The sequence below is a fragment of the Diospyros lotus genome, chromosome 5 (assembly GCF_014633365.1).
Source record: "Diospyros lotus cultivar Yz01 chromosome 5, ASM1463336v1, whole genome shotgun sequence".
Lineage (NCBI taxonomy): Eukaryota > Viridiplantae > Streptophyta > Magnoliopsida > Ericales > Ebenaceae > Diospyros > Diospyros lotus.
The window spans coordinates 10,651,950-10,940,307 of record NC_068342.1 but is presented as its reverse complement, the minus strand read 5'-3'; the positions used below and the strand labels follow the sequence as shown (position 1 = coordinate 10,940,307).

The 288,358-nt window shown below is 36.2% G+C and overlaps 16 protein-coding genes, 2 long non-coding RNA genes and 1 pseudogene across 23 annotated transcripts in view; 10 read left to right on the top strand and 9 right to left on the bottom strand.

Moving 5' to 3' along the window:
* LOC127801711 (tubulin-folding cofactor A) overlaps nt 1-54,540 on the bottom strand; it is a 108,975-nt gene extending 54,435 nt beyond the window's left edge. Inside the window, exon 1 of one of the 2 annotated variants that reach the window (XM_052337068.1) lies at nt 54,535-54,540. The gene's annotated coding sequence lies outside the window, so the exon portion shown is untranslated. Of the gene's footprint in view, nt 1-7,719; nt 7,726-54,534 lie in introns of those variants that run through there. The other variant, XM_052337069.1, reaches the window with a different exon arrangement.
* Nucleotides 54,541-69,364: 14,824 nt separating this feature from the next.
* LOC127802095 (ankyrin repeat-containing protein NPR4-like) lies at nt 69,365-76,462 on the bottom strand. Its single transcript, XM_052337785.1, has 4 exons — nt 76,046-76,462; nt 70,714-70,761; nt 70,520-70,609; nt 69,365-70,122 (listed from the first exon to the last, which is right to left on the bottom strand). The coding sequence occupies exons 1-4, from the start codon at nt 76,460-76,462 to the stop codon at nt 69,397-69,399; spliced, it is 1,281 nt and encodes a 426-aa protein (XP_052193745.1). The 3' UTR covers nt 69,365-69,396.
* Nucleotides 76,463-78,474: 2,012 nt separating this feature from the next.
* On the bottom strand, nt 78,475-88,110 carry LOC127802878 (ankyrin repeat-containing protein BDA1-like). The gene is made up of 3 exons (XM_052338954.1): nt 87,601-88,110; nt 80,472-81,346; nt 78,475-80,331 (listed from the first exon to the last, which is right to left on the bottom strand). Exons 2-3 carry the CDS (start codon nt 81,060-81,062, stop codon nt 79,585-79,587), a joined length of 1,338 nt encoding a protein of 445 aa, XP_052194914.1. The 5' UTR covers nt 81,063-81,346; nt 87,601-88,110; the 3' UTR covers nt 78,475-79,584.
* A 423-nt stretch (nt 88,111-88,533) lies between these two features.
* LOC127801001 (ankyrin repeat-containing protein BDA1-like) lies at nt 88,534-92,150 on the top strand. The gene is made up of 2 exons (XM_052335740.1): nt 88,534-89,262; nt 90,682-92,150. Exons 1-2 carry the CDS (start codon nt 88,678-88,680, stop codon nt 91,426-91,428), a joined length of 1,332 nt encoding a protein of 443 aa, XP_052191700.1. The 5' UTR covers nt 88,534-88,677; the 3' UTR covers nt 91,429-92,150.
* Nucleotides 92,151-92,380: 230 nt separating this feature from the next.
* Nucleotides 92,381-94,341, top strand: LOC127801003 (uncharacterized). Its single transcript, XR_008022921.1, has 3 exons — nt 92,381-92,606; nt 93,601-93,758; nt 93,834-94,341. It is a non-coding gene; the product is annotated as an uncharacterized LOC127801003 (long non-coding RNA).
* A 25,097-nt stretch (nt 94,342-119,438) lies between these two features.
* LOC127802593 (rac-like GTP-binding protein 5) lies at nt 119,439-124,509 on the bottom strand. Its single transcript, XM_052338488.1, has 7 exons — nt 124,162-124,509; nt 123,878-123,965; nt 121,837-121,946; nt 121,625-121,688; nt 121,206-121,270; nt 120,813-120,878; nt 119,439-120,124 (listed from the first exon to the last, which is right to left on the bottom strand). Exons 1-7 carry the CDS (start codon nt 124,267-124,269, stop codon nt 120,026-120,028), a joined length of 600 nt encoding a protein of 199 aa, XP_052194448.1. The 5' UTR covers nt 124,270-124,509; the 3' UTR covers nt 119,439-120,025.
* Nucleotides 124,510-125,064: 555 nt separating this feature from the next.
* Nucleotides 125,065-131,653, top strand: LOC127802592 (cytochrome c oxidase-assembly factor COX23, mitochondrial). Of its 2 annotated transcripts, none has more exons than XM_052338485.1 (3): nt 125,065-125,283; nt 128,162-128,238; nt 130,017-131,653. In XM_052338485.1, the coding sequence occupies exons 1-3, from the start codon at nt 125,181-125,183 to the stop codon at nt 130,125-130,127; spliced, it is 291 nt and encodes a 96-aa protein (XP_052194445.1). In that variant the 5' UTR covers nt 125,065-125,180; the 3' UTR covers nt 130,128-131,653. The 2 variants fall into 2 exon arrangements, with proteins under 2 accessions (XP_052194445.1, XP_052194446.1); XM_052338486.1 differs by lacking the exon at nt 130,017-131,653 and adding an exon at nt 129,285-129,519 and having other exon boundaries at nt 125,097-125,283.
* A 1,719-nt stretch (nt 131,654-133,372) lies between these two features.
* LOC127802591 (uncharacterized) lies at nt 133,373-136,393 on the top strand. The gene is made up of 2 exons (XM_052338484.1): nt 133,373-133,444; nt 135,669-136,393. Exon 2 carries the CDS (start codon nt 135,773-135,775, stop codon nt 136,280-136,282), a length of 510 nt encoding a protein of 169 aa, XP_052194444.1. The 5' UTR covers nt 133,373-133,444; nt 135,669-135,772; the 3' UTR covers nt 136,283-136,393.
* LOC127802094 (uncharacterized) lies at nt 136,377-137,960 on the top strand. Its single transcript, XM_052337784.1, has 7 exons — nt 136,377-136,445; nt 136,534-136,674; nt 136,747-137,034; nt 137,102-137,176; nt 137,249-137,500; nt 137,561-137,814; nt 137,891-137,960. Exons 1-7 carry the CDS (start codon nt 136,377-136,379, stop codon nt 137,958-137,960), a joined length of 1,149 nt encoding a protein of 382 aa, XP_052193744.1.
* A 6-nt stretch (nt 137,961-137,966) lies between these two features.
* On the top strand, nt 137,967-139,070 carry LOC127802758 (uncharacterized). The gene is made up of 3 exons (XR_008023340.1): nt 137,967-138,289; nt 138,365-138,633; nt 138,716-139,070. It is a non-coding gene; the product is annotated as an uncharacterized LOC127802758 (long non-coding RNA).
* A 7,314-nt stretch (nt 139,071-146,384) lies between these two features.
* Nucleotides 146,385-169,590, top strand: LOC127802427 (putative casein kinase II subunit beta-4). The gene is made up of 5 exons (XM_052338228.1): nt 146,385-146,937; nt 150,172-150,390; nt 156,655-156,764; nt 156,848-157,013; nt 169,187-169,590. The coding sequence occupies exons 1-5, from the start codon at nt 146,679-146,681 to the stop codon at nt 169,315-169,317; spliced, it is 885 nt and encodes a 294-aa protein (XP_052194188.1). The 5' UTR covers nt 146,385-146,678; the 3' UTR covers nt 169,318-169,590.
* Nucleotides 169,591-174,571: 4,981 nt separating this feature from the next.
* On the top strand, nt 174,572-183,176 carry LOC127802425 (uncharacterized). Its single transcript, XM_052338225.1, has 3 exons — nt 174,572-175,816; nt 179,986-180,247; nt 182,459-183,176. Exons 1-3 carry the CDS (start codon nt 174,759-174,761, stop codon nt 182,618-182,620), a joined length of 1,482 nt encoding a protein of 493 aa, XP_052194185.1. The 5' UTR covers nt 174,572-174,758; the 3' UTR covers nt 182,621-183,176.
* LOC127802428 (uncharacterized) lies at nt 175,823-179,968 on the top strand. The gene is made up of 2 exons (XM_052338229.1): nt 175,823-178,411; nt 179,464-179,968. Exons 1-2 carry the CDS (start codon nt 177,581-177,583, stop codon nt 179,488-179,490), a joined length of 858 nt encoding a protein of 285 aa, XP_052194189.1. The 5' UTR covers nt 175,823-177,580; the 3' UTR covers nt 179,491-179,968.
* A 1,222-nt stretch (nt 183,177-184,398) lies between the features above and the next one.
* On the top strand, nt 184,399-195,644 carry LOC127802426 (metacaspase-1). The gene is made up of 5 exons (XM_052338227.1): nt 184,399-184,866; nt 192,696-193,026; nt 193,951-194,071; nt 194,179-194,391; nt 195,282-195,644. The coding sequence occupies exons 1-5, from the start codon at nt 184,500-184,502 to the stop codon at nt 195,339-195,341; spliced, it is 1,092 nt and encodes a 363-aa protein (XP_052194187.1). The 5' UTR covers nt 184,399-184,499; the 3' UTR covers nt 195,342-195,644.
* On the bottom strand, nt 188,870-190,196 carry LOC127801433 (uncharacterized; annotated as a pseudogene).
* Nucleotides 195,645-196,314: 670 nt separating the features above from the next.
* Nucleotides 196,315-208,133, bottom strand: LOC127802423 (eukaryotic translation initiation factor 4G-like). 2 transcript variants are annotated; one of them, XM_052338220.1, is made up of 10 exons: nt 207,858-208,133; nt 207,547-207,760; nt 207,272-207,396; nt 206,935-207,084; nt 206,657-206,724; nt 206,436-206,492; nt 204,599-205,990; nt 201,468-204,511; nt 196,978-197,172; nt 196,315-196,880 (listed from the first exon to the last, which is right to left on the bottom strand). In XM_052338220.1, the coding sequence occupies exons 2-10, from the start codon at nt 207,714-207,716 to the stop codon at nt 196,550-196,552; spliced, it is 5,532 nt and encodes a 1,843-aa protein (XP_052194180.1). In that variant the 5' UTR covers nt 207,717-207,760; nt 207,858-208,133; the 3' UTR covers nt 196,315-196,549. The 2 variants fall into 2 exon arrangements, with proteins under 2 accessions (XP_052194180.1, XP_052194181.1); XM_052338221.1 differs by having other exon boundaries at nt 206,935-207,078.
* A 9,490-nt stretch (nt 208,134-217,623) lies between these two features.
* Nucleotides 217,624-221,110, bottom strand: LOC127802093 (SNF2 domain-containing protein CLASSY 3-like). The gene is made up of 3 exons (XM_052337783.1): nt 220,454-221,110; nt 219,760-219,909; nt 217,624-219,590 (listed from the first exon to the last, which is right to left on the bottom strand). The coding sequence occupies exons 1-3, from the start codon at nt 221,108-221,110 to the stop codon at nt 217,680-217,682; spliced, it is 2,718 nt and encodes a 905-aa protein (XP_052193743.1). The 3' UTR covers nt 217,624-217,679.
* Nucleotides 221,111-249,217: 28,107 nt separating this feature from the next.
* Nucleotides 249,218-273,684, bottom strand: LOC127802424 (eukaryotic translation initiation factor 4G-like). 3 transcript variants are annotated; one of them, XM_052338222.1, is made up of 6 exons: nt 273,517-273,684; nt 273,175-273,388; nt 272,906-273,036; nt 253,129-253,185; nt 250,150-252,722; nt 249,218-249,580 (listed from the first exon to the last, which is right to left on the bottom strand). In XM_052338222.1, exons 3-5 carry the CDS (start codon nt 272,933-272,935, stop codon nt 250,191-250,193), a joined length of 2,619 nt encoding a protein of 872 aa, XP_052194182.1. In that variant the 5' UTR covers nt 272,936-273,036; nt 273,175-273,388; nt 273,517-273,684; the 3' UTR covers nt 249,218-249,580; nt 250,150-250,190. The 3 variants fall into 3 exon arrangements, with proteins under 3 accessions (XP_052194182.1, XP_052194183.1, XP_052194184.1); XM_052338223.1 differs by having other exon boundaries at nt 249,218-249,574; XM_052338224.1 differs by lacking the exon at nt 253,129-253,185.
* A 4,990-nt stretch (nt 273,685-278,674) lies between these two features.
* LOC127802092 (SNF2 domain-containing protein CLASSY 3-like) lies at nt 278,675-287,164 on the bottom strand. Its single transcript, XM_052337782.1, has 5 exons — nt 287,029-287,164; nt 282,706-282,807; nt 281,577-282,523; nt 280,798-281,032; nt 278,675-280,624 (listed from the first exon to the last, which is right to left on the bottom strand). Exons 1-5 carry the CDS (start codon nt 287,162-287,164, stop codon nt 278,805-278,807), a joined length of 3,240 nt encoding a protein of 1,079 aa, XP_052193742.1. The 3' UTR covers nt 278,675-278,804.
* Nucleotides 287,165-288,358: the final 1,194 nt, after the last annotated feature.

Here is a 288,358-nt window from a genome sequence, read left to right as displayed (position 1 = left end):
AATTGTTGTTCCCTAATCTCCAAATAGGGTTTGAATCTGATATCAACTACATCAGAGTCACTTAAGTCTTCCATTAAACTTAAGCTCTGATACCAACTGTAACGCCCTGCTTTCTCGGGCGCGTTATAACTTGGGACAATAAATTTTTTCTTTCAAACTTAATGCTAAACCACATCATTCCTCAAATTCGTCCCAGAATTCTCATTCATTTTTCTTGAAAGAGAATCATTATACACATCAAATGCTGAAACAAGGATCGAACCTGATACCTTAACATTAATCGAAATTTAGTTCATACATCATCGTACCTTAACATAACTTAATACAAAGCATAAGTTCTCAACATTAACCCTAAATAGGATTATACATCATCATTCCTTAAAACGTTCAGATTCCAAAGTAGCAGAACTTAAATACATAGGTTACATAACATACACTTCATTCATCATGCACCTTGCTTAGTACCTTTTCATGCCTCATTCATCCTCATATCTGCTACAATCTCCATCTGGAACGTTTGAATATTCCAGGGGCAAATCCCAAGTTAGATGATGAATCATCTAAATAAGGGTACATAAAATATATTTTATACATGAATGCAATGTCTTACTCATCGTAAGGGTCAACTGCACCCTTCATGCTACTCACCATTTTTGCGGCCACCTCTTTCGAAGTCAGGGTGTATAAGGGCACCCTTGGTAAAGCACCAGTGCCAGTTCATACTCCTTACGATCACAATGTGCGTCATCAATGATACAACGTGTACATATGCATTTCATAGTATGTCATGTATGCAGTCTACGTGATGGATACATATCAGAGCATGTCAATATGATGAAAGCATCCCCGAGGATCAGGGTTTGAAACATAAATCACCTATAAACCAAGAATTATTTATAAAGCTAAATCCAGTTGGGAAATACCACTTACCTTCTCAAGGTTATTAGGCAAGCTAGATATTTGTGCATCGCTTCGATTTGCGTGCTAACCACAACATTCGCACGAGTCACTTCAACTTTAGCCTCAAAATATCCTAATCACCATATTTATTTAAATAAGTATTAAAACCTATTTTTCCATAATTTCTTACATTTTCTTTATTTTTCTCTCTATTTCTTCATATTTTTCCTCAATAAATCCAAAATAAATATTTCTAAAATATTTTCTCAAATATTTCACTACGACAATTCATAAAATAATATTCCTGAATTTCTGAAATTTCTAAGAAATTTTACTCACCTTAACTTAGCATCTCCGGCTTCCTACTATGCGTGTCATATCATTAAAACGCGTGCTCGAACCGTTTTCTGGCCCAAAATTTTTGAAATATTAATAAATATCCAAATCCTATTTTTTGAGATTTTTCTAACATTTTTCTCTATTTTTTTCTATTTCTTTTTCTTTTCTTTTCTTTTCTTTTTTTCCTTTTTCCTATTCATCTTCTTCTCCATGCTTCTTCTTCCTCATCTGTTGTTCGCACCAACACCCGCTTGCAACTCCCGCAGCCACTCTGCTTGCCGGCCATTCTGCTGGGTGCAGCCATCGCTGCGCACGTAGCAGCTCGGCTGGTGCTTGCTTGTGCCTCCAGCTGCATCCGGTTGCCAATGCCGTCGCTTCAGCTCGTTGCAACCTCGCCTCCGTGTTGCTTGACTGCACTCCCACCCTGCAATTAAAACACAAAACAAAACACAATAAAAATTTTATATTTTTTTCTTTATTTAGGTGAGAGGTTTATACTTGTCAGTGTACGAGTGCAGTTGTAGTCCAAATTTAAATTTATATTTTCTGAATGAGTTCAGGTCGTCCACTGAGAGATTTATTTATGGCAAAATAAAAAGAATGTCACACACAAGCACACACGCATTTGGACAAATTGGCAATAAGGTTTTTTATGGTTTTTTAAACAACAGATACTAGGAAATAAATTAAAGCAGTAATTGAAATAAATACTTAAAGTGAGACTATAAAATTGGATAGTACTTGAGTTAAGACAATTTCAGTGCCAACCCGTTGATTCCCAAATTTTAACATATAAGGTTAGTAACATTAATTTAATTTCATATATGAGGGTTTGTTATTAAATGCAATTAGAGATTATGATAGTTCTAGTTTAAGCAATCCCCATACATGATATGTGAGATTCTAATTTAAACAACTACCATAAATCAAATTACAATTAATATACAAGACAACTAAATTAATCATCCGGGTTTGGGTATGATAGCGTTTCCAGTTCTAGTAACTCTCATGCGTGACATGAAAGCTCTAAGTTAGGCTTACGCTCCAATCCAAACCTAGTGATTTCTCAATAATTAAGATACACTCATACTGAAATTTAAATTAATGTTACTCATTTAAAGCGCAGCTTTCTTTGGGAATCATTAGCGTTGGACATTGTCCTTGCCTTAACCCAAGATTAGATTTAGTTACTCATTTCCATTTAAAAGTTAATTGACATGAATTTAAACGACGTAATTTAAATAACAGAATTTAAATGACAAGAATTAAAATAGCAGAAACTAACCGGCCATTTAGGCGGTGGATAATTAAATGACAAGAATTAAAATTGCAGAAATTTAAAGGCATAAATTAACCGGCCATTTAGGCGGTGAATAATAAAGTAATAATAAATGACATAAGAATTTAAAAGAAGAAAGGAAGAAAGTAAGATCACAAGAGAGAATACTAAAGAAAATGGGAAAGAACAAGAACAATTCTCAAAGAGAGAATTATAAGGAAACAACCAAACTTTGATTCAAGAATAATAATCACACTTACAAATGCAATCAAGTGAGCTATTTATAGGCCACAAGATGCAATACAAACCACACAATTTCAATTATTCAATTAGACATAATTATATCTAATGGGCACTCACACACTTAAAGTTAAATGGATTTTAGCTATAATACACACCTAATATTAAATGGATTTTAGCTAAAATACATACATAATAAAGCACTCATAAAGTTAAATGGATTTTAGCTATAATATCCACCTAATAGTTAAATAGATTTTAGCTAAAAAACACACCTAATAAAGCTCTCACATAAAAAATAAAAATAGATTTCTATAAATTGGTTTTTTAATCTTCATTAGAATTAAAAATAATCCTTGGGCCTTCTCCAAATAATATCTTCCATGGGTTGCTCAAATTGGGCCTTAATTCTTCATGGGCTTGAATTCTTCATGGGTTTGAATTCTTCATGGACTTTAATTTTTCATGAGCTTGATTTTTTCATAGGTTTGATTTCTTCATGGATTTGAATTCTTCATGGACTTTAAGTCTTCATGGGTTTGAATTCTTCATGCCTAAAAAAAAATAATTTAATGTTATTAATAAATTATATATTATATATATGTATTACACATGGCACATATATATATTAGATTATATTATATATATATTACATGCATGCATATAATGATGTATATGTATTATATATAATTTTATATATTATTATTAGTATTATTAAATTTTATTTTAAAATTTCATTTCATTCATTTTTCAATTTAAACTTGCATATAACCATAAAATATATATTAATATCTAATTTAAACGATTTTTAAGATCAAAAGAAGGGTATAATTATAACAAAATTTTTACAAAATTAACCACTAATCATTGCTCCACCATCGCGTTGCCCCTGCTTTGCTACCCAGTCGCTTGGACGCTTGCGGCTATGGCTGCCGTCGTTCCTTCCATATTCACTTCTTCTTACCTCCCAATCCCTCAATCTCTCCCTTTTATTTATAGGCAATGCATTGCCTACTTGGCCATCCCCTATTACGCCTAAGCCATCTCCTTATGCATCCACTTGGAAGATTTGCAGAGGCATGACCATGAAGATTTTGCAGAGGGATGGCCTCCACGCACGCGTACATATCACATTAATGCCCAATTTCCTAAAATCCTGTTGCCTTACCTTCTTGCGTGAAAATTATTCAATTGCTAGCCATGATATGGCCATACATACGCCTACATTTATATATATATACTATATATCACATTAATATATATAAAAAATTACACAATTAAATTCTAATTTTCTCATAATATCACTTGGGCACTTCCCCAATAGCAATCATGCCCTCAAACACTGAATTAGATTGCATTCTGATACTGAAAATCCAAAATTAATAATCCAAACCTTAGTTGAAAACGACGATTTTGCCCTAGTGTCTTCACCGGGCCATTGTTTCATCTTGAAACCACTAAAGGGTTGCTCATTACGCAAAATTGGAGCCCCCCTAGGGTTCCGTTGATTTTTCGGGAGTCCCCTTGGACGATTCGATTTTCCAGCCTAAATGGTAGCTGTAGTTTAGCTATACCGAAAATTGTTCCTCATTCGATTTCTTTCGATACCATAAATCTTATCTCGGAATGCTCATCGAGACCATGTCATTTTCCTTAGATAATTTCACCCCGAGGCATTCCCTGCAGCCGATTCGGTATTTATAACCGCTATTAAACCAATTTCTCAGTATTCTAAATTTATCGAAATTACGTGGCAGCCTCATACAACCATGGGGTATTACAATGGAAGAGAATTTGAAAATGAATCTTTCAAACTTTATTGTGAAGAAAATGGTATAGATCATTGCTGCACTTGTGCTAGGACTACTTATGCAACACCCCACTTTTCTCTTACCGGGCATGTCACCATGCTGGAGTCCGTAATTTATTTTTTTCTTTCTTTCTCGATACATAACTTAAACCTTAAGTGCCGAGTTCCAAACAAAACCCCTCAACAAATCATTAAAAATGCAGAAACGATAATCGAAACCTGATATGGTATATAATCAATTCACTTTATTTATAACATAAGAATCCATACCATGTTTAACATCATATCCTCAATATTGAAATACATAAATACATAGAGATTTCATAATATTCAAACAAGGCTAATCATCAATAAAGTATCAGCTAATACATATCCGAATCAGCTCGCTGAATCCATCGGCCACGCCATCTCATGCCGTCATATCTCAACCTGCTCCTTACCTGAGCTGCAAGTCTAAATTGGAACGTGAAATGTTCCAGGGGCATAACCCATTAGAAGATGAAACTTCTAATGAGGGTCCAAAACATATATATGAATGCATGATGCGATAACATCAATAACATTTTCCCTTAATGTAACTTCCCAGGCCCACTAGCTCAGCACGGAATCCTAGGCAAATCTCGAACTTCTATAGGATAAGCCTAACGTTATTCCATCATTTCCCTAGGGGAATTACAGCTACACTCTAGGGCGACATCCCATTCCCATGCACAACATCAATATGACAATAATATCACGTCATGCAATTATCACGACTTTCCATGCAATATAAAAAAATAAATATTGCATTCATAACAACATGCATATATGACAAACATATCATGAACATGAGTTCTTGGGAGAAAACCAATCACAAAACCATAGTTAGGATAGGAAAACTCACCTGTAGAGATAAACTCGAATTCCTTGAAAAGCATGCATTGCCTCGATATGCGTGCCACACCTCGATTTTTGTGCCAACTCTCAAAAGTTGCACCAATCTCCATTCATCGAGCACAACAACCATAAAATCATCTTAAATCGCTAAATATCTCCATAATCCAATTTATTTCATTTTTCCTTCTAAAAATCTCAATAAATACCATCGAGACTATTTTCTCAAATCTAATTCCACAACAATTAATAATAGACTATGAGCTTCAAGGGAAAAATACTGAACTTACTCGAATGTTGCGTTTTTATGCAAATTGAGGCTCTTTGATGTTAAAATCGAGACATTAGGAAGTTCAAATCCAAATATTTTTGCACAGACCTCTAGATCTTGATTTTATAGGAAGTTAGAAAATTTTTTCATAATTTTTGGAGCTGGGATGAGCCCTCACGCGCCCCTAGAATTTGGCTCACGCGCGCCCACTCACGGGCCCAGTTGGCGCGTGCACTGCACGCGTCGGTCGTCTTCTTTGACGAGATTCCGACCAGTTCTGGTTTTTTGGCCATATCTCATTCGTCTGAGCTCCGATTGACCCCCCGTTTGAACCTATGGCTTCGTTTTTTCGCCCTCTACAAGATAATACCATAAAATCTCTCAAACTGAGCCATTTTCAGACTGCTCAGGCTTAGTTCTGACAAAGCTCGTTTTTCCGACGAGGCTCCATATCTTCTTCATCTCTCAATGAAAATTGCTCAAATTTCACAGGAATGATACTCTAGACATGGGGAACAAAAGCCCCTTATCCGTTGCTCTCAATTTTTTCCTAAACTCTCGGATCTGAGAGTTTAATTTTTCCTTTCATTCGGCCAATTCAAAAACCTCTATTTATAGGCAACCCTGAGCCTCTAAATGCCCATGGTTGGTCGATCCAACCTTCATGAGGGTTCTACCTTGTAACGCCCTACTTTCCCGGGCTCGTTATAAATTGGGACAATTCTAGGACAATAAATTTTTTCTTTTCAAACTTAATTCTAAACCACATCATTCCTCGAATCCGTCCCAGAATTTTCACACATTAATCTTGAAAGAGAATGACTATACACATCAAATGCGGAAGCAAAGATCAAAACCTGATATCTTAATATTAATCATAAATTCTTACATCTTCATTAACCACAAGGATATACATCAACATTCCTCAAAACATTCAGAACTCAAAGTAGCAGAACTTAAATACATGGGCTATATAACATACATTTCACTCTTCATACCTCATTTATCCTTGTATCTACTACAATCTCCACCTGGAATGTTTGAATATTCCAGGGACAAAGCCCAAGTTAGATGATGAATCATCTAAGTAAGGGTACATAATGTTATGTCATGTGTGTATGCAATGTCTTTCATCGTAGGTGTCAACTGCACCCCTCATGCTACCTACCATTTTTGCGGCCACCTCTTTCGAGGCCGAGGTGTATGGGTGCACCCTTGGTAAAGCAGCGATGCCAGTTCGTACTCCTTACGGCCACAAATGCGCGTGATCGATGATATCAATGTGTATTTATGCATTTCATAGTCATGTATGCAGTCTACGTGATGGATACATATCAGGGCATGTCAATATGATGAAAACATTTTCGAGAAACATAAATCACTTACAACAAAACATTTTTCATGAACTAACTTAAATTGGGAAGTACCACTTACCTTCTCAAGCTTATTGGGCTACCTTGATATTCGTGCCTTGCCTCGTGCATCGCCTCGATTTGTGTGCCAACCTCAAAATTGGACAAGTCACTTTAACTTAAACCTCAAAGCATCCTAATCACCCTAATTATTTAAATAAGTATTAAAACCTATTTTTCCATAATTTTTGGCATTTTCTTTAATTTTCTTTCTATTTCTTCCTAATTTTCCTCAATAAATCCAAACTAAATATTTCTAAAATATTTTCTCGAATATTTCACTACGAAAATTCATAAAATAATATTCTTGAATTTCTGAAATTTTCTAGAGAATTTTACTCACCTTAACTCAGCATCTCTGATTTTCTTGATATGCGTGCCCTATCCTTGAAACGCGTGCCTAGGCCATTTTTCTCGCCAAAATCTCCAAAGTATTACCGAAATATAATTTCCTTTTTTTTGGGATTTTCTAGGATTTTTTCCATCATTTTCCTATTTTCTTTTTCTTTCTTTTCTTTCTCTTCTTTTTCTTTTATTTCTTCTCTTCTTCTCCACCATCTTCTTCCTCCTCCCACCCCTGCTATGCGCCTGCAACTTCTTCTTTTCTTCTTCCTTCTTTTCTTTCTTTCTTCTTCTTCTTCTCTTTTTCTTCTTCCTTCTCTTCTTCTTCTTCTTCTTCTTCCCTTCTTCTTCTCCTTCCTGTGCGCGGCTGCTGCCATGGGTGCATGGCCAGCTTTGCCGCCCTTCCTTCCTGCGCCCGCCGACCACCTTGATCGCCGTCACCGGCCTCCCCGGCCACTGCCGCGCTGCTGCTGGCAGCCACACGTGGCTGCGATCGCTTCCTTCGTCCACTTCTCGAGCTTCTATCGAGCATGAGTGTCGCCGCTGCACCTTGTTGGAAGCTCCCCCGCGTTGCCGACGCATCGCCCAACCGTTGGAGCTCGCGGTCGTGCTGCTATGGCTGCCACCAATTGGCTTCTTTCTCTCGCGCAACTCTCTCTCTCTCTATGCTATCGGCCACAACTCCTTGCTACAAATGGCCGATTGCTTCCTCTCTATTTATAGGCACTCGGCTGCTTCTCACCTCACTGCCCATAACATCTAACGGCCATTCCTCTTAGCGTGAAGATTACGCAATTTACAGAGCATGGCCAGAGAGTTCACAGGGCATGGCCACACTTGCGTATACATATATATATATATAGTACCACATCTAATTAATGAGAGATAAATCAATCTCTCAATTCTCCCTACCCCATATCTTCTTACAGATTTTCTTTCAAATCTTGTAGCCCACAATTGATTCATTGCTTCCAATTGCACAAATTTACACTTACTGCTTCACGTGCATATATATATACATATATATATATATCATATATTATACTATAATAATAAAGAAATAACACATTTAAATCTCAAATTTCACCCCTATTTTACCTATGTAATTTCCTAATTACAACTATACCCTTAAACCTCAAATTAATTTGCGTTACAATACTGAAAATTCACAATTAATAATCTTAAAGTTACTCGATAATAACGATTTCTCCCCAGTGTCTTCATCGGACTGTCGTTTAATCTCGAAACCACTGAAGGGTTGCTCATTACGCAAAACCGGAGCCCCTCTAAGGTTCCGTTGATTTTTTGGGAGTCTCCTACGACAATTCGGTTTTACAGCCTAAATGGCAGTTGTATCTTAGCTGTACCGAAAACTATTCCCAATCTGATTTCTTTTGATACCATAAATCCTATCTCGGAACGCTCATCGAAACTATATTATTTTCTTTAACAATTTCACTCCGAGGCATTCCCTACAGTTGATTCCGGTACTTATAACTGCTATTAAACTAATTTTTCGGTGTTCTAAACTCATTAAAATTACGCGGCAATCTTATCTAAACATGGGGTATTACATACCTGCCCCAGATTAGTCCAAAAACGCTACCAAAGATGGATTCAACACATCGAAATTCTGGCCACGAAACGGCCGAAAATCATGTAGAATTGGTCGTCATCTTGGCCAATGTCGGCATAAGCTTGACCCAAGAGCATCCTAGGCTACTTTCCTCGACTCTTTCGCCACCGAATTTGGTGATGGGAGGTGGTGGAGGAAGCTTGGTCGTCCATGGCAGAATTTGCTATTTGTGTAATTTTGTAAAATTGCACTTTGACCCTAACTTCTTCCCATTTTGAACTTTTGGTCCTTTCCTTGAAGCCCTTGAGCTTCCCAATACTACCATTGCGACCTATAGGTTCTATAATTTTCATTGCATCCCCGAAGATTCCCAAAAAATGTCATTTCGACCTCCCTTCTGTAAAATTAAAAAATTACACTTAGACTCGGATATTTGTTTTGGCCTTAAACCTCTTCGTTTTTTCCTGAAACCACTGAAGGGTTGTTCCTTATGAAAAAATGAAACCCTCTCAAGCTTCCGTTGACTTCCCAAAAGTCGTCTATCATAATTTGATATTGCAGCCTAATTGGCAGCTGCATTTTAGCTGTACCGAAAATCATTCTCAATCTCATTTCTTTCGATGCCATAAATTATGTCTTGAAATACTCATCACGGCCATATCATTTTCCTTTGGCATCTCGGCTCCAGGGCACTCCTTGCAATCGATTCGATTATTCATACGGTAATAAATTACCCTTATACCCTCAATTTATTCTTAAATTTCATTTTTGCTCCAAGATAATTTACCCTTGAGTCATTTTAGAATTTCTCGGGTATTACAGCTTAACAAAATGGAGTAGTGGAAAGAAATAATAGATCTCTTCAAAAAATGACAAGAATAATGCTTTGTAATAAAAATCTACCTAAATACTTTTGGACAAAGGTCGTAAACACTGCATGTCATGTTTTAAATAGAGTCTCAATAAGGATAATTTTGAAGAAAACCCCTTATGAGTTGTATAAAGGAAGAAAACCAAATATTAGTCACTTTCATGTCTTTGGTAGTTCTTGTTATTTGTAGGTAAATTTGATGCCAAACGTGACGAGGGTATATTCCTAAGATATTCATCCCAAAGCAAATGCTATAGGGTATTCAACAAAAGAACTCTAGTAGTAAAAGAAACAATACAAATAATAGTTGATGACATAAATGTTGAAATTCCAAAACCTAGAGAAGATTATGAAAATGAAGCAATCCAAAATCTTGACAAACTTTCATTAGATCAAAATGAATCAAATACTCTAGATAATGATCCTTTTGAAGGAGAACATGAGCATCAAGTGAAAGAACCAACATTTCCAAGAGAAAGAAAATATGTAAAAGAAAATGAGATAATAGAAAATCTAACAAAAGGAATTAGAACTAGATTATTTATTAGGAATGAATGTCAATATGCAGCCTTCCTGTCCCAAATTGAACCTAAAAATATCACAGAAGCTTTAGTTGATGAAAATTGGATCATTTCCATGCAAGAAGAACTGAATCAATTTGAAAGAAATGGAGTGTGGCAATTGGTTCCAAGACCTAATAAGACTATCTAACTATAGGAACTAAATGGGTGTTTAGAAATAAGATTGATGAAAATGGTATTGTTATAAGAAATAAGGCTAGGTTAGTGGCTCAAGGATATAGTCAAGAGGAGGGTATTGACTATGATGAAACGTATGCCCCCGTTGTTAGATTAAAAGCCATAAGGATGTTATTAGCATTTGCATGCTTTAAAAATTTTAAGTTATATCAAATGGATGTTAAAAGTGCATTCTTAAATGGATACATCAATGAAGAAGTGTATGTAGAACAACCTCCCAGTTTTGAAAATCCCAAAATTGAAGACCATGTGTTCAAACTTTCCAAAGCCTTATATGGTCTAAAACAAGTCCCTAGGGCATGGTATCAAAGGCTTAGCAAATTTTTTCTAAAAAAAAGGTTTCAAAAGAGTACAAATAGATACAACCTTATTTATCAAGAATCATGGCAAGGATATCTTATTAGTTCAAATATATTTAGATGATATCATATTTGGATTTACAAACAAATCCCTATGTGATCAATTTGCAAATCTAATGAAAGGAAAATTTGAAATGAGCATGATGAAAGAATTAAAATATTTCTTAGGATTGCAAATTAGACAAGAAGATGAGGGTATCTATATTTTTCAACAAAAATACATAAAAGATCTTCTTAAGAAGTTTAATGCCCAATATTGCAAACCTATATCTACACCTATGAGTGGCTCATTAAGCCTAGACAAGGATGAGTTAGGTAAGACTGTAGATAACAAGCTTTATAGAAGTATGATTGGATCATTTTGCTCTATTTAACTGCTAGTAGGCCTGATATTATGTTTAGCGTTTGCTTGTGCGATAGGTTCAAATCTAATCCCAAAGAATCTCATCTCAAAGCTATGAAAAGAATCTTGAGATATCTAAAACTAAAAGGATCTTTAAACTTAGAACTCTTTTATCCTAAATCAAATAGTTTTGATCTCATAACTTATACCGATACCAATTATGATGGCTGTAAAATAGATAGGAAAATTACTAGTGGCTCATGTTAATTTCTAGGACATTGCTTAGTATCTTGGTTAAGTAGAAAGCAAAATATTGTTGCACTATCATCTATTGAAGTTGAATATATGTTGCAGCTGGTAGTTGTTGTGGTCAAATCTTATGGATGAAATATTAAATTGAGGACTATGGTATAAACTTAAAAAATATCCCAATAAAATGTGACAATACAAGTGCTATAGCTCTAACAAAAAATCTTGTATTTTATACAAGAACAAAGTACATCAAAGTTAAGCATCACTTTATTAGAGATTATGTTCAAAAGAGGGATATTCAACTAGAGTTTGTTGATACAAATTATCAAGTCGCCGATATATTTACAAAACCTTTGGACAAAGCAAAATTTGAATTCTTTAGAAGTGAACTGGGAATGATGATTCCTTGATTTGTCTGTGATATGTATGCATGTTTATGTGAAGGTAAATCTGCTGTGAAAATGTTTATGGAAAATTTCTTCAAAGCCCAACAAGCACTTGTCGACAGGTTATATTTAAACTATCAACAGAATTGTGCAAAGATAATTTAAACTATCGACCAATTCCTAGTGAAATGTCAACCATTTAGGGTTAAATTAAATGAGTGATTTTTAGGCAAACTGTCAATTAGTTTCTCTCATACTGTCAATCGTTTTTGCCATAATTGAAGAAATGTCAATCGTTTTAATGACATGTCAACCGATTTTTTTCAGTTTTTAAATAGAATAGGTGACCATCGGACTTCTCATGCACCCTAGTTTTAGTCTCTCTCGCTCGTGCTTTCTCTCACGTCTCTCTCTATCTTTCTCCTTTAGCTCGCAATCTCTATAAAACCCTAGTTTTTCTTCATCAAATCGTTTTCGCCCATTGGACAAATGGTTCGCACCAAGAATCCAGAGAAGGGAAAAGATAAGGGTAAGGGCAAGGATCACGACAATGCAAGCCGACAGTCTTGTACACATTCTCAACCTTGTCTCTTTGATGGAAATGACAATTTGAAAGGTATTCTCTAAGTTTTGATTTAAGAGAAGTATTACATGGTCGATGTACATTGATGAAAATTTCTTTGAGTCCATCAAGTTTCCATATATAGACCCGTTTAAGGATTTTAATTGGTGGAATTTCTTAAAGATTCATAGAACCATTCTTGAGGATGTGGTTCAAGCATTTTATTCTAATGCTAGTAACTTGTTTAATGGACGGAGGTCCCAAAAGAGATTTCTGAAAAATATTGGATTGGAATATTTTCAAATTTCCACAAATGTAATACACAACGAATTTGGAATTCCTAAGGATGGACAAGATTATGTTTCGTGGTCCCAAAATTATGTTAATGTGAGTCATCTTGTGTTTGAAGATGAGTCTATTAGAACCCAAGTGACTGACACCACTAGATTGAGCTAAACAATAAATTGTTACATCTCATTTGTTATCAAATGTTGATTCCCCGAAATGGAAAGTCACTAGGATAGACTTATTGTAACACCCTACTTTCTTGGGCGTGTTATAAACTGGGACAATTTTTGGATAATAAATTTTTTCTTTCAAACTTAAAGCTAAATCTATCATTCCTCATATCTATCCTAAAATTTTCATACATTTTCTCGAAAGATAATCATTATACATATCAAATGCGGAAGCAATGATCAAACCTAATATCTTAACATTAATCGAAATTCGATTCTTACATCATCATTCCTCAACATAACTTAATATATAACATAAGTTCTCAACTAACATTAACCCTAAATAGGGTTATACATCATCATTCTTTCAAAATGTCCAAAATTCAAAATAACAGAATTTAAATACATGGTCTACATTACATATATTTCATTCATCATGTACTTTACTAAGTGCCATTTCATGCCTCATTCATCCTCGTTTCTACTATAATCTCCATCTGGAACGTTTGAATATTCCAGGGGCAAAGCCCAAGTTAGATGATGAATCATCTAAATAAGGGAACAATAAATATATTTTGTGCATAAATCCAATAAGCAAAATGTCATTTCCATATTATTTTGGTTTGAGTCGATCGCACCCAACTGTTGCTCCCCATTTTTATAGCCTCCTTACGAGACCTAAGTGTATGAGTGCACCCTTGGTAGAGTAGCGGTGTTAGTCCATAATCTTAAACTCTTATGGGATGCATGATCAATAATATCATTATGAATATATGCACATTTCATCATGAATATATGCATATTTTATCATAGCATGTGAATGCAAACTACATGACATATTCACATCAAGACATGACAACATGATTAAACCATTTACATAAAATCGAGTTTTGAGTCGAATCACTTACCTTCTCAAGCTTATTGAGCTACCTCGATATTCGTGCCTTGCCTCGAAATTCGTGCATCGTCTCGATTTGCATGCCAACCTCAAAATTCGCACAAGTCACTTCAACTTTAAGCCTCAAAGCATCATAATCACTATATTTGATTAAATAAGTATTAAAACCTATTTTTTCATAATTTCTTGCATTTTCTTTATTTTCCTCTCTATTTCTTCCTATTTTTCCTCAATAAATCTAAAATAAATATTTCTCAAATATTTTCTCAAATATTTCACTATTAAAATTCATAAAATAATATTTCTAAATTTTTAAAAATTTTTAAGGAATTTTACTTACCTTAACTTATCCTTTCAGGCTTCCTTGGTATCATATCCTTGAAACGTGTGCCCAAATAATTTACTTGACTTGGCATGCTCCTCTAGCCCCAAATAAATTTCTAGAATTTCCCGAGATTTTTTCAGGAATTTTCCTCATTTTTTCCTATTTTTCTTCTATTTTCTTTCCCTTTTCTCATTTTCTTTTCTTTCTTTTTTCTTTTCTTTTTTTCTTCTTCTCCTTCATTTTTCTTCTTCCTTCCTTCTTCTCTGCTCGTACGCACTGCCACCACCATACACAACCGCTACCTGACATCGTCGTCTACCGCCGACCATCTCCCGCGCCTCCGCGCCACCACCGGTAGTTGCTATGATCACTGCTTAGCACACGGCCTCAGCACCGCCGCCTCTGCTCACCGATCGCAGTTGCTGTGAGCTGGCTGCTTGCGGCCATGGCCGCCGCTACTGTTGCGCTCCAATCTAGCCACCTCCGGCCACCACTTGCTTGTCGAGACCACCGTCTTGGGCCGTTGTTTTCTTCTTCGACCAAACTTGCTTCCATTTCCGATCGGCCAAGCTCCTTGCTTTTTGCTCTCCTTCTCTTTTCTCTTTCTATTTATAGGCCAAGTTCTGATTCTCCTCATTGCCTTGCCATCCCTCTTTGCACGAAAATTTCTCCAAATCTTACAAGGCATGGCTGAAGCTGTAGACCATGGGCGACCATTACTCACACACGCACATGCAAACACAACCTATGTGTGTATATATATATATAGATAGATATATTTACACATTTAAACTAAACGAAATTACACATAAATTTCAATTTCCTTCTTAATTTCACTTGAGCAATTTCTTTATTGCAACTATGACCTTAAACCTCAAATCAATTTGCATTACAATACTGAAAACACAAAATTAATAACTTCAGAGTTACTCGATAATGACGATTTTTCCCCAGTGTCCTCACCGGGCTATTATTTTATCTCAAAACCACTGAAGGGTTGCTCATTACGAAAAATCGGAGCCCCCTCAGGCTTCCGTTGACTTTCCAGAAGTCCCCTATGACAATTTGATTTTGCAACCTAAATAGCAGCTGTATTTTAGCTGTACCAAAACCGACTCAATTACAATTTCTTTTATTTCCATAAATCTTATCTCGAAACGCTCATCGAGAGCATATTATTTTCCTTAGACAATTTCACTCTGAGGCACTTCTTGCAATCGATTCGGTACTTATAACTACTTTCAAGCCAATTTTTTGATATTCTAAACTTGCCTAAATTACGTGACAACCTTATGAAAATATGGGTTCTTACACTTATGGATGATGCAATGCATTATCGAAAAGAAAAGACCTAATTTATGCCTGCACATGATTAATCACATGATTGAATTGTGTAATGGAAAGAATCAGTCCCTTCCTTATGGCATGGCATTAAGCGAATTGTTAGTTCATAAGATTGTAAGTCTGAGAAACGCAAGAAAGGTTTACCTTAATTCGGCTTAGCACTTAAATGTTGTAACTGCCATCAGAATAGGTTTTGTTAGTCAAAAGGATGGGATATGGGTTAGAAGAGCTAAAATCAAGAAAATAAAGACTGTTGATCTGCAACCATCTCAGTCCGAGCCCTCTTTTGATTTTGAAGCCTCGGTTTATGGGCTTGTTGATCTTAAGTCTGAGTTTTCTAGCTTCCGTGACGAAGTTCAAGAGGATTTTTGTGAGCTGCATCGCTGCCAAGATGAGGTCCTAGACGTGGTTCTCACTCGTCTATCCTGTATTTTGTTTGCTGTTCCTCCATCTACTTCAGTCCCTCCATCTGTTTCATCTCCTCCACCTACTGAATTTTAGCTATTTCTTTGTATCACACATTAGAAGTTGTATTTCTTTTGCACTTTTCCTTATGAAAGTTTAACTCCATGTTTTACTTGCTTATTTGACTTAAATTGCCAGTGGTTTTGATGATATCCTGAATGTGAATCAATCTTTCATGTATGTGCTCTCTCACCTTCTTATGTAAGTGTTAATCCATCTTTCAACTCTCTTTAAGGGGGAGTTTTTTTTATCAATAACAAAAAAGGGGACAACTAATAGTTTGAAATTGAGTTCGAAAAATGTTTTCACAAAATATTTTTGTCATCATAAAAAAGGAGGAGATTAATGTTTAAATATTCTAAGTGATTTTGATGATGAAAAATATTAAATTCCTAAGTATAAGTTAATATGATCAGATGAACATTTTACTTTAGCTAGAATTTTTTTTATTCAAATTTCAATGTTTGATCAATTTCAATATTAACTTGCCTATGTATAACTCAAAACAGTTTAAACCTTAGTCACGATGGAAGTATGATAGTTTAATGGGTCTTCAAGAGTTTTTGTTGTTTAGCCGTTGAAATGAACTAAAGTTTGTTTGTTTGTTTTTTTAAAAAAAAGAAGGCATATGTCGATGGTTCCCTTTGATCTGTCGACCGTTTCTCCAAAAATGGTTCTAGCAATCCACAATTGGCTATTTGACTGTTGATCGACATAATGCATGGCTATAGAATTCTTTCAAGAATTATTCTTCATCTGTCGACCGATAGTCCCAAGGCTCTCGATCGATAGAATGTGTATCTCTTGATCTTTTATTATGTGCATCTCATCTGTTGATCGATTATGTTTTTTTGTCAATCGACAATATCTATGCGTTATCATTTGTCGACAGATTTTCTTAATCTGTCGATCATTTTTTGAATTTATTCTTTGAACTGTCGACCGATGATTTGTCGACCGTTTTGATCGTAGGAAATCCAAACGGCTAATTCTAAAGTGCATTAAATGAGCACCCAATAACCCCAATGGTCAGATTTTTGGATGCTAGCACCCACACCTATAAATGCTCATCCAGAAGACCATTTACAGCTCTTAGATGATTCAACTACCAAGCTAGCAAGTGTCCAAGAGAATTTATTGAGCTTGCATTCTTTTCTCTCATTAATTTATTGTAAAGGCTTGTAATAATATATTTATTGTTTAATTTATTTCAAGCCTTCTCTTTTATTGAGAGAACTTGTAACTAAAGGGATAAACCCTTAGAAATTCTCATCTTGTTTTAGTTGTATTTGCCGAGCATCGTTGCTAGAGGACCTACACTTAAGTAGGAGGTTTGTATTTTTCCTAACATTTTGCTAGAGGACCTATCTTGGAGATAAGAGATTAAAGGTTAATAGATTATTTTCAAAATTCTTAGTGAGGAGTTAAGGTAGTGGATTAGATTTGGGATAAGGCAAACCATTATAAATCACCGTGTTTGCTCTTGTTTGCATTTTTCTTTAGATTCATTGTTTGCTTTTTTGGTAAATTATTCATTTTTACCTTAAATCATATTCGAAAAATAAAAATATTGTTTTCATTGAAATAATTTTTTAACACCCACACCCCCCAGGGGCGGATCTAGGAATTTAGGTTGGAGGGGCTGGAATTTAAAAAGTTAATGTAATAAAATTTTTATGTAACCAAAAACTCAGTACAATAAATTTTCATTAAATTTGTGCTCAACGAGATTTTGAAACAAACAAATTACCTACAACAGAGTCTACATCTATTATGGTCGATTCAAAAAAAAATATGGGCGAAAAATAGAAAAACTGTAATACCCCATGTTTAGATAAGGCTGTCACGTATTAATAAGTTTGGAATATCGAAAAATTGGTTACAAGTACCGGATCGACTGCAGGGCATGTCTCGGAGTGAAATTATCTAAGGAAAATCATATGATCTCGACGAGCATATCAAGATAGGATTTATGGTATCGAAAGAAATTAGATTGGGAATAGTTTTCAGTACAGCTAAAATACAACTGCCATTTAGGCTGAAAAACCGAATCGTTGTAGGAGACTCCCAAAAAATCAACGGAACCCTAGGGAGGCTTCGGTTTTACGTAATAAGCAACCTTTTAGTGGTTTCGGGATCAAACGACAGCTCGGTAAGGATATTGGGGTGAAATCATTTTTTTAACTAAGATTCGAGTTATTAATTTTGGATTTTCAGTATCTGAATGCAATGTAATTCAGTATTTAAGAATGTAATTGCAATTAGGCAATTGTCCTAATAAATTTAGAATGAAATAGTGTAACACCCCAAATTTCTTGAGCGTGTTATAACTTAGGATTTCAGGAATATAAAAATTTTTCATATCACAATAGCTGTTATACATCACACAATATCCCAAAAATCCAAATTTACACCTTTTCAGTTTAACAAACCCAATAATCGAATAGCTAAGACAGACGTTAAAATCTCAAATGTGGAAGCTAGATCGAACCTAATATGGTTCACAACCATAATACTTTATTTATCATAAAATTGTTCAAGACGTCTATAAAATATATTACATGGACATCATCAAGTGATAACCGAACATCTTAAACATACCCAAAATTACATAGGTTTGCACATAAACATCGATATGCTAAACATGCTGCAGGCAGTAAAGTAAGCTTATCCTTCAGCTACCTCCTTTCCCTTAGAGCTGCTCGTCAAACCTGGAACGTTTGAATATTCCAGGGACATAGTCCAATTAGAAGATGAATCTTCTAGTGAGAAACTCCAAAAACAACAGTTTATATCGATGCATGATCAGGTATAAAATGTATGAAAAGACAACGAGAACTACTCCGAAGTGCCTCGTGAACACGTTAGCCTCCTCCAACAAGAGCTTTCTCAATGGCGCACGCATAGCGCCTCTCGGGAGGTCCCTAACCATGTCACTTCGGCCCGACCTCATAGCACTCATGCAAGCACCACATTCGTTGTCCCTTAGGCTCACGGTCTTCCCCACGAAAGCTTTCTCGATGGCGCACGCATAGCGCCTCTCGGGGGATATCCGACTTTTTCCCTTGGCCAACAACAAATAGGTACAACAGTATGGCCACACGAATTTTATAAATGCAACAGTTAAAAAAAAGCCAACAGCATATATTTTTCAGAAAAGTACAGTTCATATATGCAACATGATTTCACGTAAGAGAATAACAAGCGTTTATGTGTAAGAACTTCACGAAACACGTCTCATGCAATAGAAGTCTCTCATAAGAGAATAAAAAATAGGATTTGGAGTATAGAAGTCTCATCTTGTTGGTTTATCTCTTAAACGGTATGGTTTCACTGCAAACGGCCTAGGTTTCTGCATAAAACATGCATTTCAGTAAACCTAACCTTAAATATTTTTACATAGGGTTGAAGGATATTAAATTAGAGGCATGACTGGAAAATTTCATGGAAAAGGACACCTCACGCGCTCTCACGCGCCCCAAGAAGGATGGCCACGCGCCCTCACGCGCAGCTATTATCCGGCGCGTGTAATTCACGCGCTGCCCAACAGTTTCGGACAGCAACGCCTCGGTTTGGTATTTCGGCCATATCTCCCTCGTTTTAACTCCGATTCGACCCCCGTTTGAACCTACACGACCCTCTCTTCCCCCTCTACAGGATTATCAAAAAAAATGGACTTACCTTACTTTTTTGCTGACTGATTTTGGCGAATTCCGACGAAAACCTACAACTCCGACGAGGCTCGTTCTCCGCCGCTTCTTCACTGCTTTCTTCCCGCCTTCTTGCCGAACCTCCTTCTCTCTCTCTAGAGAAAGCTCCTCCTCTTAGAGTGCTTCACTCCTCAAATTTGTTTGGAATGGTTTGAGAGCAACTCAAGGTGCCTATTTATAGAATCCTTCAACCAATGGTGTTATGCCACTTATCACAATCTTAGCCATGAACTCCAAAGACTCAAAGCCATAATTGAGTGGCTTTTGGAATCCAAAACTAGAACTAATCCAACTTTTGAAATCCAAGGTAAAACCCCAAACTTCTTTCAAATAACACTTTGGCCCATATTTCAAGTTTTCAACTTTAACATTTTACCACCTAAGCTCATAATTTCATCATTCTTTTATTTGGATAATTTCTCTAATTAGAATTATACCCTCAAACATCAAATTTATGGAGATACTTAAAAATCCCAAAATTAATAACTCAAAATTACTCAATATATACAATTTTTTTGGAAGCCCCTTACCATCATTCGGTCTTTTTAGGCTACAACTTAGCTTAACCGAAAACCATTTCTGATTTGATTTCTTTCAGCGTCATAAATCTCACCTCGAGACGCTCATCAAAAATATACCTTTAACCTTAGGTATCTAAGCCCTAGGGTACTCCCTACGACTGATTCAGTCACTCATTGCCAATTTAAACATATTTTCGGTATTTTAAACTCACTTAAAATACGTGGCATCTTCACAAAAATATGGGGTATTATAATAATATTGCGAGAATTTCAATTTTTTGAAAGTCCTCCCATAGTACTCTCTATATCCCTAAGACTATATCCCATTCTCAATCTTTCTTTCACTCTCACCTATCTCACTCCCACTATTCCCGCTCATTTTCACTCTTTCTTTCTCTCTCCCTCCCACACTTTCTCTCTCAAACCCATCACTGCTGTGACCGTTTGCCATCGCCGTCGTAAGCACCATCCATCATCGCCCCCCCACCACTACGAGCATCACACCGTCTTGCCCCCCCACCATTGGGAGCACCTACTCATAGTCTCTTCCTCCGCCGCTGCCACCGGCATCTCCACTCATGAGCCTGCTCTCTGTCACTCTCTCTCTCACCTACTCGGATTGGACCGGCCGATGTCTCCTCCTCCCTTTATTGCCACCGTCATCTCTTCCCCATTCGCTACCGTCGGCATCTCCTACACCCGCCTCACTCTCTTTCTCACCTACTCGGACCGACCCCCTTTACTGTTGCTGACATCTCCTCCTCCCCTTGCTACCATCGTTGTCTCCTCCCCCACCGTTGTTGCTGGCGTCTCTTCCCTCCTTTGTTGTTGACGTCTCATATTGGAAGGATTTTTTTGTTTTTTGTTTGCTTAGTGTGATTTTTAATTTTAATTATTGCTTTTGTTTTTTTAAATTAAAAATATAAGCAACAAGAACACACACACACATACATATATATATATGTAATGTTAATAATGAGATTATATTTATGGAGATAATAAGATAGTTTTGAATTATATATAAAAATTATATTTTTATGATATTTAAATTTAAATAATTTGAATTTAAATAAAAGACAATTTAAAAAAATAATTTTATTAACAAAGTATTTTGGAGAGTTTTTTAAATAAATTATTAATTTATTTGAGAATTATTTTCAATGATATGACACGATTAACACACTAAAGTTGGAAATTGAAAGTTAAATAATAAAACCATAATATCATATTATTTAGCTTTTGAATGTGTGTATAAAATGTTGAACAACTGCTACTTTATTGGAATTACTTCATGTGAGTTAGCACATTTTTTTTCTCCACATGTGGCTTGCTATATGTTGCTGCTCTTTTTTGGTTTCAAATAGTACTTCTCACAGTTCAAGTAATATAAATAGATAAAAAAAAATAATAACATAAAAATATATTTTATCCTAAAGTAAAAGACTGTTAAAAGAACACTATGAATTTCACTAAAAAAATTCTCTCCAAGACAAGAGAAAAGCCAAATATGTCTATGTGAGTTGCATCAAATCAATTTACTTTTTCCAGTCCATTATTCTCTACTTGTTTAGAATAACAAGTTTAAATAATTTATAATTCTAATTATATTTTTCTCTTTATTATTCATACAAAATATAAAATTTTATGTATAAATAATTATGTATATTTTTATGTTGATATTTATTTATATTGCTTGAATTGAAAGGTAAAAAATTATCTGTAAAATTGTATAAAATCTTAATATTAGATTTTACAAAATAAAAAATCATATGTAAAGTTAAACAAAATCTTAGGTTGCTATTTCAGATTTATAAAAGTAATATAAATAGATAAGAAAATAAATAATATGCAAGTAATATATAATATTGTAAGACCCCGTTTTGGCATAAGGTTGTCACGTCATTTAAGTGAGGTTTAAATACTGAAAATGGGCTTGATGGTGGAAATAAGTTGCCAAATCAATCGAAGAGAGTACCCTGATGCTTAGATATCAAAGGAAAATAATATAGTATTAATGAGAAAGTCAAGAAGTGATTTTTAGCATCGAAAAAAATTGGATCGGGAACAATTTTCGATACAGCTAAAATGCAGTTGTAGTTTAGGCTGAAATACCGAATAATCGCAAGGGGTTTCCGGGAAGTCAACGAAATCCCGAGGAGGGTCATATTTAGTGTATAGAACAACCCTTTAGTGGTTTTTGAAAGAAACAAAAGGATTAAAGGCCAAAACGAAAATTCGGGTCAAAGTGTAATTTCTTAAAATTTGCCGAATTTGCCAGAGGGAGGTCGAAAGGATGATTTTTTGGAATCTTCAAAAGAGAAAGTGAGGGTTTTGGAACATAAGGGTTCTAATGGAAATGAAAGGAAGTTCAGGGGCTTAAGAAAAAAGGCCAAAATGTAATAAGTCAAAAGTGGAGGGGCGAAAGCATAATTTCACAAAAGAAGGAGCTTCCATGGTCGACCATTGGGATCTCGAGAGCTCAGGTCGGGGAAGCTCAAGGACCAAGTCTTAGTCAGCGACGAGCACAAGGATGGCCGGATTTCAAGGTTTTTGGCCGCAAAGGGGTCGGCCATGCCGAACCTGCAACTCAGGTTTTCGAGGGCTTTGTCGACACGTTTGGGTCATTCGAGAGCAGGGGGAGACATTTGAGGCATCGGGCAAGGCACCCATGGCCATTTGGAGGTCCGATTGTGGTTATAAATAGCCAAACTTCGCGAGAGGGTTTGACGAAGGGTTTCAAAATTTTGGAGCTTGAAATTAGGATGCTAGAGAACGAATTGTAGGCTAAAAGCATAGGGCTTTTGAAGCCCATAACCTGAGGAAGCAAACTGGAAATTTTGGTGCATCTTTGTGTGCATTTGGTGGTGTTTTGAGGTGTCACCGGAAAATAAAGGCTGGTGGCGGGCCGAGACTTCAAGCTCTCGGTTAAGGCACCTCCGGTGCTCTTTTCAGGCCATTCAAGATGCCATTGGGATCGACTGGGAGAAGGCTATCAAGTGGTGTAGTCGAAGGAGGATTCCGGTGTCGGCCGGCAACCAGCTCGCCGGAGAAGACGAAGCGCGTGCGTCACACTTGCTAGCTTCAAGCGTAGGCACATGGCCGTACTTTGGGTGGCACGTGAGGGCGCGTCCGGTTGAGGAAAATTCTATAAAAATTTCTAAATTCCTAGAATTTTGAGATCTTGAAGAATGTGCAAAAAGTTTTGAAGTTGGGCTTTTGGGTGTCTCGATTTTAGCATCAAAGAGTATCATTTTGCGTGAAAACGTAGCATTCGGGTAAGTCCAGTAGCTTGTGCTTTGAGGCTTGAGGTGAAGTATCTTGTGCGAAATTTGATGTTAGCACACTAATCGAGGCAGTGCGCACTTTTCAAAAAAATTTGAGTTGCGTCTAAAGGTGAGAGTTCTCGACCGAAAACTTGATTTCATGTGAGTAGTTCAAACTGAAAACTGTTTTGTTGCATGTGTAAATGTCTACTTAAAACTTGATTTGATTACAAGCAAAGATGTTTTGATGCATGTGAACGTTTTTAATCTGTGATGGATGTTTTCATGAGGGAGGTTTGTCCCTAAATGTTTTAAGCATATGTATTGGATTTTGTACGAAAAGTTATGTTCATGAAATAATGTTTAAACGATGCATGGTTGATGATGTTGGCATTGGCATGTTGTGTGATGTTCATGTGGGATGTGTGTTGTCAACTTGTGTGAGGTACTTGAGTGATAGCACTAGGGAAGCGTGCCAAAGGAAAAAAGCCACTAGGACGGGGCTGAGACGGGCTTCACCTTATGGGACCAAGTGGCAGGGCTGCGAGTGGACACCACCCCGGACTGGCTCAAAGTGGCAGGGCTGTGAGTGGACACCACCCCAGGACCATTGAGCGGTAGTATTGTTCCCAAGATGGACGTGGATTCCCAGGGATAATGTTGATCATCTTGTGGCCAGGGTTGTGTCGAGATCCGAAATGCTTTTGGGTGTGAGCGTAATGCCTAACATGATATGGGGGTAATACTCAGGTTCATGCGTGAGGTTGTCCCCCTTAAGCAGGGTCGTGATTGTGGCATTGGCATATGTGTTGAAATCCAGGTGCTTTTGAGTAGGAATGTAATCTTTGACGTAATTGTGGTGAGCTAGGTTCTTGCGTTAATGTGGACCCTCCTGTGACGGGAGTGGTAACGATTGTTCCCGAGATGTCGGAGAAATGCGTTGATGTTGCCCCTTTTAAGTCGGATTGTGTTATGTTAATGCATCGATGTGGATGTATTGCCTTTAGAGAGATTGCATTTTCCCCGGTTAGGGTTAAATGCTATGTGGGATTCTCTTGGGCTGAGGTATGTTGAGATGAGTTTATGTTGAATGATTCTTAAAGGATATGTTGATGTTTTTTATGTTTGCATATATTCATAAAAATGTTTTTGAACTCTCACCTAGATGATTCAGCATCTAATTTGGACTATGTCCCTAGAATATTCAAACGTTCCAAGTAAAAGCAATGACGCTAAAGGAAAATGAGTTATCGAGATATAACCATTGATTTCATTGGTAATCGTTAGCATATATTTTGTTATGCTCGAGGTATTAGTAGTTGTTATTGAGAAATGAGACTTGATGTATTTTTCTTTGAAGATGTTATGTCAAACGATGGTTCGAATTATATGGTATGAATAAAGTGAATTCGGTTATGTATTTTCGAGGTTTCGATTATGCTTCTGCTGATATGATGATGTTATTATTCTTAGCTTATTCTTAAGTTAATGTGCTGAGTAAATGGCTCGGGATTATCGGGATTTTGATCATGATAAGTATATGTTGAGTAAAAAAATGTATGCCCGAAATTCTGAGAGAATAATGCTCCTTTCGGGAAAGCGGGGCGTTACAAATATCATATAAACAGAGACCCAGAAAGAGAGAGAGAAGTTGAAATGGCGGACGTCGACGGAGGAGGCTGCGTCGGTGGCAACAATGGTGAGAAACAAGAAGATGGGGGAAGGAGAAAGAGAAAGAGGGAGAGAAGGAGATGGAGTGACCCTGACACTACAAGAATTTCAAGATTTAGTGACAGAATATTTCCTCGCTAAATCCAAAAATCCGTCGCTAAATAAATTTAGCGACGGAAAATGTCCGTCGCTAAACTCTTCGAAAGTATTTTTGCGACGGATCCGTCGCCAAATTGGCGACGCTAAGTGTATTTTTCAAAAAAAAATTGCGACGAAAATTTCGTCACAATTTAAAAAAAAAAAATCAAAAAATAAGAATTTTTACTAGCGACGGAATATTCCGTTGCTATATTTTAATATTTTAAATTTTAAAAAATATTGCAACGGAATTTCCGTCGCTATTATTTTAAAATTTTTTTATTAGATTAATTTTAGCGACGGAAGTTTCCGTCTCTACTAGTTTTAAAATTTTTTATTAAATTAATTATAGCGACGGAATTTTCCGTCGCTATTAGTTTTCGAATTTTTTATTAAATTAATTTTAGCGACGAAATTTTTCGTCGCTATTAGTTTAGAATTTTTTTTAAATTAATTATAAGGACCAAAAATTCCGTCGCTGAATTAAATTAAAAAAATTTTAAAAAATTAAATTTATTTATTGCGATGGAATTATTCCGTCGCATTTCATTAAATTTTTTTTAAAATTTTAGCGACGAAATTTTTTCTGTAGCTAAAATTAATATATTTTTTAATTTATTATTTAATTTGTAAATTTATTTATAATTAATTATTAAACAAATTATATAAAAATTCTAAAATTTATATTTATAATATATCTAAAATTAATATATTTAGTAATTTAATTTTAATTTATTATTTAATTTTTAAATTTATTTATGATTAATTATTAAACAAATTATATAAAAATTCTCAAATTTATATTTATAATATAGAAATTAACATTCAAACAAGATACTAATAATTGTCTGTTACATATTAATCGTTACATAAAAATAATTGCAAAAACTAATAATCTAAATCATCACCAGCATTAGGTTAGTCAGGTTGAGGAGTCGATTGTGGCTGAGAAGAAGAAGAAGAAGGAACCATGCCGCGAGTAGATGTAGTAAGTTGTTCAATCAAAAATCGCATCTCAGACATCTGTCGTCGAACGTCGTTCAGCTCATGAGCCTGTGAATTTATCTACTCTGTCTGTGAATTTATCTGCTCTACCTGTGAATTTAATTTCTCTGTCATTTCTTCTATAATCGGGTTTCCATTAAGACCAGATGAGACAAAAGATGAGCTGCCAAAAAAATTCCGTAGAAACATAACCATCCTTCTTACGCCTGATATACATCCACTGACGTTCTGATCTCATTTTTTTTCTGTGGTAATTAAATAACAAAAATTACTAAATTATAATTACAATATTTTTTTATTTGAGTTGTTTTAATATTATTCCACTGAACCACTCTTTATAACTCCTTAAAATTTGAAGGTTAGAACATATCCCATCCGAAAATGAATCGTGATATGACCACTAGTGGACGCATTTATTCACGATATGAAATTTCAGCATAGTTCTCCAGATGCACGATAAAGATTATGTGTTGATTCATACAAGTTAAATTCAATTTGAATCAATTGCATGAATCAAAATATATTCCTATATGCAACCGGAAAACAACATGAAATGCTACTGAATTTTCGTACCATGCATGAGTAAATTAATGCGTATTTGCTGGGCACACAACACGACACCAAATTTCCAGAATGTCCAACTGGACAATTCAGTGATCTCCTCGCTCCATCGAGGAAGTCACCGAATGGGAATCTAAGGTTAAGTTCCAACAAATTTAATTAAATAGCTAAAAAATATTTAATTAATTATATTTTTTATTTAATATAATTTTTGGAGAAAATTCGACAAAATATCTCCTATAAATAGACTACACCCTATAAGATACACATAATCAAATGTACATAATGAATAATCAAATACACAATTAGATACACACAAACACATAATCAAATACACTAAACTAACATACATACCTGTATACATAAACTAAACTAAACTAAATTAACACTAAATTAATTTACACTAAACTAAATTAACACACATATCTGTATATATAATCAAATAACACACATAATCAAATATAGATTAACACACACGCGCGTGTATATCTATATAATACACTAAATTAATAATTTTAAAATATCAAATGTACACAAAATATAAAACATTATAAAAAATACACAAAATAATAGGATACACATAATCAAATGTACATAATGAATAATCAAATACACAATTAGATACACACATAAACATAATCAAATACACTAAATTAACACACATATCTGTATACATAAATTAAACTAAATTAAATTAACACTAAATTAATTTACACTAAACTAAACTAAATTAAATTAACACTAAATGAATTTACACTAAACTAAATTAACACACATATCTGTATACATAATCAAATATACATTAACACACGCGCGCGTGTATATCTATATCATACACTAAATTAATAATTTTAAAATATCAAATGTACACAAAACATAAAACACTATAAAAAATACACAAAATAATAGGATACACATAATCAAATGTACATAATGAATAATCAAATACACAATTAGATACACACATAAACATAATCAAATACACTAAATTAACACACATATCTGTATATATAAACTAAACTAAATTAAATTAACACTAAATGAATTTACACTAAACTAAATTAACACACATATCTGTATACATAATCAAATAACACACATAATCAAATATACATTAACACACACGTACGCGTATATCTATATCATACACTAAATTAATAATTTTAAAATATCAAATGTACACAAAACATAAAACACTATAAAAAATACACAAAATAATAGGATACACATAATCAAATGTACATAATGAATAATCAAATACACAATTAGATACACACATAAACATAATCAAATGCACTAAATTAACACACATATCTGTATACATAAACTAAACTAAATTAAATTAACACTAAATTAAATTAACACCAAATACAGAAATGAAGCAAATACACGTGTAAATCTATATATATATATATCTAGAGAGAGAGAGAGAGATGACCTTCTGGAAGTGGGCGGCGGTGGCGTGGCGGGGGCGATGGCGGTGCGCAGCAGGGGCGGCGGCGGTGCGGGGATGCGGCGGGCGATGCAGAAGTGGCAATGATGGCGTGGGTGGGTTACATAGCGGCAAGAGAGGAAGAGAGACAGAGAAAAAGGGTGTAATATCCCGAAATTTGAAAATAAATAATAATTATTCAACCAGTGTTTGAGGACATTATGGAATATTTGAGGAATTAAGAAAAAATAATAATTTATGTTGTTTGAGGAAATAGGAAAGTAAAAGTAATTAATTAAATTATTTGAAAGTGGTTAATCATTATTATTTATTGTATTTGTGGGTTTAAAGGAAATATTAATTTATTTGGGTATTTGGAGATTTAAGAAAAATGTTTATTTATGTCATTTTGAGAAAATAATTATTTAATTGGAAGTATTTATGAAAATGGAAAAATAAATTAAATTAGTGGAATTTCTAAAAATTATAGAGTGTCAGTGAAATAAGAGGAAAAATTGGATGTGGGTGTAATTGTGAGTTTCTGAAAGTTTTGGGGTGTCTTTGTAATTTCTGAAAAATGGGATTCGAGAATGGTTTAAAATTAATGGGAGGCGCATTATGTAACGAGAGAGCAGCCAGCTCAGCTGGCACGGGCGCGAAGGATGAGGCGGGAGGTCGCGGGTTCGAGCAGGGGGAAAGGCATGTGCATTGGAGGATTTTGGCTGATTTTTCAGCCAAAACCTTGCATAAAACGGCGTCGTTTTGGGCAAGGCGGTGGCAACCATGCGCGGCTGCTTGCGCGCCATGTGGCACACGCTGGGCCCTCCGCTGAGCTTCATTTTTAAGGCCAATTTCGACCATGGAAGAAATGAAATAGAGAAGAAACAGCATGCAAATGGAGGAAATGTTTGGGGAAAATTCAAGATTTAATATGGTTTAATTGAGATTTAATTATCCAGGTACGTAGAGAATTATGTATTAAACATTCTATACGATTGAAATTTCATTTTGGGTCCAATTTTATTAATTTTGGGAGTGTATATTAATTTACATCGTGCGTTAATTTGGTGGTGTTCAAGCGTGGAAACGCTGTAAATAGTTAAATTCAAGCAAGCTCTCCTCTACCCTTGCAATCTCTTTCCATTTTGTGAATTTTACACCTTCCCTTAATTCGTTTCGGTGTCGCATATTAATTATATAAATTGAGGATGTTATTAGCGTGATTTAATTTAAATTAAATATGAGACTCGTTGGGGTTTTATTTGTAGTACGCCTACGTGAGATTTTAGACGGTTAAATTATTTATATTACACGGTTAGATTTAATTAATGTGAGCCATTGTTTTATTAATCGCTATTAAACGTTTTACTTCGCAGCGGAAGTGCAAGAAAGGTAGGAAACGGCCATGTAAAGGCAAACTCCTCACCCTATCCTCATGTTCTTTAATTCTCGTGAGAGACTCCATGGTTTCTCGTATTTTATCCCTTCCCTTACTCTAATTCAGCGCCTAACATTATTTATTGAGTAATTATTCAATTGTTTTAATTTAAATTAAATCCGAGACTTCTAGAGTTTTATTTATTGTGTGCCTACGGAGGTTTGTACCACCCCCATTCCTTTTGGAATAATGCTGAACCCAGCTTGGGGACTAGGTTCCTAGATGTGTGGGTTTATTTACGATTTTCTCGAGTTTGTTTATGGTTCGGTTAGAGCTATCGAGTAGTGGGCCAGGGGTTGGCTGTTTGGTGACGTTGGGGTAGACTATTGTACGGCCTTGAAGTGGACCGTCGGGTGGACACTCCTAGTCACTGGCCGTTGACCGATGCTGGGCACTGCTGACTAGCTCTGCCAGTATGTGATTTACTGCACGATTAGATTTATTATATTACTGTTCATGATTTGATATGCACATGGGTACAGGTTGCATGTTGGGATATTCATTTATTGAGTATGCTTGGACACGGACATTCTAGCTTGGTTAGGTTGCATCCAGCACGGGCATATGCATCTCGTGTGGTTTACTATGTGGGCGGAGCATGGCCTGATGCCTAGATGTATGGGCGCCAGTGTATCACGTTGATGCTTACTACGCCATTGCATTTTTATGTGCATTACATGATTACTAGTAATTATTAGTTCTCGGACGGGAGGACCGTTCAGAGGAAGCTTATGGCTCGGGTGTCGGGAGTACCGACATGGATACACAGGTGACGGGAGCACCGAACCGGGACAATGCGCGCAGGTTTGTTGGAGATACATGTTGCCTTTCAGGGCAGCGGCATGTTGGTATGGGACTTGGATGCCGTGTGTCTTGTGTGGGCCCCAAGGATCGGTGTGTGCTTTTATTAAGCTATATTATTGTGTTGTGGCATCTCATGGCTTGTGTGTACTTGGGGGTTGGTGTTCTGGGGGAAGTTTACTGGTTTTGTGCAGCCTTCAGCTTTTCTTTCCTTATACTTGCTGAGTCTCTCGACTCACTTTATTTTTCCATCATTCCAGGTAGTGGCAGCGTGAGTCAAGGGCAAGGGAGTCGGCTTCTAGCCGCAGAGTCGGTATGGTGTACAGACAGTCCCGTTAGTCCTTGTCAACTCTAATGTCTAAGTAGGATTTACTCTATTATTTTGTATTGTGTCGGGTTTTTCCTCGAGTCTCGTGTATGTCGACACAGGAGTCTGTATTCTTTTATTTATCATGTGACCGCTATGTTAGCGGGGTACCTGTAGTGCATGCATGTGTTTAGCTTCACTTCCGTTGTTCTTATTTTTGTGTATGCATGCTAGAGTGGTTCTTGTCTGTATGTTCCATTCTTTCTCCTTCCGTAAGTGCTCCCATTCGGGTAGTCTGGGTGGTTGGGGATATTAGGGCGGGGGTGCTTATAAGGGGGCGGGCGAGGGGCGGCGACGATGGGGTGGGTGGGTTTGCCACAGGTGAGAGAGAGGGAGAGAGAGAGGTAGTATGGGTGAAGGGTAGCGACGATGGGATGGGTAGGTCGACCGCTGGTGAGACAGAGAAAGAGAGAGGGAGAGAGAGATGCAGTGTGGGCGACGATGGTGGGTCGGCCGCGGGTGAGAGAGAGGGGGAGCGAGAGGCAGTGTGGGAAAAAGGGAAAGAGGGGGAGATAATGAGCGTGGGCAAGGGCGAGTGCGAGAGATGAGAGCGAGATGTGAGAGGTGAGAGCGAGGGCAAGTGCGAGAGATCGAACGAGAGAGAGGGAGAAAGGGTACGCAAAGAAGGCGATGTAGAGAAGGAAGAAGAAGGAAAGAAGGAGAGAGGGGGGCGGGGCAGGGTTTTACGAGGGAAGGGAAAGAGGGGAGAGGGAAAAATGGAGGGTTTACGGGGGGAGTGAAAATAAATTTTATTTATTAATAATTTATATATAAATTTATGTAATATTAAAATTATTAAAATAATAATTATTATTATTTAATTAATAAATTTTATATTAATGTAAAATTATAATAATGAATAAAATTATTAAAATTATGATAATTATTAAATAATTTTATTAATAATTTATTATAATTATTTAAAATATCATAATAAAATAATTTAAATCATTGCATTTTAAATTAATATTAATTTAAAAAATACTTATATTATAAATCTAATAATTATAATAAATTAATTTGATATGTTATAAATACTATTTTAATAAAAAATTTATAAAAGATAAAAAAAAATTCAAAAATATTGTAACAATATTCTTAATATATTTTGAATGTTGAGTAGTCTTTAATCAAAAATCAATAAATTGAATTGAGAAATTAAACTAAATTGATTTGACCGATTAAATCCAATAAACTAAATTAACTAACAATAGAAAAAACTAAATATAGACTACATAAACTAAACAGATTCAATAAACCGAACAAACACATAAAAAGATTAATTAAAATTGAATTAACCGATAAACCAAATAAGGTAAAAAATCGAACAAGCTGAAAAATTGTGTGATAGGCCAAAAACGACGTCATTTTATTACCATAAAAACATCATTGTCTTAAAATCCAATCGATTCAATTATTTTTAACTAAAAAATATAATCGAAAACAAAAAACTATTTTTTTTTAAAAACATTAATTGAATAGAAGCAAAATTAAAAAAAAATGATAATTTTTATTGACTTGATTCAATTAATTCGATTATACTGAATTTTAATTAATTTGATTCAATAAAGTAGTAAAAACCAAAAAAAAAAATAGAAATTAAAAAATAATACATTTTAAAAACTAATGATATATTGTCATACAAACAAAGAGGTTATATCGAATTTTAATTAATTTGATTCAATAAAGTAGTAAACAACAAAAATAAAATAAAAAATTTAAAAAATCATAAATATTTAAAACTAACGATATACTGTTATACAAACAAAGAGGTCAAACGATGATCAACAAAACAACGAAAATATAATATTTAATAATATGAGATAATTTGTTGCGACACCAACTAATAGTGCGAGGAAAAAGATAATGGTGATGACAACAAGTGATTGATAGTTGGTTGTTGACAAATAATAATTAGTGGTTAACAAATACTGCCAAATAAGAGAGAGAGGTATGGTTTAGAATTTTTAAATTTATACAAAAATATATTTATTTTTTTCTTGTTCAATATTAATGTTTTATACATAACACTTAAACTTCAAAAATAAAAATTAACCCCCTATAGTTTTTTTATAGTATAACTATTAAGGTAGAAAACCATTATTCAATATCTTAATCCGAAAACTATTTCGGATTTATCTTCATACTCACTTATCCTGCTCATTTTAACAAGCGCTACATAAATATATTAAATAAATATTTTATTTTTTTATTATTTATTGTGAATGACTTAATTATACATTTAATTGTTTCATTTTTATATAATTCTTCTAATTATAGAGAATAAGACATTGATAATATAGCTCATAAACTCTTTCTATATAATGTAATCCCTTGATATTGTTTTATTTTTATTTTTATGCACATGAAATATATTAATTAATGTATTTAGAATTTAGTAATATTATGATTTTTAATTAAATATATTTATCTAAATTTATAATTTTTTTTAATTAAATATATTTTTGTGATTGCATATAGGGTCGACCGAGGAGGCGGTGATCCTAGAAGAGTTCGAAGTTCGGGCTAGTGTTCTCGCCCGTGATAGAGAGAAGGTTTCGAGCCAGGTAAGAGACGACCCCAATGGTGGCGGCCATGCAAATGTTTGGTAACATGGTTAAATATATGTTGTGTGCAGTTGTGTGTTGTGCATGTTCTATAGGTAGTCTAGTGGAGTCCTATGGCCATGGAAGAGACTAGATGCACGCTAGGGGTAATTTGGGAGGTCATTGTCTCGAATAGATGGGTTCGGAGGGTAATGATGCCTCGCCATTCACGCATACTTACTTGTCATTGCATCTCATATATTATCTTGTTTACATTCATTTGCACTCTTACTAAGTCATTGTGACTCATGAGATTTTACCTCGTGTTGTAGATGTTGCGAGTTCAGATGCAAGCAGGGATTATATCAGGAGGTTGAAGTAGTGACTAGCATTGTTGCCGTATTGTAAATTGTATTATCTCCTGTATGTATTCATGTGGTGGTATGTATATATATATATATATCCTTGTGGATGAATGTGTATGTTATTGGGTACTGGATGGTATCTAGTTTGTTGTAATCGGTATAATGTAATATACGATTGTGTAGACTTCTGGTTGATAGTGGCTTGTTTGGTGGAGCCAAATTTTAGGATTAGGTAAGGATCAAAAAGATACTTCCCATAAATCCCCAGTACTAAGTAAATATTTAATGTGCTAGTTTTTGTGCCTGGGTCATCTTTGGGTTGTTGTAAGGTGAGCTGAAGAAAGGTGAAGCTCACTCAGGTTTTTGGTCCCGCCCGCTGTGCTTTTTTTTTTTGTTTTGGGACCCACTTCTCGAGTGAAGCAAAGGGAAGGACGAAGCCTAGTCCTCACCTAGGATGTTTCTCGATGAAACATAGTCCATCTTTTCATTAGTTTGGTGGTGTGTGAGTAATTCAGTCGATTATTCATTGGTAACGCCCGTAGGTGGGAACGGGCCGTTACACTAAGGTTTGCAACAATGGTAGCACAAGGAATGTGAATGTGAGGGAATTAAAAGGAAACAAATATAATTTATGAAGAAGAAGCTGAACATGAGGATAAGAGAAAGGATGATAGTGATAGAAATGAGGAGGATGGGGATTATATTAGTCAAAAATCGATTTTGAAAGATAGTGATTATGACATAAAAGATGGGGATGATGATCTCTTTGATGTGTATATGGATACATGAATAGAGAGATGTTTTGAGGAGAGAACAGAGAGTGTAGGTTATTGTTGATAAAGGTATTAAAAATGTTAAGTGTGATTCCAATGACTCTAATTTGGCCTTTTTTGATGAATTGTATAGTATGACTAAGAGTTATAGTAAGGGTGAGAAAGTGATGAAGCCTATGGTTAGATACCTTAAATTTGTTGCTTCAAGGGATATGACAAATCCTACATTGAAGGTTAGGATGAAATAGTAAACAACAAAAAAAGATGCAAGGTATTGTGTAGCAAGGGCTGTGGGTGGTATATTTGATGTGATGAAATAGTAAGAGACCCTTATACATTTCAGATCAAATCAAGTCAATTTGAGCACAGTTACACAAAAGAGCATAATATTAGGCAAGTTACATCTAAGTGGTTGGTTGAGACATATCTAGAGATGTTTAGAACTGATCTTGGCTGGAACTTAAATGGGTTCATAAAATGTGTAGCAAACTAGCGCAACATTGAAGTAACCATAACTAAGGCATGGAGAGCAAGGAAAATAGCTACCAAATTGAAAAATAGGGATGAAAATGAGCAGTTTGCAAATCTGCAAATAAGAGACTTTGAGAACCAATCTTGATAGTATTGTTGTGTTTTTGGTAGATGAAAATGATGAAGAGATTTTTGTTGGAGTGTACATATGTCTTGGGCCTTTGAATAATGCATTTAAACCTGGATGTAGAAGACCCATCAGGGTAGATGGATCATGGATGTTTTCTCAAAGGCATGTATGGGGGTCAGTTACTAACAGTTGTTGGCATTGATGATAATAATTGCATATTCCCACTAGCTTTGGCAACTGTTGCTCCTTCTTCAACCATTCAGCTTACAAGATGTAAGAGGCTGAAAATTCAATTGTTATGAGAGGGTTAATCAACTCTATGGAAGGAAAAATTGGCAAGACATACTTGTTCTACAATACTACCCATGAAATATGGACATGCAGCAGTCTAAGAGATGTTTTTCGATCTCCAATATTCTACCCAATGCTTTGAAATTCGTTCTGATCTTTAGTAACACTCAATAAGGAACCCTTGATGTTTTTGTCACATCAATAGTGTGGAAGATGAAGAATAACAAAGAAAAATGATAGAAAACATATAGATGAGGAAACGAAGGAAATAAAAAAGAAATCATTAAGAAAAAGGCTTGAATCCCAATCTAAATCTTAGGGGTAGCTCAAGGCCGAGCTAGCTAGTTCCATTTTCAACTTGAAAGATGACAAACACATTTATGTTTGAATTAGGGATGGCAATATGAAGGGTAGATAATTTCTTTGGTTATTCTTATACTAAGATATTTTGTTTAACCTACATCCCCATACCCATAGGATAATAGGTATCCAATAGGTACTCGTAATTTGGTATATTTTATTCTAATAGATTTATAATCATAATTTAAATAACTTTACAATAATTTAATAACAAAAGAATTTGACATAATACAAACAAAAAGCTAAAAAACAATAACCATAATTTTTTAGATTGTTCCAATTCATTAAATAATAAAAAATATCACTTTAGTTTGTCAGTGGCTGTAATACCCGAAAACTTTGGGTAATTTAGAAATGAGTATTTTATTAGAAAAATGAGATTTGAGGAAAATAGGTATTAGAATAGTCCAAGAAATTGACCGAATCGACTGCAGGAAGTATCTTGGAGCCAAGATGTCTAAAGAAAATGATATAATAGTGTCGAGTATTTCAAGAAATTATTTATGGCATCGAAAGAAAATGGATAAGAAATAGTTTTCGGTACAGTTAAAAAAACAGTTACGGGATAGACTGTTGATGTGGAAATTTATTCACACATTTATTGGTCATAATTGACTAGTGTAAGAAGTATTTTATATGTGTTTTATTTATAATTATCTAGTATTTTGAGTTTCTTTTATATATATTTAATTTTTAGTATTTTTTGTTATTTTACATGAATGTTATTGTGTTTGGGTTGAAAAAAAAAATAAAAAATAAAAAAAGATATTATAAAGTTAATACTATAAATTAATATTACAATATAAATAAAAAATAAATATTATATTATCTATTATATTATTTATATATAATATAATATATATTATATTATATACATATGTGTATGTGTGTGAAGTGTCGTGCGTGAGTCTGTGGTGTGTGCATATAATAATTTATTAATAGAATCATGTTAGATATACAACCATTTTGTACATATTAGGCTACATAAGGGACTATTATGACCAAAATACCTTGCGCCTCACATGCGTCTCATGAGAGATTTTTTTGTCATTGATACACCTTTATGTAGCCCAAGGTGTACACAAAAGTGTACCAATAACATTTTTCTTATTAATATAATAAATAGAGTCCATGCCCTACACACATATATATAATAATAACATAAGGATGGATTTGGCAGAACTTGGGAGCGGCAGCCATTAAAGGAGACTTGAAGATAGAAGCTTGAAGTGGCAGATTGGAGAATTAAGGAGGCAGTGGAGACGCACGGAAGCGACGCACAGAAGAAGAAGAAATTGGACGGCTGCGGAAGCAAAGCAGTAACACGCGCACGCAATGGCTCCTCTGAAGCAGCAAGCGAACGCGTAAGGGAGAAGATGGAGCAGATTCGTCTAATCCAGATCTGAACAGATCTGGATAAAGGAATTTCTTCTGTCTTATTAATTAATTCTCTTATGCATCTATTGTTACTTTGGATTTTAATTAATTCTGCCATGAACTAATCTGTTGAACTAGGGCCATGTATTGGCCGAAACTATGATTATGCATTGTTTATAATTTTATGTGATTGAATAAATTGGGTTATGTTGAGTTGTGTGGTATTGAATTTAATGCTTGTAAATAATTGGCCACTATTTACATGATTTGATGCCTAATCTTGAGACCGAAAAGAAATAGTTTGGGGATTGCATCGTAAGTAACATACACCATAAAGTAAAATCGACTAGAAATAGAACTCGATTTTTTTGTGCGGCTTTTAGTGATATGATAGGAATTTAAAAAATTGTAATGCGTTTTCATTTAGTTAAAATTTCATAGAAATATAGGAAGTTGTTAAATGAGAATAGACTCGTTATAACCTAAAAATAGGGTAACGAATGCATTAGGAGATTTCGCCGTCACATACTCAATTTACCAATTCATTCACATAAAAATATATGCTTTGCATTACATAGTTAGGTTCATACATGTGCCTTAGTTATTAAAATCCACTTATTTCTTTGATTCAAGTTGCCTTCTAAATTAATTTTATTTTATTAATCTAATTAATTAATTAATTAATTTTCTTGTTCTTTATTAAATCTAAAATTTTTATTGTCTAATTAATAAAGAAAGTTTGTAAATTTGGTATTTGAATTCTTTCCTTGTGGGAACGATATTCTTACTTACTATTATATTACTTGTTCGAGTTGTACACTTGCGGTATATTTTAGGGTGATCAGCTGTAAAATCGAATTATTGTAGGGGGTTTCCAGAAAGACAACGGAATCCCAAGGGTGTTTATATTTGGTATGTAGAGCAACCCTTCAGTAGTTTTTGGAATAAACAAATGAGTTTGGGGCTAAAACAAAAATTCGAGCCAAAGTGCAGTTTACCGAATTCACCAGAGGGAAGTCGAGATGGCGAGTTTTTGGAATCTTCCGAGAAGGAATGAAAGTTTTTAGGACTTGAGGGATGTATTGGAAATTATGGAAAGTTCAAGGGGTTTGTGAAAATAGACCAAGGCATAAGAGACAAAATTAGATGGGGTGAAAGTGTAATATTTCAAAGTTGGAGAAGGGAGCAAGCTTCCATGGCCGAATAGCCTCATCCAACCGCCGACCAGCGCTTACCAAAAATAAGGATTAGTGCCAAATGGGTCGGGGATGCATCAGGGTCGGGTCTAGGCTGACAATGGGGCTTGGGTTAGCCGGATTTGGAAGCTTTTCAACCAAGTTCTTGGTCGATTTTGAAAGCAACAAAAGTGATGATTACGATCGGTATTTGAAGAAATTAGGTCTATCCAGGGGTGGTAGAAGCCTTAGAGGTGTCACTTGAGCAAGCCATGAGCGTTTGGAAGCTCGGGAAGGCCTATAAATAATAGTGGCCGAATGCATTAGAAAAATTAAGATGTTAGATCCGTGAGTTTGTGAATAAATTGGGAGAATCGAATAAGGGGCTTTTGTTTCCCATGTCTTAAGCTTCATTTCTATTCAATTTGAGCTATTTTTGTTGAGAGATGAGAGAGATTCGAAGCCTCATCGAAAAAATAAGCTTCTTCGGAAAACGAGCTTGAGCAGTCTGAAATGGATCGGTTTGAGGGATTTTATGGTATTATCTTGTAGAAGGCGAAAAGAGGAATCCATAGGTTCAAACGAGGGGTCAATCAGAGGTCGAATGAAGGAGATATGACCATTAAACCAGAGACATCGCGAGCTGGTCGGAAACTAGAGGAAAAAGACGACCGACGCGTGTGGGACACGCGCCAGTTGGGCCACGCGACTGGAGGTGCATGATCCAACTTCAAGGGGAGCGTGAGGGCGCGTCCAAGCTCCAAAAATTGTGAAAAAAATTGCTAAATTCCTCTAAAATTGAGATCTAGGTCATGTGAAAAAAGATTTGGATTTGGAATTCCTGGTGTCTCGATTTTAGCATCAAAGAGCCTCGTTTTGCATGAAAACGCAACATCCGTGTAAGTCTAGTATTTTTCTCTTGATGTTCATAGGTTATTATGATTTGTTGTGAAGAAAGATTGGAGAAAATAGCTTTGGAGAGATTTATTTGAATTTTTAGAGACAAAAATGGGAGAAAAATGAAGAAAATAGAGAAATTATGAGAAAAATAGGTTTTTGATGATTATATGTTGATTAGGGTGCCTAGGGGATTAAAGTGATGTGATTTGTGCAAATTTTGAGTTTGGCACGAAAATTGACGTTGGGCACGCAAACCGAGGCAATACGCATTTTTCAAGGTATCCTGAATTTTTTCAAAGGTGAGAATTCCTACCCCAAAAATTGTTTATTGTGTGAATTCCTACCTACATAAAATTGGTTTTGTGAGAGTTCTAACTCCAAAACTTGTTTATTCAAAGTGGTTCTTCTCTTATAAACTTGATTTGATCAATGCAAATGTTTTGCTACATGTGAATGGTTTTAACCTGTGATGGTTGTTTCATTCGGGTATGTCCCGACATGTTTTATGCATGTGCATTGAATTTTGTGATAAATTGTGTACACGAAATGTTATTTCGTATGATGCATTGAGTTATGTTTTGTGGCATTGGCGTTATTTTATGGGATGTCAACCTGAGATATTATCCCAATAGTGTAGCTGTGAGTCCCCAAGTGTGTTTGTCAAACAGGGGTATCTTGAGCTGTGTGCTGGGATGATCGCCTCAGTTTTTATGCCGGGCTTAGTGGCGAGGAAAGTTGCACTAGGGTGACGGGTTGTACATATGGGATGAGATGTCAACTTATGATGTGGCACTTGAAGTGATATCACTAGGGAAGCGTGCCAAAGGCAAATACCCAATTTGTAGACCTGGGCTGAGAGTGGACACCACTCTTGTGAATCGACAAATGACGGGGCTTAGAGTGGACACCAACCTGGACCGGCAAGTGGCGGGGCTACGAGTAGGTAGGACCCTATGAGACCTTTGCGTGCTAGTATTATTTTCGATGTGGACATGGATTCCTAGGATGGTGTTGATCATCATTTGGCTATGATTTGTGTTGACGTGTGCTCCGTAAGCTTCTGAGTGGGGACGTAATGATGATGGGGTGATTCCCAAGGTTCATGCATTGACGTTGCTCCTCCTTAAGCTAGGACTGTGTTGTGCCAATGTGTCGATGTTGTTTTGTTGCCTTTAGAGAGATTGCATTTTCCCTGGTTAAAGTTAAGTGCTGTGTGGGATTCTCTTGGGCCGGGTTTTGTCGTGATTTTCTATTGTTTCATGTTTTGCATACATTCATGAAAATGTTTTTGAATTCTCACGTAGATGATTCAACATCTAATTGTTGGACTTTTGTCCTTAGAATATTCAACGTTCCAGATGAAGACAGTAGTGCAAAAGGGAAGGGAATTAGCGAGGATTGACGACAACTTGTAGGTGGATCGTAGCATGTATTTTGGATTATATGCTTTCCATTTTGATGATGTCATGTTAGACGATGATACAGTTTTGGATATTATATATGAGATGATTTCAGATTATGTATCACATCAGGTTTCGATCTAGCTTCCGTATTTGTTCTGTGTAAAGATATTACCTGTCTTAGTTTGATGTTTTTAAGTTTGATGTGCTGAGAAGGTAATCGGGATTGTCGGGGAAGTTATGTATTTGAGTGTTGTGTAGTGGAAGTGCATGTCTAGGAAAATTCTAGCTAAGAAAAGACTTTGTATTTAATTGTGTCCCATTGTAACCCACCTCTCTTTCCTAGGAACTTACCTAGTATACTATTCATGTACAGACGCTTATATTATATATTTATGGAAAAAGATATATCCCTGAAATCCATGATGGTGTTTTCCGCATTTATAATGCCCATCGATTGAAGCGAGGTGTTACAGTGGCAAGGTAAGAGATAAAAAGAAACTATAACTATATTATGTTTTAATTTGTGAGAATATGTTAGACTTAGATTTTTTTTTTTTTTTTTTGAATCTATCACTTATAATATATAATATATGGATTATGCTACACGAATTAATGGCTAGACAAATGGGTGGACAACTCTAAATTATCGCGATATCTTGAAGCCAAATTATCGCGATAATTTGAAAGGAAAATAATTTGAATCCCCGCCCACTTATTCCCCCCTCTCCTTTTCTCTCTCTTCGAATGACCTAGTTTGTTCCTCTCACTCTCTCCACCGAAAATCTCTTTTTGTATCTCCATCGCTTGAAAACCTCTGGCGTGACGTTGCGGTACTGCCCCTGTCGGTCCTCACCAGCAAGATGGTCCCATTCACCCGCCCCAAAATTTGGAGAAGTCGAAGGTTTGGAAGCGATTTCGACTTCTAAGATCTTTTGTGTTCAAACACTTCCTGGTAAATTTTCCAAGAAAATTTTAAGTCCAGAGGAGAAAAAGCAAGGGATGAGGAAGATTTACTCGAGATTAACTTGAAAAATGTTGTTCCTAGAGTCGTACAACCTCAAAATTCGATCGAGGAACCTAGTTTCGCAATACCGAATTTAGAATCGATGTTAGAACATAAGCCGAAGTTGTTTGCAGACAGATCTAATCTTGCTTGTTCTAAGTATCTCTATCTCGAAAAATTTATTAGATTACTATATATTTTTTTTATCTCTAGTCGGAGATATTTTAAGGAAGTTTTGAATTGATAATGTCCGATTCTGGAAGCGAGTTTTTAGAACGATTAACAACATACAAAAATGCCACGAATTGAATATTTCAATGGATGCCATGAATTGAATATTTCAATGGGTTTATTTGGGTTGTTCTTGTGTTGCTGCTGTTATTGATGATGATGTATGGTTCCTTTTAATCTTTGTTTTTTTGTTTTTGTTTTTAATGAGGAATTTATTATATAATTTGTATATAAAATCTCTATGAAAGTTAAAAATACTAAGTTTTATCAAGATATATTCATACTAAGTTGTATATAAAATCGCTGCAACGGCAACGAATGGAAGGAAACAATGAATAGGGATAGGAGAGGAGAAGTTGTGGGTGAGAGAGAAAAGGAGATGAAGACGAAGGTGGTGACTAGAATCGTGGAGCCGAACGGTGATGGAGGCTGCAACAACGATAAGAACCATTGATGGCGGAGGCTTCAACGGTGGCAAATGTGATGGAGGCAGCGGCGAATACGACTACGTCGAAGGTGAATGGTGACGATAAGAAGCATAACAGATGAGAGAGATGGGGGAAGGAAAAATAGAGAGAGAGAGAGAGAGAGAGAGAGAGAAGAAGAAGAAGAAGAAACTAGGCAGCCAAAGATGGATGACAGAACATGGTGGGGGAGAGAAAGAGAGAGAGATAGAGAAAAAGTAGTTGAGGAAGAAGAACTTGGGTATTCAATTTGAGCTGAAAAGTTAAGGGTATTTTTGTAATTTAAATTGAGGATACATCTGTAATTTAGTTGCAGTTGTCCACCCATTTGTCTAGCCGTTAGTTCATGTAGCATAATCCATAATATATATGTATAAAAAACACTATAATAGTGGATGCATTATTAGAACACAATTGCTATTTGTTTGTTCACGTACAGGTTGACTCATAGGTTAAATTGCGATAATTTGATAATGAAAATATCGCGATATTTTTATTGTCAAATTATTATGTGAAGGAGACGCATGTAGCTTTTTGTCAGAAAATTGGATCACTTTTGTGTACTCTATGTGTCTCTCCTTCTCACGCCCTGCACTCTCTCTCTCTTTCTCACTCGCCCGCAAGAACCCACCTTCTAGAGGATCAAACGCCCTCACTTCCTTCATTTCCCACTACGTAGGTGATTGGACGGTGTACATCAATGTACGCATCTCTCTCTCTCTCTCAAGAACCCACAATCCTAGAAATTGGAACCCTCACTAGTTTCATCTCCCACTACCACCAACGACGATTTGACATTTTTGGGCTGCAGATTGGACGCACTTAGAGACTAGTATAGCTCCAGCATGCGTCCTCAACTCCTCCGGCATGGATCTTCTCCTGCCATCGTCTGTCCTCACTAGTAGCGGCATTGGTCCTATGGTGTCCCCTCCAGTAGTAGTGTCTCTTTCTCTCTTCTAAAACTTCCCATTATTGCTGGCGACGATCCCCTGATTTTTGCAGCTTATTTGATTTTTTTCCTGTCTTGAATTTGTTTCACCTCTTTGCTTGATATGTATTTCATTACTATTAATTATTTCTTATTGTAATCACGTTTGGTGGATGGCTAGTATTTGGGTGGAAGATCTAGATCTCAAAAAAGATGGAAGAAATCTTGTGTCATCGGTGACAATGTTGGAGCTAGGTAAGCTTGCTTTCTTTATTTCCTTTATTTTCAGATGTTGCCTACTTTACCTTAAATAATTTGGAGATATTAAGAACAAATTTGCTACTTGTTAAGCATTTGACAAAGTAAGAATACTATTGTTAATATATTCTTCTATATAAGCACCCCTGATTTCATTAAGCAAGTGTTCATTCACTATAAAAAATCAACGTTTTAGCGACGAAAAATTCTGTTGCTAAAAACTTTAGCAACGGATTTAGTGACGGGCACCTTTCCGTCGCTAAAAAGGGCGTCTCTGAAATTTAGCGATGAAATCAGCGACAAGGGTTGTACCCGTCGCTAATCAACGACGGAATTAGCGATAGGGTTGACCCAATCGCTAAATTTTAATTTTTTTATTTAATTTTTTTTACTTTTTAGCGACGGAGATAACCCCGTCGCTAAATTAAAATTTTGTATTTAATTTTTTTTTATTTTTTAGAGATGGGGTTAACCCTGTCGCTAAATTTGAATTTTTTTTATTTTTTTTAATTTTTTAGTGACGGGGTCGACCTCGTCGCTAAATTTTAATTAATTAATTTTTTTATTTTTTATTTTATAACGACCGGACAATCCCATCGTTAAATTCAACCCCAAAATTCAAAATTCAACGCGCGTCAGGCCCCAACCACCCCTCATGTGCGCCACGTGGCCGCTCCTCTACTCGCCAAGTGGCAGCGTTGGGATAATACTTCAAACAATTATCTAATGCTCTCAACAACATTCGAATCCCCAACCTCTTATGACCAAGTTTCGCGCGCGAGCTAGTCGATCTAATAGCCTTCTTGCTTATTGATGTGTATAAAATATATTTATACTATATATTCTCTTTCAAATATTTCAGAATTATATTTAATTTTTAGCGACGGGTTGACCCGTACCTAAATATTAATTAATTAATTTATTTATTTATATTTTAGCAACAAAAAATACCCCGTTGCTAAATTTAAATTTTTTATTTTATTATTTTTTTAATTTTTAGCCACAGGAGCGACTTGTCCCTAAATTTAAATTTTTTTATTTTTTAATTTTTAGCGACGGGAGTGATTCCGTCACTAAAAAACAAAAAAAATTAAATAAAAAAAGTTAAATTTAGCGACGAGTTACTCCCGTCGCTAAAAACCCGTCGCTAAAAATTAAAAAAAATAAATAAAAAATATTAAATTTAGCGACGGGTCACTCCTGTCGCTAAAAATTAAAAAAAAAATTAAAATTTAGCTACGGTCACTCCTGTCGCTAAAAATATAAAAAAATAAAATAAAAAATTTAAATTTTGCTTCAAGTGATTCCCGTTGCTAAAAATTTAAAAAAATAATAATAAAATAAAAAATTTAAATTTAGTGACGGGTATTTTTTGTCGCTAAAAATTAAGAAAATAAAATAAAAAATTTAAATTTAGCAAATTAAAAAAATAAATAAATAAATAAATAAATTAAATTTAGCGACAGGATATTTCCATTCCTAAAAATTAAAAAAATGTTAAATTAAAAAAATTTAATTTAACAACGGGCTCATCCCCGTAGCTAAAAATAAAAAAAATTTAAATTTAGCGACGGGGTCAACCCTGTAGCTAAAAATTAAAAAAAATTTAAATAGAAAATTTAAATTTAGCGACGAGGTCAACCTGTCGCTAAAAAATAAAAAAAAATTAAATAAAAAATTCAAATCCGCTAAAAAATTAAAAAAAAAATTAGATTTAGCGACGGGTCAGCCCCGTCGCTAAAAAATAAAACAAATTAAAATTTAGCGACAGGGTTAACCCAGTCGTTGAAAAATAAAAAATAAATAAAAAGGTTAAATTTTAGCGACAGGTTTACTCCGTCGCTAAAAAATAATAAAAATTAAATAAAAAAAATTAAAATTTAGTGACCGGTCATCCCCGTTGCGAAAAAAATAAAAAAAATTAAATAAAAAATTTATAATTTAGCGACGAGGTCAACCCGTCGCTAAAAAATAAAAAAAATAAAGAAAAAAATTAAAATTTAGTGACGGGGTTACTCCCGTCGCTAAAAAATAAAACAAATTTAAATAAAAAAATTAAAATCTAGCGACAAGATTTTCGTCTCAAATTCCGTCACTAAATTTAGTGATGGGTATTCCGTCGCTATATTAAAAAAATATTAAAAAAATTAGCGACGAAAATTCTATCGCTATTCGTCACTAATTAGCGACGGAATAATTCCATCTCTAAATTTCGTCGCTAAATACGATTTTTCTTGGAGTGATTATTCAGTAATGAAATCAAACATTTTCTACATATCAGTGTGGTTATATGTGCCCAAAGTGAACATTTTGCAACATTTGTTTCCTTCAATTTTGCTATTGAATTAGGCATATTAAATTCTTAAGTTGAAATTTTATTGGTTGATAAATTTGTTTCTTAGGTCAATTTTCGTATTCTGACGAAGAAAATGTAGTAGTTTTCGACGATGAGATTGAAGTAGGGGCAGGCGATGAATGCACATCAGAGGGTAGTAAGATCGTGCCTACGGTTGGGAAGAAGTTTAGGAACCATAGCGAGATTTTTGAATTTTATAAAATGTATGCTTAAAGTGTAGGTTTCCCTATCAGAAGAAGAAGTTCAAGAAATGGTGATAATGGGTTGTTGAAATATGTGACATTTGCTTGTAGTCAAGAAGGCTAGAGAATTTGTGCTACAAGCAGTTCTTTGAAGCCTCAAGCAACTATTCAAACAGGGTGTTTAGCTAAGCTGACAGCTACAACCAATGTGATAGGAACATGGAATGTTACCAAAATCATTCTGGAGCATAATCATAAAACAAGTCCTTCAAAATCCAAGTTGTATCGATGTAATCGACACTTGAGTGAATAGGTGAAACGAAAGCTTGAAGTAAATGACATAGCTAGTATTTCAATGCACAAAAGTTACAACTCAATTATCGTTGAAGTGGGTGAATATGAGAATCTATCATTTGTCGAAAAGGACTGTAGAAATTACATTAATAAAGTTAGGCAATTAAGACTTAGGAAGGGAGATGCAGTTGCAATACAAGCCTACTTTTCAAAAATATAAGCACAATGTCTTGATTTTTTTTTAGTGTGGATTTGGACAATGAGTGTCAACTGAAAAATGTATTCTAGGCCAATAATAGATGTAGACAAGCATACAACGAATTTGGTGATGTTGTCACATTCGATACCACGTACTTGACTAATAAATATGACATGCCATTTGCCCTTTTTGTGAATGTGAATCATCATGGACAATCGACTTTGCTTGGATGTGATTTAGTATCCAGTGAGGATACCGAGACTTTCGTTTGGCTGTCACGCCCATTGGTATAATAACTGATCGGGATAGAGTTATGCAAAATTCCATTCAAATTGTTTTTCTAAACAGGAGGCCTAGATGGTGTTTGTGGCACATACTGAAAAAGTTGCTTGAAAATTTTGAGGGCCACGCTCATAAGGGTTCAATACTCTCGATTGTGCATGAAGTGGTCTACGAATTGTAAAGTCCCAAAGAATTCAAACGGTGTGGGGATGTTAACCACATAGCAGAATGAGAGTATGAATGCATTTTCCAATGGATATGTCAACTCAAAAACCTTGTTGAAGTTATTTGTTAAACAGTATAACCAGGCTTTGAGGTGTAAAGTTGAAAAGGAGTTCTAGGCAGATTTTAAGTCATATTCACATATGGTACCATGCACAACTATGTATTGTATGGAGAAACAGTTACAAGTGGTTTAAAGAATCTCAAAATTCAAATAATTTCAAGAAGAGCTTACTGGAAAAGTGAATTACGATATTATATCTATTGAGATTGGCTATTATGGAACTAGGTACGAAGTCCAAGAAGATATCATATTCAACAAAACTACTAAGAAAAAGAGATTTATGGTTATGTTTGAGGGAGAGAAGTGTCACATTGTTTGCAGCTGTCACTTATTTGAGTTTTAAGGGATACTTTGTAGACATGCTCTTTTAGTATTGATCTGAAATGATGTGAAATTGATTCCCAATAATTATATCTTGAGGAGATGGAGGAAAGATGTGCGTAGAGCATACAAGGGTGAAGATCAATTACAATGGTTGGCTTAGGACTCCTGAGCATGTAAGATACGATCAATTGCAAAGTTTATCTGCTAAGGTGGCAAATTTAGTAATAGATGATGAAGAATCACTACAAGAAAAGTGACTTTTAGTGGCAGTCAGAAGATATTCATCACAAATAAAACTATTAGTGGCGGCTAACGCCGTTTGTCACTGGAAAGACATCTTTAGTGGCGGCTGAAAAAATTTGCCACTAAAAGCCTTTTATTTGTGACGACCACAATTTGTGGGCACTAAAAGATGGTTATTTGTGACGGCCATGACTGGCCACCACTAAAGGTGGATTATTTGTGACATCAAGACATGACGGCCACTAAAAGCTTGAGATGTTAGCCCTCCAACTTATTTGTGGTGGCTGACATTGGCCATAAAACACAATCATTTGTGATGGCCAAAAGTGGCGGCCACTAAAGGTAAATTATTTGTAACAACCAGCCATAGCGGCTAGTAATAAAACCTTGAGATGTTGTTTGTAATTAGAACATGATTATTTGTGATGACCAATAGTGGTCGCCACTAAAGGTGATCCACACAAGCATTATTTATGATCGTCGGTATCGACGACCACTAAAAGTATTGAGAGTTGGGCTTATTTGTGAGGGCCAGCATGGACGACCACTAAAAGATAATAACTATTTATGACAGTCATAAGTGGTGACCACTAAAGGTAAATTATTTGTGACAACCAGCCATAGCAGCCACTAATAAAACCTTGAGATGTTGTTCGTAATTAGAACATGATTATTTGTGACGGCCAATAGTGGGCGCCATTAAAGGTGATCCACACAAGCATTATTTATGACAATTGGTTGTGGTGGCCACTAAAAGTATTGAGACTTGGGCTTATTTGTGAGGGCTCGGCTGGATGGCCACTAAAAAATAACTATTTATGACAGGCAAAAGTGGCGGTCACTAAAGGTAAATTATTTATGACAATCAGCCATGGCGGCCACTAATAAAATCTTGAGATGTGTGATTAGAACATGATTATTTGTGATGGCTATCAGTGGCCGCCACTAAAGGTGCTCCACACAAGCATTATTTATGACGGTTGGTTGTGGCGGCCACTAAAAGTGGGTGGGGTTTTATGCTTATTTGTGAGGGCCAGCAAGGGTGGCTACTAAAAGATAACTATTTGTGATGAGCACAAGTGATTGCCGCTAAAGGTAATCAACCATGGCGACCACTAAAAGTTTCTATCTAAATTGGAATTTATACTTATTTGTGGCATAAAATGTGACATAAAATATAAAATATACAATTAATAATTAATAAAAATTATTTTCATTCTTAATAACATTTTTCTTCCAATATACTTTTATAATTAATAATATACTTATTCTTAAAAAATATACTTCTATATTCTTAAAATATAAATATAATTAATAATTAAAACCAGTTTTTATTTCAATATTATATTTTTTACTATTATAAAATTTACAAAAAAAGAAAAATATATTTTATTTATTTTTCTTTTCCTGCAAAATATAAACAAAAGTTATTTTTTTCTTTTTCAAAAATATTCTTAAAAACTTATATTTTTACTATTAATTATATTTTTCTTTTCCTTTCATCTCCTTCCCTCATCTCTCTCCCACCTCTTTTTCATTTCCCTCCATCTCCCTCCTTCCTTCATATCTCCTACCCCATTTCCTCCTCGACCACTTGACTGTCACAGCCCTCTTCTTCTACGCCTTCGTTTTCTTCTCCTTCTCTGTCTTCGGGTTTAGCTCTGTTGCAGCCTCAACGCTATCGCTGTTGCCACCACAACACTGTCGCTGCTACTGTTGCTACTGCCTCCACTGCCTTAACACCGTCGCATCTCCATCTCTATCGCGGCCTCTAGCTCCAGCAAGTATCTCTCTGATTTTGTTGCAGTAGACACGCCTGTTGGATTAATCTAACCCTAAATCCCTTTCACTGTCCAATCAATCATCACTTGTCTCTCTTTTGGCCTCTCATTTTCCATTCGTTCACATTCTAATTCATATTTCTTGTGACTTACAATAATACCTGCATATTTCTTGTGACTTATATTCTAATTTATATTTCGTTCACATTCTAATTCTGATTTTATGCTCCTAATGTCTATCCATTAAAAAAGAGATTACCACATATGCAAGTAGACTTGAGACTAATTAATTTTTATAATTTAGTTCGGGTTTGATGTTAAATAAATATTGGTTCGAGTCTAGTTAGCATCGAATTAGAAGAGCTAAACAAAATTGATGAGTAAATGCCCTAACCATAAACCTCTTCCACTTGATAATTACCACATTATCACACTTCTCTATTGATTGCACAGAAACAATGTATTTGTAATAGTTACCTCCCCATTCGTATTGTTAGACTTAGAATTAATTAGAATAACTTATTTCAAAAATAAAATTAATAAAAATAAATAAATTAGAAGAGGTTGAAGTATATTGAAGCAGCCAAACACGCTTAGAATTGCTATAAATAGACCAAGAAGAATTAATCAAGGTGTGTTTTGAATCAGACTCTCCCTATCCTGCCTCATTTTTACTTTACATGTCTCCAATAGTGGAATGTTTGATCCCCATATTATTAGGACAATACTGACTGGATTATAAATTTTATCCAAAGATTAATTGGTGACAATTAATGCCGCTTATAATTTGACTTCATAGAGAAATAATGTGTAGGGTTCAATTTGTTAGAAATTCTTGGAGACACGGGGAAAAGAGATAGACTCTGCTTTTTTATTCTAATTTTATAGTTGGGAAAAGAGATAGAATTAAAGGATACATTCATGACACGAAGAGGGGGGGAAAATATAAGAGAAGTTTGTAAAGAACCCTATAAAAATTATTTTCATGCTTGATCTACTCCTTTTTTTTTTTTAGTTTCAATAAAATATATGTTATGATGTATTAAAATATTTATTAAATCATTATCATGAGTTCAAATAAGATTGGCTAAGTGTTCACGTTGTACCATATAGAAGTTGTACATAAGATTTATATTAAGTTTCTCCATTTGAACTAGCATTATCCATTGTCAAAGTAAAAACTCTATCGAGTTTCCATCCCATCAGACATCTCTCAATTGCCATAGCAATGGCATCACTCTTATGACTACATATTGGACAAAATTTTATGATTTTTTTCTTTAACGTCCAAGTATTGTCAATATACTATGCCGTCAGGCACATATAATTCATCATTTGAATGGAGGTCCACATGTTAGTGGTTAAGCAAACTCTTTGACAAGAATTTTTTAACTCATTCCATCATGTTCAACCTCTCTTCGTTGAATAACTCAAAACAATCATGAGCCATAGTCCAATGTGAAGGAAACCGAAATTTTGGACAAATAACATTCATGAAGTGTCAAAACCCCTAACGCTCAACAAACTTGAAAGACAACTCATCTACTATCAGCATACGACCTAAAGCCTTTCTTGCGAGCACTTGATCAAATTTCCAATTTACCACTGCACCAATACTGTCACCACCATCTCTCTCAGCCCCCGTTGTAGATGATTGCAAATGTAATTCCATTTAACGAGATTCTATAGCATGAGGGTGTTTCTTACAAGTTCCCATATGATTCCTTAAAGCTGTTGTCCCATTTTTTTGGGGATCACAGTTGAACTCTCTAGAACAATAGTTGCATTTTCCTTTAATCTAACCCTCATCATTTACAAATTTGGTAAAGTGATCTCATACATCTAACCTAGATCTTATTGCTTTTCTCTTAGAATTTACTAGTGATGTTGCACATCTATCATCTTGAGGTTGGCTTGATGATACTATTGGTGTAGGCCTTGAACGATCATCATCATTCATAGGGATGTTTGTGGTGGGACCGGTGTCTTCTTCTCTAGCCATCTAAATTTAATACAATTGTAAGTAATTAATTTGTATTTAAAGAGTGATGACACATAGTTAGAAAGGGCATCTAAGTCGTCATTAAACCTAACAAATTCGTTTTAAATCCAAATCTAATTTAAACACATCCAAACAATAAACACAACACAATCATAAATAAAACATATATGATAATCTAAGTAAGATCTTAAGAATTAAGTAACATTCTCTTTCAGCCTTTAATTTCATTTTAAAAAACTACAGTTTGCCAATCAAACTTGTAGAAAATCATATCATATAGGATTCCTATATGATTTTATTTACTTACATTGCAAGATGAGGATGTTGACGCCATTTTGAATGAAGTCATAGTGTCATGTTACATTACAATCAATAATATTAGAAAAACAAACCGTAGCGTCATAGTCACAACCGAAGAACAATGCTTAAAAGTAGCAATACTCAGTCGTGTTTTCCCTTTTTTGGGTTTTTCTGTTCTGATTGCAAAAAATAGAAGAAAACAAATAGGTACGTTACATGGAATGTATCTATAGGTTAAACAAACAACAAATCACAAAATAAAACCAAATCTGAAATGATGAAATCAAAACATAAAACACAAAAGAGAAACAACGAATTCACAAAGCCAAGTCAAAGCATCAAAAGAGTAAACAAACTGCAAGGGAAACCAACCAGATTGGACATTACAATCAAAACCACAAGATAATTAAGTTGCCGAAATCGTATTACCTTTTCTAATCGATGATGGTGATACCCGCAAGATTGTTCACTCCTAAGTTGCCGAAAGCCCGAAACCAACTAGATTGTTGACGCCTTGAGTCCTTGACAGTGAGGAGGTGAGGACTGAGGAGGGTGAAATTGGCTTAGGGTTTGCTGTTGTGTTCGACAGAGGGCTGGGTGTTTGGTGGGGAAAATTGAAGAAGCCGACAGTGGAGGGCTTAAAGCCTTGAAGGTGTTTGGGTCTGACAACGATTGTGAGCTGAGGGTTAGTCGCCAATGACCTAAGGCTAGGGTTGATGCTTCGACGACGAGTGAGGGGGGGCTGGTAGTGTAATACCCAAGAACTTTGGGTTATTATTTTAAAGGAAAAATAAAAATTCGGGGAAAAATGGTATCTGAAAAGCTTAAAAAAATTATCGAATCAACCGAAGGAAGGACCCTAAAGCTTAAATGTCTAAGGAAATAGGAACGCCTCTAACAAGCATATTGAGGCATGATTTTTAGGACTGAAAGAAATGGAATCAAGAACCATTTTTGGAACAGCTAAGAATCGAGCTAAAAAATTGAATTCTCGTAGGAGACTCCCGAAAAGATGACGGAAGCCTCGGGAAGCTTCGGTTTATCGATTAGAACAACCCTTCAAAAGTTTCAGGAAGAAACGAATAGATTTAGGGTCAAAACGAAGAAGCGGGCCTAAGTGTACTTTTCCAAAGTTGCCCGAGGGGTCAAAATGTCATTTTTTCCAAAAGTTTTAAAATGGAAATTGAAAGATTTGAACTTGAGGGTCTCAATAGCAATTAAGGAAAGTCCAAGGGTTGTGAGAAAAATGGGCAAATTGAGAAAACCAAAACAGTTTGGGCCAAAGCGCAAAACAATGAAAATCTTAGCTATGGAATCCGACCAAGCCATGAGGGGCTGTCGAAAGCTTCTAGGGTTGTAACGCCCCGCTTTCCTGAGCGCGTTTTATAACTTGGGACAATTCTGGGACAATAAATTTTTTTTCTTTCAAACACTAAGGCTAAACCACATCATTCATCGAATCCGTCCTGGAATTCCCAACTATTAATCTCGAAAGATAATCATTATACATATCAAAAGCGGAAGCAAAGATCGAAACCTGATATCTTAACATTAATTATAAATAAATTCTTACATCTTCAACATTCCTCAAAACGTTCAAAATCTAAAGTAGCAGAACTTAAATTCAGGGGCTACGTTACATATATTTCATTTCTCATGCACTCTGCTAAGTGCCATTTCATGCCTCATTTATCCTCGTATCTACTACAATCTCCACCTGAAACGTTTGAATATTCCAGGGGCAAAGCCCAAGTTAAATGATGAATCATCTAAGTAAGGGTATAGAAAACATATTTCATGCATGAATGCAATGTCTTTCATCGTAGGTGTCAACTGCACCCCTCATGTTACCTACCATTTTTGCGGCCCCCTTTTTCGAAGCCGAGGTATATGGGTGCACCCTTGGTAAAGCAGCGGTGCCAGTTCGTACTCCCTACGGCCTCAAATGCGAGTGATCAATGATATCAACGTGTATTTATGCATTTCATAGTCATATCATGTATGCAGTCTACGTGATGAATTCATATCAGGGTATGTCAATATGATAAAAACATTTTCGAGGAACATATACCACTTACAAACCAAATATTTTTCATAAAACTAACTTTAATTGGGGAGTATCACTTACCTTCTCAAGCTTATCGAGCTACCTCGATATTCGTGTCTTGCCTCGTGCATTGCCTCAATTTGTGTGCCAACCTCAAAATAAACACAACCCACTTCAATAATTTCTGGTATTTTCTATAATTTTCTCTCTATTTCTTCCTATTTTTTCTCAATAAATCCATAATAAATATTTCTAAAATATTTTCTCAAATATTCTTCTATAAAAATTCATAAAATAATATTCTTGAATTTTTGGAATTTTCTAGAGAATTTTACTTACCTTGACTTAGCCTTTTCGGCTTCCTCGGTATGTGTGCCATATTCTCGAAATGCGTGTCCGAACTATTTTCTCACCCAAAATCTCTGAAATATTAATAAATATCCAAATCCTATTTTTCAGGATTTTCCTAGGATTTTTTTCTAATTTTTTCCTATTTTTCTTCTTTTTCTTCCTTTTCTTTTTTTTTTCTTTTTTTTCTTTTCCCTCTACTTCATCTTCTTCCTCCCGCCTCCCCTGTTACCTGTGCCTGCAACTTCTTCTTTTCTTCTTCCTTCTTTTCTTTCTTTCTTCTTCTTCTTCTTCTTCTTCTTCATTTTTTTTCTTCCCTTTTTTTCTTTTCCTTCCTGCGCGCGGCTGCTGCCATGGCCGCACGCCCAGCAGCCGCTTCACCTGCCTCCGTCGCCGCCAGCCTCCATTGTTGCCTCCTCCAGCCTCCGTCGCCACCAGCCGCCATTGCGGCCTCCTCCAGCCTCATCGGTCGCTGCCCACACCTCATAGGACTCGCTGCCGCTTACCCGCGCCTCCGTTGGCGGCCTGCGCGTAGCCACCCAGCTACAACAGCCGCGGCTCCATGGCCAAGCTTTCTGGAAGCTTGGACTTGCGGCTATGGCAGCCGCTTGATGCTCTCCGACCAGCCATCGCGATCCCAGCTCTTTCGTGATCTCGATCTCTCTCAAGCTCAGCCTCTGTTTCACGATCTCTTGGGTAGCTTGCGACCATGGCTGAATTCGGCCTTTTCTCCTTCACTCTTCACTCTCCACTCTCTCATGCTACTCTTTGTTGCTTGCTTTGCTCAAACCTCTCAAACTCTTATCTATTTATAGCCAACGCCAACCTCTGCCCATTTCTCTTAGCATGCAAATCTAACCAAATATTGCAGAGACATGGCCCATTACAAGGCGTGGCTGATTGTGTGCAATGGTTTCCAAAATTTGCAGAGGCGGCCATTGCGTGTAAATCCTTCACACATTTGCAGGAAATGGCATGAAGTATGGAGATGGCTGGCTGCCATCACTCACGTGCACACACAACACGTCTGCATACATATATATATAGTTATATATTGTACTATATAAATTAAAAAATTATATATTTAAATCTCATTTTTAATCCTAAATTTATTAGAATAATTCTCTAATTGTAATAATATCCACAAACACTGAATTAATTGGCACTACGATACCGAAAATACAAAATTAATAACTTTAAAGTCACTCGATTTGGACGATTTCGCCCCAGTGTCCTTTCTAGGCAATTGTTTCATCTTGAAATTACTAAAGGGTTGCTCATTAAGCAAAACTGGAGCCCCCTAGGGTTCCGTTGATTTTTCGAGAGTCCCCTACGATAATTCGGTTTTACAGCCTAATTAGCAGCTGTATTTTAGCTGTACCGAAAATTGTTCCCAGTTCGATTTCTTTCGATACCATAAATCCTATCTCGAAACGTTTGTCGAGACCATATAATTTTCTTTAGACAATTTCACTCCGAGGCATTCCCTGCAGTCGATTCGGTACTTATAACTGCTATCAAGTAAATTTTTTCGATATTCTAAACTCATCGAAATTATGTGGCATCCTCATACGAAAATGGGGTATTACAAGGGTTGCATGGGCAATGGTCAGGGAGGGCTAAGGAGTGATGATGAGCCGACAATGGCCATTGGAGTGGTCGAATTTTCGAAAAAATCGGCCATGAAAACTGGCGAAAAAGTCGAGCCCTGCAACTAGCTTTTACAGTCGATTATTGATGCCTTTAGGTCAATCTAGGGGCGGTGAAGACGCTTAAGGAAATGGGCAAGGCGGCCAAGGCCATTTGGAGCTTCAACATCGCCTATAAATAGAGCTCATTGATGGCCGAAAATTTCAAAAATGGGAGGGTTAAATCGAAGGTGTTTTTGAACGAATTAGCCGACCAAAATAAGGGGCTTTTGTTGCCCATAAGGTAAGGATTATTTCTGTGCATTTTGAAGCATTTTGGTTGAGAAATGAAGGGGTTTCGAAGCTCGCCGGAGATGGGTGGCGGACCGCCTAGCCAAGAGTTTGGCCGGCCCGTTAAGGGCCTTGCAATGGTTCTTTCGGGTTGAAACCTATGCCATTAGGATCGATTTAGCATAGGCTTCATCGTGGTGTAAAAGTCCAGATTTTTCAACAAGCCATCGTTGGAGAAGATGACCGGTGCGTGGACTCCGCACGCTAGTCTCACATATTTTGCAACATTTTTTTGCGGCGATTTTTTTAAAATTTTGCAGCGGTTTCTAAAAAATCGTCGATAATTTTAAAAAATAATTAAATAATTAAAAAATTAAAATCAATTTCGTGGAAATTTTTGAGAAATCGTCACTAAATTCAAAAAATTAAATAATTCAAAATTAAAATAATATTTCAGGCGGTTTTCAACAACCATCACAAAATTCATTAACAAATAAATTTAGTGGTAGTTTTTCGAAAATTGCCGCCAAATTCAAAAAAAAATTAAATAATTTAAAATTAAAATTAAAATAATATTTCAGGCGGTTTTCAACAACCATCACAAAATTCATTAACAAATGAATTTAGTGGCGGTTTTTCGAAAACTGTCGCCAAATTCAAAAAAAAATTAAATAATTCAAAATTAAAATTAAATCAACATTTGCTACGGTTTATAAAACCGCCGCAAAATTTATTAAAAAACTAAATTTAGCGGCGATTTCTCAAAAAACTGTCGCTAAATTCAAAAAATTAAATAGTTCAAAATTAAAATTAAATTAACATTTCTGACAATTTTTATAAACCACCACAAAATTCATTAAAAAAATTAAATAATTGAAAATTAAAATTAAATTAACATTTGCGACCGTTTCTATAAACCGTCGCAAAATTCTTTAAAAAAATTAAATTTTACTTAAGAAAATAATTAAAAAATAAATTAATAAAAGCAAATATAAAATCTTAAAAATAAATTTAAAATTGAATCTAAATTAATAGCAAAATTCATTAAAATTTTATTTTAAAAAAATAAAAATAAATTTAACAAAATTTTAATATAAATTTTTTAATAATTTTTAAAAAATATATAAAATATTCTTTTTATTTTTAATCAATTAATTTATTTAATTTATCTCAATTAATTTATTTTTAATTTATTCCATTATTCTTTTAAAAACTAATCAATTAATAAATATTTTCAATATATATTAAAAAATATAAAATATAAAATATAATTTTGAAAATTAGTTGTTAGATTAGTATATATAAAAAATATATATATGTGCATATATGTCGAGAGGGCTTCGCAGATCAGGCCGCTTGCGCGTGCGCGTACTTGAGATATCTTGGGTTCAAAACTTGGGGAGGAGAAGGTACTAGGATTTAATTTCCAGCATCGCCACGTGGTGCGCGCACACGTGGGCTAGGCCAGGGTAGCCTGGCGGGGGCGGGGCTAGCAATTAAAAAATTAAATTTTTAATTTTTGTAACGGTTTTAAAACCGCCGCTAAAATTAAAAATTTAATTTTTTTTAAATTTTTTTGGCGACGGTTTCAAAACCGCCGCTAAATATTATAAAGACCGCCAGTAAATCTTTTATTTTGCGGTGATTTTTTAAACCGTTGCAAAAAAATATAATTAGCGGCGGTTATTCCAGTGGTTGCTGAAAACCACCGCTAAACACTCCGCGACGGCTGACTTAGCGGCGGTTAAAAACCACCGCTAAATGCAAAAAAAAATCGCCGCTAAATCACGTTTGTTTTGTAGTGGCGCCAACGCGTGCGGGCTCGGAATTTTCTGAATTTTTTTTAATATTCTTGAAAAATTATTTTAGAATTTTCTATGTAAAAATATTTTGAAAAACTGTGATGTAGGTCTTTATTTTGGTTTATTAGAGAGAAATAATTGAAGAAAATTAGGGAAAAGGCAAGAAAATTAAAGAAAAATAGGTTTTATTGATTATTTAAACAAATATCTTGCCTATGGTGCTTTTGGACTTTAGGTGAAACATTTGGTGCGAGTTTCAAAGTTGGCACGTAAATCTAGGCAATTTGCACACTTTTCAAGGTATCCCAATTTTCATGTAAGGCGAGTGGTTTTGTTCCTATAACCCATATTCAATATGATTACCTTTCTACGCATGATATTTACATATGTTATGATCATCTTCGTCATATTTGTTCATATTCTAATTGCATGGAAAGTTGTGATACTCGTATGACACGATATTATTGTCATATTGAAACTCATGCATGGGTTTGGGATGTCGCCCTAAGAGTGTAGCCGTAATTCCCCAAGAGCAATTGAAGGAACAACGTTAGGGTTATTCTACAGAGGTTCAGGATTTTGCCTAGGGTTCCGTGCTGGGCTGGTAGGTTAGGGAATTTACACTAAGGGTATCTGTTTATAAATGTCCATGTATCATTTATTCATTTATGCTTATCTAACCCTCACTTAGAAAATTTCATTTTCTAATATTGGACTATGTCCCTGGAATATTCTACATTCCAAGCGAGGCAAGCAATCGAAAGGGCAATGAGGTAATCGAGGTTTGATCGCGACAGAAACTTTGTGGGTCCCATGTAGGGCTAGGATTGTATATTTCATTCAACTGTATTATTTATATTTTAAATAAATGTGTTGGGTAAATGATGTTATGAACCCATGTTATGTTTTTGAGGTTTCATGCAGGTTCTGATCTTGCTTCTACTTATGTTTAAAGTGTATCGTTCATTTACTACGTTTGAGAGTTTTATTAAATAAATGTTATGTTGAGGATTTATTGCCGATTTATGTTTGATGTATAAAAAAAAAGAAAAAAAAATCTTAACATATATTAATGTCTTGGATGGCGGGGTGTTGGGTGGGGGAGAAACTGACAACGACGAAGGCGTTTGGCGGCACTGACCGCATGGGCGAGGTGAAGGTTGATGACAGGTGAGGCGGTCTCTCTCGGCTCGAGCGGGCTATTGGTATCGAGTGTGAGTGTGAGTGATGCGCAAAAAGGAAATTGAAAGGAATGGACAGAATGGGATGGGGTAGCAGCACGCACGGGTCGATTTTCTTGAAGCCTATTGGGTAGCTCGGGTCGGTTTAATTTTTTGGGTATTTTTGCCTAAATAACCGAACCGAATTGATTATCCAAAAAAGGGGATTGAAGAAGAAAAAAAAAAGGGTCCTCTTACATCTACACTCAATCTCTTTGCACTCAGCTAAAAAAGGTAAATTTGACCCACCCTGAAGTGGGACGGATTCTATAACATTATCAGGAGGTGTTTAAGGAACCTTGTGGGTTGCCTCTCCCTAGAACCCATGACCATTGAATCCCATTGAAACCAGGGAGTGAACATGTTTGTGTGAGACCTTACATATATCCCCACTACCAAAAATGTGTAATTGAAAAGTTAGTAGCTGAAATGCTAGATTCAGGGTCATCCTGTTGAGTAGTGCTCGAAAATTGTATACGTCATTCCATTTTTTAGGATTTAATTATTGATTTTCTGTTAAGATTCATTGAGTTAGTGGCCCATTATCTTTAGTTATTTGCTTTAAAAATAGGACTGTTTGTTACTTTGTAAGCCTATTTAATAGGCTGTTGTTTTTGCGTTCAATCAATAGAGATTGAAACTAGGCCTACCTGCAGTGACCCACTTCCCTTATTTTTTAATTTCCAACAAAATCTTGGTATTAGAGCTAGGTTGTATAGCTTATGCGTTGGATACTTCTCCATCACGTCATAAACTTGATAAAAAAAATCAAAAAAATGTGTTTTTGTTAACTACAACCCTCAATCCAAAGCATTTAGGTTGTATAAACCCATAAGTGGCAAGGTGATTATTAGCAGGGATGTGAAGTTTAATGAGGAAGAAAAGTAGACATGTAGCTGTAGTAACGCAACATCAGCAGCTTTAATTCCTGAAGATCCTGAAATTCCTGTAACAGAACCTCTTGATGTATAGGGTGACAACAGCTCAACATCTAGCCACTCTACTCCGTCTAGTAGCCCATCCACTCCAGCAAGTCCTCACTCACCCTCAAGCTCTTTTTCAGAAACTCCTCCAAAGAAAACCCGCTCCTTGAGGGAGGTATATGTTTCTTGTAATTTTGCTTTATATATTTCTGACTCCACTTGTTATGATGAAGCAGCAGAAAGTCAATTGTGGAAGATGCAATGCATGAGGAAATTTAGCCATACAAAAAAATGAGACTTGGGAGTTGGTTGATCTACCTGAAGGCAAGAATGTTATTGGGCTCAAGTGGGTATATAGAACAAAGTATCATGCTGATGATACCATACAGAAACACAAAACTTGATTGGTGACAATAGGGTACTCGCAGCAGCAAGGCATCGATTTCGAACAAACTTTTTTCTTCGGTGGTATGCTTTGAAACAGTAAGGACCTTTTTTTAGTGACGGGATCACACCCGTCACTAAAAAATAAAAAATAAAAAAATAAAAATCCAAAATTTAGTGACGAGGCAACCATCGTCGCTAAAAATAAAAAAATAAAAATTCAAACTTTAGCGACGGGGCATCACCTGTCGCTAAAAAGTAAAAATAAAATAAATAAAAAATACAATATTTAGCGACGGGGTCACACTCGTCGCTAAAAAATAAAAAATATTAAATAAAAATTTAAAATTTAGCGACGGGACAACCCCATCGCTAAAAAATAAATAAATAATATAAAATTTAGGAACGGTAAAAAATATAAAATATAAAAATTCAAAATTTAGCGATGGGGCAACTCCCGTCACTAAAAAATAAATTAAATAAAAATGAAAAATTTAGCGACATGTCACCTCGTCGCTAAAAAATAAAAAATAAATTAAATTTTTTTAGTTATTTAGTGATAAAATATTCCGTCGCTAATTCCGTCACTAAATTTAAAAAAAATAAAAAATTTGGCCACGAAATATTCCGTCGCAAATCCGAATTTCCATCTCTAATTAGTGACTAACACCAGCACAACAAGTTAGTTGCCACGAAAAAATTCCGTCACTAAATTCGTCACTAAATTACGGATTTTTTTGTAGTGTTTTAAAAATTTTTTGGTGATCTCACAAACTTGCGTCAAATCAGTACAGTGAGAATTTTACACACAGTTTGAAAAATTATTAGTTCGAACTGAGCAATTAACACCAGCACAACAAGTTAGTTGCTTTGTCAGCGACTTAAATGAGAGTATTAAGATGGACGACCAAGCCTGTAGACGTACTAATTATATTCTTGCATCTGCTATTGGGTTAGCAAGATTGTATGAAGAATGGAATCGCTCTTCTCAACGTGCTATCTCTATTGAACAAGTAAAGTCTACTACTAATCAGACTCTGATGCACCATCTGAATCCTATGTCAATCAAGAAATTAAGTCCAACGAAGCTCAAAGAGAGAAGAGAAAAAGGGTTATGCTTCAATAATCACTTGGTAATTATTGAAGTTGGAAAGGATGCCCATCATCCTCAGTGAGATGAGTTATCACAACACGTGATAGCATTTCCAATGAATGCGCCAATTGCAGTGTAAATTGTAATTTTACGCAGAAATGTCTCCAACGAACACACCAAAATGGTGTTAGCATAATTTTCAATCACCAAAATTGGTATTGAGTGAATAATATAACACTAAATTTGGTGTTATATTATTCATCAACATCATTTTTTTTTCTAATTTCCAATTTTACCCCTCTTTATATAACTTCAAAACAACTTATTCCTTTTATATCCTTTCTCACTTTTATTATATTTATATATTTTGATTAATAATTAAAAATATAAATTAAATTATTATAAAAAACATATATCGATGGAAATATTTTATTAAGATCTATAAAATGAGTATAATATTGAATATATTTTAAAATATTTAATATATTTTATAAATACCATGTTAATATAAAATGAAATATTTTTGTTTATGTATATGAATTTTTTTATTTTAATAATTACTTAATAGAAAGAAAATATTCTTAATGCAAAAATTTAATAATATAATAAAATATTAGTTTGATAAAAGAAAATAGTTTCTACGATTTAAAATATTAGTTAAAAAATGAGATGGATAAATAATTAGTTTGATAAAAGTTAGGCGAAAATAATTAATTAAAAATTTAGTAAAAAAATTAATTAGAATAACATATTTTAAAAAAATTAAAAAAATTATGACTGTAATTTTTATTTTCTTTATAAAATATGACTAATTATTTTTAATTATATTATAATATTAATTATTAAATATTTATTTATAGAATATTTTTTAAAAATTATTTTTTACGTCAATTTGGTGTTACACATTGGAGACCACCAAAATGATATTAAAATTTTTGATGTAAACCACTCTTGAATATCAAATTAGCGCTCAATTTAATATCCAACTCCAACATTGGAGTTGTCGAGGGTAGAACCCCCATAGTGTTGGCAAACAAACAACAAATAAAGACGGCCTAGGATCAGAGATTCATGTCCCAAAAGTTCTGATGAGACCACTTGTTAGCAGCGTGCATGTTTACTGTTCAGTGTTTGAACAGTAAACATGCAAATTGTACCATTTTCCAGAGATTCATGTTTACTGTTCAGCGTGCATGTTTACTGTTCAGGATCAGAGATTCATCTCTCTCTTGACTTCTGATGAGTTTGAAGTGTTTGAAAAGCTTTGGAATAAAAGGAATCTAGGGAGGGTAAACAAATTAAGATGAATCTCCATCCCAAAGTTGAAAAGGAAAGACAGCGTACTAGTAAGAATATTAAGTGAAAAAATTGGTACTTTTTTCATGAAAATTGTACCATTTTCCAGAGAAATTTTTTAAAAAATACACAAATTAATAATCAAATACCTAAAATAATAAAATACAGACATATTCACAAAATAATAAATAAAAAAATTACAAAATAATCAAAAAACAATAAATCAGATACGTATACATAAAATAATCAAATACAAAAAATAATAAATAAAATTTTTTAAAAAATAATCAAATATACAAAATAATTATACATATATTAATAAATTATACATAATTATTTTATTATTACATCTTCATATATTATACACAATTATTTTAATTTTTTATCAAAAGTCTTTTTTTAATATTTTTATATTTTTTTGGATACCCCACCACCAACCCCCCCTCCTGCGGTGCAACACCAAAACCCAAGAAACCCTTTAATGACTTACCCTTGCGGCCCTGCCCCCCTTTCCCCACGATCTGTTGCCTGTTCATTTTCTTTTCTTTCTCTCTCTCACCCTCTTCTCCAAGCAGCAGCCATCACCATCTTTATCTCTTACCCTCTCTCACACTCTCTCTCTCTCCCTCTTGTCATTGCTGTTGACCCCTACTGCCAATGCTACTACATCGCCGCTCCAGCCTTCCCTTCCTTCCTCCGTCGTCGATCTTGCCACTGTCGGTCGATCCATCGTTACCACTGCTGCTCGATCCGCCAAACTTCAGTGAGTCATCTCTCTCTTTCTCCCCATGCCATTAAACCGGTCTAGAACTCGAAATCGATGCTTGTCTTCGGCAAAGATGGCGACGAACAAGGGGGAGGCACGGCGTCGAATGGGAGATAAGAAACCTAGGATGGAAGACGTCGAGTAGGTGCGGGCTTCCAATTGTTGAGAAAATTTGATCTACACCCCCCGCTAAAATTCATTTTCCTTCAAAAGCTAGAAAAGATGGTCACGTGATCGAAAGTTAGAACTTTAATTACCTGGAAAATATGTGCAATCAAACATGTTAAAAGTTGGAATTTAGATGGAAATTAAGGGCAATCAAACAGGCCCTTAGAGTGTATTTAATTGCACATATTTATCATAAAAAATGTGTAATTATTACACATATTTTGTATAGAAGCAATCAAATGCTCTTAACTTTTCTATGAAAAATATATATGTGGTACAAACATTTAAAATTTATTTCTATAGAATTCATGTTTCAAGAGGTGGGATAGTTTTTATTTTCTAGGCAATCATTACCTATAATTTAATTCTAGATAATGCAATGCGTGTTTGATAGCATTTAGTTGGGAAAAAAATATTTTTCAACTTGCATGGAAAACAAAACCATCTCCTCCTAGATGGAATTTTTCATAAAAAAGAGACAAAAACATACTTTAATAATTGAATCATAGAATTTAATTTCATAAAAAATATAATATTGATGAAGGTTCCTGTGTAATACAAAGCTATGCGCCAATCATGTTGCCTCTTTGAATCTTTTGTAATGTAATTAATGAATGTACTTGAAGTTTGAATGATTGTGGTAGAGCTTAATTTCAGCTTTAGACAAGGTACCAACTCTCCTTAAATTATGGAGATTTGGTATTGACCCATACTTTTGTATCAAATATATAAGTTTTTGAAGTAATGGAATTTTTGCATCCTTCTCTTTATCTCTCTGTCGCCTTCTCCTTCAATAAAAAATAGCACAAAACTTCCAACATCTGGTATTAGAGCTTATCTTGATCTTAGTGGGACTGTGTGTGAGAGAAAACAAGTAAGAAAACCTCACTTAAAAGCCTAAACACTTGAAAGATTTGAGTTTTTTTCTTTTGTGATGGCTACAAGCAGCAATATCTCTGCTCCTTCTCCTCCAATCTTCACTGGAGAAAATTACCATGTTTGGTCTGTGAAAATGGAGGAATATCTCAGGGGTCTACTACTGTGGGAAGCTGTTGAATCAGACTTTGAAACTGTAGAGCCACATAATCCAACTCTGAATCAGCTCAAAGTATGTGAAGAAAAGGTCTCTAGAAAATATAGAGCCTTGAGTTCTCTTCATTCAGCAGTAAATGAGACTGTTTTTATTAGGATCATGGCATGCAAAACAGCGAAAGAAGTCTGGGATCAACTAAAGTAAGAGTTTCAAGGAAATGAAAAAACTAAACAGATGCAGATCTTCAACTTAAGGAAGGAGTTTGAACTTCTCAGGATGAAAGAAACTGAGAATGTGAAAAAGTATATTGATAGAGTTATTAAAGTTGTTAATCAAGTAAGGCTGTTGGGTGAGGATTTACCAGAAAAAAGAGTTATGGAGAAGGTAACGGTAACTCTTCCCGAAAGATTTGAGGCAAAAATTTCTTCACTTGAAGATGCCTGGGATTTATCTAAACTTTCTCTCACGGAGCTTGTAAATGCTCTACAAGCTGTTGAACAAAGAAAGGCATTTAGAGAAGAAGAAGGCTCAATTGAAAGTGCACTTGTTGCATCTCAAAAGGCAAAAGTGCAAACAGATGATGCAAAGAAAGGCTATCATAAGAGAGGTAAAGATAAAAAGTTTAATCAAAACTACAAAGGAAGAAATAGAAAAGGCAAGTATCCACCTTGTCCTCACTGTAAGAAGACAAATCATACTGAAAATTATTGCTGATACAGATCGAGGGTTCAATGCAAATCCTGCAAGCAGTTTGGACATGTTGAAATGATTTGTCCAGGAAATTCTAGTCAACAAAATCAAGCTCAACTTGCTCAAGTCATAGAAGGATATGAAATTCAAGAGGATAAACTTTTTGTTGTTGTCGCAGTTGAGAGATGTTCAGCTGCAACTCAAAACACTGATGCTTAGATGATTGACAATGGTTGTACTCATCATATGACAACAAACTTTGAAAGTTTTAGAACTTTGGACAGAACATATTCTTCCAAAGTAAAGCTTGGTGATGGGAGACTAGTGGATGTCAAAGGCAAAGGTGTTGTATCTGTGCAAACTTCATCAGGTACAAAGCTTATCTCTGATGTGTTGTTTGTGCCTAAAATTCAACATAACTTACTAAGTGTTGGTCAGCTGTTAGACAAGAATTATTCACTTGAATTGAAGAACAAGTTCTGTGAAATTATAGATCCTTCTAGTACAAAGCTTCTGACAATCAGAATGTACAATAGGAGCTTTAATATTGACTAGAAAAATGATGAAGTTAAAGCTTTAGTTAGTATTGAATTGGACTCTTGCCTGTGGCACAAGAGGCTGGGGCACATAAATTATGATGCCTTGAAGTTGCTTGAAAAGGAGAAAATGGTGAATGATTTTCTTGTTGTGACTGTAATTTTTTATGTTTGTGGTACTTGTCAACTTGGTAAGTTGAGTAAAACTCCATTTCCTCTAAACCAAGCTTGGAGAGCAACTGAGAAGCTACAACTGGTTCATACAGATATATGTGGACCTATAAGTATACCTTCTTACAATGGCAGCAAATATTTTCTCTTGTTTATTGATGATTTTTCAATGTATTGCTGGGTCTATTTTCTCAAAAACAAATCCGAAGTATTTTCGATGTTTCATAAGTTCAAGGCTGCTGCAGAAAATCAAAGTAGGCAAATGATCAAAACTTTAAGATCTGATAATGGGGGGTAGAATATATTTCTTCTCAATTCCAGTCATTCCTTCAAAAGGTAGGCATTCATCATCAACTCACAGTCACTTATACACCTCAGCAAAATGGTGTAAGTGAAAGAAAAAATAGATCAGTCATGAACATGGCAAGGTGTTTGTTGTTTGAAAAAGGATTGCCAAAGAAGTTGTGGGCTGAAGTAGTTAATACTGCTGTGTATTTGCAGAATGGACTTTCAACTAAAGTTGTTAATGGTAAAACACCTTATGAAGTCTGGACAGGTGTTAAACCATTAGTGAGACATCTAAAAATCTTTGGCAGCATCTGTTATACTTATGTACCAGAGGCAAAAAGAGACAAATTGGATCAAAGAGCTAATGCTGGTATATTTGTTGGTTATAGTACTACTTCAAAAAGATACATAATTTTAAATCCTAAAACTGAGAAGGTTTATGTGAGCAGGAGTGTGAAGTTTAATGAAAAAAGTGCATGGAATTGGGAGAAAATCATTGGAGAGTCTTCAAACCAAAACACTAATGGTGAAAATGCATCAGAGACTCATGGTGACACCTTTGAGGAGGACTCTAATAATGAAAATTATGCTATGAGAGGTATGAAACCTCTACAAGATATCTACAACAAATGCAATGTTGCTGTATTGGAACCTGTCACAGTTGATCAAGCTTTGCAGTGTCCAAAATGGAAAGTAGCCATGGAGGAAGAATTTAATATGATAGTCAAGAATGACACATGGTTACTTGTTGACAGACTAGAAGATCAACAAGTAATTGGTACAAAGTGGGTATTCAGAGTTAAGATGAATCCTGATGGCTCAATCAAAAAATACAAGGTAAGATTGGTAGTGAAAGGCTACTCTCAGCAGCAAGGTATTGACTTCACTGAAACCTTTGCTCCCATAGCTAGATTTGATACAATTAGATTGTTGCTTTCTATTGCTGCTCATAGAGGCTAGAAAGTTTATCAACTTGATGTTAAATCTGCATTCCTCAATGGTATTCTTGAGGAGAAAATTTATATTAAGCAACCTGATGGTTTTGCTATTGAAAGTGTTGCTGATAAAGTTTATTTGTTGAAAAAGGCACTATATGACTTAAAACAGGCTCCTAGAGCCTAGTATGCAAAAATTGATGGTTATTTGCTTGACTTGGGATTTGAAAGAAGCATCAATGAAGCAACATTGTATGTGAAGCAAGCGGTTGCTGAAATTCTAATTGTTTCAATCTATGTTGATGATATTCTTGTTATCAGAAGTAACTCAAATTCTGCGAAAGAATTTAGGAAACAAATGGAGGGCATGTTTGAGATGAATGATTTGGGGGAGATGTGTTATTTTTTGGGAATGGAAGTGTCTCAGGTTTCAACAGGCATTTTCATTTCTCAAAAGAAATATGCAATAGATTTGCTGAAGAAATTCTCTCTAACTAGTTGCAAAGCTGTTAGTACTCCAGCAGTTCAAAGATTGAAATTACAAGGTGATGATGGGTCAGCTTCTGTTGATCCTTCAATCTTTAGGAGTTTGGTTGGTTCTTTGTTGTATTTATCAATCACAAGGCCAGACATAATGTAGGCAACCAACATTCTATCAAGATACATGCACATGCCAACTGAAAATCATTTCACAGCAGCCAAAAGGATCCTGAGGTATATTCAAGGGACAATTTCATATGGTGTGATGTTTAGGAGGAGTTCAGCTCTAAACTTGCTAGGATTCACTAATAGTGATTGGGCTGGATCACTTGAAGATTCAAAAAGCACCTCAGGCTATTGCTTTACTCTTAGATCAGGTGTTATATGTTGGAGTTCAAGGAAATAAGGCTCTGTTGCTCAATCAACTGCAGAGGTAGAATATATGGTTGCATCTGCTGCTGTTAATCAAGCCTTATGGCTGAGAAAAGTTATTAATGATCTGAAATTTAAGCAAGAAGCTGCTACAAAGATTTTGTGTGATAACAAATCTGCTGTTGCAATGGTTAAAAATCCATTTTTTCATGGAAAAACTAAACATATTAAAATCAAATATCATGTTATTAGAGAAGCAGAAAAGGAAGGTGAAGTTGTGCTATTGCATTGTTCAGCAGAAGAGCAAGTTGCTGATATTTTTACTAAAGGGCTGTAGAAGAATAGATTCGAAGAACTTAGAGACAAGCTTGGTGTTGTGCATAGCTCTTGCATCAAGGAGGAGTGATGAAGGTTCCTGCGTGATACAAAGCTATGCGCCAATCATGTTGCCTTTTTGAATCTTTTGTAATGTAATTAATGAATGTACTTGAAGTTTGAATGAATTGTGGTAGAGCTTAATTTCAGCTTTAGACAAGGTACCAACTCTCCTTAAATTATGGAGATCATGTTGCCTTTTTGAATCTTTTGTAATGTAATTAATGAATGTACTTGAAGTTTGAATGAATTGTGGTAGAGTTTAATTTCAGCTTTAGACAAGGTACCAACTCTCCTTAAATTATGGAGATTTGGTATTGACCCATACTTTTGTATCAAATATATAAGTTTTTAAAGTAATGAAATTTTTGCATCATTCTCTTTATCTATCGGTTGCCTTCTTCTTCAATAAAAAAACAGCACAAAACTTCCAACAAATATATCAAACACTAAATATAAAACTTGAACCCTTAGATGTGATATTTTTTTTTATATATTTTTTATTTTATCAAACACACCCATAATAATGACAATGACAATGGCACAAGGAAACAAAACCATCTCCAAAATTGGAGATGCATCAGTCCCATAATTTATTACAACGTCCGTTCCTGGACTTCAATTACCCAGCATTATTTTGCGTCCAACGCCGCTCCTCACGGCGTTGTCTCAGCCATTTCCAAACTTTGAATACCAACTCCGGCAACATTATTTTGCGTCCAACGCCGCTCCTCACGGCGTTGTCTCAGCCATTTCCAAACTCCGGATACCAAATCTGGCAACAGTCTCAAGCTGGGTGGCAGAAAGAAGGCTGAAAACAGAAGGGAAGATGGGACAGATTCTTTGTCGGCAAGTTCGAAAACTAAAAAAGAATAAACAAACGACACGCAAAACGAGGACACAAGAAGCTCCCGTCGGAAAAAAAGTCGACTAGTGAGAGTGACAAGCACTATGGTTGTAAATGACGCGGTGTGCGCCACAGTGTTAACAAGCAAGAAAAGCGACGCTGAAGATCTATGGTCTGATGGGACAGAGGTCTTGGTTACGTTTCCCGAGGTCGACGTCCATGAGTTGCCAACGCTCGAATCGGTAGTAACTATGTAAAGAGGAGGTTTGACGACTGCTTGAAAAGTGAGAGTGACAAACAGTACAGCCACTACTAGCACCAATTTTTGTACTTCGCTTCCCAACGGGGACTCAACAGGCGACTTAGACGCAACTGCGCTGGCGGATTTGAGCTCATTTCTGAGCTCAACATCTGCTGGAGTGGGTTTCTTGATTTCGTTCAATATATTCACTGCTGTCAACCCTCTTGAATTCTGGGCGTTCACATCCACCTTCACACCCTTGGAGTTTCTTATTTCCAATAATAATTTTATGACCTGCGCATATACATATACATACATAAGAATTGGCAAATACTACTTACTGCTACAAGGCCACCCCATGGTTATATACATACATACATATATATATATATATACACACCGGTGGAACTTAATTTCTCGACTCTACTCAATGATGCATTATTATTAGTTGTAGGAATCTTAAATTTTACTTTTAACTAAGCTAGAACTTTATGTAAAGGAGGATGCAATATATATTGCAAGCAACATGATAAAATTTATTAATTCCAAGGGATAGCTTAGATGGTCCTCCGCATACGTTTGGAAGTTAGGGTACTAAAAGATTGTGAATTCGAAACTGGATCCGTGCAAGCAGTGTATCAATTGTGACTTTTCTTGGGGCCACAGGAACAGGTCAAAGAGCTAGGTTTACCTGGTGCTCGGTTAGGTACTGGTTGGTTGTGACTTGCGGGTTATTGGGGAGAAGGTGACAGACTAAATGTACTGGGGCTCCCTCTGATTCCTATGATACAAAAAATTAATTAATAAATAAATAAATAACAACAACATGATGAAAATTGTGACTATCCTTGAGGCCATGGAAACAAGTCAAAGATCTGGGCTTACCTGGTGCGTTGTTGTCGTCTGGACAGCCGCAGCCGACAGGTTATCACGCTAAAATAAAAAGAACAAAAGAGAAAACCATCTCAATTAGAATACAAATTAAAAGAGGATATTTGTCTCAATCTCAATTAAATGTTATAACCAATTGCGGGAACATCAATATTAAATAATATGTTGTGGATGTTTAGATATTGTGCAAAATCAAGATCTAAAGACGCCAAGAAACCAGATATCATGTTCACAGAGAAAAGAAGGAAATGAATAACTTCTTTTTTATTCATCAAACTGGTAAAGAGACACTATCAAGCCTATTTACATTATATACAACTTAACCTTGATCCTCTACAACCGATCTCATTTTATATACATACTACCACTATACAAATATAAGCATTTAGCTATTCTGCTCTGCCTACTACACTGCTCTGCCTAATATAACCAAGAGCCCCCCCTCAAGTTGGAGATTGTGGAGAACACAAGCCCAACTTGGCAACCATAGAATGATGATGAACTGCAGTCAAAGGTTTAGTGAATAAATCTGCCAGCTGCAAATAAGAGGGAACAAACTGAGGAGCAATAAAGCCTCGTTTAAGATGATCACGTACAAGATGACAATTGATATCAAGATGCTTCGTACGTTCATGGAAAACAGGGTTAGCGACAATATGTAAGGCAGCTTTGTTGTCACAATGAAGAGGAATAGGCAGAGGGATAGAAATACCAAAATCCTTGAGAATATTAGAAATCCAAACAAGTTCACAAGTAGTAGAGGCCATACTTCGATATTCAGCCTCGGCAGAGGATCTTGAGACTGTAGGTTACTTCTTAGTTTTCCAAGAAATCAAAGCACCACCAAGGAAAACACAAAAACCTGTTAAAGACCGACGTGTAAACTTACAAGTGGCCCAATCAGCATCACAATAGGCTGAAAGAGAAAGTTCAGCTGTAACTGGATAAAAAAGGCCATGAGATGCTGTACCTTTAAGATATTTAACAACCTGAAGAGCAGCATCAAAATGAGGCTGACAAGGAGAGGACATAAATTGGCTAAGATGCTGCACTGCATGACTGATATCAGGCCGGGTAAGATTGACATATAACAATCGACCAATTAATCTTCTATACTGATCAGGGTTGGAAAGAGGTGGTCCCTGATTTGGTTCCAAAACCAGACCCTTAGACATAGGGAAGGAAGAACTCTTAGAATCTTGCAAGCCGGTTTCTAGAATAAGGTCCTTAATAAACTTGTGTTGTGACAAAAACGTTCCACTAGAGGATCTAGCAACCTCTAACCCAAGAAAATATTTGAGATAACCAAGATCCTTAATAGTAAACTTGGCATCAAAGGCAGCCTTTGTAGAATCAATAACATCAATATTGTCTCCAGCAATAAGAATATCATCAACATAGACCAAAAGAGTCACAAAATGAGAACTGGTCTTGTGGGTAAACAAACAGTGATCATAGGGAGACTGAACAAACCCTAACTGAATTAGAAAACCACTGAATTCCAAGTTCCATTGACGTGAGGCCTGTTTTAAGCCATAGAGAGACCGTTTCAGCAAACATACTTTACCCGAATCCACAGAATAACCAGCAGGTGGGGTCATGTACACTTCCTCATCTAGATGACCATGAAGAAAGGCATTATTGATGTCAATTTGATAGATAGGCCAATTTCTAGAAGTAGCAACAGCTATGAATAATCTGACAGTAACCAATTTTGCCACAGGAGAAAACCTATCCTTGTAATCAAGACCCTCTATTTGATTATATCCTTTGGCTACCAAACGTGCCTTGTATCTATCAACCTCACCATTAGGCTTATACTTCACACGATACACCCATTTAGAACCAATAGGCTTCTTACCCTTAGGTAAATCAACAATTTCCCATGTATGATTAAGTTCCAAAGCCTGCAACTCATTCTCCATTGCGGTAACCCAATTATGATCTTGAGAGGCTTGATGAAAGTTACAAGGCTCGGGAGTGGAAGAAATATTATTTAAGAAAGAAGCATGAGTAGAAGAAAAGAAAAATGAATCAGAAATGTTACTTGATGACGTAGAAGTAGCAGCAGTGACAGGTGAAGCTTGAACCAAACTAACAAAGTCATTAAGCCAAATAGGCCTTTGTGGAACACGGGTACTCCGGCGAGGATTAAGTAAAGGTGAGATTTGGTTTTGAGAAGTAGCTATTGGTGAACTTGGAGAAGTAGAAGATATATCAAAGGTCCTATCAGCCAAAGGAGATGAAGTAGATACAGGTGCAGAAACAAAATCTTGGGTAGGCAGGCTGATAGGAACTTGAGGTAATGGTGTGTTAATGGAAAGTTCAGTAGAAACATTATCTTGAAAAGGAAAAGTGGATTCAAAGAAGGTAACGTCCCTGCTAACAAAAATTTTCTTAGCTGAAAGATCAAACAGCTTGTATCCTTTTTGACAGTAAGAGTAGCCAATAAAGACAGATTTAATGGCTCTTGGAGAAAATTTATCTTTGTGAGGAAAGGTATTTGTGGCATAACAGAGACATCCAAATGTTCTCAATGAGGTATAATCAGGGTGTTTATGAAATAGGCGAAAATAAGAGTTTCCCATTTGAGAATGGAAAGAGGCATTCGGTTAATGAGATAGGTGGCTGTCAATACACATTCGGACCAAAATGATTTAGGTAAATGAGAATGTAACTGTAAAGCTCTGGCCACTTCAAGCAAATGTCTATGTTTACGCTCAACAACTCCATTTTGTTGAGGGGTATATGTACATGTTCGTTGGTGAAAAATACCTTTGGATTGCAAAAAGGTAGAGACTGAATGATTGACAAATTCAGATCCATTGTCAGTTCGAATTGTCTTGACTGGAGTTTGGAATTGGTTTTCAACTAGCCGAAGAAAGGCTTGAAGAAGAGAAAGACTTTGACTCTTATGTTGAGCCATATATGTCCAAGTAGCTTTGGAATAATCATCCACAATAGTAAGGAAAAATTTTGCTCCAGTCAGAGAAGGGATTGAATATGGCCCCCAAAAATCAACATGTAAAAGTTCCAAAGGACTAGTGACTTTAGGTTCATGAATAGGAAATGGAAATCTAGTTTGCTTTGCCAAGGGACAAGTTTCACAATAATAAGTTTCACTAAACAAATGCCTCAATACTGGTATATGTTTCAAGTTTCTAACAGGCATATGCCCCAATCTATTATGCCACAAACTAGAATTAGAAATTGCAGCAAAAGAAGTATTTTGATATTGCAAAGTAATAGGAACAGTACAAGAAGAGATATCAGCAATTGCAGTTTTATTCTTGGAAAGGAAAGAATCAGATATAAAACATAAATTGAGAGACTTTAGCTGGGAAAAGAATTTGGTAATAGTGTCCACATGAAAACTTGACTTGTCCAGCTTGTACAATCTCCCTTCAACCTTGCCCACAGCCAACACTTCATGCGTCTTCAGGTCCTGAATAAAGCAGCCCATAGGAAGAAAGGTTACTAGCAGTTGATGATCAAAAAGCAACTTGCTAACTGACAAGAGATTAAATTGAAATGAAGGTATGAACAAAACGTCCTGAAGCTCAATAGCAGGATTTAAACAAACTGATCCTGCTTGTGAAACAAAAGTGGTTGTGTTATTTGGCAAGTGAATTGAAACACGGTGTGATAAGATATGTAGGGAACGAAACGACCTTTTATGATAGGTAATGTGGTCAGTGGCACCACTATCAAGTATCCATGTACCTTCATCAAGCATACCAAAATAACAAGAATTGATATAATTTGGGTTACTAGCAAAGTCAATCAAGGCTGTGTTAAGACTGGCATTTCCAGCTCCAGGAGTTTGCTTGAGCATTTTGAGAAGAGCAGCTGCAATCGAACTCCCCAAGTCTTGATTCGCTATTATTGCTGCATCAAGTGGTGTTTCTGAAACTGAATCAACTTGATTTGTAACATTTGCAACTATCCTTTGTGTTGAATCCTTATTTATCCTCTCCTTATACCAGTCAGGATATCCAACTAATTTGAAGCAGGATTCCTTCAAATGTCCATTCTTTTTGCAATACTCACAAAAACCCTTATTCTTAAACTTCTTCGAATCCTTTCTATTATTCACATTCTACTTAGAAAATAATGCAACTCCATCATTTGTTTCATTTAGAGCTGAAGTTACCTGCCTTTGTGACTCTACTCTTAAAATCATCGAGTAAGCCTTGTTAACACTCGGCAGTGGTTCAAGCAATAAAATTTGGCTTCTCACCTGATCATAACCATCATGCAGTCCCATAAGAAACTGCATCAACTTATTTTCTTCAGCAAACTCTGTTACGGCCTTAGAGGCACCACAACTACAATTTGGTAATGGCCTAACTGCCGCTAACTCATCCCACAATCGTTTCAACTGAGTGTAGTACACGGACACAGAAAAATTTTCTTGACTAACGGAACTAATCCGACGTTGGAGCTGGTATACAAGAGCTCCATTACTCTCCCCAAATCTCTCCTCTAATTCAGACCAAAGTTGTCTAGAATTCGTAGTGTATATAAAAGCATCTACGAGTTCCTTAGAAATGGAATTTAACAACCAAGAAGTGACCATGTAGTCACATCTTTTCCAAATGTGAAACTCCTCGCTGTTCTCATTCGGAACTGAAATTTCACCATTTATAAACCCTAGTTTATTCTTAGCTCCTAGGGAAATTTGAATCCCCCTACTCCAAGATCTGTAATTGAGTCCAGTTAATGGAGCAGAAACTAGGATCATACTTGGATGATCCGAATGATGCAATTGCAGCGGATCCCTTGTTGCTGTGTTATTTCCAATCGAAGCCATAAGCAACTGATTCAACGAAGAAAAATGGAATCGAGAACTTACGATTGCTCCGACAATTAATCCGACAATACTGATGAAAATTCAGCCTTCAGATCAGATAAACTCCACGGATCTCTGCTCTGATACCATGTGCAAAATCAAGATCTAAAGACGCCAAGAAACCAGATATCATGTTGACAGAGAAAAGAAGGAAATGAATAACTTCTTTTTTATTCATCAAACTGGTAAAGAAACACTATCAAGCCTATTTACATTATATACAACTTAACCTTGATCCTCTACAACCGATCTCATTTTATATACATACTATCACTATACAAATATAAGCATTTAGCTATTCTGCTCTGCCTACTACACTGCTCTGCCTAATATAACCAAGAGATATTCATAATTTGGTCAATAGCAAAATTAAGTTGGAGAATGAATTTGAACTAGTGTTTCGTGTGTGTGTGTGTGTGTGTATATATATATATATATATAATGGGAAAGAAGCTTGGGTAGGGCAAAGTATACGTTAGTTCGCTTTATTGAGGCAAGGTGCAAAACAGTGTTTTCTTCACAATCTCCCTGATTTATGATAGCTTCCTCTCCCGACCTTAGAAGCCAGTCGACTAAGGCACGAAATGCTTCAAACTGGCCGCTTTTCACCGCAAGGTGAAGTGCAGTTTCCCCTTTTGCTGTTACATCTTTGATGGACTCTGAGCAAACATAGACCAACACGTCTATGACTTCAACTCTGCCATGGACAGCAGCATGGTGAAGAGCCGTTCTTTTATCTTTGCCTTTGAGCCGACACATTTCAGCGTCATTCTTGACAAGCTCTCTCACTATCTCCACGTTTCCATTCACTGAAGCTATGTCCCGTGGCCTGAGACCATCGCTGTTCAATTCTTTCGCCAGTTCAGCCCTGTGTCTCACGAGTTCTCGCATTGTCACAGACTGATTCACCTTTGGTGAACACTATTTCCCTCTCTTCTTTCCTTCTCTTTTATCCCTCTCTTCCATGCAACAAGATTGTAGTCGTCGCCACTGCCACCTTCACCAAACCCACCATCTTCTTCGCTCTTTCGCTGTGTCGACCATCTCTGATGCTTCCCTCAATCGTTGCTAATCACTGCTGCTTCACCCGATGCCTTTGGCTACCATTTCTTCGCTCGTTAGCCTTAAGTCAGTGCTGCTGCAAATAGGGAGGTACCATTTTTTGGCTCTATTAATTTTTTGTTTAGGATTAACATTTAATTTTTTATTATGTAAAATATACTTATTGGTATCATTTTTTGGTTTAAGCTAATCAAACCCAAAAGTTAAGGTTTGCATTAAAACAAATTGCAAATCAAAATAAGGTGTAAAAGAAAGCAATTATTGCAACATCAGGGATGGATTGGGTATGTAGAGATCTAGGGGGATTGGAATCAAAATATGATAAGCTTAAATTTTTGTTTCCTTCTTCATGGTTTGAAATTGATTTATGTACATTAAATTGTTTATTGAGTGGTTGGTGTAGTTAGATACACATGATAAATAAGGGTAGTAACTAGAAAATGTATAAAATGATTGAATATGTTATTTAATCAACCGAATTAATGTGATTTTTATAGTTAATACTTGTATGACATTGTTAGTTTTGTAATTTGAGTGAAATTTAACCTATTTGATTGTTTTACATCATAGATACATACTCAGAGTACTTCATAATTGTCATGCATCATGGTGGAAAGCATTGCATCATGGGGTATAGAGGAGGAAAAGTTTTTTTTTTTTTTTTTAACTTTTGTTGTGCTGATTAAACTGTTAATATTAGAAATTCAAAGAATGGTTAAAGTGAGTAGTATCATTGAGGAAGTAGAAACCTTTGGGCAAAAGTCGAACAACATATATAGTTAGGGTTTCTATAAATTAGCCTTTGATAGTGTGTTTGGATATGGGATTCAGTGTGGATAGTTTGAAAAAGATGAATATGTATGTTAGAAGCATTGATGACATGACTAAGTGTAACACCTTGTGTTACCAGTGTTAGAAAATAAGATAAAAATTTCAAGAGTGCCATTCGAGAGAGGCGAGAAATGAAATGATGGTTCCATAAGAGAGGGGCATTTTGATAATTTGGATACTGAGCATTCCGGTGGGCCTTAGGGGTAGTTTTGAGAGGTAAAATAACAAATTGTCGAATCAATGACAGAAAATACCCTAAGACTTGGATGTCTAGGAAATGGGGCAAGGGATTGTCGAGCGCTTCGAGATAAGACTAATGATGCTGAAAGAAGTCAGATCGAGAATAGTTTCCGGTACAACTACTATATAAGCTTGCTGAACCGAATGTTCGTGAGGGCCAACAGTGAAATCACCGGTAAGTCGGAGGGGCCCGAGGGGTGGCCTGATTTTATGAATGAGTCAACCTTGAGTCGTGTTTAGGATGAGAAAAGGTTCCGTACAGGCGCAAAGATGAAATTGACCTTTATCAAGTAAGCACCGATAATTAATTTTTGATAAATCAAGAATTTATATGGCTTGATGGTATTTAAATTAAAACCGTAGAGGTTCAAGTGAAATTACAAAATTCTCAATTTGAGTGATTAAGGATATAAGTTAGTAGATCAATAAGTTGGTAAAAATATTCTTTTTGTAAGAATTTATCTGAGATGGTGTTATCAAACTTATCATATTTAAAATTATAGATTGTATAATAATGTACGATTGTTAAACATCTGATTCAAATTTAAGATTTCAAGTCTTGTTAGAGCAGTATTAGCCTTATATATGTGGTTTATTATGAAATCTTTACTTTTTTTTTTGTTTTTTTTATCTTTATTTTTTAAATTAGAATTGCACCATTGACCTAACGAATCTCATCAAATCAAATAGGATTAAGATTCGGGATTACTATGTACTGTTATAGAATAAAATTTACTAAATTTAAATTAAACAGTTTAAATTATAGGTGTCTTTAACTAAAAAATAAACGAGATTCTAAGAAACGAATGTTTTACTAATAAATATTAAAAATACATAAATCAGCAAACATAAACACCTGCTTAATTATCAAGCAATGCATCCAATCCACTTTATGTTGCAAGTTGCATTCCATTTTTGGGTAAAACTTGTTCCAGCCAGTTCCGAGCGAGCTTTCAATGTGCACCCAGCTGGCAACCACCTTTTAAAACATGGCAGAATGATGGCTAATCCCAACAGAAGGGGGGCAAGATGCTTGGCCAGCAAGATTGCCAATTGAAGCACGATAGGTGAACATTAACATAGGCAATGTAGACATCCTAACCTCCAGCTGGAAAGGATGCCCATCATCCTCAGTGAGATGAGTTATCACAACACGTGAGGGTAAAACCCCCATAGTGTTGGCAAACGAAAAACAAAAAAAGACGGCCTAGGATCAGAGATTCATGTCCCAAAAGTTCTGATGAGACCACTTGTTTTTCCATTACTGAACACCACCCCACCACGCGTAGCCACAATTAGCAGCGTGCATGTTTACTGTTCAGTGCTTCGCTTGGTGAATCTCTCTCTTGACTTCTGATGAGTTTGGAGTGTTTGAAAAGCTTTGGAATAAAAGGAATCTAGGGAGGGTGAACAAATTAAGATGAATCTCCATCCCAAAGTTGAAAAAGAAAGAGAGCGTACTAGTAAGAATTAAGTGAAGTATTTCATGACAAAAAAAAAAAAAACAAAAGAAGAATTGGACAGACTGGAGAAGAAATTAATTAAATTAAATTGTTCTTTGTTTTTGATTAATCTCACACATGAAAATAGCTTAAAATGCTCTTTATATAGCATTACATATGACTCTTCATCTTGACACAAATTGATTCTCTTGTGACTTTTCAACTTGACATAACTTCCAACTCTTCAAATTTCCTGCACATTCTAACAACTCAAATTCCTGCACATGACACACATGCCCATAGACGTCTAGTTTAAATTCTAGCTTTCTATACTTAATGACGATGGCACAAGGAAACAAAACCATCTCCAAAATTGGAGATGCATCACAGTCCCATAATTTATTACAACGTCCGTTCCTGGCCTTCAATTACCCAGCATTATTTTGCGTCCAACGCCGCTCCACACGGCGTTGTCTCAGCCATTTCCAAACTTTGAATGCCCACTCTGGCAACTGTCTCATGCTGGCTGGCTGGCAGAAAGAAGGCTATATACAGAAGGTAAGATGGGACAGATTCTTTGACGGCAAGTTTGGCCACTAAAAAACCATAAATAACCGACACACAACAGGTGGACACAAGAAGCTCCCGTCGGAAAACAAGTCGACGAGTGACCAGCTCTATGGTTGTAAATGCCGCGGTGTGCACCAGAGTGTTAAAAAACAAAAACAGCGTCGACACTGAATGGTTTTCGACGGTTCCTATTAATGTAATCATCGTGGTCACCGTCGCGGGGCTGTTTACACTGTTCGTGTTGATGGTGTTTCCCGAGATCGTGTTAGGGGTGGTGGTGGTGTTTCCGGAGGTCGACGTCGATGAGTTGCCAACGCTCGAATCGGTACTAAATATGTACTGAGGAGGATTGATGACTCCTTGAAAAGTGATAGTGACGAACAGTACAGCCACTACTAGCAGCAAGTTTTGTACTTCGGTTCCCAACGGGGACTCAACAGGAGACTTAGACGCAACTGCGCTGGCGGATTTGAGATCATTTCTGAGCTCAACATCTGCTGGAGTGGGTTTCTTAATTTCGTTCAATATATTCACTGCTGTCAACCCTCTTGAATTCTGGGCGTTCACATCCACCTTCACACCCGTGGTTCTTATTTCCAATAATAATTCTATGACCTGTACATATATACATACATAAGAATTAGCAAACACTACTTACTGCTACAAGTAGGGGTGGCAATTCGTATAAGCGGGTCGTAATCGTGTCATATTGAGACACACGTATAACACGTGTCAGGCTGCTTTGTTGAGAATACTTCAAGCTGCTTTGTTGAGGCTGCAAGGTGCAAAACAGTGTTTTCTTCACAATCTCCCTGATTTATGATAGCTTCCTCTCCCGACCTTAGAAGCCAGTCGACTAAGGCACGAAATGCTTCAAACTGGCCGCTTTTCACCGCAAGGTGAAGTGCAGTTTCCCCTTTTGCTGTTACATCTTTGATGGACTCTGAGCAAACATAGACCAACACGTCTATGACTTCAACTCTGCCATGGACAGCAGCATGGTGAAGAGCCGTTCTTTTATCTTTGCCTTTGAGCCGACACATTTCAGCGTCATTCTTGACAAGCTCTCTCACTATCTCCACGTTTCCATTCTTTGAAGCTATGTCCGGTGGCCTGAGCCCATGGCCGTTCAATTCTTTCGCCAGTTCAGCCCTGTGTCTCACGAGTTCTTGCACAATATTAATGTCGAGCTTGTCTGCACATGTAGCAACACATAACAGAGGTTCTTGAGGTGGTAAAAGTGAGAAATCCGTGAGAATGAATGGATTTTCTAGAATCAATTGGCGCAGGACTTTAAGATCTCCAGCCTTAATTGCTTCAACCAAAGCCTGATAACGAGCATCCATTCTTGTGTGTATGTATGTATATATCTTTTCGATATGCGACTAACAAGCTAGTTGGGATAAGTACTTAATATTTAAAGGCTATAAATATAAGAGCAATGAAGGATATATCTCCCATGCAAGTCACGAAGAGCTTTAGTCATTTCTTGATTTGGGTTTGCTGTATATGCACGTGGAAGCCTCCTGACCATATACATTTGAGGATTGAGGATTGATATTGATGGAGATCAAGATAGCAACCATGAGGACAATAAGGCAGCACCAATCGTCCATTAATTACAATGGACCTGAAAGGATGAAAAAAGATTTAAATAGGCTGAACAAAGAGAATTGGGTCATGGGTCAAAAACAATTTGAATCGGGAATAATGCTACTCGAACGTAAAGTTAGACAAAAATTTAGACAACTCTAACAAAATTACTATATTAATCCTCTAACAAAATTATCAGTTTACCCTTGATTTGTTTCACTCTCTCTTTCACGAGGCAAGATATGTTGTTCCCAAAGCCTATCCCTTCTTTGTCCACCCAATCAAATGCAGCCATATCACTCATTTTTAAATAGTAATTTTTTTTCAAAGAAATTATAAAATCAAATAAAAAAATTATAAATGACATATATATTGATTACATATATGTTATTATTTGATTTTATAATTTTTTTAAAAAAAATACTATTTAAAAATAGGTGACGTGGCTGCATTTGATTGGGCGGACAAGAAATGGGACAGGCTTTGGGGACACCAGATCTCAGCTCCTCTTTTACCAGATGCTCACTCACTCTCACTCTCACTCTCTCCCTTTCTGTATCAGAACTCAAAGCTCACCCTCATTCTCACTCTCTCTTTCACTTTCATCTTTACCCACCCATTTTCAAATCCACTATATCTCTCCCCCACTCTCTTTCAAACCTATCCCCGCAGGTTGCACCGTCCACCGTCGGCCCACCTTGCCTTGCCACTGCAACGAGCACCGCTGTCGCCCCCCCATCCAGTCGACCATGATCCGCCATCGCCCCTCCCTCTTCTAGTGGCACCGTCGCCACCCCTCCCTCTTCCGATCGCACAGCCTCACCCCCACCACCGGCCGCAAACCGCCGTCGCCCCAACCCCCACACCACCACTCGGACCGCCATCGCATCCCCACCATCCATCTCTCATCTCTCTCACACTATAAGAAATTCGGGATTTAGCAATCGATTTTCAGTGACGAAAATTTCCTTCGCTATTTTGCGATTGAACCGTGACGAAATTGAGACGGATTACGAAATTTTTTTTTTTTTTTTGAGAATTAGAAACGAATTTTAGCGACGGAACAAATTCCGTCGTAAAAAAAATAAAAAAAATTAATTTTTTTGCGAAGGAAAAAATAATCTGTCCCTAAAAATAGCGATGAAAATAATTTTTCGTCGTTAAATTCTAATAATAATAAAAATTAAATTTTTATATAGCGACGGAATTTATTTCTGTCGCTATTTTTAGCGACAGAATATTTTTTCCGTCGCAACATTTTAAAATAAAATTTTAATTTTAATATTAGTTTAAATAATTAAAAAAAATTAAATTTAATTTTTTATTATTAAAATTTAGCGACGGATAGCCACGGATTGAATATTCTGTCGCTACTATTAATTTTTAATTTTTATTTGTTTTATTTAATTAATTTATAAATATTTAAATTTGGAATAAATATTTAAATATACATTTAACCATGAGATGAATCTTAAAAAATTAATTTATAAAATTTAAATAAATATATTAATATTAAAAATCATAATATTGCTAAATTCTAACTATATCAATTAAATGTATAATAATTAATTATTTGTAATATTTATTAACTGTGTACAAAATGTAAACAAACATTATATTTGAAAAATAAATAAAAAGTTTAAAAATCATAATATTATTGAAATTTTCTTTATTTTAAATTTTAGAAATTATAAAAATAAAAAAATATTGAGGGATTACATTATATAGAAAGGAGTGTAGGAGTTATCTTGTCAATCTCTTTCTCTTTATAAAAATGAGAATTTTTTGCTAAGCTAAAAAGTTTAAAAACCATAATGGGCCTGTTTTTTGTAACTTAAAAGCTGTAATTTTTAACTTCTAGTTTCAAAAAAGTGGTAATGTATTGTTTGTTTTAACTTGTAGAATTATAATATATAGCTTCTACTAGCTTTTAGAAGAGGTAGAAGTTGGCTTTTTCAAAGCTGGTGTACCCTAGCTTTTACATCTTTCTAAAAAGTTGTAACAAACAAGTTCACAACTTATTTTAAGTTTTAAAAGCTATGATCTAAAAAGTTATAAGCTATAATTTCTTTAATTAAGCTGCAACAAATAGAGCCAATATATGGACGACATTGTGCTTATACTTGATAACAATATCATATGTCACTATCTAATATAAATGTTATATATAAAACATTCATGTTGATCAAGAAAAAAATAAATATATCTCTTTATCATTTGTCCTCTCTAATTTTGTCTTTGAGTTATAGATGAAATTCAATAATCTGAAACCCACTGTGTTGATCAGATGGGTTCTGTCATTAGTATTGTTCTGTTTTATAATTGAGAATCCTAAGTTCAGTGAATGTTTTTAATTTTTATTTTTTAAATTTTTTTATGAAACTCAAAAATAACCCTAAAAATTTATAAATGTTATGTAGATTTCGTTTAATATAATTTTTATTTATAGAAAAATTAATTTTTTAATATAACAAACTATTAATAAATAATTCAATATATCAAATTAATTTTTAAATAAATATTAATTTAAAATACAATAATTTAAATTATTTTATTATCACATTTTAGATAATTACAGTAAGATTTTATTTAAATTATTTAATAATAAAATTTCATTTAAAATACATTATTTTTATCAATTAAATAATTATTAATATTATTTTTATAAGTTATATTATTTTTTATATAATTAAAATATTAAAAATAAATAAATTCAAGAGACGGGAATTTATTTTAATAATAGTTTTAATAATAAAAAAATAAAAAATACATTTTTAGATAGAGACGAAATTTATTTTCTATAGTTAATTTTAGCGACGGAATTTATCTTCCGTCGCAAATATTAGAGATGGAAATAAATTCTGTCCCTAAAGTTTAAAATAAAAAAAATATTAGTTTAAATTAAAAATAATAATAAATTAAATTTTGCAACAGATTTTATATTCTATCACTACTTTTAGCGACGCAAAACTATTTCTGTTGCTAAAAAATAGAGACAGAAAGTTTTTTCGTCGTAAATTTTAAAAATAAAAAATTAAAATTTAATACGGAATCAAATAACAAAAAATAAATAAATAAATTTAGTGACGGATTGTCCTAGTTCATCGCTGATATAGAGACGAAACTTTCAATCTGTCGCTAAACTTAATTTTTATTTATTTATTTATTTATTTTATAAATATTTAAATATATAAATATTAAATTCTATAAGAAATTTAATATATATCAACATCTGACATTAAACCAATGTCTTCATTTTTACCATACACTGCAAAATCACCCGACAACAACTTCCAATCAACCCCAACCGAGGGTTTAATTCAACCAATAATTATTCTACATTATATTATTTTACAACATCTCACATAATGCAATAACTTGCAAGAAATTTAATTATTTTACCTCATCAAATCTGAAAGAGAAATTTGGTCAAACGCTCACACTGGCATCTCTTCATGGGACGCTACCTCGAGCTCAAAACCCCATTTTCCAGCTTTCAGTACGCTCCTCGAGCCTCAAAATACTTTCCATAATTCTTTTCCAATTTTCTAGCTATTTTTCCTCATTTTTCCATATTTTTCTTTATATTTTTTTTTTCTTTTCTTTCTTTTTCTTGTTCCTTTCTTCTTCCTCCTGCACGCGCACTGCTCCTTCTTCTTCTTCCTCACGACTGCCCCTTGTGCGCGCACAACAACGTCGCCGCTGCGTGACCTCCGACCGCCTCACCACGAGCCACCAAACCAGCCGCTTCGCTTCCGACACCGTCGCTTTTGGTCCGCCGCTGCTGGCCTCTGCTTCGGCTATGGCTGCTACAACCACCGTCCCAGCAACTCGGTGTCATTGGCCGGCCAATGGCCGCCTGTAGCTACTCGTCGTGCCCTTGTCGGCTGCCTCTACGAATCCCAGCGTGCTAGCTCCGTCGACCTCCATCGTTTCATCGTCCAACCTCCATCGCTTCAGGTCGTTGCTACCATGGCCGACTCCTAGCCTCTGCCGATCTCATCTTCTCTCTCTCTCTCTCTCTCTCTCTCTCGCTTTGGATTCGACCGAGACCCTGCTTCATGGCCACTCTCAAGTGAGAGAACATAATTTCGAATCCAATGGTGTTAGGCCCCAACTATAATTATGTATATAATTATTACACATTAAATTCTCAAAATCCCCATTAATTACACTTAAAGAAAATTATATTTGCACTTGAAAATTTTGTAATTGTACTTGAACTCTCTACCACTTTAATTTAAATACCATCAAGCCATATAAATTCTTGATTTATCAAAAATTAATTATCGATGCTTACTTAATAAAGGTCAATTTCATCCCTGCGCCTGTATGTGACCTTTTCTCAGCCTAAAAACGACTCAAGGTTGACTCATTCATAAAATCAAGCCACATCTCGGGCCCCTTTAACTTACTAGTGATTTCCTTATTGGCTCTCATGAACATTCGGTTCAGCCAATAATTTAAATTTATACAGTAGCTGTACCGGAAATTATTCTCAATCTGATTTCTTTCAGCATCATTAGTCTCATCTCGAAGCGCTCAACAATCCCTTGCCCCATTTCCTAGACATCCAAGTCTTAGGGCATTTGCTGTCATTGATTTGGCAATTTGTTACTTTACTTCTCAAAACTACCCTTAAGGCCCATCAGACTGCTCAGTATCCAAATTATCAAAATGCCCCTCCCTTAAGACACCATTATTTCATTTCCCGCCTCTCTCGAAGGTATAGGTGTCAAAAGGGCCGGCCCGGTCCTACCCGAGTCGGCCCACGGGCTTTTTAAACGAGCCAGGGCCGGCCCGGGCCTGGGCCCTTTTGCCATAGATAGGGCCCGGCCTGGCCCACGGCCCCCCTACAAAGGGGCCAAGTAGGGCCGGGCCTGGCCCTTAGCCCACAGAGCCTAGTGGGCCCAGCCCGGTGGGCCCGGTCCTTTTTTTTCTTTTTTTTAAATAATTTTTTTAAAAATAATACATATAATATATACATATAAAAATATCAAAATAATACATATATAAAAATTAATTTTTTTCTTTTAAAAATATTTTCTATCTTAATTCTTAAGTTTTAAATATTATTTCATTATTTTATATTTCAAAATTCTATATGCCTTATAATTTTTCTTGTGAATTGATATGAAAAATAATTTACATATAAAAAGGAGAATGTTTATTTATAATTTAAATATATAAAAAAATTAACTTAAAAATTTTAAATAAATTGATGGTTATCATTTATGTATATTGCGAAATTAAATTTTTTAATATCTAATATCAATAATTACTAAAAAATAACAAAATTAAAAAAAAATGAGTAAAGGCCTCATGGGCCCGGCCCATAAGGGCCACGGGCCGGGCCGTGGGCCCAATTTCTTTGGCCCAGCCCGACCCATCACAAGCTGGGCCGGGCGGCTCGCAGGTCGCCCGGCCCTTTTGACACCTCTACTCGAAGGGCACTCTTAAAATTTTTATCTTATTTTTTAACACCGATAAAACAGGGTGTTACACTTAGTCATATCATCAATGCTTTTAACATACACATTCATCTTTTTCAAACTATCCACACTGAATCCCATATCCAAACACACTATCAGAGGCTAATCTATAGAAACCCTCACTGTATATGTTGTTTGGTTTTTGCTAAAAGGTTTCTACTTCCTCAATGATACCACTCAGTTTAACCATTCTTTGATTTTCTAATATTAATAGTTTAATCAGCACAACAAAAGTTTAAAAAAAAATAACTTTTCCTCCTCTATGCCCCGTGATGCAATGCTTTCCACCATGATGCATGACAATTATGAAGTACTCTAAGTATGTGTCTATGATGTAAAACAATCAAATAGGTTAAATTTCACTCAAATTACAAAACTAACAATGTCATACATGTATTAACTATAAAAATCACATTAATTCGGTTGATTAAATAACATATTCAATCACTTTATACATTTTCTAGTTACTACCCTTATTTATCATGTGTATCTAACTACACCAACCACTCAATAAACAATTTAATGTACATAAATCAATTTCAAACCATGAAGAAGGAAACAAAAATTTAAGCTTACCATATTTTGATTCCAATCCCCCTGGATCTCTACATACCCAATCCATCCCTAATGTTGCAATAATCGCTTTCTTCTACATCCTATTTTGATTTGCAATTGGTTTTAATGTAAACCTTAACTTTTGGGTTTGATTAGCTTAAACCGAAAAACTGGTATCATTTTTCATAATAAAAAATTAAATGTTAATCCTAAACAAAAAATTAATAGAGCAAAAAAATGGTACCTCCCTATTTGCAGCAGCAGTGACTTGAGGTGAAAGAGCGTAGAAATGGTAGCCAAAGGCATCGGGTGAAGCAGCAGTGACTGGCTGGATTGAGGGAAGCATCAGAGATGGTCGACACAGCGAAAGAGCGAAGAAGGTGGAGGGTTTGGTGAAGGTGGCAGCGGCGACGGCTACAATCTTGTTGCATGGAAGAGAGGGATAAAAGAGAAGGAAAGAAGAGAGGGAAATAGTGTTCACCAAAGGTGAATCAGTCTGTGACAATGCGAAACAACGAGTGACCAGAGGTAGAGGTGGCAGCGACAGCGAAGCAATGAGTGGCAAAGTAGTCGGAGGCGACGATGATTAAGCGATTAATTGGAAGCGTTGATGGTGAACTAGTCGGAGGCGAATGGCAATGGCGGCATTAATGGCAGGAGCGACGACAGCTGCAACAGTGGCGAACGATGATGAAGGTGTTGATGGCGACAAAGAACAACAATGGAGGTATTGATGGCGGCAACGACTGTAAAGGCAATGACAATGGGTTGTCTTCGTCAATAAGAAGGCGAGCAGAAGTCACGAATAAGAAGGTAAATACAAAGAGAAAGAGAGAAGGGGGGTTTATGGGATTTTGCATTAACACACGGCAACATCTCACTAGTTTTCATTGCATAATTAATATGTAAATTTTTATATTTATCACATCAGCTTCACGTAATCAACTCTAATGGGGTCTTGTAAAAAAATTTTAAATCACAAATGTTTGAGACTTTTTTGGTCTGTGCGGATCACAAATTTTCTTCCCAACAACCAAGGGCTCCACTTTGAACTGCCAAAATTAAAGCCAACATTTATAGCTCTTCTTGACTTGACTTGCATAGGAGATATATCCTTCAATCCTCAACTATATATGGTCAGGAGGCTTCCACGTGCATATACAGCAAACCCAAATCAAGAAATGATTAAAGCTCTTCGTGACTTGCGTAGGAGATATATCCTTCTTTGCTCTTATATATATAGCCTTTCAATATCAAGTACTTATCCTAACAAGCTAGTTAGTTGCAGGTCGAAAAGCTATATACATACATACACATAAGAATGGATGCTTGTTATCAGACTTTGGTTGAAGCAATTAATGCAGGCAATCTTCAAGTCCTGCACCAATTGCTTCAAGAAAATCCATTCATCCTCACGGATATCTCACTTTTACCACCTCCAGAACCTCTGTTATGTGTTGCTACACGAGCAGGCAGACTCAACTTTGTGCGAGAACTCGTGAGACACAGGGCTGAACTGGCGAAAGAATTGAACAGCGATGGTCTCAGGCCACTGGACATAGCTGCAGTGAATGGAAACGTGGAGATAGTGAGAGAGCTTGTCAAGAATGACGCTGAAATGTGTCGGCTCAAAGGCAAAGATAAAAGAACGGCTCTTCACCATGCTGCTGTCCATGGCAGAGTTGAAGTCATAGACGTGTTGGTCTATGTTTGCTCAGAGTCCATCAAAGATGTGACAGCAAAAGGGGAAACTGCACTTCACCTTGCGGTGAAAAGCGGCCAGTTTGAAGCATTTCGTGCCCTAGTCGACTGGCTTCTAAGGTCGGGAGAGGAAGCTATCATAAATCGTGGAGATTGTGAAGAAAACACTGTTTTGCACCTTGCAGCCTCAACAAAGCAGCTTGAAGTATTCCTTGCCCTACCAAGCTTCTTTCCCATTATATATATATATATATATATATCTACGTATCAGCTAGTTCAAATTATTAATATCTAAATATCCACAATTTATTATTTAATATTGATGTGCCCGTGATTGGGTATAACATTGAATTGAGATGGAGACAATTATCCTCTTTTAATTTGTGTTCTAGCTAACATGAATTTCTCTTCTGTTCTATTTTAGTGGATAACCCGTTGAAAAAAGAGGTAGAAACACACTATTCTCGTACTAGATCACCAGATATCAGGGCGGAATTTTATTTTTTTTTGGGGGGGAGGAGGGCTGAAACAATTTATGAATCTGGGATCAGTCCTTCCTCATATTTGCTCTTAGATCCGGGGGGTATTTGGGGGAGGAGGGCTGAAACGGCTTATGAATCTGGGATCAGCCCTCTCTCATATTTGCTTTATGAATCTCGGATCAGCCCTCTCTCATATTTACTCTTAGATCTGCCTGTTAGATATACATTTTCATTTCTAGTTAAGTCTAAGAAAAATAATTTTCAAAATAATGAGAACTTATTTATGACTTGGCAACGTTGGATTGATCTTCCACCTTGGGAGGCAATCTGTCTTGTCCGTTTGAAGGTGGGATGAAGTAAGTTTATATTTATATGAGCTGCTACATTAGTTAATATTTGCCACCCCCTGATTTCCAGATTACCCCTTAAATAGACACAAAATACATTAGTTAATATTTGCAGATATATATATGTTTGCTTTTTCCCACGGCATACCGAAAAACCTTTCCTCTCTCTCTCTATATATATATATACCATATATTGGCATAGGATTAAGATTACAAAAATGCTATATATAAGGCGGATTGTAAGAAATTAAAGTTTCACCTTAATTTTTAGGTCCCTGCCATGGTGAAAAATATCAGTTAGATAATACGCTTGAGTTAATTTTTATCATTTTTTTAAAAATAAATAAATAAATATGTGTTTGATTGTATTACCTAAAATTTATCTAAAAAATAAAAATTACTCCACCCTTTAAAAAATAAATTTTACGGAAAGAATCTTTAAATACTTGTACCATAGATAACTTTTCCATAAAAAAGTTAAGAGTATTTGATTGTTTTGATAAAAAATATATATAATAATTACACATTTTTTATGATAAATATATGCAATCAAACACACTCTAATTTTCATCGTGTTACTTGCAATATATGTTGCATCCTCCTTTGCCTTAAAGTTCTAGCGAGTTAAAAGTAAAATTTAAGATTCCTAAAACTAATATTAATGCATCATTGAGTATAGTCATGAAATTAAGTTCCTCAGTATATATATATGTGTGTGTGTGTGTGTAACCATCGGTTGGACTTGTAGCAGTAAGTAGTATTTGCTAATTCTTATGTATGCATATATACATGCAGGTCATAAAATTATTATTGGATAGAAGCAACTCCACGGGTGTGAAGGTGGATGTGAACGCCCAAAATTCAAGAGGGTTGACAGCAGTCAATATATTGAACGACATCAAGAAACCCACTCCAGCAGAAGTTGGGCTCAGAAATGATCTCAAATCCGCCAGCGCAGTTGCGTCTAAGTCGCCTGTTGAGTCCCCGTTGGGAACCCAAGTACAAAACTTGCTGCTAGTAGTGGCTGTACTGTTCGTCACTATCACTTTTCAAGGAGTCATCGATCCTCCTCAGTACATATTTAGTACCGATTCGAGCGTTGGCAACTCATCGACGTCGACCTCGGGAAACACCACCACCACCCCTAACACGACCTCGGGAAACACCATCAACAGGAACCCTGCACACAGCCCCGCGACGATGACCACGATAATAGGAATCATCGTTAACCTTTCAGCGTCGACGCTGTTTTTGTTTTTTAACACTCTGGTGCACACCGCGGCATTTACAACCATAGAGCTGGTCACTCGTCGACTTGTTTTCCGACGGGAGCTTCTTGTGTCCTCCTTTTGTGTGTCGTTTCTTTATGGTTCTTTAGTTGCCAAACTTGCCAAGAAAGAATCTGTCCCTTCTTACGTTCTGCTTTTCGCCATCTTTCTGTCAGCCAGCATGAGACTGTTGCCAGAGTGGGCATTCAAAGTTTGGAAATGGCTGAGACAACGCCGTGAGGAGCGGCGTTGGACGCAAAATAATGCTGGGTAATTGAAGGCCAGGAACGGACGCAAAATAGCTTGTGTTTATTGATATCTGGGATCTTTGTTTTTTTTTACTTGATATTTCAGATTCACTTACCGCGGTCCAAACGAATTAGAGTCGGCTAAAATTAAACGTTCACACTATATAAAGAGCATTTTAAGTTATTTTCATGTGTGAGATTAATCAAGAACAAAGAACAATTTTCTTCTCCAATCTGCCCAATGCTTCTTTTTGTTTTTTTTTTTTATCATGAAATACTTCACTTAATTCTTACTAGTACGTATGCTCTCTTTCTTTTTCAACTTTGGGATGGAGATTCATCTTAATTTGTTCACCCTCCCTAGATTCCTTTTATTCCAAAGCTTTTCAAACACTCCAAACTCATCAGAAGTCAAGAGAGAGATTCACCAAGCGAAGCACTGAACAGTAAACATGCACACTGCTAATTGTGGCAACGCGTGGTGGGGTGTGTTCAGTAATGGAAAGACAAGTGGTCTCATCAGAACTTTTGGGTCATGAATCTCTGATCCTAGGCCGTCTTTATTGGATAATGCTATACGTACGAACGCTCCAACAAACGCATTGACAAACTCAATTTATCGCGATATTTTGAGACTAAAATATCGCGATAAATTAGGTTTCAATTTTGAGTTAATCTTCATCCTCTATCCTTGCTCAATTTGAAAATTAGGATTTTGGTCGCTCTGTTTTACTCTCTCCATCCTCATCCCCTATTGCCGATGACTCTCTCTCTCTCTCTCTCTCTCTCTCTCGCCCTCCATCCTCATCCCCCATTGCCGACAACTCTGTCTCTGTCTGTCTCTCTCTATCTCGTTCGCTCCATCTCCGTCCTCACCCCTCATTGTCGACGACTTTGTCTCTCTCTCTCTCTTGCTCGCTCTCCGTCCTCACCGTCACGGGTTGTTCCCCCATTGTCAACGACTCTCTCTCTTTCTCTCTGATTTAGGGTTTAGGTCGCGATCTTTTTACTCTCTGTTTCGATCTCTCGCTCGCTCTCTCTTACGCATCCAAAATACTATCTAATAATATAGATCGGACGCCCCCACTCCACTAGCTTCATCTCCCCCTACCACTTTGGCCGAGCTTTGAAATTTCTGGTCGAAGTAAGAACCCGAGTGGGAAGTGAATCGGACGCCCCTCAACGAGCTTTGAAAACAAGATTGGTATTTTTTTATGTTTTATGTATTTTTGTATGTTTAGAGGAGCAATTTTATGCAGAAGTTGTTTTCCTAGATAGGATATTGACTACATATCCAGTCATCCCTAAATGTCTATTCAATGGTAATATTTATACCAAGGGAGGGCTCCCAAGGGAAGAAAGACTGATTGGGTGATGCATGAATTCAGGCTTGAAGGACCTCTTGCTTCCCCTAGGGTTTATTGAAGCAAGGTTGGTCCGATTTCGTTATCATTTTCATATGTGTTCTTTGAGAAATACAACAAAAACTGGCTTGATAAAGCTAAAACCCCACTATTATCGTCTTTCATTTTCTTTCTTATGCTTGCAATAGAACACCATTATTTTCATACAACGATGAAACTTGGTTTGTCTCCTGACATGGAGATGAATTAAAAAAATAGTAGTAGCTGAATTAATGGAGCAACAGCACTACTCTCTTTGTTTGTTTATTTATGGCAATTAGGATGCATATATAAAACCATAAGAGGTTATCATAATGTGAACAAAACATAGGATATCAAATGATGTTTCCAAAATCTAACCACCAAATAATTCCCATATGACTTCCCATTAAAAACCAAACCTACTTCCTTGTCCTTTTAAACGTCTCCAAATCTTTTCAACCGTTTCTAGATAGTTTGGTAGAATCAAATAGGTGGTAAAATTGAATTTCAAGAAACAGAGTAAATATTTATATGGTAGGCTTATCTTAATTGAACTAGGATTGATACTTCAATTATAGACTTCATAATCTAAGGCAAATCACAAATGATAATTAATAGTAGAGTTTCACTCATAATATGAGCCACTCACAGTAATTGTTTGACATCCTTAATAGTGTAACAATTTGTACTGTTTATTCATGTTTTTTACATACTTTTTACTATATAAATGGAAGAATATTAACAGTGATGAAACATTCAATTTCAAGTACAACCATTTCAAAAAATAATCTATTTCAAATTTAATTATTTTAGTTAAGATGGCGTCTGATTTAGAAATGGGTGAAATTTCAATCAACTCTTCAACCTCGCATCAAGGAGTCATGTGTGAGCATGGTGTGCCAGTTCGGAGCTATACTTCATGGACTAAATCTAATCCTGGAAAAAGATTCTTGCGATGTCGATTCTGGAAGGTAATGTTTATCTTATAAATTAAATAATTGTTAATGATTTTCTTAAGATTGATTGTTGGATGGTCTGGTGAATAGGATGATGATTGCAAATGGTTTCAATGGATCGACGATGAACAAACCAATCGTGAGAAAACATTATGTGGTGTTTTGTTGGATATTTTAGAACGGAACAAGACAGAAAAAAAAAAAAAGCAAATGAGAGATTACTTTAAGAACAAGTGAGGGCTTTTGAAGAAAAAGCTTTAAGGAGAAAACAAAAGATATTGAAACTTCAAAAAGACTATAGATATATAATGGAAGAGAACCTTCAATTGAAAATAAAGCTTCAATTGAAAATGAAGTTTGTTAGGGTTTTAATAGTGTTAGGATTTAGTTATTTTTTGTGAATTGTATTGGTAACGGAAAATGACGGTAGTAGATTTAGGTATTTGGGTTTAGTGTAAAATACTGTCTATGTTGGCAAAACTTTGTTTGTTATGGGATTGTTTAGCTTTTAAGTGTTTGCTTTAGTTATTTTTTTCTCTATTGTTTGCTTTGTGGTTCACTTATGGCTTTAATTGTGAAATGGCATGTTGAAGTTGGTTTTACATATTGGATGGCCATAAGTGCTTCACTTTTTGCATCTCCATCCATGTCCTATAATTTTGTACAAATATCCTTGTTTCCAGTGTTACATAATATCATCATCTTCCCACTTGGATTGGACCATTGTCATTGAAAAAAGCATGATCCAATCAAGAGCAGCCACGAATTAAATTCGTTACACATACATAGACATGTCTTTGTTGTAAACTCAGCTTTAAATGCCCACAAACTATCTGTATCAGTCATTACCTACCACTGAGTGTATGGCAAACTATTTTTCAGTTGCCGAATGTATAGTTGAAAGATGGTGTCTTCTAGTCCATAACATGATTTCTCTCTTTGAGAAAAGAAAATGTGGCGGCATGGGGCCATTGTGTATGGAAAATACATTACTATGTATTGTATGAAGTGTTTTTTATTTTTACCAGCTTCTATTTTTTTTTTTTTTTTATAGCCTTGTAATATCATGCATTCTATATTTTGTTAGATTATGATAAGAGTGGGAGAGAGCCAGTGGTCAAGCTTTTGATTTGGAGTCAGCTTCAATTTGATTCTCCCAACACTTTTCTAGGTGACTTGCTAGGGAACTTGACTTCGCTGCTATGATTCCTCCTCAACAAAAAGCTTTTGATTTGGAGCCATTGATGAACTACCAAGGTAGAAATAAAAGATGCATCAAAGGCAAATTAAAACAAAGATGCTTCAGAGATAATTTGTCATTTCATGTAATAGTCAATTTTACATAGACGTGATCCACTCAAACAAATGAACAATTTAACTCACTCCCACTTAATGATCATTATTTAAGAAATGAAAGATACAAATGTCTCATTTCCTAGAGTGTCAGTCCACACACAACTGGGACCTGTACACAACTCTTTTACAGGTGATTCACAAATCTCCCAATCAAAAAGCCAATCTTCTTAGCCCTGGAAGAACACAAGCAACCGTGCCTTATGTTCTATCATTCTTGGGTTTGTCCGAGCCATATTGCACTTTGTTTACGTTCTCATCATCCCAAGAGACATGCACTTGAGGAAGTTGATACTCTTCAGGTTTCAAGGACAAAGCAAAGTCAGGCAATGTTGGTCATTATTCCTCCTTCAATTTGTTTAACAATAATATACCACAAAAGAAATCGCACCAAATATAGAACTAACAGTAAGACAATTGTTTCTTGAGAGGCAAAAGCATATTACACAATCATTAGAATGAGTTGAAGTCTTGAAGACCTCAATACAGGATAATTGCAAAATTCAAAACTCTTGAAAATGACAGTACTCCTGAATCAACAAAAACACAAGAAAATGTGTCAGGAGAATTATGATGAATTATGCAAAATAGAAATCATGAACAAAGGCCAAAGCGTATGTATAATGAGTAAATGGAGAATTAAAAACTAAATATTAGCGCCTGTATACATAAAGATGATACGTAGAAAAGAGATAAGTTTTAGGGACATACAATGATCTCCAAGATCTGATGGGTTGTCATTGGGCTGTTGGTGGGGCAGGTACATTGGCATACAGGGATGACTCGTGCGAAAGGTAGGCACTCTGTGAGCAGCATTCCAAGATATTAGCTGTAAAAAGATGCATGCATATCAACCTAAAAGACATTGCAAAATTTTTTTAAATCCAAGTTATATTATTACCCAAATCTTATCTAACTACTTACCATCAATTGTTGTGAGTGGGTGATTGGTGGAAACACCTGATTCTGTGCATCTTGTGATTGTGAAAAAGCACGATTGAATGCTTGAGCATCTTTGATAATATTTTGACTCGGGGCATTGCCTTGGTTTGATTTTGAGGATCCTACCTAGACATCAAATGAAGTAACTGCCATTACAATTGAGAATTCGAGCACAACATCTTTCTTTGATGTAAGTAAAAATACATAAAAACATACCTTCGCTTTCTTGCTACGTGTTTCCAATGGGCCCTTCTTACAAAGCTTCCTAGGGGCTCCCTTTCTCTGTAAGCATATTGGATCCATTATTTGCTTGCTTGAAGCTGTCGCTGCCTCTCCACAATTATGAACTTGTTCTTGCACATTGTGTTGAGCATATATATTACTCCCATAGCTTGGATTTTCATTTGATCTGTTCAATACATTCAATTGAGATTGGATCCACTCCATAGTTACCAGGGTCTGTTCTTCGTCTTTTGCTACCAAGTCTGCTACCTTACCAAATGAACTGCACAGTTGATCGTATCTTAACTGACTAGGCGTACTAATCCAACCGTTGTAATTGATCTTAACCCTCATGTAAGATCTACTGGCATCTCTCCTCCATCGCTGTAAGATATATCTCTCAAGAATTAATCTGACACCATTTTGGATCAATACTGTGCTTGCATGTCTGTAAATTATTCCCTTAAACTCAAACATGTGACAACTGCAAACAATATCACATCTTTCTTTCTCAAAAAGAACCGAAAATTTTTTCTCCTTCATTCTTTCATCAATTATGATATCTTCTCGCACCTCATACCTCATACCCAGCAGTCCCTCTTCAATAGACACAATCAAGCAATACATCTTCCCAGTTAACTCTTCTTGAAACTCCTTGAATTTTGCGATTGTCTATACTTCTTGAAATTGTTTCTCGAAGGCATACCTCGATGCACATGGGACCATCTGAGAAAATGACCTTACGTCAGCCTGAAACTCCTTCTCAACTTTACACCTCATTGCCCGCTCATATTGTTCAACAAATTGCTTCAACGAGATTTTCGAGTGTACATATCCATCAAAGAATGCGTTCATACCCTCACTCCGCTGCGTTGTTGACATCCCTACCCAAAAACTGGTTTTCACGAAACATGGGACCCATCGACCTCTTTCTTTATAAAGTCCAGACAACCAATCATTGTATTGTAGTGCATATTTCACAATCATTGAATTCCAGGCCTGCTCGAATTCATCAGGACTCTGTGATTCATACACCGCGTCATGTATGCCCGAAAGAATATGTGCCTTACAGTTATGGTTCACAAACTTTTCAGGCAACTTTTTTAATATATGCCATAGACACCATCTATATTTCGTGTTAGGGAAGACAATTTCAATAGCATTTTGCATGGCCCTATCTTGATCAATAATTATTCCTGCAGGAGCCTGATCTTCCATACACTCAAGCCATGTCCTAAATAGCCATATGAAAGTCCTGGTGTCCTCATTGAAAATTATACCACATCCAAGCAGTGTTGATTGTCCGTGGTGATTTACACCAACAAATGGAGCAAATGGCATGTCGTACCTATTGGTCAGGTATGTGGTGTCAAATGTGACAACATCGCCGAATTCCTTGAATGCTTGTCTACACCTATTATCAACCCAAAAGACGTTCTTCAATCAGCCCTCTTCATCTAAATCCACACTAAAGTAAAAACCCGGACAAAAAGCTTGCATCTTCGAAAAGTATGCTTGTATAGCAGCAGCATCTCCTTCCCCAAGTCTTAACCTTCTCACCTGATCAATGTAATTTCTGCAATCCTTTTCCACAAACGTCAGGTTCTCATATCTACTAGCTTTAACAACAGCTGAGTTATAACTTTTGTGTAATAGAATTCCAGCTATATCATTAACTTCAAGCTACCGCTCACATGTTCACTTAATTGTCTGTTGCATCGATATAACCTAGATTTGGTTGGACTTGTTTTATGGTTATGCTCAAGATGGACAATGGTTATTCGCCATGTTCCTAAAACATCTGAACATGCTAATATCCTAGCTTTACACCCTAACTGAACAGTTGGTTGAGGCTTCAAAGAGGTGCTAGCTATAATATTTCTTGACTTCTCAGCTACATGCATATCCCACATATCTTAGTACCCCGTCATCACCCTTCCTCGAACTTCTTCTTTTAACAGGAAAACCCACATGGGACGCATATCTTTTGTAAAATTCAAAAATGTCTTTCTCCTCATTGAACTTTATTCCAACCTTAGGGATAAGATCATTGTCTTCTTCTGGCAGTGAGTCGTTTAATGCAAGACACTCATTATCTTTGGTAATTTCATCATTATTAACAAAAGTTTCCTCATTATCTTCCAATGATTCCGCAAGCACAATATGATTTCCTTCTTCAAAAAAGAAAAAAAAAATCATATGCGAACATAATGTTACATATGTTATCATATTAGATTATACCTAAAAAAATCAAACATACCTATATCACTCATTGTTGGTTTTCTTTGGCTTCTAAAAGAAAATTGATTGCCACTTCAAATATGCAAACGCCCTGCACAATTTTAAAGACTGCATAAATATAAAAAATCCTCTTAGAACAACAGAAAGAGATCAATTATATCAAGTGTTTAAAATCTTCCTTAGGATACAAATAGGCATCAGACAAAGCAGAAAGAGATCGACTATATCAAGTGTTTAAAATCTTCTTAGAACAACAGTTAATAGTGGGCAATGATGAATACACAGTGGAGAAATTAAGGTTGAGACAAAATAAATTGAACTAGAAAGCATATGATGAGTGACATTAGATAAAATCTACTAAATTTGTAAATTCAAGTGATAAACAAAAATAAATAAATAAACTTTGAAACAGACATGTGTGTATATTTGCTTCTCAGACCAAAATACTGAATATAATCATTGTTGCTTCCTTAATGTTACCACGAGCTCCTATCATTATCAAAGTTTTGCCCAAATAGACCCTTATATACCTTCTCCACCCATCAATTGGCTCCACATAATTCACTCTACTCAAGTCAATAAAAGAAAGGTTGCAAACTTAGAGCCAATAACTTTAAAAAGCAGCATTTGACTTAATTAATGAATTAGAGCATGTCAAATAAAGGCCCAAATTATCCATGTCGCTCTCATTTTGTTAAGTTCCAGCCAACCACTCAAATTTCAATAGCAATAGCATCAAACAGTACAAAATCAAATAAAACACAACATGAGCCTTTACCTGATCGCTCGAGTTTCACGCCAGAAAAATGATTTCCAAATACTTCACAATCAGCTTTACTCCAGAAAGCATATTCAAATCCACTATTTCAATCCACCACACCCTGAATCAGGCCAAGCCTATTTCAAAAATCAAACGAATCCAAAAATCGGCTGTAATTGCTGTTGGAAAATAAAAACAAGTCGGATTTCCAAGAACAAATCCGATAGGCACCTACTTGCTAGAAGGCATTATCACTAGATCATTCCACAAAAAAATATTCCCTAGCCCCAACAGCAAAACTCATGATGGAAAAAACACACAGAAACCCATAAACTAAATGAACAAAGAAATGCAAGCACCGTTCGTCTGCAAAGAAATGAAACACATCTCTAAGAGAAACCACATATCATTCTCTTCAAGATTATAGCATAAATTCCTTTGCACTATACTTCTTGTTTTACATTTCAAAAAGTGGATGGCTTTAAAAATACAGAGAGAGAGCTGCCGGCAATGGGGGACCAATCGGTGACGATGAGGATGGAGAGCTAGCGAGCGAAAGAGGGCGAGCGACCGAGAGATAAAGCGAGACAGAGAGTAGCAGAGAGAGAGAGAGAGAGAGCTATCAGCAATGGGGGACCAGTCGATGACGATGAGGACAGAGAGCTAGCGAGCGAGAGAGGGCGAGCGACCAAGAGATAGAGCGAGACAGAGAGTAGCAGAGAGTGACCTAAACCCTAAACCAAATTGGGTGAGGCGGGAGGCTGAAAATATTGAGGGTATGCTTGTAATTTTATGTGAGGGTAAACTTGTAATTTAAATTGGGTTTGTCAATGCATTTGTCGGAGCGTTCATCCATATAGCATTATCCGTCTTTATTTGTTGTTTGTTTGCCAACACTATGGGGGTTTTATGCTCAGAGCAACTCCGCCAACGTTAGACACTAAATTGAGCGCTAATTCGATGTCCAAGAGTAGTTTACATCAAAAATTTTAATATCATTTTGGTGTTGTCTTTAATGGGTAACGCCAAATTAGTGTAAAAGATAATTTTTAAAGGATATTCTATAAATAAATATTTAATAATTAATATTATAATATAATTAAAAATAATTAGTCATATTTTATAAAAAAAATAAAAAATTACAGTGATAATTTTTTTAAATTTTTTTCAAAATATGTTATTCTAATTAATTTTTTTACTAAATTTTTAATTAATTATTTTAGCCTAACTTTTATCAAACTAATTATTTATCCACCTAATTATTTATCCATCTCATTTTTCAACTAATATTTTAAATCAAAGAAACTATTTTCTTTTATCAAACTAATATTTTATTATATTATTAAATTTTTGCATTAAGAATATTTTCTTTCTATTAAGTAATTATTAAAATAAAACAATTCATATACATAAACAAAAATATTTCATTTTATATTAACATGGTATTTATAAAATATATTAAATATTTTAAAATATATTCAATATTATACTCATTTTATAGATCTTAATAAAATATTTTTATCGGTATATATTTTTTATAATAATTTAATTTATATTTTTAATTATTAATTAAAATATATGAATATAATAAAAGTGATAAAAGATATAAAGGGAATAAATTGTTTTGAAGTTATACAAAGAAGGGTAAAGTTAAAAAAAAAAAAAAAATTAGTGTTGATGAATAGTATAACACCAAATTTGATATTATACTATTTACTCAACACCAAATTTAGTAATTGAAAATTGTGCCAACACTATTTTAGTGTATTTATTGGAGACATTTTTGCGCCAAATTAATTGGTGTATTCATCGGAGATGCTCTCACATGTTGTGATAACTCATCTCAGCGAGGATGATGGGCATTCTTTCCAGCTTGAGGTTGTAATTGGCGCATTCATCGGCGATGCTCTCACGTGTTGTGATTACTCATCTCACTGAGGATGATGGGCATCCTTTCCAGCTGAGGTTGGGATGTCTACATTGCCTATGTTAATGTTCACCTATCGTGCTTCAATTGGGATGTCTACATTGCTGGCCAAGCATCTTGCCCCCCTCTGTTGGGATTCTGCCATGTTTTAAAAGGTGGTTGCCAGCTGGGTGCACATTGAAAGCTCGCTCGGAAATGGCTGGAACAAGTTTTACCCAAAAATGGAATGCAACTTGCAACATAAGGTGGATTGGATGCATTGCTTGATAATTAAGCAGGTGTTTGCGTTTGTTGATTTATGTATTTTTAATATTTATTAGTAAAACATTCGTTTCTTAGAATCTCGTTTATTTTTTAGTTAAAGACACTTATAATTTAAACTGTTTAATTTAAATTTAGTAAATTTTATTCTATAACAGTATATAGTAATCCCGAATCTTAACCCTATTTGATGAGATTTGTTAGGTCAATGCTGCACTTCTAATTTTAAAAAAAAAAAAAGATAAAAAAAACAAAAAAAGTAAATATTTCATAATAAACCATATATATATGGCTAATACTGCTCTAACAAGACTTAAAATCTTAAATTTGAATCAGATGTTTAACAATGCATGGTACATTATACAATCTATAATTTTAAATATGATGATAGTTTGATAACACCATCTCAGATAAATTCTTATAAAGAGAATATTTTTACCAACTTATTGATCTACTAACTTATATCCTTAATCACTCAAATTGAAGATAATTAAAATAAAAATTAATCGAACACCCAATATTGTAACCCTAAACTTAGAGTTGGTGAGGCTTCCACTAAATCCTAATTCAATGTAGCTCTTGATGAGCTATGTAATGCCCACTACCTTTTTAGTGAATAATTAAGGAATTGTTAAGTGAAAAAATTATTTTATAATTTTTTTCTAAATATTGCGACTTTAAAAAAAAACATTTTATGCTCTTGATGCGCTATTGTGGCTCTCTGAAGTGACGCAACAAGTATTCCTGATTGATGTAGAACATGGGTCAAAGCTATTAAACACAAATGGTCAAAATAAGGGGGTATTATGACCAAAATATCCTCGCCGTGCGTCTCACACATCTCTATGCGTCTCATGAGAGATTTTTTTATCATTAGTACATATTTATATAGTCCAAGCGGTACACAAAGGTGTACCAATGACATTTTTCTCTTCATTATCATGTAATATTATATTTTATTAATTGTCCAACTTACATTATTATGTAATATTTTACTTTCTCAATTGCAGTATAAGGGGCGTTTGTTTAAATGAGCAAGATAAGGTGGTATTAAGATAAGATTGGGATTCTTTTTGGACCAAGATATGGAATAGTCAAGATAAGGTCGGGAAACATTCCAATATTTCTATTAGACTGTTTGTTAAATTTTTTAGAATCCATTGGTAACTATATTTTTTCTTTTCATGTGTTTGTTAATATATATGATAAGCACCAAGATAAGGGGTTTTTTTACCAAAATATCCCTATTACCAAATTTATGATTAAAATAGTATTTTATGATTAATATGAATTGTCAAAAAAGTTAAGATTAAAATAAAAAATAATATTTTATTTTCTAAATTCATGTTCAAAAATAAATTTAAAAAAACTTGAAAAGTATAAATAATAATTGTTAGAATTACAATAATTCCATCTAAATAATTTAAAAAATGATGAAAGGAATTATTTTAGTTAATAATATATATATATATATAGAAAAAGAGAGAGAGAGAGAGAGAGAGAGAGAGAGAGAAATTTAAATTTTAAAAATTAATGAAATGAATAATATTATTTAAATTTTAAAAATTGTCAAAATATATAATAATTTAAAAATATATTAAATAATATTAATTATAAGAGTTAAATAAATAAGTTTTTTTAATAAATTTAAATATTTAAAATGCATTAAATGGTATTAATTATCTTACAAGGGATAGATAAGTAATTAAGCCTTATCTTGAAAGAGCCAGATAATTTTATTCGAGAAAGAAGGTCGGATAAATTTATTTTGAAAGGGAGAGATAAGAGGTCACGTGAGACCTTTTTCGAAAATGGTCAGATAAGCTTAACAAACACGTTAGAAAGACCAAACATCCAAAATACTTCTCATATCTAAAATTTTCTCCCCCTTATCTTGATTAACAAACACCCCTTAAATAGGGTCGCAATTCTATTTTTAGCACCATATTCTTGAATCAATTTATATCGATACAAATGAGTTTCTGTATCTTAAGATTAGCCTTCTTAAGTGGTGTTTTAGGCTAAAATTCCTTCATAGTGGTTCCCAAACTCACCAAAATTGGAGAATTCTTCTATTCAATCTGCTCCTAAGCCATTTAGTATCGGAGCCCAAATCAATTCTATCCTTCCCAGAGATTCAAAAGCCAAAGAAAAAAATAAAAGAACAAAAATTTCCTACATAATTTTTGTTTCTTGTTGCCCTTGAAAGGTCCACCTACACTGCTCAAAATCAAAATCTGACACCACCATCGCGTTCAGAACGCCGAAAATAGTCAGGAGTCAAAATTTCACGTCGAATAGAGCAAAATTGACATCACACACGCCCCACACGCCGCCATCTGCAAGCACACGCGCCATACGCACGCAAAGGTTGAAGACAACCCACGTGTCTGCCACATCCATGTCACCACCATCTCCCAACCCCTACCATGTGCCCATCAACTGCCACATCATCTCTGCCATGTGTCTGCCACGTCACACCATGTTAACATCATCCCCCAATCACAGACTGACACGTGTCCACCATATACCACATCATCTCTATCATGTGTCTTTCACGTCACGCTACGTCAACACCATCTCCCAATCCAGAAAGCCACGTGTCCATCAGCTGCCACATCATTTTCGCCAAGTGTCACACTGGTCCAATCCTCTTCTGCCATGTGTCCCAACACTAGGTTAAACTAAGTTTCTTAAATTACATTTTGACACCTAGAATTTTGGAAATTTCTATTTTTCCCTACCAAAATTTTTCAAAATTACCAAAAAAAAAAAAAAAAAAACCCTACCCTTAATTTTGACGCCCTAAATTGATTTTTGCTATTTTTTTCAATTCCCATTCAATCTGAGTTCTAGGAAAAAAAACAATAGAGGAAAACAATATGCCTCCAAAAAGAAAAAATAGACAAGAACAAGACCTTCGTGACCTTGAAATTCAAGAACTGAGAGTACATATTGAGAAACTACAAACACAACTCAATGCTCAGAAAAATTGAAGGAATCGAAAACAAAGAAGTGACTTTGATTCAGATACTGGCATTGGTGCTGAAAACCCATTTGGAAGATTGCAATAAGAAAATGACAACCTATCATCATCATCCTCTAAAAGTCTAATACATATTGTCGCCATCAAAGATCGTACACCCAACCAATAAAAAATCTGGGAATCAAACTAGATTTTCTCGAGTTTGAAAGACGCCTACGACCAAATGACTTTATTGACTGGTTACATATTGTTAAGCAAATGTTTGACCTAAAAACCATTCCGAATGATAAATGCGTCAATATCATCGCCATTAAATTGAGGAAACATGCGTCGATCTGGTGAGAAAATCTTAAGCGCCAACGGGAACCAGAATGCCGACATAGGATCAAAACCTAGGAGAAAATGTGGGGAGAACTCACATAATAGTATCTACCAGCTCACTACAAACAAAAGATGTTCATCAAATTCCACAATTTGCAGCAACAAAATATGACCATTGAATAATACACAATGGAGTTTGGACAACTCAAAATGAAGTAACGTCCGTGAGCTTGAAGAATAAAGTATCACCTGCTACCTTGGAGGATTAAACTCTGACATAGGTAATATTATATCCTTACAGCAATACTGTTGATGATGTTGTCAAATTAGTCATTGTTTCCTAGAAAAATACCCAAGATAGGGTGAATAGGGTTTTTCAAAAATTAATAATAATTTTAACTCTTTTGAAAACTCTTAAATTTGTAATCTTAATATGTGGTGATTGCAGTAGAATTAATAACAATAAAATCACACAACCACAAGGAACAAGAGAAATTTATAGAGGTTCGACTCTAAAAACTTTAATCCTCTCTCTCAAGACTTAGGTTGAGGCTCTCAAGACTTAGTTTGAGATTCCACTAAGGAGAATCAACACTAGCTTTTAATTGGAGCTAGAACCAACATAAAATCCCCTGTCTAAGCAAGAACCACTATTATACTAACTACTAACAAATATAATCACCTCACACAACAAGTGAGTAAAAATAACAATCTTACAACCAGACACAATTACAAACAAGTCATCAACGGTTGAGAATTCCACTAGCTAATACACTTCCAACACTTCAAACCTTCTCATTCTTGTTTGAATGCTCTATCAAGTTTGTTCTACCTTGAGTCTCCATACTTACCCTATATATCTACATCTTCCGAATATACTAGCCATTAAAAAAAATGTTAATATGAAATTTGAAATTCAAAAAAATATGTAGGCTTTCTCAAACAATAAGAAAACATGTCTCACTTTTAATTCAAAATAAATTTATTTTTTTGTATGAGAAATCAAAATTTGAAAATTCAAATATAAGCTTTTGAGACATAAATGATTAAAAAAAGAAAACATATCTAAAAGCAATTCTCCTTTAATTCAAAATAAATTTACTTTTTGCATGGTAAGAGTACCAAAAAATAATTCTCCTTTAATTCAAAATTTAAAAATTTAAATATAAACTTTTGAAATATAAATAATTAAAACAAAAAAACATGTCTAAAAGCAATTCTATTTTAATTCAAAATAAATTTACTTTTTGTATGAATAAGAGAAACATATGTCTAAAATCAATTCTCTTTAATTCAAAATAAATTTACTTTTTGTATAAGAAAGAAATACATTTATATCATAAAAATATTTTTATTATCATTAAGATCGTATTTACTTATCCTTGAGCTTAACAACCATAAAGGTAGAAAAACAAAACGCAAGAAATAGTGTTCTCAATTCTTGGAGAACCAAAGAAGCATTACTAGCCGAGAGAATAAGAATCCAAGAGCCCTAGTTACTAACAAGACTAGTACCTCAAAAGATGTTGTCAAATGAGCTGGAAAAAATTACCCAAATAATCCAAACACTCAAAAATATTTTAAAAGTAAAGGATATGGTCATATTGTCCAAATAAGATAATCATAACCATAGTAGAAGAAGAAGTTCATGACATACCCGTAGAAGAAGAAGTAGATGAAGATGTTGACCTACTTCAGTCTAACGAATAACTTATCTTAGTTGACTGTGGAAAGTCATTAATGGTACGTAGAAACCTTGATACTTTTGTCTCAACAGAAGAAAATTGGCTCCGACACAACATTTTTCACACCAAGTGCACTTCCCATGAAAAGGTCTATAATTTCATTAATGATGGTGAAGATGGTGAAATGTGTGACGCCCTCAGCCCCACCTCTGGGGTGCCACCGTAACCCACGATTACAGCCACGACCACTTGCCAAATTTTTGAAGATCGATTATACTCTTACGAGTTAAGATGCCCTAGGTGAGATCCAGGTTTTGTCGTCCCCGCTTGCCGAGAACTGAGGCCTCTAAAGAAAAATAACAGCGGAGGGCACTCAAATCTCAATCGAGCTACACACTAGGAATTTTAGAGTTGTTAAAGAGACATGATGAGATTATGGGAGCAAATTTACATAAAATCCATAATTTACCAGTAAATAGTAAAAATTTCAATTTCACCACAAGATTCACTTGTTCCACATAGAGGTGCAAATGAGTCGAGCCGAGCCGAGCTTCGCTTAGCTCAGCTCAGCTCGACAAATTTTATCACAAGCTCAACCTCAAGCTCAAGTTTGAGTTGAGCCTGGAAGTTTGGCTCAAGCTTGAGCTTGGTTAGCATAGCCTGAGCTTGAGCTCGAGCTCAGGCTCAAGTGAGCCCCAACTTGAGCTTGGGCTTAGGCTGAAATATATCAAAGTTTTATTTAAAAAAAAAACTAATAAACTGATCTACAATAAAAATAAATATCAATCTAATAATCGACAAATATACTTAAATGAATTCAACTTGATAATCAACAAATATAACATCGACGTAATAATTAAGTAATAATAATTTCACAAATTATAAGAAGCATAATATCATTTATTGTACAAAAAGATAATCAAATTACTTGTTTAGTTATTTTTAAAATAGAAACATAATCAAAATTACAACACAACAAATATATTTTCAATTTAACTTCAAATTAGCTACTCCAAATATCAACCTGCAATTTGAAATTGTAATATTAATCAATAATCATAATTATATATCAAATCACATATATCAACCTACAAAATACAAACATATCAAAAGCTTCCAAGAATCACATACCTTGTTTTGTTTCATGTGACAGAAAAATTTCAGTGATGTTATCATATATATAAAAATATAAAAAATAATAATTTTTATCAATATCAACTAAAAAGATGCTCACGAGCCTATAAGCGAGTTAACTTGTGAACCTCTATTCGAGATAGCTCACGAGCCTATAATCGATCCAGCTCATAAGCCGCTATTCGAGCCAACTCATGTGACGCCCCATCACCATTATCGGGTGTCACCATAACCCAATGTTACGTCAGTAGGTCCCACTCCGGAGGCCGACTATGCCCTAACAACAAGGGGATAAAAATAAAGTGGGTGCCCTAGGTGGGGTCCAGGCTTCACCGTCTCCGGCCATCGAGAACTCGAGGTCTAAGACTCATTTGCAACGGAAGGACACTCGAGTCTCGAATCTAACCTGTGCCTTATGAGCAGATTAATAAATTTGCAATTAGGGTTTATCACAACTTACTCACAAAAAGTACTCATTAAAAGTAACAAGTCCAACTAGGAAATACAAACAGCGTTCAACACAACCACAAAATAATGACATACACGAGTTACTAGGTCGCATTTCCATCATGGGTTGCCATTCTCATCATTCAGCTGGTCTTCAACATACACTGCCTTCCCCTTATCGAACCCCGAACTATCTGTGTGGTTAGTGGGAATGAAATGGGTGAGTCCTAGGACTCAATAAAAGTAATATGCAATGCAGTAAATTATTAAGTATGACATCATAGATAAACATGAAGTGCAACATGCATGCAAGCTCGTCCACCGCACCTATCTCAGGCTCTAGGTGGCCCCTAGTGGTTTCCTCCATGACCCTACCTCGAGACCCCCACAATTAGAAATCCACAGCCTCATGCCTAGGCACTCCCTCAATATCTTATGCAGGCCATGACAAAAGAAATTTACACATAGAGCATATTAAACCCTTACCTCGAGATACGTTTCGCCTGATAGTTTGTACCGTTGACGCACTCAAAATCCCTATATGTATAACAAAATTAATTAAATAAATCCATGACAACCATTCTACTGAAATCCTCCCATACATACCACTAAATTATTTTACTAGGTTAATTTACTAACTAACTACCTTGTCAAGTTAACTAGTTTAACTATAAATTAGTTTTGAAATTAATATACCTCATTGCCGAAAATTCATTTCCAAGCTCTCAGCCACCTCTTCTGCTTCCCTTACTTCATGCCTTCCATTTAACTCCCATGCCCACCTATTTATAGCCTTAGCTACCCCTTGTTTCCACATCCAAATCCATGGTCTCATCCACTATTTTATCCTCACAAGACACAAGGCTAATTATGCCTCTGCAAAACATCATCTTTTTATTTTACTTCAATTTCCTAGGCATCATTTGGTAGTCCATCATTCATTTTCTCCTCAAGTTCCAAGAGTATTTGCAATATAGTATATTATATTATATAATACTCCTCAAGTGAACCCACTGAATTCACCCACAAACTTGACCATTCATACATATACATATTATAAAGCTTACTTGCACACCCATATACCATGTACCTCACTGCACACGTGCACATATAATTTATTATATAATAAAAAATTACATATAAATTCATAAATTATATTCATACTCTCACTTCAACCTTTCACATTACAATTACATCATCAATATCAATTTTATTTAGATTAAAATATCGAAATTCCAAGATTAATAATTCAAGGTTTACTCGATAAAGGTCGATTTCGTCTGTGCGCCTACACGGGATCTTTATTTCACCTGAAAATACTTCAAGGTTGCCTCACTGGCAAAACCGAACTACCCCTAAAGTCCCCTCAGCTTCCCAGAGGTCCCCTACGACCATTCGATACCAATATCCATTCGAGCTTATATACAAATTATTTCATAATTTATTTTCAGTTTGACTGCTTCCAGCATCATTAGCCCCACCTCGAGACTCTCACCAATCTCGTGCCTTCTTCTCTATTTATACTCAATTTTGCACTCAATTTATTACACTTCACCCAATTTATTCTCCGTAAAGTTTGGAGGAATATCATCATGCTTATTCCTTCAATTTCCAACGGTCATCATTCGTATTCCTTCAATTTCTAAAGCCAATTACATCAAAAGAATGAAAAGAGATATTCTCTTCAATTTCTAAAATATTCTCAAATAAAATAATTAATTGCCTATTTTCTCAAATATTCCATAATGACCCCAAATACCGAAATCAATAACTACTATTTATCTCCAAAATTATGAGATTTACAAAAATACGGGATGTTACAACTCGCGACCTAACGAGTCGAACTTTACTAAACTCAAACTTAGCTCATTTATAAATCAAGTTTCAAAGTTAGGGTCAATCTTATCTCGTTTACCTTAACGAACGAACTCGAACAAGCTTTTATCGAGTCGAACATCGAGCTGAGCCTGAACGGCTCGGCTCATTTGCACCCCTAGTTCCACACACACATAATACAAAACATGATAATTCACTAATAAACCCATAAATATCAAAAGTCTTTTCATGGCTCATCAGCCATGTCCACTGGTAACCTTTCTCTTTTCTAAAACCCGAGCCATCTGTATGTTTAGTAATAAGAGGTGACTCATATGACTCAGTAAAAGCAATATATAAAATAACAAATAATAAATTCATGACAATCATAAAAAATATAGAATGGATCATGCATGCAAGTCTGTCCACCTCATCTATCTCAAACTCTTGGTAACCTCATACGACTTTCCCCAGGCCATAACATGAGCTCTGTTAGTCCCAAATCATAGTCTCATGCCTAGGTACTCCCCTGTCACTATATGCAAGTCATAACAGAATAATTTGCACAGAAAAACATATTAAACCCTTACAGTATTAGTTTTTGATGCCTTAATAGCCCATTTGGAAAAAATTCTCCATAGTGTTAAAATCACTGATATTACTCCTCAAAATTCTTCTAACAAAAATTAAACACAATAAGATAAAAGAATCATTTAAATAAATATTACTAATATCAACTTCCATTTAAAATTAGACATTTTACACTTACCTTGCTGTTAACGCTCACACTGCCAGTTCTTTCCTTCCAATTCCTCTCTTTCTTGTTAATGTCTTCCAATCTCTTCTAATTTCTCTCTTACTACTACCTTTCTAATTTCTCTCTTTCTCACTTTTCGTGAGGTTGATGTTGCCTATTTATAGGCAATTAATTGGAGGTTAGTATAATTAAATTTTCAATTCCATCATTACCTACTTAATATTATTTATTACCTACTAATCTTTTTATCATTACCCATTCCCATTATCTTCTTTTATTTGCTCACTAATTCCCCACTTGAACTTTCTTTTAATTAATTAATCTACCTTTACCCACTAATTCCCACTTTAACTTTCTTTTGATTTATTATTTCCCAGTTAGCCTACTAATTCAGCCTAACTACTTAGCTATAGTCACACCCCACAGCCCCCCATGACCTCCTCCTTCCCTCATGCATGTGTGTAACTACCTGATTTTCCAGACTCCTCATTAATATAAGTACACCAATTAATTATATACTAATCTCAGCTAATTTTGCTAGAAGTAAATTCCCGCATTTTACTTCCTAAGGTTCAAACCCAAGACTTCCTACTCCTCTCGCATGCTCGTAACCACTAGGTTACAAGGCTCCTCATTTACTTTATTGTAAAGACTATTTCTTATACTAAACCAACTCCCATAAAATCACCAATAAATTATAAATAAATTATTTCAAATACAGAAATTAATTATTTGTTTTCCCAAAATACCAAGACATTACAAAGGGTGAGTAGGAAGAAGCCTAATGAATGATAGTGGAGATGGTGGAGGGTGAGTAGGAAGGCCATTTGAAGAAAAAATCAATGACAATGCTTATAAGATCAAATTACTAGGTGATTATGGAATCACTGTCACCTTCAATATAACAGATTTATCACCTTACTTTGAAGATCAAACACAACTCGATGACGAATTTTCTCAAATCAAGGGAGAATGATGTAAAACAAGGGTCGTAGCCATTAACACAAAGGACCTTTCCTGCTCACCCTCCACCATCTTGACTATCATTCATTATCCACCATCATTATCATGTAATATTGTATTTTATCAATTATTCCACTTACATTATCATGTAATATTTTACCTTTTCAATTGTAGTTTAAATAGGGGTAGCAATTCCATTGTAAACACCCCATTCTTGAATCAATTTGTATCAATACAAGTGAGTTTCTGTATCTTAGGATTACCCATCCTAAGTGGTGTTTTAGGCTAGAATTCCTCCATAGTGTGGTTCCCAAGCTCACCAAAATTGGAGAATTCTTCTATCCAATCTGCTCCTAAGCCAATTTTGACCAGAGGTTGGCTTGAGATCATGGTTGTCTTAAGGCAAATGCCACTAAAGCCTATGCCTAAAGCCCCCCAAAAAAGGGGCCCCAAAAAATTTTCAGAGACCACTAGCCTTGCTGCTTAAAAAGACACCACCGACGGCTGACCAATTGTCAGCCCCTAGAAAGAGGGTCCCAAAAAATTTATAGAGGCCGTCGCCCTTGCCCAGAAGGAGGCTACTGATGGCAGACTAGTCAACCACCCAGGAGCCAAGACTAGGAGGAGGCGGAGCCGAGGAAGAGATGATGAGACACCAACTAGACCAGAAGAGATAGTGCACGTGAGAGAGAGACGACTGACCGGACACGATTGCAGTCGCGATCGCGTGCAGGAAAGAAATGATTGATGAGACGCAGTTATGGTCGCGCACGCGAGAGAGAGAGAGAGAGAGTCTACGTCGCTGCCCCTGCTAGCACCAATTGCCGACCGCCAGATTGTCACTACCAGCCCCTTCCCTTCTCTGCTGCAACAATAAATATGGGTGAGACCCCTATCTAGTTACCACCTAGGGCCCATAACCCCTTAGTTGCCCTGCATGAGATCTTCAGAGGATTGGCTCAAACATTTCAAATTACTCAAAAGAGATTCATCAAGCGAAACACTAAGGCTGCGTTCTCTTTACTGTTTTCAAGTCATTTTTAGTTTTCAATTTTCAAAAATAATGAAAACATGTTCTCTTTACTATTTTTAAAAATGCATTTTTGAAAACAAAAATTGTAAAGAAAACTCAAAACAACAAAAAGTTGTTTTGAATGTTTTCATTCAAAATAAACTCTAAACTCAAAATATATTTATTTATTTATTTATTCATATTTTATTATTGTAATAAAAAAATATTACAAAATTCATTAACATTAAAATGTATATATATTTTTTTAATAATATATTAGCATTAAATATTTCTAATTTACTGAATAATCAAATTTATTGAATAAAATATTATTAAAAATTTATTTTCAAAATTTCAAAGTGAACGTGTTTTCTAATTTTCTATTTTGAGAAATAGTTTTTCAAAATGACAAAGAGAACGTATTTTTAATTTTCTAAAAATAGACTAACAAAATAGAAAACTTAAAATAAATTCAAAACTCAAAATTAAAAATTAAAAAATAATAGGAACCTATGTAACACCCTTTCCCGAGATTCCCTAATCCCTGGGCAGCCTGGAAGAGAGAGCATTGTGTATCAAGAAAAGAACCAACAACCATCAACAAACGAATAATATATCTACACATCATGTGTAAGCCACCGAACCCAAAATGTAAATGGAAAACTTTTAGGGGTTACAACCCAATTCTACACAAGGTTACATGTTACAAGATAAAACCTATACAATCTTTAGCCACATATTTCCCCAAGACCTTTGATTTGAGAGCAGATCCGCGCACACCTCTTACTACCCATCATTCTTGCTCGACCCCTTGCCAGTTATTCCTTTACTTTTACCTAGAATGGTGAAGAGTACAAGGTAAGCTACAAAGCTCAGCAAGTATAAGAAATATGAAGGAAAAACATAGCAGATAGTAATATGACAGGGGTAAGGTGAGTGGTATTTGAAAAGCATTTAGATGTGGAGGATAGATTACAACACATGGACCACACACCCACCCATGATAATAATGTCATGCATAACACACAGGAAAGCCGGTAAACACATAACTGGCTAACGACCTCACATAACAATATAAAATGCATCAAAATACATACCGGCATGTAACTGATACCTGCAACCAGAGTGTAACGCCCCGCTTTTTCGAGCGTTAAATAACTTAGGAATTTTAGGAATTTTTTTTTTTTTTTATAAACCATTCCCGACAATCCCGTTTTACCTTCCCAGCATACTAAACAAGAACCGATAAGCCAAGACAGGTAATCATCATAAATGCGGAAGCTAAAATCGAAATCTGATATGGTACAGAATCGTAATCCACTTTAATCATAAAATAAGAATTCATACCATTACATCTTTAAATACTTAATTACATGGAGACTCATCATCAAGAGATAACAATTGAGTACCTCATTTGATACAATCCTAAAAATACCTCGCAATTACATTAAACCATAACAATTATACATGATCATCAATATAATAATATATCCAGACTACTCATGAGGAAACAAATACAGGGACAACTTGCCAAACTCATCGACTACGTCATCACGTGCCGTTACGTCTCAATCACCTCCTTGCCATATCTGCAAGTCCTATCTGGAACATGGAATGTTCTAGGGGCATAACCCATTAGAAGATGAAACTTCTAGTGAGGGTTTAAAAACATGATACGTTAATGCATAATGCAAATACATGAACAAACACTTGCCCTAGTGTAGTTTCCCAGCCCCAGCCCGGCACGAAACCCTAGGTAGAATCCCAAACCTCTGCAGGATAAGTCTAACGTTGTTCCATCATTGCCCTTGGGAAATTACGGCTACACTTTGAGGGTGACATCCCATCCCCATGCACAAATATCAGTATGACAATAATATCGTGCCATACAAATATCACGACTTTCCATGCAATATGACAAAATGAATCATATCTTTTGTAAATATCATGCATATATAAGCAATCATATCTTTCATAAATATCATGAATAATAAACAATCATATCATATAGGATAGGAAAAACTCACATTTGCCCATAGATCAAATCACCTAGAAAAACGCGCATTGCCTCAATATGCGTGTCTGACCTCGATTCTCATGCCAACTCTCAAAAGTTACACCAATCACATCATCTCGATCACCTCAATCATCAAAATGATATTTAGTTACTAAATATCCTCAATATTCCATTTATTTCATTTTTCCTTCATTTTCTCTCATTTTTCCTTTTCGAAAATTCCAATAAATACATCGAGACTATTTTCTCAAATCTAATTTCACAAAAATTCATTATAGGCTAAGAACATCGAGGGAAAATATCAGACTTACCGGGATGTTGTGTTTTCATGCAAAACGAGATTCTTTGGTGCTAAAACCGAGACATTGGGAACCCGAACTTCAAAACTTTTTGCACAGACCTTCATAAAATATTTTTCTCTATTTTTTTGTATTTTTTCCAAATTTTTCCTGAAGCCCACACGCGCCTAGGGCCAGTGGCGCACGTGAAGCACCAGCTCGTGACCGGCACGCGCCGATCGTCTTCTTCGACAAACTTTTTCTGGCGACGACCGATTGCTCCACCCCTCGAAAACCCTCCTTAAGTCGATCAATATAGCATGTTTGGGGTTTGAAAGGAGACCCGTAGATGCTCCGATCGGCCGTTTATAGGCTCGGTTTTGTCGCCCACCTAGTTTTTCCAATAAAGCCTCGAAAACCCCTCAAACCTATACGAAAATGCCCCAAATTCTCCGGATAGCTTCTACACCTCATGGGCTTCAAAAGCCCCTTATTTTGGACGGCCAATTCATTCGATTTCGTGGCCAATTTGAAGCCTTAATCTTCCCAACTTTCAGCCACTTTGAATGCCTATTTATAGGCATTTTCGATCCTTAAAACGCTCGATTTCGACCAACCCCAGTCTCTTAGAGCCTCTACCTCCCCCAAGTCGGTCCAAAAACCCACCGAAATGCTCCATTTTTTTGCTATCAAAGTGGGCAAACTTTCGGCCACTTTCGGCCGAAAGTTAACTTGATTTCGACGCGATTTTGGCCACTTGTTGGCCAAAAATCTCGTCTTGGCCTTGCCCCCGAGGTCCCCCAGCCCTTTCCTCGTGTCTCTTATGGCTGAATTTGGCGATAGGATGGTTGGTCGGCCATGGTTGCTTTGGATTTTTTTGAATTTTCATTTTAGCCCCTTACATTTTGGCTTTCTCACTTTAACCCATTTTCACAAAGCCCCTCAACTTTACATAATTGTATTTACGACCCTCAAGCCTAAAAACATCTAGTTGACCCATGAAAATTCTGAAAAAACATCGTTTTAGCCTCCCTCTGGCAATTTTGAAAAACTACACTTTGGCCCGAATCTTTATTTTGGCCCTAAACTTCTTCGTTTCTTCCTAAAACCAATGAAGGGTTGTTCCTCATGAAAAACCGAAGCCCCCTCAAGCTTCCATTGATTTCTCGGAAGTCGTCTATAACAATTCGGTATTATAGCCTAATTGGCAGCTACATTTTAGCTGTACCGAAAATCGTTCCCGATCTGATTTCTTTTGACACCATAAATCCTATCTCGGGGTGCTTGTTAATGCCACATAATTTTTGTTTGGCATCTTGGCTTCAGGGCACTCCCTGCAGTCGATTTGGTCAATTTTTTGGGCTATTCAAATACTAATCTTCTCTGAAATCCCATTTTTCTAATAAATTGTTTATTCTTAATTAATCCAAATTTCTAGGGTATTACACAGAGAATCTGTGATAATCTATGGACCATAGGTCATATCTCATATACTCGGCTATAGCCATACATATATATAATCTTGCCCAGCATCGTCACCTCTGGGTGCGCCCCTCAGTGGTCACCACATGAGCGTAACCCCAGTCAAGCTAGTGCCTACTGGTTTTAGGGGATATATCTCCGTGGTACACAACCGCAGCGCGCATTATCTGCCCATTGCTTCCATGCAAATGCAATGCAACAACTTGGTGGCCACACTCAATGTTCATGCAACAGTAAATTTTCGTGCTTTATGAGAACGCATGTAATGAGAAGTTAATGTTCACACATAACATGCCCATTATGCACAATTACCACACCATCAAAACATGTCATGACAGGGAATAACATTCTTAATTGCCATTATTCTCATCTCATAATCATGGACATCACAGTGATTGAATAGCACCATAAGTAAGGAAATTTCTCACTCAACTCACAGGAGCATGGAAAATAAGAAAAATATCTTTGGGCGCGTAAAGCAATAATAGGCTCCAAATATACATACTATGGTTAGGAGTAATATTTGAATTTAATAATTTATTCCCATTTCATGTCATGACCATTATTGGCAATAAATCATATTAAGGATATGGAAGACTTCACTCTTAGGCTTCAAGAGTAAATCAGAGTAAGTTGGTTAATTTTTGAAACGTTGGCAGGGTCTGGGGAAGGGACAAGCTTCCCATGAAAAAAATCTTAATGAATACACCATTCCTTAAGGAAAGTGGGGAAGAACAAGCCCCACAAAGCTGTCAAAACATTCCCCAAGTTGTAAGTCCATTAATTCATAAGAATCAACCATATAACTCACACCCTTGTTTATGTAGTAACTTTTGTTTATTTCTCTTGCATTCAACCTCAACAACACCCTTAAGTTCCTAAACCACTCCCACAGTACTCTTCTTGTCACCCCTATGTGTATATATCAAGGTTTTATCAAAATCCCTAGAACCCAATACCACGTTTACAGTTAATTACAATTCAAAAGATAGAAGGTAAGGAAGAGAACTTGCCTTCTTAAGCTTCATGTGACGCTCGATAGCATCTAGAGACCTCTTGGATGGTAGTATTCGACTTGAGGTTGGAGAGGAAGAAGAGGGTTTTCAAAGAAGAAGAAACTTTCGAGAGAAGTTTTAGGTTGCTCGAAGGATACGTTGATATTTTTCCCCAAATTTCCCTCTTTTATATTTTCTCCAAAAGTGATACTTATCCATCCGATTATTTTCATAATTTCTTTAAAATTTCTTTCTTATGTCATAATTCTAGAATTTTCTATGACTTTCCAGAGTTAACGATGACTCAGAATGTATATATATATATATATGTATCGCTGAGAGGGATATCTGAATGTGTTATGAGGCATTCGAATGTCAAGGAGTTGAAATTCAAAAGTTGAGAGAGTCATTTGAATGTATCCTAGGACATTCGGATGTTTTTCTTAAAGATATAAGGTCTCATGCAAAGAGATTCGGATGATATGGCTCGTATTCGAATGAATTAGAGAAAGATTTCAAGTTATGAGAGTGACATTCGAATGAATTTTAAATAGTAACTTGAATTGCTGAAGGAATTGGAAGCTCATTCGAATACAACAGTGCCCTCATTCGGATGAATTTTGCAATTTTCACATGGCTCATTCGAATGTGAAGGCAGCTCATTTGAATGTGAGGGTTTAATTTACAAAATCGGATTCTGGACAGCTTCAACACCTGTTCGAGCTTTGGCCATAACTCTCTCATCCGAACTCCGATTGAAGTGATTCAAGATGTTATTGAATGATAAAAGAAAGATCTACAACTTTCATGTTTTGAGTTTTGAAAGATTCGGATTGAAATATGGTCGAAATCTGGTTACAAAAAGAACACGCACACAAGAACATAGGCCATTCGAATTGCTTGACTCCTCATTCGAATACTCCACCCCCCATTCGAATGGCTCCCTATAGCATTCGAATCTCTTTACTAAAACTCACAAAACTCATCCGAATAAAACCCAAGACTCACATTTGAATGTCTAAGCTCTCATTCAAATATCCTAGCTTATATTCGGATGTCTAAGATACAATTTCACACACATTCAGCTGCAACACCAAAAATCTAACTTAATCACTTGACCCTTATTAAACACTTAAAAAATTATCACCAAAACAACATATTAAACATCAAGCCTAACCAACGAAATCCTTCAAACATGATACGAAAAACTAATTCGTGTCGTTACAACCTAGCCTAAATATCGTGATTAGTAATTATTAGTCTGGTCGCCACCGCCACTTTCCAAGCAGGCATCAATCCTCCGGCTGGCATGTTCTGTTGGAATATGCCAATATTCTTGGGATCTCCGCGACTTCCGGCTTCGGCCCATCAATTGTCTCTGAATTTTTGGGACCTGATCCTAGGCCGTCTCTGTTCTTGTTTGCTAACACATGTGGTCTTTGCGCGTCGTGCACGGTCATTGGCTATCTCACCATTGGATTTCCCTTACAGCTGGTGGTCGAGATGGTGACATTGGCTACGATGTTCGCTTACGGTGCTGCTATTGGCAATCTTGCAGAGAAGCACTCCGTTGAGTCCGTTCCCTGCCTCCGCCAACTGCCATTGACAAGGTGGTTGACAGGATGGGCATCGAAAGTTCATAAATGAATCAACTAAACGTAGTTAGGGTTTGGAATGACGGTTTGGGCCAAGAAGATGCAGTGAGGTGGATTCCATCTATTTTATTTTTAAAAAATGTTATTTAAACACTAACCTTTCATATTTTATATATTTATATTAGTACGATAAAAATATAAAATGTTAATTTTAAGTATCAAAATTAAATATTTAAATACCCACCACCATTGATCTACAGCCCAAATCCTTTTGTTGTCATCCAGATATATCCGCTATCCAAATCCATAAACGTTATTTGAATTTTAAATTATGTTAAAAAGTTATGAGTTTTAAGCTAATCCCCCTGACTTCTTCTTCTTCTTCTTCTTCTTCTTCTTCTTCTTTTTTTATAGCTTTTTAAACTGCATGACAAAAACACCCTTTAACTGAGTTAAAAGACCAAAAATGCCCTCAAATATATTCCAAATCTCTAACCAATGTCCCCAATCTCACTTCGGCGTCTTCACTACTGCCTTCCGCCATCACTGGTCGTCATCATTCGCACGTTGCACCGCTTGCGCCCACGTCGGCGGTCGCTGGATGAAGAAGAAGAAGAAGCAGCAGCAGCGCGTCTCTCTCCCTCTCTGGGTTCAGATCCCCGGAACCCATCGTCCCAATGACAGGTTCCAGAGATCTAGTCGAAACCTCTGGTTCCATCGGCCCCTTACCCTTTCAATACAGGTAAATTGTCTACAAAAGCACCGTATTTCCAATGACTTTCTATTGCTTTTCTGCAACATGAAATAGGATTCTTCATCCAAGAATGAGGAACAATTTGCTTTCAATTTTGGAAAACCATCTTCAAGCTCCAGATCATCTTTTTTACGATAAAAATAACACGGGGCAGCAAAAACAAACTGGCATAGTAAACATCTCGCAGAAGAAGAATATAAAGGAAGAAGAAGTCCCACCAAGAAAGAAAAGAATGGACAGAAAAGATCATCTTCTTAATCTTGTACAGAGGATGGGAAGAGAGTTCATCTTCATCATCAAGAGAGCATTCTAATCATATCAGTTGAAAGATGCGGTTAAAGTATGCTGCAGCCTTTGTGTTTTCTCCTGTGTCTCTTGGACTTTGGCGGCTGCAAAACCGCCTTGATTGCAGCATCGAAGACAACCTTCACATTCTGCATTTTCGAAGAAAAAGTACATTAAACCGGCAGCAATTTAGAAAGTAATCATAAAGGCGATCACCCAACAGCCCTGTTCTCTTTGGATGGCCCTCTCAATGACTAATTCAAAACCACAATGTCAAACAGCTGTGATAATGCATTGCAATACAGTCGTGTTCGTTCTTAATTTCGGGGATCTATAGCTAAGCTTCGGTAGTGGTTGTTAAAATGAATAAAATAAGACTCTATTAAAATAATTTATCTGTAAAATTTAAGATAAATTATCCGAATAAGGGGAAGAAATAAATTTATCTTGAAAGTTGAAGATAAAAAATCACATGACTTCTTTTTAAAATATTTAACAAATATAATAAAAAACACTTTCATATCTCACATTTTTTAATCTATATCTTGATCAACAAATATTACCATAGTAAATTAGTAATAGTACCTCCATCTGATTCTTTCCACGGTCCTTTTCTTTTATTGTTTTTGTTTCACTGATTTCAGGCCATTTTAAAGGTTAAGTTATTTCCCAAAAGAGCAGAGCAAGCATTTATCTGCAATGTAATTCACTTTTTTTCCTTTCTCGACAATGGTTCCATAATTTGCACAAATTTGCAGGTGTTAGATATGCAAACTATAGCCCGAATTCTCACGGCTGTTTCATATGGAAGTAACAGTCAGAAGCACAAGTACAAACCTGCTGCGTCTTGGAGCTACACTCTACATATGCCACTGCTCCAATTTGCTTCTTTAGTTCTTCACCCTGTCACCAAAAGTTCAAGAAGGCAATCTTAGGGGGAACTAAAAAGAGATACAATCATACAACTAAAGAGGTTGCTATGCGAAATGTTGTTTTTACTTCTAAACCAGGTATAGTGACTATACTTAAGTATACCTTTACTAAAATGGCATTACCATTTGTTTTTTTTTTTAAGTATAGAACTATAAAACTGCAAATTGAAGTATAGAACCTTTTTCTAAAGCACTTTTTTAACATCATCCTTTCAATTTTCTCTTTTACTGACTTTAGCATATTTTGCACTAGTTTCACATAATTTTTGCAAACAGAGCTCACAAATTTCTTATGTACCTGTGCTGTAGAAATGGTAGATGCACCAGGATAATTCATTTGAAATTGCTTGTCTTCTCTCAAATCTGCCATTTGAGTGAACAAACTTAGATGCTAAAAGGCACATGGAGAGAGGAAGGAAGGATTGAATTAGTAACACATTTGGCTAACCCCAAAGCCCATAAGCAGCTAATTAATTTCCCCTTCAATTCTTATGTACTGTCATATATGCAAGTTTAAACCATTTATTCGCTTCATTAATAATTAAGATGTTAATTTAATAAAAATGCAACATTGAGCTAACATATAAATTTTTAGGCCATAAAAGGAGAAAAAGATGAAAGGAAAGAGAGGAGAAAAGGGGCTTCTTCACTTTTCAAAATCATGATAGATGAAAGAATAGTTCTCAGAAAAAATAAGAAAATAGAAAGCATAGTTACCTAGTTTTGTCCCCACTAGAATAATGGGTACTGATGGAGCATAATGCCTTAGTTCAGGGACCCACTTCTCCAATATAACAGGGAGCAGAAAGCAAAAGTGAGAAGACATAAATAAACGATTAGACAATTATAGAACATGATTAAATTCATAAATGGAAGACAAACCGCCACAACATGGCTTAAATTGAAAGAAAAGGGAAAAAGAAGCCTACCTTTTTCGATATATTTTCAAAACTTGGCCTACTTATTAGAGAAAAGGCAAGGACAAAAACATCAGCTCCTCTATAACTAAGAGGCCTCAGCCTGTTGTAATCTTCTTGCCCTGCATAAACAAACATTCAAGGATATCAGTTGGGAGCAGAGGTTAATTACTGGTTTCAGTGTTTGTAATGTTTCACACTTGCAGTCATTTCTTTTAAGCAGAGGGCTATCCGAATTCCTTTCATCTTTCAAAGATCAATCTATTCATGAATCAATGGCAGACATGGTCATTTACAGTGTGATAACATGCCATGATTCATGTTAACCAACTTCTTTTGTCTGTGGGGTCTCATCTGTGGATTTATCAACAAAGACAAGAAGAATTGATATCATTGTTAATTCTTGAAGAATACGCATGGTCCACTCTTTGAAGATTTCAACACCAGAACCAAAGATGGTAAAAGGAATTCCTAAATCAATATCCCTTGACAACTAGGAAAAAAAATGCTACTCCAGACCAGTGGTTCACTAATTTTCTTTCAAGTTTCAAATGACCATGTATCAGGGCATCTCCAACCGTTTACCTGGTCTTACCCCAAATTCGGGTAAAGGAATAGTTTATTCTTTTTTTTTATTTTTTTATTATAAATATTTTTTTATAATGTAAATTATTTACTTATTTATTATATATCAACTTAAATTATTACCTAAAAATTACATAATTAAATAAAATATTTTAATTATCAATAATATTAGAAAATAAAAGCATTACATTTACTATCTCAATTAACAAAACATTAAATAAGATTCTACTCAATGACCCATAGGGATAAAAAAGGCAAAACTGAAAAGAAAGACTGATGAAGAAAATACAAAATTTATTGAAGCTATTAAAGAAAAAAATCGACAATTTGCCAACATTTTAAAAAAGAGCAACAAGGATGGACAATAGATTTACCAAATCCAGATGATCCGAGTACAAAATGAGTCAAGGAAGTTGGCTATGGCTGAATATCGAGAGGAAAATAAGATTTTATTGAAAGATTTGACATCCATAGAGGATCCGAATTTACGGGAATATTTTCGAATTAAATAAATGAAAATTTTACAAAAAGAACTCAACAACAAGTTGGCGGATCTCAAAGTACCCCCGGTTCCTTTGGCCAATTTTTCGATGATATTGGAGGATTCGGAAGTAATTTACCGGATTATTAAATTATTGTTTTTGTTTATGTAGTATTTAAAATTCAATAATATTTAGTTTTCAAGATGTATGATGTTGTAGTGTTCATTGAGTTCATTTCTAATTATTGTGTCTGTAACTTTTATTTAGTAATTTTTAATTTAGTGTATTTTATAATTATTAATCAATTATTATTTCGTAATTTCTAATTTAGTGCATTTATTAGTTATTATTCATTAATTGATTATAATTTATTAATATTATTTAAATATTATTAATACTAATAATAAGTAAATAAAAAATGTAAAAATATATAAAGGTGGGATACAAAAGGAATTAAATTTTGTTATGGTTAAAATGCGCCGGGGGGGGAATAAACATAATTTGGGGATGGGTTGGAGATGGTCTCAAGCTATTAAATTCCAAAACTAGGTTCATCATTTATTTGGATGCACAGAGAACAAAGATTAGAACTTGAATGATCAAATTCTACTGTAATACTAAAAAGTTATTCTATGGGATCTTTAACCATTGCTGGCTAGAAGAACTGCAAAGCCTTGAGTGTTGGATTTCAGAGATTTCCTACATTTTCCTCCATGTTTGCACAATTGAAACATGCCAACAAGGAATATCACGTTGAAGAATCAAACTGATGCAAAAAGAAACATAAAATAATTTGGATTTCAGAGACTAGATTAACCCATGAACACTTTTTTCAAAGAATTTCACCACCAGGTTTCTCCTATCAGTGTTTCAGCATTAGAAAACAAAAGTAAAAAAATAAAAAATCCTAAAAGCACGTATACTAGTGTTACATATATGTGCATAAATTGCCTACAGAGATAGGACAGAGGAGGGGAGAATCATACCAGCAGTATCCCAAAGACCCAGGTTTATAGTATGCCCATCAACCTTGACATTGGCACTGAAGTTGTCAAAAACAGTTGGAACGTAATCCTGACCAAAAAACAAAACAAAATCCAGAAGATAAAACAAAGAAAACCCAAAAGAATTGAGAATCAGAGCAATTAAAATCACAAATGGAAAAGGTGTTGCGGATGTAGGAATAAATTCAGAGGAAGATCAAAATCAACGAAACCCCAAGAAATGCAAAGCAATATTAGGCACAACGGGATGAAAAGGATAAAATTACAGTGGGGAAGGTGTTGCTGGTGTAGGAGATGAGAAGGCAAGTTTTCCCAACGGCTCCATCTCCCACTGTGACACATTTGATGAACTTTGTTGCGGTGGTAGTATTCATCTCATTATACTGAACAATTCCAAGGCAGAACCAATTCCCACTGCCCAGAAGCTTCTATCCGACGGCTCAAAAACCCTTCTCAGAGAGAGAGAGAGAGAGAGAGCTCTGCCTTTCTGTTTCCTGTGCTTGGCAGAGATTTTGGAGTGGGAAGGAGGAAAGTGGTTGTTTTGGGTGGGGGGGTGTAAGAGCAGGAAAAGCAGTGAAAGTTCTCTTTATGGCTCTTTCTGCCCAGGCAGCAAGAGCCATGAGCTCCCTTTATTTTGAGCTGTCGGGGAGGCAAAATTTGAGGTAGGAAAGGGATATGAATATACTCAAATAATTTTATTATTATAAAAAAAATACTTAATACTGTCGCATATAATTATGTATATCTGTCTTCAGACAGACATCTCAATTGCAAATTCACCAAAATATCAACATATTCTAATTGGGTTCCATCCTAATTAATTGTGCACTCCATTATTTACTGTTACTAAACTTTGGAGGATGAAAATTTTGATTTTTGTGGTTGAGATATCTATATTCATAATAAAAAAAAGTGGTCCCTATTTAACAAACATTTATGATGATATTCTAATAATCATTACACTTGGTCCCTTTATACAAAAATAAATACGATCAAAGCTATCATTCAGGCTGCTGTGCTGCTAAAAGATTTTAAATTTTTAAATGAAAATTTTGAATTTAATAATAGATTGAAAGTCAAAATTCTCGGAGCGTACCACATTTAATAGAGAACGAGCAAGCAAGACACCTCCTTGTTATTTGAAAATCAAAACTATGTCGTCGGCGCGTCACTCATCTCCGTGGAGTCTATAATCTATATTGGGCCTAAAAGCCCAGGCCCATTTCAGGTTCTTCCCGGGGAGGTAAGAGGGCTAGAGAGAGAGAGAGAGAGAGAGGAGTTGAAGATGGCGTCATCATCGTCTTCGAGAGCTCAAACACCGCCTTATCCCAGTGCTGCGAGGATTGCTGATTCTCCATGCTACCCTCAGTATACTGCTTCTCTCAAGTGTACTCTCTCTCTCTCTCTCTCTCTCTCTCTCGCACTATATTGTATAGACACTTCTATTCTTTTGTTACCTTTTCTACCAAATCTTTTTGCCGCTTCTGTAAGCCCTGATTGTGAGTCCAATGCGTGATCTTTATATCGAATTCGACTAATTATTTTGTTCTCTTTATGTTTGTCTTTGTGATTACTGGAATTTAAATTCTCGTGAGTTTATTGATAAAATTTATATTGAATTTAGATTCTCTCTGAATGCAAATTGATCCGACGGGATCGTTAAGTGAAATTTACTGTAGATTTCACCGTTAGTTCCTCTTAGATTGGAGCTCTAAATGTACGTTTTGAGGCAGTTGAAATAGAACTTTAAGATGACACAATTTGTCAATACTAGGTTCTGGGCCTTCTTTTTTCATCGAGATATAAAACAGTCATAAAACTAAAAATGGTTGCCGTTTCCCCGAATTATTGTACTCTGTAATATAGTTACACTAAAATACAATGTAAAACCTAAACAAGGCGTTATGTGGGTCACCAACCAAGGTTCTCAGGCTGAATATCTAGTGACCTAAAATGCAATTGGCTCAATTAGCGATGAATGTTTGCATGGTTGAGGCATCATTTGGCATAAGAAGGTTGTACTAAATTTGTTATCTATCACTCTAGTTCCCGTAATACAACAACAACAAAAGCCATAATCCATTAGATTGGGTCAGGTACATGTATTCTAGTTCTTGTTTAGAGTCCATAATGAAAAGATTTGATGATCTTTGCGCAGTCTGTCAGCCATCTAATGTAACCCTTATTCTTCGCTCAGGCTAAGGACTAGCTGTGATGAGGAGTAATACATAACCTTCTAAAAGTAAAAGTGTTAAAGGGATCACTTAATCTACCGACGGAGTTAATCTAGTTCTCATTAATATAGAAAACTAATTAGATTTCATTATCTATCACGAATGTTGTCCATTACTGATCGTTTTAATTATTGACAAATATAAATATATAATAATAGTGTAGATAGATTAACAACAGTTTTACTCTGAATAAGAATTATTCAGGTGAGATTTTTGTTTTGGAATATGAAACTTAAAGGAAATTTATAAATGTAAAGAGAATATCCCATCTATGATATATTTTCACAATATGTACACTACAAAATATTGTTACTAGCATGTGTGAGTTCTATCATTCCCATTCTTAAAATACCCTAAATTATTGTTCCCATTCTTAAAATACCCTAAATTATTGCTCTTTCATCCAATTTATATTGGTAGTTCCTGGCTGGGTTGTTAATAGGAAAATCTCCATTTTATTTCATGCCAGACATTTTCCTTCTAGCTTGTGTTTCTTGATTTATTTTCAATAAAGTTTAAATTTTACATCCTGATCTAGCATGTTAATGATAATAATGTTCAATCACAGAGTCTTTTTCTATGTTCATGAGGGTAATAGTGTGGGGGGTAAGTCCTAACTTCTTATTTACCATTTCTTTTATTAATTCCCAATGAAGTCTTTCATTGGAAATGAGATTTGCTGGGCTTCACAGAGACTAATCAGGACTTTATTTGATGGGTGATGATGTTGCTACAGAGAGTGCAAGCTAATCTTGCACCAACTCAAGTCCTAGAAAATTCTGCAAACATTTCCATGGCCAATATGACACTTAGCCCGTTCAACTCAGGATACAGTTAATTCACCACGACCTGTCCCATCCATATGTTTGCATTAGATGGAAACGTGGGAATCCAAACTATTCCATTATTTATTTACTTATTTGTTTATTTATTTTGATGAGAAAATCTTGTCCTAGAGGACATTACAGGGGCAACCTAGCATGCACTGTGTGACAAGCAAAAAGATCAAAACAGAAAAGGCAAAAAGGATGTGTAAATGTCAAAATGGGAACTTGATCCTCCAAAAACTCTACCAAAGAAGAAACAGAATCTAAAGAGAATGAAATATCCTCCCTCAACCTAAAAAAGTGTAGACAACTCATACTACTCTCGTCAATTAGAATATGTTGTGCTGCACTTGCTCAAAAACTATTGGATTCTCTCCTTTGAGACACCCTGCATCCCACATAAAGGAGCCTTTGCCAATGTTCTTGGAATGGCCCTCTTATGCGAGCCACTCATCCAAGCCTCAAGAAAACTCCCCAACAGATTTAGGCACCATCCAGTCCAACTCAATAATAGAAAAGATATATATCCTTTGGCATTGATTGGATTGATCATTTTCATTATCAAGTGTTTAGGTTTTATGTATGGTCTTTTCCTAGCTTTATTCGTAGTAGTTTCAGTTGTTTAATTTTCCTAATAGAAAAAGGATTTTCCTAACTGTAGTAGGAATAACATTACTAGAGCTCTATAAATACAATTTAATCTCTCTTTTTTCAGTGGTCAATGGAGTAATTAGCTGCAGCTTTCTCTAATATTGTTATGCTTTCTTTGAATTTTGTGATCCAATTCTAACCCAATTTCTCCCTATATTTACTTAGCGTAAAAAAAGGGAAACTATTTCTCCCTTCCTTCTCTAATCTTCAATTTTAGATTATAATTTTCGTAACCCTGCTTCCAGATCTGTTTTCTGCCCCTGAAATTCATCTTTTCATCCTTCTTTTGCCCCAAAATTTCCCCCCGGCCCATTACATATCTAAACCCTAGCCTTTTCAACAAATTTCCCTAGCCTTTTGACCCTAAATAAGCCTCCAGTGAGTCAGTATTCTCATAATACCAGGTCTGTCCATCATGAGACTATTGTTAAGGATTTTAAGAGTTCTTTTCCGATGAAGCCCATATTATACACTCATTTGTAGAGGAGAAAAAGATTCTTGGTTTTCACTTAGTTGCTTGGAAAAAATATTAATCCTTGTAGCAAAATTCGCAGGTTTAGAAGAAACCAACTCAGACAAGAGCAAATGTCAAGAGCATTTTGATGTTTACAAGGAATGCAAGAAAAAGGAGGTACAAATATGTTCAAATGCATACTGCTATCTATTAACATTTTTTCCTTTTTTGACAATATTGAGTGATTCAAAATTGGATCCAAATATGAATTCTAGACAAACTATCTGTTGAGGTGTAACCCACATAGAAGTCTAGAATTCATGTAGCCGACCCCACATAGTGGGATAAAGGCTGGATATGTTTTTGTTGTTGTTGAATGATTCAAAATATTATCCTACCATAATTGTTCACCTTGCTTCTTGGTATTTACTAATAATTACTTTTTTTTATTATTTTCAAATAAGTCAAAGAATGCCTGGATGCATCAAGGTAGCTAGCTGTACATGGTATGTACCATATACAATGCTGATGACTTTTCTGAAACTGGGTCTACTAAAATCAGAAAGTTGGAATGGTGCTACTCCTTTTCCATGTGTTTTTTCTTTTTTTTTTTTTGGACAGACCAATTTTATGAACATTGGGTGTTGGTGGGTGGTCCTAAATTTTAATGATGTATTAAATCATTTTGACTTATAAATTCAGATTGCTTGTATGATTATTGATTATTATATTTATTTTTTTTTAACATTTTCATATTCAAATAGTTCACTTCTGAATCCTAATGTTTAAATCTGTGTTGAATTGTATCTTCCGTGTTGATTTCCTGTTATACGAGGGTGTTTTAAGGCATTGGTTTGTGGATATAGCTAATACAATAACATAATAATTTTTCCACATTTCACTGTGACCATATCCGATAGCTTGTGTCTTAGGTCTGAAGCATTTTGCGAATCTGGTATGTAGCTGGCATTTGGCCTTTTGAGCTGATTTCTTACATAAGCATTATACGGTTTAACAATGTTGTTAAGGACCAAGTTTGCGATTGGAAAATTTTCTAATTTGTCTCCTTTTCTTATCTGCTTTTGAAATACATTGCCGAGCTCTAGTTTTTGCCTACTAAGACAAAGAATAATCTAATTGAATAGAATTTGGCATGCTTGTGTGTTAGAAATGCTGTAACTATCTGGACTGAATTCTGTTATGAAATGTCTTTGTTTTGACAGAGGGAAGCTCGATTGGAGCGCAATAGGAACCGCTCCTTCTTCTCATGATGTCTTTTTTTGACAATGCTTGACGTTTCAGTTGAAGATTCAAGTGTGCATGTTCTGTTCCCTCTTCTCTTGTATAATTAACTTTGCATTAAAATGAACAAAAGTAAAAAACCGGAGCTGTTTTAAAGTGAAGTTCAATAAATTCCTTTATGTTTGTTAAACCAATATAAAGCATTTTTTCCCTTCATCATGCTGTCAGAGAAGTCCAACTTTTACCCTCTTGTGCATAAACCCTGCCAGGTTGTTGTAATCATAACCTCATTCCATGTTCTTGGTGCTGCTCTGCATGGCGTGCCTGCTTGTTTTCCTAATTAACTTGCTTAACTTTGAGATGATAATTCCAGAGAGTATGGTGTAATCATACTGGCTGTGATGGTAGCTCGAGAATTAGATGTTTGTGGTTCACTTCCCATGGGCTTGTCTAAGGCATCTAGTATGCAGGATTGTTGCATGCATCCATGGACATTTGTCTACTTGAGGTGTTAGACAATAGATTTTAGCTCACGTTTTATTATGGAAAAAAGACACTTCCATTTCATGTAGTTTTCATTCTTTAACAAAGTGAAAACATCTTTTTGCTGTCAAAGTATTGAGATATTTTGAAATTAATTCTCTAAAAATTATTTTTTAAACTTTCCTTATAATATTGAAACTTCTTTACCAAATGTTTTTTTTTTATTTTAGGTGGTTCTGGAATTACAAAACAGGTCTTTGAAGTTACAACCAAAGTGGGTGTCCTATGTGTTTACGCCTGGCATGAACTGTTCTATTTCTCGATCTGACCTTTGCAACTGAGGGGGCAACATTGTGAAAATCGTAAGCCACTAAATGATCATCCCTTCAACGAGACATTCAACGTTTTTACGGTTTGATTGCCTATTGAATCTGGTAGGAATGACAAGGGTGTGTTTGATAGTATCTAGTTGGAAATAAAAGTATTTTTCAACTTATATGGAAAATAAAAATTATCTCCGCTTAGATGGAATTTTTTATAAAATATAGGTAAAAACATATTTTAATAGTTGTACCACATAATTCAATTCTATGAAAAATATAATGTGTCAAATATTAAAAATAGAATTCAATTCTTTAGATGTGACATTTTTTTATATATTTTTCATATTATCAAACACACTTTAATATTTTAGCCAATTTGATGGGCAAAATGAATTTGTCCATTTGACTCCTGAAATTAACAGAAATATAATCTTCTTCCTCTACAGTTTTGGCCTTAGCTACCTATTTCATCTTCATTTTTTTTCCCCTATAAAATGCATAGAAACTAAGGAGAACCAAGCATGTTGAAGGATAAATCAAATAGAATAGGATGAAAGGGGTGGAAGAGAATGTGTTCAAAGAAAATTAGAAAAGATGTTGAAACTAATTAGTAGACCAGTGTTATTGGAAAGATAATGAAATGAGGATCTTGAAAAGAAAATAGTGGTGCAAGCAATACAGTAGCTATCTTTATATTGGGATATATAAGTATTTCTCAAGATGATATTTTGCTCTAATGCATGGAAATGGTTCGGAGATGCTGTTTTGAAACATTTAAGGTGTGTTTGATTGTATTACTTATAATTTAATTCTAGGTAATATTGTTTAGAAAATAAAATCCACCACACCCCATTGAAAAATGAATTTCATGAAAATAAGTTTTAAATACTTGTACCATATATATTTTTTCATAGAAAAGTTAAGAGTGTAATTGTTTTCCATATAAAATATGTAATATGTAATAATTACATATTTTTTATGGTAAATATGTGTAATCAAACACACTCTTAGTTTCAAAAAAGTTAAAAATGGGCTAAAACATTTTTTGAGTCGTTTCTATAATTTGTGAAATATTTTGGGAGTATTTTGCAAATTATTGAAATTTATCAGCATTTAGAATTTAGGATTTTGATTTTGTTGATTGATTATGGTTATAAATGAAATTGCTCTCGTCCCTAACCAATGACTATATATATTATATATTTCTATTCTTCAATCTTTACGCAGCTTATTCTTCAATCTTAAATCTAATTTTCGTTTTCGAATCTCAAATATTGCCTCACTTGAAACCTCTTATCACTATCATTTCCTTTCATCACCGCCACTGATTGCTTATTGCTTGCTCAGTACTCGTGTCGCCATCGATTGAGTCTTGGTCATCTTGCGGTCCTCATTTATTATCTCGATCATTCCCTTTTGTTATTGTTGTCAATTGCTTATTATTGCTCAATAGTCAATACTCGTGTTGTCAATACTCTCGCAATCGCTAGTAGTTTCCTTTTGCTGCTTATTTATTGTTTATGTTTATTTGTAACTTTATATTATGTTTGAACTATTTTTTATAATTTTTTATATTAAAAATTATATTTATAAAAAGATCTCAATATTTTTTAATTTACATTTTACTTGCATTTATATTTTTTTTAAATGTCGTTTTCTTATTTTAGTTTCATATCGAAAACGTTTATATTTTTGTTTTTATTTTCATATAACCTAGATACTTTGTGCTCTATGAAAATGATTTAAAAAAATTAAATAAAATTTTGCGCTAGCAATAGATATTTTTTATGTTTAAATGATTATGGGTTTAATTTACAAAATTAATTTTTTATAAAATATACAATTACATATAAAAATAATCTTCATGCGGCAAAGAATATTATCCACTAAAAGATATATATTTTCCCAATGACTCGATGGTTTGACATTTAAAAATGTGTTTGTTAAGGGGAAGGGAAGGAATTGTTAAAGTTCATCACTTAAATTTAACTTCTAGGCTTGCTAATACTATCATTCATCATTAAATGTTAAAATTTATTATTAAATTATTATATAATTCTGAAAGTCTAATTAATTTAGTTATTTGACATATGAGATAGAAATAAAGTGGTAATAGTAAAACAATTATTTTAGTTTCTTAATAATTGGGAAATCTTTGTAATTTTTTAGAATAAAGGAAAAGCCTTCAATTTTACTTAAGCTCAAATGAAATAAGTGTAATTTATTTTATTTTTTTAAGAAAATGAGAGAAATAATGAGATAATAAAAATAAATGTGCAAAAAAAAAAGTTGATAATTAGCACCATTAGGTGAGAGAAAAAAGGAACTACAAAATTTTAAAAGTATATATATTTTTAAATTTAAAATTATTTATAAAAACAAATACAAGCTAAAATTTTAATTAAATTTGTTTTCAAAATATAACTGCACCACCCACAATATGTTTAAGGGCCATATTGTCTTTTAGAATTTTAAAAAATTGTAATTTTTTTAATTTTAATTTTTTATTAAACGAGAAAATAAGTTGAATGTGATAGTCTTATTTTAGCTATAAATTAAGTTTGAATTTTAATTTATGAAACTTTCTTAATTTGAAAAAAATATTAAATATAATTTTGATATTACCCTCTAATCACACTAATGTGATATTACATGTCGATACAAATTTTAAATATATGTGATGATTTTAAATAAATTTAAAAATAAATATAAAATTTACTCTTATCAACTATTATTATGTAATCAAAACTTATAGACTCGATACTTTTTAATTGATTTGTGATATTACATCAACATAATTGTACAATATTACAGTTATATTGGATATTTTTTCTATGAAGAGGGGTTGATAAAAGAAATTAAAAAATATTATTTTTATTTCAAAAACTTGGAAAGATGTAATCGGAATTCCACCAGAAATTTGGATTAAACTGAAATATTATAGAAAATAAGCTCTTGCTAGAGATTACAAGTGAAAATGGCAAAAAATAACCACTATTTAAATGTAAAATTCCTTTTTATCCCCTTTTAAAAAAAAAACGTTTATGTACTTTCAAACAAACTAATTACATGAAATAGCTACTTTGTCAAATTTAACCATTATTTATTTAAAAAATTTAAAAAATAAATAAATAAACACAATAAAAGTAAAATACTAAAATACCCATCAACCCCCCCCATTACCCCTTTCACCCACCCACTTCATCTCCCTCACAAAGCAACCGCTCGCCGCCGCAGTGCAGCCACTTGCCGCCGCCGCTGCCGTGATGCCACTCGCCGCCGCCGCTGTAACAGCCACTTGACCCGCCGACATCGATCTCATCTTGGCTAAAAAGGTAAGAAATGAAGGATCAAGTACGAGGATACAAAAGCATGCAACGAAAGCGTTTTAATCAAAAAACGATCCTCGTATTGATTAGAATCTAAGAGACTTACTTTTACAGCGGATTACCGGTCGGAATGGGGCGATAGGGGCAGGATGCGCGGTAGCTTCTTCGCGTGGTGGAGACGACAGCTGTCCTGCTATCCTTCGGCTCCTTCGCATCAGAACTTCAAGACTCTCTTTCGATTTTCCGAAATATGACTCGAACTCGTGGCCTTTCTTCGGTGAAGAAGAATAAAAAACGACTTGGATGAAAAAACAAATAATGAGAGAATATATAGGGAGAACCCTAGGGTTAAAACCCTAGTGGGCCAAACCCTAATGGGCCAAGATCTTTTAATTAATTTTCTAATTGGGTTAGCCCAATTAATTAATTAAAAACCCTAATGAACTATTATTTTATTCTAGCCCAATTAATTATGGACCATTCTGAATAAAATAATTATCTCTCAATATAATTCATCCAACAAGCTAAATGTATTAAAAAATACATGAGTTACATCGAGCTACCCCGGGGACCAAAAGACAAATTATTCACGGCTACTAAAATGACCAAAATATCCCTGCTACCTAGTAGCTATATTTTGTCATTCTAAGTGTTCCAACTATCACCATATGGTAACACTGACCCCACGAATAATTTTGCATATGTCATGTCTTTGACCTACTAGTGTAATGACGAAAATACCCCTCTGCGTAACACCCATCATTTAGAAAGGAATAATGTACTAACACCTTTCTAAATGATTTCTACCATCCTTAGATCACTAGTCCAATAATCCGTGACTACTCGAATGTACTTGCTTATCACTGGGAGCTACCCAGAAGCACACACTCTTAAGTCACGTTCCTAGGGCCCTGGATTATTCGATTATTCTTGGACAATCACAAGGGGGTGAATCACAGAAACTATCTTGTATTAGTCTGTCTTAGCTAATTAGAAACCATACTCCCAACTCAAAAGGATATTGATCTTTGATAGACCTCACCTACAATGAATCTAAGAATATAGCTCTAGGTTCACTAGACCACCAACTAATACTCAAGTATTAGAGTACTCGTCCACGTAGTAGCAGTGATAGACTAGCTCCATGATAATTAGTACTTTGTCATTAGCTTCTATCACAGGTCCACTCTACGCATTCCAAATGCGCTTGTACAATTAGAGTAAACGGACTGTTTACTGGCTAAGGCAAGCCATCCTCCATTAAGATCTATTGCACAATGATCTTATCATGATAGAATGCCCAGTTCTATCAAAAGATCAAGAGTAATATTTTCTTGCTTATTAAGTACCCATGATTCATGCCTAATTGTGAAGAACGACCCATCACATGAATCACTTACTTAATAGCATGGACACCTTTCCAACAATTAAATGCAAATAATATATGTGCCATAAACTGAATAAAAGAAACATCATTACCATAAATTAAACAAAACGTGTCTTTAGGGCATACATTTCCAACAATAGAAAATGTTCATTTTAATAGTTAGATGCTGGAAATGGTCGCCGACGAAGCTTCGTCGTCGCTTCGTCGGCGACCATGGAGATCGACCGGGCTTCGTCGCGAACAAAGCCCCACGGTCGGGCTTTGTTCGCGACGGAGCCCGCTGGGTAGAAGCCCAACGGGCTTCATCAATGGCTTCGTTGTAGACGAAGCCCGATCGGGCTTCGTCTGCAACGAAGCCCCCTCCCTTCCGATCGAGCTTCATCTGGAAACGAAGCTCGATCGAGCTTCGCTTCCAGACGAAGCCCGAAGGGCTTCCTGTAACGAAGCCCGACAGGGCTTCGTCTAGACGAGATGAAGCCCGATAGGGCTTCGTTACAGGAAGCCCGTTCGGGCTTCGTCTTGAAGCGAAGCTCGATCGAGCTTCCTTGGGTCTTCAGGGCTTCGATTACAAACGAAGCCCGATCGGGCTTCGTTTGCAGGGAGAGGAAGCGCCTGATCAGGCTTCAATTGCAGACGAAGCCCGATCGGGCGAGATTAAGCCCCACACCCAATTGGGCTCCCCCGACTGTTGGGCTATGACACAGCCCGATTATCGCTGCCCAACAAAACCCAATCAAGTTTGGGTTGCGATGATAGGGTTGGGACAATTGGGCTTCTTCTTCTTTTACTTGTGCTTTTACATGTGCTAAGACAATTGTTGTTTTTGTATTTTTTTTCTTACAGATGGCTGAACAACAAACTACAAAATTTACTTATGTTCATGCTCACCGAATATTACCCCCCGGAATGCGAGTTACTACTCATTGTGAGATCAAACACATGAGGCGATGCGTCGTGCTCTAGACCGATACAAGTTATTGGATGGATTCCTACAGGGCCCATTAGGACATTTCTTGAAGATGCCTTTGTCCCTCCATTTGACTGCACCACAGTTGATATATCATGTTCTACTTAGGGAGGTGACATTTTCGAGTGCCCGCCACGATGAGATGTGGTTCGAGATTGGCGACACACCATACAGATACGGGAGGCAGGAGTTCATACTTATTAGTGGACTCCGATTTGGGGCTATTGATAGGGAAAGCCTTGAACCGAAACCTATTGAGCCAGAGAGTTTACGTGCTCGACTATTTCCACAACATAAGAAGGGGGTGACTGGAGACGACCTTGAATTACTTATTAGTACCAAAGAGGACATGGTTTCAGAGGATGCCCTGAAATTGACTTACATTGCTGTGGTCGACATGTTTTTGTTGGGCCAGGATGAGCGTGGGCATGTGGATGATTTCTTGTGGACTATGGCCGAGGATTTACAAGCATTTGAGATGTTCCCTTGAGGTACATATGTCTATAGTAAGAGTCAACATTACATCCGGTTGGCCACGAAAGAAAGAAAATTGACTGGTGAAGCTGGGAAGAAAATCAACCTTTATGGTTTTGTATGGGCGTTTCAGGGACTCTCTCCTTATTGTAGATGATTTGTCGTACTCACTCCTTATTGTATATGATTTGTCTATAGTAACTAAATGTTTGTTTTGTTTTTTAATTTTTATTTTTATTTCTTTTTTTTTTTTTTTGCTTTCTACAGTGGTGGTTGATCGAAACGTTCCCATGGATTCAGAATAAATGGGCCGTCAGACTGTCCGACGCAGACATTCCAAGATGCAGAAAATGGCTATCCAAAAAAAGGCCACAGATAAAAAATTACGACGACTGTCTTAGAAAAGAAGTAAGTGTGCAACTTACCTTTAAATTTAGTTTATTTTTAAATCATGTCTATCTATATAATACAATTTTGCAGGCACGAGGATCGAGTCCGACTCTTGAACCCACTGATGATGAGAGGGAAACGAATTTTTGGAGATCTTTTAACCCTCAACGCTCGGTTGGGGTCGACGTCTATAAATTTGGGGGCGGAGGGGGTGAAAATGAGGAAGAGAATGACGGGGATGAAGACGAGGGCGGGGATGAGGACAAGGTGGGTATGATACATTTAGATGATGAGGGAAAGGAAAAGAATGGGGAGGAGAAGGATAAGGAGGAGACAAGATTCCCTGATAGTTCGCACCACGGACAATACGAGACAGGGGTATGATTTTTATTATAATAATGGTTTTAATTTATATTTTTTGTAATTGTTTATATATTTTTTATAGGAGGGAAAGGAGAAGAAGGATAATGAGGAAGCAAGGTTCCCTGACAGTTCACATCACAGACAATACGAGGCAGGGGTATGATTTTTATTATAATAATGATTTTATATTTTTGTAATTGTTTATATATTTTTTGTTTGCCTTTTGTAGATCACCGAGATGCTGAAACAGACTCTAGATATGTTGCGGAGAATAGATGGGAAAATGGGTCAGGTGAGGACACAATTGTTGAGACTAGAGAGGGCGCAGGAATCATTAGAGAGGGGGCAGGCAGCACTATGTGCTCATCTACGCATCCCACATATTTCCCTAGATCGCAACGATCATGCTCATGAGCAGTCCCAGGGTGGTGATCAAGTAGATCTTGATCATCACGATGAGGAGCAGGCATCTACATCTAGAGTAAGTTCCAAATTTACTTTTATATGTTTTACTTCATTCTAAAATACTATTTTGTAACAGTTAGGTTTTGTTCAGCTACAGGAGGAGGAAGTGATTAGGGTCGACAGACGACCTATGCGAGATAGATTGCCACCGCAATTTCGTCGGCCACCCTTCACCGATCCAACAAAATATAAAAGGAGAAAAAAGGATGCCGCTTTGGAGGGGTCGGACGTGGACTCGACGCCACCGGTACTAGAACTAATCCCGCCGGACATAGAGATAGTGCCCCCTGAGGGCTATATTGAGTTCATAGGTTCCAATGAAAATATTAGGTAAGTAATAATATTTATATTTTTTCTATTTGCATCAACAATATATTCTTACTTTTATTTTTCTTGGTTGTTGTAGTCTTCACACTGGTTTCATTCTCAACCTAACACCGGATGACCTCCGAAACATAGAGAATGAGGCCAACTGATTGGAGGGTTACCATATTGATAGTTACATGTGTTGCTTGAGACGTATACAGTCTCGGCGTCAATATGACACAAACTACGCTATCATGTCAATCTCGTTTTTTGTGAGTTTGCACTACTTATTTATTTTTTTATTTTTTTTGCATTTAATTTAGTCTATGACCAATATTTTTATTTTATTTTTCAAGCATCCATAGTAAAATTTTGGGAACAGGAGTACGGGGGCAACAGGAGTTTTTTTGCGCCTTCTATCGCATCTATCTCGGAAGAGTGGACCGGTTTCATCGACGGGCGCACTGACAAGAGTCTCCCTTGGTGGACGGTCGATTATGTAAGTCTTAATTCATTCCATTTAATGATTTATTTATTTATTTCCGTACTACTGACGTATTAAAATAAAATACAGGTGTTGCTCCCTTGTAATGTAGCGAATTCTCACTGGTTTCTCTTAAAGATTTGCTTGAAAGATAGGAGAATTGTCATATATGACTCCAATGCCATGAATGAAGACAGTCGTAGGAGCAGGGTCGAAGTTATACAACCACTTGTGAGCCTCTTACCCATTCTACTAAAGAAAACTGCATATTATGAACATGTAACCACAACTGCGACGCTAGACAGAGATTGGGAAGTGGAGAATACTGATCCTCAGAAGTTGCCTCAACAACCGGATGGGTAAATTAATTTAAATTATATTACATAGTCAATTTTCATGAAAATATGGTTATGCTACCAATGTGTGTTATGTCTAATACAGGGCCAGCTGCGGGTGCTACGTTATCAAATACGTCGAGGACATACTGAGGCATAATGAGGATCACTGGCAGATGCACCCGACTGTGGATGTCTGTACCCTCCGGAGACAGATTGGAATATTTTTGTATAGACATAGTACGATAGTACGGTAGTATACTTGTAGATTAATAGATTAGAAAATTCTTCGTTTTGTGTTTTTATTTTCATCTAGTTTAAATGTTGTATATATTTTTGTATAGGTATAGCAAATAGCAAATTATGTATTGTTCACTTGATGAAATGTGGTTTGTGGTGTTGTTGAGGGTAAGGGATAAGTGGTTGTGGTGGCAGTATGTTGTTGGGAAGAGAGACTGAGTCTCTAATGTTGTGATGTTGTCATGTTATTCCGTTGTTGGACATAGAGACTGAGTCTCTAATGCAGGTAGGATGACTAAGAAACAGGGGAGACTCTGTCGAAATTTTTAAATCACACTTGTGGGGTAATTTGAAGATCATTACATTATATTGGTCAAATGTTAGTACTTAGAACAATTCATCATGTATTTGTTGTGCATTCTACCTTCAACTAACCCAAACAACGTAACAAGAGATCATTTTAGTGTTAGTGGAAACCATAGATTGAGAGGAAAAAAAAAATTTGAAAATGACAAAAGAAATTTTGAAGTTGTTAAGTGAAAAATAATGACGTTGTTCTGATATATACATTCGGGCTTACCCAAATAACATTAAAAGACATCATTTTAGTGCTAATGGAACATACTAATTTGAAGAAAAATCAAGAAAAATTAAAAAATTTCATTTTCGGGCTTGGTGGGCCACAAAGCCCGATGGCCGGGTTTCGTGGCCCACAAAGCCCGATTTTTTTTCGATTGAATTTTTTTTTTTTTTTTTTGTAGTTTCCCACTATTTGCCTCAAATAATAATGATTGTTAAGACAATACACTCTAATTTTTGAGTAAGTTTATTATCATAACATTATTATCTTGATTTGTCCAATTATTAGTACCAATTGTGATCATGTGTTGGTTGGGTTGATGGTAGATAGACATCCTCACACAAAGTGAAAAATAATGACGTTGTTGTGATATATACATTATGGCTTACTCAAATAACATTAAAAGACATCATTTTAGTGCTAATGGAACATACTAATTTGAAGAAAAATCAAGAAAAATTAAAAAATTTCATTTTCGGGCTTGGTGGGCCACAAAGCCCGATGGCCGGGTTTCGTGGGCCACAAAGCCCGATGGCCGGGTTTTGTGGCCTACAAAACCCAATGGCCGGGTTTCGTGGCCCACAAAGCCCGATTTTTTTTTTCAATTGAATTTTTGTTTTTTTTTTTTTTGTAGTTTCCCACTATTTGCCTCAAATAATAATGATTGTTGAGACAATACACTCTAATTTTTTAGCAAGTTTATTATCATAGCATTATTATCTTGATTTGTCCAATTATTAGTACCAATTGTGATCATGTGTTGGTTGGGTTGATGGTAGATGGACATCCTCACACAAAGTAAAAAATAATGACGTTGTTGTGATATATACATTATGGCTTACTCAAATAACATTAAAAGACATCATTTTAGTGCTAATGGAACATACTAATTTGAAGAAAAATCAAGAAAAATTAAAAAATTTCATTTTCGGACTTGGTGGGCCACAAAGCCCGATGGCCAGGTTTCGTGGGCCACAAAGCCCGATGGCCAGGTTTCGTGGCCCACCAAGCCCGATTTTTTTTTCGATTGAATTTTTTTTTTTTTTGTAGTTTCCCACTATTTGCCTCAAATAATAATGATTGTTAAGACAATACACTCTAATTTTTGAGCAAGTTTATTATCATAGTATTATTATCTTGATTTGTCCAATTATCAGTACCAATTGTGATCATGTGTTGGTTGGGTTGATGGTAGATGGACATCCTCACACAAAGTGAAAAAAAATGACGTTGTTGTGATATATACATTATGGCTTACTCAAATAACATTAAAAGACATCATTTTAGTGCTAATGGAACATACTAATTTGAAGAAAAATCAAGAAAAATTAAAAAATTTCATTTTCGGGCTTGGTGGGCCACAAAGCCCGATGGCCGGGTTTCGTGGCCCACAAAGCCCGATTTTTTTTTCGATTGAATTTTTTTTTTTTTTTTTGTAGTTTCCCACTATTTGCCTCAAATAATAATGATTGTTAAGACAATAGCATTATTATCTTGATTTGTCCAATTATTAGTACCAATTGTGATCATGTGTTGGTTGGGTTGATGGTAGATGAACATCCTCACACAAAGTGAAAAATAATGACGTTGTTGTGATATATACATTATGGCTTACTCAAATAACATTAAAAGACATCATTTTAGTGCTAATGGAACATACTAATTTGAAGAAAAATCAAGAAAAATTAAAAAATTTCATTTTCGGGCTTGGTGAGCCACAAAGCCCGATGGCCGGGTTTCATGGCCCACCAAGCCCGATTTTTTTTTTTGATTGATTTTTTTTTTTTTTTTGTAGTTTCCCACTAGTTGCCTCAAATAATAATGATTGTTAAGACAATACACTCTAATTTTTTAGCAAGTTTATTATCATAGCATTATTATCTTGATTTGTTCAATTATTAGTACCAATTGTGATCATGTGTTGGTTGGGCTGATGGTAGATGGACATCCTCACACAAAGTGAAAAATAATGACTTGTTGTGATATATACATTATGGCTTACTCAAATAACATTAAAAGACATCATTTAGTGTTAATAGAACATATTAATTTGAAGAAAAATCAAGAAAAATTAAAAAATTTCATTTTCGGGCTTGGTGGGCCACAAAGCCCGATTGCCGGGTTTCGTGGCCCACAAAGCCCGATTTTTTTTTCGATTGAATTTTTTTTTTTTTTGTAGTTTCCCACTACTTGCCTCAAATAATAATGATTGTTAAGACAATACACTCTAATTTTTGAGCAAGTTTATTATCATAACATTATTATCTTGATTTGTCCAATTATTAGTACCAATTGTGATCATGTGTTGGTTGTGTTGATGGTAGATGGACATCCTCACACAAAATGAAAAATAATGACGTTGTTGTGATATATACATTCTGGCTTACCCAAATAACATTTAAAGACATCATTTTAGTGCTAATGGAACATACTAATTTAAAGAAAAATTAAAAAATTTCATTTTCGGGCTTGGTGGGCCACAAAGCCCGATGGCCGGGTTTCGTGGGCCACAAAACCCGATGGCTGATTTTTTTTTTTTAAATTGAATTTTTTTTTAAGATGGTCCCAGTAGTAGTCTCAAATAATAGTGATTGTTAAGAAATTACACTCTAATTTTTTAGTATTATCATTGCATCATCTTGGTCCAATGTTGTTAGTAATTCATATATCAAAAAAATTTAGCAAAGTGTCCATTGTTTCTAGGCCATTGAAACTGCATTATATACTCAGTTCTCTACTCAACAATATACTACAACACAAGCTGTCAATCATTAATTATGAGTTTAGATGAAGGAAACTGAAAGATTACGAATATGAATAAATCTCAATTTCAAATATTAATGTAAAAAATAATATTCATTACTGAACTCCCAACAAAAAGAGATTTGATTGATGTTGTCATCCTTTTTGTATCGTGCCAGTGATTTTTGAGCATTGCTGAAACACAAAAGATATATGGTCAGAAAAAACTCCATTAACACTTTGTGAGTAAAAAACATGTTTTTTTTTTTTTTTTTTCACAAACGATCTAACAACTATTGATAACATATGTGATAACATTATATCATACCTGAATGAGTTAATGCCTATTGATTGTTTTCTTCATTGATAATATTATCATCACCTGGAATTGACAATTGTACAGGACACCGAAGACGAGTGTGTCCAGTCTCTTTGCAAATGCTGCATTTCCGGCTTGCCCTTGCAGAGGCCCTAGCAGCGCCCTTGGATTCTGGAGTAGTGGCTGTGCTCGACTCTCCAAATGAGGAAGTCCATTCATTAGGGCAACCAAGACTATTGTGTCCTAGTTCACCGCATTTTCCACATTTTTTTCTTCGACGAGCTTCCCCCATGGAAGGAATCCGACCATTTATCGGTCTACCCGGTTGTCTTCTTTGCACAGGTGGGAGTATAACCATCTGTCTGACGTACCCTGGAAGAATCCAAGCAGCCTTGTTAGGGAGAGGATTGATGGGAGGTGCATATACACGTCTGACCCAATCTGCGGTGTAATATGAATGACAAAGTATATGGTAGTGCACCCTCATGAAACTGTCGCATAAGGCAAAGAAACACATAGTGTTAACATATCACACTAAATTACGAACATAAGACGCAAATAAAAGTCAAACCATGATACCTGCTAACAGCAATTGCATGAATACATGGCATTTGATCAATGTCCCACTTGCGACAACTACATGTACTTGCAACAATGTCAACTATCCCATCGCCTTGCTTTGCATGTTGCATGAGGTATTTGTTCCCTTGTATTACAGGAACTACACGACATCCTCGGTCTAATGTTTTGGCATGCGCCAAATTGACATGTGCCACTACAGCGGAGGTCACAATGGTTTCGAGTCTGGCAGCTGTAGCACGCCTATCACTAAACCATTTCTGAAGCATATGTCTCAAAAATTCATGTGCACTTGTTATAGGCAACCGACATGCTTTCATCATGCATTTATTGAGAGACTCGGCAATGTTGGTGGTCATCATGGAATATCTTCTTCTTGGACAATATGCTCATGACCACTTTTCCGGTCTTGTTTCCATCAATGTCAGATGAGTCTGAGGATGCATCGATTGTATTTCTGCCAAGTATGTATCACACTCTATTGTGGTATAGCTGTATGCTGCAAGGTAGAATGCAGTCATCACATCTTTTCGTTGTCTACAACGTTTCTTCAAGTTTTGCTTAAGGTGAAAGAAACAAAAGACATGTGGGACAGAAGGGAAGACACGACTCATCGCATTCGCAATGCTTTGGTGACGATCAGAAACAATGACTAAATCTTCTCGCACTCCGATAGCCTCTCTCAATTTCGTCAAAAACCATATCCATGATCTGTTAGACTCACCATCTCCAAATCCAAAAGCGATGGGATAAATCATTTCCTCCCCATATTTGCAAGTGACAACGAATATCACCCCTTTGTGTTCACCTTTCAAATGTGTGGCATCAACCGGTCTTATGTAAGACTGAAAACCATGAAGGCAAGCTCCGAGTGCAAAAAATGAATATAAAAAACAATTATTTTCATCTGTCTCTATTGCTGTGATGCTGCCAGGATTTGTTTCTTTTAACATGTAAAAATATGAGGGTAGTTACTGATATGATTCATCCGCATTACCATAAGTAAGTATCTTTGCATGTTGTAAAGACCTCCAAGCTTTAGTGTACATAATCTGCACACCATGTTGCTCCAACAACTCTCCCATTAGCATTCTAGGTGTATATTCACTACTCGTCACTCTTTCAGAGAACAAACTTCCGATGACAATAGCCTTCACACTTCGAAAATGTGAATCGTAGACATCCGGAGTACACGTGTGACTCGGCATAAATTTCACCACATGCCAAAACGAACAACCAGGTCTGCATCTTGCACGAAGCATAAATTTGCAGTTCACATCCTTGCAACCAGCCTCAAATCGAATTGTGCACGAACGTCTGACTCGATAGTCCATCTTCACATCAACACAATATTGTCCAAATGCCAAAATTAGTTCATGTTTACTTCTAAAGAGTGCACCCATGTGTAAAAGATCACCTTGGTATGGAATTGACACTTCGAGTCTTGTTTCCTCAATTGCATAATTTTCTACACCAGGAACGATCCAGTTTCTTTGTAAATGGTTGTCCTCAAATTGTGAACCTGAAAATCTTACTTCTGGGTACTCCGGACTCACTCCTCTTTCATCACCACCACTATCACTATTATCACCATCGCTATCGTCACCATTATCATCAGTTTCATTATCACAATCATCATTCGTGTCTGGAGCGTCATCTGACAAACCGTCCATACCATATGTACCAAAATCATCATTTTGTAGTGGACTATGTGCAGATGTAAATGGAACGGCACCTGAATCTTGATTACCACCACTACGTAGGTTACAAACTCCAACATCTTTACAAATCATATCAACATACATCACTTTATATTTTCTGTCATCGCACATAATAAACCTGACACCGTAGTCGTCTTTGATAGGGAACTTGGTAGCTGGAAGTTTGCTTGAGTGTTCCGTTACAAAATGAATGGTGATGTCGTACCTTGTTTTATCAATTCCTGTCACCGTGTACACAATCTCAACCAATTGAGTAAAAGTCGTATTTTTGTAGATTCCCGCACACATCCTATTACCCCCAATATACTTATTATCATTCCATTCCCCGTTCCACACGATAACCAACTGCACTAAATCCATTGCTGTAAGATTGAAATGAGGAAAAAATTAGTCTCACCATTACCATGGATGTAACGGATCCACACACACCCAAATCGAGTTAATTTCCTCATTAAACCAAGTCATAACTATAAGTAAGTAAGTTTATTTGCTTTTTGAGATTTGTATTTTATTTTCTTTTTCTAAAGAGTTGATTTGTACAATTAAACATGATTTTTGACTTATAAACCAACAACCAAGTCATGATAATTTTTCATATGTAGTTTAAGAAAAATATTTAAAAATTTTATGAAAAATATTGGAGGATTTTAACATAATACATTTAGGCACAAATGCTTAAGAAGTGAAATTTTGTTAAATAATATGATAAAATTAAATAAATTATATTAAATTATATTATTTTACACTCATATATAATATTAAATTATTTAACAAAATATTCATATTATTTTAAAAATAATATATATAATCGTGCTTGTGGGCTACAAAAATCATAATTGGGCTTAGTGGGGTAACAAAGCCCTATCGGGCTTAGTGGGGAAACAAAGCCCTATCGGGTTTTGTTCCCCCACTAAGACCCATCGGGCTTTGTTCCCCTACTAAGCCTGATCAACTGTTATCACCCACAAAACTCGTTAACGATGTGCAGTTTTGATTTTTTTTTTTCCACCAAAATTAGTGCAGATTTGGAATGATATCTATCAAAATATGTTCTGCCAACAACTACAATCATTCTACACAACCTTAATAAGCAATGTGAACACAAAAATTATTTAAAAAAAATTAAATAAATACAAATCGAATAAATACCTTGAGATTGGGTTTGGAGAGAAAGAAACTTGTTGAATGGGACTTCAGTGAGGTCGCTATAATTGATAAAGAAGATTGAATGACCCAACAAGCAAAAAGATTGAATGTATGAAGAATAACTAAGTTTGGATAGTTTGACAATGGAAAGATAGAGAGTAACGTGAATTTTGAAAAAAGAGAGAGAATAAAGGTTATATGAAAGAGATAAGAGTATTTTGGTAAATGAAACTAAGAACAGTAAGGTTTTCTATTTTAAAATTTCATTAAGAGTATTTTTGGTATCTTACATAAAAATGGCTATAGAGTGTAATTAATTTGTTTGAATAGTTAAAAATATTTTTTTTCTATGAAAAGTACAAAAACGATTTTATACATTTGACTTTGGTAAAATGTGAATTAAGCCCAGGTTACAATCCCTTGAGGTGTAATTAAACCGATCTTTTCTCAAAGGAATCAGCAACAAGGAACCGATAGCGAGAGAGATACGAAGGGAGCTACGTGTTGTCTATCCCTTCCTCCATGTGGTCGAAACCCTAGTTTTCACCGTCTCTCTCCAGCCCTTCCCTCTCTAATTGTTCACATTTCCTCTTCTCTCTTCTTTCCAAATCCAAGCCTTTTTCACTCCGATTTCTCTCTTAGCCCTTCGAGAATCTTCACGCGATGCGCCACGAACGTCTTCGAGATCTCCAGACACAGCTCTAGCTCTCGAAATTTAATACATACACGTATATAGGAAGCTATGTATAGAGATCGAGGAGGCGGATCTTCGAAGTCGGAGATCACCAGCGGCCCATTGGATCGGAAGCGGATCAATGACGCGTTGGATAAGCACTTGGAGAAGTCGTCGCCGTCAACTTCGAGGGGGCTGAACAGCAGCAGCAAGGACAAAGAGAGATTGTCGATGCCGTCCACTTCTGCTGGCGGCAAGTTGCAGCAGCTCGATCACCGCGACACTCGGTCGACGTCCACTCTCACTGCCAAGAACAAATGCTCTGATGGTTTGTTCTGTTATCTTATTTTTCACTACTTTTTGGGATGCTATAATATTGGATAAGCTACTGAATCTTGCTTATTTGTTTTTGATCAGGGAGTGCTTTTTTGTTTATAGCTAGATGCCTCTGATTCTTGTAGAGATTTGGTGTTAGAAGTTCGATAGTTGTTATAGGACCAAATTGAAACTTGTTGGGATGCAGAGTTTCTAATTTGTTTGTTGGTGTAGGTTAAATATCTGATAAAGAAGAAGCAGTCCCATCACGTCCACATGCTTCTGTTGCCTTGCTCAAGGCTTTGACCGAGAGAGGGGTGGGGTAGGTGATGAACAGTACATAATAGAATGGAATGGTAGGGGGATTAACCTAAATGTTGTTACTCTCTCCCTGTTTGGGAAGAATGGAATGCAAACGAGCATAATATAACCTTGTTTGAATAGGGAAATGGAAGAGAACAGACTGGTAAAGTAATAAAAATAAAATGACATTATATCCTTCACTTTCAAATTAAATTACTAGGAACAATAGTAATAATAAGGGAAATAGTGAAACATTAAAAGTATTTATTAATCTGTTTACTTCCTTCTCCCTACACCCAAATTGTGGTCTAAGGAAAATTGAGGTATGAGAGGGGCATGTACCCTCCCACCTTTCCCCTTCCATTCCATTATGGAACTCTCTTCCAAACAAGGGAAAGAGCCTTCCACCCCCCTCCATACCCCTCACTCAAGCAAGGTGTAAGGCTTTTTTCTGGAGGGAGTTAGTCATTGAATCAATGGAATAGAAGTGAGTGGACAGTGGACTGAAATATAAATGTTTCTCCTCATTTGAGAGGGTGTGAGATGGAAGCAAAGAAAAATGTTTTTCATTGTTTGGGAGAGCCATAGAAATGGAATGATATTAAATAACAAATGACCATTAATACTCTTTTAATGGAAAGATAGAGTGTTATTTAGTCGAGGGAAAATTTGAACAATTATACAACTATAGGTTAACGTTGTCAACACAAAAGTTTAGTTTTCCATTTATTATCCCCCAATTTGGGGGACACAAAAAATAGGGGTTCTGAGAAGAATGGATGGAAAATGTTTCCATATATTTTCATTCCATTCCATTACCATTGCCTCTCCCAAATAAGTTAATGTATATGGCTATTCTGAAATAAAAGGTAAAAAATTGGTCCATTTTGAGAGAATGTTAGTGAAATATAGTGAGTCTTGTTATTTGAGAGGGAATATTGTTAGCATGATGTTGGATCACTCATGGTGGCAAGAGCCTGCTAGCTTAGATAGAATTGGGATTCAATTCCTGATATCTAATATCAGTCCGGGGAAGGTTTCAACTAAAGAAGCAGAAACATTAAATTATTATTATTATTGTCTCAGTCCCGGAGGCACAACATCTGCAAGTATAATACCAATCCTTCCATTAGTTCCTTTTGCAGGTAGATAACTTCTTTAAAATACAATTTGGAAGTTCTTTGATGAGGGGAAACTGCATGTTGGGAATATGGAAATTCAGTTTCTTCTTCAATTGCAACAGAATAGATGACTTTCCTAGGTCTTGGAAAACAATGCAGTATGCGGATGAATGGATGTATCTGCGGTCCGTCAAGCAATCCAGGCGGATGCATTTCTTCATCTTTTTGTTTGCTTCCAATTTGGGAATCAACAACTTTTTGTTACTACCAAAAATGTAGATCTTCCATGTAGTAATTTGCTTATGTGATTATGGTCCAGTTCCTTGTAGCAAGTTCATAGATTTGGTCCACATCTTACGGCATGCGGCTAATACTAAATTATTAATACATATAATATCTCTAGGATCAGTTATCATTTTCCTTTTTGAGTAGAACATGTAATTATATTATTAACCAGTTCTATGTGGAACCAGAAGTCACGGCTGGGTCTGCTGTTATAAGACTCATTACGTATATTGCAGTTTAGTATTAGCTATTATGGTGCGTTATGGTGTTCTAATTTATGGCTCCATTATCGGTTGTTATAAATTGTAAATTTGGTAGGCTTCACAAGAACAATACTCATTGTTTGATAGGAGATAAGAATTAACTTAGTAAGTGACAATTCCTATTTCAAAGATGCAAAATGATGGGGACTGCAAAATCACCTGTATAGCTACTATCCAGACCACACACTCCTAAAGGAAGCACAGCTCAAAGAGAGAGGGGGAGGGTGGAGAGCATGAGCACCCTTTAAATTATGATGCTAATGAGCACTTAAATTATGCATTATGATGAGCATCCTTTAAATTATGCATACTTAATCATTCATTTCTTTATCATAGTAAGCACTTGAATAACGCTCTAGTTGCTAGTGGAATTTTTAGCATCCCTAACATCTTGGATTGAGAATTCTCTAGCCCAACAAAACCCAGAGCTTGATTCAGCTTAACCTCAACATTTCATGAGGATAATCAGTGTTATACTCGGTTCCATGAGCATTACTATGATGCCTTGATTTTGGTTAATATCTCTTGTTAAAAAGTGGATACATAATAAAAAGTGTCACACAGCAGTGTCTGAGAAAGCAATATTAAATACAATACTGAGAGTAAACAGTAGCTTCAGCTGTCATGAAATATAACTATATAATATATATATATAAAGTTGGGCTTGAAATATGTGCTACTTTTCCAGGGTTTCCTAATGTAAAGAAACAAAGTACATCTCTTATAATTGATTCCCATGACGCATTAACTAATATTGCAATACTTCCATACCATGAACCCATTTTCTTGCATCCAAAATCTCTATGTTTCTCCTTAGTCTACATTATTTAGGAGTGTCATAAGTTTATATTACACAGTACTGACTGAAGATCCGGTGGTTTGCCTTTCTGCCAAATGATAAAAAGAAAGAGTGCTCCTCAAGTTCCAATTGAACCTGTATCTCTTTTATATGGCAGAGATGATGAGGACTGCTTCTAACATAGAGATCGTAGACTTTATCCCCTACTTATTTTTCCTCTATTTTTCTATAATACTTTTTCTTATGCTCATTACCATTTTGGTGTTTAGTTATAGGGTGGGACCTTAAATATTGCCTTTTTCTTGTGTTTGGACTTTTGAGCTGTTACTTTTGCTACAGTAATATGCTGAGGCAAAATCTAAATGGTTTTCTTTACTATTCTTTTCTGAAATTATTTTTGGATATGGGGTGTATTTAGCCCTCACATCTAAATCTTTTAATGGGAATTAATCTTATTTGCTTTGCTGATATTGCAGAGGAATCTGAAACAGATAGCGAAGAGTCTGATATCAGTGGTTCTGATGGGGATGACACATCTTGGATTTCATGGTTTTGCAATTTGCGAGGGAATGAGTTTTTCTGTGAAGTTGATGATGAATACATCCAAGATGATTTCAATCTTTGTGGGTTGAGCAGTCAAGTTCCGTATTATGATTATGCACTGGATCTAATTCTGGATGTTGAGTCTTCTCACGGTAAGTACGTCAGTGTGCATTCAAGTCAATTTATTTTGAAGCTGGATGCCACTAAAGTCTATTTTTTGGAGATTTGGAAACTGCATCCAGTTTTTCATTTGTCATTTATGTAGATCTACCAACACAAATAACTACACTGGGCAAATTTAGGGGAGTACATGGTGGAATAGAATCTCTGTTCCATTATGGCAGTGTAATGATGCAATCTTGATATGTCATTGTAACCTGTAATTCTACAAGTAGATGCTTGGCTTACAATGCGCCTGATTGTTTATGTAGGTTTTGTGCCATGAAAGAATTATAACACTTTTTGTGTGATAACATGCAAGGGCTGTTTTTTTTTTTCTTTTGTTTTGGTATTTCCAATGGGTAAATATATTTATATGAACAAAAGAAAGAAAAGACAGCAAAATTTGTCTAGAATTCACAATGATTGATTTTCTGAGTTATATGCTGTTGTCAGTACCTGATGTAACCCTCCCCTCCTTTATCTGGTTTGGGACTGGCTGTGAATTGAAGGAACACCTTCAATGCTAGAAGTATTGAAGGGATTGCCTAATCCACAGGTGAAACTAAAATAAATAAATAAATAAATAAATAAAATTAGCGCACAGATCGAACATAGACCAAAAACATTTGAGGGCTTGGTATTTTCTTTTTTCAAAGTTACAGCAAGAAGAAGGCCAGCAGAATATTTATTACTTTGTTTCTGCTAGTTTGGATGTTTCTGTTTTGTGTTTACTTTTCATCCAAATTTTTTTTATTCACAGAACATGTTTCTTAAGTTTGTTTCATTCATTTTATGATGCCAATTGCCAATGACGTTGAAGATGGATCTTTATTTCTTCTTTCTCCTTTTGATAATTGTGTATAGATATATACACAGAAGCACTCAAAAGGGGGCAAACCTTGTAAAAAATCTATCTACAATATGATGTCATCTGTGAAAGAGGCAAGGATTAAATACAAAAAAAAAAATGGAATCCTCTCTTGGCCACATAAGAAGGGAATCTAGAAGTACTTTATATATTTAATATAGAATTCTCTGCTCCTTCAAAAGCCTTTTTTTTTTAACGAATAAACCTCTTAATTAGATTAGACAAGCTCGTTTCTTAAGATTGCATCTGCGAATTAGATTTGCATCCATTTGTTATTAGAAGGCTGGAAGCAACAAACTTAGTGGTGAAACTCTGTAACTTTGAAGTATCACAGGCAATCAAACAACTTCCCTAGAGTTTAGGAATCTATTTTGTCAAGAAAACATAATGGATAGGGATTCTCAAAAAAGTTAGGTCAATAGGTCCCATTTATGTATGGTTCCAAAAACAATTTTGTAGTTTTGGGCTAAATGAACTCAAGAACACATGAATTGGTTATAAAAATTGTTTTTGAGAATTCATCTCCAAATATCCAAATTTCAGGAAAAAAACAAATAGATGTTTTTGTTGATTTCAGAAATTGTAATTGTACAAAAATGTTGATGAGAAAGATGTTTCCAATGTTTCCAGAATTTTCGGTTCAGAAAATAGTGAAAACAAAGAAATTGTAAACATGAAACTCTCATGGTAGTAAGCTAAATATTAGTCAATTGAGGTGGACATGATAATTCTGCACTTACAATTGTGCTATTGTTTATGGACTTTGGGGGGGCAAACCTTGGGCTGGAACAAGGTTGGATAACAGTGTATTTATAGTTTGTACTATAACACTAACTAGACAAACAACATATTAAGCTTTTATTCCACTAAGTGAGGTTGGCTACATGAATTCTAGCCTCCAATCATCTTTATCTTCATCCACTCTTTTTGCAAGATCTTTTATCAATCTTTTTCTCATCTCAGATGTCTCATCTTCATCAGGAGCCACTCCAACCTTGTGACTTGTAACTTCATTGTTAATTTTATCCTTTCTTCTATGGTTGCACGCCTACCATATCCTCATCTCTGTTGTGCTTATATTTTGTAACTGTTATTTTACTTCCTGACATGCTGTGTTAATAGGATTCTACTATTACATAATACACTAGACGCTTTGCTTCATTTTAATTATTTTTCCTTAATTCTACAGCTAACATCCTGAATGTTCTTATCTTTTTAGACAATTAATTCAAATTAGCTGAATTGATCTTTTTGGTTTTTAAAATGATTTCATTTTAAAGTCTCACTATAACATGCTCTATATTTATATTTCTACTAAACCTTTTTATATATTTGGTTTTTGATCTGCTTAACTTAAAGCTTTTAGATTCTAAGGTATTCGTATCTCAAGTAAAGTATTCATGTCATCTTCCTCATCCATCAAGACAATGTCATTTGACCAAGGCACCTCTTTTTGTATGTGTTTAGTGGGTTTATCTATCGCTTCAATTTAATTCTATTGTAATTGAGAAAATCTCAATATCTTCTTCAATGTTCTAATGCATGTTTTTACTCCATGATATATTTCTTTAATAATCTGTTTATAAGTAATTTAGACTCTTTGCTTCTCTAAAACCTTCCGTAAGATTTCTTTGGAATATTTTCATAAGTTATTATTTTTTCTTATGAACATATACATAAATATTTTTGGTTATTTTGATCTTACCATCAAGCGTCTCAACAAGTATGTACTTTTTTTTTTTTGACTTACCAGACATGAAGGTAAATTAATTTTCAGAATCCTTGGTTTATCTTCTTATCCTTTATTTAATTACCCTCTCCTAGAGGCTGTTTAGTTGTTGAAAACATCCCCAGTTTTTCAGGAAATTACTCCACAAAAATAGAAAATTAGATATCTTGTTCAAATCATAGTTATCAAAGGCGCGCCTAGGCGCGAGGCGCCTTAAGGCGCCAGTTTGGCGCCTCGCCTGGGTCGAGACAAGGCGGTTTTGGCGAGGCCCTCGCCTTGCGCGCCTAGGCGCTGGGAGGCGCGCCTCATGAAACTGAGGTCTTCTACTAAATCTTGCAGCCCAATCGCGCTTGCCTCTCCTCCCTACTGCATCCAGCCGCGCTTGCCTCTCCTCTCCAGCTCGCTGCTCGCTCCTCACTCCTCCCGACTATAGCATCTGCCGCGCTTGCCTCTCCTCTCCAGCTCGCTCGCCCGATCTTCCTCTTCCTTTCTAGCCCCAGTCGCGCCTGCCTCCTCTCTTCCTCTTCTCTCCAGCTCGCCCTCGCCCTCGCCCTCGCCCGATCTTCTTCTTCCTCTCCTCTCCAGCTGCGACCCCCTCCTCTCTTCCTCTCCAGCTCGCCCGATCTTCCTCTTCCTTTCTAGCCCCAGCCACACCTGCCTCCTCTCTTCCTCTTCTCTCCAGCTCGCCCTCGCCCGATCTTCTTCTTCCTCTCCTCTCCAGCTGCGACCCCCTCCTCTCTTCCTCTCCAGCTCGCCCTATCTTCCTCTTCCTCTCTAGCCCCAGCCGCGCCTGCCTCCTCTCTTCCTCTCTTCTCCAGCTCGCTGCTTGCTCGATCTTCCTCTTCCTCTTCCTCTCTAGCCCCAGCCGCGCCTGCCTCCTCTCTTCCTCTCCTCTCCAGCTTCCTCTCTTCTCCAGCCGCGACCCCTTGATCTTCCTCTTCCTTTCCTCTCCACTCTCCAGCAGCGCCTGCCTCCTCTCCAGTCTCTAGCCGCGCCCTCTTCTTCTATTCTCCTTTGCCGAGTCTGCCCACGGTCTTCTCCTCTCTTCCTTGCCTCTCTTCTCATCTGCTCTTGAGCTCTTCAAGTTGAAGCTGCTAAGGGCCTAAGGCTACCCACGTCTTCTCCTATATTCATAATTTCATATTGTAAGTTCTTTATATTGATTGTGGACTTATAGTGTTTATGTGTTTGTTTAGAACTTTACATTATAATTGGTACTTGGTAAAGTTTGAGACTTTAAGTTTGAACTTTGATGATGTTTCTAGTTTAGAATTTGCATGATGAATGAATTAACTTTGATGTTGTTAGTTTATAGAATTTGAAGATAATGAATCATGAATGATATGAATGTGTTATTATTGATAATTTGATAGTTGTTTATGATTTTACAAGATTTTGAGTTTTTTTCCTAAAAGGTGCGCCTCGCTTCGCAAAGGCGCGCCTCGCCTCTTGGGCCTCCTCGTGCCTCAGGCTCTAGGACCTTTTGCGCTTTGCTGCGCCTCGCACCTTTCAGAACTATGGTTCAAATACAAAAATTTTCTAAATAAAAATTAGAGATTTTAAAAATGCAGTTCTCTAAAACTGAACTGAACTTGGAAAACTCCTAAATGAATTGTCCAATTTTTTTTCTAAAAATTTGGCAATTTGGAAAAGCATTTTCCCACAAAATTCTAAATCATCTCCATCTCATTGTCTAACACAAGTTTCACAAGAGAAAAACACCTCCCCCCCCTCAATATGTTCCAATTTTCTATATATATATATGTGTGTGTGCGTGTGTGTATTTTCATGGGAGTTCAAATTAGTCTTCTGTACTTCTAACAATTGAACAGGATTTTCAAAATTTTTATGGAAAATTGAAAACTAGAAGACATTTTCCCCAACTAAACCGCCTAAATTTTGATAGTTTAGCTTGATTCCTTTGTAATTTTCACAATTTTGAATATTGTATTTGTTCTTTTATAGGCAATAAAGTGCTTCTCCATTCGTCAGGTATCTACCTTGATGTAAGGATCACATTGAATAAACTCGTTAACCACAAAATACCATCTTCTCCCATGCATTTCCATACTTCTATAGGGATATTATCAAGTCTAATTGTTTTACCCTTTTTCATATTTTTTGGCTTGCTCACTCCTTTCATTTTTCAATCGAACATATAATTTTCATTTTTTTTTCAATTACTAACATGTCCTAGTATTTATTTTTCTACATTTGTTGAATAGCTTCAAGAAATACTCCACTCATCTCTCCATCGCTTATTCATATACCAATACCTTTTGGTCCCTCATTTTTTTGCACTTTATTTGGCTTAAATACTTTATTCATCTTTCTTTGAGTTTAGCCGACACACACACACACATTTTTTGCACCTTTTTTTTGTGTGTCAGATTGGTTGTGTACTTTTTCATAAGTTTTTGACCTTGCTTCACTGATGGCTGTAGCCTCTTTTTTTAAGCTAAAATATGATTTTTCAATTTTCTCATGAAAACATGTGCCAAGTTCTCTAGTAAGTTTTCTTGGTCAGTATTTTTTCTTGTACCTTTCACTCCACTATCATGCCTTCTTTTGATTTGAAGCTTTTTCTTTTTGACTCTCCAAAAATTGCTTTTATTGTGTTTTGAGTTGTGGTAGCATTCTCATTCCACATTAAGTTTGTCTCACCTTCTGCAATCCAATCTCTTGTTTCTTACTTTTTTTTCTCAAAAATAATTTGCTGTTTGCCTTTAAATCCAATTATAACATGTACTATAATCAATAATTGAATATGCAGTAAAGATAATGTATACTGTACAGCAACCACCACCTCCTCAGAGTATATCGTTATATTTTGTTCTTACATGTGACTTAATGCTTTTCTTATTGGCCCATTATATGATTTACTTATAGAAAATGGAACTGAAATTTGATAGATATTTCTTTGTCAAATCTGGGCCAACTTGGTGGCAGATGTCTAGTCTTAAAGATCTTGATAAAATGAAATGCTTACTTTTTCTCAAGCCAATGGAATCAGTGTAATCCATCCAGTGCGAGTTAACTGGAGCTCCTGCGAGGTTTGCAGATGCCAATACTGTTAGACAGTTCAATGTCTTTGTTGAAACTTGAAGGCTATTGTAGTTGTGTGATGGGGTGGTAGAGTCAAATTATTTTGGCATACGTTATTGTGCACATCTGATTTGGAAATTCTTGATTTACAACAAACAACAAACCATGCCACTAGGTTGAGCTACATGGATTCTAGCTTGCTAATCATTTTTGTCTATGCCATATCTTCTGTAAACCCTTTATAACCCAAGTATATCTTCTGTAAACCCTTTATAACCCAAGTATATATGCCCAAGAGTTCTCCCCCAAGTTTTTTTAGCTTCCTCTAATGAGTGAAAATTTAAGTAACAAATCACAACTTAGAGCAGCTTGAATGAAATATTCACTTGCGTTTAGTAATAGTGACTGCCCAGAAGATACACGAAATAACAAGAGTAATAAAATAACTCCGTTCAGTTATCTATGCAAACTCTGCATTCATGATGTTTTCTATCCCTTTTTGTTGTCCTCTTTGTTGGCTTGATCAATATTGATAATAAATAAGACTCCTCTCTTCTAAGGGACAATTATTTTGCTGATGAGCATTTTCCTGCTATGTATGGACATTTTTAGGTGACATGTTTACTGAAGAACAGAACGAACTGATTGAATCAGCAGCAGAGATGCTGTATGGACTGATACATGTTCGGTACATTTTGACTACAAAGGGAATGGCAGCAATGGTAATAGTCTAAATTAGGTCATTGCTACCATTTTTCCCCTCATTCTTATTGTCTTGGTTAATATTTTGCATTACAATCTGCAGTTGGAGAAGTATAAAAGTTATGATTTTGGGAGATGCCCAAGAGTTTACTGTTGTGGACAACCCTGCCTACCAGTTGGCCAATCAGATATACCGCGTTCAAGTACTGTGAAAATTTATTGCCCTAGATGCGAAGACATTTACTACCCTCGATCCAAGTACCAAGGCAGTATCCTTTTGCTATATGAATTACTCAGCTCACTTCATTTTTGTGACAGCCATTGCTAAGTGTGTTCATGGGTTGGGGTTGGTTCAGCTGTTCTCTGTTTTAGAATTGAGCTAAACTGGGACATTTCCCTGGTTTTGGGCTCAAAATCAAGCCATTGAACCACTGGGACCAAATAGAACCATCTTATTTGTGTTGGAATTGCAGTTCTGCCTCATTAAGTACAAAATTATGGTTAAATTGCAAATATTATTTGGGGGGGGGGGGGGTGGGGGGGGGATTGTAGGACCAAGTAATATCCATCACATGCATCAAAATGTTTAAAATTTTATGTCGTTAAACGGGAGAAATTTGATATATTGATATGAAGATAGTATAATCTGATAAGTTGCTATTAAATTAACTTGGAAATAAAAAATAATTTTTTTTTCAAATGCTCACCTATCATATTTTATTCTACTTTGTATGTACAATATGAAAGATAGTGAATAATTTCAAACATCATTACATTGTATAAGAATAATGTCACCTGAGATTGAGAGATATTTTGTTATTTGTTAGAGTAGGATTCAAGAGTTCAACAAGCCAAAATCAATCTGATATAAACTCGTAATTTGGAATTGGACATAACAGCATATATGCATTGGATTGGGTCGCATATTTTTTTGGATTAACAAGTGGGGATCCTAGTCAATCTAATATGGTTTGCCAATATTGAGACCTAAAACTGAATCAAGAAACTCAGAGAAACTAAACAAACCCAATCTATGGAGGTTGCAATGGTTCTGTTAAGGGGTTTTTAGTTGTCATGTACCTAGGGTTTAACCTAGGGTTTTAAGAGATAATTTGAAGGAATTGAGGGAGATTGATCCGAAGAAATGGGGAAGGAATTCAGGAAGAATGGAGACAGAGAGAGTTTAGGGAGAACTGAGAGAAAGAGAGGGAAATTGAGAGATAGAAACCAGATTTTTCTGAATAATACTCTTCGATGCCTTGAATTATGCTGGATCAGTCTTATATACTGATCCAAGAAGCAGTGATTTGGCGCCAATAGGGCTGCCAAATATTCAAATCAAGTACAACTAAAGGCTGCTACCTTCTAGGTACAACTGCTGGCTAACCTCTAAGTACAACCATGCACATGCTATTAAAAGGTTCAATCAAAACTAACAGCAGGTACATGGCACTAGTGTCTACTGAACACCCCTAACCTAACCCTTCTTGTTGGCAAATAAACCCCTGATTTGCAGTAGTTATTTTCATGGAAAATGAAATGCTTTGGCTATGCTTTTGTGAGAGGTCACAGATAATTGATGGTATTTTGGTGACAAGGCATGGACTCTAAACCAGAAGGGTGACATTCAGTCTGATACATGAGTAGGATTCAGAACAGGCTTTTGGCCATATTCTTTGGAATTTCTTACTTTATATTATGGATAGAATGAGGTTTGGAGCTATATGGTCTTCATGAATTAAGTTCTGTCTATCAGCAGTAAATTTTTGGTGTTAAGACTGTTAACTAATAGTGCATGTGAAGTTTCTTAACAGTACCATAGGTTTAAGACAAGGAGATTCATCATTCCCTTTCCTTTTTATAATGGTTATGGAGGCATTGAGTCAATTAACTTTTAAAGCTGAAAAATTGGGGTGGATTGATCTTTATTGGGGTGGGAAATAAGGTTGGAGTTAGTTTGATAGTTTTGCATATTTTATTTGCTGAAAATGCAATTATGTTTTGCAATCTTTCCAAAAGGTTCATAAATTTTTGGAGCAATATCTTGTGTTTCAAGGCCACGTTAGGATTTAAGATTAATATATGTGAAGTGAAATATTGTGGTGGGAGACGTTAATAATATACAGGTCTAGCATATTTCCATGGTTGTGATGTGGGATTTTTGCCATAAAAATATTTACATTTACTTCTATCAATAGCGTTTGGGATGGTGTGATTGAACTCAGTGTGAATTGAGGTTGGCATCTTGTAAAAGGCAAATTGTCAAAAAAGGTGAGAAATAATCCTTCAATTTTATTCAAATCAATGGGATACATGTTAAATAATAGATCTTCCTGTTCAGTTAGGAAGTTCCTAAAAACTAAACAAGAAACTATATGATTTAGGATACAAATTGAAAGATGGAAATATACAACAACATTCATAAGATACATTCCTAATCTAGAGAAAGGAATCAATCAATAGAATAGGAAACTTGGGATTGGCGTTGATGGTCAATCCCAATCTTGCACGGATTGATTGATTGATTGATATCACGGATTGTTGACACTCCCCTCAAGATTGGGAGTGGATATCTTCCATTCCAATCTTGCATACAAACCTTTGAAACACTGCTAAAGGTAATCCCTTAGTTAACATATCTGTCAATTGATCATTTGAGGAGACATATGGAGTACAAATCAGCCCTTTATCCAATTTTTCCTTAATGAAATGTCTATCCACTTTAACATGCTTGGTTCTGTCATGTTGAACTGGATTGTGAGTAATACTTATTGTTGACTTATTATCACAATAAAGTCTCGTAGGATCTTGCCATTGAACCTTTGGATCATCCAATAAGATTTTTAACCATAACAATTCACACACTCCTAAGGCCATTGATCAGAATTCAGCTTCTACACTTGACCTAGCCACCACATTTTGTTTTTTGCTCTTCCATGTGACAAGATTGCCCTCTAGAAAAGTGCAATAACTTGAGGTAGACCTCCTATCCACAACAAAACCTGCATAATCAACACCAGTGTAGGCTTCAAGGGTCATAGTTCCTCGTTTCTTAAACAAAAATCCTTTCCCAGGTGTCCCCTTTAAGTAGTGAAGTATCTGATAGATTGAGTTTCTCTAGGGTTGTGCATGAATTGACTAACTACTGCCACTGCATAAGCTATGTTTGGCCGAGTATGAGCTAGATAGATAAGCTTTCCAACCAACCTTTGATAGGATCCCTTGTCAATCACATCATCTCCTAAAACTTCTCCCAACTTATGATTTGGGTCAATGGGGGTGTCTACTGCCTTACACCCTAGCATTCTAGTCTCAATTAGAAGGTCAATGATATGTTTTTGTTGGGAAATAAAAATACCTTATGTTGAGTGTGTCACATCTATGCCCAAGAAATACTTATAACATCTCAAATCTTTTATTTCAAACTCACTGATTAAGCATTCCTTTAGTCTATGCATGCTCTCCTCATCATTGCCTGTAACTACAATATCATCAACATAGACAATAAGTATGGTTACTCCTCTTACGGCCGAATGTTTAACAAAGAGAGTATGATCTCATTGACTTTGCCGATATCCTTGTCCAAGCATTACCCTTGTGAACTTGTCAAACTATGCCCGTGGGGACTGTTTTAAGCCATATAGGGCTTTATTAAGCTTACAAACCACATTTTCCTGATTTTGGGAGTCATAACCGGGTGGTAGATCCATGTAAACCTCTTCTTCAAGATCCCCATGCAAAAATGCATTCTTGACCTCATATTGATGCAATTGCCCGCCTAGGTTAGCTTCTAAGGATAGAAGGACACAGACTGTGTTCAACTTAGCAACAAGGGAAAAAGTGTCCAAATAATTGACTCCATATACTTGAGTATATCCTTTAGCTACTAATCGGATCTTGTAACGACCCAAAGATCCATCAGATTTATATTTGACTGTATACACCTAACGACAGCCTACTGGATGTTTCCCTTTGGGCAATGAAACAAGGTCCCATGTCCGATTCTTCTCTAGGGTTGCCATCTGAGCTTCCATAGCATCTCTCCAATGCTTATTCCCTATAGCTTCAGAAAAACTTTGTGGAATAGGAATGGTATGAAGGTTGGTAAGAAAGGCTTTGCGAGGGGATGACAATCTGGAATAAGAGAGGAACAAATGTAAGGGGAGTTTAGTGCAAGCCCTAGTACCTTTCCTAAGGGCAATAGGCCAATCAAGATCACTGTTGGAGGATGCTGGTTTGGGTGTAGGGTTAACATGGGATATAGAGTTAGCATCATGAGGAATGAGAGGCTCAACAATGGGGTTTCCTGATGATGTGTAAGGTGAGCTGATGGTGTTGTTGGTGTTGTCAGATTCAGGAGTATGGTTTGAGTCAGATTTTGTGACCTGCGTAGTAGTAGCCAACCATTTTTTCCTTGAGTATACCTGTAATGGCCAAGGAGTACTTGGGATAGGCTCTTCCAATGTCATGCTCGTGAGTCCTTTGGACCAGTGGTTGGTAGAGAAAACAATGACAGATCATGATCATCAGGAATAAAAAGTGGACTTTGATATGAGGATTGGGACTTACTAAAAAAGGATTCTTCTTCTACAAAGGTGGCATTGGCTGACACATAGTATTTCTTTGTAGAGGGATGATAGCACCAATAGCCCTTTTGAGTAGATGAATACCCAAGAAACATGCATTTTAAAGCTCGATGATCTAACTTATCCTTATTAACAGTTGGAATATGGACAAATGAGACACTCAAATACTTTAGGTTTCAACCCTTGACTAGACACATGGCAGTCAGGAAAAAACTTGGTTAACAATTGAATTGGGCTACAAGATCCAAGGATTTGAAAGGGCAGCCCGTTGATAAGAAATGTGGCTGTTAGTGTTGTTTCTCCCCAATAATGTTTGGGAACATTATGGTGGAATAAAAGTGCTCGAATAACATTAAGAAGATGCCCAATTTTCCTCTCGGCCACTCCATTCTGTTGAGGAGTGTAAGGGCAAGATGATTCATGGATGATACCCTTCTGTTGGAAAAAAACAAAGAGGGATTGATAGAAAAAATCTTTGGCATTGTCTAATCTAACCCTTTTGAAACCTATCCCAAATTGCTTTTTAATCATATTGTGGAATGTAAGAAAAATATTACTAACTTTAGCCTTAGTTTTCAAAAGATATAGTCATATTACTCTAGTACAATCATCATCAAAGACAACAAACCACCTTGCTCCAGAAATATTAGGAACTGATGAGGGACCCAAATATCGATGTGAATTAAGGTAAATGGAGAACTAGTCCTTTTATTAGATGGAGCAAAAGAAACTCTCTTATGTTTTGCAAACTCACACACAACACAATGGAAACTGTTGACAGTTAGACTCCTAGACAATTCTAGAAACATCATTTTAAGAGTAAAAAATGAAGGATGACCAAATCTGTAATGGTCTAGCCATATTAGATCCTTGTTGGACTGAACAAAGCATGACACAGGAGGAATCTGCCCTTGTGTGTCTTGTCCATCAGATCCCTCAAGGTAGAACAACCCAGCCCTAGCTTTAGCAAGCCCAATCCTCTTCCTCGTGCCCTTTTCCTGTATCTCACAATGGGTTGGATAAAACATAACATTGGAGACCAGGTTAGTAAATAGTTTGGGAACATGGAGCACATTTCTGAGGGTGAGATGTTTATTAAGAATAACATCTCCTTGGCCAGCAATAGTGGTTAAAGAACCATTAGCTAGGGTGCATTTTTCGGGAACTAGAACAAGGGCTATAGGTAGTAAAGTGATGAGAAAAAGGTGTCATGTGATCCGTAGCCCCCGAGTCTAAAATCCAAGAGGTAGTGGGATTTTTTTCAGAAGCATATAGAGCAAGAGAATTAGAAGAGATACCTGTGACAACCAGAGAGCAAGCACCCCCTTTTGCAGTCCCTTTTTCGAGAGATTCTAAGAAAATTTTCAATTTTCAATCTCTGCCTGATTAAACTCCAGGGTGTCTCCTTGTTCAGATCCCTTCTGGTCTGATTGCTAGTGATCATTGGCCATGTACACTTGGCCTTGATTTTTTAGTGACCCATTCTTGGGGGGCTTTCCATGGAGCTTCCAACACCTCTCTATGGTGTGCCTAGGTTTTTTTTATAGAAGGTACACCATAAAGTATCCCAATCCATAGCCTTCTTTTTCTCTTGTCCCTTACCTTGACCATGAGTATTCAAAGATACCAAGGCTGACGCCTCCACTAGAGCAGTTTCCAACACGACACCCCTTCTTCTTTCTTCTGCACGAACAATAGAAATAACCTCGTTTAAAGATGACACATCCTCCTTACCAAGGATTTTCACCCTTACCGCATCAAACTCCATGTTCAGGCCAGCTAGGAGATCATGTCCGCTCTTTCTCCACAAACTTCTTGTGTAAAGCTGCATCTTCACCACGCTTCATTTTAAGACACTAGTAATGATCCAACTCTTGCCACAAAGTTTGCAATAAATTTGCATGCTCAGTGACAGATTTGGTCTCTTGTTTTGTGGCTGCCACCTTTGCCTGGATTTCATAGATCTGAGCCGCATCTCGAACCTTGGAGTATGTGAGCTTGATTGCCTCTCAAATTTCTTTGGCTGTTGTTAGAAACATTACCGTGTCACTAATTTCTGGGATCATGGAATTTCATAACCATAACATCACTAGGGAATCCTTTTCATCCCATGTTGCAAATGCTGGATCTTTTTCTTTAGGTCCGGTCCCTTCCAAATGACTTAATTTCCTTTTTCTATTGAGAAACGTTCGAATTAACTGGGACCACCTCAAGTAGTTCTTACCATTTAACCGGTAAGCCACTTGAAGACTTGGTAAGTCTCCTTCAAAGCTTCCACCGTTATTTCCAGCAAACGGAATTTCTGTTGTGCTAGTGCTCCTGAAATCAGCCCCATCAACTTGGGTATTTTGTGATGTGGACATGATGTCCGAAAGATTGAAGATTGATAAAAAAAAAAAAAAAAAATAGATTAAAGGCGGAAGACGGCCACAATAATTCCAAAGAAACGGTGACTATTATCCAGGCTCTGATACCATGTCAAAAAAGTGAGAAATAATCCTTCAATCTTATTCAAATCAATGGGATACATGCTGTTAAATAGTAGATCTTCCTGTTCAGTTAGGAAGTTCCTAAAAACTAAATAAGAAAGTTTCTAAATCTAAGTTCGGAAACTATACAATTTAGGATGCAAATCAAAAGATGGAAAGAAACAACAATATTCATAAGATACATTCCTAATCTAGAGAAAGAAATCAATCAATAGAATAGGAAACTGGATCCATCAATAGAATAGGAAATTTGGGATTGGCGTTGACAATCAATCCCAATCTTGCACGGAGTGATTTATTGATATCACGGATTGTTGACACAAATACTTGTCTTGTCAAAAGGGTGGGGGACTGACTCTCATTAAGAATACACTTTTCAGTATCCCTGCTATCTTTCTACTTATTGTGTTTAATATTAAAGCTGTTACTGGTTATCAGTATCTTCTTTATGGTCTGAAATGTTGGGATATTATGGTTGTAGATTCTTAAGGGAAATCAAGCTATCTTTTGTGAGCCGTATTCATTGATAATTTACAACTGATCTTTGGTAACTCACCCACATAGGTAAGATGTAAATATCTGGCTCTTGCACTAAAGTAATTGGTTGCAGTTCATTAGTGTATGCTTTTATGACTTTATAGTCTCAACTAGGTAGGTCAGAATAAGATGAATAAGTAATTTAGCTTATTTGTTGTGGAGTACTACACAAAACTTATTCATATACATTGCATCTGGAAAAGAGAGTTGGGAATACATAAGCATTATCCTAGTTTGCCCATAGAAACAATGTTTTGGAAATAAGATCTGGATATTGGTAGTTGGAATTCTCTGTCCACCATTATATGAATGGCATCTTTTCAGTTTCAATATCCACCATTTTGGGTTTCCATGTCAACAATCTAGATTGTTGAGCTTTTTAGTTGTAGTTGGATGCACCTCAGGAAAGATTAGTATGAAAGCATGTCGGTGTGGGTTGAGCATATTCCTAGCTAATTTGAGGTCAAAAGTCAGTACTAATCGTTATGTGATTAGTTATTGTTACAATGGCTTCTAAAAAAATAAAATAAAACATAACTTCCGATTTTTTTAATGTCTTTATTCTGACTTTAAGACTTAATTTGTGCAAACTTCCAACAAGAAGGAAGAAGCCATTCCAATTTTATGATGTATAAACTAATTTCTAAGTCTTATCAATTTTTGTATGGTTGCAACTCTAGAATAACATTTGCGTACCTGTTAAGCTTAGATTTTGCACATGTTAGTGCTTTACTACCCAATATTTTGTGCCACATAAGAAGCTGGTCTTGTGATCTTCTAATGAAATTCTCCTTTAGCTTTAATATGATTTTACTATCACATGAAACATGATGTACTTTAAAAAAAAAAGCATTTTACCTTAATTATAAAGGTAGCATTCCCAATAATTTCTCAACTGTTTTGGACGATTGATCCAAGATTTTGAATAGGTCTTTGTCACGACTTAGGGTTTTCCTAGGGTTTGGATGGGAAATTGAAAAGTGTATGGAGAAGAATTAGATAGAAATGGAGGGAGAACAAAGAATTGGCAGTGAAATTAGAGAGAGAAATTCAGTTTATCATTCTACAATATGACTAATTCTCTAGGTTACAGCCTATTTATAGGCTTTCTAGGTAAAGGTACAACCCAACAAAGCAGTAAAGTACAACCACTAACTAATACATGTAATATCCTATGCCTAATCTACCCTTGGGATCGTGACAATCCTCTTTCCTTGAGAGGTTTCTTGTCCCGAAGAAACTTATTAAAATTAAGCCGTTGTTTCTTCATCCAATTCCCATCTTCACTATCTGGTTTCTTCTTCGCATTTTCTTGTTCTTTTCTCTTATTTTCCTTTTCTTTTGCCTCAACAGTAACTGTACTATGATTTGTTGCAACACCAAATCTAACCATCCACCTCTTCCCTATTGCAATTGAAATTAGTTCCAATTGATCTTTTATTCTTGCAACCATATCATTTCCAATCGTGAAAAGGAATTCAAACTTCTTTGTAGGCCAAAACTTGATTTGATGCTGCAACTCTCCAATTGAAATCTGAATAATCTAGACAGCAAGAGTCTTGTTCCCGACAACATCTTTTTCTTCCTGGTTGTTGGTGTACGCCAAAGGCACACTTTCAGTAGATTTTTCCTCCAGTAGAACCTCAATAACTTCTTAAGCAATTACCAATCCCTTCTTGTCATCCTGAATTGTCTGATCCAAATCAGGTTTTTCCTCATTCCTTGCAACTACTATTCATATTCTCATGACCTCATCAGCCTCATACCCCTCACTAGCTGCATGAACACTATCTTCCTCGCAATCCTCCCCTTTCAATGCTTCATCAGCTTCTTGCACTACTTGATTAGCAGCCTTAGAAGTTCCTTCAATTTGTTGGCTGCTCTAAGATAACTTTTAGGCGGTAGCCCATACTTTCTACAAATGGCTTCCTGTGCTGTAGCCTAGTATTCTCAGTTGCTTGTTGTACCATGGCAGGACACATCATTTTTCCCATAGGCCTTAACACATCGTCAAGACCATTAATGAATTTTGATACACAATAAGACTCAGTTAAGGTTGGATGGGAATTGAGCACCAGTGCTTTTAATTTCTCAAACTTGACTAGGTACTCCATAATCGAGCTCTCTTGTTTCAAGTTGTTAAGCTTCTCTTTGTAACTCTCATCTCGGACCTGATCCTTCTTAGTAAACATTATAAAAAATTCATCAAACTTTCTTGATGGACCTTTCAATTTTCTGTCAATTCTGACCCAAGTATTCGCAATTCCTGTATCCATCTTCTCAGTTTAAGTCCTTGCAAATTCTCCTTTATAACAGCTTCTAAAGATTCCTACAGAAACCTGAATTTGGTCCGGTAAACCTAGTCCACGTCCTTAGTGGCTTCAAGTTCTGCCAACCTAATTCCGTCTCAAATGGAATTCGTTGAGATTTGGATCTGCTCCGCCTTCAATTCTGGACCTTGATTAACTAGAGCAAAAGGAGTCAACGGCCAAGGAACTGCTCTGTTGCAGTCTCCTGAGGAATCAAGAAAGTCGATTCTAATCCCACTTCCTGCAAGTGTGATTTCCAGCTATATCTCTGCTCTAATCTAGCTCATCCAAAATCGCACAACGCTAACTCAATTAACAGCAGCAGAACTGCCTCACGATATCGCCGCTATCATATTCAACTACCGAGACCAGCTGCTCGAGAATCTCTTGTATTCTGCTTCGGGACGTGCTGAATTGATCTGAAACTATTTCCTGAATTGATTGACACTGAGATCTAAGATGACTGAGTTTGTCACTGGATTAGGATCAATTGCTCTGGATCAATCAGCAATCGCCAATGGTCTGCATGCAGATCAACAATCCTCCAGTTCTGCTTCCACTTCACAACTGACTATTGCCTGACCACTTCAACTTTCAATTTTGAACAAGATTGACCAGGATTCATTGCGTCGGAAAGTAACAGTGTCACGATTGAGCAATGGCCTGAGAATTGCCGCTAGCTCAGCTTTCTGAATCGCCTCCTGTGACTTGATCAGTTTCGTTTCAGTCAATAATTGTTTTCTCCGCTTCGCCTTCAAGGGATCAACTACTCTGCTTGGAATCATGCCAGGAAGTGTGGGCCAATGGATTACAGTGATTGATCCTAACTGCTTTCACTGGAATCACAGTCGAGAACCGGGGTGACTTTGATACCAAATGTCACAACCTAGGGTTTGGATGGGAAATTAAGAAGAGTATGGGGAAGAATTAGACAGAAATGGAGGGAGACAACAAGAATAGAGGGAGAATGGAGGAGATCGAGAGGGAGAACGGAGAGTTGGGAGGGAAATTAGAGAGAAAAAATTAGTTTATGATTCCACAATATGACTAATTCTCTAGGTTATAGCCTATCTATGGGCTTTGCTTTCTAGGTAAAAGTACAAACCAACAAATCAGTAAGGTGCAACCACTAACTAATACATGTAATATCTTATGCCTAATCTACACTTGAAGTCGTGACAGTCTTTTCTTGGAGTGTTTTGATTTTCAAGTCTGACCATAACATCCTCCACATTGATATTTTAACTAAACGTGTATTGCATATATTTTCAATTTTTTATCTACTCAACTTAAACCTTCAAATTCTAAGGCTTTCGTCCATATTTAGAGCTTAGCATTTATGGTTTGTGTATTTTTTTTCCCCCCCTCTCTCTCTCTCCCCTCATCTGCCGAAACAATGTCTTCTACACATAGCCTACACTAGGGCACCTCATTTTGGATGTGTTTAGTGAGCTCACTCATTACTAGGGTAATGGATAAGGGATTGATGCAAATCCTTGAGTGATCCAATTGTAATTGAAGAAGTCTTGGTATCTTTTTAAGTTTTAAGACATGTTGCTCCATGATACAAATATATATTAACTTGTATATAAGTAATTTTGACTCTTTTCATCTCTGAAATCCTTCATAAGAATTTGGAGGATTTTGTCATAAGTTTTAAATCTATAAACTGTCTTTTGATCTTTCCATAGATGCCTCAGCATGTAAGTTCTATTGTTGACCTACTAGACATGAAGTCAAATTAACTTCTGGATACCTTTTTTTCTGAACTTTTGCTCAATCACCCTCGCCCAAAGTCTTAGGGTGTGATTCATTAGTTTGATCCCTTTATAATTTCCACAAATATGAATATCTCATTGTTCTTATAAATATTAATAGGCACTAGAGTGCGTCTCCATTTGTCAAGCATCCTTTATGATTTAAGGATCACAGTGGATAACTTTGTTAACAATTGAATGCCGCTGCCTCTCATATTTTTATTAGCATATAATATAATTTTAACTATTTACCATTTTTTATTTTTTGTCTAGCTTCACTTCTTTTGGAGTAATACGTCCATATAACATGTTAATCTTTTGTTCTATACATCAACTGAGGTCAATGACATTAACAAATATGATTATAGTTGAGATCAGAATTTCATATTAGATTCATGGCCATATAAGAAAAAACGAAATAGTAACTGAAATCTTATATGATAAGGATGGAGTGGTGTCAATTGAAGATAAGATGAGGGAATCAAGATTAAGATTGTTTGGGCATGTGAGAAGAAGACTAATAGAAGCAAGTATGAGATGGGCGGATGAAATGGATAAAATTTGTAGCAAAAGAAAGAGAGGAAGACTAAAGAAAACTTGGTAGGAATCTCTTAGATATGACATAATGCAATGACTTTACAGAGAATATTGCCATGTATAGATGTAGTTGGAACTCTAAAATTCATGTAGCTGGCCCAACCTTGTCGTGTTGTCCGTCAATTATCACCATTTTACAGCTGATGGATTTCCTTGATTTTGCCAAGACATTGATGGAGCTTACTTTGGAACTACATTTCCTCACCTGTTTCTGATGACATATGGGCATCTCAAACCACAGAAGGCTGCACAGAGCTATGTTCCCAGGGTATTTGGCTTCAAGATTCACAAGCCATGATACAGAAGCTGTCCACCGGTGGAGATCTCTTTTTCTGCTGCTACTGATTCTCCTTTTGTTTCTCTCCCTGTACTAGGTGGTCGTACCAACCGAGGTAAAGTGCGGTACTGCCTGATGGAAAATCAAATATGTCCAAGTCTGTTGAGGAAACTTTTCTTTTACATTCTTCCCAGAATTTAACAGAGCATATGTAAGCTTATTTCACCTTTCCAGGGTTGAGAACTCTTTAATGTGTTTGCCCTAGTAGTTCAATTCATCTTTATTTTATTTTCATGTTTGATTACCTCATCCCATTATCTGATGAAGGTAGACCCCCGTCCACGGGAGGGTCATCTCCCTGTCTGGAAGTCCGATGTGAGCTGATGAAGCCATTGTTTACATAGAAATTTATATCGCATATACATATATACTGTGCATATACATATAAACGTCCTTCATTATGCATTTCATATTTATTACCTTTTGGCAAGTTATATGATCAAGTTGCTTCTTTTCTGGCTCATCTTGAGTCTGTTGAATGTATAGAAATAGCACTCATCACATATTCACAAGTTCTATTACTTGAGCCCGAAAGTCTTTAGTCCATAGTCACCAATTGTGTAAATTCTCTGCAGTTGGAAATTTGGGTACAGATTTTGGAGTCTTTGCGGAATACAAGTTGCTGTGACATCTGATTAGGGATTTGGAAGATACGGACAGAAAAGAGAAGGCGAGAAACGTAATTAGCTGTATTTGTATGGGCACCATTTTGTTTTGTATGGGTGAGTCGCAAGTAGTGAGTGTTATAGATGGCAACATGCATGCGTGGCAGCGTGGGGAAGCTAGCTAGTCTTGAGTTTTGATTACCCCAGTTATTTTGGGGGACAAGTACGACCTGCCGCTGCCCCTTTTCCCTGAGCCCAGATCTGCTGTCCCAAAAGCATGTTTTCTGTTATACACCAACCAAATGCTGTTAATCACCTATTTTTAAATAGTAATTTTTTTAAAAAAATTATAAAATTAAATTAAAAAATTATAAATGACATATATTGATTATATATATGTTATTATTTAATTTTATAATTTTTTAGTTTGATTTTATAATTTTTTTAAAAAAATTATTATTTAAAAATAGATAATGTGACGACATTTGATTGGCTGGATAGCAAAGGGGATATGCTTTTGGGACAGCAGCCCTGGGCTCTTTTCCCTGCGTGTTTCCCAGCCCGTTTATGTCTCTCGGCTGGCCTTGGTTTGCTTGTCGGGACTTGGGATAAGACGATAAGAATCTCAAACCATTTTGGCTGCCGTGGGATTTTGTCCTTCTATCATAATCAGGTGGTCATGAGTTTGGGTAGGCCAGATATTGAAATAGGAACAATGTTATCGCGGGGGGGGGGGGGGGGGGGGGGGGGGTGGTGGTGTTGTTCGATTTGGGTTCTTATTTTTGCCCGGTTTAGTTCTGGGTTCTTTTTTTTTTTTTTTTTCACCTTCACTAATTGTCATCAAGATGTGTTCGGATTAGATGGTTCTATTACTAATATAAACCCCTTATCCACACAATTGCTTTTTTTTTAATACATCTAAAACCATAAATAAATTTTATTTAACAGTTGTTGCTGGTTGAGATTGTTGACACCCCCCCGGGGCCCCCGCGGCGGGCCACATGTATTATCGAGTGCTATGGCTCATTTTGTGGAATGTTATTTGTGAAAGTAATTTTATGAATATTTTGGTGTCACTGGATTGATTTTGTTTTATAATTTTGTCGGGTTTTTAGCTAAAACTATAAACCAGATTGATTTGGGCCGCGGAGTTATATCAAACTCAAGCCAAGTCGATTCATAAGCATCCTGTGGTGTCAATTTTAGGTTGACCTTTAGGAATACAAGCGACAAAATTAAGCTATTCAATCCATTCCTTTTTAAGATTTAAGGATATTGCACAGAGAATTGAAAGCGAACCCAAATTCAAACGAGTCGTTGGGTAGCAGCTTAGTTTGAATAGAATATGGTGCGGGCGTGGACAGCTGATCGGGTTAACATCATCTAAAACGTCAAAAGCAAACCCTCGTCATCATCGCTTCTAATCTTTGTCCGCTTTGGGGGCGTCCTTGGTGCAGTGAATATACAGAGGCAGAGCAATGGAGACAGCAATCTCCTGTCCACTATAGTACCCATCGATTAAGCGTCCATATTCATCTTCATCCCTAAGGAACATCAATGCCCAACTCGATTCATTTGCCCCCCCCCCCCCCCCCTTCTTTTTCAATTTCTCTCTCTTTTTCCGTCCCTTTCCATCTAATAATTTTTCTCATCTCCCGTCCCCTCTGTGTGGTTTGATTCATAAAATTTGATATGTATTTGATGCTTCTAGTTTTCCTTCCTCCATCTTTTCAATAATCATTTCTCTTTTCAACTTTCTTGGAAAAATTAGGTAAATGTTGATGATTTTGGATAGCACGTGATTAAGTTTTTATAAGTTAAATTTTTTCAAAATTATATCAGAGATAACGTCATATGATGATTTTTTTTATACAAAGCAGCGTTTTTTTTTTTTCAAAATTGAAAAAGAAAAAAATCAGTATTATGCTTTACAATTTCACAAGTACCACAGCAAATACCTCAGTTTAGTTTATTGTTACTTCATTTGAGGTAAGAGTCTCCATTGGGTGTTTATTAATTGTTTTGACATTTTGAATCTCAAGTTTCTTTAATTTTTTTTTTTATATAATTTAAGTTTGAATCCATCCTTCTCCTTATGCTTTACAATTTGGCTAACTTAATTGAATCCATCTTTCTTCTGAGACAAGTATTCAAATGTCAATTGTCTAAAGTTTTATTTCCTTTTCTTTTATTGCAGTCCAGTAAACTCCCAAAACAAGACCAAGTCCAAGTCCAAGTCTAGATCATTATTTTCTATCAAGCATTTGATGACTACACATTACAATCACATATCTTGACACTGGAGAAGAAGAAAGACTCAAACCGCGTGCTCTATGAATAAAAAAGAGAGAGAAAAATCATGGGCAAGATTGAGAGAGTTTTAAAACAGAACTCAATATTTTCTTCTTCCTTCCTTCTTATTTTTTTTCAATAGTTTTTATTTGTTCATTCAAACATATTATCTTATTAGGCAATAAATATTCTTTATGCATATGACTTTTAGCTTCATAATTGCCACAATTTTCTTTCCTTTGCAACTTCTCATATGTCCCTTATTTTTTTTTGAAAAAGTCTAGAGAGCTTGATAGACTTATCGACCGGGTTATCGAAAGGGGACAAAAAGACAAAATTGCCCTCGCCCACTTTGCAAAGTGGGCCACTACTGCTCTTTCCCTGCTCGCTTGTCTCTCTTCCATGACCGTCGCTGCCCTCGCCTCGCCTCACTGACCGTCGCTGCTAGCGATGGTCGGCGAGGCGACGACGACAAGGAGGCGAAGGTGACGGCGGTATGGCAGTGAGGCGCGATGGCGAGGCGGCGACCATGGAAGGGAGACGAGCCAGCATGGGAAAATTTTGTCTTTTTGCCCTCTTTTTGTAAGACGCTCGGTAAGTTTATCGGGCCCTGTAGAACGACTTATTTTTTTTTTTACTACAATTTTAATTTATTTGATTTTGCCATTAAGAATAGTTCAAACCCAATGTATTAGTCTTTCCTTCTTATCTCATGATGGTTTAAAATGAGCCTTTTTGTTAATGATCTAATTTTTTTTTATGACCATACCCGAGAATAAATTTTATACATAAAATAACTCTATCCCGACCTTTTTAAAGTGAAAATTTTAAAGTATTAGAGATGCCCACAAAAAAAGATAATTTGGGCAATAAATTAATTTTTTTCTTGAGAAAATATATATTATCAAATGAATGAATAATAACCATAAACAACTACTAGTTCAAATAATGGAGCATTGAGGAAATGATAGTTTAGTGACCAAACCCTTCGATGGCAAGCTGGATTTAATGGCTATAAATATCATTCAATCCCAACATAGCAAGTGTTTGGTAAACAACCATTTTCCAAAATTGTCGTTTTTAAGTTTGATTAGTTGACCCATAAACACAATGCCATGCATATGCTAAGGCTTGGTTTTTAGAATTTTTTTTTGTCTTTTAATTCTAATTTTTTATCAAATAGTTGACTTATTTTTTTAACATTATACAATGAATTAGAAAATATTTTTTTTTAATTTTATGAAAATAAATACCATCTTAAATTTGAGTAACAACAATTAAATTTTAGTCTCATTAAGTAGAATTAATTGGATAAAATTTAATAAATTTAAATCTTATTTATGTAATAAAATTAAAATGAAATTTATATTTTAGAGAAAAAGTTATATCCCATGATTATAATAATATCTCGTGATGGATCAACAATTATTACTTTATTTATATTTTAAATATGGACCTATTCTTAATTAAATATACTTGGAGAAAGGGTTCAATCTTGTAATTATAATGAATGATTTGCCATGATAGGGTGACATTAACATTTAATCAGGTTTAAAATCGCATGGCCATTGTGTTTAAAATTACTATAATAAGGGTTAGATGGAAAATAACCTCAAAATTCATATATGAAAGTGCTCCCAAAAAATAGGAAATTACAATTACACCATTGCAATAATTAAAGACATTTTTTTTATGACTATTTTTGTTTCTGATGCTCGTACTCTAAATTATATTAGGAAAGTAAATCATAAGTTAAGTTTTTCATCTTTAAATAAAACGAGAATTGAACTGTTAACCCACCAAATTAACATCATGTTAGTAATCCAACTCCTTGACTTGACTTATTTTTTGAGCTAAAGATGCTTCTTTTTTTGATCCGATGAAATTTTGAATTAGTTAATTGGGCTGGGTTCAGTGTTCATTTGATTTTAATAATGGCATTTCCATTTTTAACCTTGACCAAAACAAATAATACAAAAATTGCACTTACTGAGATGTTTTAAATTGGGTTGGGTAGCCATCATTTTGTACGTAATTCAGATGCTTATTTTGGCCTAGTTTTTGGACTGGCTGTGGCTCTCTGTGGTAGCAATAAGCATGAAATAGGGAGGGAGGGCCTTTCACGATTTACCAAATTTGGGACTTTGGAGGCACACAAATAATAAAGAAATTAATGGAAAACCACTAATAAAGTAGGAATGGCATTTCAGCAATTCAAACTCCACCGGGAGGGCATATTCGGAAATTCAACACACCCCCCCAGCCCCCACAGTCCCCTCCCTTTAAAAATTGCGTACTCTGGCCGGTCGCCTCTGGTTTCAAATTCTCTCTCCGTCCAAACCACCATCTCAGACTAAGAGCCTCCTCTGGTTTCCACATTTCCCGGTTTCATATATATACATATATACATACAGAACCACGAAATTTGTATCTATATACATATATATATATCTATAGAGAGTGTGTGTGTGAGATTGGGGATTTTTCAGTTGTGATGGTAATGTAATGCATCAGAAGAAATCTGAAGTTCAGATCGGAAAAGAAAGCAGTGGCGTCTCTTCCGATTTCAACCCTTCGCCGCCGCTTCTCCTGCCACCGGCTCCCGCTTCCGGAGCGACGCCGCAGATTCTGATCGATACGACGCTTCCGCAAAATGACGCAATTGCGCCACCGCCGTCGTCGTCGACTCCCAAATCCACTCCTCACAAGCGGCCTCTGATGACTCAAGCAAACCCTAATCCTAATCCGGGCCCTAACCCGCCTTTTTCTTCTCCCAGTTCTCTCTTCCGGAGCCCAACTTTGTCCAATTCTCTTCACCAGTACCCTTTCTCGTCGGCGCCGCCGTTGAAAATCCACTCCTCCGCCGCGAAAGCCGCCGCCTTTCGGCTCCTCCGCCGGCTCCGACGCATCCGGATTCACCTCCGCCTCATCCTCTTGCTTTCCCTCCCGTTCTTCTACTTCCTGGTTTCCCATCCGAGCCGGTCCTTCGTTCTCGATTTTCTCTCCGCCTTTGCCTTCTCGGCCGCCCTTTTATTCTCCCTCAATCTCGCCCTCCCTCGCCTCCCATCAATCCGGCTGTTCCTCGCTCGCTCCTTCCCAATTAAGCTATCTTCCTCAACGCAATTGTCCAGGCGACCGTTGCCGGTGTTTTGGTCAATTGGTTCAAGGCCGAAGCAAGAAAAAAGGCCGAATTCAGGATGTTGGGTTCAGGTTTACAGCAATGGAGATGTCTATGAGGGCGAATTTCACAAGGGCAAGTGTTCGGGTAGTGGAGTCTATTACTATTACATGAGTGGGAGATATGAAGGGGATTGGATTGATGGAAAGTACGATGGTTATGGAGTGGAGACTTGGGCGAGAGGAAGTCGATACAGAGGGCAGTACAGGCAAGGCCTTAGGCATGGTTTTGGGGTATATAGGTTCTACACTGGAGATGTCTATGCAGGAGAGTGGTCAAATGGGCAGAGTCATGGTTGTGGAGTTCATACCTGTGAGGATGGCAGTAGGTATGTTGGGGAATTCAAGTGGGGTGTCAAGCACGGTCTCGGTCACTACCATTTCAGGTAATTCTAGATGTTAGTTCCTTGGATTTCCTTCTATTTCCATTGGTTTTATTTTTTAAATAGGCTTGTGGTTGCCAGCTTATAGTTGATTGGAAATAAATGTGCGTGAATTAGTCTTTCATTATTGTGCGTTATTAAAGTTTCATGCTTGCTGTCCATGAGAATATGCCACCCGTTAGGTTTTCAATTTGTGGGTTGTTGATATGAGTGTTCTTGTTAGCTTGTTCCAAGTTTATGGATGCATGTTCTATTTGGAAAATTTTCTCATTTGAATACGTATTCCAGTTTTATATGATTTTTTTTTTTCTAGAAAATAGGCCTTGTTTTCCACGACTGGATAGCCACTGAGTTTTTCTGTTTTTTTTTTTTTCTTTTATTTTGTTAATATGAATGTGGGTAGTTTTTTATATTTTGGTCCACTGCTGGTAATTTTGGAGGTTTGAGTGAATGCTTAAAGTTTGGACGCTAACTTCCTTTGTCTAGAATTTAAACATTTTCTTGAAAATTAATTTTCTTATTTCTGAAGTGAGATGGACTTAGAATTAGGAAACTATTATACCTAAAACGTCTTTTGCAAGAATATTTTGGGCACAAAAATAATTTTTTTTTATTTATCCAAGTATGTCAAGTTATTTTCTGAATGTGGCATCCCCCACTGCCAATCGGGCATGTGGTTGCAAGAGAGTGCAGTGAGAGAGAGATAGAGAGAGGCACATTAAATTATTGTTTGAGAACTTTCAGCCATCAACTCCCCTGTCATCAGCAGCAAGTCACAACAATGGTGACCCCATAGCATGTTTGATGCGGTCACCAATTAAGATCTGACCCAAGGCCGACCTGACCAAATCGAAATGGTATCATCGAAATAGTAGCGCCAGAATAATATTTTAATATTTCATATGTTTTAGAATTCTACTTGATTTAGAATTCTATTTCATGTTTCTACTTGATTTAGGATTTTATTTCATGTTTGATTAGGATTTTATTTTTATTAGGATTCTAGTTGACTTTTACTTAGGATTTTAGTTGGATTTTGTTTACAAATATTAGATGGATTTGGATTAGCCAAATACTATAAATATGCCTAGGATCTAGAGTTTGTAATCAAGTTTTTATTAATCAAATTTTAACAATCTATTTGGATTTTCTTAACAAAACAGTCTTGTTTTTGCGTCTTCTTGAAAGCCAAACTTTGGCTATTGAAGTTTGCCTTTTCAGGGGTTTATTTTGGTATTTTTTTTCACACGCGCTACACGCTGCGTCAGATGGTATCAGAGCGGTTCATCAACCAATCAGATGGCCAATCTTGAAGGTAACGATAGCAACTAGCCTCGTGATGTTGATCAGGGGTTGTTCGTAGTTTGGAGAGCAATCAAAGAACAGCGGGAAGTAACTCGTACTATCCAGCAGCGATTGGAGCAAATCAGCAACCAATTGGGCGTTTTACTACGAGTTGATGATGACAGTAACTTGAATAATGGGGTGAATCAAGCCGAAGTGGGAAGACCACCCATTAATCATGTCCTTGTTAATCCTAGAAGATCGGTGATTAAAGATAGTGATGAAGAGGATGATCTTGATCGCGCAATAGCTAACCCTGGTGGTAAAGAGGTTAGGAGGAATGTGTAGCAACACAACCATTGGAGAAACGATGAGTATAAACTAAAGAATGGTTTTTCGTTGAGTTTGGAGCTTAATCTCGAACATTATGTTGTTCCAATAACCTCAACGTTTGCAAACTCAGGTTTGGTTTATGCTGCTCACATGACAGAACCTCCAAGGTTGTTGACTCATATTGGGGTATTTTTCAGTCCTGAGGGCTCAGGTATTGCTTCGCAATCCAAGGATGGTGGTGTTTCTTCTGATCAGCTTGCGACTATAAAGGAGATGGAGGCAATGATAGTAGATTCTTCTACAGTTTATTCAGGCTCTAGCATGGTTGAATCGAAGGCAATAGGAATATATTCATGTTTGCAATTGCAAAAGCAAGATGGTTATAGGGGTCTCTTTGTGAATAGGGGTGTTGGATCTCCCAGGCTAGTTAACTCGGGTAGCGTGACTGCTTTTGATATTAATCTGAAATTAGATTCCAAAACTAAGAATGTTGTAGCAGCTACCACTATAGCTAATCAAGTGCTTGGACCAAAAGAGGATACAAACATCAATATTTTAAGTGATGGAGAGACTGCTGGTAGTTATGGAATAAGCCTTTATTCAAAACAGTTGCAAAAGAATGCTTCTCCAGGCAAGAAAAATCTATGGATGAATTCGGAAGTTGTTGAGGAGTCAAAATCAAGAAAGTTGATGAGAGGAGAAGGACCTGTGATAAGATCTACCAGATCAGAGAAGCGCTCAAGATGGAACGTTCAACATCCTCAATCTAACAGTAATAATACAATGGAGGCAGAGGGCAACAAATATGGTGATGGTTGGACCCATTCCAATGAAGATAGGGCTAAGAGGGGAAGGAATGTCTTTGCTTATGTTCCCTTAGCAGAAAAGTTCAAGCAGTTCAAGAAAACATCAAGCAAAAATTGCACAAATAAGAAGTACAAGGCGACAACTGACAAGTATAGGAAGCACAAGATATTTGAGGTTGGAGATGAAGTCATGATATTCTTGAAAAAGGAACGAATTCTAGCAAAAAAACATAACAAGCTCAAACCAAAGAAATATGGTTCTTACAAGATTCCAAAGAAGACCAATGATAATGCTTATGTTGTGGATTTGCCTAATCATATGGGTATTTCTAAACATTCAATGTGGCTAATCTCTCTTTGTACTTGCCGAACTGGGATTTGTCCTACTCGGATCAAAATTCGAGGTCGAATTTTTTCTCAAGTGGAGGTGAATGATGCGGTCACCAATCAAGACCCGGTCCAAGGCCGACCCGATCAAATCGAAACAGTATCACCAAAATAGTAGCGCCAGAATAATATTTTAATACTTCATATGTTTTAGAATTTTACTTGATTTAGGATTCTACTTCATATGTTTGATTAGGGTTTTATTTTTATTAAGATTCTAGTTGACTTTTACTTAGGATTTATTTTTATTAGGATTTTAGTTGTATTTTGTTTACAAATATTAGATGGATTTGGATTAGCTAAATACTATAAATATGCCTAGGATCTAGAGTTTGTAATCAAGTTTTTCTCAATCAAATTTCAGCAACCTATTTGGGTTTTCTTAACAAAACAGTCTTGTTTTTGCATTTTCTTGAAAGCTAAACTTTGACCATTGAAGTTTGCTCTTTCAAGGGTTTATTTTGGTGTGTTTTTTCACACACTCGCTACACACTGCGTCAATGTTGGTGTTTTTTGTTGTTCACACAAAGTAGTTGATTTGAAGTTTGGGATTTCCTTATTTTATGGCATTTGAAGTGACCATATGGTAGGTGGTCACCTAAGCAAATGTGGGGCATCATGTTTGAACCTAAGGCCATAAGTCTCAGCGCAAGGGGTATCACCATCTACAAATACCACTGTCTCCTGACTCTCACAAAGGAGGGAGTCTTGTGTACTGAAGTTTGAAGATGCCTTTTATTGCATTTGAAGTGAATTTAATTGGGTTTTCTAAATTGTTTCTTCTTCCTTTTGGTCTTCTTCCATTCTTTTTATTAGTTACTCATTGGTATTTTCATACAGGGTAAATTGACTCTGAGCTTGGGTTGATGGTGGACTGCTATGTTATTCTAACAATAGATGAGTTTCAATGTAACAACTCTCTTAGGGCATGTACTTCTCCAAGTAATCTAGTTGTCTTCAATTATATTGATATATGAAGTTGGAGCCACATGATCCCTGACATCTACTAGTTCTTTTAAAATTTTGCTGAAGTTTCAAGGATGATTGTAATTTGCTATCATTAGGTAGCATCCCATATTCCAGCTGTTTTAGCTACTTAAGTATGCTATTCTTTTAACCTATTATTTTCATTTAATGTATAAAAATTTGTCTAGCTGCAAACCTCAACGTGGCCCGTTCCTCAAAAGGAACAAAGAGATCTCTCCAGGACATCAAACATTGACCTTTTGTGAATGCTGCTATGTAGCCATGAATAACCAATAGATTTAGGCATATATATCTTCATTATATTGAAATGAGGTAATATGCGTTCAAGTATTTCCCTGGAACTCTTTATCACAACTTGTTTGTTCTTATGTCTAGGAATGGTGATGTTTATGCTGGAGAATACTTTGCTGACAAGATGCATGGATTTGGAGTATATCATTTTGCAAATGGGCATTGTTATGAAGGAGCCTGGCATGAGGGCAGAAGGCAAGGTCTTGGCATGTACGGTTTTAGAAATGGGGAGACCCAATCTGGGCACTGGAATAATGGAATTCTTAATGTTCCAAGCACACAGAACACCACCTACCCTGTATCTCCTGTTGCAGTTTATCATTCCAAAGTACTGAATGCAGTTCAGGTATATTAACATTATTTGTTATTTGTCATTCTTACAAAAGTAGGTACCATTTGCAGTGAAGTGTGATGCAAGGTTTTATAATGTGTTGCAACTGTAGACTTTGCCTGATCTCATGTGCCATCTAAATTGCATGGGTACGACAGGTTGTTTTATCTTTTATTTGTGGTGTAATTAAGTTTTATCTACAGCACAATGATAACAATGATTTAGGGAGTTATATTTCTTTGTGTGTCATGCACATTTTTGTGACCCTAAGGTATGATGCTGCAGTCCATTAAAATGCTCAATGAAGGAAAGTGTAGCTTGCATGCATCTGTTACAGTTACAAAATTTTGAAATCATTCTTGTTATTAATTGGGAATATTTAGGGCCGTGTTTCTTTTAAACATTTCAGATTCTGTGAAAAACTAGAAGATACATTTTTGAGATTTGTGCCAGGGCACCAATTTTCACTATATATGTATGCTTCATGAGAATTGTTATGCTATTCTTGCCTTATTATATGTATGTTTCATGAGAATTTTTATGCTATTCTTTCCTTATTCTTTTTCTAGGCTATCCTGCCCTGTTAGATAGAACTCGGAGGCTCTGAGGAGTTTGGTGGTTAATATTGTAAAGATTGTGTTCAATTTAATCTTTGAAATTATCCTTCTGAAACCATTCTGTTGGGTTATATGTGTTAATCTCAAGCATGGTATTTAAAACCAGACTAATCATTGAACTAGTTGAGGTATTGGCTCATTGGTCAAACCATTAGGTTAGTAACTCATATATCAAATATAATAAATTAATGATGTCACTAATCACCACTGTTCAAGTTATATCAACACTTATTAAAATAGCACAACATGAGTTTCTAATTAAATATTCAAATTTTATCAGGTAAAACACAAAAGATTAACTAAGATGTTCAATTCTCATCATCACAATGCATGAAAGTAGAGTTTGATATGAACTTTTAAGCAAGGTTATATGAATATGGTTGGATGGAGAACTGGAGATGGCCTTTAGCAAGGTTCGTACTCCCTTTTTCTTCTATTTTTTTCGCAAAGACTAATTTACCCCTCTATTAAAGAAGATGAATCTTTTAAAATTGTAGGCTATTTAGTATTTTTGGAGAAGAATTAATATCAGTCAGTTTATTTGGTTTTACTGGTTTGACTGCTTCACCCAAAAAACTGCCAGTTTTGACTGGTTTATATGCATCTCCAGTCTTTCTATTTTTATAAACTTGATTGGTACGGGGACTGGTTCATGGTCCGACCTGTACAGCCAGCCAAACTGGTCTGGTTTTAATATCTATGATTTCAATCTTTTGACTGAAACTAGATGTTGGAAATTTTTAATCATCAACCTGGGTGGGCCATTTAAAATGATGCTGCCATGGCTGTATATTCTTCTCCTTTCATGCTGAGATGGGTATGAATTGGGGGGAATTCAGCATTAGTTTCTCTAATAAGCGTAAATATGGATGGACAGGAATACGGATACAGTGATTTAGAAAAAAATACGTACGGGGATTCAACAATATATATAATATTTTTCTTAATAATGTTTGTGGACATAATAACAAACAATGAATTAAAACATTGAGGAGGTACCTGTGAAGACACCATTCAATAATAGCATTATATATGAAAATATTGATGAAATTCAATTAATCCAACTTTAAATCCATAATCTATAATAAAGATAATAGAAATATCATTCGACATACAAAAGACAAAAACTATCTTTGTTAGAGTTGTAATAAAGCTTGATTTTTGTTTTTTTATTCTTAAAAATTTTATTATATTTTTTGTAAATATTTATATCTTTGCAAAAAGTTTTAAAAACAATATTAGAAATCTCTTCCTGTCCCCGCATGTCTGTTGCATCTCTATCCCATGGACATCTGTCTACCAAGTGTCTTACAAGTGTACATAAATAGAACTAGTAACAAGCAATTAAGACATATCATATCATTTGGCGTGCCTGAATATCATATGCGTATGTGTTTGATGTAAATAGGTCAGCCAAAATGAAGTTTCCTTCCCCATATTATTAAATCTTTTGTCTCTGACTTAAATTTTTGTTGTAGGAGAATACAGTAAATCAGTTTTCATGATTTAGTTGTTGATAGATAACAATTAGGAACAGACTTGAAAATGAGAAAGAAAATTGAACTGGAAATAGTTCTCTAATTAATTTCTCTTTCTCTCTCTCTCTCAGGAAGCCAGACAGGCAGCAAAGAAAGCCTATGATGTGGCCAAGGTGGACGAAAGAGTGAACAGAGCAGTTACAGCAGCCAACAGGGCAGCAAATGCAGCAAGAGTAGCAGCCGTGAAGGCTGTCCAGAAACAAAGTGAGAGTATACCTATGCCTATTGTGTGAGGCTGGTGAGGCGACCCTATTTATCTCTAAAATCACGAGGCTCATGCTACAAGAGGGTGCCTGCAAGAAGTTACATTTGTAACTCGGCTTGTTGCATCGGTATTTTCCTTTTCTCACCTCATGGCTCCGGTAGCCATGAGGTGCCTCTTTCCAGTATGTGGAAACTGCTGAATGAGTTAGTAAGTAGCTCTCCTTGTTCTAACTGTGTCTTAAGAGAAAAAATGATGAGTGTCCAAGTGGCTTTTAGCTTTAATTTTCGTTCTTGTAAAGTTCTAGTGGCTGTAAATTTGTAACACAACGTGCTGGTGCCTAGGGAAAAAACCTTAATCCAGCTGATGTTGTACGCGGACTCACTGATGTCATGACAAATGGAATAGAATGCCCAAATTTAACCCTGCAGGGAAGTTCTGAGTCTGACATTACGAATCTTCCTTCGTGTTGAAGAGTATTTGTTTGTTTGAGCGCAGCACTGATCAGTGTCTCTTTGTTAACTTGACAACTGCGCCTGCTGGAAGCAGGACAGATCAAAGCTAATAATTATGCCTTTCTTTTGTTTTGCCCCCTTTCTATTCTTCATAAGCCAATTTAGTGGAGGGAGATAAAGCATTTGTTTTATTTGTTCTGGTGCATCCTTGCTTGAAAGGAAAACAATTGCTAGGTGACAAAGGAAGTGTGAAAAATATGAAACTTGAAGTGTGGGTTAGATGAATCTTTAAGTTCCTTAACAAATGGCAAGGCCGCGAGGTAGGAAAAATATCAAACATTCAGTTGCACTGCACCTATAAGTTTCGAAGCAAGTTCTCAGGTAGAAGTTATGTATGTTTACCACAGAATTACTATACGTATCCTATACTATCCAAAATAGGGAGACTCTTTCTTCTTTTCTTTTTTCTTTTTTCTTTTTTGGACCCAAGGGCCTGAATCCCACTCTCTGGTCTCTAGACTCTCTACTCCAAAAGAGAGAAAGCATTTGGATTGATGCATTTGCTGATTTTCTGCGTCTCTCTTTTTGAATTTTGGGCATATAAAAAAGCGGCAAATTAGATTCCTGATCTGCACTGGCATCCAACCCATCCATGATGATTATAAGATAAGATAAGAGGACCAACCCATGATGATTATGACTTACTCCAGAAGCAACCCACCCACCCACCGTGCGATATTCATTCTTCTTTATTATGTACGAAAGCAAAACCTTTGGAGGGGACAAGAACTTGAACTTTCTGGGCGCTGTATCAACCGTACCCTGACTTTTCAGCACCCCATTCAGAGTCAGTCCTCAAGGAAAGCTCATTTAGAATCTTCAATCTAACCGCATATACCAGTGCTATGAATGAAGAAGGGTCGGTTCAACTACAATAGATTAAAGTGATTGAGCGATGATAAATTAAAATTTATATTAATAAATTATAAATTTAATTTTTTATCTTATATAATAAAGTAAAATTTTTATCTATAATTTATTTTTTATATCAAAAGATGAAGGATTGTGTAAGAACGTTAATTTTAAAAAAAATTGAGATCACTATTTATTTTAATTTATAACGTGATATTACACTGGATTGTGTTTATAATATGAATTCGATTGAAATAAGAAAATTACAATTATTCATCATAGAGAAATAGTAAAAATATTTTACATTTTATAATAATAATAATAATTAATAATGTTGGTATGATTATTAATTAATAATTTTGGATAATTATAGTTGGTAGACAATTATAATAGGAATCACCGTAACAAATAGGATGCATTTATTTATTTATTGGGATTTGGATTTACATATGACGGCATCGGCGGGACCTTCTCTCTCCTCCGTTTTAACCCTTCTTCCAACCGTACCCTCCCCGATCTCCAAACGTACCGTGCCCTTCCGCCATGTTTAGCCTCGTCAACTGCTCCAATTGCCGCACGCCGCTGCAACTGCCGCCTGGGGCGAGGTCGATCCGCTGCGCCATATGCCAGGCCGTCACTCAGATCGTCGATCCTCGCGCGGCTCCTCCTCCACCGCCGGCGGCTTCATCCGGTCAACACCACCCGGCGCCTCCGGCTCCTTCTCCTTACAACCACGCGCCACCTGGTCCTCCGCCGCCGGCCCACGGGAGGAAGAAGGCCGTGATCTGCGGAATATCTTATCGGTACTCGAGGCACGAGCTCAAGGGCTGCATCAACGACGCCAAGTGCATGAGATATCTCTTGATCAACAAGTTTCATTTCCCTGAGTCTTCGATTCTCATGCTCACCGGTACGTTTCCTTCTCCTCTCATTCAAGCTAGCTATTTATATGGAGTTCTATAGGTTTTACTTGATCTGATAACAATTCTTGCCTTGGATTCTTGATTTTTTCATTTGGTTGACTTATACCTTGAGGACTTCTCTTTTGATATGATGTCACCATAAAGTGTTGTAGATTTTTATTTCTTTTTAGGTTCCAGCAGGCAAATTTTTGGATTGGAATCTGATTTATTCCTTCTATGGTGGGAATGTTGGGGGAAAAGCACATGTTTGGCACAATATTTTGATTCGGATCTGGAAAAGAGTCTTTGGAAAGGAAAAATGAAAGAAGCAATATGGCCCATCTGATTGCTGCTAAGGAAAGAGAAAAGTCCCAAATAAATTTATCTCGAAACTTACATATAAGAAAAAAATTACCCATATATTCCCTAATGCATTCTAAAAAATTTAACAAACAATATGATAATCTCGGAATGCTTCCCAGTCTTATCTTACCATTTCATATCTTGGTTTGAAAAACATTTCAATTTTATTTTGATACAACCTTGTTTCGCTCATTTTAACAAACACTAGTATGTAACCTCAGGAATCAAATTATTAACCAGGACAAAAATACACTTCAGATTTAGTCTCAGTGGTACCAACATCACAAGCCTTGAATGCGCAACTATCCTGATTTTGAATCGGTTTGCCTAGAGTTAAGTCTCATATTCAAGTGGAAGCAGTCAAGTGTCTCAAGTGGCTAATTAGATAGGCGGTGGCTCAGCTGTAATTATGTTTAAGTTGGGGGGTTTAAACCGGAATTACCTAAATCCAATTGGTTGTATTGGCGTGTCCGCCCCTATTATAAATAGAGTGCAGGGGTAGTCGTTTGAGGGTATGAAACATTCTGACTATCGAGTGCATTTATTCTCTGAGAGGAAAGGCTAGAAATTTGGTGGTTCTTTGTAATCTTGGAAGAGAATTGTATTGTGTACTCGGGTAAGAAGGGATTGCTTGTACTGATCATTTTTGGATAATAGAAGACTTCTCTCGGGTGTTTCAAGGCTGGATGTAGGGCTATCCATATTGGATAATCCTAACCAGGATAAAAGATCTGCCTATTGTGTGTGGTTTGCTTTCTTCTTTCTATTCTATTTCTTTTGTTTCTTTTGATTACTTGTATTCTGTCTTAAGCTTTCAATCCGTGAGTGGGTAAAGATTTTGAGAGGCTTAATTTTCTTTTAAAGAATCCTAAACCAGGGAACCCTAGGGATAACACTGATCATTGTGCATTTACATGCCTGACTTGGGTTCAGAGTACATGTGTCACTGAAAATTAAAAGAAAATTCTAAAAAATTCTAGAATGATGAAGCCAAACGCAATATAAAGCCCAAATACTGCTACTAAGTTGACCCAATTGCACCACATAGATTGGAGAATGTCATATTGCATAATGGCACCCACATTATTGTTACGTTAGCAGGTTGTTAGCCTTGTGTAATGGGCTGTTTGGCCTTGTTAAATAAGCTACGTTCTTAGCATAGCTGGAGGAATGTTCCAGCATGCACGTGACAAGTTGTAAGCCCAAGTGGACAAGGGGCTAATCGTTTTTGACACCCAAATTAGGACATAGATCAGTATAAATACCACTGATCTACGCCCAAGTCCACATGATGAATGAATTGGAAATCAGTTTCCCTCTCTTTTCTCTTCCCTCTCATTTCTGAATTCTCTCTCTCACTCTCCCTTCTCATCTTTTCCCCCCTAAATTCCCAATTCCCTCTTCTCAATTCCTCTCGGAAGTTGAGAATTCTCCAATCTGACAATTATCTACCCTATCGAACCATGAACTGGGTATCATTGATTAGTCTTCCAAAAAAATGGTTCGTGTTTCAAAGTTTAATGTGATTCTTTTCAGGAAAGTAGAATGACTTTCATGTTTGCATTTACCCCTTAAACTATGCATACACCCTGAGGAAATAAGAAATTGGAAAAATAGAAGATAATGATGCAGTTTCCTTGTGAATTTCACTCAAGGAATGAATTTAGGACCCATTTGAATTTTGGAATTGTTGTCTAAGACACTGTCTGTTTAACTGCATGAAGATCTAGAAGATTAGTAACCAATCATATTTGGAGTTAATATGGGCAAGTAACTATATTAGCACATCTCTAAAATTGAATGTTCCTTTAAAATTGATTTAGTAAGATTGTATTATAAAATGGTCAAGCTTAGCTACAATTTTACTGCCTCTCTTCCAGTGCCTTGACTTTCCAGTTCCAGACTTGTTAATCCAACGAGGTGTGGTTGGCTGAATATATTCTAATTTTCCCATTATATATCGTTTATAAACATATCCTCTGCAAGGCAATTACTAATCAACCATAAAGGTTTATATGTTCTTTTTGTCATTGTCATTATTGCGAACCCGCTTCATTGACCCTAATCCAGATACTATCTTAATCAAGCCTGAATATTGATTCAGAGCTGCTAGGATTTTATCTTAATGAAGCATGAATATTGATTCAGACAATTTCTTGAAACACCATACGGTAGTGTACAGCATAGTGAAAGAGATGTTTTTCTCAGCATCTCTCGCATTTTGCTGGAAAGTTTCCAGCAAAATTCACTTAGCCTTTGTACTCATGAATTTTAATGTCTCCTTAATACTCTTGAGATGCCCCTAGGCCCTAGGCTAGTAAACAATGTAAAGTTTAAAGAGGCAGCTTGTATGCAAGTTTCTAAACCCAACTACATCACCAATACTAATTGCAGTGGTACTAGATTATCGGGTTCCAAATTCTAGGTTAGTAGCTTTTACTGCTTTTGATATTGGTTGTCAATTAAAGTAACAGAATATTTGTCCAAATCCCAAGCTGTCTGAGACCAGAGATCTGGCAACTTCTAGAGTTTCCGGCAACAAGAAAATCCCGGTGTAGGATCATCAGCGATGGTTGGCAGTTTCTGGCTACCCCTGCAAGGCCTTGGGTTGCCTATGGTAAATGGTAGGAGAGAGGGAAGAAGATGGAAATGAAAGTTCGGAAAACACCTTGTTCTTGTTCTCAAAATTTTTGACAACAAAAACAAGTAATCAAATGCCGTTTTCTGCTTTTGTGTTTCAAAAAAAAAAAATGAAAAAATGAAAGCAAAAGCTATCCAAACTGGCCCTTATTGTGTGTGATATTGTTATTCCCAAAATTTAACATGACATTCCAGTTCCTGAAGTCCTTTAGAAGGATTATTTTTTGCTTTAGTTGAATACATTATTTCAATTTTGGGCCCTGTTTGATGTTTCAAAACTGGAGTCAAATGTTATCTTCGGTTCCCTGCAAATGGGGTGCTGTCTTTTGGTCGTTTAGCTATCACTTAGCAGGTTAAAACTGATAGCTAACTGGAGTAATTTCTACGTTGTTGTTCAACTGCTGGTCTTGAGCAGATAACATAATATTTTTGTTAAGGTATCGGAGTGAAGTTGTATCATATCCCTTTTACCTGATTTCTTGTTTTGCAAGTCCCTCAATTTCCTTTCTACATGGATTACACTGTCACATTTCTAGGGTTACCTAGTGTTCTGACTGGAATTAGGGGAGAAATCAGAATTGGAGGGAAAGAAATGAGCAGAAAGGGAGGGAGAAATTAGAGAGAATAGAGAGAGGGATAGAGAGAATTAGAAAGGAAGGATTTGAATCTCATTTCACATGGCAATCCCATCCTCTTACAGTAGCCCTTTTATACGCATAGCTGACTGCTAACTGAATTCTTAACAGCACCCATGTGCTCGTAACAAATTGCCAAATATCTCCTAACAAACTATTGTAACCCTATTACAATTTTGCCCTTCTATTGCTCTTGGGGTCATGATAATTCCCCTCTCCTTGGGAGATTTCTTGTCCCCAAGAAATTTATTACCATTGAGCCGTTGTTTTTTCATCCGATTCCCATTCTCACTGTATGTTTAATCTCTTTTTCTCTCTTTCTCCTTCTAGGCTCATTCCTCTTTGCTTTTATGTTCCTTCTCTTTTGCTTTTCCTACACTTGTAAAATGTTTTCACAGATCTCCATGCAAAGGTTCTCTTTTCCCACTGATCTGTAAGTCCCAGCAATGGCTTGGGTCGTCATACATGAATTATGCCAGTGCACGGTAGCAATTATTAGTCCGGCAGCAACCTTTTCTCTCAACATCTTCCTAACTGCATGGCAGTTCCTCTGTTCAGCCCTAATGTTCTGCTCCCACAGCTCGATGACTAGTTCCATGCATACTTCCAGTATGCCAGCTCCTCCTCTAGAACAAACTAGTACACTAGTACTTCCATCATCAAATTCATTGTCTTCATGGTTGTGACCACCAATATCTAGCTGATGCTCCCTTAATCTTTGACAAAGCTGTGCTAGAGCATCTGATCCAGGTCTGGTTGCATCATCCTCGATCTCAGAAGCATTAGCCAGAGTGACACCGTCTGCAAGCCTAAATTCACACAATTCCTTCAAAGAACATGCATCCGTCAGCTCTGCTGAATGACCACCTCCAACTGCTAACTTTCGTACTTCCTCAACACACCAGTCAACTGGAGATGGATACCAAGCATGTGTCAATCTCTCATTAGCAGCATGGCCATAGCTGACCCCACCCCTGAATTCTCCCATCTCTGGTATAAATAAGTGTGTGAGAATGTCCACATGCAACAAGTTGGACCCCAGTTGGGACAACCAAAGCAGATATGTTGTGGAACAATGTTCCAGATTCATTAGGGTTGCATGAGAAGAATCTAGTTTGATGGCCAAGGCCTAATTGGCCAGCTTGACCACCACCCCAAGCATAAAGAGCCCCCTTCTCAGTCAGAGCACATGTATGTACACCATCACATGCAATATCTTTTACACAGATTCCATCTATTGCTGAAACTTGCCTTGGCAAAAGCTCCTTATCTCCAGACTGAAGTGAACAATGCCCAAGTTGGCCCATGGTTCCTAGCCCCCAGGTATAGACCTCTCCTTTCTCTGAAATAGCTGCACTGTGATACTCCCTGCATGACACTTGAATAATCTTTGCAAGCTCTAGGGCCTCATCAAGGAATTTTGCATATGCATTTATAACATGTGCCCCCTGAAGTCCTTCACAATTAACACCTCTACCAAGTTGACCATATTCATTGTAGCCCCAAGCTTGTAGCAGGCCATCTTTTGATAAAGCCACAACATGAACAGCCCCACAAGAGACTTGACGTATAATCGTCTTCCTCCAATCAACGCCTAACACGATATGGCTGCCTCCCAAATGCAGAATTCTCAAATCAGTGGTGAACTCATTCCCCTTCATCCTCCATGTGCAGTTCTTGCACCTATATTTACTGATCATTTTGCTACCGTTTGCAACTGTAACAGCTAGGGGAAGGGTGGCCTAACTATTAGCCGGCATCACCAATGAATCAATGTTTTGTTCCCATGCTACTTCATCATGATTTCTTGGTTGTCCTTCGGATTCCCTGGCAATTGTAACATGATTCATTTCAACGTCTTTCTCCTCTCCTCCGTTGGAGCCTCAATAATTCCTCCAGTAGCTGCCCTTCCTCCCTTGTCATTTTGAATGACTTGCTCCATTTTAGGTCTTTCCTCACTTCTTGCAACAATTAGTCCAAATATTTAGGGCCTCAGTAGTCTTAGGAATACCTCCAATCTGCTAGCTTCTCTTAGCATAACCATTAGGCTGCTGCTTGTGCTTTCTAGAAATGACTTCCAATGCCGTTTCATGAAGCCTCGCCCTCTCCGCCGCTTGTTCTACGGTGGCAGGACACATCATTCTCACAATAGGTCTTAACACATCGTTAAGACCATCAATGAACTTCAACACAAAGTAAGATTCCTTCAAGGTTGGTTGAGAATTAAGCATCAGTGCTTTTAATTCCTCAAATTTGATCTTATAATCCGTTAGTGACCCTTCTTGCGTTAGGTTATTGAATTCATCTCTAAGTTGATTTAGGAAAGTAGAAGTACTCCTTAGAGAAGCATTCAACAAGAACACTAGCCTAAAATTTCTGTGAGAATAAAATCATCAAGTCGTCCAACTTTCGTTTGAGGTTATCGAATTCATTTCTTGTTGCGACCCATTGCTCCTTGAGTGTTTTCTCTCTTGACTGTGCACTTCCACTAAGTCCTGTGGCCATCTCCACAGTTTAATTTCTTTTGAAAATCTTCCTCCGCAGCTGAGATCTCCTTTCTCACAGCTTGCTGAAACTGCCTAAGCTTAAAGGATAGAAGCAATTGAGAACAACTACTAAGTATCGCTTATGTTCAACAACCACTAATAATCAGCAATCGCCATACTTCCATTTTTTTTTTTTTTTTTGAGTTTGTCTTCCTGAATTGCCTTTGAATGGCTTCCAGCCATCGCCTAGGTCTTACAAACGCCTAGATTTGTTGGGTAATCGATCTCCTCAGAGTAGTTGGCAACCTATAATCGGCTTCTGTGGCTTACAAGTAATGATCGCCACCACCGATTGACGACTATTGTCTCCTTTGATCTACACTCGACCGCCAATTAGGACTGCCGATGGCCGTGAATCAACAAGCCCTCAATCCAATTCCAGAATCGAGGATAGCCGGGATGTGCTTCACCGAATCGCCTTAGTCATCTGCAGTAACCTAGATCTGAATTTTAGTGTCTTTGATCTGATTCCTCTTATTGGATCACATTGTCTGTTGTTCAGCATTTGCTCAATATCCGCTTCCTACCACGCTTTCCTTCTCGCCTCAACCACAGCTTAAAGAAGTCGTCCAGACTTAATCTGCCTCAAACAGAATCTGTTGAGATCTGGGTTGGCTTTGCCTTTAATTCAGGATTCGATTAACTCAAGCAGAAGGAGTCGGTGGCCAAACAACTACTCAATTAACTCAACTGAGAATTTCTCCAGATTGAATCGCACTCGCCAATGTTCAGCGATTGTTCCTCAATTTTGAATTGAGAGTTTCTTCTCTCTCGGTTATGACCCATCCTTTGATTCCTCTGAAGTTGATTGGAAACGCTGCTTGCACTCACCTGTTAATAGCTGAGATCTTCCGGTTTAGACTACCCCTAGGATTCAGACCTTTTAACCAAATTGCAATGAGTTTGTCGGAATCACAGCCGAGGATCGATTGGCTTTGATACCATTTGTCACATTCCTAGAGTTACCTAGGGTTGTGACTGGAATTAGGGGAGAAATCAGAATTGGAGGGAGGGAGAAATTAGAGAGAACCGAGAGAGGAATATAGAGAATTAGGAAGGAAGGATTTGAATCTCATTTCACATGATAATCCCATCCTCTTACAGTACCCCTTTTATCGGCATAGCTGGCTACTAACTGAATTCCTAACTACACCCATGTAATCCTAACAAATTGCAAAATATCTTCTAACAAACTATTATAACCTTATTACAATTTTGCCCCTCTATTGCTCCTAGGGTCATGACATACACTTGAGAAGACTGAAATTTTGTTTGGGTAAGAATGACTTAAGAAAAGCTGGGAAAATAAAAGAACACCTGGAAACTTACTAATAGCAGTTTCTGTTTTTGGTGATTCACCTAATTTGTTTTCTTAATTTTCCTGGCAACATAATCAGTATGGGCAAGATATCTGGTCAAAATCAAGTTGTGTTCAGCTTTTAATGCATGATATCTATTAGAAAATTTAATTCTCTGTTAGTCTTATCAACAATGGTTGCTCAAATTAGTTGAGCCTTTACTTGCAAGTTTCTGACTACTATAATCTATTGTTTAGATCCATTTCGTAGTCCGATGAATCTGATCTTATTTCCCTTTTTGTTGAATTTGTCTAGTGATGTCTGATGAGTCTTTCCCATGAACTCTTAAATGCAGAAGAAGAAACTGATCCCTTCAGGATTCCAACCAAGCAAAACATGAGGATGGCGTTATATTGGCTTGTACAGGGCTGCCAACCAGGAGATTCATTGCTATTTCACTATTCTGGTCATGGTTCAAGGCAAAGGAATTATAGTGGTGATGAAGTTGATGGTTATGATGAAACATTGTGCCCCCTTGACTTCGAAACTCAGGGTATGATTGTTGATGATGAAATCAATGCAACAATTGTCAAGCCTCTTCCTTATGGTGTTAAGCTTCATGCTATAATAGATGCTTGCCACAGTGGCACTGTGTTAGATTTACCATTCCTTTGCAGAATGAACAGGTGTGCTTATATTATGGTGTTAGTACTTTGAATTGCAACATTTCCCTCCTATTACTCCATCTTGATTTGGTTGTCCACTTTTAATAAACCCACGTTATTAAGGAGACAAACCTTTAGTGCATGCCCGTTTAATACAGTAAAAATTACACTTTCTCCAGATTGAATGTGATCACACAAATAGAAAGGACCTTGTAACGAAGTTTCACTCTGTACCATGCTTGGAAGTAGTGGCTCATCCTATGATAAGAAAAACAGCCAACATTTTGTATTCAGAAGCACCAAAACTGAGAGGTTTGAGATGTGGTTGTGGACCTATGTGTTCATCTTATATGTGTGTGTGTATTGGGATTTCCAGCAATCACTCTCTCCCTGGAGATTGTATGCAGGCTTTCTAAGGGATATTATGGCTAGTATCATTAAGGTTATTATCTCAAAACCAAAGCTGTAAAAGATGAGGAGAAGCTTATCAGGAAACAAGAAAAACAGAAAAAGAAAAAGAAAGAAAGAGTTGACACTAAAATAAGAGTAGCCCATTGTTTGTGCCATTCCTGTTTGGAGACTTGAACTAATTCATCTCCCAAGCACATCATGTGTAGAAACAGAATCCAGTCCAAGATATATATATACATATATATATATATACATTCCTGGAATGATACATATCTTTCAAGGGCAAGTCATGCAAAATTTTGTTCATACCATTAGGTAATATTGTTTCTGCCCCCTTGGCTCCAAAAACCAAATAGAAAATTAGTATCTTGCAATCTTTAATTTCTGATTGTTCATTGCTGCAAGTTACAAAATCCAGAGAGAGTATCTTTATCTCATATATTTGTCTGTATTCACATCTGCAAAATTTTCTAGTATAATCAGTTTCATTGGGTTCATATTTAATTCTTCATTTATTTCAATCTTCAAAAATAGGAGTGGGCAGTATACCTGGGAGGACCATCGCCCACGATCAGGTGTTTGGAAAGGAACAAATGGTGGTGAAGTTATATCCTTCAGTGGCTGTGATGATGACCAAACCTCTGCTGATACTTCTGTAAGTTTCAGACAACCTGATTGTACTTTCTTAATATTTCCATTGCCAAAGGCTTTAGGCCAAAATGAAAAAATAAAGGATTCAAACTAATGTTTTGATGGGAACAGGCTCTATCTAAAGTTACTTCAACAGGGGCAATGACTTTCTGTTTCATCCAAGCCTTTGAGCGTGGGCATGGGACAACATATGGAAGCATACTAAATTCTATGCGCTCTGCCATCCAAAGTGTTGGAAATGACAGTGCGATCGGGGGTGGTGCTGTAACATCCCTCCTCACCATGCTTCTGACAGGTGGCAGCGCTACTGGCGGATTGAGACAGGTATTCTGTCTTTGTGTCTCAATTATTAATCTTTAATGTTATTTGGATGCCATCTTAATGCTGATCCATCATAGGCATGCTTTTGCTAACCTCAGGAACCCGTGATTTAATCATGTTGAGTACCCCCTTAAATGGAAACCAGTAGCTACTCATTTCATGAATCAGCATTCATGTTTCTGCTCTACATGTTCCTTTGATCTTGGTGTTGTTCTGTTATGGGTATTTGCCCTCTCTCTGTATGTATGTCCATGTGTGCGTACCATGCATGTTGCATGAAGAAAAGAGGCCGTTTTCCTTCGTGGTTTGCCTGTTGCAGTGTGATGGGAAATGAACTTGCTAAGGGGGAACTGGAACTGTTGTCATCCCTGAGAACAGCTGAGCAGAAGTTTCTGGAGTTAAAAATGTTAAATACATCATCCTTGCCTGTAGTATCTAAACATCCATTTTTTTAACCTTTTTTGGTAGATGAGTACATTAAAGTAGCATATGCATGCATTGCTTCCTAGCATTTTTAGACGAATGAATCTATGAAGTAATTCATTCATCTAAAAATGATAGGGAGCAATAGGCAACTAATATTACAAGAATCCATGCCTGTGCACGTAAGGGTTTGATTCTAGGTACTGTATTTGATTAACTTAAGGTGTAATCGATTCTGGTGGTTGTTCATATTCCCCATATTAGTTGATAATAACGCAAAATAGTTTGATCTGTTTTCCTAAATTATGAACTGCATTACAGAATAGTTTCCTCCAAAATTTTCAATTGACAAGTGCATAGACTCATCATTCTTGAGATAGCTCCTCAAATTTGAATGCCACGCCTGCTTTTTGCATCATATCTTGCCAGCGCAGGTTTATGTCAATCTGACTTGTTTCACTTGCTAACAGGAGCCACAGTTAACTGCCTGCCAGCCATTCGATATTTACACACAGCCGTTCTCATTGTGATTTCTCTAAATCAGGCTTAATGAATGCCCATAACTACAGATTAGTCTATAAAGCAGAAGACTTTTTTTTTTTGGGGGGGGGGGTGGGGGGTGGGGGTGGGGGGGAGATGGTTATTCACATGTTCCAATGTGTAATATTGTAGTATTGGAAACATATTCATGTTCATAAAATTTATGCCTGTTTCCGAGGGGTTCTCTCAAGCTGAAATGTGTTGCAAGATGGATGTTTTATGGAACACATTCTGTTGGATTTGGATATTGCAATTTTAACTTCGGAAATTGAATTATTTACAATCTCCATTCATTTCATAAGGAACTTGATGGAATGTTTATGGTAAGTTATATTTGTCAACGAGGTGGTTCAATTTCATCGCCGAAGAGATTTCATCATCTGATATACCATCTGGTCTGCTGGTTATCCCATTCCTTGGAAGTAAATTTTACAGTCAGAACATTGTGTCGGTTATTTTGGACGTTCTAATTAAGAGAGACAAAGAAGATGAGGCTAACTAGAATCTAATTAAGGTGACAAGATTCAGTATTTGAAATTCGGTCATGTCTTGATCTTACCAGACACAGGCGATTATATATGAATTTAACATTTCAATCGCCTCTATCTCTATTTATATAAGACAAACCATTTCCACGCAAACTTTGAGTCATGTAACGTGATCATTCTCCTTTCAAATCTGGATTTTTATATTTGCATTTCAACTTGGATGCAAAGCTTTGAAACGCTGTAAAAGGAGGTATTCGTTTGAATTATATGAACTTTTACATTAAAAAATGATCACCTCAAAGTTGCGGTTGCAGCCAAAGCAATCGAAATGCTTTCAACCGGATTGCATAATTTGGGCTGGGCAATATAAAGTACTCATCAAACCAAACTCACTAAGTGTGTACTTTATATTACCACGAAATTTTTGTTGTCAAGAGAAAGGCTAATCAAAAATAGCAGGCAAAAGGCAACTGGATGGGAGCGCTGGCATGCATGCCCGTGCAATAAGAAGCCTTTTAATTTGGATGCTCAGTATAACCTCTTGCAACGAGTTCTTTCAAGAAATAATATATTAAGGGCAACCAACACATATCAAATCCCCACCCACCCAGAAAACAAAATATAACTGCAAATTGCAGAAGGCAAGAGTACCCTACAAAATACTAGACATGAGATTCTCCTAAATCCAGATTCAATGAGCATCTCTATCTCTAAAGAAACTTGTCTAATCTCAATGGCCTCTTGAAATCCGGTGGCCGGAACTTATCCAACTTCAAACTAGAGCTGCTGCGAATTTCATTTAATATAGGTTCACCTTTCTCCGACTTGATAGCCTCCAGGATGGTTCCAACAACTTCAGCTGCAAGCCCCATCTTTACAAGCCTCCCTTGCTCCTCCCCACCATCATATATCAATTGCCCTATCTCTGTAAACTGAATCACGTTTTCTAGTATGATTTTTGCTAAGATGTGACCGAGAAATTCTCCTGCTTTTGGCGCATCATTCACAGCATCCTCCAAAGTAGTAAGAACGTACTCAACCCTGGAAACGGAAAAGAGCAATTAATGTGGAATCAGATATTCAAGCTTATAAGTAAAGCAGGTACACTTTCTCTTGACCACAAGCAAGGAGGCTTTACCCTTTCATGATATGATCTTGACTTAACATGCCATCCCGAGATTTTGAAAGGTCAATCAGCAGATTCGCCAATAGAACCCTTTCCATATCCTTCCTCTCAAAAGAATCGGTGACCCAGATAGATATCATAGTGGGATAAAAGCTGGGGGCATTCAAATCTTTTACACAAAGAGCAACTTCCTTCACATCTTTGGCACTGGAAACATTAATAGATTTGTATCAGAGCTAGGCAGAATAACAAAACATCATTGAGGAAAAAGACCTTTCATTAGAGACCATATCCACTAAGCAGAGACAAATTCCTCTTCAACAATTATAACTAAGTCAAGGGCGACAAACTTTCTAGATACCAAACATGCATGCATTGGACAAAACACACACACACGCACACACAAAATCTAGGTCAGCATGCTTTCTTTTTAGAGATGAGCTATGAATGCGGTATATCCTTTCTTCACCATATCAGACAGACAAAACCAAACCAATCAAGCTGATGATGTCATGTCCAGCTGATTGGGCTTCAACAACCAGATAGCACTAGATGCTCTACAACAATAACATATCAAGACTTCATCATCCCACTATGGGAATAGAGGCTATGATGCAAACAAATGAAAGGTTTCTTGACAATTGGTGAAGACGATATACAATCTTGACCACATTTTGGGATCTTACTACCAAAAAAAAAAAAAAAAAAAATCCTTAAATTAAGCTGCGAGTATGAATTAGCAATTACTAAATAAAGAGAGATGAGATATGTTTAAGATGGTTCAAAGAAATAAGAATAACCCATAGGTGCCCCTATGAGAAAAATAAATGACATTAAAAAGTTCCATAGCAAAAGATGCGGAGGATTGGCAGGAGGGACTTAGTGCAAACCTCGAACCCTTTGTTTGGATGGAGGTTACAGAGGGGAAGGGGACAAGATGGGAAAGTATGGGAGGCTCCTTGTTTTAGAGAGAGTTTCATGATGGAGGAGAGGGTACATGATATGTTGAGTATTCCAATTTTCCTTACACCCCAAATTGGGTGGGGTGTAGAGAGGGGGGAGGAAACACATTAATAAATATTTTTATTATTTTAACTATTTTTTATAAAAACCAAATATCCTTAAACTAAAGAAAATATTATTACTTGTTTATAATTTAATGTGAGATATTTTATGTAAATACTAACATATGCATATATAACACAATCCAAAACTCATTCAAATTTAGATTGTTCCCATCAAAGCAAAGAGATTTAATATATTTTGTACCTTGTAATTTATTTTGAAAGTAAAGGGTATAATTGTCATTTTCTATTATCTTACCATTGTGTCCCCTTCCTTTCTCTATCCAAACAAAGTAAAAAATTATACTATGCTCATTTAGAGAAGGGGAGAGTAACAACTTTTATGTTACTTATCATTCTATTCTATTTCATTATAAACCATTCCATCACCTATCTCATCCAGCCTAATGCATTATGTAGGATAAACAATCTTACAGAAAATATAATTATGGATAGAGATGATTAGGACACTATAATCCATAGAGCTTGCTACACCTAGTGGGATTAAAGCTTAGTGTTATTATCGTCATAACTGTAAAGTAAGATAGGAAAGGAGAAAGCAATCAGTGTAGCTCTTCGTCAAGATGTAGCTTGGGTGCCCTCTATTCTTACTAGGCCCCCAGAGACCCAAATGAGTAATTACCATGGACTTCAATCCTATTAAGAATGCAAGTGAACAAAAATGTCTGTCACAAGGCATCTACTACAGCAAGCAAGCTCACCTCCATAACCATATGAGTGGAAGTCGGAAAAGTTACCATCCCTACGGTTCATTGATATGATTTTCACACCACGCATTTCTATGCTTCCTTTGTGAAAAGAGATGACATACATATATCCATATGGATTTTATTTTTCATTTTCAAACATTTCATTCAAAAAATTTGTCTTCCCCCAGGCATTTCTGAAAAGTTCAATTCCCAACTAATCAAAAACACAAAAAAAATTTAATTCTTCATCCTCGTGGGTAAAGATGAAGTTGAAGCCGTCAACACAGGCAATCACAACCTAAAACAATAAAAATTCCCAATTCTTATTAGAGTTCATCTTATGCATGCAGTCTGAACTAGAATACTCAATTTTCCAAGTTGGACAGATAGCCCCTAATATTCTGCCATTCCTCCACAATTTTCAACACTCAGATGTTGATTAGTTTTTTCCCCCATATATTAACTTAGCCACAGTAAGCACCAATATTTGAAACCATATCACTCCTTAACAGGAGCAGGACAAAAAAGGAAGGCAAATAAGATAACTATGAACCTGAAATGAAATATGGTGTCCAAGTCCAAACTCTCAAATTTTTTAATGAAAAAGTTTTCTGCTATACATTTACATCAATGTATCAGTTTTGTTAATTATTTTTCCTTTGGAAATCAATATTTTCCCTATTTCATTACTCTCCTATGGCATTCCTCAAGATTGTCCCATGTCCTAAAAATCTTTGATTTTCAACACCACACCATGTGGGTTGACATATTTTCCCTATTTTATTACATTAATTAACCACATTATGTAACAGCACTTGCAACTGTGCCACTCCTTAAAGGGGGGTGGGGAAGAAAAGGAAGGTGAGATAACTATGGCCCTACAAGAAAGTATGGTGCCCAAGCCCAATCTCAAGTATTTGAACAAAACAATAACCTGCCATGCATTTTTGTAGATTTATCAGTTGTGCTATATATATATATATTTTTTTTAGAAACCAATTTGATTACACTTTCTGTGCAGGCCTCATACATGCCTACATCATTTCATCTTCCATCCCAAAGAAAACTTCCTGGTTCCACCAATGGTGGGACTAGAGAACTTTTTAGAGGACTCCAAGATAAAGTTATACAAATTTGAAGGAACCAAAGTAAAAACCCTGAATTTGGGTGGTAGAGAGAATGGCTACTCCCTTTCATCTGCTGCTGGGTTCTTTCACTCTCACTGCTCCCACATAGAGGACATTTTAGTCATGTCACCAATCCATGATCTCACAGAATATCCAATCAAAATATGACATTATTTGGGAAATGGTTTCTCAAATTGCTAGAGTTAAAATCAAATCAAAAGGGGCTCAACTAGACTAAAACACCGTCACAACCAACCTTATTGTTGTAGAGGGCATCCCAAATTGAAAATCAAGTTGAGTGCAACCCAGAAACTCCTTAAATATAGTTTCACTTTGAGACAAAGAGTTTAAAAACTACCGGAGTGATTGATAGGAACACAAAGTAAGCAGCTCATAAAAAATTTTAATTTTTACTAACAAGGACATTCCACGCACTCCATTATCCTAATGCTGTACGAACTGGCCCTAACCATTGGAAATCTTACAAGAACGTGCAATAAGTAATACCCCACCTCTTCAAGATAGATGAGCAGAATAGTTACGCATGTCAACCACTATAAGCATGCAGTTGCACATGGTTAATTTCTAAATCAAAGTGCTAAACCATCTACTAAAAAACATTGCAACAATGCAAATGACAAGCCTTTGTGATTCACTCTAGTTTACCCTGAATATTTTTTGGGACATCACCTAAAATTTTGGCATATTATAGCACCCAATAATCAGTCCCAATGTGAAATTGGAAGTTGGACCACTCTTCCTGCCCCTTCCAAATTCTTTTTCTATCTACAGCGTGCCCAGCATATGACTAATAATACTGCTATTGGAGAATCTTTCTCCTTCATCAATTACATACACAATACTGTCACAATCAAACATGACTACTCTTGCATTAAGCAGTCAACTATAAGCCTAATATGGCAATATGAAGATCTTTCATGAAAAATGCAGCAAATTAGAGAAGACTGTAAGAGAAGGGTTTGAGATGCACATAGCTTAGTCCTCCATCCCCGTCCCTATCAAGTAATGAATACCTGCAACTATCAATTTAAATAAAAAATATATGCTTATTGATTTTTTTGTTTAAAATTCTCAATCAAAATTTGAAGTTAATAAGGTTAGTATTGTTGTTGAATGTTTATTTTTTATTTGACCAAGTCAGATACAGTTGTAAGCCACCCAATGAGAAAGCCTAGCCTATGGACAGCAACCAGCCTTTGATAAGCTGCTAGGTCTTGGGTCTTGTATGTATACTGCACTAACAATATGCTAAGCAAAAACAAACTACATGTGGGGCAGGTCCATACCTGCCCCAAATAGACCAAATTTGTTAGATACCAGTGGGGTTGGGTAAAAATTGACATCCCTGGTGTGTTTGGCAAAGGGTTCCAGTGGGTATCATTCATTGAAAAAATATAGTGTGTGTCTATTCTGATAAAAGGTAAGTTTATGACAATTTAGGTGCTTTGGCCGTTCTTTTTTTTGCCACCTTTCATTTAGATAGATATCTCAGATATCAAACAAGAGATCAGATAAATATTAAACACAAGAAATGTGGGGAAGGACAAAGTAATAAGGCCTTGAAAGCAATTAATGTTTACCTGTAGAATTCTTTAATTGCTGCCATGGACATTTCTCTCAATCGTTCTTCTGGCCACACCCTATCAGAAGGAACATTCTGGGAAACTAGTGGTGCCCCCGCCCGACCACGTAGTGTTGGGGAAGTAGGTAGAGATCTTTCAACACAGCGATCAGCATTCCTAATGTCCCTGTTCCCATAGTTCATATTTCGATCTTGAACACTCAACGGGTCAGGAGCCCCAAACCTATCAGATGGGTATCTCGGCATGAGATCCTCTCTTGAACCAAAAACTGTCCTGTCTTGTACAGAACTATAACCATTTAGACCTGTAGCCACTCTTCTGGAATCTCCAGGACTTGATGCTTCAGGTAAAGGGCTGTTTGGCATTGATGGCTGTCCTCTAATGGACATTCCCCTGGCAAGACCACCTTGAGGACCTAGTGTAATAGTATCTTCGCCAGTGGGTCTATGAGGCAAGGGTACTGACAGAGTTCTATTATCAAAAGAATGCCTATCGTCCATCCGAACATCCTGAATTCCATGGCCACGGTGCTGTGTTGGTAACCCACGAAAACTACCCATCTGAGCACTTGCAGAAGATACCATATGTGACCCCCTAGCACCAAAATCCATGGTTTGACGATTCCGAACTGATGCATTCATGCTTGGACCCCGAGTTAGCCTACCAGCTTGCACCTGCCGTTCTTGAGCAGCATCTCTGTGCACCTCCTCAATCTTTTTCGGCCCTTCAATTTTCCTCCTCTGCTGCCATTTATTCTTTCTCAAATCAATTGCATCCCTCAACATAAATCTTACTCTAGATGACAGTTTCATGTTGTTTGATAAATTGGCCATCATATCAAAATATGCATCCATGTGTTCCTTTGCTTTTGGATGGTCAATAATCTCTCCTATTGTGCTCATTAATTTGCACAAAGCTTCAATGTCTTCCTCATCAGGATTTTGATATTGGCCCAACAACTTCTTTATACATTCATGCATTATTCTCTCTGTCAACATTTTCTTCTTGTACAGTTCCCCAATCAACCTGATGTTGCCCAACATCCGTCTCCTTGCCTTGATTCTCTTCTCCTCTCTTTCCTCCTCAGACTGCTTAACCTCACCAATGTCAGCTTGATCAGCTTCTTGTTGCTCTCTTTCACCTCTCTCAAACTCCTCTTGGCACTTGTTCAACAGCAACCTCTTAAAAGTAATCTTTTCATTATCTTCACTGAAATCAGGCAACTCTCCAGCAAGATGAGAACAAAAGTTGGCATACATCTCACAAAAAGTTGGTTCCATTAGAGCTTTATCAAATATCTGTGCGATCACACTGGTGAGAGTGGCAGCACTGTCAATATTTACTGCCTTAACTTGCTCAAAAAGTTTATCAAAGTTTTGTGGCGTTAGCTTATTTAGGATACCTTTCAACTGCCTCTGCTTAGCCTCTTCCTCATCTGCTACCTTGCCCACTTGATATTTCTTTTCAGCTTTGTGCATTACCTGTAATGGAGTTTGGGGAGAAGGCATTAAACCCTTCTGAAAAGCAGTAGCACGCTGCCACCTGTCTGAATCAGAGTTATTTCGTTGAATACTGCCCTGAGGACCCTGAGAGTGCAGAGGCCCAGAGAGAATCCCCCCAGAATATTGAGCAGGTGCTTGTGCACGTGGGTTCCTTAAAACACCATAATTACCCCCTTGGCCAGGACGGAGGTTTCCCCCATAACCGTCCATTCGAGGATCCCGTCCTGAAGCAAGAGGGCCAGACAATTTACTCCACTTATCATCGTCACCAATGCCACTTCCACGACGATCAGATCGAGCTCCAGATTGCCTGTCAATATTTCTTCCAGGACTAGGGTATGATTCACGAGAAGCATTGACATTAGATACCATCAAGGCCTCTGCTGTATCAGATGTAATTTCAAAACCCTCTGGAAGTTCTGTACATTGCACAGAGAACTTCAGTAGGAAATCTCTTGAATACTTTTTGGCCATTATTCCATATCCATCTTCACCTTGTTGCTTCATTCCTCCACGAACCTGCTTCTCATCATTACTTTCCAACTTAGGAGTAGAGATGTCAGCAGCGTCTTCCCAGTCTTCTGGCTCGTTTTTACTCTGGTCCCCTTTTTCACTGGATACATCACCATCTTGAATAGCATCAATTGATTCCTGCTTTGAACCAATGCTTGATGCGCTAACCGTGCTTTCTGAAGTAGCAACAGTTTCTGTCTTAGCCTCTGGACCTTTATATGCCACATAGAGATCAGATGTTGTTCCAGCAGCATCTGCTTTTTGTAGAGTATCTTTTCTTTTCTTTTTTCCCCTGGGCACAACACCTTTTGACCTACTAAGTTCTGCAGCAAGTTTATCATTGGAACTCACTGCCGGCACAGGAATTGTGCAAGCATTTACATCCTCAGCATCTTCTTCTCCTTCATGTTTCGAAGTAGGACCTGAAACAGATGGAACCACAGCTTGCCTACTGTCCAAGCTGTCACTTCTAAAAGCATCAGAAGGTGAAGTTTTGTCACCATTCAGCACTACAGAAGTTGATATCACTGAGTCATCAACCCCAACATCATCCCTTTTGCAATGACCAACAGGCTTCTTAAAATCCTCGTCAACATTTTGCAGCAATCCAACCTCATGGGAGTTGATTGCTACATTGGTAACAGAGTTTGGTTCAGTTTCATTAACTACCCCTGAAAATACCGAGGAAACACATTCATTAGATGTCTCGGATCTATTTTTATCTTTAGGGCATTCATTAACCATTTTCCCTCCATTTTTTTCTTCCAGAGTTTCATCCCGAGGATGATTTTTACTAACATGATGATCACCATATGAGCTATCAAAAATTCCCGGAGCACCAACCATGTTGGAGGCCTCAGATGTGAAGCCTGGGTTGTAACTATCCATTCTAAATTCAGGAACATCTGAAGTGGCAAAACTTAAGGTGGGCAGTGCTTCCTTGGGGGATTCCACAATTCCCCTACTGGAATTCAGTGAAGCAGAAGTTGTTTCAACAGTTAAAGACTCAGCAGTTCCACCAGGAACCTGCAAAACGCATTGAAAAATTAACCCTAACATTTGATGATATGAATAAACAAAAATGGAAAGCTGATGATCAAACTAACACATTACCTGTTCATGTGGTTGAGAATGTCCTTTCTTGATCTGCTTTTTCTGTTGATCCTTATCAGAGTCAAACTTATTAATAGTTTCTCTCCTGTTTTCAGTACTGTTCACAATCAGTGCAGACTCCTCAAGGTGAGGAGGAGGAGACAATGAATTGAGCACTGTTCCCTCCGCATAAGAAGGTGATGCAGTAGCAGATTGATTACCTGCCACGGGCAATGATGTTAAGGTTGGTTTTAGACTAGGGTTTAGCTGGTGTGAAGAGATATCTGGCCAAGTCCCTGAATCCTTTAGAAGATGAATTGAACTAGCTTCCCTACATTGCTGAGACAATTTAGGTGATGCACCCTTTTCAATATAAGGTGTACTAATTACCAGGGATGCATCAACATTCTTTTCTACATGTGACGAGGTTGCTGGTTTAACTGTCACCTGTACAGAAGCAGATGGTGCTGCAGGAATTGTATTCTGAACATCACGGGAATGTTCTGAACTTGATGGTACTGAAGTGCCATGACTTGGAGTGCTATTTTTACTAGGATAGGAGTTATGCGCAGGTGGATTCATAAAAGGTGTTGGTTGTGGGCTCGGGTTAACTGGATAGCTTATTCTTGGCACCTGAGAACCAGGATTTATCTGGGTACTAGTTAAAGGAACAGAATTTGGTGCAGGGAAAAAGACAGAATTGGGATTGTAAGAGCTAGGGTAGTACTTGACAGGACGAGCGGGAGAAACTGATGTGAGAGGCTGCGTCTGTGGCACATTTGGCTGTGACCTTGATCCTGATGACCCCCCATCCACATGTGCATCAGCCCTTTTATCAAGTCTCAACTCTTCATGTGTATCTGGATGAGTAATCTTGACAGGTTTACGAGCAGCAAATTTTCCTGCCTGATGTTGGGTGAATTGAGAGCCAATACTAACTCCCAGGTTTCCCAATTGCGGAGTTAGTTGGGGACCCATTTGAGAAGTGAAATTCAAGGTTTGACCCTGATGCATTATCCCCTGAGGCTGCATGGGATGAGGCGGCAGACTTGAAACAAACATTGGCTGCTGCAGTTGAGGAGCATTTCCCATTGTCAATGGCATTGGCACAGGAATTGGCAATGAAGTAGCTGCCATGCCCTGAGGCTGAATCTGGGGGTTGGGGCCAAATTGAACAGGAATTTGTGGCTGGTGAAATGGCATTGGCATTGAAACCCCATGGACAGGGTGAATGGAAGCCTTCTGAGTGTGTGTAACAGGGGGCACAGATGAAACTTGAGCATCCCTTTTGGCCTTGGACATTTGATGAGCATCACCAGCATTAGTTTGTTCTCCATCATTTCTTGAAATTTGCTGCTTAGGAACAGGAGGAATTGGAAATTGAGGCACCACTCTTAATGAATCATGGCGTGCCTAGAAGACAAGGAAAAACAGGAAATAAGCACGTCAGAGTAACCAAATGTTATCAAGTGTTATGCTAATTAAACTTCAAAGCAGCCACAACTATGTAACTCATGTTGCTAGAATTAATTGTTCATACTAGTATTAAAGAGGGGAAATATCACTCATTAAGAGGGAAAAGATAAGATAAGAAAAGAAAGTTGAGGCATAGGTTCCATACAAGCACACAGACACACAGACAATTTCTTTTCCTGACATGTTTACAAACCAAATAAATTACAGGACATATTTGAGCCAAATCTCAAATCCCATTTGGAACAATATCTCACAATATCGACTTTCAACATACAGAATGATGTCCACCAAAGTTGACAACCCACAAAAGAAACTTAGCTGCAGCAGCCAAGTTATTGCCTTCCGAACAAATAGAGCATAATATAAAAAAGAACAGGCTGACCTGGTCATGCTGCTGCTCATCCAGATTTGGCGGTGCTGAGCTTGTTCGAGCAGGTATCTGAAAACAATAGGTGAATGAATCATTTCAACTAGTAACCAAAAATAAGAAGAGGTCTCAAGCTTCATCTAACAAAGTAAAAAGTCCAGTTCTTAAGGAACTTGGCCTGTAATACCAATAAATAAATGAGCAAAGTGCTTGACGCTACTAGAGTATCAAAATACCTGCATTCCATTCATAAAACCAGGACTTATGGACCCAAACTGAAGAGAAAATGTCCTAGATGCATCTCCTGGGGTTAAGCCAACCAGAAAGGAAAAACTATTAGAATGTTATCAAATGCAGTTATGGTTATGCAAGTCAAGTCATTAGGAAAACTGCTAGGGAAAACTTTATACCGAGTAGAATATAATAGAGCACTGCTATAGTTTCCAGCAATAACAACATAAAAAAAAAAACTGCAGCTATAGTTTAATGCATATCAAGCACTGGATAGAAGTACCCTTTGCAGGGGTTGTAGGACTTGCAGAATCAAAATTGACAGCCGCAGGCTGAGAAGATGGAACTTTTGGAACAGCTTGGGCACTTTCCTGCATTGACACATCCATTGTTGGCTTGACGTTAATGCCTTTAGTTGAGGCATCAGCTGTTCCTACAAAAAAATAGAGATGCCAATGCAACAAATTTCACTTAAACTTAAAAAAATCCATTACAAACGACAAATTTTCCTTTATGCAGAAAGGAAAAACTGCGAATACAATAGAGCAAAACAAACAGAAAAAGAAATTATAAAAAAAAAAACAAATAAGAAAAAAAAAGGATCAATTTTGAACACATACCACGTACTGCTGGTTGTAAATGGGAACCATTCTGTAGAGCTCGCGCAGCATAAGCACTGTTAGAATTGGAGTTCAAACCGGCACCACTCACCCTAGATTGTCCTCCTTGTGCATTATTAGACCTCCTAAAGCCGACACAATCCAGAGATAGAAAATTAACAAAACTACGATTATAAAACCCAAAGTCCGCGAGAAAATCTCCAAATACATAAAATGGCGGAAAAACATAAACATCCATCCACATGTAGATAACAACAACCGAAACCCTAATCTACCTCCGATTCGATGACAAAGACGAATTGGTAGAAGATGGTGGAGGGGCGGTCCCGCCGCCCTTCCCGCTACCGCCGGAGAAGTTCCTTGGCTGTGAAGAACTCCCGGATCGACTCGATTTTCGGTAGTGTGATGAATCGTTCCTCTCGACCCTTGATTGATTGAGGGACATAAATCCAACTCTCGAATCACTCCAGTTCCGCTTGTTTTATTTCTCTGGAACCAAGCACAGATCCACCGATCAACCACAAAATCAAGAACACCGAATTGACTTTATAGAAACAGATAATCATACAAATTGACATCAACGTACTTGTTTATTAGGGTTTGGCGATGGTGTCCACCTGGAGAGTGTTGAGTGGGGAAACTAGGGTTTTTATGCAGTAGAGAGATTGTGTAGATTGGCGGGAACCATGACGACACTGGAAGATATGCAGAGAGAGAGAGAGAGAGAGAGAGAGAGAGAGAGTTGTTTGATGATAGAGAAGGGGGGGCGAGGGGAGAGATTTCTTAACAGATCTGCAAGGTGGGTCAAAAAGGTAGGCTTTTTAGGATCTCTGCGCTCTCTCGCTCTAAAACAACTCAACTGTGTGTCACCGACCCCTCTCTCGCTCCCCTTTTAACATAGCACACTCTCGACACACCACGCGCCGCCACACTTTCTGAAGCTTAAGACCAACTTTTTCTTTAATTTCAAGTTTTATTTTTAAATTTAAATTACGTGGAGCCCCTTAATAATAATAATTCACTAAATCACCACTCAACTTTCTTTCTTTTAATCAAATACAAATATTCGTTAACAAAATTTGTATAATTTCAAAGATATCACACATTTAATCTCAATTGGTAGCATGACATAATTTTTGGATAGTAAAAATGGTTAGTATAAATTTTAAAAAGTGAATGTAATCTCTATACTTTATTAAATGTATGAATTTATTATTTTTGTTGATTTTATATAAATGAAATATTGGATAAATTATCTTTAAATTCATGCCGTTTGAGTTATTTATTATACGAGCATTTTTTTATAGTTTAAAATTATTTTTAAAAGTCCATATAATTTATTATCTTTTACCCAAACACACCATCCTTTATTAAAATGAGGCTAATTAAAAAAAAATGATCATTTGTTAACACTGCATGCTTTCAAAATTTTGAAATAAAAATTGTAAATGGTGTAGGATAGGATCATTGATGACACCATTTTTTGTGTTATTTTTTTTTATGTGAATTAATTCATTAGTATCATTGATTAATAGTGAGACTAACCATAATTGTTTTTATAATTTTAGGAAGCAGATATGAAGAAATTATCAGTCATATTTTGAAAAGAAAAAGAAATTTAATAGAATAGAAAAATATGATCATCTAAATAAAATGAGAATGCATATAGAAAAGTGTTATGAAATTGGATTGAAAATAAATTGTGATCAAACCATCAATTACACAAACAAATAAAGAATTTTACGTCAAAAATCTAAATAAAAAAAAATTGCTGGCAGAAAAAATAAAATATCATTAAGTAAATATTGTTTAAAAAAAATGATTTTGTCACTACTAAAATGTTAGGATTTGTGACTCAAAATGTATTGGGTAAGAGTTGGGTTGGGTCAGTGGTGTTTTAAGCCCAAGCCCAAAGCTTATTCTTTTATCCTAATGCCATCCATATCCCTTGGCTCGCATATATATAAAGCAATGAGATTGAGGAAAATTAAAACATAAGCTCTTCTCTTGCACACCTGATTCAAGAATAGAAGCCCTAGTCGAGCGAGAAGCTCGCGAAGAGCTCGAAGGCGCTCGATGATCCAAAAATGAAGAAAAAGACGCAAGGTATTTCCGATCTCAAATCCTAGTAAGTGCATAATTGCTTGGGTGGTTTGAGGGAGAGATTGGTGACATTTGAGTGCATACGTTGCTTTAGTTTTTTCAGAGCATTGTACTTTACATATTTTGTCTTGTTTGTTTTGGTTTCTGATTTACGATAGTCGTGATGTTCTTGTACATCTATTCTGTAAATCTCTTGATTATTATTTTAGTGGATTGACTAGAGGCAGAGCCTCTATTGTGAGTAGGATTCTTTCGAATCCGAACACATATATGCGCTGTTTATTTTTTATTCTTGCGTGTGTGTGTTGTGTTCTTCGCTTTCTTTCGTTTAGTTCGATTATTTGTGGATCTTGGTACTTCTCTTGGTCTTGGTCGTGTGGCTGTGTGATTATTTTCACATGAGAGATTTCTCAACAAGTGGTATTAGAGTCACTCGAGAACAGATTTAAAGGAGATCCAAGAACACTGTAAATAACCATCGGAGAAGACCAAGAACAGAGAGGCTCGCAAACTCGAGAACGATCCCATAACTCGTGTTGGAGGGCCTAATTGAGATCAAGAACAGAGGTGTTCGGTAGATCCAAAGGCCGTGATGTTCAGCGAATGGCGTTTTCGATTCACTGGTGTCGATTTCGATCTGGTAATTGCATCCATATCTTTTTTTTTTTTTTCCTCTTACCCTGGTTTTTCATATTCTTGAAATTTATGTTGAACTCCAGTTAGGGTTACAACGAGTATTCTGTTTTTCTTTTAATTTTCGTTCAATTCTCTTTACTGATTCAACGATATACTGATTGGATTGTGGTATGTGTTGGTCCCTTAGGGTATGGTCACTCAAGAGGGGGGTGAATTGAGTGATTAAAATTTTTCTCAATTTTAATAAATATTCTCGATTAATGATTTTATTGAAAAATATATATTTGATAAATATAATAAATTATATTTGAGATTAATAATAAATGTAAGTCACAAGATATAATAAAAATAAATACAATGAGGCACAACACAATTTATAGTGGTTCGGTATCTTCACACACCTAGTCCACTCTCTCAAGATCTAACCACCATTGGGGTTTCACTAAAATAATTTTACCAAGGTTTCCACACTAGCTTATATTGAAAACTAGATATACATCTAGATTACAACGAGTTCTAGGCAACCACTACACCAAGATTTTCTACCTAGCTTACCTTGGAAATTAGATTCACCTAGATTTTAATGGTTCTAGAAAACCTATACAATCCATAATAGTAATTTAAATGTTATAAATAATTTATCCACATTTAGACACAAATAAACAATTAAAAACAAATTATACAAGACAATAATATTTAAATAAACGGTGACCTTAGTTTGAATAGAGAAGATAAGATTCGGCTTTGCGATATCTTTTTCTCCTCTTGCCTTGTGGCTCTTCGGTGGATGAACAATGAATCTTTGAGAGTCTTGTAATACTTTGAAATTAGCTTAAGAGTTTTTGGGAGCTTTGGATGTACAATATGTGCAATTGATGCTTAAAAAATAAGTTTGAGGGTATTTATAAGCATTTTAGCTACTAAAAAAATGGTTAATATGAAGTTTAAAATTAAAAAAATGTTTAAGCTTTCTCAAACAATAAGAAAACATGTCTCACCTTTAATTCAAAATAAATTTAATTTTTGCATGAGAAATCGAGATTTGGAAATTCAAATATAAGTTTTTGAGACATAAATGATTAAAACAAGAAAACATATCTAAAAGAAATCTCATTTAATTCAAAATAAATATATTTTTTGCATAAGTAATAAAAGCATTTATCAATAAATAAAAATTTAAACATAAACTTTTGAGACATAAATAATCAAAAGAAGGAAACATGTTTAAAGACAATCTATCTTTAATTCAAAATAAATTTACTCTTTGTACCCACTTTTAAAAACAACAGTATGATGTCCATCAATTGGTTGAAGCTATGACTTTCGAATCGTTTTGGTTTTGTTTTTTTGGGTTGATTTTTTGTCACATGATTTTGTGTTGTGTCTTGTTTTCAACCTGAGGGGATTTAGTAATCAAGACTAAAGAAGCATGTACACAGAATGAGAAAGATCAAATGAATTAAATCTGTCTTTCAATTTTGTTAGTTTGATTGTATGCCTTAAAAATTTTCGTTTAAGCTCTGTTCGTTCTGTTCATCGTTGGGGTGTGTAGTTACTATTCCTGTAGCTGTGTGATATATGCTATGCCCCTGTGTTGTTGTTCTTGATTGGTTTGTTTGTTTGAGTTATTAGCGTAGGCTGTGATTCCTTTTTGTTGGGTATTTCTTATTGATTTTTGCAAGGGTTGTGAAAGTGTAAAGAATAGTGATTAATCCATCCATTTTTTTTTCTCTCTTTGATCTGTTTTCTGTTTCTGCCTCATGTTTCTATGTGATTTATTGCAAGATTAATTAGGGATTAAAGCATGAATTACTTCTTGTTGTAAATATAAATCACTTGTTTGTTTGGGAAAGTTTGTGAGGTTGATTGTGTGTAATTGCTTGGTGTATTTTGGAAGTATTGCAATCTAATCATTTCATTGTTCTCAATTACATTTCTATTGCTGTACGTGTTCTGTGTTATTGTCATTGGCCTGCATTTCCCTTGGCCTGTTTCCTTTTTTTTTTGCTGCATTTTTTGCGTTTTCTTTGTTGTTGGTTCTTTAATTTTCTTTTGTAAGATATTAAAGAACTAAACTGGAGATGGTATCCATTAAGGTGGAACTTGAAGAGTTCGATGATCATGAAAACTTCAGCATGTGATAGAACAAAAAGAAGAAAAGAAGATAGGTAATCTGAGAAGAAGGTATGGAATAAATTAGAGTATTTGGTGAGTCTCTATTTATTAATAGGGTTGTCCATTTTCGAAATCTAGGCATGAGAGATTATAGCACATAGGGTTAATAGGGTTGTAAAGAGAGAAAGCTAAAGTGATTAGGTCGATTAATAGAAACCCCTTAAATGCATGTTGTTTCTCCCTATTTCCCCCCTCTGTTTGTGTGAATCACTGTGAGTTGAGGAGGAGAGATGATCGAGTGCTATTATCTGATGTGGAGAGCGTAAGTGGTTGTTTCTTTGTTTTTGATCGATAAGATCCTTGACTTTGTATCGCTAATCTCTGGGTAAAGTTGCTTGGCCGTGAGAGATTGTTTATGTAGAGGCTGTGAGTGTTAGTAAATTGCTCAGGTTGTAGCATTGTGTATTCTGTTTTAGTTTTTCTTGTTTTACGATACTGTAAGAGTTGTGATCTTGTTTAAATCATTGTAATCATTTTGTAAGAGTTAAGTGAGTTAGGCATGTTGGTTTCGAATAGGTTGGTAACCTAGTTTTTGTGAATCTTGTGGGTTAGGTAATTCCCAATAGATGCCTTGTGTTATGGGTGGATCCCATGGATGCCTGTGGTATGGGTAAATCCCATTGTTGGCGTTTTCTCTTGTTGTGGGGGTTTCCCCAAGTCCTTGTTTTCTTTCTAGGGCTTTATGTGTGTCTTTCCTTTATTTGTGGATATTTTAGAAAAGATTTGGGTATTCTTTCTTAGGCAAAAAAGTGAATCTTTTGAGAAGTTTAAGGGTTGAAAAATCTTAGTTGAATATCAACTAGGAAAGAGAATTAAGTTTGAAGAACTGATGTAGGTCTAGAAGTTTATGTGTGCCTGGTCTTATAGTATTAGACGAACTTGAACTAATTGATGATGTTTAGTTTGAGATGGAAATTTGTCAGTCTTAAGGTAGAACTTTAGGAAATTTCCTTGTCTAATGAAAGTCCTAGAGTTAGCCTTGATGCCTTGATCATAGAAGTCTTGATAGAAGTTCCTGTTGTCCATGGCGAGGCATGTATTAGTCGAGTTTGTCTCGAGTCATAAGTTTGAGCAAGCTTTGTAGTTACTCAATATGCTCCCGTTGTAGTTGGAAGAGTTTGTAGGGGTCTCTGGTCAAGTCCACTATCAATCCATTCATGAGTCAAGATGGAATTTGTTAGGATTTGTCACTCAAAATGTATTGGGTCAAAAGTTAGGTTGGGCTAGTGGTGTTTTAAGCCCAAGCCCAAGGCTTATTCTTTTATCCTAATGCCATCTGAATCCCTTGGCCCGCATGTATATAAAGCAATGAGATTAGGGGAAATTAAAACATAAGCTTTTCTCTTGCACACCCGATTCAAGAACAGAAGCCCTAATCGGGCGAGAAGTTCGCGAAGAGCTCGAAGACGTTCGATGATCCAATAACGAAGAAGAAGACACGAGGTATTTCCGATCTCGAATCCCAGTAAATGCATAATCGCTTGGGTGGTTTGAGGGAGAGATTGGTGAGGTTTGAGTGCATGAGTTGCTTGGGTTTTTTAGAGCATTGTACTATGTATATTTTGCCTTATTTGTTTTGGTTTCTGATTTGCGACGGTCGTGATGTTCTTGCGCATGTATTCTATAAATCTCTTAATTATTATTTTAGTAGATTGACTAGAGGCGGAGTCTCTGCCGTGAGTAGGATTCTTTCGAATTCGAACACGTATATGTGTTGTTTATTTTTTATCCTTGCGTGTGTGCGTTGTGTTTTTCGTTTTCCTTCGTTTGGTTCGATTATTTGATAAGAACAAAATATCACTAAGTATTAATCTGATATTAGTAAAATCACGAGTAGAAAGAACAAAATATCACTAAACAAATATTGTTACAACAAAAGTGATATTGTTATTACCAAAATATCATTAATCTGATATTAGTACTAGAAAAGTAAAATTACTGTAACTAATTTCATGGCATTGGGTAACTATTTATAGATATCGACAATGCTATGTTGCCCATTGGTGGGCAACATAGCACTTGCCCGCCAGTGAGGGGGGCGTGGGCCCATGCACGTGGGGCTCGTTTCTGCACATGGCCCCACGTGCATGGGGCCCGCGCCCCTCTCACTGGCGGGCAAATGCTATGTTGCTCGCCAGTGGACAATATAGCATTGTTGTTATAGATATATATAAAAAATTTTATTCCGATTAAAAAATGATTCATGAAAACATTTCTTCTTATAAGATAAATTTTACTTAAAATAGAATTTAACAATATTCAAATCACAATCAAATTTGAAGTCTAAATCACGGTGAAATTAGAAATGTCAATTACAAATAAATTTAAATTTTGGATTACAATTATAATAATAAAAAAATAAATTCTTGTATAGAAAATAAATAAATAAAATCAATTCTCTCTTCGCTTTCTCCTTCCTATCTCATCGAAATCCATGGCTTCCTCTCTCGGTTGAACCCTCCCTCTCTTCTCTTTGCAATTGGAGACAGATCACTGAAATAGAGAAGAACAATAAGAACTTCATTTATTAGGAAACATCGATAAGAGCAATTAGCTGAAATTTGCATGTCGCTGGAAAAATTGACAGAGAGATCCTCCGGATATTGGAATTACCTATGAAATGCGAAATTATTTTGTTAGATCATTCTTTATTTTCAATCAATTTCAAGTTTGGCATTTACAAGTTTGTCTGGGTCATGATGTTGCAGCAAGAAATTGCCAAATACATAGCAAACTAAAAAATAATGGTCACGATAATACTATAACATAAATACCTCAACATAAATGTTTCGTGAGTTTATGTTAATTGTGAATTACTTAATAGTTAGGGTGTATTTAATTGCATTATTCTAAGTAATAATTGGCTAGGAAACAAAATTAACTCCATCCCATTGAAAAATAAATTTCATAGAAAGATGCTTTAAATATTTGTACTATACACATTTTTCATAAAAAAAATTGAGTGTTTGATTATTTTCATAGAAAATATGTATAATAATTATATATTTTCTATGATAAATGTGTATAATCAAACACACTTTTAATTTTAAGGAAATGAAATAATTGTCTGAACCGAAATAAAAAATTAAATACTTTTTCTTAAAAGAATTAAAAAAAATTTAAATTTAAAAACAAAGTGAAAGTTGAGTAATTTTATTGAAAAATGACTCTTAATAACTCAATCAAATATAATTATTATAATAATTTTTTCTTAAATAAAAATTTCATTACAAAAATAAAAAAGTGTCTATAGCTTTAAGTTGAAGCATAACTTGAATTTCACAACGAAAACCTGAAAAGGATAAAGTAAAATTAGCAAATAAAGAACATTCTTCTAACTAAAAGAAATAACTTATATACTACTATATACAATTGATAGAGAAAGTTTGCAAAGGATGTTTATTGAAATGTGAACTCCATTGATGAACCTTTCTAAGACTTGAACTCACATTTGTGATGTCAACATCAATTACTTACTTAGAAGAACGTAAAAGGAACTCAACTAATGAAATATCCTTAAGTATTAGATTGGTATATCCGTGCGAACAACATCATTTGTGATGAAGAAACCTAATTATTTTTCAAATAATGGTTTAGAGTGCCAATAATATACTCATAACATGAAAGTTAGAATTAGTGATGTCAATCCTCAATTACTAAGTTATTCAACTAAGTGAAGTAGAAGAATATTGGTCTACCAAAAGTTATCAAAAATGACGCAAAGCATAGCTCTATAAAGTATGAGAGAAGAAAATGACCGACCAAACTTGTTCAAATAGCACATTGAATCTAATATGCCAAGTGAGATGCAAATCACTTTTGCTTCCATAAGCATCTATTGTTGTGCTCTTTCTATAAAAAATAAAGCATTGCTTGTAAAATTCAAACGATTGGTAACTTGCTAAGTTTATTATTACTATTATTATTATTATCACAATTTTAAAGAGTGGGTATAAAGTAAATAGAAAAATATAACTATCTCAAAATTTTTCAAAAATTATCAACAAGAATCCATACATATAATGAACAAAATTATTCTCATGTAGAAAACTTATAAAAAGAGGAGACAAAGGAGACTTGAATATAAGGAGAAAATGGATAGATGCAACAAAAAATTGGAGGTAGGGATTTTAAAAAAGTATAAGATTTTACAAAAATCAATAAATATTACTCATAAAATATTACTCTAACTTACCCTTCATTCTTTTTTATAAAAGAAAAAATTTATAAGTCAAATTCTATGTTGCGCCAGAATCGTTAATTCCATTAGCGATTTTGTCTAATAAACATTTGTAAGCCAAAATCGTTGGTTCCACTAGCGATTTTATCTAATAAACATTTGTGAGATCAATAATTTTAATATAATACGTCAATTTTAAAAGTTTTAATTAATTATTTTAAAATAAATTTATCATATTAAAAGTCATTCGTGCCGTCAACAATTCTCCTTTGTTTAGAAACCGTTGTCTTGGTGATAACATGAATAGTATTCCTCAGGAGTAATTTTTTTTAGTAGTACAACTAAAGAAAAATCTAGGAAGAGAATGAAGAAAAGGAAGAAGAAGAAGAAAATTTGCGGGAGAAGAATTGCAAAGAAAATGAGAAAGGGAACAAATCAATGGATCGGAAAGAAACAAAACAGATCAATAGGAGGTGACAAAAGCAAGGCAAAGGGCATATAAGGAAGAAGAAATGAACTCAACCAGAGCAAGGTAGCATACAAGAATGTTTTCTATGATATTTTGTTCTGATTTTTTTTTATCCAAAATATCATAAACGGAATCAAACAGCAGCTAGATTTACGCACAGCAATGCATTCAGATCAACAACTTGCTTTTGGAAATCAGATGAATCGAGTAGCTAGATTTGCAGACAAGGAAGGGCAATTGATCGAAGCATTCAGATTTAAGAGAAACAACTTGCCTGCGTTATTAATGAAGAGTTCGTGAATCATACCGACTGCCCAGCTTCGCTGGAGCTGGATGATTTCTTGGTGGATTCAGCTGGCGTTGATTATGTGAGGGCTCTGTTGGAAGAAGAAAAAGTCGAGAGCTTCTTCCAAATCTTTTCTTTGGGTTCATCCATCTCTTATCTGTTCTTGGCAGCAAAATGGTGTGTTCCCCCTGCAAACAAAACATAATTTTTAGTACCCAGGTCAGGACTCAATCAAATCTCACTAATCTCAGACACAATATATCAAAATCCAATCAGAGCATAAAAATCAATTTAAGAGAATCCTCGAAAGAAAATCCAACAGCTTTTGGAACGACAAAGAGTTAGATAATTTGTGTATTAGCTTAAAAAACTTGCTAGAATCAACAGGCTATTTGATGGAGTCAGAGAGATCTAGAAGTGAAGCAAACCTGCACATGAAGACATCACTGTTTTGGCGCAAAGGCTTCTGGCTAAGGAAGAAAATGGTATTTCGGGTGGTCTCATTCTTTCTGGGTATTGTAAAATTTGGTAGTCTTCTTGCCATGGCATTTGTTGTTTGCTAAGAGGATCCTGGTATGGGGTGAGGGATAGAGATTTTTTCGACTAAATTCGTCTGTTTTGGCTGGTAAATGATCCTCTCAAACATATCTTTGAGCTTTCCATGCGCAACCATCTCCTCCAAAATGACATCGTTGAAGGTTGTAGCACGATTCTTTTCTTCTCTTTCCTTGCTACCAGAGGAGAAAAACAACTCAGATAGACGGTTCTTCTCAACTTGTCTACAGTATTTCTCCCCCTCTGTTGTCCCAGATGCCATAAGATTATATGTATAAACGACCTTCTCTTGACCGAGTCTATAAGCCCTGCTTATGGCTTGCCTCTCCACGGATGGATTCCAAACAACGTCTATCAGAACAACTCTTGAAGCTCCAATTAAGCTTATTCCTTCTGAACAGCATTTTATTGATGCCAGCATTACTTTAGCTTCACTCCCGGAGTCATTGAAAATGCCAATAAACTTTTGCCGGCATCTCTGTTCTAGTGTGCCATGCATTTGGAGAACTTCCCTTCCCTCGTGCCAATTGAAAATTGATTTCAGCTGGTCCTTGATTAACTCCAAAGGGTCAATATACTGACTAAATATAAGGACCTTTTCTTTTGTAGCCACACACAGGCGAATTAGTTCCATAATAAACCTTGTCTTCACACCTTGATAAGGGTCAAGCCTATGCTGCTCTAGCACATTCGGATCACTGACAGATGTTTCTTTACACTGTAAGAGCAAAGATGGGTGCACAGAAACCAATGCCACCTTGTGCTCAAACTCGAAAGTGTTGGCAGAAGGTTGTAAAGTTTTAATAATTTCCATCTGTAGTTGGGACGGATATAGAAGAACTGCACAATCTCTCAACCCGGAAAGACTTTGCTGAAGAATGCTACCTTTGTGAACATGAACAAATGGAGATATTGTAGCTTTAAGCTTCTCAATTGTATCAACTTCTTTCCCACTTGAACCATACACAAAAGCCCTTTTCCCTCTCAGTTGCTTTCTGTAATATCTCCTACCTCCTGATGAAATCATGTCTGCAACTGCTGGTCTTACTAGATGTAGTGTATTGAAGAGCTCCTCAAAATTGTTTTGGAAAGGGGTGCCTGAAAGGATGATCCGCCTTTTTGTTTGAAGTTGTAAGAGAGTTTTCCAAATCCCACTCCGTTGATTGCGTGGCGTGTGTCCTTCATCAAGAATTACCAAGCCGGGCAACTCCAGCAAAATCTTTCTTAGCAGTTCATCTTCCTTCCCACGAGTAAGCTTCTTTCTCTTATTTTTACCTTCAGCTTGCACATATTTTGTACCAGCCAGCTTCTCGTACAAAGTATAACTAATTCCAAGCACGCTTTTTCCTTTGCTCCAAGAATGTAACTTTACCATGCGCAGCGCATTTTTGCTCTGAAACACGCTTTTGGACAGTAATCCAGTGGAGGTTGCATTTTCCTGGCCCGAGACTTCTGGATTGTTCAGGTTATGGAAAGGAAATTGTACCTTCCATTTCCTGAACTCCTCTTCCCAAGTCAACAACATGCCAGCAGGAGCAACAACGACTGGGAGACAGTTTGGAAATAAAGTCAGAAATGTCTCAATGAAAACTATGGTTAACCGGGTTTTCCCGGTTCCAGGGGCATGTGAAATCATGCAGCCCCCTACTCTACTTGCATCGGCCTTTCCCAATTCACTGAGACGAGTGGTTCCCGCTAAATTCCTCCATAAGAACTCATAACCTTCTATTTGGTGAGGATACATGCTCTCTTTTTTTCCAGGCAAGACATCCCAAACTGTTCCTTCGGCATGATTGCAAGGATCCTGTAGACAAGCCTTTGAACCTTCAAATTTAAACCCATCAAACATAGAGAAGTCTTTGCTGGCAGAAACATATTCATTGTTTGATGTTTCACGAGCAAATAAATATTCACCCTGTAACACATTCCAAAGAAAGAAGAGTTAATTTAGGGATTAAAATATAAGTTTGCTAATCAATTCGTGTTCTTTGCCTAGGACAATATAAGATAGTGTAGCTAATCCAATGACACTGCTTGTCATTTATAAAGATAGTAGCAAAACTAACAAAATTTAAATAACTTACAAACGATGGTGTTACATATTTGATCTCAAGCTCCACAATAGAACAATAACTGCACTTTATCCCAATCTCCTCGTCAAGGATAAAATTATGCTTCCCATGACAGAAAGGAGTGGTTTGGTTTCTTTCAGCTTCTGGGCCAGCACCGTCACCCTGTAAGTCATTCCGAATCTCTTATTGACCTTTCAGTCATTCAAGCTACAAGCATGGCAGTTTGAAATCATTACTGAACATTGAAATAATTACCAATTTATGTTCCATTTTGAGGTCTGGAAGATAGACGAGAATCAAGAAAAATATACTCTCTCTAAATTATTTCGGTTCAGAAAACTCTATAATATTTTCCACATCTTGTTTCTGTCTCTTCTGTTTGATCAACTAAAACGATACTTGTCGACCATAGTTAAACATGTGAACAACAGGAAAAGAAAGGGTAAAGCATGAATTTAGCTACAGAAGGAGAGCTAGCCTTATCATGTTGATTAGCTGATATTCTAAGAATTAATATCACTTCATTGAACATGAAAATCCATCACTTGCAGCTGGTGAGCTAGCCCTATCATGTTGATTAGCAGGGTGACTAAATGGAACAAATTCATAGAATAGCCTGGGGAATATTAAAATTAACTATCCTACGGTTAGCAGCATTATAAAATATTTCAACACGTAGTCGGAAATTATGCAGGTAGAAAGTTACCGTGCGAGGAGAGGAACCCATTTCCTCGGACCTGATAGCAAATTGCATCTCAGCAAACAAATCATCTGTGATTTTATCAATATCTGATTTCTCCACCAGCTCGGGTTTCTCTAACTCAAATGTGAACTTCAGAGGAAGGGCATGCTCCGTCGAAGGCAAATTCTTAGCTTGTTTAGATGCCTGCTCTTCAAGTACAATATTCTTTTCATCCAAAATAGAATAAAGAAGAGTCCTAAAGATACGGCAACCTTCTTTGAATCCGCGTTGCTCCTCCACCTGTTGCCCAATTGAAGAACTGAGCCTTACCTTTTGACTATTCTTCCCTGGGAATTCTTTTCTGCTCACAGATTCATCATTTTTTTCATCATCTCCCTTGCTACTGTCACCATCCTGTTCTTGTTCATCAACCTCCTTCATCTTAGACCTTGGTGCCCTCTTCCTAACAGACAAAACATCAAAATCCTCATCACTTGAATCATCATCAGTTGTTTCACCAGAAGTCATCGATAGATCCGAGTCACTACTGGAGACAGTTTTAGCAGTCTCTGGAGGCTTCCTTCTAGATCCTGCTTTTGAACGCGTCCAGTAAGAACTGCCATGTTCAACTTCATCATGAACCTCCAGTTCCCTTTTCCTACTTTCAGGACCAAATGGCATCTCTTCCTCCTCATCTGAAATGATAGTTATGGGTTCCTTAAATTGTCGAGATGATCAACATCTCTACCTTCTTCTAATCCAAGGTTTGACTTAGACTTCTGTGTCAAAACACATTCCTGCTTTGGATCATTTTCCTTTGTGCCCTCTGCTTCGATTGCATCATTTGTAAATTGTGAATGTTGATAATGTCTTCATTTTCTTCAATTCCCTGCTCTGGCTCACACTCCGTATTAAGGTTGAAATTTGCTTCATGTTCCTTCTCTTCATTGTCAGATTGATTGTCAGTTCCTACATGAACGCAGACAGGTTATAACAAAGAAACAAGCAATAGATAATAAGAAATTTTATGCAGAACTAACAATTCTTGCTACAAGTCAAGTTCCTATAGGAAGTAAAAAGACTTGAAGAGACTGTCAAGATGCCTTACCGATGTCCTCATACAAATTGTTGTTATGAAAAAAGGTAATTACCTTTATGGTATGTTAGTTTTGACTCGGATTCCAAGTTGATATTTTCCGCTGTGTTTCCCATTGCATGGATTACCTCAACTCCATTCTCCTCTTCGTGAATACCTAAAGAGGAAGACAGGAATGTTATAAGAGATGATATTTAAAGTACACAAAATTCCCAAGATATACTTTGGCAAAGGAGACTAATGCAAGCATTCATTAACCTAAAACAATATGTAAGTCTATTAAATATATGACTAGTTGACTGACACCGCAGAAAGTCTAATGGTCTACTTTTTTCCTTGGTGTCTAATATTTTGTTTCCCTAGATAAACAAACAGAAATTTCTCGAAGTTGGTCATTAGCTCTAGCCGAAGATGCTATGGTCAGAACCAGAAGTACTTCCAACATCACACCTAATCAATTAGACTATTTGTATCCTCACAAGAACCTCTCATTATTACTTGAAAGAGCATGGCAAATATATTGTGAGATAGCAAGTAAACCACGTTATCAGTGAAACATCAAATTACTTCACGTTAATAATGAACCAGGCAAGTAGGGCCTGCTGTGTGCAAGTATCTTCCTTTTAAGCCAAATTCCCCAAGTAACTTTGTCTTCTTGCTTTTCATCAATATACTAAGTACATATATTTTGTCAAACAGGATATAAGTTCCTTTATGCAACTTCTATAAATTTCTTTGCTTCTCTGGGCAGGCAGAGGGGAAGAAAAATGAAAAGCATTTTTTTCATCCTCATAATGTAAACCAACTACCACTTTGGATGATCCCAATTGGTTCCCCAATATACCAATAACTATATGTCCACAGGAGACCATAAGTGTACTACCATTACTTTTAGGTTTTTTTCTACCCCCTTTAAGTTAGTGAGTTAATATAACGTGAGAATTTGTTTAGATCTTTGGATGGGGATCAGGGGGTTAATAGGAAATTAGTCTTAAAATGCCACAAAGAATTTTCACTTCAGACTATTGCCAGCAGAGATCATACATTACTATAAAAAAGTGATAACAACATGAATATCCAAAGCAGAACCAATTTAGCACCATGTCCATATATTTTTCTTGTAAATGTATGATTGAAGGAGAAAGAAGAGTATAAGAACTTTTTTAAAAAGTGTTTTTTATATCAAACCTTTTAACACCAAAAGAATTGAATGTCATAATCACACATTCCTTTTTCATATGGAAGAATCCATTAATGGTAACTTGAAAAACACCTCAAAGAGTTCTAAATAGATTTATTACACTCAATAAGATTGCAAACAATTCTAACAGAGATTGAAACTTATAATTCAGAAAAAACAAGCCAACATGTGTATGCTAAATACACGGATGTAAACAAAAACAGATAGTTATGAATACTAATATGTTGAGAAGGAAAGATATGGACAACGAAACAAACACGTGTAAAAAAATAAAGAAAAGGTCCTATTTTTAGTTCCTTTTGGTTAATTTGATAACTGAAAGGCACTAAAAATATAGAAAAAGTCTTATTATATCATGAAATCGATAATAATATTAATGTATAGAAATATTTAAAAATTAACGTTAATCAATCACAAATATATCTTTAAATGGTATAAACATCTTCAATATTCAGAAAAAGCAACCAATTTGTTGGAATTGTAACGAGGCTCATAGAAGATACGATCAAGATATAGCAGACCACAAAATACAATAGTTATCACCTTACCACGCCTATTTCTTTAACCTTGAATTCCTTGAATAATAAATAGGTAGCTGACTAATAAATCTATGAAGGTTTCAAAAGAAAAATGCATCAAACCCTTGGAAAAGGATAAGGGTGAGCGAGGGAAGTCATGCTTTTTTTACGCTGCTAGACTCCAAGGACTCACCTTAGCTCTTTCATTCACGGTATAATTCCAATTCACTAAACTTAGTTTGAGCTATGGTCCTCTTCACTACACCAAACATTCTGAGTAGATTCATCGACAAGATAACACGTGTTGATTTGTGAAGGAAGAATATATAGTGTCTCTGCTTACCTAGCATTGATCACGAAACTAGATAATTAGGAAGTACAAAAGAGGTGTGAATTTGGGAGCTTAGAAAGAGGGGAGAGATTGGATGAAAAAGGAAAAACCAAAAGAAAAAACGAACATAGAAAGAGTGAAGAATCAATGAGAAGCCATAGATTATCTATAGCCAGCAAGAAGAAGAGCAATCCTTCATTAAATGTACAACCTCTTCACAATATTGTATCACAATTCATCCACATCTTATTACGATATATTGAGATTAGAGATCGAGCAAGCTCAATACATGAGAACTTTTAATTGGTGTAAGAGATAATATTGAATGTAGTTATTATCAGGCTATGGATTTGATATTATAAGTCAATTAAATCTTATCATATATAGATATAAATGATGAAGTTTATCTTTATTTTTAAATTTATCAAAAATATAAGTAAACTTTGACAATCATGTAGTTGTTAGGAGAAAATACTAATACAATCACGCTAATACTATCTCATCGGGTTATTGTCTTGATATTACAATTTATTTACATCTTATCATACCAAGTGATAGATGATAAACTCCATCTTCTATTTTAAATTTAATAGCAATAATCCATTACTATAAATTTAAGTTTGTATACATTAAAAGAAATAAAAAAAAATTGTAATATCACAACAACGTAAGTTCACATCATATCGCGGTTGCATTGAATGTTTTCTCTAATCTCTCTAAATTCTTTATTACTCTAACACTAGCCCTCTTTATTCTCGTAATTTCACCAATATTTCTTATAAAAGAGGGAATCAATAATACCTCACATGAGCCGCCCTAGACGGCCATGCAAGGCCACAAGGTCGTGTGGGCGCATGGGCTGAAAACTACAGACATGAACTGACTTGCTGAGCAAGCTTCAAGATTGAGGGACACATCTGAAAAATTCAAAAAAGAATTGAAGGGTCAAAAACCTATGACTATGAATGATGGAAACTAGTAATCCTGATCCTAAAACAGATGTTGAAACCAGAAAACTAATAAAATAAAACCACTTTACCAGGCTTGTTTCTCTAATTTTTGATTATTCCCTAAATAAATTATGCAACTAACCAATCGTATGAAAGATATGAAACTAACCAATCGTATGAAAGATCGAGCATAAAGAAAAACAAATTGTATGAAAGATCTCAACAGAAGGAGAAAAAAAAAAAAAAACGAGATGCATCAAGCCCTTGAAGAAGGTCAGAGTGATTACCTGGAGAGGAAGGTGTTAGATATAAATATCACAGTATATATATTGAACTCACAAATCATATAAAACACTGATATCTATAAGAAGAAGAATACCTCTTAGCTTCATAACAGCGATCAAGAATCTTGTTTGCAATGGCCAACACAAATGCACTGCACCAAACCAGATCTTCCTCTTCTTCTCTACTATTATGCCTTAGCCTTTTCTCAATGCGAAGAAAATGGTGTAATAGATTAATTAGAGAGAAGAGGGGACCTAGCCATATATATATAGAGCCAATAGGGTTTTACCCATCACAAAACCCTATTGGGCCTACACTTATTTTACAAATCACATATGAATACAAATAGGCCTAAGCCCGTTAAGGTGCACCAAGCCCAATGTCTAATTATGATCACATATAATCCATTTGGACCTCCAGGCATTGTTAAGCTATAGCCCAACTGACTTTTTCCTAAAACAAGATCCAATTAATATTGCACACATAATGGAAAAATTCTAACATTCTCCCACTTGTGCAATATTAGTTGATGTCAATTTTTTTTTTTTTTTGAAATTGACTGTCCAGTTGGACAACAAGTATTTGAAAACTTGAGTGGCCACTATTTTGAAAGTATAGCTTAATAGATAATCACCTTTAAACATGTTCCGTTCTACCTAATTACCAAAATTAGATCATAGCCGTCAAAATGTATCTATTTACATAAATTCGCACTATGGTCATAACTTTGGCAATTAAATTAACATGAACACAATATGATTTGAAAGTGTAGTACAGACAATAGCATACACCTTATATGATCTTCATGCCAAGTCTATATCAGTCCTTTAACTATCACTATCCATGAAAGCTGAATCTGAATGCCTTCAATAGTGGTAAAAGAAACAAGCATAACAGCTCCAAAACATACAGTGATATCACCAATCTAATATCATGAAAAGATACATCAACATGCATATGACTTTAAAAATTTAACATGGATCCATGGAACAAAAATAATCGAGCTCATTACATAACAGTGATTGGGAGTAACAGTTCAATAAAATAACAACTCCCACTAATCAAGCACATCAAAAGACTCTAAAATCCCCATATTAACAACGTGCCTTTTAAAATCAATAGGTCGAAGTCCTTTGGTTAACGGATCAGCAACCATAACCTGAGTATTTATGTGTTCCACAATAATATCACCTCTCTTGACCATGTCTCTGACTGAAAGATACTTGATCTCTATGTGTTTGGAACCACTAGAACTTTTATTGTTTTTAGTGAAGAAAACTGCAGCACTATTGTCACAATAAATTTTGATTGGCTTTGAGATGGAATCAACAATCAAAAGCCCAGAAATGAAATTCTTCAACCACATAGCCTGTGATCCCCCTCCATAACATGCTACAAACTCTACTTGCATAGTAGATGAAGCTACAAGTGTTTGTTTTGCACTTTTCCATGAAATTGCCCCACCAGCTAACATGAAAACATATCCAGAAGTGGATTTTCTTTCATCAGGACACCCTGCAAAATCTGCATCTGTGTACCCAACCACCTCAAGGTGATCAACTTTTCTATACACTAGCATAAAATCCTTTGTTCTTTGCAAGTATCTCATAACTTTCTTTGCCAACACCCAATGCTCAGGCCCAAGATTAGAAGAAAATCTCCCCAACACACTAACTGCAAAAGCAATATCAGGCCTAGTACAAACTTGAGCATACATCAAATTTCCAACAGCACTAGCATAAGGGACAGTTTCCATCTGTTGTTGCTCTATTACATTTTTGGGACAATTTTTCTTACTAAGCAATTCTCCCTTAGCTATAGGCACTTCCCCAGCTCTACAGTTTTGCATATTAAAGCGATTGAGAACACGATCTATATATGATCTTTGAGAGAGTCCCAACAAACTTCGAGTCCTGTCCCTTTTAATTTCAATACCAAGAACAAATGATGCTTCACCAAGATCTTTCATGTCAAAAGTCTTGGAAAGCATTTGTTTAGTATCATGAAGCAGGTTCAAATCATTACTCGCAAGGAGAATATCATCAACATATAGCACAAGAAGAACAAATCTGCTCCCACTGATCTTGAGATATATGCATTGGTCTATCTTATTTTCAGCAAATCCAAATGAAGTAATTACCTCATCAAACTTTAAATACCATTGTCGAGAGGCTTGTTTTAAATCATAAATAGATTTCTTCAACCTGCATACCAAATGTTCTTTGCCATTTTCTTTGAAGCCTTCAGGCTATTGCATATATACTTCTTCATGCAAATGTCCATTTAAAAATGCTGTTTTAACATCCATCTGATGAAGTTCAAGATCAAAGTGTGCCACTAGTGCCATAATGATTCTGAAAGAATCTTTTGAGGAAACAGGGGAAAACGTTTCATTATAATCAACTCCTTCTTTCTGAGTAAAGCCCTTAGCCACTAATCTCGCCTTGTACCTTTCAATATTGCCTTTTGAGTCTTTCTTAGTTTTGAACACCCATTTGCAACTTATAGGCTTAACTCGTTTAGGTTGTTCAACTAGTTCCCACACATCGTTGTGTGCCATAGATTTCATTTCATCCTCCATTGCTTCCAACCATTTATCAAAACAAGTACTTGAAACAGCTTGGTTATATGAGATCGGATCTATAACATGACTAACATCGTAGTCATTTTCACCAAGGTATACCACATAATCATCTGATATAGCAGATCTTCTTTCTCTCTGAGGGTGCCTATCAGGAATTTCAGGATGTGAAATGTGTATTGGAACATCTTTCTGTTGGGATACTTCTTCTGTTTGATCTGGTTCAAACACCATCCTTTCATGTACAACTGGTACTGGCATTATCATAATTTCCTCTTCCACATTAACATCCCTTACACGAGAACAAGAGCATTCACTTGAATCATTCTCCAAAAATTTTGCAGTGATAGAATCCACAATCTTTGTGCCTCGACTAGGGCAATAAAATCTGTATCCCTTAGAATTGTCAGGATAACCAACAAAGAAACAACGTGCAGTCTTAGGATCCAATTTACTCTCAGAAGGATTGTAGATTCTTACCTCAGTAGGACAACCCCAAACTCGAAAATGATTTAGGCTCGGCTTACGACCAACCCAAAGTTCAAAAAGAGTCAGAGGCACAGATTTACTGGGAACTCTATTCAAGATGTACATTGCAGTCTTTATGGCTTCACCCCAAAGAGACATAGGTAGATTACACCTACTCATCATCGTCCTCATCATATCTTTTAGTGTGCGATTTCTCCTTTCAACTACTTCATTTTGATCTGGTGTGCCAGGCATGGTATATTGAGCAACTATCCCACAATCTTGTAGATACATGGCAAACGAACCCATACATTGTCCGCTAGGTCCATGTCTGCCATAGTATTCTCCACCTCTATCAGATCTCACAACCTTTATACTTTTCTCTCGCTGCTTCTCAACCTCAGTTTTGAATATCTTAAACTTTTCGAGTGCTTGAGATTTATCCACAATAAGATATACATATCCATAGCGAGAAAAGTCATCAATAAATGTGAGAAAATATTTGTTCCCACATAATGTAGAGACATAAGGTCCACTTATATCAGTGTGGATAATTTCCAGAAGCTCATTACTACGAGTTGCACCCATTTTCTTGGTTTTGGTGAGCTTTCCCTTAATGCAATCAACACAAGTTCCAAAATCATTGAAGTCAACAGTAGGCAAAATACCACTTTTAACAAGTCTCTCCATCATTTCTTTGGAAATATGACCCAATCGTTTATGCCATAAGGTTGAAGAGTTTTCTTTAATCAACGTTCTTTTAACACCAACATTCTCAACGTTCAAAGAAGTAGCCATCATAGTTCTGAAAGGCGCGAGGCGCATGAGGCGAGGCGCGCCTTTGCGAAGCGAGGCGCACCTTTTAGAAAAAAAACTAAAAATCTTGTAAAATCATAAAAAACTATCAAATTATCAATAATAACACATGCATATCATTAATGTTTCATTATCTTCAAATTCTAAACTAACAACATCAAAGTTAATTCATTCACCATACAATTTCTAAACTAGAAACATCATCAAAGTTCAAACTTAAAGTCTCAAACTCAAACAAGTACCAACCATCGTGCAAAGTTCTAAACAAACATATAAACACTACAAGTCCACAATCAATAAAGAAGTTTTAATCATCATCATCATCATACCCTTCACCAAATTGAAAATCATCATCTTACGGTGCCATATTTTGCTCATCCTTGATTCCTTGTTATTTTTCTTCTTTTGCATGTACTCTCCAATCTCTTGTTTTATTGATGGAGGACATTTTGGAATAGCTTTAGTATTCTCCACAATCAATAAACACTACAAGTCCACAATCAAGAAAATGCTTTCATTTTGAAAAATGCTATTTTTCTAGGTTTGGAAGATTAGCGCATTTTTTCTAAGTCTGGAAGATTAGGGCATTATAAGGAGACATATAAGAAAATGTTTTCATTTTGAAAAACTAACTCCTGGTATTTTGATAGTTAATATTCATTGTTGTTAAAATAATTTTTAATGAGTTTTTCAAGAAGTAGTAGGTATGTATTTTGGGGGTGGTAAAATCGCTAAATCTTGAATTTGTACTAAAATCAAAATTCTATTTTCTTATTTTTATGGATTTTGATTTTTTAGATATTTTTATTGAATCCAAATGGGGGGTACTTTCTTATTTACATTTATGTATTAAAGTAAATGGAAGGTAAGAAAATGTGGACATTTACTTAAACTAAAGAAATGTAAATAAGTAGTGATGTATACATGCTGAAACTGAGAAGATGGGATGCTGGAGAGGAGAGAAAGAAATGATGCAGGCAGGATGCAGGCGCGGTTTTCATGAGGCGCGCCTCAGCGCCTCACCTTGCAAGGCGCGCACCTTGCAGAAACCGCCTCGCCTCAGCCCAGGCGAGGCGCCAAACTGGCGCCTTAAGGCGTCTTGCGCCTAGGCGCGCCTTTAATAACTATGGTAGCCATGGAAGAAAAATTTAACTTATATAACCCATCACATAAGAGTGCAGTGCCAACAATAACTGAATTAAAAATCAAATTTAAAATTCCATTACCAATACCAAAATGATATCCCTCACAATCCATCTTAGAAATGGAGATCAAATTCCGCCTAAAAGACGATACAAAAGCGACATCATTCAAAACAAGGGTATATCCAGTTTCTAATCTAAACTCTACTGCTCCCATATCTTCAACTTGTACTCGAATGCCATTTCCAACCACCAACGTTCTCTCATGATCATTTGGCTTTCGCTTGCTCTTGAACCCCTGCAAGGTATTGGCCACATGAATGGTTGCCCCAGAATCAAACCACCAAGTGTTCAATGGAACATCAATTAAATTGGATTCAAAACAAACAAAAGTAAGTGGTTTACCTCCACTTTTGTTCTTTGCCAACCAGTTCTTATACTTGTGACTGTCAAATTTCTTATGACCCTTTTTCTTGTAGAACCAGCAACTGATCTCTTTCTTGATAGTAGGTTTGGGGCCATTGCTCTTCTGATTTTTGATCTTGTTGCCACCTTTGTTATTTTTGTGATAATTGTGGCTCAAGGAATGCCCTTTCATGTTTGGCTGACTCACAAAATTCACACTACCACCAGAACCCCTAAGGATCCTCTTTCTTCTTGGTCACAAATAGAGATTAGCTCATTGGTATTCCACTTATCCCTCTGAGTGTTATAAGAAGTCTTCAATTTGGTCAAACTGTGAAGGCAAGGAATTAAGAGCATGATGAACAAGGAATGACTCAGTAATGGGGATCTCAAGCTCGATCAGTCTAGTAGTTATATCAACCATCTTCATAATATATTCTCTAACACCACCCACCCCATCATACTTCATTCCTGTCAACCTATCCATAAGTTCTCCAGCATCTGCTTTTTCAGACGATTTGTATTTTTCAGCTATATCATCAAAGAATTTCTTAGCATTTTCGGTCTTAGATATGGCGCCAATGAGAGTATGGGAAATAGACCTTTTCATTATCATCAAACTTAAACGATTCGCCCTTCCCCATTTTTCATACCTAGCTTTCTCTTCAATGGAACTCCTCGCAGTTGGCTTAGAAGGCTCATTCTCATGTAAGGCTATGTCGAGATCCATTAAACCCAGTTGAATTTCAATATCTTCTTTCCATCTCTTAAAATTGGTTCTAGTTAGAGTCTCAATAGTCGAAGTCTGATTACCGACATTGAAAGCGCAAGGGGCTGTGAAAGAAAAAAAAAAATATCGCAAGTGAATATAGGCAAAAGATAAACAAGAATAAGCCCGAAACTTTTATAGCATTATTCTCACAAGAACTTAAGATGCACATTATAAAATCACCTTTGGGCAAAAAATATAATGCACAAGTTAAATTCTCCAGTAAGTAAATCAAGGGCAAAGGATAAACAAGAATAAGCCTTAAACCTTTATGGCATCATTCTCACAAGAATTTAAAATGCACGTTATAAAATCACCTTTGGGCAGAAAATATAATATACAAGTTAAATTCCCAAAAATGAAAAGCAAGTAACTCAGAAACAATCTCCTTTGGGATAAAAGTTTCAGGTCACAATGCATTTTCACATTTACATCATGTCATCTAAATTAAAATACACAATTAACACCTTTGGGCAGAAAATTATGCACCTCAATTCAAACAACAAATATCCCAAAATAATTAAGTGAAATCAATCAACTTAAATTTCTCCCTTTTTTTTTTTTTTTTTTAGTAATGGATTTATCATTTAATTATTAATTTTTAGGCTCAAAATAAAATTTTAATTTCAAACCCAAAAATATAATTTAAATAATTAAATGAGTAAAGCCCATAACAAAAATATATATATCCCAATAAACATATGGGCTAAGTTAATAAAAAACAGGCCCAAACAATCAAATTTAAAACCCATAACAAAATAGGCCCATGAATTGAAATTAGCCCACTTGATAAAAGGATTGCCCAAGCCCAATAAAAACAAACTTTGGATCTGCTGGAACAGATCTACTTATGGATCTCCACAGATCGGGTCAAACGGCCTAGATCCGACCCGAATAGTAACCCAGCCCCATTTAAAATCCCATCTTCTTCCTTCTAGGGTTTCTTCTCAAACCATCGCCGCCTCCACAGTCTCTCTCTTCCTCTCTGTGCGCCACTGCCGCCATCTCTGCTTCCTCTTTGCTTCACCGCCGCCTCGCCTTCTTCTTCTCCATTCAAGGCCGCGACCGGCGACGCGGGCCATCGGCGACAACGAATGACGCCATGGCCGACGCTGTTGCTGCCCCTTTTCTTCTTCTTTCAGCAGCGACTTCATCGCTGCTCACCGCCGGCCGCGCTTCATCTTTAATCGGCCAACAGAAAAAAAAAAAAAAAAACAACGCCATGGCCGAGAAAAGCAGCTCAACTGATCGGCCATGGCATGAATCGACCGACGGCGAGAGGGCGAGCAAGGCGGGCAGAAACAGTGGGTGCTTCCATGGCCACCCTCAACATGCGCCAATGATCCGACGGCGGCATCTCTCTCTCTCAGATCGGTAAATCAGTTTGGGAAAATATATATGTATGTATATGTTTTGTTCAATCGCAGAGAGCTTAGAGAAGAAAGGGAATGGTAGATATATAATATATATCTTGTATGTATATATGTATTTAGTTGCAGAGAGCTTGGAGAAATAGGGCAATGGAAGATATATATATATGTATATATATATATAAGTAAATGTTCACGGTAGAGGTGGAGCAGTTTGCAATACGTGGAAATTGTGCAGTAAAGATTTACAATATGTGTATTGAAACTCACAGTGCGCATAACCAGGTCCTATATGAATATGTGTTTGCTCTGATACCACATGTTAGATATAAATATCATAGTATATATATTGAACTCACAAATCATATAAAACACTGATATCTATAAGAAGAAGAATACCTCTTAGCTTCATAACAGCGATCAAGAATCTTGTTTGCAATGGCCAGCACAAATGCACTGCACCAAATCAGATCTTCCTCTTCTTCTCTACTATTATGCCTTAGCCTTTTCTCAATGGGAAGAAAATGGTGTAATAGATTAATTAGAGAGAAGAGGGGACCTAGCCATATATATATAGAGCCAATAGGGTTTTACTCATCACAAAACCCTATTGGGCCTACACTTATTTTACAAATCACATATGAATACAAATAGGCCTAAGCTCATTAAGGTGCACCAAGCCCAATGTCTAATTATGATCACATATAATCTATTTGGGCCTCCAGGCATTGTTAAGCTATAGCCCAACTAATTTTTTCCTAAAACAAGATCTAATTAATATTGCACACATAATGAAAAAATTCTAACAGAAGGCCCTCTCCTTCTTGCGCAGCCGTCGGACTCCGAGGATTCGGCTTGGGCGCTCTTCCATCGACGGTATAATTCCAGTTCAAGCTGCTTCGTTTTGGATCTGGTTCTCTTGGCCACGCTAGACATTGAGTCAAGAGTTTGAGCAGATTGAAGAAGGGGTTGATCGGTGAGAGGCAGAACGCGTGCGTTAATTTGTGATCAAGGAACAGCAAAGCGTATGCATCCCCGTTACAGAGAAACAGATATGAATTTGGAAGCAAGGAAACGGAGTTTAGAGAGAGAGAGAGAGAGAGAGAGAGAGAGAGTGAGGAATGTGAGGGAAGAGCAAAGCAGAAGAGAGGCGGAGGAGGAAGAAACGTAATAACGTATAGGTGGCGGGAAGATATTCTGCACTGAAAGCGTGAGGGAAAGAAATATTTGGCATTAATTAATTAAAAGCTCAGCCAGGGAAGGGATGGGAGGAAATATATATATATATATATAATAATATACTGTGCGAAGGAATCAATTTTGTTGCCATTAATTAAAATATCAAAAAAATTATTATTGTTTTTTTTAATTACTACTCAATTTTGTAATTAAATATTGTTATGATAATTGAGCTAAAGCTAATTATAACAGATGATAATTAATCAATTTGTTTTTATATTGATATTAAAATTTACTGGTATATATCTTTGTAATACCTTTGGCCGATTCATCGAATCATTATTCAAGAACTAATAATTGCTTAACTCTTTACATATTATTAATTGAGATGGTGTGTGCATAATATGTGCACGCGCATAATATGTGCATGATGATAAATGAATAAACAATTTAATTCTTTGTTAAATTAAAATAAATATTATATTTTTATAAGATGTGATTTAAGAAAAAAATTTGTATCTGGGACCATAAGATAAGTAAAAGAGGTAATAGAAAATTGAATTTGAAATTTTGAAAGTAGATATAACCAATTCTACGCAATTACTTTTTTTTTTTTATTAAACCATATAGTCACATTTTTTAAGCAAAACACACTTTTTTGCATTTCTCGAGCTCGAATGCTGCCCTTGTGAACATCCGAGTTGGGGCCGTGGATCGTACTAATTTCATTAGGCCTAGTCCAACAAATAAGTCTATTGCTCGGTATTGGGCCTAGTCTCTAGAACCCATCCCATCCACGTCAATAGCACTGCTCGCCCTCTTGTTGCCATGCCAAGATCCTTGTGTCCTGGACAAGTCTCAATTGCCCCGAGTTCTTTGGCTCCTAATTCACCTGCAACAACTAGTGACTATTGTTGTTAAAATTTCGATTTTACTCGTACGATTTTTCGCTTCAGAGACTCCCAAATGATTCAAATCTCATGTAAAATTTTATATGGAGTAAAATCTTACAAAATTCTGATTTTAGGTATATAATTTTACGATTTTACTCTTCAGAGACCCCTAAACAATTTTATGTTTCAAGTATAAATTACAACTTAAATCTAATGGAGAATATTGGAATCATCCTCTAAAAAATTTTAAGTTATATTTTGCCTCTAAATTGCCTATACCAACATGTTAGTTTTGAGTTATATTTTAGAAGCATATCTTTTGAATTATAATAAGGAATAATTACATTATTAAATGATATTAATTTATTTTTTATAAAATTATGTTATTATAAACATATATTTATAAAAATTAAATGATATTTTTAATTATCTCTAAAATCTTACGATTTTACGATCCGATTTTATGAACCCCTTTTCGATCCCACTTAAAATCCCGATTTTAACTATTTTGCCAGTGACACACAAGGACCATCCCCTTCTCTCCTACATAAGCTAGCTGGCTATTGTTGGCTAAGGTATGTTTTTTTCTAGTCTATAGAAACTTTATCACTTTGAACTTTTACTTACTTAAGCGTCGGAATACTTATAGATGCCAATCATCTCTTGCCGTGCGGATTGTCGTCTCCTCGAATCCTCCGTCCAGTCACCTCTTTTGGTCCAGAAGGAATATTTGGAAGGGACAAAAATCCAACAACTTTTGAATGGCAAAGAGTTAGATAACTTGTGTATTAGCTTAAAAAACTTGCCAGAATCAACAGGCTATTTGATGGATTCAGAGAGATCTAGAAGTGAAGCAAACTTGCACATGAAGACCAGGGGCGGATCCAGAGAGGATCCAAGGGAAGGGCTAGAGCTTCAATTTGAGGAACTGTGTATATATGTTTATATATATATATTTATATATTTATATATATATAATGTTTTGGCTGGGGCTGGCATGGGCTGAAGCCCGTGCTAGCCCCCCTGCATCCGCCACTGATGAAGACATCACTGTTTTGGAGCAAAGGCTTTTTGCAAAGGGGAACAAACTCCAAGAAAATGGCATTCCCGGTGTTCTCATTCTTTCTGGGTATTGTAAAATTTGGTAGTCTTCTTGCGATGGCGTTTGAGGTTTGCTTAGAGGAGCCTGGTATGGTGTGAGGGATAGAGATTTTTTTTCGTCTATTTTGGCTGGTAAATGATCCTCTCAAACATATCTTTGAGCTTTCCATGCACAACCATCTCCTCCAAGATGACATCCTGAAGGTTGTGTTAGGATTAAAGTCTTAATCCTAAATAGGTGAAGACATATAATCCAAATAAGCACAAAAAATACACGAGATTTATAATGGTTCACTCTCAATGTAAAAGCTTCATTCACTGCCGCCGCTGCAAGTTTTTCATTATAATTAAATTAAAAATGATAAGAAAGTATACCAAATTGAAGATTATAAGAACACAAGAAATTTATAGTGGTTCAACACATTATCAGGTTGATAATATGTGCCAACATGGGCAGATGAACGTGTGAGCTGCCCTAGGCTGAAGCCAGGGTAACCCACTATTAAATTTAATTTTTTGGTATAAAAAATAATTTTTAATGATAACCTGTTGCCTAGAAAAATACCCAAGAGGGGGTGAATTGGATTTTTAAAATAAATTAATAATTTTTAATTCTTTTAAAAACTCTTAAATTTGAAATTTTAATACGTGGTGATTGCAGTAAGATTAATAACAATAAAATCACATAATCATAAGAGAAATTTATAGAAGTTCGGCTCTAAAGAGTCTAATCCTCTCTCTCAAGACTTAGCTTGAGGTTCCACTAAGGAGAATCAATACTACCTTTTTAATTGGAACTAGAACCAACATACAATCATTTGTCTAAACAAGAACCACTAGTATACTATTAACAAATATAATCTCCTTACACAACAAGTGAGTAAAAATAATAAACTTACAACTAGAGGCAATTACAAATAAGTTACCAACGGTTGAGAATTTCACCAGCCAGCACACTTCCAGCACTTCAAACCTTCTCACTTTTGTTTGAATGCTCTATCAAGTTTATTCTTAATCTTGAGCCTGTATAATTATCCTATATATATACATCTTCTAAACACACTAGTAATTAAAGAAAAGGTTAATATAAAGTTTAAAATTCAAAAAATATTTAGGTTTTCTCAAATAATAAAAAAACATATCTCACTTTTAATTCAAAATAAATTTACTTTTTGCATGAGTAAGAAATGCATTTATCAAGATATGAAAATTTAAACATAAATTTTTGAGTCATAAATGATCAAAATAAGAAAACATGTCTAAAGATAATCCACCTTTAATTCAAAATAAATTTACTCTTTATATCCACTTTTAATTCAAAATAAATTTATATTTTACATGAATAAAAAATATATTTATATTATAAAAATATTTTTTTATCATCAAAATCATATTTATTTACCTTGAGCTTAACATCTTAACATGACTCAACCCAAAAAAAATTACAACTCACATTAAAATTTGTGATGTTAAGCTCTCCATAAAAAAAAAAAAAAAATTCAACATCTTCCTACATAAATTTCTGGATCCATCCCTATGCGTCAAAATGATTATTAAGCTCCACACTAACAAGTTGTGGCATGGTTCTTTTCTTCTCTTTCTTTGCTACCAGAGGAGAAAATCAATTTAGATAACGATTTTTCTTAGCTTGTCTATAATATTTCTGCCCCGTCGTTGTCCCAAATGCCAAAAGATTATATGTATAAACGACATTCTCTTGACCAAGTCTATAAGCCCTACTTATGGCTTGCCTCTCCATAGATGGATTCCAAACAACGTCTATCAGAACAACTCTTAAAGCTCCAATTAAGTTTATTCCTTCTGAACAACATTTTATTGATGCCAGCATTACTTTAGCTTCACTCTTGGAGTCATTGAAAATGTCAATGAACTTTTGCCGGCATCTCTGTTCTAGTGTGCCGTGCATTTGGAGAACTTCCCTTGCCTTGTGCCAATCGAAAATTGATTTCAGCTGGTCTTTGATTAACTCCAAAGGGTCAATATACTGACTAAATATAAGGACCTTTTCTTTTGTAGCCATACACAGGCGAATTAGTTCCATAATGAACCTTGTCTTCACACCTTGATAAGGGTCAAGCCTATGCTACTCTAGCACATTCGGATCACTGACAGATGTTTCTTTACACTGTAAGAGCAAAGATGGGTGCACGGAAACTAATGCCACCTTGTGCTCAAACTCGAAAGTGTTGGCAGAAGGTTGTAAAGTTTTAATAATTTCCATCTTTAGTTGGGATGAATATAAAAGAACTGCACAATCTCTCAACCCAGGAAGACTTTGCTGAAGAATGCTACCTTTGTGAACATGAACAAATGGAGATATTGTAGCTTTAAGCTCTTCTCAATTGTATCAACTTCTTTTGCCACTTAAACCGTACACAAACGCCCTTTGCCCTCTCAGCTGATTTCTGTATGAACTCATAACCTTCGACTTGGTGAGGATTATTATTATTGAGATGGAGCGTGCATAATATGTGCACGTGCATAATATGTGCAGGATAAATGAATAAAAGATTAATTTTTTTTGTAAATTAAAATAAATATTATTTATAAGATGTGATTTAAGAAAAAAATTGTATATGAGACAATAAGATAAGTAAAAGAGGTAATAGAAAATTAAATTTGAAATTATAAATGTAGATATAACGCAATCACTTTTTCTCCAATTACTTTTTTTTCTTTTTTTATTAAACCATATTATCAATTTTTTTAAGCAAAACACACTTTTTTGCTTTTCAAATTTATGTATTTTTAATGATTTTGTTGTGTTATACGTAAAAATTTATTAAAAAATAAAAAAATTCAAAAGTCTAAAATAACTTTTTGAGTTAAAAGGTGATAGAGAGTCTCATGTGCAAACTAAATAAATTTGACATATGAAAATTTTTTTGAGAAGATAAACACCATCTATAAGAGATAGACATTATTTAAAACAATACTAATTTTAGCGGGGTTAGGAAAAATCAAAATAAACACAATATGTAAGAATTCTAATTTTTATGAGTTTTAAAATGCTAAAATAAACATTATCTATAAGAATCATAATAACATTAGAATTATTCGAGATAGATATTATTTATAAGAATTCTAATATAATCCTGAATTAATTAAGATTATTTTATATCCCTTTATAAATAAGTAGACACTTATTTCAAAAAAGATACATCTCAAATACTAGTTTTAATATAACATTTATCATTTTTGGTGCCTGATTTAAGTATCGAAGTATTTGCGTAGAGACTTTTCTATACCTTCTAACTATTTTCTTTTTTATAACTTCAAGTGAGTTGACGATGACATCTTCACTCAAATAAATTTATTAGTATATTTTGACAACAACAAATTTAATGGAGGTCAAAAGAACCACTAAAATATATATTGGGTTAGCATGGAAGGTTGACACGTGCTATATACATGCAATTAAATAAATTGTTATATAAATGTTTAAATATTTTTATAATATAAATAGTTATGAACAATTTTGCATGGACAGTATTAGGTGATTATTCCGAAAAAATAAACTATGTGCCTTTTGAAATGTTAGAAAATTTAAACAGAGTCAAAAAGTTGATAGCAATTTCTAAACGGACTCATTGAGTTAGTTAATAATTGATTGAGCTAATAAATCAGAATCCAAGCCAATTGGATCATTGCTCCAATTGAAACGGACTCTTGTTTCAAGTATTTTTATTTGCTTTTTCTAATTTTTTATTATTATTTATCGATATATATGTTTCTTTTTTTTTTTTTAACCTTTACGCTTCACGTATGCCTATTGTTTGGCACCTTACACACCTTTCGTTGTGCCACATGCCAATTCCACGCACTAGTCTTCTTCTTCGTTCTTCTAGTCATATTTGATTTTTTTTAATTTTTTTCTCTTTTTTTTTTCTTTTCTACGTCGACTTCTACATTTCTAGCCCTTGAGACACTAAAAGCAAGGTCGTGACTTCTCATTGACTTATCTTCTTTCTTATCCTCATAGTCATCAAAGTCTCGTCCTTTCCTTTTTTGGTCTTTCTTTTCATTTGTTTCGACAGTTCTCATGACTTCTTTAACTTCTAACTAAAGAATGGATTTTTTAGCCCCTTACGAACAAGTCTGAAGGTAGTTGATGGTTTTAATACCAATTTTTTTTGTAATGACGTAGATCGGATTCCTTGTAACATGGTAGTCACTGCTGCCCCCACCTGTAAATCTTGCACTTCTAAAGTCGCATTATAGAATTTGTCAATATATTGTCGTATGTAGAGTCTTTTTATTGTCTTGCTTGATATTGAGAAAATATGTGACGTCCTTTTTCTTTTGACTGTTGATAACAAAAGCTTTGATAAACTCATACCTCAATTATTCGAAAGTGAATAAGGAGTTTTCAAGAAAACTATTGTACTAGTCTCAAGAGTAATTTGTCAAAGTCAAAGGAAAAGCCCACCACATAATCTCATCATCTCATCCATGTAATATTATAAGAGGCTCATAGTTCTAAATATGATTGTGAGGATTGACCTTATCCAAGTACGCATTCATCTTGAACATCTTGAATTTCTTCGACAAAGGCTTCTCCATGATGGCTAGGGCGAAAGGAATTCTCTTCCTAAACTGATGTTTTGGCGCTGATAACAACTTCTTCTGCTCCAAGACTTTTTCAATCATCATTTTCATAGTCACCGTTTCACAAGCACTAAATGCTAACGGGTCATCAATTTCATTTATCTTTTTTCACAAGGTCTCTTGATAGAGGTTGTTCCTCATTAGTGGACATACTTTTAACAGTCTTAAGACATTTTCTTTTCTCGATATTCTCTCCCATTCTTTATCCTGCATTCAGAAAAGAGAAGAATCTCATGCTATAGTTCTTCGAGAAGGAATGGGTTGTGATCGAGTTCCTTTATGATCCTAGTATGGTCTCAGAACTTCTTTATTGTGCTTGCTGAAGAGGGTATGTGCCGAACGCAAACTTCTTCAACGCCAATGGCAATGCCATTTGTGGGGGCCGAAGATGCTATGGTTAGAACCAGAAATACTTCTAATATCACACCTAATAAATTAGACTATTTGCATCCTCACAAGAACCTTTTGTTATTACTTAAAAGAGCATGGCAAAGATATTGTGAGATAGAAAATAAACCATGTTATCACCAAAACTGTTAAATAAGGTGATTCAAAATGCATTAAAATGATTTTTATCATTTATATTTTTCATGTGTATTCTGTTTGCATTTTTCTTATATGCAATTGAGTTTTCATTTTACTTACATTTAAATGAAATTTATTATATATATATATAACCTATTGTTGATAATTGTGCTAATTAATAATGTGGGTCGAGATCTGTTACTGAGCCAAGCCCAAGTGTGGCTCATGCGTGTTTCTCTTTGACCCAGCTTGGTTTCTCGCTGCTATATAAGGGCTCTTTGATGCCCTAATTGATAGATTAGCTCATTCCTTTTTTTGAAAACCCCACTTTTGGCACATGAAGAGAGACACACTCTCGTGAATCCCTTCCTTCGATCGATCGACTTGTTGTTGGTAAGATTTATTTGTATTGCATAATCTCTATTGTAAATATGTCTGAAGCGTAAGGAATTGTGGTGAAGAGACTGTTTGTACAGGTAGTTCTTGGTGTTTGAATAATCTGTACTTGCTTTCAGTTCTTCGATTTTCTTTGCAATACTGTATTTCTTGAGTTCTTGTTATAAACCGATGTAATATGTTGTAATCGATAAAGTGTTTAGTGGATTAACTAGAGGAGGAGCCTTTGCCGTGAGTAGAATTCTCTTTATGGATCCGAACACATAAATCTCATGTTTTTGTACTCTTTATATTTCTGGTTTATCTTTTGCAATTTTACGCTTGTTTTTATGGTTTGGCCGAGACTCAGGTTGTGTAAGAAACCAACAAAAACATCAAATATACTTCAAGTTAACAATGAACCAAGCAAGTAGGGCCTGCTGTGTATAAGTATCTTCCTTTTAAACGAAATTCCCCAAGCAACTTTGTCTTCTTGGTTTTCATCAATACACTCTGTACATATATTTTGTCAAACAGGATATAAGTTCCTTTATGCAACTTCTATAAATCTCTTTGTCTCAATTATTAATCTTTAATGTTATTTCGATGCCAACTTAATGCTGCTCCATCAAGGGCATGCTTTTACTAACCTCAGGAACCCGTGATTTAATCATGTTGAGTACCCCCTTGAATGGAAACCAGTAGCTACTCATTTCATGAATTAGCATTCATGTTTCTGCAGTACATGTTCCTTTGATCTTGGTGTTGTTCTGTTATGGGTATTTGCCCTCTATCTGTATGTATGTGCATGTGTGTGTACCGTGCATGTTGCATGCTGAAAAGAGGCCTTTTTCCTTCGTGCTTTGCCCGGTGCCTGCAGTGTGATGGGAAATGAATTTGCTGAGAAAGGCAGAACTACTGGAACTGTTGTCATCCCTGAGAACATCTGAACAGAAGATTCCGGAGTTAAAAATATTAAATACATCATCTTGCCTGTAGTCTCTACACGTCCATTTTAAACCTTTTTTGGTACATGAGTACATAAAAGTAACATATGCATGCATTGCTTCCTAGCATTTTTAGACGAATGAATCTATGAAGTAATTCATTCATCTAAAAATGATAGGGAGCAATAGGCAACTAATTATATTACAAGAATCCATCCATGTGCAAGTAAGGGTTTGATCCTAGGTACTTGAGTTGATTTTGGTTAACTTAAGGTGTAAGGTAATCGATTCTGGTGGTTGTTCATGTTCCCCATATTAGTTGATAATAACGCAAAATAGTTTGATCTGTTTTCCTAAATTATGAACTGCATTGAAGGAATAGTTTCCTCCAAAATTTTCAATTGACAAGTGCATAGATTCATCATTCTTGAGATAGCTCCTCAAATTTGAATGCCACGCCTACATTTCTGCATCATATCTTGCGAGCGTAGGTTGAGTTCTACTACAGGGTCAAAAAACTTCACCGAGAGACTTACAAAATAGGATCAAAAAGACAAAATACCCTCGTCTAAAATACAAATTTGCAAGGGATGCCATTGCCCAACCTTTGTCTCTCCTCTCTCTCCCTTCTCCCATGGCTGCGCGTCCGCCGACCGTCGATGTTGTCGCCTCGCCTCACTACCATCACATCGTTGCCTCGCCGACCGTCGAATGATGCAGCGACGGTGGCGAGGTGAAGCGAGGCAGTGAGATGATGGCAGCGAGGCGACAATGCGATGGTGGCGAGGCGAAGGCAGCAGCGTCGGCAGTTGGCGATCGTGCGGCCATGAGAGAAGGGAGAGAGAGGAGAGAGGCGAAGTCTGGGCGAGGGTTTTTGGGTCTTTTTGACCCCATTCGGTAAGCCCGTCTCTAAGTCCATCGGGCAAAGTAGAATAATCTGTGCAGATTTATGTCGATCTGACTTGCTTCACTTGCTAACAGGAGCCACAGTAAACTGCCTGACAGCCATTCAATGTATACACACAGCCGTTGTTGTGATTTCTCTAAATCAGGCTTAATGAATGCCCATAATAACAGATTAGTCTATACAGCAGAAGACTTTTTTTTTGGGGGGGGGGTGGGGGGTGGGTAGAGATGGTTATTTACATGTTCCAATGTGTAATTATAGTATTTGGAAACATATTCATGTTCATAGAATTCATGACTATGTTTCAGAGGGGTTCTCTCAAGCTGAAATGTGTTGCAAGATGGGTGTGTGGAAGTGGAACACAACACATTCTGTCGGATTTGGATATCGCAATTTTAACTTTGGAAATTGAGCTGTTTACAATATCCATACTTTTCATAAGGAACTTGTTGGAATGTTTATGATAAGTTATATTTGTCAACGAGGTGCTTCAATTTCATTGCCGAAGAGATTCCATCACGCGATATACCCCATCTGGTCTGCTGGTTATCTCATTCATTACAAGTAAATTTTACAGTCAAAATATTGTGATGGTTATTAATTAAAAGAGAGAAAGAAGATGAAGCTAACTAGAATCTGGTTAAATGAAGCTGTGAGTATGAATTAAATACCAATTACTAAATAAAGAGAGATGAGACGTGTTTAAGATGGTTGTGCCCCTATGAGACAAATAAATGACATTAAAAAGTTCCATAGCAGAAGATGCAGAGGATTGACAGGAGGAGGGACTTAGTGCAAACCTCGAACCCTTTGTTTGGATGGAAGGTACAGAGGTGGATTGACAGGAGTGTTCTTATCTGAACAAGAACACTCAATTTTCCAAGTTGGACAGATAGCTCCTATTATTATTCTGCCATTCCTCCACGATTTTCAACGCTCAGATGTTGAATAGTTTTTTCCCCCATATATTAACTTAGCCACAGTAAGCATCAATACTTGAAACTATATCACTCCTTAACAGGAGCACGAAAAATAAGGAAGGCTAATTAAGATAACTATGAACCTGAAATGAAATATGGTGTACAAGTCCAAACTCTCAAATTTCTTAATGAAAAAGTTTTCTGCTATGCATTTACATCAATGTATCACTTTTGTTAATTATTTTTTCTTTGAAAATCAATATTTTCCCTATTTCATTACTCTCCTATAGCATTCCTCAAGATTGTCCCATGTCCTAAAAATCTTCAATTTTCAACACCACACCATGTTGGTCGACATATTTTCCCTATTTTGTTACATTAATTAACCGCATTATGTAATAGCACTTGCAACTGTGCCACTCCTTAAGAGGGGAAGGGAAGAAAAGGAAGGTGAGGTAACTATGGCCCCACAAGAAAGAATGGGGCCCAAGCCCAATCTCTAGTATTTGAACAAAACAATAATCTGGCATGCATTTTTGTAGAGCTATCAGTTGTGCTATAAATATAGATTTTTTTTTTCCTTCAAGAAACCAATTTGATTACACTTTCTGTGCAGGCCTCATACATGCCTACATCATTTCATCTTCCATCCCAAAGAAAACTTCCTGGTTCCACCAATGGTGGAACTAGAGACCTTTTTAGAGGACTCCAAGATAAAGTTCTACAAATTTGGAGGAACCAAAGTAAAACCCTGATTTTGGGTGGTAGAGGGAATGCCTACTCTCTTTCATCTGCTGCTGGGTTCTTTCACTCTCCCTGCTCCCCACATAGAGGATATTTTAGTCATGTCACCAATCCATGATCTCACAGAAAATCCAATCAAAATTTGACATTATTTGGGAAATAATTTATAAATTAAAAAATGGTTTTTCAAATTGCTAGTTAAAATCAAATCAAAAGGGTCTCAACTAGACTCTAAAACACCGTAACAACCAACCTTATTGTGGTAGAGGGCATCCCAAAGTGAAAATCAAGTTGATTGCAACCCAGAAACTCCATAAATATAGTTTCACTTTGAGACAAAGAAAGAGTTTTAACAACTACCAAGGTGATTGATAGGAACACAAAGTAAGCAGCTTATAAAAAATTTTAACTTTCCCTAACAAGGACATTCCATGCACTCCATTTGTCACACCCCAATTCCAGAGGCCGGCACTACCCCCTTAAAACCTGTAAATTCCAATAGTGAATAGTAAACCTTACTCTATATCATTTACCATTTATTATTTAAAACACCCTAAGTTAACTACGAAAATTACCATAACTTTTATTTTGAAATTTAAGTGCCCACCGCTCCAAAATTCATCATTTGATTACACTATCTGAGAATTAACTATAACACAAAAGAAAAATACATCAATTTCCCATGCACAAGGAGAATTAGTAAACATGCTATAGCCCGAGATGTGTCTAGAGTTTATACAATTAGAATCACCTATCACGATCCTTACTATCACGGTTGATGTTAACTTACAAATATGAAAATGTTAAGTGGTAACTCTACCACTAACTTAGTGAGGGATAACGAATATTATAAAAGGGAATTTAAATTAATGCATCAGAAAATAAATCACCTAGGCATGTCATATCAAGCAATAATTAAAACAAAGCTAAAGGCATATCCAGCCCTTCTCTTTTGCCCATTTAACCAATTTGTCCCCTGAACTTGAGGGGAACCTATTAACCCCCTCAACTTTCAATTTAAGATCTATTAGACATCTCAAAATTTAAAATCACCCGATCTTTTATTTAATATTAATTTAATATTAATATAATATATATTTATAAATTATAAATAATTATTTTATTATTATATATTGATATAATATATTTATATTGATGTCTAACTAATAAAATTTTCTTATTAAATGTTGATAAATTATATAATTATTTTATCATTACATGTTGATACAATATATATATATTGATGTTCAATTGATAAAATTTTATTATTAGATATTGATAAATTATACATAATTATTTATTAAAATTTTATATTAATATAATATATAGTGTATTAATATAAAATTTTAATAAATAATTATATAAAATTTATCAACATTTAATGATAAAATTTTATCAGTTAGTCATCAACATATATATATTATATTAATATAAAATTTTAATAAATAATTATGTATAATTTATCAACATTTAATAATAAAATTTTATCCATTGGATATAAACATATATATTGTATTAATATAAAATTTTAATAAATAATTATACATAATTTATCAATATTAATAATAAAATAATTATATAATTTATCAACATTTAATAATAAAAATTTATTAGTTGGACATCAATATAAATATATTATATCAATATATAATAATAAAATAATTATTTATAATTTATAAATATATATTATATTAATATTAAATAAAAGATTTTGCATAACACAATAATTTTATATTTTGAGATGTCTAATAAATCTTAAATTAAAAGTTGAGAGGGCTAATAGGTCCCTGCTCAAGTTCGGGGGACAAATTGGTTAAATGGACAAAGGTGAAGGGGTTGTATATGCCTTTAGCTTTAAAACAATGGAGAAGATGACGAATAAGCATGCACATATAAGAGTAAACAATTTAGAACAAAAATTCTCATATTCAACTATCTTAAGGGCAGAACGACTCTCACCCACAAACATACTTTGGCAAAACGACTCTTGCTTGATCTAAATGTGATGGCAGAACCACTCATGCTAATAAGGGTAGATCAACTCTCACCCTAATATATACGTGGTACATCAACATCTAACTTTTATTATAGTTAGCAATACATGGGTTTTAACTAGTTAATTATTTTGAGACACATGTGATACTTTTGTTTGAAATTAGTAGCATTACATGTAGAGTATCAGATATAAGTATCAACGTGCACAAATCAAAACAACATAAATTTTATTTTTCCCAAATGCAACGTAAAGGAAATGTCATCGTAATAACATATTAAGAGTACAAAGATGAGTAACAATATAAATGCAACAAATGCCACTATAATATAAGTTATTCACTCACAGTGTTACATTAGATTCGAAATTTTCTCAATTGCCTCTTTGTTGAGTCGTGTCAAAATTGTCTAACAAAATTATTAAAGTAACATGAGAATTAACTAAAAAGAGGCGTAAGAACTAAAATATTCTCAACGATTTAAAACGTCTATCCTAACTAAAAAATCAAGGATGGAACTAGCGCAAATAAACGGAGCAAGGTGAGTATATTTCTAATGCTAAGCTTTTTTAAGAAAATAGGTTGGTTTTTAATTAAACATGAGAATTAAGCTTTGCCAATTAAGTTTTGTATTTTTTTAAATAAACTCGAACCTAATTTGAAATAAAATTAGACTTGACTCAAATTGGGTTTGTCTTAACTACAAAATTAAAATAGGAATTGAGTAACTATTAAATTTGGCTAAGGATAATATACATCTATTTAGGAAGTAAATAAATTAGAGATATTATAAGCTAATCCAATTAAATCAAAAATTGGACGCACATAAATAACGTAAGCTAATCCAAATAAATCAGGTGTATTAGACAAACAAGAATATTATAAGCTAATCTAAATAAACTGAAAATTGGACAAACAAGATTATCTTAAACTAATCTCAATAATATGTTTTAAATCAAGAATTGGAAAACCATTGGAATTGGCTATCCCAATTATCCTTTATCAATTTGGGCATTAAATAAATCTGAAATAACTTAGAGCAAATCAAGTGCAGCCAATCCATGGATTGGATTAGGCTTGCACCAACCAACCAAACACTCTAAATTAATTTTAGAGTATGTTAGATAGCACACATTTTTTTATAGAAAATGTCTAATCATGTGTAATTATTACATATATTTTCTATTAAAACAATCAAACACCCTTAGGCACTGTTTAATTGCATTACCTAAAATTTAATTCTAGATAATGATCGTCTAAAAAATAAAAACCACTCCACCCCTTGAAAATGAATTCTATGTAAAGAAATTTTAAATATTTGTATCATACATATATTTTTCATAAAAAAATTAAGAGAGTTTGATTGCACGCATTTACTATAGAAAAAATATAATTATTACACATATTTTCTATGAAAGTAATCAAACATTCCTAACTTTTCTATAAAAAAATGTGTATGATTTAAATATTTAAAACTTCTTTCCATTGAATTTATTTTCTAAAGGGTGAAGTGATTTTTATTTTCTAAGCAATCATTGCCTAAAATTAATCAAACATACCTTAAAGGTGTTTGACTATTTTCATAGAAAATATATGTAATAATTACACATGATTAGATATTTTCTATGAAAAATGTGTGCTATCAAACATACACTTAACTTTTTTTATAAAAAATATGTGTATGATGCAAATATTTAAAGTTTCTTTCTATAGAATTCATTTTTCAAGGGGTGGGGTAGTTTTTATTTTCTAAACAATCATTACTTAGAATTAAATTCTAGATAATGTAATCAAACCGAGCCCTTTGAAAGGCGCGTGAGTGTTGGGAAGAGGGGTGTTGACAGTTTTTATTTTCTAAACAATCATTGCCTAAAATTAAATTCTAAATAATGCCATCAAACCGAGCCCTTTGAAAGGTGCGTGAGTGTTGGGGAGAGGGGTGTTGGCCGGCAGTGGTGGCTTCTGACCATTGTCCTCGAAGCCGCCCAGCCATGGCCAATGGTTGTTTGGCAGTTAGGGTTCCATCGCAAGGAAGAAGAAGAAGACAAAGCAGAAGAAGAGGCAAGATCGGATATGGCATCCAAGAGTCCAAGACAAGACTGAACAGAGGGGAAGCAAAGGGAATTCAAAGCAACGAACCAGGATACCAATAATCTAGGCCATGGCGAAACCCCATCCCAAAATTAAAATCGACGGACATTGCGGCACAGGTTTGTTTGTTCTTACCTGCAATTCTCGGGCACCCACAACACCGAAGAAGAAGTCGGTTGAGAGAGAGAGCGAAAGATCACGAAAGAGAGAGAGGGTCGATTGTTGTCGAAGAAAGTATAAATTTGCGAGAGGGGGGGGGGGGGGGGGGGGGGGTCGTTGCTACCATGGAAGGAAGGTCGCGTGACTGACGATCGTGATTGGAGGACGAGAAGGGAAGGAAAGCTTGATCCCCGCCTCTAGGGAAAGAATAGGCAGTCGTCGCAAGGAAGAGAAAGGGGGCTTGGAGCCCTAGGGCTTGGCTCCTCTCGGCCCACTAGAGAGCACTGTTATCCTAATGTTGTACCAGCCAGCCCTAGCCATTGGAAATCTTACAAGAATGTGCAATAAGTAATACACCACCTCTTCAAGATAGATGAGCACAATAGTTACGCATGTCAGCCACTATAAGCATGCAGTTGCACTTGGTTATTTTCTAAATCAAAGTGCTAAACCATCTTACTAAAAAATATTGCGATAATGCAAAAGACAAGCCTTCTAGTTCACTCTACTTTAACCATGAAATTTTTTTGGGAGATCACAGATATGACTAATAATACTGCTATTGGAGAATCTTTCTCCATCAATTATACACACAATACTGTCATAATCAAACATGACTACTCTTTCATTAAACAGTCAACTATAAGCCTAATATGGCAATACGAAGATCCACATTGGAGACGTCTCTAAGAGGAAAGTTTGAGATGCACACAGCTTAGTCCTCCATCCCCTCCATATCAAGTCACGAATACCTGCATCTGTCAATTTAAATAAAAAATATATGTTTATTGATTTTTTTTGGTTTAAAAAATTCCATCAAAATTGGAGTAATAAGGTTAGTATTGTTGTTGAATGTTTATTTTTTATTTGACCAAGATCGAAACAGTTGTAAGCCGCCCAATGGGAGAGCCTAGCCTATGGACAGCAACGAGCCTTAGATAAGCTGCTTGGTCTTGTATGTATAATGCACTAACAATATGTTAAAACAAAACAAAAATATATATTGACTAATACATGTGGGGCAGGTCCATACCTGCCCCAAATAGACCAAATTTGTCAGATACCAGTGGGGTTGGGTAAAAATTGGCATCCCCAGTGTGTTTGGCAAAGGGTTCCAGTGGGTATCATTCATTGAAAAAATATAGTGTCTGTCTATTCTGATAAAAGGTAAGTTTATGACAATTTAGGTGCTTTGGCCATTCTTTTTTTTGCCACCTTTCATTTAGATAGATATCTCAGATATCAAACGAGAGATCAGATAAATATTAAACACGAGAAATGTGGGGATGGACAAAGTAATAAAGCCTTGAAAGCAACGAATGTTTACCAGTAGAATTCTTTAATTGCTGCTATGGACATGACTCTCAATCATTCTTCTGGCCACACCTTATCAGAAGAAACATTCTGGGAAACTAGTGGTGCCCGACCACGTAGTGTTGGGGAAGTAGGAAGAGATCTTTCAACACAGCGATCAGCATTCCTAATGTCCTTGTTCCCATAGTTCATACATCGATCTTGTACACTCAACAGGTCAGAAGGAGCCCCAAACCTATCAGATGGGTATCTCGGCATGAGATCCTCTCTTGAACCAAAAACTGTCCTGTCTTGTACAGAACTATAACCATTTAGACCTGTAGCCACTCTTCTGGAATCTCCAGGACTTGATACTTCAGGTAAAGGGTTGTTCGGTATTGATGGCTGTCCTCCAATGGACATTCCCCCGGCAAGACCACCTTGAGGACCTAGTGTAATAGTATCTTCGCCATTGGGTCTATGAGGCAAGGGTACTGACAGAGTTCTATTATCAAAAGAATACCTATTGTCCATCCGAACATCCTGAATTCCATGGCCACGGTGCTGTGTTGGTAACCCACGAAAACTACCCATCTGAGCACTTGCAGAAGATACCATATGTGACCCCCTAGCACCAAAATCCATGGTTTGACGATTCCGAACTGATGCATTCATGCTTGGACCCCGAGTTAGCCTACCAGCTTGCACCTGCCGTTCTTGAGCAGCATCTCTGTGCACCTCCTCAATCTTTTTCGGCCCTTCAATTTTCCTCCTCTGCTGCCATTTATTCTTTCTCAAATCAATTGCATCCTTCAACATAGATCTTATACTAGATGACAGTTTCATGTTGTTTGATAATTTGGCCATCATATCAAAATATGCATCCATGTGTTCCTTTGCTTTTGGATGGTCAATCATCTCTCCTACTGTGCTCATTAATATGCACAAAGCTTCAACTTCAATGTCTTCCTCATCAGGATTTTGATATTGGCCCAACAACTTCTTTATACATTCATGCATTATTCTCTCTGTCAACATTTTCTTCTTGTACAGTTCCCCAATAAACCTAATGTTGCCCAACATCCGTCTCCTTGCCTTGATTCTCTTCTCCTCTCTTTCCTCCTCAGACTGCTTTACCTCACCGATGTCAGCTCGATCAGCTTCTTGTTGCTCTCTTTCACCTCTCTCAAACTCCTCTTGGCACTTGTTCAACAGCAACCTCTTAAAAGTAATCTTTTCATTATCTTCACTGAAATCAGGCAACTCTCCAGCAAGATGATAACAAAAGTTGGCATACATCTCACAAAAAGTTGGTTCCATTAGAGCTTTATCAAATATCTGTGTGACCACACCGGTGAGAGTGACAGCATTGTTAATATTTACGGCCTTAACTTGCTCAAAAAGTTTATCAAAGTTTAGTGGCGTTAGCTTCTTTAGGATAGCTTTCAACTGCCTCTGCTTAGCCTTTTCCTCATCTGCTACCTTGCCCACTTGATATTTCTTTTCAGCTTTGTGCATTACCTGTAATGGAGTTTGGGGAAAAGGCATTAAACCCTTCTGAAAAGCAGTAGCCCGCTGCCACCTGCCTGAATCAGAGTTATTTCGTTGACTACTGCCCTGAGGACCCTGAGAGTGCAGAGGCCCAGAGAGAATCCCCCCAGAATATTGAGCAGGAGCTTGTGCACGTGGGTTCCTTAAAACACCATAATTACCCCCTTGGCCAGGACGGAGGTTTCCCCCATAACTGTCCATTCGAGGATCCCGTCCTGAAGCAAGAGGGCCAGGCAATTTACTCCACTTATCATCGTCACAAATGCCACTTCCACGACGATCAGATCGAGCTCCAGATTGCCTGTCAATATTTTTTCCAGGACTAGGGTATGATTCACGAGAAGCATTGACATTAGATACCGTCAAGGCCTCTGCCGGAGGAACTGATGTGAAAGGCTGGGACTGTGGCACATTTGGCTGTGACCTCGATCCTGATGACCCACCATCCACATGTGTATCAGACCTTTTATCAAGTCTCAACTCTTCATGTGTATCTGGATGAGCAATCTTGAAAGGTTTACGAGGAGCAAATTTTCCTGCCTGCTGTTGGGTGAATTGAGAGCCAATACTAACTCCCAGGTTGCCCAATTGTGGAGGTAGTTGGGGACCCATTTGAGAAGTGAAATTCAAGCTTTGACCCTGATGCATTATCCCCTGAGGCTGCATGGGATGAGGAGGCAGACTTGAAACAAACATTGGCTGCTGCAGTTGAGAAGCATTTCCCATTGTCAATGGCATCGGCACGGGAATTGGCAATGAAGTAGCTGCCATGCCCTGAGACTGAATCAGGGGGTTGGGGCCAAATTGAACCGGAATTTGAGGCTGGTGAAATGGCATTGGCATTGAAATCCCACGGACAGGGTGAATGGAAGCCTTCTGAGTGTGTGCAACAGGGGACACAGATGAAACTTGAGCATCCCTTTTGGCCTTGGACATTTGATGAGCATGACCAGCATTAGTTTGTTTCCCGGCACCTCCATCATTTCTTGGAATTTGCTGCTTAGGCACAGGAGGAATTGGAAATTGAGGCACCACTCTTAAAGAATCATGGTGTGCCTAGAAGACGAGGAAAAACAGGAACTAAGCACATCAGAGTAACCAAATGTTATCATGTGTTATGCTAATTAAACTTCAAAGCAGCCACAACTATGTAACTCACTCATGTTGAATTAATTGTTCATACTAGTATTAAAGAGGGAAAATATCACTCATTAAGAGGGAAAAGATAAGAAAAGAAAGTTGAGGCATCGGTTCCATACAAGCACACAGACACACAGACAATTTCTTTTCCTGACATGTTTACAAACCAAATACATAACAGGACATATTCGGGCCAAATCAACCTTCAATATACAGAATGATGTCCGCCAAAGATGACAACCCACAAAAGAAACTTAGCTGCAGCAGCCAAGTTATTGTCTGCCGAACAAATAGAGCATAATATAAAAAAGAACATGCTGACCTGGTCATGTTGCTGGTCATCCAGATTTGGCGGTGCTGTGCTTGTTCGAGCAGGTAGCTGAAAACAATAGGTCAAGGAATCATTTCAACTAGTAGCCAAGAATAAGAAGAGGGCTATGAAATAAGCTTAATTCTTGAAAGCTTACTTGAAATTTTATTGAATCTGAAGGGAGCTATTTATACAAGACAAAATACTACTTTATCTCCCAGAAATAGGAGCAAATTCAAACTTAAAAACAGTAACTAATATTCAAAAGTATGCTGTTCGTTATCTTCTGGTTTCAAACTTGAATTTCTCCCTTAAATCTTGGAGCTTTATCCCATCTACCAGACTTCCTTTTAAATCCTTATCTTATCTAACCAACTTATCTTTTAAACTTGAATGCCCAATCTCGTCCAACACTCACCCTCAAGCTGGAGAATAGATACTTGTCATTCCCAACTTGCCAATTAACAATTCGAAACCTAGTCTTGCCATGACTTTTGTAAACACATCAGCCACTTGACTTCTTGTAGGAATATAGGATAGGTTAATTCCTTCTTTCTCAATTTCCCTCTTTATAAAACTTCGGTCTATTCTCACATGCTTTATGCGATCATGCTGAATTGAATTTCTCATAATACTGATTGCTGATTTACTATCACTATACACCTTTGTTTTCTAGGACAAGGGAATCTGTAAGTCTTCCATCAGCCTTTCTAACCAAATCACTTCACAAATTCCTTGAGCTATAGCTAGGAATTTTGCCTCAGCACTACTGCGGGCAACCACCGATTGCTTCTTACTTCTCCATGTAACCAAATTTCTCCATAATTTGGTACAATAACTTGAAGTTGATTGACCATCCTCAATAAATCCTGCCAAATCTGCATCAACAAAGCCCTCAATTCCTCTCTTATCAATTTTTCGAAACAATAACCCTTTTTCAAGTGTCCCTTTTAGATACCTTAAGACATGAAACACAGCATTCATATGTCTTTGACTAGGAGAATGCATGTATTGACTTATCACACTCACTGCATAGGCTATGTCTGGCCTTGTAAGGAATAAGAAGATTAACCTACCAACCAAGCATTGGTATTTTCCCTTTTCTATTGGGGCATCATAATTGATTTCTCCAGATTTCTAGCCTTTTTCTAGGGGTGTTCCAACAGGTCTACACCCTAGCATTCCTGTTTCTTTCAATAGATCTAGTGTATATTTTCTTTGTGAGATGAACAAACCTTCTATGCTCCAAGCCACCTCCATTCTTAGGAAATACCTCATTGCTCCTAGGTCTTTGACTTCAAATTCAGCTCTCAATTGCTTCTTCAAGGTTTCTACTTCTTGCATATCATCTCCTATCACTATAATATCATCCACATAAACAATTAATATAGCTTTTCTTTTATTTGCTGTGTGTTTTATAAACAAGATGGTCTGCTTGCCCTTGTTTATACCCTAACCGATTTGGGGTCATGTTGAACTTCTTGAACCAAGCCCTTGGTGATTGCTTTTATCCATATAGAGACCTCTTAAGTCTGCGGACTTTTCCACTGTCAACTTCATGTTCAAACCCAGGGGAAACCCTCATATATATCTCCTCATCCAAATCACCATTAAAGAAGGCATTTTTAATATCAAATTGAAATAAGGCCACTCTAAATTAATAGCAATAAAGAGTAATACCCAAATAGAATTTAGCTTAGTCACAGGAGAAAAAGTTTCTTCATAGTCGATCAAATAGGTTTGTGTAAACCCTTGGGCCACCAAACAAGTCTTATATCTTTCAACACTCATATCTGCATTATGTTTCACTGTGAATACCCACTTACACCTGACTACCTTCTTATTTGAGGGCAATTCTACAATATCCCATGTATTATTTCCAACCAAGGCATTCATTTCTTCCAAAACAACAACCTTCCACTTAGGATCCTTCATTGCACATTGAATAGTTTTGGAAATTTCAATGTTGTCAATGCTTGCAACAAACACCCTAAACTGAGGAGACAATTTTGTATAGGTCAAATGGTTAGAAATATGATACTTGACACATGACCTTACCCCTTTTCATAGTGCTATAGGAACAACCCAATCCAAATCATCCATCCTTGTAGTAGTGTTGTCCTTGTCCTCAGATGGACTAGCCTTTGGAAGAGATGGCAGACTATGCTGAGGTTCCTAACAACCTTTAGGCCATCTAGAATAAATGAGTAGAGGACCATCAGCTGTTGGAGTTGGAGGATGAGTGGTAGGGACTTGAATATCGGGCATAGAGGTAATAGGAGAGGTATTCGGAGGGTGTGGATCAAGGGAGGTAGGAGATGCTAGTATGTTATCAAGAGTTAATGCTGATGATGCTCCCCCTTGAGAACATATTGGCACTGCAGAATCAAGTAGAGGAAGAGAGATGAGAGGATCCCACTTTGTACTATTAGTCTCCTCTAGAGAAGATGTTGGTGGATAGAATGGGTGATCCTCATAGAATGTGACATCGGAGGACACAAAGAATTTTCATGAGGAGGGACAATAGCACTTGTATCCTTTTTGGGAAGGAGAATACCCAACAAAGATACACTTAAGTGCCTTTGGTTCTTGGTCTGAGATGGATTAGTGTTGTGAGCATACACAGTACATCCAAAAACCTTGGAAGAAATGGAAAAGAGGAGATGAGCATTTGGATATAGATCACAAAGGGTATTGAGAGGAGTTCTAAATTGTAGGGTGTTAGAGGGAAGCTAATTAATAGATAAGCAGCTGTGAGAACAACTTCCCCCAATAGGAATGAGGAACATAGGTAGTGAACATCATAGCTTGGACCACCTCAACTAGGTGTCGTTTTTTTCTTTCATCCACACCATTTTATTGAGGGGTATACGGACATGAGCTTTGATGAAATATACCATGTTTAGAAAGATAGTGAATTCATGAGAAAAATATTCTCAGCAATTATCAGTTCGAAGAATATGAATAGGAGTTTGAAACACATTCAAAATGAGTTTGTGGAACCTTTTGAAAATGTTGTTGGCCTTTGATTTTTCCCTCATAAGATAAACCCAGCAAGCTCTAGTGTAATCATCAATGAAGGTGATGAACCATCTAGAACTATAGATAATAGGATGTTTAGAAGGACCCCGAATATCACTATGGATCAAGCGAAAAGATTTTGATGATTTATAGGATTGTATAGAGTGATGAGAACGAGGTTGTTTTGCAAGAGTGCACTGCTCACATGTAAAAGATTGTTCTTTATCAATGAAAATGTGGGGATACAAGGATTTTAGGTATAGAAAACTACAGTATCCTAAACGTTTTTGCCACAATAGAATATTGGCATTAACTGTTACATTAAGGACAACTTTATTTGTTAAAGAACTTGGAACATCCTTTGCCATATAATAAAGGCCATTTCTAGCCTTAGCACTATCAATCATTGTGGGAAAAAAGAAACAGTATTCCTTCATATTTTATTGATGTAAATAATAGAATTTATACAAGAGTGTTTCTAAGAATTCTCCTAAGTTTTAGGACTAGATTACATTCCCTACCTTTTAGGACTAAATTACTTACCTTATGTCTAGGACAAGATTACAACAATTTAAATATATAACAAATAGATAAAGCAAAAAATAGATCAAAAAGGTAAAAAGATAAAATCCTATCTCTACCTTGATTCTTGGTTGTCTCTTATCTTCATTTTTTCTTAATCTCGTTCCAACACTCCCCCCTCAAGCTGGGGACTAGATATCAATCATACCCAGCTTGTTGATCATGGCTTCAAATTGGGTATTTGGCAAACCTTTTGTAAGAACATCAGCTACTTGATGGCTGGAAGGAATATATGAAATCTTCAATAGACCACTATCCAATTTTTCCTTTAAGAAATGCCTATTAATTTCAATATGCTTGGTTTTCTCATGTTACATCGGATTGTAGGCTATACTTATAGCTGATTGATTATCTCCCAAGAGTTCAATAGGCCTTTGTATCGGAATTTTCAAATCTTCTAGGATAATCTTTACCCATAAGAGTTCGCATACACCTAGAGCCATAGCTCTAAATTCGGCCTCAACACTAGATCTAACCACCACCCCTTGCTTTTTACTCCTCCAGGATATAAAATTTCTTCCTACGAATACAGAGTACCCGGTTGTAGATCTTCAATCAACCAGAGAACCACCATAATCAACATTTGTATAGCCTTGAAGTTTTAAGTCTGTTCTTAGAGTGAATAATATCCTTTTTCTAGGTGTAGCTTTAAGATAGCATAAAATCTTCCTTACTGCTGCCATATGTTCTTCATTCGGATCATGCATAAATTGGCTGACGGACAACAAATGATATGTCAGGCCTAGTATGTGATAGATATATTAATCACCCTACTAAGCATTGAAATCTCTCTTTGTCCACTTCTTGACCACCCTTATTAGCTTGTAATTTTGAATTGGGATCAACTGGTGTCCGTCCTCCTTTTCCTCCTAATAGCCTTGTTTCATCAAGCAAATCGAAGACATTTTCGTTGTGATAAAAAAATATCTTCCTTTAAGTGTGCTACTTCTATACCTAAGAAGTATCGTAATTGGCTGAGGTCTTTGATTTCAAATTCCCAAGCTAAGTCTTGTTTGAGATAGCCTTGCTCAATTGTGTCATTCCCTGTCACCACAATATCATCGACATAGACAAGTAAGACTGTTACCTTTTCTCCTGTATGTTTGATAAATAGGGTGTGGTCTCCTCAACTTTGATGGTATCCCATAGAAAGCATAGCCATTGAAAATCTTCCAAACCATGCATAAAGGGACTCTTTGAGCCCATATAGGGCTTTCTTGAGTTTACAAACCTGATTCTTTCCATCTCCTTCATGTTAAAAACCTGGCGAGATTTCCATAAAAACCTCTTTCTCTAAATCTCCATGTAAGAAGGCATTTTTGACATCAAATTGTTGCAATTTCCATCCAAATTTAGCTGCCAATGCTATGAGAATTATCACCGTAGTCATTCTGGCCACTGGAGCAAAAGACTGAGTATAACCCTTGGCCAATACCATAAGACTGAGTATAACCCTTGGCCACTAGGCAGGCCTTATACCTGTCAAGAGTTCCGTCGGCCTTGTATTTGACATTAAAAATCCATCTGCAACCCACTGGTTTTGTGTCCCTTGGTCTAGGAACTAACTCCTAGGTTTGGTTCCTCTCTAGTGTATCCATTTCTTCTAACATGGCCTTTTTCCAATTATGATCTTTCACAGCTTCTTCCACTGATTTGGGAATAGCAATTGCATCCAATGATGTTAGGAAGCTTTGATGTTGAGGGGATACACGGTGGTATGATAGATAAGAAGCTAATGGATGTTGGGTGCAAGTTCTAACACCTTTTTGGATGGCAATTGGAAGGTCCAAGTCTAGGAGTTCTGGTCAAGGTTGAGACATACTGGAGGTGGTGGCTAAGTCCTTGGTGTAATTTCAAGGCTAGTATTAAGGGCTATTGATGTGCTTGGTTGCAGTTCTTCAATGGGCTGCCTTCTCTTGTACACATAAGGAGAACATTTATATCTTACAGGAGAACGGAGCCTCGAGTGAACCTGTTCCGTAGGATGATCGGTTGGTAAGGGTTGAGGACTTATAATAGGACTGGTATCTTGGGAAGGAAGACCCTAACCAATTGCTCTTGTTTCGAGACTAGTATTTAGAAACTCTCAGTCCATATCTACAGGTTTGATATCTACTGGCCTTGCTGGAATGGGAGCAAAATAGGACTGAGATTCACTGAATGTGACATCTTTTGAAATATAGAACTTTGGGGTGTTAGGGTGGTAGCACTTGTATCCTTTTTGTGTTGGAGAATATCCAAGGAAGATTCACTTAAGAGCTCTAGGGTCTAACTTGTCTCTATGGATTTTGAGTATGTGAACAAAACATACACATCCACATGCTCTTAAGGGTAACTTAGTATGAAGATTAAGGTCTGGAAAAAATGAAGTTAAACATTGGAAATGACTCTGACCATTGAGAACCCTAGATGGTACCCTATTAGTGACATAAGTAGCAGTCAACACTACTGATAGGAACCCGATTGAATTCCAATAACAATCCACTATCAATAGTTCCAATTCCTTACACCAGCAAAACAAGAATGAAACAGGGCATTCGAGAGGCCCTAACTCTCCCAATTCACTATCAAAATTCAGCTACCTCACTCTCCCTCCTCCCCTCCTACTTATACCTCTCCCTGACCCCACTCTAACTGAATTCCCCATTCACATGCTGATTATTCCCTCAACAGTGTGGATTACATCTCTACCCCTCCCATGCGCACATGCTGGTTGTTACACCTGCATGTGCGGACCCCCCTACTCCCATCTTCATGCCTTCGGCTGCTTGTTGTGTCTTTGATAGGTTCGGTGCACCGGCGGCCTATCATTACTCTCCTCCCGGACTTTCACCTTGTCCTCAAGGTGAAAAGCTGGAAACTGTTGCTGAATCATGTTGTAGGGCTCCCAAGTTGCCTCTAACGGTGGTAAGCCTTTCCACTGGATCAAGATATCCAGCTCGCGTAAGTTAGAACCCTTCCCAGGCCGAACTCCCAGCACCGCCTCTAGTTCAACCTTCAGTTCTAAGCCAGCCTGCAGCTGGAGGGGAATTTGCACCCTTGCGCCGACTTCACCCTTGGCCTTTCTCAACTGGGACACATGGAAAACCGGGTGGACATGGCAGTGGGCTGGTAGTTTAAGTTTATAAGCCATCGGTCCCACCCTTTGTTCAATTTCAAATGGCCCATAGTACCTAGGAGCCAGCTTCTCATTAGGGCGGGCAGCTAGGGACTTCCTTCTATACGGCCTTAGTTTCAAGTAGACAAAGTCACCAACTACAAACTGCACATCCCTTCTTCTCCGGTCAGCCCCCTCTTTATGATCGCTTGGAGCTCATATCAGCTGGTCTTTGAGCTCTTCCAATGCTAAATCTCGCTCCAACAGTTGTTGTTCTACTGCAGATACCTGAGTTGACCCCTTGTCAAACCTGATCAAGGTTGGTGGTTCCCTCCCATAAACAGATTAAAAGAGAGTAACCTTTGAAGCAGTGTGGTATGATGTGTTATACCACAATTCAGCCCATGGCAGCCACACATACCACCCCATAGGTCTTGCTAATGCAAAACAACGCAAGTATGTCTCTAGGGTCCAGTTGAGGACTTCCATTTGCCCGTCCGTTTGTGGGTGGTAGGCCGTACTACGATTAAGCTTAGTACCTTGAAGTCGAAACAACTTCTCCTAAAAATGGCTCATAAACACCTTGTCTCGATCCGAAACAATAGTCCGAGGCATACCATGCAGCCGTACTACCACTTTTACAAAAATACCAGCTACTGCTCCTGCTGTAAATGGGTGTTTGAGACCAATAAAGTGGCCATATTTGCTAAGTCTATCTACAACCACAAGTATAGAATTCATATGGCCCGATCTCGATAACCCCTCAATAAAATCCATGGCTATATCATCCCAAATCTGGCCAGGAACGAGAAGAGGCTGTAAAAGACCCCCTAGCGTTAAAGACTCATACTTATTTTGCTGGCAAATGTCACACTTTCCCACATATTGGCATATGTCCCGCTTCATACTAGCCCAATAAACACTCGCTGCAATTCGTTTATATGTCTTTAGGAACTCGAAATGACCTCCTACACTGCCATCATGACCCTCATGGAGCACCAAAGGAATTAAGGAAGAACCCTTAGGCAGGAATAGCCGCCCTTTATAAAAGAGCTGGTCACCCACCAGCTGAAAATCTGAGTTGTAAGCCGGATCCGCCCGTAACTTCCGTATGATGCCCTGTAAATAAGCATATTTCGCCACCTCTTGGACCAGCTGATCGAGTTGCACCACCTTTGGAACCGTTAGTGCGAATAGAGCTGCTGGGTGATTGATTCTCGAAAGGCTATCCGCAGCCTTGTTTTCCAACCCCGGCCGGTAGTGTATCTCAAAATGAAAGCCCATCAGTTTCAGCATCCACCTTTGATAATCCGAGCTCACCATTCGCTGCTCAAACAAAAACTTCAAACTTTTTTGGTCTGTCCTTACTATGAACTTCCTTCCCCAAAGATAATGTCTCCATTTCTGGACTGCAAACACCATGGCCATCAGCTCCCTTTCGTAAATCGATTTTTTCCTCTCCGATAGTTTAAGAGCATGGCTGTAGTACGCAATCGGTCTAAGATTCTGCATCAACACCGCCCCTAACCCTTGCCCTGAAGCATCGGACTCAATTATGAAGGGCTGATCGAAGTCCGGTAGTGCGAGAACTGGCAGCGACACCATTGCTGTTTTGAGCTACTGGAATGCTCGTTCAGCCTCTCCATCCCAATGAAAATTGTTCTTCTTTAGTTTCTCGGTGAGGGGCCACGCCAACTTGCCATAATCCTTTACGAACCTTCGATAGTAACCCGTAAGACCAAAGAATCCCCACAATTCCTTCAAGGTAGTAGGCGCAGGCCATTTCAACATGGCTTGCACCTTGCAACGATCAGCCAACACGCCTTGCTGGGAGATGATATGGCCCAAATATTCAACCTCCAACTACCCAAAAGAACATTTCTTCTTGTTGGCAAACAACTGATTTGCAGCCAACACCTTTAGTACACAAAGCAAGTGCTACAAATGTTGGTCAAAATTTTGGCTATAAATTAAAATATCATCAAAAAATACCAGCACAAACCGACGCAAATACTCCCTGAATACATCATTTATTAAAGATTGGAAGGTGGCCGGGGCATTCGTCAATCCGAAAGGCGTGATGAGGAATTCATAGTGGCCCTCATGTGTTCGAAATGCGGTCTTTGGTTCATCTCCCGCCTTGACTCGAATCTGGTGGTAACCAGATTTGAGATCCAATTTCAAAAAAACCTTCGCGCCATGTAGTTCATCCAGCAATTCATCGATGACTGGAATAGGAAACTTGTCGGGAACTGTTACCTTGTTGAGAGCCCGGTAATCTACACAAAACCTCCATCCCCCATCCTTCTTTTTAACGAGCAACACCGAGCCAGAAAAGGGGCTAACACTTGGTTTAATAATACCAGCTGCCAACATCTCACGTACCATCTTTTCGATCTCATTCTTTTGAAGATAAGGCCGAACACTAACCGGGGAAGTGTCGGGTAGGAGATTGATGGCATGATCTTTATTTCTGGTGGGTGGCAATCCCTTCGAGCTGGAAAAAACTCCTTCAAACTCAGCCAATAATTCCTCCAAACTTCGGGGCAGTCCCACTTGTAGTTCATTGTAGTCGGCAGCCACCTCTCCAATTTCCAGCAGCACTCCCTCCCCATTCTCTTTAAACGCCTTCAGCATAGCTTTTAGGGAGACTAATGTCTTACATAAGCTAGGATCACCCTGCAATGTCACTGCCATCCCCCCCACTGGAAACTTCATGGTCAGATTCCTCCAATCCACACTCATCTTCCCCACAGAAGCCAGCCACTTCATGCCAAGAATGACATTAGAACTTCCTAACTCAAGGGGAAGGAAATCTTCCACTATCTGCAGGTTATCCAGTGTCAGTTTCACCCCCTTGCAAACTCCTGTTCCTTGTACAGCCATCCCAGTTCCCATTATCACCCCATACCCAGCCGTTTCCGTCCTCGGCAAACTCAAGCGTTGCACCAATTCGGATGCGATGAAGTTGTGAGTTGCTCCGCCATCCACCAGAACTACCACCGGCTGCCCTTCTATGAGTCCCCTTAGCTTCATCGTTTGAGGTGTAGTTAATCCCACCACCGAATTCATGAATAATTCAATCACCTCTCCCCCATATCCCAACCCTTCATCGCCCCGCTGCACTGCTTCTTCTTCTGCCGCAGCCTCGCCCATTTCTTCATCATAGATCATCAACACTTAGAGCTCTTTGTTCTTGCACCTATAGCCAATCGAGTATTTCTCATCGCAGCGGAAGCAAAGGCCCTTCTCCCGCCTTGCCTTCCACTCAGCCTCACTAAGCTTCTTGAAAGGAAAGTTGCCACCATTACCAGTGGGGTCAACACTACCTCCCCAAAAAAATATTTTGGCACATCATGATGATAAAGTAAGGTTCGGGTGACATTGAAAAGATGACGCATTTTTCTCTCTACCACCCCATTTTGTTGGGGCGTATCAATGCAAGATGACTCATGTACGATACCCTCTTGTTGGAAATAATCGTGCAAGTGAGTGTTAAAATAATCCTTTGCATTGTCTGTTCTAAACCTTTTTATAGTAGTCCCAAATTGGGTTTGAATCATTTTGCAAAATGTGATCAACATGGACCCAATAGCAACCTTATCTTTTATAAGAAATACCCAACACATTCGAGTGCAATCATTGATAAACGTAATAAACCATTTTGCCCCAAAACAATTGGGTATTCTAGACGGTCCCCAAACATCAGAATGAATCAAGTAGAATGGTTTTGAAGAAAACTTGTTACTAATTGGAAACGAGACTCAATGATGTTTAGCAACAATGCATTCATCACACCTAAGACTACTAGGATCTAAAGAATTAAACAGATCTGGAAATAATTGTTTTAACACTCTAAATGGAGGATGACCTAGTCTAAAATGGTGTAACCATATAGAAGACAAGTTAGAGGCTGACTGGGAGGAAGAAGAAAAAACCATAAGTTGTTGTTGTCTCCTTATAGAACAATCATTCTCCCCATCCAAGATATAGAGCCCATTTCGAACTTTAGCCACACCAATCATCTGCCCCATTTTCTTGTCCTGAAACTTACACATTGAAGGAGAGAAAACAGCCAAACAGTCAAGATTTTAGGTTAGTTTCTGTATAGAGATTAAGCTTGTAGTTAGGGTCGGAACATGAAGAACTTGTTCAAGGGAAAGCCGAGAGTTTAATGATACTTTACCTTTACCTAAGATAGGGACAGTGGTTCCATTGGCAATCATGATATGTTTGGTAGGCTCAAGGGTGTCATAGGTCACAAAACAATGAATATTAGGGGTCATGTGGTTGGTAGCCCCTGAATCAAAGACCCAACTGCTATTCTTACCAATTTTAGAAGCTGAAAAAACTGTATAGGAGGGGAAGTTACCTTGATGGGCTAAGGAACAAGTTCCTCCATCTTGAAACGTCCGGAGAAAGGTCTTTAATTTACCTAACTCCTCAGTATTAAGTTGGGTAAAATTAGCTTCTGCTTCTCCTTTATCAGCCTCCTTTTCTTGTTCTTTGTTAACATGAAAACTTTGGGATTTCATGTTCTTGAAGCCTCCAATCCTACTCAAGACTGTTTCCTTCCCATGCAGTTTAAAGCATGTTTCCCTACTGTGGTGGGGCATTTTGCAAAAGCTACACCACTGTGAATCTCAATTAGTACTAGGGCCGCGGTTCTGGAATCCTGATCCTAATTTGCCAGGGTTCTAAAACCCTGATTTTCCAGCTTTATTTCCTTTGTCTTCTTGCTTGCTGATCACTAGGGTTGATCCCTTGGTGGTATGTTCAGTTAGCATAGCATATCTTCAATTTTCCTCACTCCTTACAATTGCAAAAACCTCATTTAGATTTAGGAGTTTATCCTTACCAAGAATTTGCACCCTTGGTCGAATTCAGGATTGAGTCCAACTAGGAACTCAACAATCCGATCTCGCTCAATTATTTGATTGAGTGTTACAGCATCTTCTCGGCATATCATCTTGATGTGCTGATATTGGTCAAGTTCCAGCCATAATCCTCTCATCACGTTGTAGTAATCCGTGATTGTGAGCTGGCTCTGTTTGGTAGATGTAATCTTTGTTTTGACTTCAAAGATCACAGAAGCATCCTGGGTTTTGGAATATGTCTGTTGTGTTGTCTCCCATACGGCTTTGGTTGTGCTCAGGAACATAAAGTTCCTACTAATTTATGGTTGCATAGTGCCCCATAACCAAGACATAATGCAAGAATCATCTATGTCCCAGGCTATGTAAGTTGAATCCGTTTCCATAGGAGGGTTTCTAGTTAGATGGTTACCCTTCCCATAGCCTTTAAGAAGAGTCTTCACTAATTGGGCCCATTGGAGGTAATTCTTTCCATACAACCTATAAGATGGATGGACTGTAGGTAATTCATAGGTAAGAGGAACTTCACCAGCTACTGGAAAGTGATCTGGCTGGTGTCCTTCCACTAGATTTGTCTCACCGATTGCAAGATTTGGACTTGCTACATCTGATAATTCTGCCATCACGATCTAAGGAAGGCTGAAGTCTTGAACTGTTGCAGGCTACCAAAGGCTCTCAGAACTGCAAGCTAGTGAGTGCAATAAAGGCACTCGGGTGGGAACAAATCAGGCCAAGAGCTGATTGGTGGATCAAATAGAAGGTTGTGCGATGAAGGTAGAAACAAGGAGGGAACTGTGCGATGGAGGCACTAGGGCTACAACGTATCAAGCTAGGACTGAAGCTCTGATACCATGTGGGAAAAAGGAAACGGTATTCCTTCATATTTTATTGATGTAAATAACAAAATTTATACAAGAGTGTTCCTAAGAATTCTCCTAAGTTTTAGGACTAGATTACATTCCCTACCTTTTAAGACTAGATTACTTACCTTATATCTAGGACTAGATTACAACAATTTAAATATACAACAAATAGATAAAACACAAAATAGATCAAAAAGGTAAAAAGATAAAATCCTATCTCTATATTGATTCTTGGTTGTCTCTTATCTTCATTTCTTCTTAATCTCATTCCAACAATCATCATCCCTAAAGCTTGGTCCAGAAATATATAGTAGGATGGGAAAAAAATTACACTACAATTCATATCTTTTGTAAGTCTACTGACTGATAGTAAATTGCACTACAATTCTAGTACATGTAGGACATATTTCAACTTTAGTTTTGAAAAACACATTGTTCCAAACCCCAAGGCAGGAGAGGTTGTGCCATTAGCCATAGAAATATCAATAGTTGTGCTACAAGGTGTATAATCCATCATCGAGTTAGCCAAACTAGATATATGGTTTGATGCACCTGTATCCACTATTCACACATTTTTAGGAAGCTTTCGTGAGACTAGGGAGTAATGAGGAATACCTTGTAAGGCTATGGAAGCTGTTGGCTGAGGAGTAGGACTTGAGGGATTTATATCTTGATTTAATAGCATGTACAAGGTTTGAATATGCTCTTTTGATAGGTTTAGATTCGAGCTATTCCCTAATTCAGTGGAAACTTCAGCAACATAGGCTGATCTAGTCGTTTCCCTCTTGTTTCGTGGCTTCCAATTAGCTGGTCTGCCATGTCTTCTAGCATATCTCTCATATATGGTAAAGTTTTTTACAATGGTCACACCACAACTTGTCCTTCCCTTGATTTCTTGACAAAGCCTCCCCCTATTTGACAGTAGCAAGAGCAGGGTTCTGATGAATTAAGATAGAGTCACTTTGTTGATTGAGCATTACCTTTCGCCTAGTTTCTTCTCTCCTTACCTCAACAAACATTTCTCTAAGTGTAGGTAAGGGTTTAGTACCCAATATTCTTCCATGAGCTTCATCCAAATCAGAGTTAAGACCATGGAGAAAATAAAAAACAAGATCTTTTTCTACCATTTTATTGTATTTGGTGCTATTAGCTGAACACTCCCAACTAACAGTGTAGAATAAATCTATTTCATGCCATAACTCAACCAAAATGTTAAAGTATTCTATAACATTCAGATTACCTTGTTTGTTTGGTTGTCCGAATGGCTGACCTGATTTCAAAACATTAAGAGGAATTTTCCAAATCTGAGTACATTTCTTTGACTAAATCCTAAATCTCCTTTGTTGTCTTGTAGAAAATATAGGTTCTCCTGATCCTTAGCTCCATAGTGTAGATTAGCCAAGCCATAATAGTCAAGTTTTCTGCTTCCCAGGTGCCATAAATTGGCTAATGTGGTTGGTGGAGTGGAAATGGATCCTGTCAAGTATCTAGCTTTGCCTTTCCCTTTAATTGCAAGCAATACCGATTGAAACCATTATCTGAAATTACTCCTATTCAACTTATATTGAGTAATCTGTAGAGGATGGTTATCAATGGGATTTGTAGAGAAGTTTGGTGGAGAATGAGAGCTAGGAGAACTTGTGGCTGAGGCTTCAATTATGGTTGGGTTTGGTAGAGCTTCGACCATGATTTTGTAAATAGCCTAGACCTCGAGATCTAGATGACTAGAACCAAGCTTTGATACCATGAAATAAGCTTAATTCTTGAAAGCTTACTTGAAATTTTATTGAATCCGAAGGGAGCTATTTATACAAGACAAAATACTACTTTATCCCCTAGAAAATAGGAGCAAATTCAAACTTAAAACAGTAACTAATATTCAAAAAAATGATGTCCATTATCTTCTATTTCAAATTTGAATTTCTCCCTTGAATCTTGGAGCTTTATCCCATCTACCGGACTTCCTTTTAAATCCTTATCTTATCCAACCAACTTATCTTTTAAACTTGAATGCCTAATCTCGTCCAACAGTCTCAAGCTTCATCTAACAAAGGAAACAGTTTAGTTCTTAAGGAACTTGGCCTGTCATACCAAAAAATAAATGAGCAAAGTGCTTGAGGCTACTAGAGTATCAAAATGCCTGCATTCCATTCGTAAAACCAGGACTTATGGACCCAAACTGAAGAGGAAATGTCCTAGATGCATCTCCTAGGGTTAAGCCAGCCACAAAGGAAAAACTATTAGAATGTTATAAAAAGTAGTTATAGTTATGCAAGTCAAGTCATAAGGAAAACTGCTAGGGAAAACTTTATACCGAGCAGAATATAAAAAAGTACTGCTAAAGTTTCCAGCAATAATAAGATTAAAAAAAAAAACTGTATCTATGGTTTAATGCATATCAAGCACCAGAGAGAATGTTATGACCCTAGGGTTTAGAATGGGAGTTTGAAAGAAATGGAGGGAAATTAGACTGAAAGAGGGGAAGATACAGCAAGAATTGGGGAAGGTTTACTGAGAAAGAGAGAGATCAGACGGAAATTGAGAGAGAATTGATGAGAGGGAAACGGGAGAATTCAATTATCATTCCAAACATATCATCCTCTAACTACTCCAGCCTATTTATAGGCTTACAACTGGATATACTAACGGCTATAACAGAAAATACAATCAAAAGAAGAAAAATATAATTCGTATGACTATTATATCGTTGGAGATTCCTTGGGATCGTGACAATTCCTCCCTCCTTGAGAGAGTTCTTGTCCCCAAGAACTTACAGCTATCAACCCTGCTATTCATCCAATCCTTACCCTCATGATTTGATGGATTCTTCTTTCTTTCCTTCTCCTTCTAGGACTCTTCCTCTTCGCTCTTATGTTCCTTTGCTTTTGTTTTCCCTGCTGACATAAATAGTAGACCTCAAGGATCTCCATGTCAACGCTCCCTTCTCTTGTGTCCAAACTCCCGAACCATATGGCAGCAGCCTCCTTTTCCATCATCTCTATCACTGTTCTCCTATTTATTTAGTTTCAATTGCTCCATTTCTACTAGAGCCAACACCTATAACTAATCTACACCCTTTGAACTAACAGCAAGACAACCGCTCAAAGCAACAGTAGGATTGTGCAAGTCCTCAGCCTCCTGCTTCTTTCTTTGGTCCAAGTTCTCGTTGCATGGTTGTCTTTCATTAGTGGCATGGAACCGATCAGCAACGTCATCCTCATCTCCCGATGCTACTCCATCGGTTTCCTGCAAATATAAATTGTGATTCCCACCAATATAAACTTGCCAGTCCAACTCCAATTTTTCCTTAGATTTTTAGTCAACATGATTTGCAGCCTTAGAGGCTCCTTCAATCCGTTGGCTGCTCACAGTAAATCCATTAGGCTGCAACTCATGCTTTCTAAAAATAGCTTCCTAGGTGAGTACCTGAAACCTTGTTTTCTCCACCGCCTATTTCACGGTTGCAGGCATCATCATTTTGACCATTGACCTCAATTTGCCCTTCGGCCCCTTAATAAAACTTGATACAAAATAGTGTTCTGTCAGAGTTGGCTGAGCACTCCACATTAGAGACCTTAGCTCCTCAAATCTGACCTGATAATTTGTCACCGATCCCTCCTGCCTTAATTTGTTGAACTCTTCAGTCACATTAATCATGTTCTTCTCCCCAAATCGATCATGTAAATTTCCAACTAAATTAGTACGCTTGGCCTCCCCTTTTCCCTAGGCACTAGGGTATGATGTGGAATGTGGGAAAATGAACCTCTTACCTGAACTATCGCTTCCCAGATTGGTAATTCCTCTACCTCTTGCAAGCCATAGGTCATAGGGAGGGTGCCATGGTTAGGCAGCATTGGATCAGCTACTACCCGAGGAGGGAATTCTTGTGATAACCGGAATAGAGGTAGCGAAGACAACATGTTGAACATGTCGTGGATTTGCTGGCCATGTTGCTCCATCGTCTCCCGATGCCTCTCCAATTCTCTCTGCATTCCTTCTTGAGAGGCAGCTACATCCTCCCACATGTTTTCTCTTATGGTCGCAATATCCCCTCAGGTGTGGGTCATTGCCTCATGCATTTGCGCCATCCTGAACTTCAATGCCTCCATCCTCAACTCCCACTGCTTCGATCTGGTTCCTTCGGCCGTTACTCAATTGTTACGACCCTAGAATAGATTGAAATCACAGCCAATGATTGATTGCTCTAATACCAAATGTACCCTAGGGTTTGGCCAGGGTTTGGATGGGAAATTGAGAAGAGTACAAGGAAGAATGAGAAAGAAATAGAGAGAGACAACAAGAATAGAAGTAGAATAGAAAGAAAGGAAGAGAAGAGCACAAAGATGCGAGAGAGAAATCTGGGAGAGAACTGAAGAGAAAGAAGCATTCAATAAATTATTACTCAATTGTTCGCACTGACTTCATCCATGGTTAGCTTCCAGGAATGACAGGCTTTTGCAATTCGCCTGAGAGGTAGCTTCGAAAGCCCGCTAGCTTGCACAGCTTTCGCAATTCAGCTAGCTTCCATGAAAGACCTAACCTAAGAAGCCTCTTGCTACTCGATCGACTCCAACGATCGCTCGCTCTACGTTGCCTTCAAATCTGAGCCGAGATTCATGATCGGAAGCATAGCTATTGATAATCGCCAATTATCGACAGCATCTGAAATCACTGCTCGCTCAACGTCGTCACTTGTTGTGGTTCAACAATCCACAATTTCGAGCTGCAACCTACATCACAATGTAGTAGTTGAGAATAGGTTGCTAAGAATCTGTCTTCTAAGAATCCGCTTCACCTCTATAGCGGCCTCTTGCTAATCGCCTCTTGTGCCATTTCCAAGGACCATCTTTGATTTTAGTCCTCGATTTAACAAGCCTCCTGAAGTGCCTGCTGCAACCGTTCCCTGTATTCCTTGGAAACACGCACTTGCTCTTGTTGAGCAATCACTCAAGATCCACTTCTGACCGCACCTTCATTCTCGCCTTGGTCACATGCAGTGACCTAGATCCAATTGCTTTGGAACAATAGCCAAAGTCACATGCAATGACCACACCTTCCTTCTCGCCTCACTCAAGATCCACTTCCTTCACCTTCACACGTCTTCAATTCCGAGCCGAGTTGCTTTGCTCAGCTTCTCCTTTCAAATTTGAGTTTAATCCGCCTTGCAACTGGTCGCTATCACCCCACAATCAACGCCAATCAAGATCCCCAATGGATTTCCCACCCAATCATCGTCCCAAGATTGCCAAAATTCACCTGAATTCAGTGCCTTTGTCTCTCACCAAATCATCATCCAAGGGCCAGAGAACCAGTGGCTCTGATGAATTTTCTGGATTCACCAGGATTTGCTTCACGAATTCGCTGCTAAGTGGTGCCTGAATTGTAGCAATTTCAATTTGAAACCATTTCTAGCAACTGCCATGAATCACCAGTTTAAATTGCTGTTGGAATTGGCCTTCCAAATCTGCTGAGAATTGCTTGCTCGCTTAGGTACGACCAACCCTTGGTTCCTTCAAAATCAAATCAGAAATGTTGGTCGATCTGATCTGTTGAAGCTCCTCGAGAGTTCGCCTGTATCGCCGGAAATTCACAGCCGAGGATTGATCAACCTTGCTTGCCTTCAGTTCCGAGTCGACACTCACCTCCTCATGCGTCGGAATCAAATTCCAAGATTCAACCAAAAGTCGAAATTTCTTGGCCAAGTCGCCTTTAAATTCTGAACTGAAATTAAAATTAATAATTGATCGGAATTCACTAGCAGATCTCGGTTTCGATCAATCCTTGTCTCCTTCCAACTTAGATATGAAATGCAGACAAAGTCTTTGATAGAACTTGCCTGAATTACCAATTTCCGTAATCGCTTTCCCTCGTCTTCACATCTAGAATTGATTGAAATCACAGACGAGGAACAACAGCTCTAATACCAATGTTACGACCCTAGGGTTTGGCTAGGGTTTAGAATGAGATTTTGGAAGAAATTGAAGGAAATTAGACTGAAAGAGAGGGAGATACAGCAAGAATTGGGAAAGGCTTACAGAGAAAGAGAGAGAGATCAGAAGGAAATTGAGAGAGAATTAATGAGAGGGAAATGAGAGAATTCAATTATCATTCCAAACATACCATCCTCTAACTACTCCAGCCTTTTTATAGGCTTACAACTGGATATACAATCAAAAGAAGAAACATATAATTCATATGACTATTATATCCTTGGGGATTCCTTGAGGTCATGACAAAGAAGTACCCTTTCCAGGGGTTGTAGGACTTGCAGAATTAGAATTGACAGCCACAAGCTGAGAAGATGGAACTTTTGGAACAGCTTGGGCATTTTCCTACATTGACACATCCATTGTTGGCTTGATGTTAATGCCTTTAGGCTTCGTTTGGGTACGCAGTTTGACCGCCTATAAGCTATTTATTTAGCTTATAAGCTATTAAACTTATTTTGTTATGTGTTTGGATGATTTAAAGAGCTTAAAAGCTAAATAACTTAAAAGCTCTAATACCAGTTTTTTCCAAAAGCTATCCAGCTCCAGTTTTTTCAAAACGCTGCCTTAGCTTATTTGAGTTGACCGAGTAAAGGACGATTTTTCCCTCATAACTTCAAGCTATTTCCAACCATACCCCCATCTTCATCCTCTGCATCAACTCATCTCTTGCCACCAAACCCAGTTCTAGCCGTCGCCGTCACCCCAGCTTGTCACCGTCGACGTTCACATCTCGCTATCGCCATCGCCCCAGCCCCTCACCGTCGCCCCAATGGTCGTCGCCATTGCCTACCTTCGCCCTAGCGGCCGTCGCCATCTCTGTCATCCTAGTTTCTGTAGTTTATATATATATTGTATATATATTAATCTATAATATATTTGAAGAAAAAAAATAAACGATGTATAAATTATATTAATATATATTTTAATAATTATGTATAATTTATCAATATCTAATGATAAAATTTTATATTATTCAACAATCAACAACGTGTCTATCTTCGTCTTTTTATCAAATTTTACATAGCTATTAGCTGATAGCTTAAAAATATATTTATCCAAATACGTTATTAGCTTAAACACTACCCAACTTAAAAGCTTTATATCACTTAAAAGCTAAACGGCTTAAAAGCTGCAACCCAAACCGCATAGACAAACTGAGCCTTAGTTGAGGCATCAGCTGTTCCTACAAAAAATAGAGATGTCAATACAACAAATTTCACTTAACTTAAAAAACTCCATTACAAACTACAAAATTTCCTTCACGCAGAAAGAAAAACTGAGAATACAATAGAGCAAAACAAACAGAAAAAGAAATTATAAAAAAACAAATAAGAAAATAAAAGATCAATTTTGAACACATACCACGTACTGCTGGTTGCAAATGGGAACCATTCTGTAGAGCTCGCGCAGAATGAGCACTATTAGAATTGGAGTTCAAACCGGCACCGCTCACCCTAGTTTGTCTTCGTTGTGCATTATTAGACCTCTTAAAGCTGACACAATCCAGAGATAAAAATTAACAACGATTATAAAACCCAAAATCCGCGAGAAAATCTCCAAATACATAGAATGGCGGAAAAACATAAACATCCATCCACATGTAGATAACGACAACCGAAACCCTAATCTACCTCCGATTCGATGACAAAGACGAATTGGCAGAAGATGGTCGAGGGGCGGTCCCGCCGCCCTTCCCGCTACCGCCGGAGAAGTTCCTTGGCTGTGAAGAACTCCCGGATCGACTCGATTTTCTGTAGTGGGATGAATCGTTCCTCTCGACCCTTGATTGATTGAGGGACATAAATCCAACTCTCGAATCACTCCAGTTCCGCTTGTTTTATTTCTCTGGAACCAAGCACAGATCCACCGATCAACCACAAAATCAAGAACACCGAATTGACATTATAGAAACAGATAATCAAACAAATTGACATCAACATAATTGTTTATTGGGGTTTGGCGATGGTGTCCACCTGGAGAGAGTGGAGTGGGGAAACTAGGGGTTTTAGGTAGTAGAGAGATTGTGTAGATTGGCGGGAACCATGACGACACTGGAAGATATGGAGAGAGAGAGAGAGAGAGTTGTTTGATGGTAGAGAAGGGGGTAGGAGAGAGATTTTTTAACAGACGGCAAGGCAGGTAAAAAGGTAGGTTTTTTGTTTGGAAAACTCTTTGAAGAGTCAGAAACTAGGTTGGATGAAATTAAAAATGAGAGAGATTTCTGATAAAAAAAAATGGAAATGCGAAAGTGGTATTTTTTTTAAAAAAAATAGAAAATAAAAATGCTAAGAAAACTGTAAATTTAAAAAATATAAGAGTTTTTTATAAATATAATTTTTAATAAAAAAATTAAATATAAATAATAAATATAAATTTTATAATGTATTAAAAATATATATAGAAATATCTCTATAATGATAAATATAACTTTATATATATATATATAAATATACATAGAGAGAGAGAGAATCAATTCATTAATATAGTTGTTTTGTATTCTGACTTTGAAATAAGTTATCAACAGAGAGCGAGAGAATCAATTCAAAGGAACAGCGCTGGAAGAAGAAATTGGTGGAAGAAATTGAAGATGAAATTGTTGGGCAGCTCATTGGAAATGCATTTTTGGCTATGTATTTTAAATTCTGAAACGGCCCGAAAGTTTTAAATAATTACACAAACGGCCCGAAAAAGGTTTTGGGCCGTTTTTTCCGTTTTCGAAATGGAAAACAATTTAGAAACGCCAAAACGACGCCTCCGAGCCGTTTTCGTGCTTCACAGTTCACAGGCCAGAAGTGCTTATCTTATCCAATGGTGTAAAAAAGACCTAAATACCCTCGCCTAGCCTTCGCCTCTCACCTCTCTCCTCTTTTCCTTCCTATGGTCGCAATGCGACCGCCAACCGTTGTTGTCTTTGCCTTGTCACCAACCGTTGTTGTTGTCACCTCGCCGCCATTGCTTCATCGCCTCGCTGACTATCGGAGGATGCAGCGATGGTCGGCGAGGCAATGATAGCAACAGTCGACGGTTGCAGCCATGGGAAGGAAAAAAGGAAAAAGGCGAAAGCAATGGCATCCCTTGTAAATTTGTATTGTAGACAAGGGTATTTTGGTCTTTTTACCCCTATTTAGTAACCTTCTATGTCAAGTCAACCTTTCTGGTCCTATAGAAGAACCTGATTTTTTTAGGATCTTTACCTAGATTGTACGGAAATAATAACGAAAATAAATATAACACGAAATAAAAATAAAAAATATTATTTTTTTAAAAAATATAAAACTAAAATGGGAGAAAAATATGAAACTAAAAAAAATATAATTTTTTTATAAATATAATTTTTAATATAAAAAATAATTATTTAATTTAAAAATACACATAAATTTTATGATGTATTCAAATAAATTTTATAAAAAATTAAAAAATTTAAGTTAGAGACAAAAAAAATTTCATTTCTATTTGTGGATAGAATTTAAAAATATATTTTTGATATTTTTTTAATATTATGAAACGACTATAAATTTTTTTTAAAATTACAAAAGTAATCTAAAAATATTTTTTGATATTTCAAAAACGAAAACATTGAAACGACGCCCCAAGAAATTTTCGCGGATCATAGATCTTTGTGCTTTCTCGCTCTAAAACAACTCAATTGTGTGTCAACGACTTTCAGTTGGCTTCGATTTTAACGTAACACACTCTCGACACAATACTCAAACACGTCATCACATTATCGAAACTTAGGACCAAATTTTTTCTAAAATTTTAAGTTTTATTTTTAAATTTATAATCGATAAATTAGGTGGAGTTCCTTACTTTACCAAATCACGACTCGTATTATGCAGTGTACAAATTATACTGAACTGATTTTCTTTAAATCAAATTTTCATTAAAAAATTCAGGTATAATTTTAAGAATATCAAAAAATTTATCTCAATTGGTAGTATGGTATAATTTTTGAATTGTAAAAATGGTTAGTATAATTTTAAAAAGTGAAAGTAATCTTTGTATTTGTATCAAATTTTAAAAGTGTCAAATGTACTTTATTTATTTTTATTTAAACTAGTAAATTTAAAAATACATAAATAAAACCAATTCTCTGTTTGCTTTCCCTTTCCGATCTCACCCAAATCGATGGCTTCCTCTCTCTCTCTCCCTCTTTCGCTGAACCCTTCCCACTCTTCCTCTTTGCAATTGGACACAGATTAATGAAATAGTGAAGAACAATAAGAACTCCATCTATTAGGAAACATCGATAAGAGCACTTGGCTGAAATTTGTAAGTCACTAGAAAAATCGACAGAGAGAGATCCTCCAGATATTGGAATTACCCACGAAATGCGAAATTATTTTGTTAGATTATGCTTTATTTTCAATCAATTTCAAATTTGGCATTTACAAGTTTGTTTGGGTTATGACGTTGTCTCAGCAAGAAATTGCCAAATAAATGGTGGGCGATGCAGAAAACCGACAATGTTGGTCAAAGACATGGCGGGCAATCCAAAAAGCCAACATTGTCATCGGTGAAGGGGTTGCAGGCTTGTGCAGAGATGGTGATCCCAACTGATGGCAACCGCTAGTATATTTCCGGGACCAGCATGCGAGTACAATGACAAAGCGACCTTCTATCAAGGATATTACGACGGTTGCCTACATGAGCAGCTCAGTTGGTCAAGAAGAGGGGCACAAAGTATCTTTTATGGTGAATTTTGGATTAAAATTAAGGATCGAGTCTCGCAAGCGGTAGTGTAGCGTACTTCTTTCCAAAGTAAGGGGGGCTCCTTGTACGCGGTGAGGTCGGGTCTAACTACTGTGTCTGGCTGGATCACCATGATTAACCTCTTCCCACGTCCTGTCAGGCCGAGTGTGGGGGCGCTCTGAGTGAGCGATTTCACTTTTTAGACCAAAAATATTACAACGGTCAAGCCAAACCCACTTGGGCCATGGAATATAATTATTATCATAATTTCTTTATAAATAAAATTTTCATTACAAAAACCAAAAAACGTCTACAAGTTTAAGTTGAAGTATACCCTGAACTTCACAACGAATACCATAAAAGGATAAAATAAAGCTAACAAATAAAGAATATTTCTCCAATTAAAAGAAATAACTTATATACAATTGATGGATAAAATTTGCAAAAGATGTTTATTGAAGTGTGAACTCTCGTTGATGAACCTCCTTAAGCACTTGAAAGCTTTTGACGCAAATGCTTATATTTATAATGCCAACACCAATTACTCACTTAGAAGTACTTAAGAGAGCTAACTAATGGAATATCTTCAAGCATTAGATTGGTACATTTGTGCGAATAATATCATTTATGATGAAAACACTTAATTACTTTTCAAACGACGACTTAGAGTGCCAATAACATACTTATGACGTGAAAGTTGGTATTAATGATGTCAATCTCCAATTATTAAGCCATTCAACTCATAAAAGTAAAAGAATATTGGTCAGGCAAAAATTGTCAAAAATGTCGCAGAGCACAACTTTGTAAAGTATGAGGGAAGAAAATTGTAGCTAATCTTGTTTAGACAACACATTGAATCTAATATGCCAACTGAGATGCAAATCGATTTTGCTTTCTGAAACATTTGTTGTTGCACTCTTTCCATAGAAAATAAATCATAGTTCATAAAATCAAACGATTAGCAATCTGCTAAGGTTATTATTATTATAATAATTTTAAAAAGTGGATATAGATTAAATAGAAAAATATAACTATCTCAACAGAATTTTTAAAAAATTATCAACAAGAATTCATACATATAATGAATAAAATTATTCTCATATAAAAAACTTAAATAAAGAGGAGACCCAATAAAGAATTGAATATAAGGTGAAAATGGAAAGATGCAACCAAAAATGGAGGTAAGGATTTTAAAAATAGTATAAGATTTTACAAAAATTAATAAATGTTACTCATAAAATATTACTCTAACTTACCCTTCATTCTTTTTTATAAAAGAAAAAATTATACCTCAAACTCTATGTTGAGCCAAAATCGTTGGTTCCATTAGCGATTTTGTCTAATAAACATTTGTGAGCCAAAACCGTTGGTTTCACTAGCGATTTTAACTAATAAACGTTTGTGAGACCAACAAAATTTTAATATAATACATTTACTTTAAAAGTTTTAATTAATTATTTTAAAATAAATTTACTATATTAAAAATCGTTCGTGCCATCAACAATTATCCTTTGTTTAGAAACCGCCGCCTTGATTATAACATGAATGGTATTCCTCAGGACTAATTTTTTTCAGTAGTAGAACTAAAGAAAAATCCAGGAAGAGAATGAAGAAAAGGAAGAAGAAGAAAATTTGCCGGAGAAGAAATGCAAAGAAAATGAGAAAGGGAACAAATCAATGGAGCTCGGAAAGAGACAAAACAGATCAATAGGAGGTGACAAAAGCAAGGCAAAGGGCATATAAGGAAGACGAAATGAACTCAACCAGAGCAAGGTAGCATACAAGAATGTTTTCTATGATATTTTATTCTGATTTTTTTATCCAAAATATCATAAACGAAATCAAACAGCAGCTAGATTTACGCACAGCAAAGCATTCAGATCAACAACTTGCTTTTGGAAATCAGATGAATCGAGTAGCTAGATTTGCAGACAAGGAAGGGCAATTGATCGAAGCATTTAGATTAAAGAGCAACAACTTGCCTGGGTTATTAATGAAGAGTTCGTGAATCATACCGATTGCCCAGCTTCGCTGGGGCTGGATTATTTCTTGGTGGATTCAGCTGGCGTTGATTGTATTAGGGCTCTGGTGGAAGAAGAAAAAGTCGAGAGCTTCTTCCAAATCTTTTCTTTGGGTTTATCCGTCTCTTATCTGTTATTGGCAGCAAAATGGTGTGTTCCCCCTGCAAACAAAACATAATTTTCAGTACCCAGGTCAGGACTCAATCAAATCTCACTAATCTCAGACAGACACAATATATCAAAATCCAATCAGAGCATAAAAACCCATTTAAGAGAATCCTCGAAAGAAAATCCAACAGATTTTGGAACGACAAAGAGTTAGATAATTTGTGTATTAGCTTAAAATACTTGCTAGAATCAACAGGCTATTTGATGGAGTCCGAGAGATCTAGAAGTGAAGCAAACCTGCACATGAAGACATCACTGTTTTGGCGCAAAGGCTTCTGGCAAAGGGGAACAAGCTTCAAGAAAATGGTATTTCCGGTGGTCTCATTCTTTCTGGGTATTGTAAAATTTGGCAGTCTTCTTGCTATGGCATCTGTTATTTGCTAAGAGGATCCTGGTATGGGGCGAGGGATAGAGATTTTTTCGACTAAATTCGTCTCTTTTGGCTGGTAAATGATCCTGTCAAACATATCTTTGAGCTTTCCATGCGCAACCATCTCCTCCAAGATGACATCGCTGAAGGTTGTAGCATGATTCTTTTCTTCTCTTTCCTTGCCACCAGAGGAGAAAACCAACTCAGATAAACGGTTCTTCTCAGCTTGTCTACAGTATTTCTCCCCCTCTGTTGTCCCAGATACCATAAGATTATATGTATAAACGACCTTCTCTTGACCAAATCTATAAGCCCTGCTTATGGCTTGCCTCTCCACGGATGGATTCCAAACAACGTCTATCAAAACAACTCTTGAAGCTCCAATTAAGCTTATTCCTTCTGAACAGCATTTTATTGATGCCAACATTACTTTAGCTTCACTCCTGGAGTCATTGAAAATTCCTATAAACTTTTGCCGGCATCTCTGTTCTAGTGTGCCATGCATTTGGAGAACTTCCCTTCCCTCGTGCCAATTGAAAATTGATTTCAGCTGGTCCTTGATTAACTCCAAAGGGTTAATATACTGACTAAATATAAGGACCTTTTCTTTTGTAGCCACACAGAGGCGAATTAGTTCCATAATGAACCTTGTCTTCACACCTTGATAAGAATCAAGCCTATGCTGCTCTAGCACATTCGGATCACTGACAGATGTTTCTTTACACTGTAAGAGCAAAGATGGGTGCACGGAAACCAATGCCACCTTGTGCTCAAACTTGAAAGTGTTGGCAGAAGGTTGTAAAGTTTTAATAATTTCCATCTGTAGTTGGGATGGATGTAAAAGAACTGCACACTCTCTCAACCCAGGAAGACTTTGCTGAAGAATGCTACCTTTGTGAACATGAACAAATGGAGATATTGTAGCTTTAAGCTTCTCAATGCTATCAACTTCTTTCCCACTTGAACCATACACAAAAGCCCTTTTCCCTCTCAGTTGCTTTCTGTAATATCTCCTACCTCCTGATGAAATCATGTCTGCAACTGCTGGTCTTACTAGATGTAGTGTATTGAAGAGCTCCTCAAAATTGTTTTGGAAAGGGGTGCCTGAAAGGATGATCCGCCTTTTTGTTTGAAGTTGTAAGAGAGTTTTCCAAATCCCACTCCGTTGATTGCGTGGAGTGTGTCCTTCATCAAGAATTACCAAGCCGGGCAACTCCAGCAAAATCTTTCTTAGCAATTCATCTTCCTTCCCACGAGTAAGCTTCTTTCTCTTATTTTTACCTTCAACTTGCACAGATTTTGTACCAGCCAGCTTCTCGTACAAAGTATAACTAATTCCAAGCACGCTTTTTCCTTTGCTCCAAGAATGTAACTTTACCATGCGCAGCGCATTTTTGCTCTGAAACACGCTTTTGGACAGTAATCCAGTGGAGGTCTCATTTTCCTGGCCCGAGACTTCTGGATTGTTCAGGTTATGGAAAGGAAATTGTACCTTCCATTTCCTGAACTCCTCTTCCCAAGTGAACAACATGCCAGCAGGAGCAACAACGACTGGGAGACAGTTTGGAAATAAAGTCAGAAATGTCTCAATGAAAACTATGGTTAACCGGGTTTTCCCGGTTCCAGGGGCATGTGAAATCATGCAGCCCCCTACTTTACTTGCATCGGCCTTTCCCAATTCACTGAGACGAGTGGTTCCTGCTAAATTCCTCCATAAGAACTCATAACCTTCTATTTGGTGAGGATACATGCTCTCTTTTTTTCCAGGTAAGACATCCCAAACTGTTCCTTCTGCATGATTGCAAGGATCCTGTAGACAAGCCTTTGAACCTTCAAATTTAAACCCATCAAACATAGAGAAGTCTTTGCTGGCAGAAACATATTCTTTGTTTGATGTTTCACGAGCAAATAAATATTCACCCTGTAACACATTCCAAAGAAAGAAGAGTTAATTTAGGGATTAAAATATAAGTTAGCTAATCAATTCGTTCTTTGCCTAGGACAATATAAGATGGTGTAGCTAATCCAATGAAAGTGCTTGTCATTTATAAAGATAGTAGCAAAACTAACAAAATTTAAATAACTTACAAACGATGGTGTTACATATTTGATCTCAAGCTCCACAAAAGAACAATAACTGCACTTTATCCCAATCTCCTCGTCAAGGATAAAATTATGCTTCCCATGACAGAAAGGAGTGGTTTGGTTTCTTTCAGCTTCTGGGCCAGCACTGTCAACCTGCAAGTCATTCCAAATCTCTTATTGACCATTCAGTCATTCAAGCTACAAGCATGGCAGTTTGAAATCATTACTGAAAATTGAAATAATTACCAATTTATGTTCCATTTTGAGGTCTGGAAGATAGACGAGAATCAAGAAAAATATACTCTCTAAATTATTTGGGTACAGAAAACTCTCTATAATGTTTTCCACATCTTTTTTCTGTCTCTTCTGTTTGATCAACTAAAATGATACTTGTCGACCAAAGTTAAACATTTGAACAACAGGAAAAGAATGGGTAAAGCATGAATTTAGCTACAGAAGGAGAGCTAGCCTTATCATGTTGATTAGCTGATGTTCTAAGAATTAATATCACTTCATTGAACAGGAAAATCCACCACTTGCAGCTGGTGAGCTAGCCCTATCATGTTGATTAGCAGGGTGACTAAATGGAACAAATTCATAGAATAGCCTGGGGGATGTTAAAATTAACTAGCCTACGGTTAGCAGCATTATAAAATATTTCAAAAACTACTCGGAAAATATGCAGGTAGAAAGTTACCGTGCGAGGAGAGGAACCCATTTCCTCGGACCTGATAGCAAATTGCATCTCAGCAAACAAATCATCTGTAATTTTATCAATATCTGATTTCTCCACCAGCTCGGGTTTCTCTAACTCAAATGTGAACTTCAGAGGAAGTGCATGCTCCCTCGAAGGCAAATTCTTAGCTTGATTAGATGCCTGCTCTTCAAGTACAATATTATTTTCATCCAAAATAGAATAAAGGAGACTCCCAAAGATACCACAACCTTCTTTGAATCCGTGTTGCGCCTCCACCTGTTGCCCAATTGAAGAACTGAGCCTTACCTTTTGACTATTCTTCCCAGGGAATTCTTTTCTGCTCACAGATTCATCATTTTTTTCATCATCTCCCTTACTACTGTCACCATCCTGTTCTTGTTCATCAACCTCCTTCATCTTAGACATTGGTTCCCTCTTCCTAACAGACAAAACATCAAAATCCTCATCACTTGAATCATCATCAGTTGTTTCACCAGAAGTCATCGATAGATCCGAGTCACTACTGGAGACAGTTTTAGCTGTCTCTGGAGGCTTCCTTCTAGATCCTGCTTTTGAACGCGTCCAGTAAGAACTGCCATGTTCAACTTCATCATGAACCTCCAGTTCCCTTTTCCTACTTCCAGGACCCAATGGCATCTCTTCCTCCTCATCTGAAATGATAGTTATGGGTTCCTTAAATTGGTCGAGATGATCAACATCTCTACCTTCTTCAAATCCAAGCTTTGACTTAGACTTCTGTGTCAAAACACATTCCTGCTTTGGATCATTTTCCTTTGTGCCCTCTGCTTCGATTGCATCATTTTCCAAATTGTGAATGTTGATAATGTCTTCATTTTCTTCAATTCCCTGCTCTGGCTCACACTCCGTATTAAGGTTGAAATTTGCTTCATGTTCCTTCTCTTCATTGTCAGATTGATTGCCAGTTTCTACATGAACGCTGACACGTTATAACAAAGAAACGAGCAATAGATAATAATAAATTTTATGCAGAACTACCAATTCTTGCTACAAGTCAAGTTCCTATAGGAAGTAAAAAGATTTGAAGAGACTGTCAAGATGCCTTACCGATGTCCTCGTACAAATTGTTGTTATGAAAAAAGGTAATTACCTTTATGGTATGTTAGTTTTGACTCGGATTCCAAGTTGATATTTTCCTCTGTGTTTCCCATTGCATGGATGACCTCAACTCCATTCTCCTCTTCGTGAATACCTAAAGAGGAAGATAGGAATGTTATAAGAAAACAGAAGGAAGCCATTGAAACTTACCTCTACCTTTTTCTAGATGACCATAGTGCAGAGATGATATTTAAAGTACACAAAATTCCGAAGATATACTTTGCAAAGGAGACTAATGCAAGCATTCATTAACCTAAAACAATATGTAAGTCTATTAAATATATGACTAGTTGACTGACACCGCAGACAGTCTAATGGTCTACTTCTTTTTTCCTTGGTGTCTAATATTTTGTTTCCCTTGATAAACAAACAGAAATTTCTCGAAGTTGGTCATTAGCTCTAGCCGAAGATGCTATGATCAGAACCAGAAGTACTTCCAACATCACACCTAATCAATTAGACTATTTGCATCCTCACAAGAACCTGATCTCATTATTACTTAAAAGAGCATGGCAAATATATTGTGAGATAGTAAGTAAACCACGTTATTACTGAAACATCAAATTACTTCAAGTTAATAATGAACCAAGCAAGTAGGGCCTTCTGTGTACAAGTATCTTCCTTTTAAGCCAAATTCCCCAAGCAACTTTGTCTTCTTACTTTTCATCAATATACTACGTACATATATTTTGTCAAACAGGATATAAGTTCCTTCATGCAACTTCTATAAATTTCTTTGCTTCTCTGGTCAGGCACGGGGGAAGAAAAATGAAAAGCATTTCTTTCATTCTCTTAATGTAAAACAACTATCACTTTGGATGATCCCAATTGGTTCCCCAATATACCAATAACTATATGTCCACAGGAGACCATAAGAGTACTACTTAGATTTTTTTCTCCCCTTTAAGTTAGTGAGTTAATATAACATCAGAATTTGTTTAGATCCTTGGATGGGGATCAGGGGGTTAATAGGAAATTAGTCTTAAAATGCCACAAAGAATTTTCACTTCAGACTATTGCCAGCAGAGATCATACATTACTATAAAAAAGTACAATTACAGCTTAAAACTAACAACCCATGAAGGGGAATGTAGATGTTGCTGCATTCAAAAGTTTGTCACATAGGTTTAGTCTCCATTTGATTGAAGTGGCCTAGGAAAATAACTTGCCGTCTAAATATATTTTTTTAAGATCATATAAATTACAAAGCTAAAGGTGATAACAACATGAATATCCAAAGCAGAGCCAATTTAGCACCATGTCCATATATTTTTCTTGTAAAAGTATGATTTAAGGAGAAAGAAGAGTATAAGAACTTTTTAAAAAAGTGCTTTTTATATCAAACCTTTTAACACCAAAAGAATTGAATCTCATAATCGCACTTTCTTTTTTTATATGGAAGAATCCATTAATGGTGACTTTGAAACACCTCAAAGAGTTCTAAATAGATTTATTACACTAAATAAGATTGCAAACAATTCTAGCAGAGATTCAAACCTAAAATTCAGGAAAAACAAGACAACATGTGTATACTAAATACACGGATGTAAACAAAAACAGATAGTTATGAATACTAATATGTTGAGAAGGAAAGATATGGACAATGAGACAAACAAGTTGTAAAAAAATAAAGAAAAGGTACTATTTTTAGTTCCTTTTGGTTAATTTGATAACTGAAAGGCACTAAAAATATAGAAAAAGTCTTATTATATCATGAAATCGATAATAATACTAATGTATAGAAATATTTAAAAATTAACGTTAATCAAACACAAATATATCTTTAAATTGTATAAACATCTTCAATATTCAGAAAAAAGCAACCAATTTGTTGGAATTGTAACAAGGCTCATAGAAGATACGATCAAGATATAGCAGACCACAAAATACAATAGTTATCACCAAGGTTGTTAAAATCGGGATTTTAAGTGGGATCGACAAAGGGTCCATAAAATCGTATCGTAAAATCGTAAGATTTTAGAGATAATTAAAAATACCCTTTAATTTTTGTAAATATATGTTTATAATAACACAATTTTGTAGAAAATGAATTAATATCATTTAATAACCTAATTATTCCTTATTATAATTCAAAAGATGATATTTCCAAAATATAGCTCAAAAACTAGCAGGTTGGTATAGGCAATTTAAAGGCAAAATATAGGTAATTTAGAGGTAAAATATAGCTTAAAATTCTTTAGAGGATACTTCCAACGTCTTCCATTAGATTTAGATTGCAATTTTTTCTTGATTTAACATTGATTAAATCAAGTAATATCCCGATTTGGAGTTGGGTGGTCCATTAATTAATTACTTGTTTGTCTTGATTTACTTATGCAATCAATATTAAATCAAGTAAAAATTATAATTTAAATCAAGTAAATTGAAACTTATGCAATTAATGTTAGATGCTATGTGACATTGGAACTTATGCAATCAATGTTAAATCAAGTTCCAATTTAGAGGCAAAATATAACAATTCATTGCATAAGTTCCAATGTCAGATGCTATGTGACATTGAGACGTTGGAAGCATTCTCTAAATTACAACTTAAATCAATGGAGGTCTTTGAATCGTAAAATCGTTTGGGGATCTCTGAAGCGTAAAATCGTAAAATCGTACATGTAAAATCGAGATTTTATAGGATTTTATCCCAAATTGGATTTTACATGGGATTTGAATCGTTTGGGGGTCTTCGAATCGTAAAATCGTAAAATCGTACGCATAAAATCGGGATTTTAACAACAATGGTTATCACCTTACCCAGCCTATTTCTTTAAACTTGAATTCCTTGAATAATAAATAGGTAGCTAACTAATAAATCTATGAAGGTTTCAAAAGAAAAATGCATCAAACCCTTGGAAAAGGATAAGGGTGATTACTTAGCGAGGGAAGTCATGCTCTTTTTACGCTACTAGACTCAAGGACTCACCTTAACTCTTTCATTCACGGTATAATTCCAATTCACTCTGCTTAGTTTGAGCTTTGGTCCTCTTCACTATACCAAATATTTTAAGTAGATTGATCGACAAGATAAAATATGTTTATTTGTGAAGGAAGAATATATAGTGTTTCTGCTTATAGCATTGATCACAAAACTAGATAATTAGGAAGTACAAAAGAAGTGTGAATTTGGGAGCTTAGAGAGAGGGGAGAGATTGAATGAAAAGGGGAAAACCAAAAGAAAAAACGAACATAAAAAGAGTGAAAAATCAATGAGAAGCCATAGTTTATCTATAGCTAGCAAGAAGAAGACCAATCCTACATTAAATGTACAAGCTCTTCACAATATTGTATTACAATTCATTCACATCTTATTACCATATATTGAGATTAGAGATTGAGCAAGCCCAATGCATGAGAACTTTTAATTGGTGTAAGAGATAATATTGAATGTAGTTTTGAATAAAAAAAAAAAAATTGAATTTAGTCATTATCAGATTATGGATTTAATATTATAAGTCAATTAAATCTTATTATATATAGATATAAATGATGAAGTTTATCTTTATTTTTAAATTTATCAAAAATATAAGTGAACTTTGATAATCATATAATTGTTAGGAGAAAATACTAATGCAATCACGCTAATACCATTTCATCGTGTTGTTGTCGTGATATTATAATTTATTTACATCTTATCATACCTAGTGACTAGTGATAGATGATAAACTCCATATTCTGTTTTAAATTTAATAGCAATTATCTACTACTATAAATTTAAATTTATATACATGAAAAGATATAAAAAAAATGTAAAATCACAACAAAAGTTCACACATCATATCGCGGTTGCATTGATTAATGTTTTCTCTAATCTCTCTAAATTCTTTATTACTCTAATACTAGCCTTCTTTATTCCCGTAATTTCACCAATATTTCTTATAAAAGAGAGAATCAATAATACTTCACATGAGCCGCCCTAGACGGCCATGCAAGGCCACAAGGTCGTGCGGGCGCATGGGCTGAAAACTACAGAGACATGAACTGACTTGCTGAGCAAGCTTCAAGATTAAGGGGCACATCTAAAAAATTCAAAAAGAATTTAAGGGTCAAAAACCTATGACTGTGAATGATGGAAACTAGTAATCCTGATCCTAAAACAGATGTTGAAACCAGAAAACTAATAAAATAAAACCACTTTACCAGGCTTGTTTCTCTAATTTTTGATTATTCCCTAAATAAATTATGCAACTAACCAATCGTATGAAAGATCAAGCATAAAGAAAAACAAATTGTATGAAATTAAGATCTCAACAGAAGGAGAAAAAAAAACGAGATGCATCAAGCCCTTGAAGAAGGTCAGAGTGATTACCTGGAGAGGAAGGCCCTCTCCTTCTTGCGCAGCCGTCGGACTCCGAGGATTCGGCTTGGGCGCTCTTCCATCGACGGTATAATTCCAGTTCAAGCTGCTTCGTTTTGGATCTGGTTCTCTTGGCCACGCTAGACATTGAGTCAAGAGTTTGAGCAGATTGAAGAAGGGGTTGATCGGTGAGAGGCAGAACGCGTGCGTTAATTTGTGATCAAGGAACAGCAAAGCGTATGCATCCCCGTTACTGCGCTCGCCGGGAAATCAGAGAATTAGGAACAGAGAAACAGATATGAATTTGGAAGCAAGGAAACGGAGCTTAGAGAGAGAGAGGAAGAAGAGCAAAGCAGAAGAGAGGCGGAGGAGGAAGAAACGTAATAACGTATAGGTGGCGGGAAGATATTCTGCACTGAAAGCGTGAGGGAAAGAAATATTTGGCATTAATTGAAAGCTGAGCCAGGGATGGAAAGAAATATATGTAATTAATATACTGTGAAGGAATCAATTTTGTTGCCATTAATTAAAATATCTAAAAAATTATAATTGTAATTATATTGTTGTTATTTTTACAACTCCATTTTGTTAGGAAGACTGATAGTTGATATTGCTATGTATTGCTTATGATAATTGAGAGATAAAGCTAATTATAACAGATGATAATTATATACAATAATTAATCAATTTGTTTTTATATTGATATTAAAATTTACTGGTATATATCTTTGTAATACCTTTGGCTTTTTGGTCGACTCACCTGTGAAGTAATTGCCTAACTCTTTACATAATATTGAGATGATGCGTGCATAATATGTGCACGTGCATAAAATGTGCATGATAAATGAATAAAAGATTATTTTTTTGTTAAATTAAAATTAAAATAGATAAATATTATTTATTTATAAGATGTGATTTAAGAAAAAAATTGTATCTGGAACCATCAGATAAGTAAAAGAGGTAATAGAAAATTGAATTTAAAATTATGAATGTAGATAATTTGATAGAGGTTAAAAAAACACTAAAATATATATTTGGTTAGCATGGAGGGTTGACACGTGCTATATACGTGCAATTAAATAAATTGTTATATAAATGTTGTTGAGAAATTTATGTTTTGATTTTATGATGATAAAATATATATATTTTTTGATAAATTTGAATAAGTAAACGTTTTTTTAGTAAATTTAGTTCATTGATAAAGTCAAAATCTTTTGAAGTATTCTTAAGTTTGATAATCCTTGATCTTAAGTTAAAGTTTCTGGGTATCTTTGTTAAATTAAAAGAATAATTTTTTTAATAAAATTAAAATTAAAATTAAAATTAAAATAAATATTATTTA

What these genes read in the sequence shown, in the direction of transcription:
- LOC127802095 (XM_052337785.1), bottom strand. Translation starts at nt 76,462, where the DNA reads ATGCGAGAACTCGTGAGACACAGGGCTGAACTGGCGAAAGAATTGAAC. An exon ending in AGACGACAACAACGCACCAG is followed by an intron (nt 70,610 to 70,713) that starts GTAAGCCCAGAT and finishes TTTGTATCATAG; the next exon opens with GAATCAGAGGGAGCCCCAGT. An exon ending in AGTACCTAACCGAGCACCAG is followed by an intron (nt 70,123 to 70,519) that starts GTAAACCTAGCT and finishes GTATATGCGCAG; the next exon opens with GTCATAAAATTATTATTGGA.
- LOC127802878 (XM_052338954.1), bottom strand. Translation starts at nt 81,062, where the DNA reads ATGGATGCTCGTTATCAGGCTTTGGTTGAAGCAATTAAGGCTGGAGAT. An exon ending in CCTCAACAAAGCAGCTTGAA is followed by an intron (nt 80,332 to 80,471) that starts GTATTCTCAACA and finishes ATATATGTACAG; the next exon opens with GTCATAGAATTATTATTGGA.
- LOC127801001 (XM_052335740.1), top strand. Translation starts at nt 88,678, where the DNA reads ATGGATGCTTGTTATCAGACTTTGGTTGAAGCAATTAATGCAGGCAAT. An exon ending in CCTCAACAAAGCAGCTTGAA is followed by an intron (nt 89,263 to 90,681) that starts GTATTCCTTGCC and finishes ATATACATGCAG; the next exon opens with GTCATAAAATTATTATTGGA.
- LOC127802593 (XM_052338488.1), bottom strand. Translation starts at nt 124,269, where the DNA reads ATGAATACTACCACCGCAACAAAGTTCATCAAATGTGTCACAGTGGGA. An exon ending in GGGTCTTTGGGATACTGCTG is followed by an intron (nt 121,947 to 123,877) that starts GTATGATTCTCC and finishes TTGTTTATGCAG; the next exon opens with GGCAAGAAGATTACAACAGG. An exon ending in GTAGCTCCAAGACGCAGCAG is followed by an intron (nt 120,125 to 120,812) that starts GTTTGTACTTGT and finishes TCGAAAATGCAG; the next exon opens with AATGTGAAGGTTGTCTTCGA.
- LOC127802592 (XM_052338485.1), top strand. Translation starts at nt 125,181, where the DNA reads ATGGCGTCATCATCGTCTTCGAGAGCTCAAACACCGCCTTATCCCAGT. An exon ending in GTATACTGCTTCTCTCAAGT is followed by an intron (nt 125,284 to 128,161) that starts GTACTCTCTCTC and finishes CAAAATTCGCAG; the next exon opens with GTTTAGAAGAAACCAACTCA. An exon ending in AGGAATGCAAGAAAAAGGAG is followed by an intron (nt 128,239 to 130,016) that starts GTACAAATATGT and finishes TTTTTATTTTAG; the next exon opens with GTGGTTCTGGAATTACAAAA.
- LOC127802591 (XM_052338484.1), top strand. Translation starts at nt 135,773, where the DNA reads ATGCGTCGTGCTCTAGACCGATACAAGTTATTGGATGGATTCCTACAG.
- LOC127802094 (XM_052337784.1), top strand. Translation starts at nt 136,377, where the DNA reads ATGGTTTTGTATGGGCGTTTCAGGGACTCTCTCCTTATTGTAGATGAT. An exon ending in ACGACTGTCTTAGAAAAGAA is followed by an intron (nt 136,675 to 136,746) that starts GTAAGTGTGCAA and finishes ACAATTTTGCAG; the next exon opens with GCACGAGGATCGAGTCCGAC. An exon ending in ACAGACAATACGAGGCAGGG is followed by an intron (nt 137,177 to 137,248) that starts GTATGATTTTTA and finishes TGCCTTTTGTAG; the next exon opens with ATCACCGAGATGCTGAAACA.
- LOC127802427 (XM_052338228.1), top strand. Translation starts at nt 146,679, where the DNA reads ATGTATAGAGATCGAGGAGGCGGATCTTCGAAGTCGGAGATCACCAGC. An exon ending in CAAGAACAAATGCTCTGATG is followed by an intron (nt 146,938 to 150,171) that starts GTTTGTTCTGTT and finishes CTGATATTGCAG; the next exon opens with AGGAATCTGAAACAGATAGC. An exon ending in GGATGTTGAGTCTTCTCACG is followed by an intron (nt 150,391 to 156,654) that starts GTAAGTACGTCA and finishes GGACATTTTTAG; the next exon opens with GTGACATGTTTACTGAAGAA.
- LOC127802425 (XM_052338225.1), top strand. Translation starts at nt 174,759, where the DNA reads ATGCATCAGAAGAAATCTGAAGTTCAGATCGGAAAAGAAAGCAGTGGC. An exon ending in CTCGGTCACTACCATTTCAG is followed by an intron (nt 175,817 to 179,985) that starts GTAATTCTAGAT and finishes TCTTATGTCTAG; the next exon opens with GAATGGTGATGTTTATGCTG. An exon ending in AAGTACTGAATGCAGTTCAG is followed by an intron (nt 180,248 to 182,458) that starts GTATATTAACAT and finishes TCTCTCTCTCAG; the next exon opens with GAAGCCAGACAGGCAGCAAA.
- LOC127802428 (XM_052338229.1), top strand. Translation starts at nt 177,581, where the DNA reads ATGACAGAACCTCCAAGGTTGTTGACTCATATTGGGGTATTTTTCAGT. An exon ending in GGAAGCACAAGATATTTGAG is followed by an intron (nt 178,412 to 179,463) that starts GTTGGAGATGAA and finishes ATTTTCATACAG; the next exon opens with GGTAAATTGACTCTGAGCTT.
- LOC127802426 (XM_052338227.1), top strand. Translation starts at nt 184,500, where the DNA reads ATGTTTAGCCTCGTCAACTGCTCCAATTGCCGCACGCCGCTGCAACTG. An exon ending in TTCGATTCTCATGCTCACCG is followed by an intron (nt 184,867 to 192,695) that starts GTACGTTTCCTT and finishes TCTTAAATGCAG; the next exon opens with AAGAAGAAACTGATCCCTTC. An exon ending in TTCCTTTGCAGAATGAACAG is followed by an intron (nt 193,027 to 193,950) that starts GTGTGCTTATAT and finishes CTTCAAAAATAG; the next exon opens with GAGTGGGCAGTATACCTGGG.
- LOC127802423 (XM_052338220.1), bottom strand. Translation starts at nt 207,716, where the DNA reads ATGTCCCTCAATCAATCAAGGGTCGAGAGGAACGATTCATCACACTAC. An exon ending in TCTTTGTCATCGAATCGGAG is followed by an intron (nt 207,397 to 207,546) that starts GTAGATTAGGGT and finishes TGTCGGCTTTAG; the next exon opens with GAGGTCTAATAATGCACAAG. An exon ending in ATGAGCAGCAGCATGACCAG is followed by an intron (nt 205,991 to 206,435) that starts GTCAGCCTGTTC and finishes CTTGTCTTCTAG; the next exon opens with GCACGCCATGATTCATTAAG.
- LOC127802093 (XM_052337783.1), bottom strand. Translation starts at nt 221,110, where the DNA reads ATGCCATTTGGTCCTGAAAGTAGGAAAAGGGAACTGGAGGTTCATGAT. An exon ending in TGGGTTCCTCTCCTCGCACG is followed by an intron (nt 219,910 to 220,453) that starts GTAACTTTCTAC and finishes AATGACTTACAG; the next exon opens with GGTGACGGTGCTGGCCCAGA. An exon ending in AATATGTAACACCATCGTTT is followed by an intron (nt 219,591 to 219,759) that starts GTAAGTTATTTA and finishes AATGTGTTACAG; the next exon opens with GGTGAATATTTATTTGCTCG.
- LOC127802424 (XM_052338222.1), bottom strand. Translation starts at nt 272,935, where the DNA reads ATGGTTCCCATTTGCAACCAGCAGTACGTG. An exon ending in TTTGCAACCAGCAGTACGTG is followed by an intron (nt 253,186 to 272,905) that starts GTATGTGTTCAA and finishes TATTGTTTTCAG; the next exon opens with CTACCTGCTCGAACAAGCAC. An exon ending in ATGACCAGCAACATGACCAG is followed by an intron (nt 252,723 to 253,128) that starts GTCAGCATGTTC and finishes CTCGTCTTCTAG; the next exon opens with GCACACCATGATTCTTTAAG.
- LOC127802092 (XM_052337782.1), bottom strand. Translation starts at nt 287,164, where the DNA reads ATGTCTAGCGTGGCCAAGAGAACCAGATCCAAAACGAAGCAGCTTGAA. An exon ending in GAGAGGGCCTTCCTCTCCAG is followed by an intron (nt 282,808 to 287,028) that starts GTAATCACTCTG and finishes CTTCCTCTTTAG; the next exon opens with GTATTCACGAAGAGGAGAAT. An exon ending in AAAACTAACATACCATAAAG is followed by an intron (nt 282,524 to 282,705) that starts GTAATTACCTTT and finishes GCGTTCATGTAG; the next exon opens with AAACTGGCAATCAATCTGAC.